This window comes from Juglans regia, chromosome 8 (assembly GCF_001411555.2).
Source record: "Juglans regia cultivar Chandler chromosome 8, Walnut 2.0, whole genome shotgun sequence".
NCBI lineage: Eukaryota > Viridiplantae > Streptophyta > Magnoliopsida > Fagales > Juglandaceae > Juglans > Juglans regia.
Genome location: NC_049908.1, coordinates 7866809 through 8142399, shown reverse-complemented (window position 1 = coordinate 8142399; position 275591 = coordinate 7866809). Strand labels below are relative to the sequence as shown.

Genomic DNA, 275591 nt, shown 5'->3' with positions numbered 1-275591 from the left:
ATCTTGAAAATGGTTTGGGAAGTCTCTTCCTGGTGATGGTGTTATTTCTTTCAGCTTGAGATCTCCAATGTGGCTAGCATTCTCGATAATTTTATTTTTATTTTTATTTTTATTTTTATTTATATAAAGAAAGTAGAGGATTTCGAATTCAGATTTTTCATTTTGGAGAACTGAATTATATGCCACCAAGTTATTGACAGCATCCTCGATATTTTGAGATGCTGGTAATAGTAACTACCTGGTCTGGTCCAGCAGCATGGGCTTTTGATCCTAAATTGCTTTTTCTTTTTCCTTTCCTTTTTTTCCCCATCAACCTGTCAAATCAACGAAATGATACTTGGCACCTAAGCACATCCCTTTATTTTTGGTAAGAAGACCATAATAATTTGAATTTAGAGTTAAAAGGAACCCTAATAAAATTTCAATCCCAACAAAATTACATAAGAGGAAGACGTTTGGGATTCCATCCATCTTAGGTGCAAAAGCTGATGGATTGAGCTTTTTTTGGTCAAAAAAGAGACATGATCTAACCCCCCATTTTTAGGGGCGCATCGGACTATCTATGTTTTACTTCAGTGCCGCATACATTCTCCTTTGAGTAAACTTTTTCCACCATCATCCATGATTTTCCAATAGCCTGAAACTTGGTAATAAATCTATTGGATTGGACACATTGTCCCCATTGAGAAAATGCAAGGGCATTGCTGGAAGAAACTAATGGGTGATCAATCTGTGGCTAAGATTCTGAAGTTGCAGACACAAACAGCATCTTATCTCGTTTATCTTCACGTACCCTTCTCACCACACGTTGCTTACAACTAACTTGCGACCATAATTTTTTTTAATGATTACAATGAACTCACGACTCTGCATGAAAGTTGATATATTAACTGAAAAAACGGATAGTACTGTATAAAATACGAGGAAGTTCTATCACTTAGCTTTAGTTGCAGACATGGCCAGCCACGCTGCTCTAGCTTCTTCAAGAATACCAACCAACACAAGGCTCCCTTCAAGGAATTCCCCCTCTTTCCCCACCCAATGCTTCTCCAAGGTCACTCTCTTGGTCGTTAGACTGTAGCTTTATATTTTTATGGGATGTTCAATTCATTTTGGTCTTGCAGAGGGTGGAAATGGCTGAGTACTCTGGCCTAAGATCCAGTAAATGCATGACCTACGCCAAGAGTGGTAGAGAGTCATCCTTCTTCGATGTCGTGGCTGCCCAACTTACTCCCAAGGTTATCTTATTACTCCTTCGGATATGTGCATGTTTAGCAGTAGGATTGACTTGATTGTTGTTTTTGTTTCAGTAATCCATTGATAAATCTGATGCTTTTTGACACCATAACTTCAAGCATATCTAACATGCAAGCCTCTAAACTTTTGATTAAAAAAAAGGCTTTGCCTTAACAAATGTGGAGCCGAAAGTATAGGCCAGACTTATCAAAGCAATCTTGCTCCAAGTTCAAGTAGCTTGGTTTGTTTTACAACCTTACTTAGCCCCCTCTTGTACTCTGCATAATTAACATGTTTCACAAGCTTAGACCTATTCACATACTATAACTAGCTCATGTAAGATTTTTCAGGAAAGATCTTCACTCTACGCAGAGTTTTAAATTTTGGAAAACAAGCAATTATCTATTAGAATAGCCATGCCAAACTGCCACATTCACTAAAAATTTCATGTAAAGCTTGTAAGTGGGATACATAAGATTTACAATTCACTGAAGAATTCCCCCAATTAAATTGCCACTAACAAGTATGCTGTTCTTGAAATCAGACAACTGGATCAGCTCCAGTAAGAGGAGAAACAGTGGCCAAACTGAAGGTGGCAATCAATGGATTTGGACGCATTGGCAGGAACTTCCTCCGATGTTGGCATGGCCGCAAAAACTCACCCCTTGATGTTATTGTTGTCAACGACAGTGGTGGTGTCAAGAATGTAAGAACTTTATTTATAAATTCTGATCGATGCTGTGCTTTTGGGGAATAAACTTGGTTAGTATTGGTAATTTTCATTTATGATTGCAAACACAGGCTTCACACCTGCTAAAATATGATTCTATGCTGGGAACTTTCAAAGCAGATGTGAAAATACTTGACAATGAAACCATCACCGTTGATGGTAAGCCTGTCAAGGTTGTCTCTAACCGGGACCCTCTCAAGCTCCCTTGGGCTGAGCTTGGCATTGACATTGTTATCGAGGTAAGCTTGCATTCAATACTCCACTACTAGCTTTAAGTTGTGTAGACAAGTGGCGATTTTTCACGATTTACATAACAAACTTCTGTAACCCAAGTGGAGAAATTTCCAAGATTGCTCAACTTTTGACAGACCTTAAACGATTGCCAACAATTTGTTCTATAGGGAACAGGAGTGTTTGTAGATGGCCCGGGTGCTGGGAAACACATCCAAGCTGGTGCCAAGAAAGTTATCATTACTGCTCCAGCTAAAGGTGCTGACATTCCAACCTATGTTGTTGGGGTAAATGAAAAGGATTACGACCATGAGGTTGCTAATATTGTAAGGTCAGTAGTCCCAAGTAGTCCATCAAACTATCGGAAAAGTTATCAGTTTGCTTGAGCCAATTGATATCTTAAGTTACCTCTTAGATGGTATGTTCTAAACGGTTATGGAATCTTTTAACCGTTCACAGCAATGCTTCTTGCACTACAAACTGTCTGGCTCCTTTTGTGAAGGTCATTGATGAAGAATTTGGTAAGGGCTCATAAAATTCCACTGCATTAGTATAAATGTACTTATATACAACCTTTTTTACAACTCTTTTCACATTTTTCTTTTAAATGGAAGACATTTATGTAAACTTTGAAATTCAAATAAAATTTGTTTAGTATTTTTTTTATGAGGTGGCATCATTACATTGGTTGGTTACAAAATGGGATATAAAATAGGTATATAAATATTACTATTCTTTTGTAAAAGTACATCTTCTTTAAGACAACACTATGTTGCAGGCATTGTCAAGGGAACCATGACCACCACTCATTCCTACACTGGAGACCAGGTAGACAATCAAACACAAAATTTCTTTCATCTCTATAGGGTCTAATATATAGCTGCTATTTTAATTTAACACAATATTCTAATAATTTAAAAGATCAAATGATGTTCATGAATAACAAAGTGATGACATACATTGTGTATCTTCAGAGGCTCTTGGATGCTTCACACAGGGACTTGAGGAGAGCCAGGGCTGCAGCCCTGAATATAGTCCCGACAAGCACAGGTGCTGCAAAGGCCGTGTCTTTAGTGCTACCCCAGCTCAAGGGCAAGCTCAATGGCATTGCACTCCGTGTGCCTACACCTAACGTGTCAGTTGTTGACCTTGTTGTGAATGTTGCGAAGAAGGGCATAACAGCAGAGGATGTTAATGCAGCTTTCAGAAAAGCAGCCGAGGGACCATTGAAGGGCATATTGGCTGTGTGTGATGTCCCTCTTGTTTCAGTAGACTTTCGGTGCACTGATGTTTCTTCCACCATTGACTCTTCATTATCCATGGTCATGGGTGATGATATGGTCAAGGTGGTTGCCTGGTACGACAATGAATGGGGATACAGGTAACGGTTCAAACTTATAACGTAGTTTGCTATTAATTTCGAGTTCATTAATATATATATGTAAGAGTAATGATATGTAAGAGTATTTGTTTTGTTTAATAACTTTGAATATTTCCTAACAAATTGTGTGATTTTGTTTGCAGCCAAAGGGTTGTTGATTTGGCTCATCTAGTAGCAAGCAAGTGGCCAGGTTCACCTGTAGCAGGAAGTGGTGACCCATTAGAGGACTACTGCAAGACAAACCCCGCTGATGAGGAATGCAAAGTTTATGAAGCTTAGATGGCTGGCTAAACCTCATCTATTTTGGCTAATTGCCTAGCAAGGGCCGAGATTTCAGTACAGTTTCATTTTATTTACCATTATGTTAATCAAGGACCAAGGTTGAGGGAGATCAAAGGAACAAAATCATCAGACTATAGTGTAACTTTTAAAATAATGATGGTCAATGAGGAGCTACGTCCGTGAAATATCACTGTTTCAATAGTTGTGCCTACAATCCAATTAAGGCTGCGTTTGGTTGCAAGATTTAACTAAGCTCAATCTAATTTTAAACCAAGTCTTACATCTAAACACTCAACTCTCAAATTACTAAACTCATTTCAAAACCTCCTTATACGTGAGACCCACAATTTTTTTCAACTTAACACATCTTTATACGTGAGACTCATAACCTTTTTCAACTTCTCATAAAAAGTACTAAATTCATCTTAACATTCAAACACATTTTAAACTCAGTTTAAATGAGCCCCACATAACTCACTCCACTACTCAACTCACTACTATTCATAAAAAACTGAACTCAGTTGAACTCAACTCAACATCCAAACGCAGCCTAACTGTTAGAATCGAATCAAATTGAATCGGTTTTTGACTTGTTTTGTTAAATTGTGGTATGTTTTAATGTTTTTCATTTAGCTCATGTATTGGTTTGCTCTCGAAATTAAAACAATAAACAATATTAAGGACTTGTTTGGATAATAAAAGTATTTCATCTCATATCATCCCATTATTATAACTTTTTTAAATTTTTACATAAAATATAATAAACAATTTAACTTTCTCAAATCTAAAAACAATAATAATATTAAAAAAATAATATTCTAACAATATTTTATTCAATTTTCATTTTAGTTTATCTCATTTCAACTTACAATCCAAATGGCACCTAAGGGTTCGGTCTTACAAAGGAGGGTCAACTCGCGAATTCACAATAGATTATTCTAAGTTCAACTTATCAAGCAATCAAGAGAAGTGTTACAAATACAAAAAAATTACATAAAAATAAATTTATAAATTAATATAACTTTGTATGATATATTAGTATTTTCCATTAATAAAATCTATCTCAATCCAAATCATAGAATATTTTATAATGGATTTAATAATTATTATATGTATTTTTTTATAAATTATATTTTTATTTGCTTAGTCAGTCATCTACAACATCAATACATTGACAATATGTATAAGATTAAGAATAGGGAAATTTCAATCCTACCGAGAATATTTACCGAAATAATGTACCGATTGTATTTTTTTTTAAAAGTAATTGGTTAAGGAAGTATTTTTTTTTAATAAGTTTGTATTTATTTAAATGTTTAAGGGATTTAAAAAAATGTTAAAATTTTTTTTTTTGCACATTCGGTAGATATTCTCAGTGGAGTTTGTCAGTGAGTAGTGTAGTAGCATTGTCATTAAGAATATATATTATAAATTTAAGATGTTTAAATTTCAATGAATTAATTAAATAAGCTAATTATTTTATATATTTGAAAAACTAACAAATTTTTACAAAATGTCAGAACATCGAAGATAAAAGTACTACAATTTTTTAGATGTTGAAACAATAACCCAAAACATGCTTGTTTTAGAGGATCAAACTATTCCTGATCTATGCTTTTTCTTTCTTCAATTCACTGCTAGAAATGGAAACTCTTTGTTATATATGTGCAGTACTACTATAACCAAGCAAATTTCTTTGGTAGATCCTGACACGGTTATGTACAGTACCATATATATATATATATATATATATATATTACAAAAAAAAAGCCTTCAACATGGTAATGAAATTGTTATACATAATCAATTTTATTTATTTTTTTATTGATGAAATGATCAATAGAATTCTATCCAATGTAAATTTTTCAATGTTTGCATGGGATTTATTCTCGAAGAATTTCAGTCTAATATTCCTTGCAATGAAAAAGTAAAAGCATTGTTCACGAGTTATGATTGGTTTGGATTCAGAGATGAGATAAAATGATTTTAGATGAAAAATAAAAGTTGAAAAAAATATTATTTTTTAACATTATTATTGTTTTGAGATTTGAAAAAATTGAATTGTTTATTATATTTTATATATAAATTTGAGAAAGTTATAATAATGAGATGAGATAAAACAATTTCTAAATCCAAACGAGTCTTAGAGTTTTCAAACAAATTTAATTATCATAACACATAAACGAGATTATTTGTCATTCTATTGATATTATTTGTCAAATATTCACTAAAATGGTAGTTCTACCTTATTTTAGTAGATGGTTTTTTGTGCACTTGTTATTGAGCAGGCCATTTTCCTGCCTTAATGGATCGGTATAAGACACCATGCCATTTTACATTTTCTTTGTTAGGCCACTTTTTTTAGAGACATCAGCCAAAATGTTGGAAGTGTTTGAACCCCAACAACCATGGACTCAATCAATGGTTTCTAAGGATTATTCATGGGTGGTGCCATTCAGTGTGAAGACCATTGGCACCATAACTTTTTACAATCACATTAATCATCTTTAACAACACTCAAACCCTAGCTGCATATTTTTTACAACTCCGACCACCAAAATTTGATGCAGAGATTCTTGGTTTGTTAAAAAAAGAAAAAGAAAATCTCAGTTTTTAATTCAATAGTGTTGGACTTCTATTTAGAGAGTGGCTAGGGCTGGAAGCGGTGACAAGAGGGGATTTACACCTTCTAATGACTTTGTGACACATCTGCATTCTAAGAAATGAAGAATAGAACCAACCTCAGATGATTAAACCCCATCCTCTCTCTCTCCCTCCCAAGCTGAACGTCTACTTGGTCTCTCTCTCTCTCTCTCTCTCTCAAGCCGAAAGCCATCTTCCCTACAAAGAAATATCACATAAAATAGCTCTAAAATGTCTATTATACCCAAACATCACAAACTGTTGAACCCAATGTTTCAAACTTCATATAATTATATATCTACATATAGATTTTGATGATAATAAATAAATTCGAGTATAAAGAATCTCAAACTCGAGTTGTCTATACAATTGAACCAAGCACATCGACGAATCAAGCATGAGCAAGAAATGAAACAAGCTTATAAATAAAGCCCTTAGAGTAGTTTTGTAAATCTTTTGATAAAATTCAAAATTGGATTAAGACTCAAAATTAATATTTTCTAATAAAACATCAACTTCGTGACAACGTCAAATGTCTCCTAAGAGCACAAATAAATTAAGGTTATTAATTATAACCTACAGGACTCACATGGTAAGGAAACAGAGAACCATTCACTCACCTCTACTGTTGGTCACAAAAGCACATGTAGTATGAAATACATGCTACGGTGGAGTTCTCTTTCTAAAGAAAGAGTGTATATCTAATCTTAATTCACAGTACAGATCTTAATCTAGTCATTATCTCAGTGCCTAACCCAAGTCCCTCCATTTGCTCGTGATAAATGGTCAATTATGCTTTATTGATACTCTTAATATCTTGGGTTAAATGAGTTTTAGTTATTAAAATAAGAGTATTAATAAGATAATATGAGTTAATTGGGTTTTGACATGTGAAATGATTATTTTAATATTTTAATAAGATAATACTTTTTTGCATGTTGCAATTGTTCAGGTGGCTTTTTAACTTATGATAAATGGTCTCAAGATTTTGCATGTTGCAATTGTTCAAGTGGCTTTTTAGCTTATGATAAATGGTCTCAAGAGGCCCATGTACAATCTTGGCCCATTGGAGAGTTTGGAGAGTGAAGTCCATGAGGGACTCTAGACTTGAAGAGTGAAGATTAAACTAAGGCCTAAGAGCATTGGCAATGGACTAGCCATTTGCCAATGCAAGTCTAAATTAAAAGTAAATAGAGAAAAAATCATCTATATTGGTCTAGCTAAACATCAAAAGTTTAACATTCTATCTACAGTAATTCTTCACCCCTCGCCAAGTTTGGCGAGCTACTGCACACGGATCAAATGTTTATTTTATTATTTATTGCTCCCGCGAAACTCTTTCCTTCAGTTTTTCTGTGTTTTCTTCTCGAAACCACCATTTCTTCTTTCTTTTTTTTTCTCTCCCGAAACTCATCTCTTCCTTTCTTCTTCGACCTTCTGTCTTCTTCCCGAAACCCATTTCCTCTTTATTTTTTTTTCTCCCGAACTCCTTCTCTCCTTTCTTCTTCAACTTTCTCTTTCTTCCCGAAACCCCCATTTTTCTTTCTTTTCTTTCTTTCTCCCAAAACCCCTTCGCTTCCTTTCTGCATCGCCCTTCTCTTTCTTTCTCCCAAACCTTCTCTCCCGAAACTCCCTTCCCTTCCGCCCTTTTCTTTCTCTCCTCTTCTTCACCCTTTTCTTTGTTTCTCCCGAAACTCCCTTGTTGATTTCTCTTCTTCGCCCTTTTCCGCCTTCTCCCAAAACTCCCGAAGTGGTTAGCAAGTCTTCTTCGTCTTCTCCTCATTGGAAGTGTCCGTTGGTGGTAAGTCACTCACTCTCTTTTTTACTCACAGGGACTCACACCCCCGATTGTTTAAAGCTGCACACACTCTCAGATTTCTTTACTTTCACATGATGAAATTTGTGGGTTTGACAATTCCAGATTTTGAGGCAATTTTGCATCACTAGACCGTGTGGCACGCTCATGAAAGCAATCGATCCCCACGTTCAGGTTTAGGTATGGATGATCTGTTTTGTGGAGTGTGTGCAATTTATACAAAATTGTTTTGCGGATGTATATTTTTTTTTATAAGAATTTGGGGGATGTATATATAGCCGTGATTTGTGGAGATTTATGAGGATTTTATTGATGTGTGCAATGTTGTTGGTTATTGAAAAATGTTGATTGGTATTCTGTGAGTGGTCTGTACATATGAACTCAAACGAGTATTTTGTAATTTTGAACATCATGCATGCTGAGAAATTGTAGTATTCAACTTTGGGAAATTCATCAAAGTAATGTTGCATTCATAAACAAGCATGGCATTTTTGCATTTAATAATCCAAAACAAGCTTAAACAAGCATGACATTTTTGCTAACTTGCTGAAATAGCATGTAAATTTATTTTAAATTTATTTTCAAAGCCTATAAAAATGACAGATACTTGCTGGAGTACTTTGTCCACTGCATGTACTTAACTATGAACCACCCTAAATTCCAGATTGATCTAGTTATCCACAACTTGCCAAACATCAGTACTTTGTCCACTACATGTACTTTATCATAGTTATCCACAACTTGCCAAACATCAGCAATATGATTGACTTGATTGTTGTTTTTGATTTAGTAATCAATTGATAAATCTAATGCTTTCTAACACCATAACTTCAAACATAGCTAACATGCAAGCCTCTAAACTTTCAATTAAAAAAAAAAGGTTTTGCCTTAACAAATGTCGAGACAAAAGTATAGGTCAAACTTAGGGCTGTAAAGATAAACTGGAGAACTGGCCTAGACCGGTTGGTTCTGAATCGGTTTGGTTCGGAACTCGTTCCTCCATTTTAAAAACCGGTCAAACCCGGTCCAGTTTCAGTTTTATGGTTTTTGGCACTGGACCGGACCCGTTCACATATATATATTTTAATTAATTTTTTAATATTACATATAATATTTTTATATTATATATAATTTTATATATAATATATATAATTATATATAAAATAATGTTATATTATAATTTATAACATAAAATTTTAATCTTAAACATGAATATTTATTTGATCATATGTTTTAAATATAAAATATATATATTAATTGCATAATAAAATCTCAACATATTCTTTTTGATAAATAAATTAGTAATACTAATGTACATTAGTATATTAATTACATTTTATGGTCTAATACTAATACTATTAGTAATCCACTTTAAGTCATAGTACTAATACTATCAGTGATATAGTTGTATTAATATTTATATTAATACTATTATACAGTTATATTAAATTAAAATCACTATAACAAATAGTAATATATAGTTATACTAATCACTATAACTAAATTACTATAACTAATGCTAATATATAGCTACACTAATACTAATACTATTATATAATTATACTAATCACTATAACTAAATCACTATAATTATACATAGTATTAATATCACTATTAATATAGTATATAGTATTAGTAATAATTTAGTATCAATGTAATGCCTGTCCTTGTAATGGGATTTTAGAAAATGATTTTAGAAAAACAAGACGGGAATTACTGAACCTTTTACAACTTTTTCCTTCCCTTTCCTGAATATAAAAGATTCTACAGTTAAAATTTAAAACTTGCATTTAAAAATCTAAGAAAGAGTTTTGCAACGGAAATCATTAAACTAAAATATAAGTTCTTTTATAAAAATAAGATTTCATATATTACACAAAAGGCCTAGGTTTCCGTCACTTTTCCTTGGGCCGTGTCTGTCCCAACGCTTCGTCCTCATTTCATTCCTAGGTGGGGCACACATAAAAATAAAATGAGTTGAATATTAGTAAGCGACTCAGACTTATCAAAACAATTTTGCTCCAAGTTCAAGTAGCTTTATTTGTTTTACAGCCTTACTTAGCCCCCTCTTGTACTCTGCATAATTAACATGTTTCACAAGCTTTGACCTAGTCACATACTATAACTAGCTCATGTAAGACTTTTCAGTAAAGATCTTCACTCTGCGCAGAGTTTTAAATTTTGGAAAACAAGCAATTATCTATTAGAATAGCCATGCCAAACTGCCACATCCGCTAAAAATTTCATGTAAAGCTTGTAAGTGGGATACATAAGATTTACAATTCACTGAAGAATTCCCCCAATTAAATTGCCACTAACAAGTATGTTGTTCTTAAAATCAGACAACCGGATCAGCTCCAGTAAGAGGAGAAACAGTGGCCAAACTGAAGGTGGCAATCAATGGATTTGGACGCATTGGCAGGAACTTCCTCCGATGTTGGCATGGCCGCGAAAACTCACCCCTCGATGTTATTGTTGTCAACGACAGCGGTGGTCATGTCAAGAATGTAAGAACTTTATCTATAAATCTGATCAATGCCATGCTTTTGGGGGAATAAACTTGGTTAGTATTGATAATTTTCATTTATGATTGCAAACATAGGCTTCATACCTGCTTAAATATGATTCTATGCTGGGAACTTTCAAAGCAAATGCGATAATACTTGACAATGAAACCATCAGTACCGTTGATGGTAAGCCTATCAAGGTTGTCTCTAACAGGGACCCTCTCAAGCTCCCTTGGGCTGAGCATGGCATTGACATTGTTATCGAGGTAAGCTCGCATTCAATACTCCACTACTAGCTTTAAGTTGTGTAGACAAGTGGCGATTTTTCACGATTTACATAACAAACTTATGTAACCCAAGTGGAGAAATTTCCAAGTTGGCTCAACTTTTGACAGACCTTAGACGATTGCCAACAATTTGTTCTATTGGGAACATGAGTGTTTGTAGATGGCCCGGGTGCTGGGAAACACATCCAAACTGTTGCCAAGAAAGTCATCATTACTGCTCCAGCTAAAGGTGCTGACATTCCAACCTATGTTGTTGGGGTAAATGAAAAGGATTACGACCATGAGGTTGCTAATATTGTAAGGTCAGCAGTCCCAAGTAGTCTATCAAACTATCGAAACAGTTATCAATTTGCTTGAGCCAATTGATTTCTTCTAAGTTACCTCTTAGATGGTATGTTCTAAACTGTTATGGAATCTTTTAACCGTTCATAGCAATGCTTCTTGCACTACAAACTGTTTGGCTCCTTTTGTGAAGGTCATTGATGAAGAATTTGGTAAGGGCTTATAAAATTCCACTGCACGAGTATTAATATACATATATACAACCTCTTTTACGACTCTTTTCACATTTTTCTTTTAAATGGAAGACATTTATGTAAACTTTGAAATTCAAATAAAATTTATTTAGTATTTTTTTATGAGGTGGCATCATTACATTGGTTGGTTACAAAATCGGTTATAAAATAGGTATATAAATATTACTATTCTTTTGTAAAGAAAAGATATTTGCAACCGTGAATTGTGCAACCGCCGCGTAATTATTTTGAAAAAATGAATAAAATATGGGATCCACATAAAAAAAAAATTTAATAGTGAACTCCACTTTTTTCAAAACAATTACGCGGTGTTTAAGCACTTCACGGTTGACTAGCAGGTTTGGAGGGTGATATGAGAATTTTTCGTTTTGTTTGAAAGTTTAAAATATTATGTTTTAATATTATTATTGTTTCGTGATTTGAAAGAGTTGAATTGTTTATTATTATATCCCAAATCTGCATTCTTTGTAGAAGTACATCTGCTTTAAGATAGCACTATGTTGCAGGCATTGTCAAGGGAACCATGAACACCACTCATTCCTTCCGGAGACCAAGTAGACAATCAAACACAAAATTTCTTTCATCTCTATAGGGTCTAATATATAGCTGCTATTTTAATTTAACACAATATTCTAATAATTTAAAAGATCAAATGATGTTCATGAATAACAAAGTGATGACCTACATTGTGTATCTTCAGAGGCTCTTGGATGCTTCACACAGGGACTTGAGGAGAGCCAGGGCTGCAGCCTTGAATATAGTCCCGACAAGCACAGGTGCTGCAAAGGCCGTGTCTTTAGTGCTACCCCAGCTCAAGGGAAAGCTCAATGGCATTGCACTCCGTGTGCCTACACCTAACGTGTCAGTTGTTGACCTTGTTGTGAATGTTGCGAAGAAGGGCATAACAGCAGAGGATGTTAATGCTGCTTTCAGAAAAGCAGCCGAGGGACCATTGAAGGGCATATTGGCTGTGTGATGTCCCTCTTGTTTCAGTAGACTTTCGGTGCACTGATGTTTCTTCCACCATTGACTCTTCATTATCCGTGGTCATGGGTGATGATATGGTCAAGGTGGTTGCCTGGTACGACAATGAATGGGGATACATATTGAATTATGGAGAATCATGCACACACAGTATTTGACAAAAGTTCAAAAAGGAAACCTCAAGGTCGAATGTCTTTCTTTCCCATTCATTCTGAGTGTCTTTACAATCACTATTTATAGACAAATATATTCACAACCTATCCTATGAATTTATGACACCTGTCCCTTTACAAGAATATTCTTTTGTTGCTCAGTAGTTTGTTCAACCGTAGCTACCTTGGTGGTCCTGCTGCAGTGCGCCTTGCTCTGTTCTGCTGTGGTCCATGCTGGTGTAGTGGAGTGTCGTGCTTGTGTAGTAGAGTATTGTTGTGAGTGACCAATTTTCTTAACAGCCCCCCGCGCTTCAAGGGGCACTGGATGAAGAGTGAGACTTGAACGCAGAAATTGAAAACGTGCAGTAGACAAAGGCTTGGTCAAGATATCTGCTAGCTGATCTTTGCTAGACAGAAATGAGACTGTAAGAGTCTTGGCTGCAACTCTATCCCTTACAAAGTGATAATCTAATTCTACATGTTTAGTACGAGCATGTAGAATTGGATTTACAGTTAAATAAGTGGCTCCCAAATTGTCACACCACAGTTTTGGTGGATCTTTCAAAAAAATTCCTAGTTCCTGTAAAAGAGATTGAATCCATAATACTTCACAAGTGGTATTAGCAACAGCTTTATATTCAGACTCAGTTGAAGAACGAGCAATAGTAGGCTGCTTTTTGGAGCCCCAAGACACCAAATTAGAACCAAGAAACACACAAAATCCTCCAGTGGATTTTCTATCATCCGGGTATCCTGCCTAATCAGCATCAGAGAAGGCAGAGATATTGCATGGAGAAGTTTTAGATAAAAACAAACCAAGATGAGAGGTGAGCCTAAGATACCTAAGTATCCTTTTGACAGCTTGCCAATGCGAATTTGTTGGATTATGCATGTATTGACACACTTTATTGACAGCAAAGGATATGTCCGGACGAGTAAAAGATAAATATTGAAGACTTCCTACGACACTTCTATAAGTGAGAGGATCTTCAAATGAGGAACTGTCAAAGACTGAAAGTTTAGTGGTGACAGACATTGGAGTGGAAACGGGCTTTGCATTCTGCATATTTTTTTTTTGTAATAGATCCAAAATGTATTTAGATTGACTCAAAAAAAGACCTTGACTGTTCTGACAGATTTCAATGCCAAGGAAATAGTGTAATTGACCAAGGTGTTTGACAGGAAAAGAAGTGCCTAGAGCAGAAATAAACTCTGAAATTAAGTTGGAATCTGAACCCGTTACAATGATGTCATCCACATAAATAAGCACAAACATGACATGAGAATTATTTTTATACACAAACAATGATGTATCAGATTTTGACTCTTGAAAACCTAAAGAAAACAGTTTGTTGCTCAGTTTCGAAAACCATGCTCTAGGAGCCTGTTTAAGACCATAAATGGCCTTTCTCAGCTTACACACATGTGAGGGATACTCAGGATGCACAAACCCAGTGGGTTGTTGCATATACACAGCTTCTTCGAGATCACCATGGAGAAAGGTGTTTTGTATGTCCAACTGCTGCAGAGACCAATTTGATGAAACGCTAATGAAAGAATGACACGAATGGTAGTGGGTTTAACCACAGGGGAAAAAGTCTCGGCATAGTCAACCCCGGGTTGTTGATGAAAACCCATGGCTACTAGACGAGCCTTTCTCCTTTCTAGAGTTCCATCTGCGTTCCTCTTTGTTTTGAGTATCCATTTAGGACCTAAGACATTGTAAGAGGCAGATGGAGGAACCAAGTCCCACGTATGGTTATGTAATAATGCATGAAATTCAGTTTGCATAGCCAAACGCCACTCAGGAAATTTTTTTGCTTCAGTGTAAGATGTGGGTTCCTTAGGAACAGATGTGTGTGTAGAGGTGGTGAGAGACATAGATTGATGTCTAGAAGGCCACGGAACCGTGCCATCCAAACGAAGAAGAGGCTTACGAATATTTACCTTGCTCCTAGTGATCATGGGATGCTGTGAATGAGACAAAGGCTGAGTTGAGGCGACGGGATTTGCAGAAGCTGCAGGTTGCGCCGAATCGCCCGACTCATGAAGAGAGGAAGAGGGTTTGTGTGCCCTAGACAACAGAGAAGAGTGAGAGGGGCTCGGGTTAAATGAAAGAAGTGGGCTGGAGGGAGTTGGGCCATTATCAGTAATGTGTAAATTAGAGTGGGTGGAGTCCGATTGTAAGGAATGGGTAGTTGAAGGTGGACTCGTGGGGCTCGTTGGGCTAACAGGAGAAATAAAAGGTAGAAGTGGGATAGGAAAAGTGGGGGAGCCCGTAGCCTCCATGGAGCCCGAAGTTGAATGTTTTGCAAAAGGAAACTTGCTTTCATTGAATAAAACATCTCTAGAAATATAGGTCCGGCCAGTTAAAGGATCAAGACAAAAATAACCTTTGTGATCAGGACTATAACCCATAAAAACACACAGTTTGGAGCGAAGTTCCATTTTATGTTTATTAAATGGTCGTAAGTTGGGCCAACATGCAGACCCAAAGACTCGAAGAAATTTATAATCAGGAATTTTATTTAATAAGGCTTGATACGGTGACTTATTTTGTAAAACTGGAGTGGGCATTCGATTAATTAAATAAACCGAGGTTTGGAACGCCTCAGACCAGTATTTAAAAGGCATTGAAGATTGCGCTAAAAGAGAAAGTCTCGTTTCAACTATGTGCCTATGACGTCGCTCAATTGTCCCATTCTGAGCATGAGAGTAGGGGCAAGTGAGGCGATATATAATTCCATGATTATAGAGAATTTTTTTAAGAGGTCTAAATTCACCTCCAAAATCGGATTGAACAGCTTTGATTTTAGTTGAAAAATAATTGTTAACAAATTGCATAAAAGAAAGAAAAATAGCTGACACATCTGATTTGGACTGAATGGGAAACAACCACATATATTTGGTATTATCATCTATGATAGCAAAATAAAACTTACAACCATTTGAGGATAACATTGGGGCCGGACCCCATACATCTAGAAACATTAAATCAAAAGGTTGTTTTGACTTAGAAGAAGATAAAGGGTGAGGGAGAGAGTGAGACTTTGACTGAAAGCATGCCGAGCATGGCTGCATTTTTTTTGTTGGAATTGACAGGAAGTTGAAAACGCCTAAGTGTGAGATTGGTGATGCGAGGGGATGGATGACCAAGACGAGTGTGCCAGTGATCAGTGGATGTGCGCTCACCAATATTTGCTTGAAAGGGAATGGAAGAAGATACGGAGTCTGCATCAAGGACATACAAGCCGTCTTTAACAATGCGCCGAAGAAGAACCACCTTGGTGTGAGAATCCTTCACAAAAAAAGAAGTTGAATGAAATTCAAAAAATACATTGTTATCTTCACAAAACTGACGAACAGAGAGTAGATTTTTAGTAAGAGAGGGAACATGTAAAAGTTGAGAGAGTAAGAAGTTGCCAGAATTAGTGTGAAGGTTGGCGGATCCAATGTGCTGAATGGGCATGGTAGAGCCATCTCCAGTGCTGACTTGATCGGACCCCTGATATGATATAGAATCCATATTCAGATTTGTGAGATCTGGTGTAAAATGTGATGTAGCAGCAGTGTCTGGGAACCATGAGTGTATATGAGCAGATGGTGGGGTAGTTGTGGTTATATTAGCTGAAAAAGAGGGAGGCGCTGCTTGATAACTATGATCAAACCGAAAATAACAGTTGAGAGCTGAGTGCCCTGGTTTGTGACAGACTTGGCACAAAGGACCACGTCCCTGAGAAAAAAATGAAGGACCATGACCATGACCACGTCTTTCCCAAAAATTTCGACCGCCCCTGCCACGATGTGAAGGAGAATAAGTGGATGAAGATGGGGCAGACGATTTAGTGGTAGTAACGTGAGCTGTAAGATGATTTGCACTGAGAATGGTAGTTGTTTGGTGAGCTAAACGTGACTCATGATTAAGGAGATAGCTGTATATCTAATGAGGAGAAAGAGGGTCAGCTCGTGTGGTCAAAGATGTCACTAGAGAATCAAAATCAGTGCCAAGTCCAGCTAGTAGATACACTGTGAACTCAGAATCTGAAAGGGGCTGACCTGCAGCGCCCATGGAAGCTGCTAATGTTCTTGCTTTGTGAAAATAGGAGGAGATAGACTCCGAACCCTTTTTTAACGTTGCAAGTTGATATTAAGTTTGCATAATATGAGCACTGGACTGTGCTGCAAACAGACTGTGGAGAAGCGACCAGACTTCACGTGAAGTGGAGCACTCCAATACCTGAGCTAATACTTGCTCGGTCAGTGAAGAGTTTAACGCAGAGAGTATCATTTGGTCAGTCAACATCCATTTAACATATTCTGGATTTTCACTTTCATCAACCAGAGGGAGAGGCACATCACACGGGCCTTCCACATGATGAAAGAGTTGATGACCTTTGAGGAAATGTACCATTTGAGCCTTCCACAAGAGGTAATTATCAATAGATAATTTTATGTTGATGAAGTGATTTGCTGAGTTCAGAATATTGGGATTGATGGTGGTGGGTTGCATGGTGTTGGAAGAGACATCAGAGGACTCAGAATCAGCCATAGAGAAAATAGATGAGTGATTAACTATTTTCATAAACCATAGAAAAGAAAAAAAAAAAAAAAAAGAGAAGAATGAAGTAGACGCGAGTCAGGTGGCTCTGATTACCATATTGAATTATGGAGAATCATGCACACACAGTGTTTGACAAAAGTTCAAAAAGGAAACCTCAAGGTCGAATGTCTTTCTTTCCCATTCATTCTGAGTGTCTTTACAATCACTATTTATAGACAAATATATTCACAACTTATCCTATGAATTTATGACACCTGTCCCTTTACAAGAATATTCTTTTGTTGCTCAGTAGTTTGTTCAGCCGTAGCTGCCTTGGTGGTCCTGCTGCAGTGCGCCTTGCTCTATTCTGCTGTGGTCCATGCTGGTGTAGTGGAGTGTCGTGCTTGTGTAGTAGAGTATTGTTGTGAGTGACCAATTTCCTTAACAATACAGGTAACATGTTTCAAACTTATAACGTAGTTTGCTATTAGTTTCGAGTTCATTAATATATATATATATATATATATATGTATGTATGTATATGTAAGAGTAATGATATGTACAAGCCATAAATGCGAAGAAATAGAGTATTTGTTTTGTTTAATAACTTTGAATATTTCCTAACAAATTGTGTGATTTTGTTTGCAGCCAAAGGGTTGTTGATTTGGCTCATCTAGTAGCAAGCAAGTGGCCAGGTTCACCTGTGGCAGGAAGTGGTGACCCATTAAAGGACTTCTGCAAGACAAACCCGGCTGATGAGGAATGCAAAATTTATGAAGCTTAGATGGCTGGCTAAACCTCATCTATTTTGGCTAATTGCCTAGCAAGGGCCGAGATTTCAGTATTGTTTCATTTTATTTACCATTATGTTATAATCAAGGTTGAGGGAGATCAGAGGTTACAAAATCATCAGATTATAACGTAACTTTTAAAATAATGATGGTCAATGAGGAGCTACGTTCGTGAAATATTACTGTTTCAATAGTTGTGCCTACAATCCAATTAACTGTTAGAATCGAACTGAACCGAACCGGTTTTTGACTTATTCAGTTAAATTGTGGTATGTTTCAATGTTTTTCGTTCAGCTCATGTTTTGGTTTGGTTCTCGATTGGGCCTCGAAATCCAACTAAGGGTTCAGTTTTACAAATGAGGATCAACTTGCGATAGGTTATTTAAGTTCAAATCATCAAACAATTAAGAGAAGTGCTACAGATACAAAAAAATTATACAAAAATAAACTCACAAACTGACGTGATTTCATATGATTCGTAAGTATTTTCCATCAATACTATTCCACATGATGTGTTCATGCCATAGACGTAAGAAATGGAGTGGAGACAATTCCACATGATGTGTCCATGGTTGTAATGTGTAGAAATCAATTTCACAAAAGAATACGTGAAACAGGTCTTGGCTTAATATCGCAATACTGTCTCACAAAACATGTTTACAAAATCAGCAAGCAGTATTTTTCCTCGATGGATGTTGTAGGAGCTTCCCAGGACTGGTTTGAGGTACCAAAATATGCTGAATTAAGTTGTGCTCAAGCTCTCAGACAAGAGGAACTCGTAAAGGACTTATACAAAAACATGGTACGATCAGGTGTCAAGCACATAAAGAGTGGCAAATGCTGTGAGCTTGGGAGCGGTTGTGTACAAAGTAAAATTGACGCCTAAAGCCACGGTTAGGACAAAGCGTAACAAATCCTGAAAGGACAACATAAATAAAAGGATTAGAGAGATGAAAAAAAGGAATGTGCAATGTCCATGGGTGTGTGTCTGAGATGTATGCGTCTACATATTTATGTATTTATCTGTATGTGTGCCTGTGGACACTCACACAACAAGCACAAAGTAAGAAGCACGTTGAAATCCCTTGACTTGAAATATGCATTGAAATCCTTGAAACAAGATCTTGGAAAGCAAAATGCTTCCAGAGTTATTCCTATAAAATAAAGGTGCTTTCTTACGGTGCTAAACAAATATAAATGATATAATCACACAAAAATATAAATCACTCACATGTAATGATACTATGATTAGGGATGCCCCAAATGAAAAACTAAGTTAATTGCTTGAGCTGATGTTGGTCCCAGTAGGCATTCCAGTCTGTCTCCTACTTACCAACTCACTGTCCTTGGAATTTTCAGATAATGATCTTTCCACTTTCCTTCTTTTACTTCCACTATTTGAGTGGTCTACTTTCTCATCCATCAATGACAACAATCTCCTGACACGCCCAGAAATTGAGTTATTTGGACCAGCTGAAATAGATTCAGAGGGGGCAGTTCGGCATGACTGCTGCATAATCTGCACGAAATATATGAAGAGAGCAAAGAAGCAAGCTATCCCACATATAAGAAAGAGACCCCAGAAGCTTTTAAGTTGAAGCTGATCTGATTCAATTTCAGTAGTCTCTAAACTGCAAGTACTTCGTATCAACCACTTATCATGGATCCGCTGAAGATCACCATTCTCCGACAGTTGTAGAATAGCAGTTGACATGTCAATTGCTAAAGGAGAGTCCCGAGGAAATGCCTATCATGTGAAGGGAAAGGAAAGGAAATGAAAAAACATCAAACTTATGTGTGTCTGTTATTTACTACAGGCTGGAATCTAGATACAGATTTACTAAAGTACATCTGTCTTTGATCAAGTAGATAGTAGTGTATCAATTACCATATAAAGGAGTCTTTTTCAGCCCTTTAGAATAATTTCAATAGATCTCTTCCTGTTATAATTTGAAATATATGTTATCTAAAATTCTCATTAAGAATGCCTCTGCAAAACAGATACTCACAAAACCCCAGCCGCTTTTGGTGAACTCTTGACCTACAACCCTGAATTTGCACTGGCTGGAGAGGAATAGTTCTACATAAGGAAGTTCATCAACAATTGCTGCAACACCGCCTTTTTCAGGACCACGCTGAAGGGCTAAAGCATATTCATCAGGTGATCCAAGGGCAACAAGCCTAGATCTGGATATGCCAAGTTCCTCCAAATAATGTTCGGCAAAGGAGCCCACTTGGTACCCTATTAGCTCCTCACTCATCTTCAAGCTTTCGAAGCCTTTAATAGGCGAAGACAGAAGCTGCACTGTGAGGATTGATGTCAGACTCGCAGTATAGCTTGAGTTGATTATCAAAACCACAAAGAGCCATATGATTAGCACCATTCGACCAAGGGTGCTCACAATGTTTTCTCCTGCAAAAGGAATAGAGATGGCAATTTTAATATTAAACATGCTGCACTATGCTTATGAAAGGAGTCAAGGACCTGACTTCTACTTACTATGGGCAAAAAACATAGTTGAGAGGCTAAACCTGCAAGTTTAGCAAACAGGAGATGGATCAGAAACAAATTATTTAGAATGCTAGGAAGATGTTCTATGGGTTTCCTTTTTCAATCAATCTATGGGTTTAGAAGGTGACCATCTAAACAATCAATAAATCATGAGACATGATTTAGAGGCCCCTCAATAGTTAATACACCTCGGTGGTATTAATAGAAAAAATAGTAGAAATTAGCCATATGGCAGGAGGCAGAGTAAAGAAAAGAAAACCATGAAACCCTACTTCCCAACCCCCCCAGACACCCACACGAAATTTCAACATAGTGGAGCCCATTTTACATATCAGACATGGAAAGTTCTTGATTTAGTGAACAATTTGGCTTCCTTGTGTCCCTACATTTTCTGTATACGGTGGGCCAATTTTTTTCACAAGAAGCTCTGTATGAATGGCAAAAAAAGCTCTTAACATACAGTAAGGAGAATGCCAAATGCGTCTACAAGAACATGTCAACCCAGACCAATCAACTTGATTGATGTCTCCACCAACCATCCCCCACTATTCCACTATCAAGAGCTGTATTATCCTAGTTAATTATAGGCTTTTTTGTGCATATATAATACATACCTATATATAGACATGAAGTAATTGCAGCAACCAATAACTCACCATAGAATGGTTATAAGTTGTTTTTTAGGAGGGCCCCTGAACTCATCATTTGTTCTATGCTCCAGAATCCACACAACAGTGCCAATCAAAAGGAAGAAACAAGCACTGACAATCCACATGTTTCGACTAAATGGCTGAAGGAAAGCCCAAGCACCAGAGTTTTTTTTTTTTAATGGGACCACAACAACAAGTCCAGATGAAGCATATGGCTGTGTAAAATCCACAATTTTTGTTCGATTTGTGACAATTGCAATGTCACCAACAGCAGCATCAAAATCCTATTACAAGGAAATGAGAGATTTAGCCAGTGAAAAAGAATGAATTTATATAATTATAATTTTGTAAAGTAATACTCACACCAGTTGTGATCATATTTACAAGCTCTGTGTAGCTTGGGTTTTCGAGACCATTTCCAAAAGGGACAAATCGGTATGGAACAGCATAAGGTAACAAGTTTACAGCAGCTGTAAATACATCTATGCAGAAACCCTTAAACATATCAGTTCCCCGCACTCGTGATACAAATGCTCGGTAACTAGCTCGATTAGGTACACCAATTTTCAGTTGCTTCCCATTGTTTGGGAAAACCCATCCACGGGGCTTCGATAATGTTTCTCCTGGCCAGATAACACTGTATAGTTGCTGGTTTGCACTTGAATGATTAGGTGGCATTGCATAGAGAGTCTCAGGAGCCACAACTGATAAGCCAGAATAGTTTGACCAGTAACCAATCCGTCGAAACCCAGTTCCTACAACATTAATGATATCATATGCAGGAAGAATAAGAGACCTATCTGAGTTAAACTTAATAGGACCTGTCAAACCAACAAGGTTACTCTGCAGGATGCTCTGCAACAGCAGATTTCCATCATCAAAAATATTCATTGCTTCAAGGTGGAGATTGTCGCCTAATGCAGACTGCAACCTAGAATCATTAGAAAAAGAAATCACCCCTCCCTGGTTAAAAAATGCATCAATAGCATGGGCAAGCAGCCAAACAGAATCATAAGCAGAGAGCCCATATGAATGCAATCCCAAAGAACCACCAGTTAACTTTTTCCACCTAGAGAAAAAAGCTTTTTTTCTATCTGAATATGGTGTATGTTGGCGCAAAACAAGAACTCCTTGTATTGAATCCATTGTCTCTGAAGGAAGAGGAGCAGCAGAATCTAAAACAGAGGAGAGCCAATCAGTAGCTATCCATACAAAGCCATTTCCCATCATTCCAAGATATTGTGCTACAGAGAAAACCATAAATCCTGAATCAGGATTTACATGCAGAACAATAATTCGAGACTCCATTAATGCAACCTTGATAAGCAGATCCATAATGTCACCCCGATTAACTTCAGACCCAGGGCTAATTCCCTGCTTGTAGGAAATTCTACAGCGCCTCTCTGCTAGTTTATCATCTAATGCTGACACACCATTCCGTCCGTAGTCATCATCAATGAAAATGGCAATTACATCTTTCCAACCATAATAATCAACAACCTCAGCCACTGCTGTCATTTGGTACAAATCGCTCTGTCTTGTTCTAACAAAAAAGGGAAACTGAAGGGAAGAGAGGGTGGGATCTGAGGCCCCAAACGATAATAGAGGAACTTGGAGTTCATTTGCTACATGGGATATAATTTGTGCAACTACGGAAGATTGCGGGCCTATGATGGCAACTATATCAGTCTCCATAAATTGCAAAGCTGTAATTTGACATAGCAGTCAGGCCATGTGATTAGGATTGTTAGATTCTTTTTGGAACAGAATACTTGCCTATAATAAAAATAAGTTAAATCGTTGAAGAAACTTAGTAAAATAAAGTACCTCCAACCATGCCAAAAAACCCACTGCAATTGGAATCTTGCATAGTTAAAGCAAGTTTTGTTCCATGGAGAATGCTGGAATTGGAGTTGACATCTTTCACAGCTTCCTCAATGGCAATCTTGGCGACTCTTCCTATGGTAGATTCAAACGTAAAAAGAGCTCCAATATTCACAACAGCAGGTCTTGAAGAAACATTCTTACTAAACCCATATGTCGACAGCCCAAAATAGAGAAACAGCGGCAAAATAAACCAAATAAGATTCATTTTGAGAAGCACAACAATTTCTTCACCTGACCCAATATTAATCTTACGCAGGATTTCCGCCAAAGCCTTTGTACAGAATTGATAACATAGAATTACCCATCAGAGCTCGTCTTAAATGATTTCCATCTGAAAAAGAAAATTAAGTGTCAGAATGCGTATAAAAGACACAGACCAAAGCCTCAGTCTCGACAGTAATAGTAAAACAAACGGAACTTAGTTAACTAATTCAAAACTGATGCTTAAATGGTTTGCGAGAGATAGTTGAGGAGAAAGAAGTCCAATTGTTTTTTAATCAAATATTTTTTTCCTCATTTGGGACCCAAAAACTACATCAACATGGAGTAGTTGGCATAGGCTTTTCATTTAGCTTCCATCTGAAAGCCAGAACCAATGACCCATACTCCATTGCATTTCATATGTTTCCTTCAGGCTTATCGTCGACCAATATAACAACGGAAAAACAACCAACAAAAAAAAACAATAAGGAAAGCTAGCGTATTAGCGTAAAAAATAAATAAATAAATCAGAATCTTACAGATTAATGAGAAAGCAATTCACTCAGCCAAGTAGTATAATCCCCACCGAGAGAGAGAGGCGGTCGCCGGGCGCCGGGGGGGGGAACGAAATAATAGAGGTGAAAATGAAGACCCAGATGACAAACTCGAAAAGAAATGTTGTATATGGGGTTTACCAGCAAAAAGGAATGAGCTATGCAAAGCAAACGCTCGACAGTGAGGCGAAAATGCTGAGTCACGGGGCAGGAACAATAACGACTACCACAAATTGCAATTCACGACGTTCACATGGGAAAAAAACACACAAAAATAAAAGAGTAAATATAAATAGAAATTATTATTAAGAGTATTTATTAATATGGTATCATTTAAATTATATATATTTTTAAATAAGTGTTAAAAATAATCAATTAAAAATAATCATATAATAAATACAAAATATATGCCTTCTCGAGCATTACTCAAAAACAAAAGGTGAGGAATTTACTCTGGGAAAGGGAGCACGCTACTGCTAGCTTGACCTGATATCTATCGACAATGAGAATGTTTAAATCTAAACATGCTCGAGAATATGAAGGGGTTGGGGAATCTGAACCACTTTTTTGGACAAACCAGAGATACAACTGTCAGCGACATAAAGGATGATACGAAAGAAAAAATATATCCATTATCTCAACTTTTATTATTTTCTTTATCTTCTCATGACATTAAATAATAAATTTATAAATAAAATATAATAAATAATTTTTAATCACTTAATACCATATTATAAGATAATAAAAATATAATAAAAATTAAAATGATAAATAGTATTACTCGATATGAAAATAGACTTCTAAATTATCTAAATTTTATAATAAAAATAATTTTATAATTTCAGATATTATATCAAATCACTAATTTTTTTCTATATAAATTTTTTTTTATTAAAATATTTTCTAATAACAAATATTCGTAGCTTTGTGTGCAAGTCAACATCTTTTTCTTAAAAAAATAGATAAATATAAATATAATACTCACATTAAAAAAATTTATTTTTTTAATAATAAGTTTTTTTTTTTTTTTAAAAAAAAAAGAGTATTCAAACTTATATATCCTTAAATTCTAGCATTGCTCAAATTATTTAAAGAACAAGGGACAAAAATTGATGAGGTAACGTTCAAAATCATAGCATAAATATTTGTGTGGAGAAACCACAATCAATCTCTTTGGAATTTAAAAAATGCTCTGATGTAACAGAGAATCGGTAGCTCGAACTTTTTAATCCTGATGAAGCGGACAAACACCATATAACTGTGACGAGAAATTTAAAAAAAAAAAAAAAAAAAAACTATCATATTATAAACTACTATATAATAAATAATTTAAAATACTGTTGATATTAGCATTTTGATATATTTAATTAAATAAATCATGTTTCATTTAAAATTTTCACTTTTAATTAAATTAATAAGTCAATTTAAATCTTTTATTTTTTTTATCAAGTTTTAAAAAGTATTATATCTATAAAAAAAATTTATAAAAATAAATTTATAAATTAACATAATACGTTAGATATTTTTATAAATTTAATTTTTATAAATTTATTTTTATAAAATATTGCGTTATAATTTAGCAATTTGGGGAAGGAAAGAATAAAGTGGACATATGATTACATCCCACAAGCAAGTATGGTCGTTTTCTTTACTTTTTTTTTAATGGAATTTATTCTTTACTCTCTTTTTTTTTTTTTAGGGGTGTTCATCCGGATTTTAATATGAGAATCTGGTTATATCTAGACCTGAACTCGAGTTTTAAACTTAGGCTAGAATCTAGATTGGGTTGGTCCAGGTCAGACTCAGGCCGAAACCCTGGTGGATCCGAGTTTTTAAAATCCGGAATTCCGAATTCCAGGTTGTACTCGGATTATTATTTTTTTTCCCTTCTTAAGTAAAAGTCTTTATTTTATTAAATTTTTTTTTCTAAGAAGTCAAGTTCAAGAAACGCATAATATTTGTGTTCTAAAAATACTAAATGCATGTAAAACAAAAAAACAAATCCGATATTTATCTATGCATGCATCACAATGTGATTCACTACATATTACATTATTGGTACTTATAAATTACATTACCAAATACAAAATTACAAGAAATGAGTTACAAAATCAGCAGCACAATTTTCCGACTTCCCATCAGTGATTTAATTTCACACCAAATAAGCTCCCCAAAGAAGCCTTTGCTAAGGAACTTTTCCAAGCTTGCCTAACACAAATTGCTTCATCCTAGCTGGGTTATCTTCTATCTCTTTCTTTGCAAAATAGATATATGTAAAAGAAAATTGTGACAATGCTAAGCATAGATTCCGGTAGAAAATTGTACTAAGATACATTATCTTTGAAGATGTGTTTAGTGATGGACTTAAAAAAAAAGATATTGATCACTGAGTTCCATTTTTAAATCAATAATGGGAAGTTGTAGCCCTTGTAAAGACTTTTCAGACAGGAAAAGTCTACATTTTTTTCTATCAGTACTGTTGCATAACAAGTCAAACTTCTCAAAAATACAGGTAGTAGACATTTTGTTTGGCTCTTAAGAAAACAACCCATACTAAGACACACACACACACACAAAAGAGAGAGAGTTCCATACCCAGACGTGCTAGAACGGGAAAAGGGTCTACGAGGTCATGTCCATCATATGCTCCTCTGCTTCTTCCTAGATCTTTGGATGAAGAAACTTAAGATCTGGGCAGATCAGTAGTGAAAAAGGACCCATGTTAAAGAAAAAAGAGGAGATCTAAGAAAACATTAATCCATCACTTTCACCCCAAAGTCTAAAACCCATCACAACCGAATAATCATGTTTATAATATATATGGAGTAGCTATTTCTTATATATTAAATTCAACTTCAAAATTTCCACCGATAATAGGAAATCTTCTAAAAACAAAAGAGAAAGTATTGAATCTCACAAGACCTTCGTCGAAATCAACAAAACAAATTCAAGATCAACAAACAGATAACAAAACATATAGAGAGAAGAAAACATACCTACGGATGAAGACGACGGCATGAGGATCTAACCTATAAAAATACTCATCAAACATTCTCATCAAAACAAATTCAAAATCAACAAAGAGAGAACAAAATAAACAAAGAGAATAAAACATACCCAAAGATGAAGACGATGCTTTGATCGGTAGAGAAGGCTAGGGTTTCAACGTGAGAGCAAGAGAGAGAAAGCGGGTTTCAGCGTCTCTGAAAAGAAAAAGAAAAGGATGAGTAATCACAAGACCACCATTTACGTATCAAACCCAGACAACGCACCTTGCAAATTGGGAAAATCTTTTCTGAAAGACTGACGACAAGACATATCGTGGTCATTGGTGGATTATCAACCCCAAAAACAACCCAAAATAAAAAAAAATAGCCCAAATATCGGAGCACATCAAGGATTCTAAAATCTACAAATAAATAGAAAATATAATGTAAATTATGAGATCAGATCTAATAGTAGATTTAGAACAAAAAAACAAAAAAACCTCAAAGCCGCGTCTTAGATCTAAGAGTATTAGGGTTTCAGCACTTGGCAGAGGAAGGCTAGGGTTTCAGCACTTAGGCAGGTTTGGTAACCAAAACAAAACACAAAATTCTCATCTCATCTCATCTCATCATTACACTTTTTTCAAATCTCTATACAAAATATAATAAACAATTCAACTTTTTCAAATCCTAATACACCTTTTTCAAATTTCAAAATAATAATAATATTAAAACATAATATTTTAAACTTCAAAACAAAATACAAAATTCTCATCTCACCCCCCAAACCTGCCCTTAACAGTCCAAAACTCAAACCCATGACAGAAAATATCGAAATTTCCCTCACCTGGTAGCAAAATGGGACCTTAACGACCCGAGAGAGAGAGAGAGAGAGAGAGAGAGAGAGAGAGAGAGAGAGAGAGAGAGAGAGAGAGAGAGAGAGATCTAAAGGAGTGATGATTCGTTTTGGTACGTAGGTTTTAAAAAAAAAACGGGCAACTGGGTTTAAATCCAAGTTTTGAATTTAAAATCCGGTACCCGGGGCAGATGAAACCGGTTTTAATCATGTGGGTATCGGCCCAGGTATGTCCCAGGCTGAAACCCATACCCGAAACCCGATTATTCAGGTTCAGGACCAGGCTAGAAAAAAATCCGGCCCGGATGAAAAATCTTATTTTTTTCCTTTAATTTTATAGACAGAAAAATGAATACAAGTCATCGAGCTCATATGTGCGTTGGTATGCAGCCAAGCTCTCCGGCATGTCATCTTTTCTATCGATTCCAGCTTCTACTCTCGACCATTCAACACCTTTCCCCACCAAACGGGCAGAGAAATGAGACATTGATTATTCAATATTCAAGCTGTGTACGTTGTTTAGTATTCATTCAGCTAAACATGATTGTTTTAGATTTTATGTTTACGAATGGTTTATTTAATTTTCAGTAAATTCAAACGTAATGATAAATTGATTGATTACTAGGTGAAAGCAACGTGCAATGCACGCTTGCTTAATTTATGTTTAATTTTTTTGTTAAGAATTATTTTTTTATTAATAAAGACATAATGTTTTAAGTTAATTAAATAACGATGTAATGTTTATGTAATTTATAAATAATTACACGCTGCGATATATTATAAAAAAGGAGCATTAATAGAAGTTTTAACATGATCCTATAAATAAACATCACAAGTAAAATAGATCATTGCATACCAAAATATCTATCTCTACAGCATTTCTGGAATATGCAGGAAAAAATAGAAAAAAAAGGTGGTGCAGCCGGTAAGACCAAATGTGCATTATTTTGAAATTAAACTTGGGAGGGAAAACATTTTTGTACTTTCTATAAACAAAATTGAAATATTGTTTCCAAGTAACAAATAATTAGAACATAAATTATTTGTGGAAACATCAAATGATTTATATTTTGAACTAATGTTTTTATTGGATTTGTATTAATCTTATCGCAGACAACTTTGTTAAAACATTACGCTCAAATATTTGCTAGAAGAAAATAAACCCAGCAATTCATTTAATAAACCAATAAATGTTTTTTATTGGCAGACAACTAATGTTTTTTATTTATTGACAGGCAATTCATTTATGCTCAAATATTCACAGACAACTAATGCATTTTATCAACGTTTCCATTAACGTTTTTTACGTTTAAACTTTTTTCTCTTAAATCATTTATGCAGGTCGGTTTATTTTTAAGTTTTAAGTTGGTAATGAATGTTTTTTGTGCCGTTTGTATTAATGTCTACCTTCTTTTTTAAATTGGAAAGAGATTGGCATCTGGTGGGATCTATCGTTTTACTATAAAAGTAGACACAAATAGAATGTAAAGGGAAATACAATTGTATCCCTATGTTCTGTAATTATTACAAACGGAGGGAAAGTTAATGAAAATCAGCATATTCCGTTAAAACAAGAAAATTCTGTTTCATAGGCTCTTTATATATATAGAGAGATTTTCTTAAATGAAACAAATTCAATTAATGACATCTTATAAATTCAAGTTAATAATAAATTAATTATATTAAGATTATATCATTCAAGTAATTAGGAAGACAAACCATTTATAAAAAGCCAAATTAAAAATTATGATTTTTGGAGTAAACCATACTTGTCTTTTTTTTATAATCTTGTCTACAAAATCCAACAAATTGAATTTGAGTTTAAGGATTAAAAAATTATCTATTGTTTTTTTTTAAAAACTTGTAGAGACGTGGTTTTTGGGAATTTTGTAGAAGTGGTGAGACCATTAAAATTTTTATGTTAATGGGTCGACTCAAGGAAGTCCATGCAACTTAGAAGATAAAACAGTTCCACTAACCCGCATTAAACACCGACGTGAGAATATAGTTATTATGAATAATATTATATACAATTATACAGTGTGTAAGTATTGTACATTTTATTTGAAAAAAAATGAAGTCTATCATTAAAAAAATAATTTTTTTATAAATTCCATATTTATCTATTTTTTTCAATAGAAATATCCGATACTAAAATATCGTTTGTTTTTGTAAATGAGATTAGTTGAGATTAAAATTAAAAGTTAAATAAAATATTGTTAAAATATTTTTTTAATATTATTTTTATTTTAAGATTTGAAAAAATTGAATTATTTATCTTATTTTATGTGATAATTTAAAAAAATTATAATGATTAGATAAAATAAATTATGAAAATAAACGAGGGTTATACACCCATGACTATATCTAATTTCTCAATTCTTATATATATAAAGAGATAAAAATATTTTTTTAAATTAAAACACAAACAATCTAGTATTTAAAAAAGAGTAATGCTACGTATAGTTCTTAAATGAAAATTATATTATAAGTTTAGTTAATTTTATTTTTAAATTTTTTTAAAATTATAATAACATTTTTATTAAAATAATAATTTTTTTTATTTAATAAAGTTAATTCTGAAATAGAGATTACAAATATTTTTTTTTTTTAAAAAGACACGGTGATTCCAGCAGCAGCCTAGGATTAGACACAATTGTTATAAAAAATTTTAAAAAATAATATTATTTTATTAAAAATTGTGAGTAATTATATCCAAGTAAATTCTCACTGCAAAATGATTCGTGGAACTTAGAACGAGGCACCCGGCCCTTTAACGGCCGTTAACGAACCTTGAAGGAGTTAAGGACGACGTGACATTGTTGGACCGTCCATTTCCTTGTTTGGGAGATCGAAAGGTTGGGAAGTACTGGCCGTACCGGTCCACCAACTAACACAAGTCTGTTACACAAGGCCCATCGGTGAGCCAGAGCATATCCAACCAAGTCTAACCACGTGTCAGTACCCCCATACCCACCAATACAGCTGGTAGACCGTAGATCCACCCGATTACCTGAATCCTCGGTGGCCAACCACATTCCAACAAGTAAGATCTCTCCCTCTCTCTCCCTCTCTCTCTCTCTGTGGCCCTCTTCTGGTGTTTCTTCGATTATTCGACCGCGAAAGAGAAAGGCATATGCATCAGGATCGTCATCGTCTTTTGTGAGAAATTATCCAACTTTATACTGGGGTTCCGTGCTCGATTTCTGTTGAAAGATTTGATTATTGCGATTCTTCTTCCTCGACACATTTTTGTAAATTACCGGGGGTTTAATGGTTTGATATGCTAATTGATTTAGGTTCTGTGGCGTGTTCGAGATTTGGGGATCAGTGGGAAGCTTGGAAATTTTAAATTTGAGGGTTGCTTTCTATACTTTCGTGTTTGTCTCCGACTCTTTTTCTTTTACCTTCAAGGAACTATAAACTTCAAAAATCAGATAGGGTAGACTTGGGAATTTCTTTAAGCGTTTACTTTGCTTGGTATATATTCTTCTTTCTGCTTTTGTTAGATAACTTAAAGGAATTCTGTACCTCGTGGAGTGAAGTTTGCAAATTTTGGCTGCTTGTGAAGCTTCCATTTGGATAGATTCAAATATTTTGAGCTGTTTACTCTTGGATTCTGTTGCCACAAAGCAATTTTGAAGTGTGTTTTGCTTTGACCCTCCTTAAACTTGAGTTATTTAGGGGAATCTTGCAAAGCGGTTGTTTGGTTGAGTTAAGCCTTAAGGCATAAGGTATTGAGTTGAGGTAATTAGATTTGTATGGGATCATGGCTGCGAGTATGGATTTTTCGCCTCTGTTTGTTATATTAGAAGGTGGTCAAAATAATAAGGATAATGTATCAACTGTGGAAGATCAGACCTCAGAGAATAATTTGAAACAAATAACAAATTGGAAACCTCCGCGGCATCTTTCGGTTACGTGTCATAGCATGAGCTCTAAGAGGCTGCTGGCCACAGCTGAGTTGGTAAGTTAATCCCCAGTTTTTTTACTTCTAATCATTAGAAGTTGATGATCTCATCTTGTAGGATGATATTAAATGTATATATTGTTGGGAAGTTTTATCCTAAACTATTTACATTCTGATTTAAAAATTTTGCTTAGTTGTGGAAATCATCAAGATTCTGAAGCCTGTAAATGTCTGCCAAAAATTTAAGATCCTTGATGTCATTTTGCAAATCAGTTGCCCCGCCAGGAGGGGAGGGGTAGTTTTTTTAATTTTGTTCTCTAACTTGAAATTCTGGCTTTAATATAATTTGTCAGAGATTGCAATCCTCATTTTGTGCTGTCACAACTATTGAGGCGAGAAAACTCAAATTCAGAACTTCTTTGCAACTGTGATATAAATTTTCCTTTGTTATTGCATTTCTGCTCATGCACTTGAACTAACTTTTCCTGCTTTCCATATATCCTTCTCCAGGATTTGGATGTCAGTATTGTTGCCGGTAAATCACTTTGTGATGAAAAGTCAGATTTCTTACCCGTGTTCCGCTCAGGAAGTTGTGCAGAAAGAGGTCCTAAACAGTACATGGAAGATGAACACATATGTATAGATAATCTTATTGAACATCTAGGGGCAACTGCAGACTTCCCTTCTCCTGGGGCTTTCTATGGGGTAAGCCTGTTGCTTTTTACCACACCATCTGTACACCTGGTCCTTGACTAGAGGAATAGCTTATCAATGGATCTCCTCTTTGTGAAAGGATAGATAATGGGAGACGTTTTATCACTTTTGGTATATGTCTATGAACTTCCTCTAGATCATATGGCATAATTGCTACTTGATGCTCAAAAGCATGTGATCCACTTGGTAGTCAATTCACTCAAACCGTCATAAAGATGGATTATGATGTAGTAAGATCAGTGCAGTCATGAAGAAGTACCTTAAACGTCTGAAGATACCAAGCTTCATGTTTATGCCATACACTGACCTAAAATGTCCTGAGGATCTACCTCTCTATTTCAATTAAAGTGCTTGTGTATTATGAATTTAGAATGAATTTGAGGAGGATTGTGGATTCTTGAAATAAAGTGGCTAATAGATGGAGTTAATATACATACAGTGAATTTGGAGCTTGCTTATTTCCATGTTAAGGTGGCCGTGTTCATTAACTGATTTTATTGCTATGGACAGGTGTTTGATGGCCATGGAGGTACAGATGCAGCATCATTTATCAGAGATAACATCCTTAGATTCATAGTTGAGGACTCCCAATTTTCAATTTGTGTGGAGAAGGCAATTAAAAGCGCTTTTGTGAAAGCTGATTATGCATTTTCTGACGCTGGTTCTCTTGATATCTCCTCTGGCACCACTGCTCTAACTGCCCTTATTTTTGGCAGGTAAGTGACATCCAGAGCTACTTTTAATTCTATTTCGTTTTGGGATTAGATCCAAATATTTTTTTAATAAGTAATTGGGGATTTAGATCCAACTAGTGATCATGATAAAACTTTCATTGTTCTTTTTGTTATCATGTTTAGGCAAAATGTGCAACTCTACCCCATGTCCGACAACCAGCATTAATTAGTCTGTGACCTCTAAAGATTGTGTCAGTACATTGCATAATAACATCATTAACTGTACTTGATTATATGTTGCTGGGAAATGATAATTTATGGCATTGCCATTGTGCTATGAACAATGTTGTGTGAAAAAAAAAATTAAAGAGTAACATAAAAATTTTAATTTGGCTTAAAGGGAATATACTCATATAGTCTTGTGTCATTGGGCTATGCCTTTTCGCTTGTTGTTTTAATAATAAAATTTTGTTAAGAGTAGTGATGTTACATCGGAAAATTACTACAATGCAAGTCTAGTATTACATCACTTGTTCTTGAATGGCTAGAAGCATTAGAGTCAGCTGATTATCTCTGACAACCTTTTACCCTTCACAGGACAATGATAATTGCAAATGCTGGGGATTGCCGTGCAGTGTTAGGGAGGAGAGGTAGAGCGATTGAGATGTCAAAAGACCATAAACCCAATTGCACATCTGAAAGAATTAGAATTGAGAAACTCGGTGGTGTCATTTATGATGGCTACCTCAATGGTCAATTATCTGTGGCACGTGCATTAGGAGATTGGCACATGAAAGGCCCCAAAGGTGCTACCTACCCTTTAAGTGCAGAGCCAGAGTTGCAGGAGACACACCTGACTGAGGATGATGAGTTCTTGATAATGGGCTGCGATGGCTTATGGGATGTAATGAGCAGCCAATGTGCTGTGACTATGGCAAGGAAAGAATTGATGCTCCACAATGACCCTGAAAGATGCTCAAGAGAGCTGGTCAGAGAGGCACTCAAACGCAACACATGTGATAATTTAACAGTTATTGTGGTTTGCTTTTCATCAGACCCTCCCCCTCGGATAGAGATACCTCAATCCCGAGTTATGAGGAGTATATCAGCAGAAGGCCTGAATTTACTCAAGGGTGTATTGGACTGTAATTCATGAGAACGAAGTGGAATGCTTATAAGATGGATGTACATATATTGAGGTGACAATCGGTTCAGGGCATTTTAGCCCCCAAGCTGCTGCCACCGCCATTTTACTTGTGCTGCTGCCACTATCTTTGTTGTAGCTGTTGCTATTGTTATTCCCTTTCCACGGCTGACATTCAGTCTCATTCATAGAAATAAAATTATGTAGGATTTGACTAACTTTTTGTTTGAGTTCTAAACCCTGTACATCCCAAGATAGTTGTGTTGTACCAATTGGAAGATTCATTCTATATGTTATTCTAATCAGAAAAATTCATTGTTTCTCTAGCATAACTCTAGTCTCTACCAAGGATTTGGAAGGGATCCATCTCAGGATAGCCAGGTTTAAGGCTTAACTGGCGCTATTTTTTATGTTTTATTTTTTTTCATTTATTTTGAGAGGTTAAGAAATAGTAAATGAATAATAATACAACAAGAAAAGCATGGCTAATGCATGACAAAGGCTATTTTGGGTCGAATCAGACAGCAACTGAGGCTATTTTTGTCTGCTTGTGATTGCGCCAAGCACGGCATCGTTGCTTGTCAACAACGGGTTTTGTTATTAATGGATTATAAACCATCTCAAAAGTTGAATTAACCATAAAAGCTTATACACTTACTATCATCGAGAAACTATTTTTCTTGTCTGCGTTTATGTATGAATGGACAAGGAAGTTCGAATTTCACCTAATGAGCAATAGTATATGCATTAGCAAATTCTCTATAACATATGCATTTGATTGGCTGGGAAGCATCGACTTATGTTTGATCAAATTCTCTATATCCCGTGTCACCCGAAAAATGAGAATGTTCTGTTGCAATTTCGACCATAGTTTCATGCTTGCACCTTGTATGTGATAAAACAGAAAAGATTTGAAATGTCAAATGTGGAAATGTCAATTTAATTCTGAAAACAATCATCCTTGAGAATGATAAGGAATTTAAGCTTGTACTAAATTTCCAGTTCAAGATCACAAATTGGCATGCAAACACTGGCTATTCTATCATTGAGTGTTCTTCAAATATGCGCTCGAGTCATTTTCATTTACGTGAAACTCAACACATTGGTACATCCAGCCAGTTGAACAACTGGAAGCAAAATTTTTTGGGTTACAAGTTAAGCATAACTTATTCACTTTGAGGGTGATGCCAACTAAAAGTTCTGAAACCACAGAAACTTTTTTCCTTGAGAGTTAATCAGAGTTCTCCATCTGATCCATGATCATTGCCATCCACCTGTTGGAAGCCACTGCAAGAAACATTAAATTAAATCATTTAAATCTCCCTGTTTGTCCCACTTCTAGGCATTCAATTCCCAAGTTTTTGTTGGTAAATAGGCACAAACTAGAGGTGGCTTAAGAATACAGCTCAAAGTTCCTGCAACTTAATTTTTTGGGCTCTTCACCTTTTCTTGGAGAAAGAAAAGGTGGGTTGAATTACAGGTTTTGAAGTTCAACACTACCTTGATTGACTGCAGTGCTTGCTTAAATCTTGACAAAGAACCTTGCTTACATCCCCTACTTCAACAGATCCTTTCTTTATCAAGTCTGCCAACTGCAAAGGGAATCAGTAAAACTGAAATAGCCAGACGCAATTCACCAACAAAAATGACCTTCAATGAGGCTAAAATCTATAAGCAAAACATAAAAACTTACATCATCTTCCGTTTCTTCAAGTAACCTGCCCCATTGTAGACACAGGTCAGACTCTGTTAATCAAAAGTACTTAAGACACTATGAGGTGCATATTGCTCTCATTTGTCACTAGAGCAAAGAGAAACAAGTATAGAAGTAGGAGATTGACTTCTGGCCACAAGTGGAGGTATACTGGTACTGTCTAATGTCTCACCTTCCACAATAAGATGATATAGCTTTTGAATATGCTCGAGCTTCTTGTTTATCTATCATAAAAAAAGAATAGAACAGTTGTTCAGAAAGCGTCACAATTCTTCAGTACACAGATTATTACTAGACAATAGGAGTAGATGGATCTTCAGGAAGTCAATGTAAGTAATAAAATATGCACCAAGGACAAGCTCCATGTTTGGAAAACCAGTTCTCCCCGTTTTCAAAATAATTAATTTCTAAAGTCACCATTGTCCAAAGGATTAACGATTACAGAAATATAATCACTCCAACACATCAAGATTCAAAATTTCATATGAATATATTCAAGTAAACTAAGCCTTTGTCCATCTTGTTTACCTGATGTCAAAAGGTTTGTCTTAGAACGAAAATGAATGAACATCACAAATGCCTATAGCAGTATGCCACAATTTTAAAGTCTGACTTCTAAACTAGACAAATCAGCCAGTAAATTACTTATTTAAAGCAAAAGTCTGAACTTATTAAAGAAGGGAAACACCAGCCTCTTAAGCACAAACCACATTGTATGTTAGCTTATTAGCAAAATTGAAAATTGAGGTTATAAACCCAAGCCATTATAAAATAGTACGTACTTGTTGTGAGGTTATCCCAGTCATCCACTTTGACCCACTCTTGCCTGTTTGAATCTATCTGCAAAATGAAGACACAAAATAAAACATACTCACGACCGCGTATCTAAGAATGTCAGGTAGTCACTATATATTAACTGGGCAGATAATTGCAGCCGCATAAGATGCCAATGAGTATTTAAACATATTTTCTATCGAAGCTGCTAAAGTGAATATCATAGGAAACGATGCAAGAAGATACATATATATATATATATATATATATATATTAATGAATTAGAAAAATGTGTGAGAATGGACACGATAAGAAGATATTTGGAGAAGAAACTACCTTCTGAAGAGTGTAATCCTGCATCTTTTCACAAAGGCCATCAAGGAGTTCAACGACTCTGAGCTCACTGACTCTAATGCAAAATAAATTGCAGAACTATGTAGTCAGACTGAGCCACTGGTAAAAAAACTACAGAAACAACTTTCACAAATGATCATAGATGGCAAAGTATTTTAACAACAAAAGCACCCATGATGTCAGACCTCCAATCGCCTTTCAGAACCCATAACATGAGTTCGATTAAACATGAAGATCTATAAATTCCAACTTCGATAAAGTTTTTTCTAAGAGACCCATCAAAGTGGATATCAGTATAAGAATTCCAAATGACTCAGAATGGAGATACGGAAGCTGTACCTGTAATCAATTACCTTTCCTTTACGTTCACCTTTAGAGTCCAGACGGTGTCTCATATCTAGATGATTCCTCGGTTTTTCCTATAAAATTTGTTAATACATGGACATTATTGGCCTCATAAAATTAAAAGAAAAAAGGGGCAGGGGAGGGGAAATAAGCGGAGAAGAGAAGATTGTTACATTAGAAAGGCCAATCTCTAGTTCCTCCTGCAAGATCACAACATAGTTAGGAGGAGAGGGAGGCAAATCCAAATCCAAATCCAATTGATGTTTAAAGAAAAGAAAAAAATAATAAAAAAAAGGATCGTGAAGGATACCGAGACGGCATTGCAAGCTGCGCATTTGTCGTCGACGCAAGAAGCGAGGGAGAAAGCGGCGAACAGGGTCAGAAGCAGCCACACCCACGCCTTCGAGTTTGCCATTTTCTTGGGTGTTTGGAACAGAATAGAGCTCCGTTGACGTTGGTATTGGCGACGATTTCTTACGGCGAGACTTTGAAGTGAAAGTGTCGCTACATAGTGCTATGTATTACACACGCGCCTCAACTCATTCTGTGGCCATGGGCCATGGGCCATGGACTTGAATTTTTTTTTTTTCCGACTTGAAAGTTGAAACCGGTCCATTTCCGGACCGTAAAATGCTATTTCAAATTTAAAATATAAAATTAATAGATGATCTTTGAATTTTCAATTCAGGCTCGAAGAGAAGGAAAATGATAGATAAATACATTTTTTTCGAACTTTTACATAATTATGTTTTAAATTAGGAGTATTTTTGTAAAATAATTTATAAAAAAAATCATTATATAAATATTCTCAATTTAAAATATAATTATATAAAAAATAGTAAAAAAAGGTTGCATATATCATTACTCGAAAGAGAAACGATTCTTAGTAAAAAGAAAAAAAAAATTGTAAGTTTAATTATCAAGAGTCGATTGATAAGAAAGCCATTTCACATTAGCTAGTAAAGAAAAAAGAAAAAACTAACATTTTGACATTTTTTTATAGCTACAATAAATTACATAACAAATAATATGTTTATCACGTATTCACATCGGCTATCTAAAATGAAGTAAAACTCCTCCCTTGGTATGTAAAATCTTGATAAACACTTCACCTAGGTCAAGAGTTAAGTGCCGTTTGGATAGTGAGTTGAGATAAAAGTTGAATAAAATATTATTTTTTAATATTATTATTATTTTAAGATTTGAAAAAATTAAATTGTTTATTATATTGTATAAAAACTTGAAAAAGTTATAATGATAAGATGAGATTAGATGAAATGAAATGAAACACTTTCACTATCCAAACGGGGCCAATAAACTATATTTGGACACTTGGATGATATCTCAAAGTTTTTCATAATTTTATTCTCAAACATCACTCAAATATAAAATATTTTTTCAATTTCAAATCTTTAATATTTTCATCTGATCATTATAATTTTCTCAAACTTCGAAACAAAACAGAAAAAACAATACAATTTTTCAAATTTCTAAACGAAAACAATATTAAAAAATTATATCAAAATAATATTTTAACTTTATAATATTTGTATTCCTTTTAATTTTCAAAATTCAATAAAACATCTTAATTCAAACTATTTCACTATTATTAACAAAATTCTCTAGTCTCATCTCATTAACGAGCATGTCATCTTATTAGGGCAAGTCAAGTCTCTTCAGGTTATCCCAGGGTCTATTGAAGTGCAGTGCAGTGCAGTGCAGTTCAAGTAAAGAAATGGAAGTTGATAGAAACAGAATCATTATTTAAGAACAAATCAGCAGCTTTCAAAACCCCCTACAAATGGGAAATAAGAAAATCTGTATACAACAATATATCTACCTATATATATATATATATGATTTCCAAGCCAGCCATGAAATAAAAATGCTCGAGAGAAAAGAAGAAGAATTACATACGGGTCCTTGTACTCATCAACTTAATGAGTACAAAGGGCCTATCCCATGTTTGGAAAGATTCCAGAGAAGTTGGGTATCTTATCAACATGCTTCAAGGCAAGCTCAGCAATCTGCCGGGTTCGATAGTCGGCACGCTGAAAAGCGTCAACAAGTGCGGTAGTCACATTTGGATCCCCAGCAACTTCATAAGCTATATAATCAGTTCGCAGAAGTCTTTCAACTGCCCAAACTGCTCTCCTCTTTAGATTTTCTGACTGTTTCTCAAGTAAAACATCAAGTATAGGTTTGATTCCCTCTGCCTCCGAGAGCACTGTTACTCCTTGTTCAACATCAACCCCATCATCCAGCAAAGTAGATAATGCCCCAAGTGCTGCCTCAACCACCTTCTCATTTGTGTGGTCTAAAAGAGCTACTAACTTCGGCACGGCCTGTCCTTCTAGAAGACAAAAGGATTCTTTTAGTGAACATGATCCTCGATGAAGCCTACACAATCCAGTTATGACATGTGGTTTGCTAAAACATGGTAATATTGCGCCACAAAAACCAGTTGCTGGCAACTCGGGCATTCTCGTCAAATTCTTGGATTCTAGAGATAACTTTTCCAATGCTGTGGCAGAGATCATCTGTACATTGTCTAGTCCATTGGCCTGAAGCATTTCAATAAATACTGCAGCAATATTGTGCTCGCAGCAGAGTGCAATGCAATCAGGTTCATCAGCCAAGACAAATGTAACTCTCGCAAGGACCCGTACAAGACCTTCTAGGAATGGAGTGACAAAGCGACTGCCCCTAGTCTCCCCTTGCCGGATCCTAACCACTCTAGAGAAGATCATCCGAAAGGCACCCTCATCTAGCATCTGCCTGGTAAGGCCCAAGTCCCTCTCAGGGAGATAAGCTAAAAGGCCAACAGCTGCAGCCTGCTCTTCACTGATTCCTATATTTTCTGATATGACTCTGATTAGGCTGCTGAGCTGGCCAACTGAGCCACGAAGGGCATCAGCCAGTTCCTGACCCATGAGTGGAGAAAGGTTATGCAGAAGTTTAACGGAAGCTAAACGCAAATCATTCTGTGGAGCCTCAATAAACTGAACCAAACTGATAGTAGCACCAGAACTTTTTATGGCAGCAACAACATTAAGAATGGAAGTTGGAGAATTAGTGAGTCCAACAAGAACCTGGAGAAGCTTGCACTCAATTGCTGGACCAGTGTTGCTAATGAGATGTAGTAGGTTATGCACTATGTCTTCTGAGACCAGAGTCTGGCGGTCAGATCCAACTGGGATAGAATCACAGTCGTAACCTGAGTTCACAACATTAGCAAGAATTGTGGCAGAAACCTCTTTTAGTCTCATTGGAAGCTGATTGGCACCGACAGTGAAAAGGTCCTTCACAAGAGGGGGAAGTATCCCTGCCTCTATCAACACTTTGGCACTTGCCTCATAAGAAGAGATCTGGTTTAGAGCTTTTAAAGCAGCTTCTCTTGACTGAATACTACCATTTCTCATGATATTAATCAAAGACAAACCAACCGTGTTAGCCACAAGGACTTTTACATCATTGTTCAAGACCAGCTCACCAAGGTATGCAGCCATGGACTGTTTGGTTTCTGGTGGCCCTACAACCATCACAAGGGAACAGTTTACCGTTAACCACATGACATTGACTGGAGCAATATGGATTTTCCTCATAATGATATCAACAATGCCTACTTGCTAAAAAAAATGAAAACAACAATACCTAAGATTACACATAAAAGACAACAAATTAGAGACAAGTATAATCCAAACTCAAACAACAAACCCAGTGAGAAGATCACCCCTTTTTTGTTTGGTTATGCACCTGGTGAAACTAGACCCATAACTTCACCCTCCAACCCGTTCTTTAAGTCCTTATGAGGTGGAGACATGCCAAAGAGCAAGAGCTCATTGGCCCCCTGAATTACTTGAACTTCTAAAAATTACATGATTAAAATCATGCTGTTTCTAAATTCTTCCATTGTAAGGTGGTCCCACCACTCTACAAACTGCTGCCTTCCCCAGCCGCCAACCATTAATGATTGGAAGACAGCATTATAGACCTCCTAAAAGAAATTCTCTAGTTCTTATTTCAGCAAATCATGTTCAGCATTTGGAATTAATATATTCAAACCAAACAGAAACAACTCTTCAAGTAAAAAGATTAAAAGAAAGAACATGATTCAGTATTTTTTAATTGGAAATAGAAAAATGAGAAATTACAAACTCAGCTACCTTATCTAGCTAAAATAACTTGGCAATGCATACAACCCCTAGGGGTTGGCTCAAGTGGTAAAGGCCTTGGTCTTGGTGGTATGCTCCCTCTAGGTCTAAGGTTCGAATCCTCTTGAGTGCAAACAATTTCTATGGACCATTGGACTAGGGGAACTTCTCCTTGAATTACCCGAAGTGCACTGTAGGAAATTCCTTACAGAGGGCCTGTGTACAAGTTTGGTTTATTTGAATCAACGTTTTTTTCCCCTGATGAGTGGAACCTCACCAAAGTCCCACCCCAGGGGAGTAAATCCTGGATACACAACCCCACCTGTCAGAACCGTGCATCAGGAAGGGGGAACCCAGGATGCCCAAGTCTAGAGCTTGTCTCAAGCCTGGCCTTTGACCATCATGCTGCACCTTGATGGGAGTTTATTTAATACAAGTTATAATTGACATGCATATTTGTACAGTCTTTAGAAAAAATTAAGTTCAGCAAACGGTATAAAATATTCCTCGCTCTACAACGGCAAGAAGCAGCACGTCTGATCTACAATATGACCTACATGTTTGTAAGATCAACAAGGATACTTGTCTATGAAGAAGTCCGGATGAAATTTGTAATTCAACAATTTCTCAAAACTATGAAATCTCAGGATTTAGATATAAATATAACAAATCAGTTTACCCTTTTTCTACTATGGGGAGCAATAACTATATGGGAGCACGTACTGTCAGGATGTGGTGTAAAACTTAATTTAACACTCTCCAATTGCATATCACCACCTAAAGATTATACTGCTTTTCAAAAAGATTGCACCACACTTTTATAATGTATTTAAAAAATTTTAAATAAAAAACTCTGGCAGTAGTGGCCGCCACCCCTCAAGGTGATTGGACATCCATCTCATGCAGAGTGGCGGCAAAACACCCTGTGCATGGTAGCGAGAACCACCTATGGGGTGGCCGAACCCGGGCAACTTTCCCTATTTTTCTTTACTTTAGATTATTTTTTTGTTGTGTTTTTTTATCAGATGTGATATAGTGTGAGTGTGTGTTTTTTGTTTTTCAATAAAAACTGATGTATCACCTTCTTATTAAAGGGTGTAAAGAACCTGGTCTTACAGTAAGTTCTGATTGAAGTTAAATTCTATCTATATATGTATTTAGTACTAACAGGTTTCAAACAAATCTAGGGAGCTTGGTAATAGAGAGAGATTTGAATATTGTTTTATACAAATTCTACTTCAAACAAACATGACAAGCAACATTTTTGTGGTCTTTTTTTTTTAAGGAAAAAGAACCTAGCTAAGGAGTATAGTTTTTGCAATAAATCAAGCAAGCATTAAAAAAAAAGGAGTGACAGTGCAAGCACCTTCAAGGATTTGTGTTAGAAGAGGCTGCAGTCTGCCACTTTCAGCCATCTGCCGCACATTGTTCTCAAACTTCTCCAGATTTTCAAGTAATTTATTAGCCTTTTCAACAGTTAAAACATTCTCTGATTTGCTGCTTGTCATTCCGACCAATATAAGAATTGCTCCATTAATTGAGCCAATTTTCTCACACAATGTTTCAGATTTGGAGAGTTCATAAAGCAAAGATACAGCTTCATCCCTCTCTTTGGAGAGTTCATGATACAATAACTTTACTATAGAGCGCACGGTGTCTCCCTCAGCCAACATTTCCTACGAAAAAGAAAAAAAAAATTAACAAGAGGTGCTAAGCTATCTAAGTCAATGATTTTGTAGAGAATCATAAAACCAGTGACAACCTTATTCTCAGCATCATCCTCCACCACAATTCGAAGAGTTTCCAGAGTTTTACACCGAACTTTACGGCTGCTGCTCTTTAACATGTCAACAATTAAAGGTATCAAGCCTGCATTACGTGCAATATGCTTATTTGATCGGCTCTTTTGGCAGACATACTGAACACACTTCAAAGCTTGCAGAACATCACTTTCTGAACTCCCCAGGTTCAATGACTTACGAGCCATATCAATCTGAACAGCTTCATTCCTAGCAGTCCACTCTTCAATAGTGTTCCTCAAAGCTATACTAGGTTTCAGATCTGTGCATTTTAATTCCTTTAGCGTTAATGGGCATGCCAGCTTTCTTCCACTCTCCCTGCATTCCATGAACCACTTTTCAATTGCTTCTCGTTCAAAAGTTTGTCCATTCTCTAAGGTAACAGGATCAAGCATAACTTGCTTCGTCAATGGGCAGACAAATGCATCATAAATAGGCTCAAGGTACAGTCTTTCAAAATGATTGCTCTCATCTGACTGGCTGCCAAGGTCATAACTCCCATGAGTCCCATCCAAGCTATCGGCCATCTCATCTAAATTACCCCCTGCAACAAAGCAGTATTGCAGAGAATGTAAAACCAGCGTAGGCATAGCTTGGCAATTAATAGTCATCATAGAAGTGATGCAAGAAGATTAAACCAAATCAATTTGTCGAAGGGGGAGATGGAAGGAAGCTTCTTGACAACAACAAATGGGGCATGCCTAATCCTGTACCAAAAAACAATGCACATGGAAAACTACCACGTTGTCTTTACACTTAATTTCGTAGCTTAAGAGGATGGAAGGAAGAGGGACATAAAAAGCTCAGCATTTATTGATGCTTCTTTTAAGGCAGCAACATGTCACAGAAACGAAAACTTTGTAGAGAAAGTTACTAAGTTTGTGTGCCGGACCCATACTTCGAAACTTGGGTTCAAATCCTCCAAATCGCCAAAGATTACTCAATTTCAAATAAAAGGCAGATCTTATTATTCACTCAATTATAAAGTGTCACTTCAATTTTCAACTACATAAACACAGGTAAAACTGAACCAAACCTTGCGAAAATTACAAATTACATTCAACCGCAAGAACAACAGCACGGTGCCAATCCTAAAACATCCATAAATAAAATTAAAAAAAAAAACTTTCTAAATTTAATCAACCACCCCTCACAGATTGATCATAAAAACAAATTGACTCGAAGTCAATCCTAATTTTTAATCTCAAAGAATCCAGGCCAAGGTGTGTTCCAGGCAATTCAGATTAAACCCATCCCTGATTAGTTGCCGTGCTCTCAAAGCTATCATGAGCAACCCGGAGAAACATAAGGAAGCAGAGAGAGAGAGAGAGAGGGAGGATCAGAAAACAAAACGAAAAGGGAAATGTAAATAAAAGAAAAAGGGTATATAAAAAAAGAACCATACCTGTGCCTTAAATTCTTGGAAGACTCTCTCCGAGGAAACCCTAATCCTAGTCTGACAGTTCGGAGGCAATCATCGTTTGGTGGAGACGTTGTTGAGCAGAGAAGATTCCGATGCGCAGCTCTAGCTTCATAGACTTTTTGACACACTGAGAGAGACTGGTATTAAAGACTGTGTTATTGTTGGAAGTGGGAAAGTTTTAAAGATATAGAAGAAGGAAAGAGGGGGGGCTTTGTAACGATCAGGAAAGCAACAAAACAATCCAAAGACGAGAGAGCAAGGAAAAAGCGATATGATAATAGAGGCTGTAAATATCGTGGAAGAGAGAAAAAGGTTGACTGGACGAGAATAGTCATGAGAGAGAGAGAGAGAGAGAGAGTGGAGCCAAGTTTACCTTCCGATGACCCCACCAGGCACCAGGCTCCAACAAACGGGCTGGCTGGACTGTGGCTGTGGCTGTGGCTGTTCGACGAAGCCACCATATGCCCATGTATGACTGAGGAAGAAAGTGCTAGTTCCACGTCAAAATATGGAACAACAAATTGATATTTATTTATTTTTTTTAAATAGAATGAGATGAGATTCAAATTTAAAAAGTTAAATAAAATATTATTTAAATATTTTTTTTAATATTTTTTTTGTTTTTGAATTTAAAAAAATTGAACTATTTATATTATTTTGTGTAAAAATTTAAAAAAATTGTAATAATGAAATGAGATTAGATAAGAAGTTTTAAAAGTTTTAGGTATTGTTCCTGAAAGCAAATGAAACTAATTTAGGTCGGTTAAGATATAAGAATCATCTCATCTCATTACATCATTATAAATTTTTTAAATTTGACAAAATATAATAAACAATTCAAAATTTTCAAATATCAAAATAATAATAATATTAAAAAATATTATTCTAATAATATTTTATTTAATTTTTATTTCAACTTATATCTCAATTTACTATTCAAATGATATTTTAGCCTTGACTGGACTCACAATTTCCACTTGTTAGTCATGATGCCTTGAGAGGTTAGAGAAAAGTCCTTCGGCACTCACAGAATTTAGTGCTTTTTCGTTATGAAACCTTGTATTGACCAAATTTGATTTCAAGAAGTAAAAAAGCATTCCATCTTGACCATTCCTGGTTGTTTGTAGATGAGTTAACATGTGATAATAAATACAGTAAATTATGGCAAGAGGCTTATTGACTTCTTCCATATCATAACCTGATGTATGAATATTTAAAGTTAAAACTTTAAAGATATTAAGATCATCTAAAGTAAGAATTAAATTAGAGAAATAATCAAAATGAACAAAATTACTATATATATATATAAGATGGCAAGTAACATGCCACAGTGTTGAAATTATTAAATAAAGTCTCTATTTCCTCCAGATAAGCACTCCACAAAAGATTTCAGAAGGCAATGAAAAGAAAATTTTCTATTTTGGTTGTTCCGATTCTTTTAGCAATGAGTTATAATTATATTCATTTATTCTTCATTTATTATTTTGCTCTGTATATAAGTGCAACATGTATTGTACGAATGTAATATGAAATGAAATCACCCTTTCTAGACTTCTCTACGTCATTTTCGTTATGGTACTAGAGCAATGAGTGAAGAAAACTCTGATTCGATTTCGTCAACCAACCCAAACACAAATCCAAACATGCAAAACCTTCCAAATCATGAGAGTAAACCTTATCATCCCACAAGTCCATATTTCATTCAACTCAGTGAAGGTGCTTCTTCTTTGCTGGTTCTAGAACTTTTGACAATAGAAAATTATGTGACCTAGGCGAGGACTATGTGACGCACACTCAACATAAAAAAGAAACTCGGCTTCATCGATGGTAAAATTCCTAAGCCTACTGATACATCAGATCCTTTATTTACTCCATGGGAGTGTTGTAACGATATGATTATAGCTTGGGTTCAACACTCTGTTAGTCTTGAGCACAGATCCACTATTGCACATGCTGACACTGCTACTAATGTATGGCATGATCTTTGTGAGCATTTCTCCATCCAAAATGCACCAAGAATTTTTCAGCTCAGGAAAGCAGTTTCCTCCTTAGTTCAAGATGTTGATTCCGTGAGTATTTACTACAACAAGCTGAATGATATTAGGATGAACTTGACATTTATGAACCAATGCCTATCTGCACCTGCGGCTCCGTGAAGATTTTAACAGATTACTATCATCGAAGTAAGGTTATGCAATTTTTAATGGGGCTCCAAGACTCTTATGATTCTATTCTAGCCCAGCTTCTATAAGATCCACTTCCCATGCTGAATTGCGTTGTCCTTAGTCCAACAAGAAGAAAGGCGTAGGCAGCTTCATTCCATCCTAGCGCCAATAGCAATGATTACCAAAGGCCCAGATCAACGAAACAATTCTACAACACGCAAGGATAAACTATATTGTTCCCACTGCAATACCTCTAGATATTCTCTGGAAAGGTGTTTCAAAGCTAATCACGGTCTTCCCATTTGCTTTGATTGCCGCATTCCTGAACACACCAAAGAGAAATGCTACAAGCTCCACGGTTTTCCTCCTGGACACAAAAACTCATTCAAAAATAGATCATTTGCTAATCAATTTTTCTTGAGCAGGAACAGTTCAATAATGGTTCGACCATTACTCAAGAGCAATATAGCAGACTCATTGCCTTACTCCAAACACAACCAAATTAAGCCATTCTTCTTGATGCTAATCAAGTCCAAGCAACTTCATCTAATCTAACCAATCCTCCCATGTTTGGTACATTCTTTTATTTATCAGCACATACACACAAAGCTACACAAATTATTGATACACCATGGATCATAGACACCAGAGCTACAGATCACATGATTTGTAGCCCCAAGTTTTTTACTCGTGTCACTGCCAAAGTTTCACATTTAGTCGAATTACCAAATGGTGCCTCTGTCGCAGCTACTCACATTGGGGATGCATGTTTATCTACCCATTTAACTCTCAAGAATGAGCTTTGTGTCCCAGCTTTTTCGTTTAATCTCATTTCTGCAAAATCCTTGGCTAAAGGTTCAAATTGTTGCCTAATATTTTTCTTTGATTCTTGTTACATTCAGGACCTGTCCTCTTGGATGACGACTGGACAGGATAAAGTAAAGGATGAGCTATATCATCTTCAACACCAGAAAACTTTACCTATTGCTTTAACCTCTCATCTTCAAACTTTATTTCGTTCAAAATCTGTCAGTACTGTTGTTACTACCAAATTTGATGAATTTACTTTATGGCATTATCGACTAGGACGTAACTATATGACTGACAATGTTTTGAGTGATTTTCACAAAGTTTGCGATAAACTTAAGGCCAATGAAAATTTTCCATGTGCTATTTGTCCCCTTGCAAAACAGCATAAACTATCTTTTCTACACACTACAAGCAAAGCCACAAAAGCGTTTGATCTCATTTATGTTGACATATAAAGTCCAAACTCCATGCGAGCTCATGATAGATCAAAATATTTTTTGACCATTGTAGACCAATTTACAAAGTGCACATGGATTTACATGTTGAAAGTAAAATCAGAAGCAAGAGCTGCTCTTCAAAATTTTTGCTCCCTTGTTCATAACCAGTTTGAAATCAAAATCAAAACTATCCGAACTGATAATGTGGTAGAATTTCAAATGCCAAATTTTTATCAAACCAAAGGAATCATTCATCAACTCATTTGTGTTGCCACTCCACAACAAAATGCCTTAGTCGAACGAAAACACCAGCACATTTTGAAAGTGGCAAGGGCTTTAAAATTCCAATCTGGTCTATCCATGAAGTATTGGAACGAATTTGTAATAACGACAGTATACTTGATTAATCGGACACCAACTCCAAACCTTGATTATAAATCTCCTGTTAAAATTCTATATCAAACCAAACCTTCATATTCACATCTTTGTGTTTTTGGAAGTTTGTGTTTTGTATCAACACTTGGTCATGCTAGAGCCAAGTTCGACCCATGGGCCCAAAAATGCTTATTTATAGGATATCCATACGGTGTTAAAGGGTACATGTTGCTTGACTTAAACAAATTTTTATTTCCCGTGATACAATGTTTTATAAAGACAATTTTCTTTTAAAACAATCAAACCTTATAACATCATATTTCATCGACATACCCTCTCAAATACAACCTGTGCACTCCCCAGATAGCCAAGAAACACAATCACCTACAGAGAATTTTAATCCTCCCACACCACCAACAAAAAATTCCATGCATTCTCTTGACTCAACCAATGCCGAAGAGACAAACCTAACTTTCACTAGTATGCATTCCTCTTCTGATGATCCTCCCTCTCAACCCATTCTATGCAGGTCCAACAGGACTCGAAGAGCACTTGCATACTTACATGACTTTCATTGTTAACAAGTTGCCGTACTTGAGTCCTCACAATCGGCATCCAAGATTCAAGGTTCATGTCCTTCCACTTCTAAAGGTTCAAAAGTATCTTTTCCCTTATCGAATTCTCTTTCTTATGATTCTCTTTCAAAACTTTTAATACCTTCATATATTTGCACACTAAGCCAACTTCCTACACCCAAGCTATTCAACAAGAGCTTAGTGCACTTGAACATAATGAGACTTGGACTATTGTCGACTTACCTCCTGAAAAGAAAGCAATTGATTGCAAATGGGTCTACAAGTACAAATTCAAGGTGGATGGGACAATAGAAGCGAGCTATGGTTGCCAAAAGATTTACACAGCGCGAAGGGATCGACTTTCATGATATTTTTTCTCCTGTTGCTAAATTAGTATCCATCTGTTGTCTTATTGCAATGGTAGCAATTAAAGGATGGGATCTCCAACAATTAGATGTGAATAACGCTTTCCTCTATGTTGATCTTGACGAAGAAATTTACATACACCTACCTCCTGGTCATCCCTCCTTAAACTCAAACAAAGTGTGCCGATTACAAAAGAGCATTTATGGCCTGAAACAAGTTTTGAGGCAATGAAATGCCAAACTTTCATCCTCCTTAACTGAGTTTGGGTTCATACAATTCAAAGCGGATTATAGCTTGTTCACTAAGTCCACAACAACGTCATTTACAACACTTCTCCTCTACGTGGATGACATAGTGTTGATGAGCTCCGGTTCTCAATCTATTGCTACTGTAAAAAGATTTTTGGAAACAAAGTTTAAAATTAAGGATCTCGAAAGTCTCAAATACTTCCTTGGCATCGAGGTGGGGCACATAAAAGCAGGTATACAACTTTGTCAGAGAAAATATGCATTGGACATTCTCTCTGAGACCGGGCTGCTAGCAGCAAAACCATCTAACTTGCCTATGGAACCAAATGTCAAGCTTAGTAAAGATGAAGGAAAAATATTCACTGATCCTGCTTTTGTATCGAAGACTGGTGGGCAAACTTCTCTATCTTACAAACACTAGACCAGATTTAAGTCAAAGTGTGCATCTATTAAGCCAATTCATGGAAGCTTCCCGTGCCCCTCATTTTAATGCAGTTCTTAAGATTATTAGATATGTGAAAGGAACCCCGGGATAAGGCCTTTTCTTCTCTGCCGATTCAATACTGGAACTTCTTGCTTACTCTGATGCAAACTGGGCTAACTATCTCGACACAAGGCGCTCTACTACTGGCTTTTGTGTTTTCATAGGCAATTCACTTATGTCTTGGAAATAAAAAAAAACAAACCACTATGTCCAGATCATCCACAGAATCTGAATATAGAGCAATGGTAGCTGTGCTTTGTGAGCTTACATGGATTCGATATTTTCTTACTGATATGCACTTGCCCAACCCAAATCCTGCAATCTTATATTGTGATAATTTAGCAGCTATTCACATCGTTGCAAATCCCATCTTCCACGAGTGGACAAAACATATTGAATTAAATTGTCATCTAATTCATGATAAGATTTCAAAAGGGCAAGTGGTAACGACTCACATTTTTTTCTCATCTTCAATTAGCTGATCTATTTACTAAGCCTCTCAATTCTCCTGCTTTCACCCGACATCTATCCAAGATGGGAGTCATTAACATATACTCTCTATCTTGCAGGAGGATGTTGAAATTCCAGATAAAGTCCCTCCAGATAAGCATTCCACAGAAGATTCCATAAGGCAGTAAAAAGAAGATTTTCTGTTTTGGTTGTTATGCTTCTTTTAGCAATCAACTGTAATTATATTCCTTTATTCTTCTTTTATTCTTTTGCTCTGCATATAAGTGCATCACATATTGTACGAATGTAATATGAAATGGAATCACCATTTCTAGACTTCTCTGCGTCATTTCCATTACACGGTGTGCTACAAGTTGGTCCAAGTTTTTACACATTGATTGTACAAAGGAAAGCATGCAGGAGAGAAGGCAGATTAGCAACCGAATTAAAAAAATGAAATGCAAACATAATAAAGACAGTAGAGGATAAACATGTCAATTTTGGTTGGCTCATCAACATTTTTTTATTCTGAAAGTCAATGTATGTTTTGACAGAAACAAATTAACCTATCTTTATTAGATTGAGGGGAGGGCTGCAGCGTGCCCCTATCTCATGCACAGCAATGATGCCCTGATGTAGTTGAACATCAATCTCCCAAAGATTCTCTCAGAAGGCAGCTTTTATGGAGTCTCATTACCAAGCGACAGGCATGCTAGATGATCACACTCATAAACATCAAAATGATTCCACTTTGTGCACTACTTTTGATATCCAAGATACACGGTTTTGTACTCAAACATCAAAATGAAATCAATAGATTTCTTTTGCAAATATGATATCAGAGATAGTTTGAACTGTAAGAAAAATGTTGATATCAGATGATAATTGTGTTATGATCAGTAAAGACATTGGACAACATACATAAACTACAAAACTTAGTGAAGTAAACTTTTTTCCCTGAATAGACGTAAATTTAAATTGGGTGAAAATTTTGTATGAGTGGATGTCAACAACCCATATAGCAACCCAATTGGTAGAACCCATCAACTCCCAAACCAGTATTTCTCTTTTTCTGATATTTATTAAATTGTCATGCTATGTTGCAATTGAACAGAAGAACTCTCTTCTCGATTCTCTGTCAGGTTTTATATTTTTCCTTTGTGTACCTTCCTCTTTGAGCATATTGGGCTGATCAACCAGGAGTTGCTGGAGAGCACATTAGTCACTGATACTGCAAGAGTGCAAAATATATAGTCCAAGATACATGTCTAAGCCGAAGAACAATATAATTCACACAAAGAATGGAACTAAAAACAAGTCAAGACACATACTGACATTAACACACTAACCAAACTTGCAATAGAGAATAGTTGAGAAGATACATGGAGATTGGATCAGTTAAACAAAATATATTTTGATTTTCTTTTTTGCACACTTGGGTTTCAAGGAAACTGATAATGGTGCTGAAACTATTGATGCCTTGAGAAGGTACCTGGCAAACAAAAAGTAGGCAAGTACTTAATAGTCAAAATCTATATTTGGCAGTAATACTGGACCATAAAATTTAAAGGACATGTTACAAATTTTCCAGATACAAAAAAGTTTCATACTCTGAATGATACATCTCATTAAGAATCATTAGCCCATCCAAGCAATCTGCAAAGTTGAGTTTTATGCCAACTCATAGCTACAGTTGTTTAGCACTCGGCTTATTGGAACCACCTTTAACTTGATATTTACTATCTCGATGAATCTTCTCAATTGACGGAAAAATAATGTGAAACTCTTCCCTGAAAGTATTACAAAACACAATGATACTGTGAAATTGTGAATAAATGAAAATTCAAGGATCCTCTATAGATGATAAATGCTGAGGGGCACGATCTGAATAATTTAATTAAAAATAATGGTTAGACGTTTAGTTGTTTAAGAAATGATATGCATATAGTGTTTTTGCTCAATGTATTGCCACCAAACTCCTATGATATCTATGTACAATTATCAAACCAATGATATGCATCCTTAATTCTAGCTAATCAGTCACCATGGAAAAGATTGATAAAAAGAAACTCACATGATTGTTTTCACACAAAGCAAAATAATCTCCAAAGACCCCATCTGCTTTCTCAGCACCTCCTCGTTTCTGATGTCGTCGAAACAATTTAGAGCCCCATTGTGGAGAGATAAAATGCACATAACCCATAATCGGGCCCAGCCCACCAAGCCATCATTAGAGACAAAAGTGAGACAAGAAAAAGACAAGAGGGAGACAAGAGAGACATGAGGGCCTATAAGTGTCAGAGGGTCAGAGGAAGAAGGAAAATAGTTCACATAAGGGAAACCTGCCACCCCATGGCAGACTGGCATGTGCAATAAAGGATCAGACAACATATAAAAAGGGATGTCCAGACAACATAAAAAGGAAATTTTACTTCTCACACCAACTGAACTCTCCCTAATCAAATATTTTTCTTCAAGCAGCCTTTCAAGGAAGATAGCACCTCCAATAGGAAGAGCTACAACCTTCTCTATACAGTGAGATATGAGGAACCATGAGTGACTGTCAATAGTTATATTATAATAGAGACTTCCCTCCCCAAACCCCCGTGGGACGTAGGCCTATTGTCGAACCACGTAAATCTCAGTGTCCATCTCTCTTTACTTTCCTTGTACTTATTTTTTATTCACTACTATAGACGTACAAACCGCCACCGTACAGTTGCACCGGAACACTGTTGAGTGTGCCAAATAACACATATCGTAGCATTGTCAGCGTAGAGTTGCCCAGATCGTGAAACACGGCGTCAACACCCATGATTCCTAGAATCTTGAAGTACCTGATCACAACCAATGACACCCAAAAACTCAACCCACCATGCTAAGCTATATTTGAGATGAAAAGATACAGTGCATAAAATGTGAAACCAGCATGCGTTAGCATGTCCTGCAACCTCTCGATAATGGAGGAGGCATTCCTAAACTGTGAAATTAAGCGAGATTGAAGCTTGTCCCAACGATACATTTCGTCCCTAACCTTTTTTGAATTTTTGCTTTTATTTCTTCATTATCGCCTCCATGGTCATCTCTTACCGACCCCAATAACACCAAATATGGAAGAGACAGAATCAGAGTGACCGAGCCAGCAACTTGCAGCGCCATTTTCAATCCTCTTGTTGCTCTTTCTTTGCTAAACAATAAGTCGTAAACTATTTTAGAACTCGCTCTACCCATATAAAGGTGCCTATTGGCTATCATATCATATAAATTAGAGTTTTGTTACTTATCATTTTCACATACCACATTTATTTTTATTTTTATTTTTTAAAATAATTTTTTTATTTTTTTAAAAAAATTTCTTATCTCTAACCTTTCAACGACTGATTTGGTGAAATCATATACCATTTTGACTAAGGAAAAAAGAAACTGGTGATAATCTATTTGGTTGCCTAGAAAGTAGTATTGCAATTATCTACTTCCTTGGATGACAATGTATGTCATTAAAAACAACAAGTTGTCGACAGAAGTGGAGACAGAAGTGGAAAAATAGCAAATAAAAAAATAAAAGAGAAAGAAGTAACATACCGGCCAATGGAAGGGGACGATGAAGTGGAAAGGATCGAAACAACATTAAAAAAAAAAGTCTCGTGAGTTTATTGATCTCTTTATGTCTGTAGCAGAATTCTAATAATTTACTCGAATTCGGATGAACTAAATCTTAATTATTGGGTAAAAATCATATATTTAAGTCTTAATTTGTCAACTTTTTGCTATTGTGTGTAGAATTTTGATCTTCTTGAGTTAAATCATAATCTAATTCATTTAAAGAAATAGATATTATCTTTAATCTTTTAAATCCGAATGTTTTGTTGTCAACCTTGCGTTGGCGATGGGGCTGATATATTATGCTGATAAAATTGACTGTTTTTTTCAGAGTTTTGCTTAAAAAAAAAAAAAAAAAAAAAGTCTTTGTTAACATATCATTTATAGTTGAACCGATTAGAACTTCAAAGAAATTAAAACACCAATCGTATTTTACCATAGTTGATGTGGAAAAATTTTCACATTAACGATGTGCTAAATGTGTAAAGTATAACGCTTATAAATAGATTTTCTATTTCCGATATTCTCAAGAGGAATAAATTTCCAACATTCAAAAATTTTTATAATGCATGCTAAAATCTTTTCTTTCATAAAAGAGAAATGATTTGTATAAATTTCAAATAGATAAGTTATGTGCAAGTCTTTATAAAAAAATAGATCTCATCTTAAAAAATTGTAAAAAAATTATTATTTATTAGTGAGACATATTTTTTCATAAAAAAATTACACGAAACTTATCTATTTAAAACTTGTACCTGACATCACTCTTTAAAAAAATATTGGTTATGAACTATTTTTGTCGAATAATGTAAAAAGAGCAGTTATATGTACAATTTGCATTTCATTACGGTGAAGTCATTGTTCATCAACTTTTTAAAATGCTATATTTTAACTAATTTTTTTTAAATAGTGCGTAAGATTTGTATATTATAAAATTGTATTAATATAAAATTATTTTAAAATAAAATAGAATAAGAGTAGTTAAATTATAGGAAAATGCTTTGTCCAACGAGAGTGACCACCGATGAAAGCTACCGAATTGTTATTTTTTTATTTATTTAATGATTAAAAAAGTATTGGAAATATTTTTTAATGAGTTTATATATATTTTAAAAAATGTTTAAAAAGATTTAAAAAATATTTGAAAAAAAAAAATTACACATTCGTGACGACTCTCGACAGATGTAGCATCATCCTAAATTATGAGTCAATAATTTGATAATAAATATTAAATATTATCAATATAATTTATTTTATATATTTCGTAATTTGTAAATGACAAGTAAGCCCCCCCAAACTTCTGAAATTATAAGTAACTTCCACGAAGTTACGATCTGTGGAGCGGACGGACCATCAGGGAAAGGGTGGGGAGGGAGAAGGTGGTGTTTTAGTCGTGTTGTAGAGCTGAATCTGTGTTTTCGATGGAAGAACAAGACCAAATGCAGAGCTCCATAGAAGTAGAAGAAGTAGAAGAACAACAACGAGAAGGAAAACGTTTGGAGGAAGAGAATGTAGTGCGATTTCTTGATTCGTTGGATAGTTACGTAACCCTGTTAGATTCATTGTCCTCGACACTCCGTCAGGTAAAGTGAATTTCCTTTCCTAACCTAACCCTAATCTGATGATATTGATCTTTTCCATATTCCTCTTACTACTACGACTAGTTCGTATTTGTTCCTGATCATACTTAAAGGAAATTGATTTCAAACAAAGAAAGAACGCAATCAAATTTGGAGATAAGAAAAGAAAAGTCAGGGTTATTTTTTGGGAATTGGATGATCGAGCTTTATGCACTTAATTTTGTTTCCTTTAGAATTTTAATGATACGTGAAGGAACCTTGGGCCTATGGTTTTCGTGAACATCCTTTCGAGTTTTTCGACAGGGATGGCTGGAATTGGCCAGTGCTCGACAATCCATGGGTGCGTCACGAATCAATGGTGCTTTGTTGGACCTGAAATCCCACTCTGCTGCTACATCGTTGCAAGTAACTCATCATGATGGTAATTTTGTTTCTGTGCTTCTCCCCTTAAAATCATTTCTATGTTGAGTGGGGAATTCCGGACATTAAGACATCGATAAATTGAACTGACATATATCAAGTATAGGTTAGACTCAGATATTGTAGGGTCATTACTTGTTATTCATTAGGCCCCGCAGTCCAAATTCTTAGCCAAGAATGACAAAGGACATGGAATCTGAAGAGTTTTGTGGGCAGTTCTCTCAGAATAGTTAAGGAGAAAATACTTATCCAAAGAAAAAAAAAAAAAAACTAAGGAGAATGTACTTGCATGCAACTGATGAGTGGTGGCATATATATGCCATTTGTTGTAACTATTGGTGATACAAAATGCGTTGGGTTTAAGATAAAGCATACCAATAGACAATCCTAGGTTTACAACCGCACATACTCACACATACTGTATTAGTGATCCAACTTTTTTCCTTTACTTTGAACTTGTGTCAAACTAACTTTTGTGATATATGATCTGTCGTAGATGAAATTTTGAACCAACCACATTTTACATTGTGCAAATGGGCATCCTCTAAAAATGGATATGGAGACGAAAAGCTCAGGGAGAACAAATTGCAGACGAACTCTGATGGTCCACAGCTTAGACACCGATCCCAGTTTGCTGGTATAGTTTTTTTGTCCCCTTACAATGAAATTATGATAATCGTTGACCATAAAATTGTGTAAGCTGAACCTTTGACCAACTGGTTTCTATGTAATACCGGATGCCTAAAAAGTTACTTGGCTACTTCTGCCATAACATCTTCTGAATGGAATGTGTGATATTTTAACTTCTACATTTTTCTTTGCGTGAAGGAACTCCAGAGAAAATTCCAGAAACAAAGGGAGCCCCTCTTATAGTCGATGATCAAGTAAGTGTCTCACAATCATTAATGTTTTGTTATTTGTTATGACAGGAAGATTTGAAATTTAGCATTTTTCATTTTTAGAACCTTTCTCATACACCAGTACCCTTGTGATGAAGTGTGACCTCATTGTATTAAGTTCACTTGGTGGCTCAATTGTAACAAATGAACTTGGTAGAATCCATGAGAAACTTTTCAAATCGCATTTTGTGAGATTTGAGTAAAAAGAAGTGTAAATGGAGTAATTGTCTACATCTTATCCCTTCCATCCTAGGTTCAAAAGGAGCGAACTAAATCACTATCAATGTTTGGGACTTTGGTTTCCCCAAAGCTTCGAGCTGCTCAACTTTCATTTGAGACAGGTGCATAACTCAACACGGTTGCTCATTAAGACGAACAAAACTCTCTCTCTCTCTTCAATCTATTTATCTGTGTGCGCACAACAACCTACTGTCCCACATTGTAGTTACTTGTATACAATTTGGGTTTCAATTCCATTTTTTTAAGTGCTATGAGATGACTCATGCCAAAAATAATTTTCATGCAGCTCTGGAGACACTTGTAGAAATAGCAAATGTGCGTTTGACAATGCTTTCCACTTCTGACCAAGTCCGTAAAGAACTGGAAGGCACCGAGGGATGACAAGAGAAGGTCTATAAAACCCTATTTGCTTAGATGCATCACTCCGGCATGGTCTCTCTCACAACTCAACCAGGCAATATACTTTTAACAAAATAGCAGCAGTGTCAGAGTGGGTCTAATGTAACAATGATACCATGATGATTATGCTTGCTTTTAATCTTTGCATCCAGCTTTTGAATTCAGAAATGGAAAATAAAAAATCTAGTACCAATAGGTTCTGTATTACCTAAAGGTTTTCATTTGATCATGCTTACGGGATCTTCCTCATAAGATAAGCAAGAAAAGACTCGCATTCAATGATGGGAATTGTCGAAAATTAAAAATTAAAAATCTAAGGTCTCAAACAATTGTGAGTTATGTCCCAAATTTGTTGAACTAAAGCCACTTCTGGAACAGCATGAAACTGCCAGTTATAACGATTTCAACGATCTAGAGTTTGTTACTTAAAGAACAAGCTTTCAAATTCCTGTGTTCTTTCATCACCGAGAAAAACAGAAGTGGAAATAATACAACAAGGCCATATACCAAACAGTAATACGGACAAAATAAAAAACAACAATACAACGGTCGAGATTTAGTTCCAAGCTATACATTACAATAAAAAATGGCTACCATCAACAACCCCGGAAACAAAATGGGAGAAAAAGGGAGGCAGTAGAAAACAAGGTAAATTGGCAGAGCTAGAAAGCACTCCAGTTATCCGAACTCCTCTTCTGGGTTTGACTCTCTGATGAGACCTTAAATGGGCCAGAGGAGCCGAAAGGGTCTGCGTCATCGAAAGCAAATGCACCACCACTGTGGCCGAAGTCCTTCGTGCTGCTCATAGAATCAAACCTTGTAAGCCTCTCACGATTGTAGCCGAAATCTGTGCTGCTGCTCATGGAATCAAACCTAGTAAACTTCTCCCGTGGGGAAAATCCACTGTCATGCATGCTAAAGGAATCGAACCTCGAGGGGTTGTCAAAGAAGTGATCCCCCGCCTCACTGTACCTTGGAGAGTTACCAAACTTGGACATCGGAGTGCCAGGAACAGAATCATCAAAAACAAATGTACTCTTAGTCTGAAAGATGCTTTCTGCATGTGAGGATCCTGTTCTTACTGGGTTAATACCAAAGTCACTAGATCCAAAGATATCTTTGTGCTTCTCAGTATCCGGGTACTGCAGGATGACATCATGGAAGGAAAATTAAACGTAGTGCATTAAAAAGATACCATGTGCAACAAAGTGGTTTGAAAGAGCAAGTATATGAATAAAGCAGTCAGTCCTCCATGATAGAAGCATCAAATGTGTTCCTAGTTTCTTATGGGCTAAGGATAAGAGAAGCGTTTTTCTCGCTCCAAATGGAATAGATAATACCCGTTATTAGCCTATTCTACAGATTCTATCAATAAATTTCCCAGTCAAAATTTATGTATCAAATGGTTAGTTTTCTTCAAGCTCAAACCCTTTCCCTCAGTGGAACCTTGATTTTAAACAGCCTATGAGTACAGATCAATATATGAGATCCATCTAAGATCCGAATATTAGGAGTTTTGGAAATCACATTGTGGCTGAGCCTCTGTCGTTGAAGTTGTCCAAGTTCCTTCCATATGATAAGGCGGAAACAATTTTCCATTGGGCATTGCATGTCTTACTGTGCAATTTTTATGTTATTACATAAATTCAATGTAAATTTTGATAAATTAACAAAATCCTAGGGAGCTTATAAACACACAAATCTTTTCCACTTTTGAGTTTATTATACACCTATTAGTAAAAAGTCCCAACATATATCCATGTGCTTAAGGAGGTTTTCGCTCACCTTGGTATTTGTACTGTTAAATCCCCACACTGAGTCCAAGTCATCATTATTTTCAAAGGCACCCAAGGTTGATTCATCAAAACTTCTGCAACCATGAATAGACGATTTCAGCATTACCAAGATATATAACACAGTTAGCACAACAGCAAGAAAGATGAAACAGCAAAGTAGGTGAAACAAAGACATGAATCAATGCCCATACCTATGTGTTTCTGTATCTGCTTCGAACTCTTTTCCATAATGAATATCTGAAAACTCTTTAGATGGACTCTCAAATGCAGACCTTCCAGCAAGGCTGTCATGAGGGCTTCTGGCCAATTCATCTTCACTGTGGAAATATGCAGATTCACTCTCAAAGGCAGGTTCACTGGTACTCAAAGAATTCCCTGGCTTTCCATTAGCATATGAATCGCGGGGTGAACTATCATCACCATAAGCTTTTTCATTGTGAACAGATGCAGATTTTGGTTTAGGAGAGACAGAGACATTTTTTGCATCAAGAGTGAGATCATTGACAAAACCTGAAAGTTAACACGCATAATAAATAAGCATAAATAAATGTCAAAAGACTCTTTTTGTCAAACTGTATAAGCAAAACTGAAAGCATTAGCTGGAGACAGGAAAACAAAGGGAAACAGTTAGATCTTTATTTTTTTAGAGCATACCTTCATCTTCAAACTTATCCCACTCTTCATCCCAAAGAGCTGCTCCCTCTTGAATTCCAGGTTCCCAACCTTCAAAATCCATCATGCAAAATGACCATATATGTTTTGCAGTTTAAGAAAAAATAAGCATGCTCTCTAAAGTACAAGTCAATGGTAGTAAATTGTGGCTACTCCTACAACATCACCCCCACCCCCCCCGGGGGGCGGAAAGGAAAAAAAAAAAAAAAAAACAATGCAGACTGTTTTGAAATGTGGACAGCAACATCTGCTTCCACATCATATTCAATAAACATTATCTGTACACACTATTCGCCACTGTTTCTTGTCGATTGGAGGCCATCATGCATATGGGCCGCATAATAGCAGGTGGTCGTGTCCAAACCCTCTAACACCAAGAGAATTTAGTTGTAGATCTCTAGAATATAACCAAGAGAGTTAACCAATTAAATCCGCATGGGAAAAACAATGAGAGGTTTCTGTTAATTCAGGTGTGCATTTGGGATCCAAGTACCGACATGAGAAATGGAATCCTCACACTTCATGGAGAAATCTACATAATCATTGTTATTCTCAATGATTAAGAAGGCCAATCAACAGCACATTCGATTCCTAAATCAGGTAATGAATAAGTCTTCCTCAACCGTCGGGAAAAAGACACATTTAATGGATTAATGGACAAGAGGAAGGAACATTGTCACCCCAAAACTCCACCCAGGATGCTTTTTCTTTTTTTTCTTGGCAACCAATTCAATTCTTTAATTTGGACAATAATCAACCTAAAATACAACACGAGTGCTATGACAGATTTCAAGAACTTGGATCACTATGGTTACATAAAGAGGAAATGCACATTTCAATACACAGGGAAGAGTCCAAAACTCAAATAGAGGAGATTGGAAAAGGCATGAAATTAATTGTAATTTATAGGAAGCCACAGGGATGAGTCTAAACAAAGAATTAAAATGAGATTAAAGATACCAGTTGGAAGCTCAATCAATGCAGTTGACTTAATATCTAATCCATGTTTCTTGCAACGTTCAGTTAGAGCCTTCAGTAGCTCCTCAAGATCTGACTGAATACGGTCAGCTCGCACCTATAGAAGCAGCAAACGCAATGTTGTTGGACAAGATCAAAGGGAATCTCCATTGACTCATAGTAGTAATGGAGTAGATGTACCTGAAGGATACCATCAGCACTGCCTCCATTTTCCATGTTAACTATTGCTTGATGCAACTCCATCTTCCTCTCCTAAAAGAAAATCAAGCAAAATCCAAAATCAAGCAACAAATGACCTTGAAACAAATTCTAATAATAAGGTAACAGACGGAAAGGTATAAATTCTCAATCAAGGAATGAATGTCACCAATGAGCTGCATCTCGAAAATTGGCATGTTTAATAATGTAATTGCATGGATTTTATTGACTACCTATAATATATATATATATACATATATATATAAAGAGAGAGAGAGAGTGAGAGAGAAGTCGTGCTATTTCAAGTCAAAAAATCTATGATTGCAAGTGGGGGATCAATTGTGGTGAAAAAAAACACCACACCAACCATTGATGTATGAGAAACTGCTGCTCTAATTGAGCAATGAGGCAAAAGAAATTTCTGTAGTATCCCATATGTTCATAACTACATTGTACTGGTTTGGTTGGATCAACCAAATCTCTAATTTGAGAAATTGGCAAAAAATATATGTTGGGCATGCTATAAGCTCACAGCCTCACACTCGCATAACCTAGTCCAGGCCATCACTACTAAAAGCAAAGAATATATGTTACCTGTATATCACGCAATCTAGCCTCTTCAATGGTTAACTTAGATGCTATTTCTGCCACTTGCTTGTACTTCTCTTCATATTTCTTACCCAGCAATTCTGCCTGCAATCAAATTCTTGTTATGTATAGAATAAAAAATCTACATCTTTTCAGATGAATGCAGCACAATTCTTTATATCATAGAGAATACCTCACGCTTATCGGCAGATGCCCTTTCTGTGATCTCATTTAGCTTATTTTCACATCTGCTTTTATATAGCACCTGACAACCAGAGAATAAAATGAACCAAGACAACTAAGAGAAAAGATAAAATAAAAAAAAAGAACAAAAAAACATGATATTCACAATGAGCTTCTGAGGTTGCACCTTTATGGATATAACAAGCAGTGGTATCTATACAAGATCAAACTACACGAAACATATTAAGGCTCCCAATAATTCTTCATGACAACTAACCATTTCATGATTCAACTCCAACAGGAATTTCAGGAAGTTTAGGTTTCATCATTCTTTTTGTAAGTACATTACTTTTTTACCATTCCAACTGAATTTGAAATAAAGATCCGAGTTGGTACAGTCCTTGGACTCCAATTAGGTTGACTTGATTTTTTGATGAACTTTTTTCATTAGTATACACAGCCATTCCAGCATCACTAACCACTCCACACATAAAGTAAGGCAGCAGGCCTTTCAAATACTGAACAAGTTACTGACCATTAAGAAAAGAGAAACAAGGATTGAGTACTAACGAAAAAACTTAAAGTAAATGAATAGTAGACAGAAACTACTCACTAGTTCTTGCATTTTGGTGCGGTACAACTCGAGCTTTTCTTTAGAATCCAATATCACATTTTGTGTTTCTTCAACCTACCATGAATAAAGAAAATATTTCGAAAGCCCTCAAACGCTCAAATGGTTTACTTAGATAATAACATAGCTCACAAAAATAAGATGAAAACAAATAACTAGTGAGTTCAAAAAGTTACAGAAGTCACAGACTTAAGTAATATCTTGATATAAACAATCTTGCAAGAAAGAATAGAAGACAGATAATTAGAGACCAAAATTATTACAGTGAAATGAACTGAACAACTGTTTTTCAGACTCCTCCGCCCAAAGAAATGCCACTCTTGAAATGGTTAAATGAAAACGAATGAATATAGGAAGACTAAGTTAAAAGCATTAAATATTAAAAGAAAATAAGATAGACACAAGATCTGGGAGAGGGAAAAAGGAATAAGAAGAAGAAGCCCGCACACATATATGACCAAAAAGAGGAATAAGTAGGAGCATACACACATATGGTGATAAAGATAACCCAATTTGTATTAAGATACAAAGATAAGAAAGTCAATTGAGATGTAGAGTACAAATTAGCTCTTTATGAGCCAGAAGAGTAGGGGATTGAAAGTTATAAAGACTTTACAGACAATTTTAAAACAATCTTTTTGAATAATTTCATTTCCAAAATGGGGAACATGGAAGATTTGAGTACACCTGTTGAGATAATTTGATGAAACAAATGGTTATACCAAAATCCAAAATTTCATGTTTTACAACATTTAAAACGTACCATAACCATTTTTTTGATCCATTAAGTCAACAAAAGGTATCCATTTCATTGCTTTTTTTTTTTCAAGAAAATAATCTTATAAGGTATGTATATTTTTTCACCAAACATTTATTCACAATTCAGACACTTATGGTAAGAGAACCAAAAAGACAGAAGAGATGCCTTTTTCCCAGCAGTAGTTGCCACTTGAGACTTCGAGTTCACTGAATTCAATCCTCCCGTATTAATTTGGTTTAAGAAGGAATCCTCTAATACAGGCGGTCCGGATTTCTGTTGATTTGATTGTATTTCACCATCAGCCAGGGGGCCACTTGACTGGACGGGGGGCCTTAAATTAGTTGAAGGTGCAATCAGCCGGGCACCTTGCATCCCTTGCTGCTGTCCAAAACCTAATTATAGAAATAAATGCTTCATTGAGAAAATCTAGTGGAAAAGAGGGAAGGAAATTAAAGCATATTAAAAGCAGTTCTTGCCTATACCAGGACTGGAGCCCCAAGCTGCATTTCCATAAGGGACTTTGGGTTGACCTGTCATAGACAGCAGTGTCTCATCAAACATGACATTAGGTGGTAGCGCAGCTGGAAGAGGGCAACCTTCCCTGAATCTTTCCATCAAATAGAGAGCAAAGCAAAATTCCCTCAAAGACAGCATACTATCATTATCCTGGTCTGACAAGTCCCACACCTGCTTTAAGACCTCTGAGAAAGGACAACAAATAAGTTAGCATAACACGACAAACTCCCCAGGAAAAAAAAAAAGTTCCTAAGAAACACAGGAGTACAGATCAATTCCACAACAAGAACACAGGGTGCAGTAAACAACTAATCAAATAAAACCATTCATAATACATTCTAGGGATACCATCATCCTATTGGAAAAAAAAAAAAAAAAAAGAGTCCCCAAGAAACAAAGGAGTATAGGTCAATTCCACAACAAGAACACACAGTGCAGTAAAGAGCATATCAAATAAAATCATTCGTAATACATTCTAGGGATACCATCATCCTAGGTTGTGACAGATATCTTGGCAAAAAGATGAAATTTGGTCATTCCTTCACACATGCGCGCGCACAATTCCACAAAAAGAATACAGGGTGCAGTAAAGAACTAAACAGATAAAATCATCCATAATACATTCTAGGGATACCATCATCCTAAAAGCGCAACAGATGGCTTAGCAAAAATATGAAATTTGGACATTGCTTCACACACATGCACAAACTCCACATGTTAAAAGGTTTAGCGTCGACATAGTTGGACCAAGAAGCAATAGATGTTTATTTTTTGGTTACCCCAAAATGTCAACTGGATTCTATTTTTATAATCCTAGCAAACAAAAGGTTTTTGTGAGTAAGAATTCTATTTTTCTTGAAGAAAATTATAGTAGAAATGAAAATTAGAAATAAAATTTCTCTTGAACAAGAAGATGACAATCCAATGATTGGGTGTAATGAGAAGAATGATGAGCTAGTACCAATACCTGCTGTAAAATATGAACCAAATACAACATAGTAGGCAATAAGTGATAAAAACGATTATTAGTGATAAAATACGGCCCTCAGCATAGTAGAAAGATTATTAGACCTCCAATGAGACTCAAATTTGTAAAATAAGATCTATCAAATTAAGTCAAATCAATTAAAAAATGATCCTTTGACCTCTAAGGAGGCAATAAGTGATAAAAACGTTTATCATTGGAGAAGAGCATGTAATCAAATATGGACTCAATGTATTCCAATGAGATATGGACCTTAGTAGACAAACCAAAAGGTATTAAGCCTATAGGTTGCAAACAGATCTACAAAAGGAAATTGGGACCTACTGAAAAGGTATAGCCTACAAGGCTAGGCTAGTGGCAAAAGGTTATACTCAAAACACTGGATTATGAAGGAATCTTTTCGCCAGTAGCCATACTAAAGTCAATAAGGATTCTTATATCCATTATTGCATGCTATGGTTATGAGAGATGACAAATGAATGTTAAAAATGCATTTTTTAATGAGTACATCCAAGAAGACTTTCACGTGGATTAGCCAGAAGGTTTCATATCTCATTGAAATGAAACAAAAGTATGCAAGTTGATGATATCAATTTAAGGCCTTAAACAAGTATTAGACACATTAAGGGGAGAGATTGAATGATCTAAAGAGGACTTTAGAGATTCGAGAAGAGAGATTGTAATACCCGGAAGGCAGAAGCTCTTGCTCTTTATAATGATTTCTAGGGCTTCAATTGTAATTTTGACTAGTCCATTTAGAGTATAAGTCAAGGTGTGGCTTGAGTTTCTCTTGGGCTATTACATATCATATCAGAACCACCTAATAATAGTAGAGCATTGAATTTCATGGCCATGGGTGAATTAGCCATGTGACTTAGCACTCATGACTACTAAGGTACTCGCTCTGTGTGAATTTTTTTTTTTACCAATATAGGACTGGGTGTTACAAAGACCTTGGTGAAGCATCATAGACACCTGGAATTGAGTGTATAAAGACCGAGGAAAAATATTTTTGGGACTTTTAACACTGCATGATATCGGCTAGACTTTGCTTGCAAGATTCCAAGAAAGGGTTTTTACCCTTAAGGCATGGAATACATCTTTTTAAACAGATGTGACAAAACACAGAAAGAGAGAAAATGAGATTGTCCTCATGCTTTGGCTGTATGAAGTCTCATCGCTTTGTATGAGACCAAATGTTAGCCAAGCAGTCAATGTTGTGAGTAGATACTATCCAACCTAGGTCCAGACTACTAATCAAGCAGTCAATGTGTGGTGGTAGGGCTCTTTGTGCTGTTTTTCCAGATCTTTTCATATTTCTCAGTATCCGGATGCTTCCGTGGCTGAGTTTTTGGATTGTTCTATTGGCTCTACTCATTGGAATGTTCTATTTTCTAGAGCTGTGAACGATTGGGAAATGGGGGCTGTTTCTGAATTGTCTGGTTTATTGTATGCTACTCGGCGCGGTAAGGATATGAGGGATAATATGGTCTGGATGCATACTGGTAACAAGAGGTTTTCAGTTCGTTCTTGGTATGAATGGGGTTCATTCTTTTCCTTGGAAGGGTAAGGTGCCTTCAAAGGTTACGTTCTTTGGCTGGTCTGCTTCTTTGGGGAAGATTTTGACGTTGGATAATCTTAGGAAGCGTGGATTAATTGTTTTGGATTGGTGTTTCTTATGCAAGAAATTTGGAGAATCAGTGGATCATATATTATTACAATGTGAAGTGACCAGGTTGTTATGGATTGAAGTGTTCAATAGGTGTGGTATGGCTTGGGTGCCTAAGAGGGTGGTGGACCTTTTTGCTGGAGAGGTTTAAGGGGTAATGTGCACATAGCCGCTGTTTGGAATATGATCCCTTTATCCTTTTGTGGCGTATTTGGGTTGAGAGGAATGGTTGATGCTTTGAAGATAAGGAACGCTCGCTGGATGAACTTAGATGTTTTTTCTTTAATTCCTTATTTCAGTGGGCTTTGCTATTGTATTTAATGGAACTAGAGTCCATGATTTTCTTGTTTTCTTTTTCTAGCTCATGACATGTAATAGGTTCAGTTTTTGTTTACTTCAAGTTTGCCTTGTTACTTGTCTCAATAAAAACTTTATTCATAAAAAAAAAAAAAAAAAAAGAATATTGGATACCGGCGAAGCACATCCTCAAGTATTAGAATAGAATGAAACACTATTTCTTAGTGTTTGAAAACCCTAAAAAAACACAGAGAACGGCGAGTATTCCTTGGGAGGCAACACACTTGGGTTGAATCATGAGATAAGTTTTCTTGAATCAAAATCATGGTCTTGTGATGTATGCTGATCCAAGATTGAATTTTTCAGAAAATAGTTTGGTCAAAATGTGTTTTCCGCAAACTTTCACCCTTACCTCTTGGTAATCTCCAGCTCAAAAATAGATTTCGTGCCTCCTCACCAGTGATTTTCCCATCTTTGTCGACATCTACTTTCATAAACACTTTTGTATATTTCTGAACATCAGCGGGTTTCATCTTAGGCCAAGGAAGCTGCACATTGTCAGGAGTAGGACTTCCATGTCCAACTGAAATTCCAGGTGATGCAAGTGAGGAAGAACCTAGAGCTGAAACCTGTTGACTTGGGTTCAATGATAACTGGCCTGGCTGAATCTGACCACCAGCAGGTTGCATTGAAAATGCACTTTGCAATGAATCAAGAGAGCTCTGCTTGCTTAAAGGTCGAGGCGCACCAGAAACAAGATTGATGGCCGAAGAGGCAGGTGTGCTACTGACAGAATGACTTGGCCCAGAAGCAAACCCATTTCCTGAAACAACTAAGTCTTTAGAGGCATTAGCTGCTGGCTGGAACGCCATAGAGACAGGAGCTTGCGGCTGTGAAGCAGGCAAGGGAATTGATGGACCAACACCTCTGGGTCCATTAGGAACTGCACCAGTCCTTCCACTTAGCCAATCGTTTGATATATTTGAGTTTGGGACATTGGGACCTGACATATTACCTCCCGTTGTGAGGTGTGGCCTAGCAATACCCTGTAATGGATGGGAAGCAGTAACAGCAGGCATAGCTTGAGATGGTCTCATGGCCTGATTTTGCTGAGAAGGAAAATAATGCTGGTTCATACTAGGATTTGGCACTCCTTGTTCTCTAAAGCCAAGATTTTGAGAGGATGCTAGCGCATCTGCACCCATCCGCGGAGCTGATGCAGCACCCATTGAATTCAGTTGAGGCGCAGGTGTGGCAGCAAGATTAATTTGTGGTGGAGGAATTTTAGCCGCGGCCGGACCATATAGCGCAGCATTGACAATATCTGGAGTTAATTCTCGCTTACTTTGTGCCACAGTTACAAGTTTGAGAGCGTTATAAAATTCATTGCGACCAAGGAAACCAGTTTTGTTACGATCAGCATGCATCCATATCTGCAATCACATGGAATATTATGATCAGCACACATCCCTAATGTTTGATTAAAAAAGAAAGCATCCTCAATCAGGTATTAAAATCCATTGCACAAAAGGACTAAAAGATGAAAGGCATAATCATGAAGAAGCATGGACTAAGTATATTGACAGGAAAAAAAGGACTAGGATATAAAAGATGAGAAAATATAACAATTTGCACGTTGTGAACCAGCACAGTAACAATGCAGTATAAATTTAGCATACTTAGGTGAGCAAATCCAAAGACCATATGAAGAGAACCTTTTGAAGATCTCAAACTTGAAAGCCTGAGATCTGAGTCTCCCATCTCCTCGCATCGGCTTATATGCCCCATAGTAAGTGTCAAATGCTCAACACCATTATAATCACCCCAAAACATGAAAGTAACCACTTGATGAGAATCAATCTCAGAAGTCACTAATAAAATTTTAAAAAAATACGCTTAGAAGTTTTACCTCATTTCAATCATTCCAATATTCACCAATAAAGGGATATATTAATTTACTAGTTTCTTTGTTTTCATTTTAAAAATAACGGTATCCTTATCCCCCAATCGCACATATATTGGCATAAGTAAACCAGGCCATTATAGACAGAGAACTTAGCAGTAACTTATTGCAGTCTCCAAGATTGATCCCAATGCTTTCACGTCTAGTTAGCAAGAAGAGACAGATAACGTTAAGGTCATTTCCGATGCGTAAGAGAACATCCATCAAGTAATAAACAAATCACACTATCAGATACCAGAAATATTCAACACAGTATCAGAAAGCGGAGTTTTGACCCAATTCGGAAGCAAAAATAATTTAATCGAACATGAGGTAGCTCGTACATAATCTGAATCCGCCATTCATTCAAACTAAATGCAAAATAGCTTAATTTATCCATAAAATGCATTATAAAATCGAAATTGGATGTAGAAAAATGGCGAAACCTGAGCAAGGACTTGTTTGGGCAGATTGGATCCTTGAAAGAAAGCAACAGCTTCAGCTCCACTGATCCTTCCATCGCCGTCGAAATCCGCTCTCCTAAAGTAAACCTCGAACTGATCCATATTCGGCCCTTGATTTTGCCCCGCCATTTCCCCTTATATTCTACAACAATTATTTCGATTCAAGTTCCCGCAGACCACAACTTCAAAACTCGATCAAGAAACCATAATATTCAAGGGAATGACGAATCGGATGGCGAAACATAAGATCGAAACAGTGGGAGTGGGCAAAAGAGTATACGCACGAATCGAAACAGTTTCGTCGGATCGATGAATTGGTTGGATTAGATGGATAGGTCGAGGAGAGAGACGGAGACAAACAGAGCTAGTTATACGAATTTCGAGTTTGGAGCGTGGAAAAGGAAAGAGAAGAGAGGGAGACCAGCCTTCTCTCTCTCTCGCAAACACGCATGGGCATGTTATATGGCGTATTGTACTGTTGACTATTGTCTCCCTCGTCGATCCCGATCGACGGAAACGGAGGCTATGACAGGAAAAATAATCAGGATTAACGATATTCTTGTCCGTATTTTATCAAGTGATTTTATAAAATTTATATAATTAAATAATAAAAAATTTTAGTAATAAAAATTAAAATACAGTTCAACCTCGTATAACGGGTAGAGGTTGTTTTCTTAAATTAGGTAGTGTTATAATAAGCGATTTTATAAAAATATTTCTTATTTAAAATAAAATTGTATAAAATAAACGAAAGAACACTAAACTTTCAACCATGTCCGAACGGAATTTCGTTTGCGTTCAAAATTCACCTTAATTTATTTTAATTTAATTTATTTTATTATTATTATTTTTTTAAATTTTTATATAAAATATAATAAAAAATTTAACTTTTTCAAATTTTTTAAATAAAATATAATAAATAATTTAATTTTTATTTTATTATTCACAAACCATCTTAACTCATCTCAATTTATATCTGAATCCAAATCACTCATAAATCTATAGTATATGATGGTAGATATAAGAGTAAAAATATTATGTTAGTTTTTAGTTTTATCATTATCTCACGTGGTATTAAATAATTGATAGATAAATATAAAATAACATGATAAATAAATAAAAACAATAATAATCGTTAAAAAATGGTGAAAAACATTTCTTCTGACTCTAGGGCTCTCTTACGCTCCGTTTGGATTCGAATAATGTTTCATCTCATTTATCTTATCATTACAATTTTTTTAAATTCTTACATAAAATATAATAAATAATTCAATTTTTTTAAATCTCAATTCAATTTTTTTAAATTTTAAAATAATAATAATATTAAAAAATAATATTCTAATAATTTTTTTTTAACTTTTATTTTTTATCTAAAACTATTTCATCTCATTTCATCCAAATCGATGCTTATTTTTGCCAGACAAACAACCCTATGGGCCCAACACCCGCGCTCTAGCATGCTGACACAGGACAATGGCAATTGTCATTGGAAACTCCTCGTTAATAAAATATAACTCTAACGTGTCTAGGTTTGGGGGTGGGATGAGATACAAAATTTTCATTTCATCTCATCTCATCATTACATCTTTTTTAAATTCTCATACAAAATATAATAAACAATTCAACTTTTTCAAATCTCAATTTATCTTTTTCAAATTTCAAAACAATAATAATATTAAAATACAATATTTTAAACTCTCAAATAAAATATAAAATTCTCATCTAATCCCCCAAACCTGCCACAAGCTCCCAACACGACCGCCTCCATTACCATAAACTACAGTCTAGAGGGCAAGCGTTCTCGTAGTTGAGCCGCCACACATCAGCTTTGTTTTTCATCATCTTCGGCTCAGAAGTGGGAGCAACGGTCTCACTGGCGGTTGAAATGCCTGCAGAACAAGTTTTTGTAATCCAGTAAAGACTCTTTCAAGGTAACATGACTTTTTCCAAATTTCTTAAACTTAACAAACAAGAAAGAAAAATTTCAAGACTTCAACACTGTCCCATTTGGATTTAGAGATGAGATGAGATGAGATGAATTGAGATGGATTGGAAACTCAATCTCATCTCATCTCAAGGCCTAGTTTGGAGGGGCATGTAAGCTCATATTCACCAATTTATTTGTGCCCAACTGATTCAAGATAAACAACTAAACCCCCTAATTGGATTGAAAACTCATCCCAACTAATCTCAAGGTCCCAATTGGAGGGGCATGTAAGCTCATATTCACCAATTTATTTGTGCCCAACTGATTCAAGATAGACAACTAAACCCCCACCCTACTATTTTTTCCAATTCCGTATCTTCTGCTTCACAGTTCTTGCCAGATTTCTCATTACCACTGGCTCCTAGTTTATAACTTGATTCAAGTATCCATGTGGCATCACAAGTTTTCAATGCCCTAAACAGGATATATACCGTCGTCCTTTTAGTAATGTTTAACGATAATGATATCCAGGTGTAAAATATAATGGGCCCGCACCAACATATCTTACCAGTCTCCGTTAACAAGTGAATGGTGCCATATTTCTCAACGAGGAGAGGCTTCAGTATCTTGTCACCAGGAATAAAGCTACGAAAAACTCTCCCCCTGTAGATTAAGAAAAAAGGGCAGAAAGAAAACTTTTAGAATTGTTAAAGAATAAGCCTTGCAGCTATCTATTCATGTCTCTTTGATGCTACTCACAACTGAAACGGATTTCATACACTGATTCATAAAGGGAACCGCAAGTATAATTTGAGATGAAAGCACTACCTCCAATGGTGAGCTTCAAGTTGCACTCAGCTTCAGGTATAATTGCAACAGACTCTGCATTTAAACAAACAATAAAATGCGAGTACAAAATACACTAACAGGAAAAAAAAATCTTACAATCTGAGCACAGGCAATATTGTTTCATCTTTTTTATATTTCTGGAAATTAATATGGTACGAATCAAACATACCAGAACCAGGATGACAGAAGGTTGGAAATTAAGAACAATGATGCCGATAAGAAAAGGGAAGTTAAATGTCATGTTCAAACACATGAGATAAAAGTTTGTGTAGATCCTGACTTGCATGTATGGCAAAAGGAACATACTATATGATGAACAACTGATATTCTGAACGCTAAACTAAGCCAAAATCATGAACAAATAGTTTTACAGAGAAAAATCGAGGGTTGAAATATAAATAATTAAAATGAAACAGTGTGAAACCAACTACATTTAATTCTAAGGAATTTATGGACAATATGAGAAAAAAGAGGTAGGAAAGGAAAACGTGTGCATAATTCCTTTGGATGACAGTTTGGTGAAGGTCCAACTGATGATGCCCTTCACAGTCATCATGCATAAATATGTATAACGTGAATTAGCAAGTTGAATTTCAGACAATTTGAAGCTAAAGCCGACGACTTATTCAGACGATTTGCATATGCCTAATATCTAGAGGATTCACATGAGCACAGTGAAACCTTACAAGCCAACCTTAGAAGCTGAAAATAAATATACCACTGTGACAGCTATCCTACCAAGATACGCATAAAAGATTACATAAAGAAATAATGATATCAGAAAACAGAGCTTCTCAAAACATAGTTTTTCAAAAAGCAGAGAAAGTGATTGCACGGAAAGAGTGTACAAACCAGGTTCTAAAATAAATTATTTAAAGAACGTCAATCATGTACCTACTAGAGGGATTATTTCATGCTGCATGCAAGTAATGAACCCGCTGTGGGAAATACAAAGCAAGGGACAAACAAATTGCACTTGCTGCCGACAAACATGCCAGTTTAAAAGTGCCAGCCATTAGCACGCCAATATATCCTAGCATTTTCATCTCGACGGGCACGTTTGATTTTCAAATACAGCTTGTAAGCCCTCTCAACTTTATCCGAAGCCAATAGCTTGTTATTTAGTTTGCTATATATAAGCCTGCCTGGGCAAAAACCTTTCCGCAAACACTCCTCCATGACCAGTACAGCATTTTCAAGTTGCCCTGTGTTGCAAAGGCCATTGATGACATACTCATAAACTTCCATATCCGAAGAATGACCGCATTCATGCATATCGTCCCATACATTTAACAACATTCCACATTTACCAAACCTAGAAAGCCGCATAAGCAATAGCTTATAACCACTCAGAGATATTCTACGTCCAAATTTTCTTGCTTTATTGTAAATGACCATAGCAGCATGGGGCGGACCATAGCTGCATAAAGGTTCAATCCAAGAGGTTATAGTCCCCGTACTGGGAAGAATCCCACGACCTAACATCTCATCAAACATTTCAAGTGCGTCAGCAACCTTGCGAGCCTTAAGAAAAGCAGCAATTAATTTTGTAAAAGTAGAAATATCAGGCTCACAGCCATTACTCAACATACTCTTATAATATTTCACACATTCATCATAATCTCCAACAGATATGAAGTTAGATATTATTGCATTGTAAACTCCAGTGTCTGGCAAGCAACCTTTCTTCTCCATGTTCTTAAAAATCTGAACAGCATCATCAATCCGACCAGCCCTTCCTAAACCCTCAATAAGATAACTGAAAGTAAAGCTATCAGGACTAAACCCATCTGCCAACATTGCCTCCAAAACACACTCCATTTCGCTAACTCGACCAAATTTCGACCACCCACCAACAATGATATTGTATGTCATACTATCAAACGGTGTCTTCCCTCTAATCGAATTCAAAAATGAATTTGCAGCACCAACATGGGACCGCTGACAGAGAGATCGTAAAAGCACATTCAAAGACTCGGTATCACATTTCAATCCAAACTCCTCTGAGTTCCCGAAAATCTGTATTGCTTTCGACACTTGATGGGCCCTAACGAAACTGTCCAACACAATCGATAGCGTCTCCAAATCAATGCTAACGCCTTCGATCCTCATGTCACGCAGCATTGTCATCACAAATCTAAAGAATTTTCTTCTCCCTAGCGCTTTTATTATAACGCGATAACTATTAATGTCCTTAGGTATCTCCGGCTGCTTTGTTGCCCAATTAAAAAAGATAACCATTGCTTCGCCACCTAAGTTTCCTCTGTTCACTACTTTAGCAACAACATCAAGACTCAATTCCACACCAACATTTGTCAAAGCCTCCTCAATTGCAGCTTTGCCTCTCAGCTTCTGAAGGAAGATCCCTCGTAATTTCTCTTCGGGTAACAAAAACCCGTCAACTGCCCTAACTTGTGCTATTTGTTTTCTTGGATTACAATCTTTAAATAGGTTCGGGGCGGAAGCATTACCAGGGGAGATTGGTAAGAGGTCAGAGAGTTGCTCAAGAACGAAGCGTTCTTCGAGATTCGTTTTGCAGGAGATGTGATCCGGTGGTGGCCGGTCATTCAAGGAATTTGATGGAAAATCTAGGCCGGTTGAATAAGGAAATGAAAATAACGAACTTGGTAAAGAGAGGTAGGGCGAATGGTACCTGGCTCTGTTGAACTTCACGAGAAACCATAGATATCGGTGGGGTAGAAACGCCATGAAAGGGGACTGCGAGAGGGAAATCGAGGCACAGAGAGTGAAGGGATCTTCTAAAGTGGTGTCGACGTCTCCAACCTGCGACGCCGTTTTAGACTAGAGACATGGGACGACATGTATTGCAATTTGCAAATATTTCCAAGTTTCTAACTACAGCCGTAAAAAAAAATTGAAAAATCGATGAACCGGATCGAACCTGGATTTTCATTTGATCTAGTTTTGAATCGGTCCTTCCATATCGGTTTTTATTTAGTAAAATTGATTGAAAATTCGTCCGAGTTTGGATTTTAAAATACCAGTTCGAATCGAATTGAACGCAGTATAATTTTTTATATTATATATAAAATACTTTTATGTGATTTTGCAAGTTCTTTGTAGTTATTCATTAAGCAATATTATTAGTAAATAGGAAGAGAAATGCCTACACACGTATTCGTTTAATTTTATGATTTAATTGGCGTTAATATGCTATTAATTTTAAACTGAGCATGAAAACCCAAAACCTGTCACAAGACCATGTTGCCTAAAACCAATACCTCGTATAATTTGCACCCCTTAAAGCAAATTAAGTGACACGATTGGCATGAATACAGGGGTCTATATAGTATATAATATATATTATATGTATTATATGATGAAATGCTAATCGATATAACATGAAATTTTAAAATCTTATTACTCATGTCTATTAATCTTATAACATAAAATTAATATAACATTTTATATAACATAAAATTAATCTCATAAATCTTAATATAATATTTTATTATGATATAACATAAATTAGTCTTACAATTTTTAATGTAATATTTGAATATTGATATAACATATCAATTTTAATTTTATAACATAAAATTAATATAACATTAAGATAACATAAAATAGGGATATGGATCAATCACTTGTTAAAATTTTGTTTGAGTGTCATTTTGTTTATTTGTAAAATTGGAAAATCGAGTCGGACTGAAATTGAAAAAATTGAAAGTTTCAATTTTAATAGTCAATCAATTATTAAATTTTCAAAATTGGTGTATACTAGTTTAATTTAAAAAAAAATGTTCAAAACAGTTCTTAGATGCTAATTTATATTTGTATAGGTTCTACGTTTGTATTGATGATTCTCCTACTTTTTTAAATTGAAATTAAATTACATATTTTTAGACAAAAAAATTATTTATAAGTCAATATGAATAACACATTTAGTAAAATATTTACATGACATAATTTAATTTATATAAAAAATTTTAAAATTTAAATCTTATAAATCAAATCTTACAATTTAAGTGATATAGATGGTGTGCTCTACATATCAATTTAATAATAATGGATCACACGTCTTTTCAAAAAAAAGTTCGCATGCACATCTCCAAACTCCTCTTACGTGTAATTTTTTTTTTTTTAAATCAAGCGTACTTTTCAACTTTGATAAATCAAAATGGAAAACTCTACCCTTAGTCACATTGCCGCACCCCCCACTGACTTGGAATGGGTTTAATGAAACGGTGCAGATTGCTTTTTGGTGGGAGACCAAATTGAAACGGTGCGTTTCATCCTTCTCTTTCTTCCGCATTCCCCCAGAAGCTCATTCCTTCGTCCCATTCCCCCCGTAGCTTCTGTAAGCCAAAAATTGCAGTTCATCCAGTGAGATCGCGAACAAAAGTGAACCCATTCCATCTACTCTCCTCCTTACCACGAATGAAAGACCATTTGAATCTGGTACAGACGAACAAGAAAGACGATTTGAATATGGTATCTCTCTCTCTCTCGCATTTATTCCTTGTGATAAGAACTTTAAGTTTGTATAAAGCAGGAACTTGGCATCATGACTCTGCATATCAAGCTCCGTGCTACTGGTGGGAGCAAGACAAAAACACCTGGTCCTGGGGCACAATTTGCTCTCCATGCTCTTGCTTGTTCTGGAATGAAAATTGGACATATAGGTGGGGTTTTTGTTTCCATAAAGGCAATTTTCACCATTTTGTGTTCTAATTGAATGGACAGAATGTTATAGAATGATAACCAAAGCTATTATTTTAGGGACAGTTTAAATTATCCAAAAAAAAAAAAAGTACTTTAAGAATTAATTGAAAGATATGGCAATAGGAGTGCATGTTATTGCATTTTAAGGTTTACTTCTTTGGTTTGAAACTTTGTTTTGTAGTTCATTTTCTAGTGTTTGTGATTATTTAATTTTAATTTTTCTGTGTTTTAGAGGATGTTACTCTAGTTCCTAGTGACAGCACCCGCAGAAAGTGGCATGTATAAACAATCACAGACGATGTAGAAAAATCCAAAAGGCTTTTCCGATTAGAAGACTAATCCAGCAGTACCTTTCTGTTAGTTTATCTTTGGTTTGAACTACTATTAGTCCCAAAACGTGTCTTTTGGTTTACTAGATGATGGTGCAATGTTTTTTGCATTACATTTTGTTGAGTATATGGAATCTGGTTCACACCACTCGAGCGAATACAAGTCAAAGAGCTTCGCTCAAAGACAGTTCGACAGACCGCTCGAGCAAAGGCAAGTCAAAGAGTTTCGCTCGACACCGCCCAACACACAGCTCAAGTGGAGGGAAGTCAGAGAGTTTCGCTTGAGGAGCCGCTCAACACATGGCTCGAGCGATTGCGGGAAACAGATTCGCTCAATGCGGGCTCGACACGCCGCTCGAGCGAACATCACTAATTCTGCTTTGTTTAGGGTTTCCGCCACATAACAAATTTAAGGGTTTTTGTTCTTGACTTGTGATTGTATCTGTGTGAACAGTAACCGCCCCATACATTATAGTGTGATTCCTCAAGAAATAAAAATCATCTGCAGCTCCAGTGGACCTAGGCAATTTGCCGTACCACGTAAAAATTGTGTCGTGTGTGATTGCTTATTTTTCGTGTTTGCTTTTACTTTATTTTCATCATTTTTCACAACACATTTTGTCTTAAATGTTTCTTCTACTGATGCTACAATGTGTTTTGCATTGGAGTTTAAACACTTTAGCAACCAATCATAGCTTGTCTTAATTTTTATTTTATGAATCTTTCAGGAGTTTATCAATTTTTATTTTACATGATCCAGTATTAATGTTTCTTTTGCTCAATTTGAAGATTTACTTATAGGAGTTTTATTACAAATGCTTGTTTGCATTACTTGTCATGCCAATTTGCATTACATTTCTGGATTGTTTGGAAAATGATAATTTTGGAAGTTGTAGGTGTAAGGTATTTTTGAAAAACGTATTTTATGAAAAAGTAATATGAAAATCTAATTATTACTTTTTTTTTGCTTTTGGAATGGGTTGCTTACTTTTTCACGGAAGTACCCGTCCAATAATTTAGCATTAGTGTGGTTCTCAATTTGAAATCACGTGGGAAATTAGACAAGAAGTGGGTGAAATTTTGTATGCCTCACCCCTCATTATTTTGGAAAAAAAAAACCCTTGATATAAGTCTGTGAGACTCCAAATATTCTAAACAACATTAGTCATGAATATATGGACTGGGATGTTAATAATCCCAGTCTTATCTCTATAGGCTTAGACCTTATGTGAAAATGTACTTTCCAAATGGTTTTAAGTTTTACATGTTAAACTGGTGTCTAACATGGTTCTCCCACTCACAAATGTTGTTTTAAATAAGCTCCTTTTTTTCGAATTTAATGACTAGTATCATATATAAAGCTATCACACAAATATAATCACCTATTATATTCATATATATATATATTTATATATCTCCTGTATTCAAATCTTCCAAACCCAAATAATTTCCCAAAATTTTTGTCACTCTTGCCATTCAATGTAGATGATACTTGATATTGAGACAGCTGTAAAATCATCCAAGACTAAGTCCACATGCAACAACTCAACAAATGAAGATCTAAGAATTCAAAACTCAAAGGACTTTGCAGCAAATTCAAACCAAAAGGATAAAGATAACAATAGATAGCGTTTTGATAGCGTTTGTTTTACTGTAACTAACTCTCTGTAATTATCCATATAAACAAGATCAAAGCTCCCAAAAATAGTTATGGGAAGCATATTCAAATATTTCAACATGGTATCAAGAGCTAGAAGCTCCTACTCTCGTTAATCATGTCCCCCACAAGCTCTGCTACCTCATCCTCTTCTTCTTCCATGAAGTCTCACTCTACCTCATCTCCAATTAATCCCACCCACCACATCACCCTCAAATTAATCAAAGATAATTACCTTTCCTAGAAAGCACAATTGCTTCCATACCTTCGTGGTCAAAAACTTTTTGGTTATGTGGATGGCAACATTACTCCACCCCTGTTCATCTTCCTCCCATCTCTTCCTCTAATCTGCCCCAACCCAATCCTAAATATGATTTATGGTTTGAACAGGACCAGCTTATATTGAGCACCTTGATTTCCTCTCTATCTGAATCCATTCTCAACCACGTTATTGGACTTGAGACCTCTCGAGATGTTTGGATTACCCTGGAGCACATGCTTTCTACCACTTCCCGTGCTCATGTCATGCACACTTTGTCTCAGCTCAACACACTCAAGAAAAGTGCCCTTTCAATTCAAGACTATTTTCAAAAAGCCAAACCTTACTTAGATGTTCTATCCGCTATTAGTTAGCCCGTTGGTAGTGCAGAACTGATTTCCTACATACTTGCTGGACTTCTTACCGAATATGACCCTATCATCACCTCTGTCAACACTCGTCTGGATCGCATGTCACTTGATGAACTTTTTGGTCATCTGCTTCACCATGAAATGCGCCTTGAGCAACTTGCCACCACCACTGAATTTAACCTTCCTACTGCCAATCTTGCTGCTCGTTTCAACAATACTTCTGGCAGAGGTCGATCTCCCAATCAGTCTCAAAATCGAGGTTCTTTGTATCACAACGTGGACGTGGACGTGGTCGCAGTCGTGGGCATGGATCTCCTTCTTCGGGGACTCCCGTTTCCTCTTCTCAACGCCTCTCTTGCCAAATATGTCTAAAAGCAGCGCACACTGCTACAAAATGTTGGTACCGATTCAATCAAGAGTTCCAGACCCCAACTTCACCTCAGGCATATAACACAATAACTCAAATACCTTCGGACCGTGCATGGTATCCTGATACTGGTGCCACTCACCACATGATCTCTTATCTCAATAATCTTAATCTTCACACTAAGGACTACTTTAGCTAGGATCAGGTGTTGGTGGGTAATGATAAAGGTCTGCAGATACATCACATTAGCAACTCTCTTATTTTTTCTTCTTCAAAATCATTCTTTCTAAACACTATTCTTCATGTTCCTCATATCAAAAATAATTTATTATATGTATCTTAGTTTGTTAAAGACAACAATGTCTATTTTGAATTTCACCCTTCATTTTTTTGTGTCAATGATCAATTCTCGGGAGCTACCCTCCTCCACGGTAAGAGTAGAAATGGCTTGTACCTGCTTCATCACCTGTCCAAACTTCCTTCTCGCCCAACTGCATTCTTCACAACTCGAGCCTCCCTAGATCAATGGCACTCTCGCCTTGGTCATCCATCGATTCGCCTTGTTCGTCAGATTCTATCTCGCCACCACATTGATATCCTCTCCAATAAAGCCTCTACAATGTGATCCTCTTGTCAACTCGGCAAGAGCCATAGGCTAACATTTTATTTATCTCCCTCTGTTTCAAATGCTCCTTTAGATCTTCTATTTACTGATGTATGGGGACCTTCCCCTCATATTTCAACTAACGGAAATCTTTATTATTTGAGCATTGTTGATGATTTCTCTAAATACGTTTGGTTGTTTCCAATGTCGTCTAAGTCATGTGTTGCTGATATTTTTCTTCGGTTTAAAACGCATATTGAAAAACAACTTGGCATATCCATAAAATCTCTCCAATATGATTGGGGTGGGGAGTTCCGTAAGCTACACTCTTTACTTGCTTCATTTGGAATTTCTCATCGCATCAGTTGCCCTCACACTCATCAACAGAACGGCACCATCCAGCGCAAACACAGGCACATCGTAGAAACAAGTCTCGCTCTCTTAGCCTCTTCTTTTGTCCCAAAATAATATTGGGATGCTTCCTTCTGCACTACAATATATCATATTAATAGATTGCCATCCCCTATGACAATTCATAGATCTCCTATTAAACTTCTCTATCATAAAACTCCGGATTACTCCTTCCTCCGCACCTTTTGGTGCGCTTGTTGGCCTCATCTTCGACCATATAATTATCATAAGCTTGACTATCACTCCACTCCTTGTGTGTTTCTTGGTTATAGTGACTCTCATAAAGGGTAAAAATGCTTAGATCTTAATTCTGGTTGCCTATACATCTTAGGGAATGTTGTTTTCAATGAATCCTTTTTTTTTCCATTTTCTAACTCTTCTACATCTAATACACATTATAACCCTTCTGCAGGTTCAAGTTTGACTCCCTCCATACGTATTCTCACTTCCTCTCCAGCAGCTCCAACTTCACTTGCCAATAATGTATCTACAAATCATTCATTGCCTCCACCAGCTTCGGATTCTCCTCTACCAGCATCAACAGAACCCATTTCCTCTCATGCAACACTAGCTCCAACTCACCACATGCAGACACGATCACAGCGTCATATTTTTAAGTCCAAACAACTTGTTGATGGAACTCTTGCTTATGTACCACGGTGCCCATTTGACCGAAACAACTAGCCCAGATCTCGTAGAAGCTACATCATATACTATGGCTTCAAAACATTTGGAATGGCGAAAAATCATGAACGAGGAGTTCACTTCTGTACTCCAGAATGACACTTGGGTTTTAGTTCCTCCATGGCCCAAGATGAATCTCGTGGGCTGCAAATGGGTCTTCGTTCACCCGCCTTATTGCCAAAGGCTATCATCAACTTGAAGGGGTTGATTTTGGTGAGACCTTCAGTTCAATTATTAAGCCCATTACAATTTGAATTATATTATCATTGGTTGCTCTTCCAATTGGCATATTTGCCAACTTGACGTCAAAAATGCATTTTTACATAGTCTCATTGAAGACGATATTTTTATGACTCAATGACGAGTTTTATACATCCTTCTTTCCCAAATCATGTCTGTCACTTAAAGAAATCGCTCTATAGACTTAAACAAGCACTATGGGCCTGGTTTTCCCGTCTCAACTCTAAGTTTTTAGAATTGGGCTTCAAAAGATCCAAGTCAGACACTTCTTTATTCATTTATAATCAAGGCCCATCACCAATTTACATTCTTATTTATGTGGATGACATTTTAATCACAGGCTCAGATTCAAAGCTTATAGCCCACCTGATCAGTGCCTTACAAAAAGCCTTCGCACTTAAGGATCTAGGCCCGCTGCAATTCCTTTTGGGCATTGAGGCCCACTTTACTGCATCTGGTCTTTTTCTCTCTCAGCAGAGATACATTATTGATCTCCTTCTTAAGACCAACATGCTTCATGCTAAAGGAATATCCTCTCCCATGTCTTCGTCTTTAAGACTCTCTCAGTAAGGTGCCCCATTTGCAAATCATACACTCTATAGGAGTGTTGTTGGTTCTTTACTGTACCTCATCTTTACAAGACCAGACATCGCCTTCTCCGTCAACAAAGTCTACCAATTCATGCACCAACCCACCACTAACCACTAGACAGGTCAAACGTATTCTCAAGTATCTTTGGCAAACAATACATCATGGTTTATTGCTTCACAAATCTTCAACAAATACACTTCAAGCTTTCTCAAACTTCGGCTAAGCGGGTTGCCCAGATGACCACCAATCAACGACAGGTTATTGTCTTTTCTTTGGTTCCAATATTATTTCATGGAGCTCTAGGAAATCAAAGACAGTTTCTCAATCTAGTACCAAAGCGAAGTATCGTGCCATAGCCAACACTACCGCTGAAATTGTATGGCTCCAATCCTTGCTCATTGAACTTGGCATTTCCCTCTCACAACCACCAACCCTCTGGTGCGATAATATTGGCGTCACCTAACATACACCCAATCTTCTATTCCATTCCCGCACTAAACACATCTCAATAGACTATCATTTTGTTCAGGACTTAGTTGCCAATAAGATTCTTCTTGTTCGTTTTCTCTCTTCCAAAGATCAGATTGCGGATGTGCTCACAAAAGCACTACCTACTACCAGGATTGCTTCATTACGGGACAACCTCAATGTCAAGGAACTCCCATTGAGTTTGAGGGGGGATATTGAGACAGCTGTAAAATATCCAAGACTATGTCCACATGCAACAACTCAACAGATGAAGATCCAAGAATTCAAAACTCAAAGGACTCAGTAGCAAATTCAAACCAAAAGGATAAAGATAACAATAGATAGCATTTTGATAGCGTTTGTTTTATTGTAACTAACTCTATATAATTATCCATATAAATAAAGATCAAAGCTCCCGAAAATAGTTATGGGAAGCATATTCAAACATTTTAACACTTGTGTTGGTCAAAAATTTCCTTCTAGTTGTTCTTGTAAAAGTCCAGACTAACATTACTATTTTTCTAGGTGTCCAAAGTACAATACTCAGGTACAACATTTTTTCATTATTATGAATTTTCATGGGTTTGCACAATTTTTTTTATATCTAACGTACCTATCGTTTGTGACTATTCAGGGATTACCATATTGCAACTATTTCAAATGAGCAGATAGTAGTGAAAATAAAGAGAAATAACTTATAAAGATAGAAGCTGAATTATTTAAAGATGTAAGAGATTGAAAAAAGAAAGGAAGACATTGTGAAGAGGGAGTTAGGAGTCCACAACGACCAAGTCGATGTCCAAAGGTAACAAGTCGACCAAGTATTGAACGCACACTTCTTCATATCTATTGGATGTTGTATGTATTAATTTTGTTATATTTGATACGATCACAGTAATAGGAGCTTTGTACAATCTCGAGCAAACTATGGCTTACTTTGTTGTAATGGACATGGTCTCTATGTGTAGCATATTAATATGCACGATTTGTTTATCATAGAATTTGTTTGTAATGGAAGTGGTCTCTATGTTGTAATGGAATATGTTTGTTGTGCAAAACATACTAGCTTCTTTTTATTCATTTAACAAACAACAAAAATCTCATGCACTAACAAAGATTGTTTCAAAAAAACGTTTTTGCCTAGCGACGAGTGTGGAACTCAAATTACATTGAACACAATACAATAAGCCAGGAAGTATATCCATTGAACACTTAACATATAATATATACATGTATAAAAAAAAACATATACTATATACATTGAACACAATACAATAGGTCTGGAGCTCAAAATACACAAGTTATATACATTGAACATAATATAACAACCACTTTACAAAAATGTCAACTTCGTTACTTCTACTCATCAAGTCTATACATTGAACTCAAGTCTAAGCAGCTTTAACATTGAACACAATACAACAAGTCTGGAACTCAAAATACACAAGTTATGTACATTGAACATAATATAACAACCACTTTACAAAGATTTGAGCTTCGCTATTTCTACTCATCAACCAGATTTTTTTCAACTACATTCAATCTCAATCACTGCAACGCCAAACTGGGGGCCAGGCAAACTATCCGGTCGGGTTCCATCTATCCCAAGTTGCATCTGTGAACGTAATTTAAACAGTTAAAAATAAACATAATATAACTAAATCAATTACTTTTAGAGAGAGTGACGGAATAAATGAAGATTAACTACATTTTCTTCAATCTCAATCACTGCAACGCCAAACTGGAGGCCAGACAAGCTATTCGGCTGGGTTCCATCTATCCCAAATTGCATCTGTAAACGTAATATAAATACTTAAAAATTAACATAATATAAAAAAATAGAGAGAGTGACGGAATAAATCAATATTGTGCAAGTAATTTTGGTTTATAAGAAAATATATGCATTAAAATCAACTAGTAGACGATAAAAAAAATCTCACACAGTGCAATTGGAAGAAGCAACTTCCAAAGCAAAGGTTTATAAGATTTGGACAATAAAAATAAGGTTTATAAGAGGGAGAGTACGGCAGAAGATGAATAGGGTGTGGCATTTGCAATAACAATATTGCACTTAGCAGAATAGGGTGGGGACGCATGGGCCTGGGGCAATGGGTTTACTCCTTGAGACAATTGGGGTAAATCTCAATTCTAAATCAGACACTTAATTGATTTGTAAATAGTATAAGCATTATTTTTTTCAATTCTGGATATTTATTTGCTCTAGGAAAGTGATAATTTTTATTATTGCTATTCAATTCTGCCCTTCCTCCCCTTATTGCTCTAGGAAAGTGATAATTTATTTATAGCTTGTGGCATGCTTGGAAATGGATTTTCTGCTTGTAATGGGTTTCTGTACTCTTATTTAGAGAGATTGATTTCTATTTTGTTGTTTGAAATGGTTTGTAATTGAACATTTGTGAGAAATCCATGGTTGAAATGTGCTTTCGTACTCTTATTTAGAGAAATGGATTTCTATGTCGTTATTTGGGATGATTTGAAATTGAACTTTTGTATGAAATCCATGGTTGAAATGGGGTTCCGTAGTATTATTTAGATAAATAGATTTCTGTTTTGTTGTTTGAGATGGCTTGAAATTTAACTTTTGTTTAAAATCCATGGTTTGAAATGGAAAATATTTTTCATTATGTCCCAATCATATTGAAAAGTTAGAGCAGAAATCCATGAATTTATATGGCCTCAAAGAGTCATTAATGGAGTTGAAAATTGATGAAAACAGTAGAGTACAGGTGTTTTAAAAGTATATGACTCTAATTATATGGACACTCCCAATTAGAAGTTACCATTGATTAATTATAAAATGCACCGAAATTCGCTCACATTTTAATAACAGAATCCCATGTCGTGCTCTTGTTAGGTTCTTTGCATTGTTTGTTTGTAGCATGTAAGGAGGGAAAAACTGCCAAAATATATGCACATATGGGACATTCTTCAAGAATTTCTATTTGGCTATTTTAAACGTTTTGGGTTTGAAAGTTTGGCGTATTTTGTATTGTTTCCAATCAATTAACATTTGACGTGTCGTTTTTGCAAGCTGGATGTTCTTGCGAATGTTTTTGTTAGTATGACCTGGAAATACCAAAATATGACGAAAAAACAATCAAACGACTACAATAGTCACTTGATATATTAAAAATTGAAATTAAAAAGATACAATCAGTAATGGATATTCAAACCACTCGACATCAACTAGAAATAGAAGTTGAGAGGCGCAAGAGAAAACTGGAGAAGACTACTTACGTTCTTACAATTTCAATGTCATGGTTAATTTTTTTGGGATTACTTATATCCACTTGTTGGTTCAAAGAAAAATGTTAGTCATTTGATGTTGTAATAGAATTATGGATGTAGCTGGAAACTCTGTGTATGTAGTAGTTCACATCTTAGCAATGTATTGTGAACAATTAAATTTGTATGTGGAAGTTGTAATTTAATGCAGTTGTTGAAAGAAGGCATTGAGGTCTCTAGTAATTGTGCATACAAATTGCATCAAATATTCTTACATTTGAGGTGCACCATTTTTAAGTTACACATTTAATATCTTAAGGATTCTAGCCATTATTGCATAATTTTGTCATCGATGCTTCACCTGAGATTGCATGAAGCATAATCCTGAGACATAGCAATGATATCGTGCACTATAACACATTGCAATGATAGCATGCATTAGGAGGTACAATCCTAAGACACATATCAGCCCAATACGACCTGTAGCGTCATTTCATTTTTTTTTTTAAGAAGAGTCGGTAGCCACCCACAGAGCAGCTTCATCCCAAGTTTATTAATAAACTCTCACTTATAACGGAGGAATACCGTGATAACAGACTTGGGATTTACAAAAATACTCCATACATCAAACAAGATTAAAATAAAAAACTCATCCTGTACAAAGCTCTACAAGAAACCATCTAACTATAACAAGCCACACACAAAAGAAAAAACCTTTCTATTTTATATATGGAAAACCAATCACATTCACAAAAGAAACAAAAATACAATGATGCCAAAAGTATCCAAAATCAAGTCATCATTTCATTTAGCATCCAGTATCCAAAAGCACCAAACATACATTATAAGAAATTAAAACCAGTGACATATTAAAAAGGAAAAAGCTACTATTCCCTCTAGTAGTGGGTTTTTTTATTTTTTTTATTTAATGATTAAGTAAGTATATATTTTTTTTTATAATATTGTATTTTTTAAAAAAATATATATATATTTCAAAATGTTAAAAAATACATGTAAAAAAAATAAAAACAAAAACAAAATGAGCTAACTGGAGCTCCCAGCTGTGGCCGTAGAGCCACCCTATTAAAAACTAAAAAACTTGGAATCATAAACCCGATCCAACTGTACTCTGTGTATTACAAAGTTGGACATTTCTTCAAGAAGCCTCTCATAAACCCGATCCAAGTACCAAATATGATACAAACAAACTTAGTTCAACTCATCGATTCTATTCGTCATTTCATTGTTGACACTCATTGCTCCAATACACAACCCCTATGCACTGCAACATGATAGTGAAGATCATTTCCAGCCCAGCTTCTGTTGTCCAATGGAGAAACATCAAATACTTCACAAATAATGTTTTCCTCATTTTACATGTATTGCTTTTAGTAAAGGCAGAAAGGACGGCATTCCAAGATGCCTTAGGCATCTATCTCCACTTAAAATCTTCACTTCACCAAGCATCATTCATAAGTTAATAAAATTAACGAAATGAACACAAACTGCCTATTCTATAGTTAATAAAATTAATTGCTTTTGTCATGTGCTCTTGCTAGCTATTTAGTGGACATAGATATTCCATGCTATTTAATTGGTGACTAAATTAAATTGATATCCGAGTTAGAGATTGACATTATAATTTCTTCAATGGTTTCAGACTTTCATATCAAAAGTAATTAATGAGAAGATATATGGTTTGAAGGCAAAAACAAGGGGCTTCCTTCCTTCCTTCCTTCCAGGCTATCTTACATATATATATATCAAACAAATGGAAAAGAACCACCCTTTGACGAGATGTCGACCAGAAGGTAAGAACAAGGTAAACACAAAGGTTGAAAATTTATCCTTCTGCTTATAACTGGACACTCGAGCCTATTAATATATCAGCACCGAAAAAATTGGCATTTCCTGCATCAATCAACAAGGAACCCGAAAACATCCACGACAAAACACCTCCCCCCTTCTTCACAGACCAAACTTACTAATAGGAATGCAATGAAAAGAATATAAATAAAAAATGTAAAATTTTAAAGCCGATAATGTTTTAAAATATTATTAGATGGTTACCAAATATCTCTCAACTCATCTTAACTCATCATTACAATTTTTTCAAATCCCAATACAAAATATAATAAACAATTCAACTTTTTCAAATCTCAAAATAATAATAATATTAAAAAATAATATTCTAATAATATTTTATCATCTCAACTCAACTCAACTCACTTCAACATCCAAACACAACCTAAATTGCGAGCATCCGTTCTAAATCTTTTTCAAAAAACCAGTTTGCTGTGAATCAAAGCATGGGTTGTGCCAAGCTGTTAGAGAACTGAAGCTCACACTGAGGTCAAGATAGCATGCCAAAATTTAGAGAAACGAATCTCAAAGAATGAAACAGCCACTCAATGTATCGCATGGGATAAAACTGCAATCTCTTAACAATTACTTTAACAAAACAGCACAAGGAACAAAGCAACATGCCAACGTCAATTATAACACCAAGAAGCTACCAAATTGGTGGCTTCAGAACTACAATGTTTTGGTGGTGATTAGTTTCTTCTTTTGCTTGTCGGCTTGAACATTGTCTACAAATTCCTTTGGCATGTTCGTTAGAATTATTTCCTCAATGGTGCTGAGATCTAGCAACTTCTCTGGGAGCTTCTTTAGCTTGTTACAGCATCGGATCTCTAATTCTCGGAGATTCTGCATTGCTCTCTCCTCCACAGTCCATTTATCCAATTCCTTTAGCATCCACAGCTTCAGAGTTCGAAGCATACTGAAGCCTCCTTGAGGACAAAGCATTTCCTTCCCAGTGTAGGAATCGGCCAACAACCTAAGGACAACAAGGTTTGGTAACTGCGCTAGAATTGGCATGGGATCTTTTTCCAGCTTTGAGACTGACAAAGTAAGAACTCTAAGTCTTAGAGGGAATTCAAACCCATCTTGTAGCTCTGGTAAGTTTCCAAGCAAATACAGGTGAGTGAGATTCTCAAGGCTTGACAGAGGATTCAATCCAAGCTTTGAAGGTCGACCATTTTTGTCTTTGGATCTTAACCTCAAAGATTGAAGACTTGCCAATCTTGCAATCCACTCATTTAATTCTTGAACCGAGTCTAAATGATAGGTCAAACCCAGTTTCCTGAGATTTACTAACTTGTCCAAACCATTCTTCACTGGACTCTTATTGTCCACAAGTAATCCCCATAATGTTTGAAGTTGGGTAAGCGAACTGTTATGTTTTTGCACAGACATGTCAAAGCATATTTCATTCAAACACAGATGTCGTATGTGTTTCATCTTCCAAATAGAAATGGGTAGAGAACTGATGTAGGTGTGCTTCACATCCAAGGTCTCCAAGTATGGCAACTCACTAGCAGAGTCGGGAAGGGTATCCAAGAAGGTCCATCTTAATCCCAGGTACCTTAAGTGAAACAGTTTTTCCAGATTCTCGGATAGTTTAGGTTTGTAAACTCGCTCTAAATCAAGCACCCTGAGTAATCCAAAGCCTCGGTAGCCAACGACTTTGTTGAGGAAGTTCCTTATTTCCTTCGCAGGCACATCTTTGTTTTGAGTGTTGAACGACAAGTAAGAGCGCAAATGTTGAATGTACAGTTCTTTGCATGGATACTCTTTGATATCACCATGCCCGGCAACTCGACGAACACTAAGCTTACGAGATTCATTTTCTTCACGATCTGACATAATTCCCTGGATATGCAAAAAGCCAATATCTTCTGCTTTTGAGGAGATGATCTCGTGAAGCTCACCGCGCAAGAGGCATCTTTTGGGACTCCCATCTTTTCTCCATTTTTTTATCTGAATCATTTGCCGTTTAATAAGTTCATCCAGATATCCTTCCACCACATCCTCTGGAGTCTTCTCGAGTGACTGCTTTGCAAACCCTTCTGCAAGCCATAACAGCAATAACCTTCTCACAGGAATTTCATATCCTTTTGGGAAAAGCCCAAAATAAAACAAGCAAGGCCTTAAGTGGAAAGGTAGATCATTGTAACTCAAGGCCAAGATTTTCGAGAACTCTACACCATTTATATCAAGCTGCAAGCTTTGATGGTCAAGAACTTGTGACCATTCTTCATAGCTCATACCTTTTGTCGACAGAAAACCTCCCAACACTACGATTGCCAAAGGTAAGCCCTTGCATCTTCTTCGAATTCTTCTTTTGAGCTCAGATATCTCAAAAGCAGAGAACTGAATGTTCTCTGACAAGTGAACCTTTTTCAAGAACAAATTCCATGCATCATCATCTTCTAGTGGCTGGAGATGGTAAGGCTTTCGGATTCGATCAGCAGACCAAGCGACGTCTTCATTGCTAGTAGTCAACAGCACCCTGCTGCCATTAGTTTCATTTGGCAAGGCATTACGCAGAGTGTTCAAAACATCCCGTGAACACACATCATCCAACACCACTAGGTACCTCTTATTATGCAACTTCTCTCGGAGCTTCTCTACCAATTCTTCTGTAGCAGCTTCCTCATAATCCATAGAATTTTCAGCCTGCTCCAAAAGCATCAGGTAGACATCTCTAAGATTCTCAGAGGCAGAAACCCATGCACGGAAATCAAAATGATATCTGATCGCATTGCTGCCATATATTTCCATTGCAAGGGTCGTCTTGCCCGAGCCAACCGGGCCTAAGATTGAGATGACATAACGACTTCGGAGGTAAGTGTCAGTTAGCCTGGTCACCAGCCTTCTTTTGTGCTTTTGGAAGCCAATGACATCTGAATGTTCTTCATCCATAGAATAGCTTGAACTGTTCTGTTGATTTTGCCTTAACCCTTCATCTTGATTGCTTGATTTGCGCACGTTTAAATATTCTTGAATCCTGAGGGGCTCCCCATGCTCTTCCTCTTCCTTGATCTCATTGATCTTATTCTTGATCTCCTCTACCTCATTGTGAAGATCTTCATTTCTACCAAGTTGCCAAACTGGATGGTCAAGAACTTTCAACCATTCGCCATAGCTCGCAGCTCTTGTGGACAGAAAATCTCCCAGCTCTAAGATTGCTAAAGGTAAACCCTTGCATCTTCTTATAATTCTTGTTTTGAGCTCAGATATCTCCAATTCAGAGAACTGAACGTTCTTTGGCAAACGTATCGTTTTCAAAAACAAATTCCAGGCATCATCATCTTTTAGTGGCTTGAGTTGGTAAGGCAATCGGCTTGGATCTGCAAACCTAGCGACATCTTCGTTGTTAGTAGTCAACAACACTCTGCTACCATTAGTTTGTTTTGGCAAGGCACGCAGGGCCTCCAAAGCATTACGTGACCGCACATCATCCAACACTACCAGGTACCTTTTATTACGCAACCTTTCTTGAATCTCTTCTTCCAACTCTGTAATAGAAGTTTTTTCACCAACCATTGAATTTTCAGTCTGCCGCAAAATGCTCATGAGGATAATATCTCTAGGGTTCTCAGAGGCAGAAACCCACACACAGCAATCAAAATGACGATTAATCTTACTACTACCATATAGAGCTGTAGCAAGGGTAGTCTTGCCAGAGCCAACCTGACCTACAATAGAGATGATGTGAAGGCTTCGGAGGAAAGTGTCAGTTAGCCTGGTCACTAACCTTTTTTTGTCCTCTTTGAACCCAATCGGGTCTGATTCTTTATTCACAAAATAGCTAGTACGTTTTGGCTCCCTGATCTCCTCGATTTTATTCTTAATATCCTTGATCTTGTTCTTGATCTTCTCTACCTCACTACGAAAGTCTGCACCATGCCTCAACTTCTTGCGGATGAAAGTCAATCTCCTAGAGAAGCCCATACTTCTTATATACATTCTATATAGGACAAATGTTTCAATTGCATCCTCTGCATTGTAAACAAGAACAAGAAATTCTTCTAACCACTTCTTAACTTTGTAATTGCGTTCTTTCCTATCTTCTGCTTCAATTAAAAAGTTCTGGGTCTGTCTAAGACTTACTCTGACCAGCTCTACCTCATCTATCACCTCTTTGAAGATGATTGATTCTTGAATGAGCATGTCTGTGAGTTTCTTTATGACTAAAGAGACAACTGCCCCAACATCCATTGATTCTCTCCAGCCTCGCTCCTCCTCCCTCCTCTTATCCTCTTTCTCCTTAAACCAGGAAGGGTGCTTCCTTGTTTGAGCACCAGTTGTGGCGGAGTACAAATGGCTCTTGAATTGGACCAAGACCACTCAATGCCTTGACCTGCCTGCTAGAGAGAGTCACATCAAAATAATGTTTTCTTTAATGCTAATACTCGCTATGAAGTGGCCAGTGTACTACTTCAAATATTAATTTCTTTTTTTTTCTCTTTGGTTTTTCTTTATTACCTGATGCACGAGTTCACCGACACACAACCTTTCTAATTTCTATACACTATTTTTTTTTTTTTAATCTTTATATTTTTTAATATTTTTTTTGAGTTTATTTTTTTTAAAATAATTTTATTTTTCTATTTATTATTTATATATTAAAAATTTGATAAAAAAAATAATAAAATTTAAAAAATATATGATGTGTAAAAGATAAAAAATTGCGTAGATTTTTTCTAAATAATAATCCAATTCCAACCACTTGCAGTGATCAAATCACTACCGAGTTGTTGATTATAAATCTTTATACAGCTTGAAATTGTCCTGTTTGGTTGCCAAGTTTCTTACGTCTTTATTTCTTGAATAGATGGGATTATTCGACAGTCTGTCTTGCATAATTGCATTAGTCATCCAAGTAGTTGCAGTTGCAATGTAGCGTCAAAGATAAAATATTAAAGAATAAATCAACAATTAAGTAGTGAGAGCCCTAACTCATGCACATGCTAATGACACTTTTTCAAAGTGATTAACCAAAAAATTTACTTTTAATGCTAGATTGAGGCCTTGTTTGTTTTCTAAAAACATCTCATCTCATCTCATCTCATCTCACCTCATCATTACAACTTTTTCAAATCTCCACACAAAATAAAATAAACAATTCAACTTTTTCAAATCTCAAAACAACAATAATATTAAAAAATATATTCTAACAATATTTTATTCAACTTTTTAATTTTAATCTCAACTCATCTCATATCATCTCATCTCATCTCTGAAAACAAACGAACCCTGAGTTTCTGTCACTAAACGACCTTTTTCCAATTAAATCCAGGTCAGAAATATAGCTGACTTTTCAATAAAATTCCTTAAATCCCCCTTTTTCCCACTGTACTCCTTTCCACTAAGACAGCTTAAGATGACGCTCGTTGCTGGGTTTCCTAAGCAAACTAAGACAGCTTAAGATGACGCTCGTTGCTGGGTTTCCTAAGCAAACTAAGCAAGCAAGTAAATTTCGAAAAGATGATACAAGATGAAGGGGTGGAATTTCCTAATAAACACCTAATAAACATCTAACAATAACAACAGTATAAAATGGTGAATAAAAAAAAAAACGGATTTCTTTTTGACGTGACTCTCCTCCATCCAAGTAGATCGACGGCTGTAAGATGGGATGGTGGGGTGCGTGTAGGCGGATGGTGATCGGAGAGAAGCAGATCTAACCAAAACCAAACCGGTGGAGGGAGAATGGACAAAACACTACCTTGAAAGTGTATACACAATGCGAAAATAGAAAGGATGATGAGAGGAAGGTTGGGCTGTCACTGAAATGGAGTTTTCTAGATAGAAGGAAGAGGTTCTCTCTCTAAAAACCGAAAGGAACAAAATTTTGTTGCTGGGTTTCTTGGTAGTCTTTCTTTAGTGCCAATTACATGGCATGTAGATGGATTTATTATTATAGCTTTCAAAACAATCTCCACCCCTTGCACTTGCAGTAATCAAGTCCAAGATCGAAGCAGACATTAGAATGACATGTTTTGAGATATGTGATTAGCTAATTATAAAAGCACATATTGAACGAATAAAAAGTAGACTCTGTTCATAGGATATCTTGAATGTTCTCTACTTATGTCATTCTGCTTTGTTCCTCTCTTCACTCGAATAAAATCTGTGATAGAAATAAAGAAGAGTAAAGGCTTAGAAGATACAAGTTGCACAATAAAAACTTTTTAGACCAAAATGCTAACATTGGCAGTCTTTAAAAGGTTCTATTTTTGTAAAATGTTTCAACTTATTGAGCATTTTTCATTTAATAAACTTAATTTACCAGTGCATGGCATGGATTTAGGATTAGTTAATTTTAATTCAAAGGCTTTTCTTTCTTTCACCCAAAAAGAATGAACAATAACAATAAATGAACAGGATCAAATCAACCGATAAGGAAAAATAATATGGTTGTAACAACTACTAGAACAAGCTTCATGAGAGAAGATTGGGCCAAAACCGCAACTCCATTAAACGCCTGAAGAAGTTTGCCCAATGCTGAAGAGAAAGGAGGGATAGAGAGTGCCATGGAAACTTTAACGACATTAGATGTGTAGCCGATTACTACAAAATCTTTGGACAATTGTGAAAAGTTGCTGAAACAATAGGTCGAGCATAACCACATAAACCAAAGAAAATAAAAACAGCACGTTCTCAAATTGATGCATCTACATGGCCTGAGGAGTTATCCTCATCTGCAGCCCATCCTTATTCTCAAACTGTTGAAGGCTCTCTCTCAGATCTGCAGAAGGCAAAATAACCTCCAGCACTTGCAGGGTAGCCAAGCTCAAAAGGCTACTTGGCATCGTCTTCAACTGATCACATTTATTGATGACTAGATGTCCAAGATTTCTCATTGCATTTATCCCTAGTACCCATTCAGTTATTTTCAGTTCCACCATTTTGAGGACTAAAAGTTGAGGAAATCCACCTGCACTGATATCAATCTTCTCTCCACTAACAGAATCTTGCAATAGTTTGAGCACACGAAGATTTGGCAACTTTTCCAGTGTTTTCATGCAACTTTCCTCGAGAGAGGCGCCCTGAAAAGTTAACTTCGTGAGTTTCAATGGGAATGCATCTGGGTCTGGAAGTTTGGAAGCTGAAACAATTTTGAGTGATTGTAGGTGGTACAGATGGTCGAGGCTTTCAAGGAATTCAGTCGTTTCCTCCTTCTTCTGGCTTGTTATTTTTAGTTTCCTAACATTAGGGAACTTGGACTTCACCATGAGGCGCTTCATGCCTTTATGGGGACGTATGCAAAAGAGGGTTTGGAGGTTGAAAAAAGACTTCTCATCAGCTCCCCGATGATCAGGTAAACTACTCAGCAGAAACAAGTATAGATGCCGCAGTTGCTGGAGCTTCCATATCCCATCCGGCAAGTAGCTCAAGCTAGACTCTCTCATATCAAATGTCTGCAGATTAAGAAGATTGCATATGGTGGAAGGAACATGTCTGACGCCCGGAGCTCTTATCCTCAAGTACCTCAAATGAATCAGCCTTCCAACCTCCTTGGGAACTCCGAAGACATCCACCGTCCCCAGGTTCAGCACCCTCAGCAATTTGAAACCTTTGTAAAGTGCATTCCACCCGAAAGTGGGAAGCACAATTTGGGCACCTTGGACAGAAAAATGGAAAGAACGGACTCCTGAACGGTGGCGGAGTTTTGAGAGAATACCCTTCAGAGAAGAAACTTGAATGGATAGCCTTCTTGTATTTTCATGGGCATCACTCAAACTCTCAGGTGCTTCAAGATAATTCATTTCGCTACCCTTGAAAATGCAAAACTTCCGGAAAAGATCATGGATGCTGCATGTCTTCACTCCACCATCTGTCCGCCTTGAAATAGGGATAATCAAGTTTAGACTGATGAGCTCATCTAAGTATTGTTCCCCAACATCCTCCTCCTTTTTACTGCCCTTTTTCCGAATAAATCCTTCGGCTATCCAAAATTGAATCAATTGCTTTACTGGGATTTCAGCCCCTTCTGGGAACATACCAAAATAGAGAAAGCAAAGGATCAAGTGAGTGGGTAAATTTTCATGGACAAAGCTTAGAAGCAGGTCTATGCTGTGCAGGCTACCCTGAATACAGGATGTGTTCAAATAATTTGCTAATTTGTACCATGCTTCAACATGTTGCAGCTGCATTGCTAACAAACGACCTAAAAATGAAAGGGAGAGTGGTGACCCCTTACATTTTTCTGCCATCTGTTTTCCGGGTGCTTCCAACTTTGGAGCACAGATTCCTGAAGGGAAGAGACCGTAAAGGAGGAAGTCCCAACTCCCTGCATCATCGAGCGGACTAAGAAAATGGGAGATGGTTGGACTTCCATTTGAATCCCTATACTCAGGGCGACAAGTGAGCAAGATTCTACTTCCATTCGAATCATCCGGAAAGGCTTGCTCTACCATGTCCCACCTTTCTATTTTCCGCAGGTCGTCCACGACTATTAGATATTGGTTTTTTTCCAAGCACTCCGAAAGCTTCTTTTGCAGGTGTTCCTCTGTCATGCCCTGCCTTTCTCCGGTAGACATCGGCCGAAAATGCTCTAAAATTTCTTGCAACAATTCCCTAGCTTTGCAGTGCCGAGATGCGTGAACCCATGCACGGTATTTGAATTGACCCTGAACAGAAACATCAGAGTAGGTTTCTCTGACAAGAGCAGTCTTTCCGACTCCAGCCTCGCCGACAATTGAAATAAATTCACGCTGCCGGCTTCCCTTCACCAGCTCGTCTAGCAGAATCTGAACCATATTGGGAAAGATTGGCCGATAAACTTCCTTTTTTGTGCTCCTTTCACCGGCTAAAAATGAATCGCTGCAAGCATCGCCGATTTGGTTGCCCTCTGAGACCCTCTCACCATAAATTTCTTTGACCTGCCTCGTGAAGTTGTTGATCCTTTTCGCAGCATCTTGAAGCATGTTTCTGTGGCCAAACACATGAATAAACTTCCCAAACCCGCCTCTGGTCCTTTGCTTTGCGACATTGACAGCCAACGTGTCGATAACATCCTCAGCCTTGTAAGCAACGCCGCTGATTTTCTTCGCCAACGCTTTGACGGCTTCGGCATTCCCTTGGCCCTCAGAGTTCCGAATAAAGCCACTTGCCGACTTGAGCTCAGCATGAAACGATCTAATCGCATCCCCAACTTCGTAAAGCAGATAAGAATCTTGGTCTAGCAGCTGGTTGAGAGTCTCTAGGAGTAATGAAACGACACTGTCAGCCATTTCCTAGTATCTATCTTCCCTCCCCAACTTTCAACAATCACCGATGCAAAAACTTTCAACAAATGTAACTAGGAATTTAGAGTGATAATCTTGACCGTTAGTTATGAAAATATATACACACCTAATCAAAGATTATGAAGAAGAATAAGGGTGGCCTGTCTACTGTTTAATGCATGGAACCCATCCTGTTAATTTGTGTCATTTAGAAGCTTGATTGTGAAGTTCAACAACCGATATAGCTATATTAATTAAAAAAATAAAAATAAAACTAAATTTTAGTATGTAAATCAGTATTGTTAATACCGTACTTTACTGGTCGGTATTTTCTGTACTAGCCATTGGGCTGATACAGGTACTATATGTATTTTGTATCGACCGATACCTGTCGTACCAGCCTATATTTCGACTTGTATTTTTTTTTTTTTCATTTTTTCAAACTACAAGCTCATTTATTTTTTAACTCACAATTCAAACTAGACTATTTATAATTTATATATATGTACTTATATATAATTTATTCATATATAGACTATTATTTTAAAATATATTTTATATATATAATTTATTCATATATCGACTATCTCAAAACGGTATAAAAAACAATATCGATACTGAAATATTTCGTTTCAGTGTCTTGACTAGTACGACTTCCGGTACGATATTCAAAACATTTATTTGAATGACTTTGTTCTCACGTGTGGATGTACGTACGTATGTAATCAAACTAGAATTACTTAAAAAAGCATACAGTGGTTGAGATAAGTTGAAATAATTTATGAATAGTAAAATAAAAATTAAATTATTTATTATATTTTATGTGAAAATTTGAAAAAATTATAATAATGAAATAAGATGAGTTGAGCTGAGTTTTGAATACAAACAAAGTCAAAAATTTGTCATCTTCAAAAAATAAAAATTAATCAAATTTATTTTTAAACTAAAAATTAATCAAATGTTCGATGAATAATACCACATCCAGCACGCACAAAACGACAACAGTATAATACATAGCATAACAATTAAAATGAATTCATTCATTCGTGCCACATAAAGCATTGGTAGTAGGCTTCTCTATCTTTATCTTTATCTTTAAATTTAAAAAATGTCTTTAAATTTATCTACATTAACTTATGCATCTCTAAATTTTTGCATAGTTATAAATAGTGCTTATTCAAATTTGAAGAAGTACTATTCATTCTTCAAACATTAGTTTACTATTTTTTTCTCTCTCCTACCCTTAAAATCAACTTTGTAGAATTTATATTAAGATGATTTTGATACATAAAATTTGTATTAAGTTAATAATACAAAGTGGATGTTAATTGTAAAATATATATAAAAAAAAAAAATTTAGGAAACAAATAAAAAATAAAAAAATAATAATATTTTATTATTATTTAGTTCAAAGCATAAACCAATGTGGGAGTTTTTTTTCATATGCAAAATCATTCTTCAAAAATGATGATTTTACATATGAAGATACATAAATCACTGCCAATGCTCTAAATAGCATCAAGCATGCATTGTGCAATTGCTCAAATAACACCACCTATGTAAATTTCTCATTTTAGTATTTAAATAAAGAAAAGATTTCAATTGAGGTGGAGTTTTATCTATTTATGGCCCACCTTCACAAATTAGTCAAAGAGAGAGAATCAGGTTAAGCACGCTAACACCAAATATTAGCAAGAAAATTTAATACAGCCAAACAAATTATAGTAATATTTTTGTTATCCACAAGATCGAGTTTTAAGTATTAGCATTAGTTTTATCAAATTAATTTTTAAAATTTGATAAAAGATACATATTTTTTAAAAATTAAAAATTTCTCTAGTCATAACTTCACGATTAGTCAAAATAATAATATAATATTATTTTTTTTATTTCAAAATTACATTAACTATATATTAATTAATAATAATATTTCTTCCTCAACATATTTCAAAACTAACTATATATTAACAATAATGTATTATTAATTAATGAAAGAGAAAGGACATTTGAGAGAAGTGAAAATCGTAAAAAATAAAAACTTAAAAATAAAATAATTAAGATAATTTTATAATAAAATATTACTCCTGAAAATAAACAGTATATCTTCAAATTTTAAAAATAAATGTAGCTCATTATTCAATCTTTTTCAAGAAGTCAATGTAGATTATTTTATCTATATTTTTTAAAATTTTGAAGATGTATTGACTTTTAAATGCCATTGCCCTAACTAGCATTATATTTACCAAAAGAGAAATCCAATCCCAATATTATAACCTATTATTATTCTTGCCCACTACCTTTCTATCACAAAAATCTTGGTAGAATTAGAAGTAGAACTCAATTTGGAATGACTTCATCCCTCATGCTCACTCGGTTTTCCTAATGGCAAATTATGTAATTTGGGATAGCCATGATAGCAGACTTGCTATCAAACTTTACTACCAAGGGTAACCATCAGTCCCAAAATCATCATAGCTTGCCAATTCCGATCAACACCACTCAAAAAAATTAAAGAAAACCACCTCATTGAATAGTACCCAAAAAACGTACTCATAAAATTGTCTACAAACATCACTTGATTCAAATGCAAATCATACCAATAATATGGTCATAAACCTTAGAGCTCATACTTCGCATGTCCCAAAAGATAACTCATCAATGTCAAATTAAAAAACAAGCTATTGGAGCGCATTCTAAAACCACACACTCAGCACCACAACGCTTTACAAACTACTTTAACCAACACATCTCTTCCGACCTAATGATTTAAAAAACCAACACAGCACAGATTTCATATAAAATAAGCTTCAACGAAATTTTAAGATTTGAAACCAAGCACACAACCCAAGCCAGTTGGAACTCAAGCAACTACGTAGGATTCACAGTGAAGGATTTTGTCCAAGATAGCAACCTACATAACAAACATCCAGCTAATATATAACCTAAAACAAAGAGAGCGCCATGTTATAGTGCACCTATATTCCATCAAAGGTACTCATGCATAATGGCATCTAACCAGTAAGACCGTAAAAATAACATACAATTGAAAATAAGTCTTACCCAGCTCAAGTATAGGGACCATAAAAGAGGGAAAAACGGAGTCCCAAAAAACCATATTGTAAGGTCATCATGAGAGTGGAGATTGTGCCTGTACTGCAATGTGGAACAACAATTTCCAAACAGACCTCACAAACATGGTCCAAAAATCAGCTGAAGTGAGTTTTTTTTCCAGACTTTCATCAACATAGTTGATTCTCCAATGGCCAAGCCAACAATTATAATGTCTCAAGACCCAGAGACAAAATCGAGCACCACCATCTAAGTGGCCAAGGATTTTACTCTTTCCTTGAGTGGCTTTGCAGTCAAAGCACTGATATTGCTCAACAAAGCACTTTTGGGTAAGTTGAATGACAGTATGCCACCAACAGAAAATTTGGTTGTTTACAGAAAACAGAAAATCAAACCAGGCCCAGGTCACCGTTCATATTCTAGCTTCATATACCGTGTAGGGACCATCCAATAGATGGCATTCCAACACTCTACAATCTCTCCTTGCAAGGAGACAATCAATAACAAAACTTGTACAAATTCCCGAGAATAAATCTGAATAAATGTTTACTTATATTAGAGCAGTACAACATTTGGATGCAGGAAGAATCTCTTCAAATCTCTTCATCAGCTGATTATTCGTACACTTTCCAGCAGGGGAGTGGAAAAGTTGATAACATCTGCTGGATTATTTCCAAGAGACAAACCTTTGATGTTAAGTCTATATAATTCTATCACATGCTCTTCCATCGAGATAACCTCCCTTTTGGAAGATTTGGAGAAATAAGACACCATCAAAGAGATCATTCTCTATTTGACTGGCTGCACCAGGGAAGTTCTTAATAGTGAACAAGTTGAGAAAGTGTAATGTCAAGATAATAGACCCAGGTTGTATGTGTACGAAAGAAAGAGAAAAGATCAGTCATGTTTTGCTTCACCGAATTGTGGCCAAGGATTTATGGGCACCAATATTAGTATATTTAACGTTGAATGAGTCAACCTCAAACTGGAGGGAGATGTGATACACTTCTTGGTGCAGTATTACCACCATCGGAACTCTTAAGTTTGAAGGATGATTCAATAATGCCTAATGTGGTGCCTTGGCAGGAAAACAATGCTCCAGCAACTTACGTTGCATCCTTTTGCACTTAAATAAGATTTACCAAACTTATAAAAAATATACAGCAACATAGAAGGTATCATTATCAATACCAGTGAAATTATAGCACCTAAAGACCTAATTGGCACAAAACTCCTATATAATCAAAAAGTGAGAAAATCTAAAGAAAATTAGAAACTCACCTATAAGAGGAACATCAAAAATTCTGTAGACATACCATAATAACACAAAAAGTACCCTAAATACCTTAAGAAATCCAAAACAATTCAAAACCAGACAACCATAAAATCTAAACCAAATCAATATTCATTAAATGAATCAAAATACATAACAACGGACTGGCAAGATAAAAATACATGTAGAATGTGGATACTCAACTGAACCTTAAACCCAATTAGGATCAGCTTTAGTGATGCCATCAGAACATCAAAGTCAGCCACATGTATTCTCTTCATGTGTAAATATAGAAACCTAAAAAGAGATCGTTTTATCAAATTGGAACAAAGAAACATTTAAAGCAACACCTAAAATCTTAAGACATGACATACATGCAATTTTTCCAATCATACCATTCCATATCTTACACAAAACTAGCATAGAAGTGCTACACAAAAAATTACTGATAAATAAGATTCAAGTCATTTAAATCAATATCATTTGTCAACCTATAATGAGGAGAAAAAGAGTCTAAACTCCAAATAAACATAAGTAACATATACCAAAAACAAAACAACCTTACATCAAGGAAAGGGGAGGAGAACAAAAACCATTGTAGAAAACAGAAATAAATAACAGTGAATTATCATCAAAAGCTAAATCATGGAGACAGGCATCCAATAACCTACGATAGATAAAAACACCTTTGCTAAATCATTAGAATTCAAATAAAAGTACAAATAGAGGCCAGCTTCCAATCTATAACTACCCATTTTTCTGAAAGGGCAAAACAAATTGACATGGGAGGAGGGATATATTTCCTCATAAAAGGGAGCAAAAGTTTAGACATAAGATCCACCGCCAAACCATTGGCATGGGATGATCAAACATTTTGACAGCCTAAATGACAATCCTATACTTCATGCCATTTGCTACTCGTCATCATCTTCCTGCAAGCAAATTAAATGAAAATAATTAAGTAAAATAAAACTCAAACCTAATTATACATAATCAGTATCAACTAATTTCAACAAACCTCCTCACTGCCATCTTCATCTCCATCCTCATCATCATTCACCTCAGACACTGACTTCTCAGACTCAACCTCGTCTTCTGCAGCAGTGGCACCTTCAGCCTGAGCCAACCAGCAAACCAAGCATAGGAATCATTCTTACACAGGTTACAAAGATTCACAACACACTGGCGAAAATCTATCAACTGTAAAGGACCTACCTGTCTCTTGTTATAAGCTTTCATGTTCTTCTCATAGTCAACCTTCCTTTTGTCAGCCTTTGCTACATAAGGTGCTTTTTCCTAAAATCATAAATACTATTTTAGTGAAATAACGCTTATACAGGCGTAAAGTACTAGACGACTTTTATGCTGCGAACAACTTACAGCATCGGACATGGACTTCCATTTAGCTCCAGCAGCTTTACCAACCTGATGGTTTTAACATTAAAAAGAACGGATTTCAAACTCGTGAGCATGACCCATTTATTTATCTACTCTACCCAATGAGGCATAGATCAACAAGGCTTACAGCGGAAACTGATTTGTTGTCAGGGTGATCTTTATTGAACTGCTTCCTGAATTCTTCCCTGTTATTGTCGAATTGGGAAATTTAGAAAGAAGAGAGACAGAAATATTGATAGTAATTATCTTAGGAAACAATCCTCCGTTTTTTATGAGTAACTTTACTTCCCAAAAAGCTTTAGAGGCCTTTTATAACATTTTATATATAAAGATTTTAAAAATGAATTTTGTCACTAACACATGTTATGCATATGGCAGACCTATTTTACCTTATTCCTTCGACAAGCATTTATTCTGAGTCCTAAAAATCGGAGTGACCAAGTAAAAGAGAATTGAGGGTAACGAAGAACCTTACATGAATACGAAGAAAGCACTGGCTGGCCTCTTAGGCTTGTTAGGGTCCTTCGCTGCCTTTCCCTTCTTAGTCGTCGCCTTTCCCGCTTTCGTCGAAGCACTGCCTTTCTTATTCACGGAAAGCCTACCACCATACAGAAGATCACGTGAAAAACAATCGTATAAATATATATTACGTGAGAGGCAGAGATTTGTTTGATGCAATTTTCAGATCTGAGATCTGAGCGACCTTCATCAACGGGTTTTTAAGTCGAAATGGATTAAACAAAGAACAGATTCTCTGCGAAAGCTGATGAAAAAACAAAACTTACTTGGGGTCAGCTCTCTTCGACTCGGACTTTGATTTCCCTCCTTTCATGGTGAGTCCTGCGAACACACGATCTGATCAGCAAAAATCAACCTAAACACGAGAAAATTTGATGAAAATTGACCGGAAACGACGGTGCTTACAAGTTTGCGATCTGAAACTAGGGTTAGGGTTAGTTTGGAGCTAGGGTTTGAACGCGGGGAGAGAGAGAGAGAGAGACAGGGATAAGTGGGATTGATTGATTGATAGTAAGAGAGGAGGGGGGGGTCCTTGAGTCTTGAAATGCCGAAAGGCGGAGATATTAAGTTCGGGGGGCTTAAATTGAAATTCAATTGCGCACGAAATGAAATTTGGGGGTTTAGGCGGGATTTTAAAATTTATGACACGTCATCGATCCTTGTGCTTTAACTCCGTTCGCTGCGTACATCTTAAGCTTGCTGTTCTTTGATCTTCTCCGTGTTGTGTTTTCCTTTGTGTTTCTTTTCGCTCGGACGGTCAGCGACCCACCCTCTTGGCGGAGTCGGGTTTCGAGTCAGAGCAAGCCCAATTCGAACCAAATTACGCTCGGCCCACCGTTTAGGTGCATCATTTATTAGAAAGACTACGGCCCATAAACCAATTCAAATGGCATTTGCATCTTCTCCCAAATCCTATCAAATATATTTAGGCCTGGTTTGGTTTAGGGGTGAGAACAGGATGGTCCAGACCGAAAAAATTGACCGGACCGGCCACTTCGATCTGGATCAAACAGACTCGAGACTAGGTCTGGTCAATCTCAGTCCAAATTGTATAGGATCGAATTAATTCGATCCGGTCCACTGTCTATAACTTTTTCACCTTGAACCGGGCCAAATGAAAATAAAATATATATATTTTATAATTTATATATATTAATTATATAATTTTCATCTAACTTAGTCATATCACTAACTCACCGTTAAGTAATTACTAACTAATACTAATATTTATCCTAATACTAATAGTCTAAACTCTAATATGGTATAAAAAAAAAATACTAATAGTCTAATATAGAGTATAGTCATAATTATACTAATATAGTTATAACTTATACTAAATCACTATAACTAATATATAGCTATACTATATTACTAATAGTTTAATACTAATATTATTATATAGTTATACTAATCATAATAAGTTAATAACTAATCACTATAACTCTATAAAGTATAACTATATATATTTAGTATCAATGTATTATTATATTCTTTAATGTATTACTAATACTATTAAGAGTTATAGTATAAATTATAATATATGTATAATTTATAAATTTATAATAATATGGATAATTAAATATTTTATGCTTATTTATAATAGTATGTTAATTAAGTATGTATCTTTTTCAATTATGGATGTAATATGTATGGATAATTAAATTATTTATGCTTATTACTTAATATACAAAATGTTAAAAGTTGTATATGGCTCGTTATGCATTAACATACTTTAAGTTTTGTGACTATTTTCTTTTTTCATATAATCTTATTTGAGATATTCTTTGTTAATTTTAAATTGTTATTTATTCAATATATATTTTGACATCATCTCCAACTACTTGTGAATATGTTGGAGAATAATGTTCATTTTCAAGATTATGAGAGGTTGATGCCTTATTTGTATGGTTAACAATATATAATGGTGCATCAATAATATTTCTGGGAATAATTACCCGAATCTGTGTGTCAAGACTCTGAGATCTGGTGTCAAAATTTTGAGATAAATTTCAAGAGATTGATGTAAGAATAGATCTGGGTGTATGTTAACTATAAAGTGCTGGAGAAGAATAATGTAATAAATATATTCTAAAATGTTAAAAAGCTATTTGGACTGTTACGTCTATTTTTTTATCTATATATTCAAGATCATTTTTATAATTATTTTCTACCTTAAGTAATAGAATAATGTTCTCTAATTGTCATTCATTAGGGAGAGTAATTTGATTTCAATTGATTTGTTTACGAATTTACTAATTAGAGTTTTGTGTACTTTATTGTAATAATAACGTATATCCTTTTGAACTGGTAATAAGAGCTTGAGGTTTTAATGTTGTTTTCATTAGTTTATAATGGATTCTATATATTATTGTTAAAGTAAAAGAATAATTGAGATAACAATTAAAATAAACTGGATCTTGGAACAACTTGATTCTACTATTCCAAGTAACGAATCATGAAAATTATAATGTTTTCCATCTCTTAAACAAAATAATATTAAGGTGTTTAATCCACTTATAATGAGTGGTTTTATAGCTACTTGTACTAGTCCGATATGTATGAAATAATATTTATGTTTTTTGTGATGTTTAATAGCTTCATTTGTTAACGTAATGATTCGTAATTATTATTTAAACTAATGATTTTCTCTACTGTTTTTATGGTATAATTTGTAAGAAATTATAATTTAGAAGAAAAAGTATAATGTTTGTATATTTGATTTTTTGAAACATTAGGAATTGTCAAATATTGTAAATTTATATATATATATATATTATACTATAATCTTCTAGGTTGATGTTATAAGAATCTATGGGGATACTAGTAGTGGATTCATTAGGTTTGAATAAATAATTCATTGAGAAAACAAAGATATCATATGTCTAAAGAGAAATAAATAGATTAAGAACTTGAGAGAACACCATTGGGATCGCCCTTAAAGCCTTCCAGCATGAATGGGCTGACCAACGGATTTTTCATGCCTTACCAACACAAGCTTTTCAATATACTTCATTCTCTTTTGCTTTAGGTTATTTTTGTAAAAATACGTATTAGTTATTTCTTATTTTATTTTTTATTTTTTAAAGTAAGGATACTCAAAATGATTTCTTATACTTTTAATTTCGTTTCTTAGGAAGTTATAATGAGCTTCCTATTTCTCTATTGCCGCTTATCTACTTTGATATATATATATATATATATATATATGATATTTAGACACTATTAATGTATAATCTTATCTCATTAATTGTTATTTTCTCTTAAGATCTTTTATATTATCCATCAAATTTTCTAATTCAAGCCTCAAATTATAATATAGACATTTTAAATCATATAGATTAGGAGAACCAACACTCTGAGTATAGTAATAATCTATCATAAAATATATCATTCAAAGCTAAACAGTAAAATAAAATGACAATAAAATATAATAATATAACAATATAATTACTAATGACTCTGATATCAAATATGTAAATCCTAGGTAATAAATAAAAACTAATAATAGCTTAACGATATCTAAATATGTAACTAACTACTAATGTATAAACATTTAATACTATTATACTAATATATAATACTAATTATACTTTAGCTATTAATAGGAATAAGTTAGATTACAGTAAGAGTATAATGAGTTAATAATATATAATTAAACATTATTTATAAAATCCATAGTACAAGTCTATAGACTATAAAATATAATAGTATAGTATAATAATATGTAATTGTCAATAATGTACAGGTGTAAATACTAATAATAAAAACATTATAGACTTATAGTTTACATTTAATACTAATATATAATAATACTAGTATAATAATTATATTTAAATTTTAGTTAATATAGTACAAGTCAATTTAAATAATAATTTTCATTAATTAATATTAAGAATTAAATTGAGTAATAAAAAAAATATAAAAACGATAGATAGAATGATAAGTCCATAATATATAATTAGACACTATAATATAATAAAATGTTAAAAATATTATATGAATCTATAATAAGTGATAACATATAATTAATAATAATAATTAAACACTAACAATTATAAAAATTATAATATAAAAACTTATGGTTAAAAGCTTAAACAAAGATTAAAATTAAATTTAGTGTGTACATAAAAATTAAAGAAAACGAAGCCGTTTCCCCACCCACCGGCCGCGCGCGGCCTCAGGAGTCAGGTCCTCTCCCATCGTCTCTCCGTCGCTCATAATTTCCATTTTCCTTCGGCTTCAGGCTTCAAAGTTCAAAAAACCCTGGCCTCCACAAGACCACTCTCCTCTCTCTCTCTCTCTCTCTCTCTCTCTCCCTGCTACAGTCCCCCCGATCTCACCCTGACCCTGATCCAGTCTCCCCCGACTCTCGTCTCTCTCTCGCCGAGTCGCCGCGCGACCTCACCCTGACCCAGTAACCACCCCCATAGGCAGCGGTCGACACGGTAAGCCTCACTCTCTTCTCCCTTCGTCTTCTCTATCTTTATGTAAAATGTGAATCTGTGTAATCTTGCGATGAATTGTTGTGTAAAATCTGTGTAATGTTGTGATGATATGGTTGCATTGATGAGTTTGTGTAAAATCTGTGTAATTTTGTGATGATGAGTTTGTATAAAATATGTGTAACTAAAATAGGATGGATGTTGCAGCCTTGCAGTTGACGAGTTTGAGTTAATATTGGGGCTGTTTTGTTGGGATGTTTTAAAGGAATAAACTGTGATTATACTTGTTTGGATGGATGTTGAAGTTGATGAGTTTGTGTAAAATCTGTTTAGCTAAAATAGAATGAGTTTGGGGCTGTTTTTTGTTCTTGCAAGGAATGATCGGATAAAACTGTGATTATACTGGGGCTGTTTTAAGTTGAGTTAATATTGGGGCTATTTTTGTTGGGATGTTTTGAATGAATAAGCTGTGATTATACTTGTTTTTGGAGCTGTTTTTGTTTGTGTTGTGGTTTGGGGCTGTTTATATATTAATATGATGCTAAAGTTGAGACTGTTTTAGTGAACATGTGGGCTGTTTTATTTTCTTTCTGCAATTGATGGTGTGGGTGGGCAGTTAATCTGTGTTCCCCAAAGTTGAACATTTTTATAAGTACAAAGTTGAAGTTTTATCACCTTTAGGAATTCAGACTTGATGAAATCACCTCTTTTTGATAAACTAATTTAGTGCACATACAACATAAGTTGTCATGTTATTCCCTGAAAGTCCTGCTGATGTCTGTTTTGTGGCTGACAATCTTGAAAATCATGAAAAGAAAGATTGGATAACTTATATCACGTTCCTTGGTTGAATTGAGAGGACCATCAACACTGCTTGCATTGGATTTTTGGAGTTTGTAAGATCATTGAACTGTTAGTGGTTGGAGTTTGTTAGTCTCTTTGAACTGTTATATAGTTCTTGGAGTTTGGGAACTCCTAAATTTCATGATATTAATGTTATCCTCTGTGAAATTCATGGAGGATAATGGATATTTACTGCATAGCAAAATTCATAGTTAGCTCTCTTGTTATTATCATTTTCTGGTTGGCATAGCAAAATATTTTCTAACTAAAATCTTTTCATTTTTTTTTTAAGCGCAACTTAGAAGTTGAAATGGCAGTGTGGCACTTGGAACATTTAATTTGTTGTAATATGTTAATGTTTGTTGAACATTTAATTTGGTTGGCACTTAGAAAATGTTGGGTTTCTCTTTTTTTCAAAATTAGAACTTAAAAAATGTTTGTTGTAATCGTTGTAAGAACATATTATTATGATTGATGTAGATGATGGTTGTGGATGATTTTGGATGTGGTTGATGGATGATGGGTGTGGATGTATATTGTAGACTTGAAGTGATTAGTTAGATGTGGATGATGGATGATGCATTAATGGGAGTGGATGTTTATTGCAGTGATTAGTCATTTTTAATTTTTTGAAGCGTGTTAGTAACTTAGTATGTTACTTGTTTTTATTTAGTTTTATTTTTTTGTTATGTTTTTAGTAAAAAGTAAATTCTTTACTTTAGATTGTGATTTTTGAAAAAAAATAAATTTAAAAGCTCACTCAAAAAATTCTTTTTTAAAAATTGTGCCAAATATGAAGTTGAAAACAATAAAAAAGAAACCAAAATCCGACTCCGCTCCGACAAGTCAGAGTCGGAGTCGGAGCAGAGGATGAACATGTCAGAGTCGGAATCGGAGGTCGGATTCGACCTCTGACAAAGTTAGAGTCAGAGGATGGCCATACCAACTCTGACTCGGTCGGTGCTTAGCCCTAGTTAGCTTCCTTACCCTCTTCCCCCAGCCCCCAATCCCCACTTCCCTCTGATATGCGCATCTCCATCGCCCCTTTCTCCCACTCACAAAGGCCGCCGCAACCAATCGCACCAAGCAACTACCATCGTACTTGATTGTACCGGTAAGTCCTCTCCATCCGCCTCCCTATCTTATCCTCTCCACTTGTCTCCCTCTCTCTTAAAGTCTATTTCTCTCGGCCTCTCTCTCTCTCTCTCTTGCTGCGTCGCTGCCTTGCTTTGGCCACCTTCGCCACACACAACTGCCACTGCATGAGCCCTCATTTCCCCTGCTGCACCGCTCACCATGCAACCATACCTTAGCCCCTTCCACACCGCCTACCCTCAATTTCGTCGATCTGCTGCACGCCGCTGCCTCTCGTCTCTCTTGCAGCGCCCCGTGACGGCTAAATCTCTCTCTCCGTTTAATCTATCATCTCTCTGTTGTTCACAGCCGCCGCAACCAGTGGAGGACAATGAGGCCAGCCGTGCCGCCTTACGCCACCAAACCGCCTGCTGCATGCAGCACCACCACCTAGCCCAATCGTCACCGCCGTGCTGGTAAGATGCTCTTTTTACCAATGTTCTTGTTGTCTAAACGGCTAATCTGAATTGTTGATAAAATAGACTGTTCTGAGATTTCGCGGAGTTTATTGTGCTGTTGTTGGGTTAGTGGTAGTGTTTGAGTGAGGGTGAATTGACGTACTGGAGATCGGTTTTGGTTTGAGTGGGAGTGAGCGTATTTGGAGACAGAGGGAGAATAATTTATGTGGGGTTATGCACTTTGTAATGACTCTGATATAATTAGTGAATAACAGAAAATTGGTACTTCGAGGGACCAAACCTCCACACTGCCATTACTTGAAAAACAGAACAAATAAATACAATCGGTTCCTAACAGATTTCAGAACACACTCTACACGACTCCACCCTTAAGCAACATGCTTAAGATAACTGTACTACCTAAGGACTTGGGCAACAAGCCCATTACTCAACTGGACTACACACGACCAGCATGGCCCACTACCAACAACTCCTGAAATACAAATAACACATAACTATGGACGACAAATAACATATGGAAATGCAAATAAACACGTGTAATAATGTAAACCATCCGATTCCTTTGAGGGTAGAGATTTGCTGGAGCCTTTTAGAGACATGGCACACTTTGGGTGTACTGGTATTGAAAAGGGAATTTGGATGTGTATCGTGTATGTCTCTAGTAGTAGGAAATTTATGATTGATATTTGTAGTGCTGGGATTATTTGTAATTGGTTAAAGGAGTATTTTGGCTCTCTTTGAGCTACTGGTCGGGTTATAGAATTTTGTTAGATATGTTGGTTTTGTACTGATATGAGTTATTAATATGGAGTGATATTTTTCTGGATTAGGTTATGATACTACTATTGTTCGAGTTCAAGGTGTAATTGGATTGGTTTTGTACACTGCAAAAGTTAGGTAAGCGGTGCTCCTATTATAGACTTTGCAATATTTTTTGAAAAACATGCATATTTTGTTATGAAAACTGTCTCAGTTATTTTCTATACTAGTCTCGATATCTTAACTTTGAAATATGACATTTTATCATGACAAGTGTAGACATGAGCAATTTTAATACGCTGTTTCTCTACTGCATAAAATGTGAATATTAAATCTGAAATTTTTATCTGATTTATATGATAATATCTGTTTAGTATACTATTCTGTTATTGCATTGTATCTGATTGTAGGTCTGAAATATTGAAGATTTACTGACATTGAAGGGTTGGGACTGACTCTGTGTGTATATTGATTTGGTCTACTAGGTTGTGTTGGTAATTTCCACCCAAGAGTTTGATAAAATTCCCAAGAAAGAACAGAAAGCAAAACAAACAAAACCATGGGCAAGCGAGAAGGGACTAAGAAAGCACCAAGTCTTCCACCGGGGTTTCACAATTCGATCTCACTTAGAGAAGAAGTCAATGGGAGAAAGCAAGTCAAAGGTGGTTCCAACAATTCCAGGTCCATGCTAAAACTTGATCAATTGCAGAAGCTAGCAGCATGGACCAGTGGACAGGCTGCTATTCCTTCTCTAGGTGCTTTTTTCGGGCATCGCTTGGCTACTGTGAGAGAGGCCATGGGTGTACTGCCTGATCCTTCACTGTTTTCTTGTGAGAGGTTTGTCTGTGACTTGAATTCTTCCATGGTTGTTTTGTTTCTTGGCTCAGCTTTGAAGTTTTGATGGTTAGGTTTTATACAGATGTATATGTACATCTTTCTTGAATATTGGATTCACATGAAGATAGAAATATTTCTTGTTGTTGAATGATTACCTTTTTTGGTGTTTGCGCTTATGATAAGCAAGGAGTAAGAGTATAAAGGAGATGTTTTATTGACAGTCTTGTTTCCTTTACGAATTCATTGTTTGTTCGAATTTTTAAGTTGCCACTAAACATAGAACTCAGATTGGTTATCCTGTGTTTAGAGAGCCAGACTAGGCTGAATGGTAGAATTGGTTTTATGTAGGGGAAGGGTCATGTTACATGTCTAGTTGGTTTGTGCTGATGTCTATGTAGAATCTTTGGGTGGTTAGATGGAGGAGTTCTTAAAGTTAAAAAAAAAAGCGTAAAAGGAGACTATCCCATATCTTGGTGGTGGAAATCAAATTCGGAAGCAGATGTGGATTGTTGTCAGCTTGCGTTATACCCCTTGTACCTGATGATTATGGAAGGATTATCTGAATACCAGGCCCGTATTCACACTTCTTGTTTTTGTTATCACGTCTGATTTGACTAGAGAATCTTTATCGAGCTTTCTTTCTCTAGTCTTCCATGTGGCATTGGCCAGCTTAGCTTATTTTTATGCGTTATGGAATTGAGTCATCATAATAATATGTAATTATCATAATGATATGTAATCCACATTATAATGAGATTCAACCAAAAATTTTGTTCTCAAATGCTTGATCGAATATGATGTATCGAAGTGAGTTATTCAACCGGTTATTTGTATGTGTCAGTTGTCTTGTTATCTATCATTATCAATGTTAAGATTTTATGGTTTTAACTTCCCACCTTATGTGGAGAATATTGGACGGTATAATGTTTTTATGTTGATTTCCTGTTTACATAAGCATAGACCATGCAGTATACTTCCTAAAAGGATGTATACCACCGCTTTCAGATTGCACGAACAACAGGAGTTTATTCAAAGTAGCTCGAGTGGTTTGGGTTCGATGGTTTCATTTGAATTGCTTTTTGGACTTATAATTTTATATGTTTCCTTTTCTAGTAATAAACCCTGATTACCATGTAATTGTATTACAGATGTGAAACAATTCTTCAGCCCGGCTTTAACTGCACTGTTCGAATTGAAAAGAATAAGGCAAAGGCAAAGCGCAGACGCAAGAAAACTAATAATTTCATGCAGAACAATGTAGTGTACAAATGTCTCTTCTGTTCACATTGTAATATGAGGAGAGGGACCCCAAAAGGATATATGAAAGAGATATGTCCCTCAAAGGCCAAAGCATCGTCAAAGTCAGAACCTGCAAAATCCAGGCCTCAGAAACGTGCTAGCTTGGAGAAGGGCACCAGAAGCAAAGATGGTATCAATAAAACCAATGAGGTAGCTTCACCAGCATATCCCAGGGAGGTTCCAACAACAGATAGTCCCATAACTCCGTTGGCGAGAACTGCTACAGCTTCACCAGCATATCTCAGGGAGGTTCCTACTACAGATAGTCCCATAACTCCATTGGCGAGAACTGCTACTACTTTGTTGGAAGCAAAGAGGAGAAAGAGAAACCTATCGATGTCCAAGAAACTGGCTGGACCCGAAAACAATTTTACCCCCACAGATGCAGAAAAAACTGTGAGCACATCAAATAAAAGAAGGCGAAAATCTTGGACTAGTCTGAAGGAAATTGCTGAGGCATCGGAGCATGATAGCAGCCGAAAATTTACTAATTTGACAATCCCTTTCGGTATTTAGACTTTAGAAGGGATATCAAGGGTTATCAAAAGTTATGATTTTGTTATATTTCAGTAGATGAATGCTCCCATTAGAAAACTGTGCAAGGGAGATAAGGGATGCGCATATTGTAAATTTGTAATTTAGGGATGTTCTATCATTCTGTATTTTTGACTCGTCCCATGTTCGATCCCGAATCACTCCTAGTTCATTTCCTCGGCTTGGATCCTTGTTTCCGTGTTAAACTGTGCCTACTGTTATATATAAAAAGAGTTTTGTTATGTACAAACAAGTTTGTGGAGCAATCTGTGTATTAATATTGTTGTATTCATATTCTAAATTCAAATTAGTATTATTTTTAATAAAATCTATTTTCTTACTAATCATATTAAATGGATGCGCGTATTAATGTGCAAAATCGCTAACAATTAGATTTTTCCATATAAAAATGGCCACCTTTGTTTGTGATTTGAGGAAAATGAAGATTTTAACTCTACAAAACCAAACGACAGTTGCTCAGCCTAGGAGTATGGAAAGTTTACATTTTAGTAGACCACATGTTTGTTGAAATTTCTGTTTGACATCGAAGTGCATCTCGGTAACGCTAGCACATGTTCGAATTTACTAAGTCTAAGTTCAAACAACTGATTGCAGATCCTTGGCCATTACCCTGTTTCCTATCCAATCAGAGAGAATTTTAGACGAAATAGAAGGGTCTATAATCTATAGAATTATTTGATATGCCTAGATAGGCCTTTCACCATTAAACAAACACATCGACCGAGTGGCTTACATTCATAACTCTTTCATGTCAATGAATAATACATGAGCCAGCTCTTATTTTTTGGCACTGGCTTTCAGTTCCTTTTTTATCTCTCTATCTATGACTTCGGCCTCCGAATGTAGTAACTAACAGTTTTTTCTTTCCAAGTGTTCTTGTCAAGAAACATCTCAAAGAAGCTCACTTCCCCACATGCTTTTACAGTTAATGCTGCAGTGCTCCTAGTGCCATAAGGTCCCTGTACGTGCACCAAAAGATAGATGGATGAGCACAACTCAGAAAATTCTATGGTTGCGGGTAGTGTATATATAATAATAGCTTATAACTTATATTTACCAGTGGGGTGTCAACTTCAACGAATATGGAGCTCAAGTTGAACTCCCAGTCGAGGGAACAAATATGAGGTAATTTGCTTTCATCTGCTTTAACTGTGTCTCTCATTAGCATCTTAAGCATATCTTTCACAGGTACCTCTCCCTTACCATATTTACACAGCTGTTCCTTAAAACTCGGCCCTAAGCGTTGAGCCTGCAGAAATGAATAAGTGGTAATATAAGATGATATATATATATATATATCATAACAGAATTCTTTGAGTTTTAACTCTAAACACAATGCAAATCTCATATTCAAATTATATATAAGAAGGCAAGAATCAGTGGTACTTAGGGAAGAACCCTGACTATGTTGATCTAATTTGTGGTCGTGATACTCTAGATATAACTTGTGTTTGAGTTGGATATTACATAGCTATCCAATTTGAATTGAATGCTACCATTCAACTCTTTTTCTTCTACTCTTGTCCATCTTATAAAAATACCTTTCAATTCTCACCTTGTGCCATGGGGAGTCGAGCTTTGCATTCGAAAGAACGTGAATGCCTGGAGAAACCTCTTGAATGGCAATGGGTTCTCCTTTCGGCCTGTTGGAGACATAAACCATGGATTTGGAAGAGATATCAGCCACAATAAGGTTAAAGCCGTTATACTGATGGGCCTCTGTTTTCAATTCCTCTGCAAACTCCTTTGGAGTCTTTGTGCTCTGCATTCATTCCATGCAAAAGAAAATAGTAACAATGGTAATAGAAAGTGAATCAATTACACCATTATATTTAAATTAGACCTATTGGGTTATATATCTTATTGATGAGGATGAAAATGGGCAGTAATTAGACTTATTGGGATATAAATCTTTGATTCTGTTATTCAAAATAACATTATGTACCTCTAAGAAAAGCACAGGCAGGTCTCCACGACTCTTTGCCTCAGGGAGAATATGAAGCTCCAAGACGTTTGTTAGAAAAGCCACCCTCCCTCCTCTTGAACAAGCCAACCATGTCCCTCCTGCAACCTCATCTCTCCCTCCTAGTATATCACCACCTTCCCACCATGCCACTTGCTTTGTAGGCCTTCATGCACACACAAAGACACCAATCCAATTATGTTCCCCACAATTCAAACCAAATACAAAGAAAAGCAAGAAGACTGATCAGTATTAGCTTGCCTGTTGTGGTATTCATCTCTGTTCTGAAAGACAAGAAAAGGGAAGAGCGGGTGGACTTGCCAAGCAAACGCAGCTATACACATTGTTCTGAACTCGAAAACTCAACTATTCTGCAATTTGACAGATTGAAAAGCTTGGCTAGCCTTTAGTCACTACTGAAAACGAAAGAAACCCTATAGTAATCACTAAGAAAAAGTACTTGTGGAAGAGTGGAATGAGCATATTCACTTGCTTTTGCATGTGTTTTTTGCTGATCCCTTGTTTCTTACTTTATAGGCTGCTTGAACTGGCGGCTGCGGCTGCTGCTGCTGCTGCATGCCTGCATCTATTACAATGTGCTGTAGCTCCGTACAAAACAGGTGGCCATGCATGCCGAAACTAGAATTCTAGATCGGTGACATCCGCGAAAAATATGTCAACTAAAAAACTCTATCACCCTTTTAGATAAGAGTTTTATTACGTGCAAGTGAGGAATGCTAGATAAAAGTTGTAAATAGATAAATTTTATATAAATTTTTTGTAAAATAATGGATTTTATTAATAAAAAATATTTTTTTTTTATAAAGATTTAAATGGAACTTATCTATTTAGAACTTATATAAATTATTATTTTTTTAATAAAATTTAATTTTTAATTAATTATATTGAAAATGTGCGTATATTAATATGCAGAATCGTTTACAATTAAATTTTTTTTCGATAATAGTAGTTCAAGCATAAATTTATTTTTTATTTTTATATATTTTTAACATATATAAATATTTTAAAAAATAAAAAAATATATCAATATATTAAAAATACTTTTTTAATAATTAAGAAAAAAATTAAATATATAAACAATCGAGAGATAAACTCACGTAATATACTAACATTTCCCTATAGATAAGTACCGAAAAAGTATGCTGAATCATCAATTTGGCAATTCCAACAACCGCAGTACTCTGGATGCTGATGTGAATGTCTTTTTCAGGCGAGAAGTTTTTCATGATTACGTAAAAATAGTTATATAAATAGATGGCTTCATTTGGTTACTAAACTCATCTCAACTTATCATTATAATTTTTTTAAATTTTAACATAAAATATAATAAATTATTCAATTTTTTCAAATCTTAAAATAATAATAATATTAAAAAATAATATTCTAATAATATTTTATCATCTTAACTCAACTCAACTTAATTCACTTTTATATCTAAACACAATTATAATCGGATCTTTTATAATAAATTAATTTTATAATCTGATAAATTATATTAAATTACATTATTTTATAAATTATTTTTATGTGATCTGAACGTATTTCTCTTTTCAGGACCCTACCCACCGTAGGGCTTGCCCCAGCCGCCGGCAGGGTCTAAATACCAGCGAGTTAATTTTAAGGAGATCGGTGACCGGCTGGGTAGGTACGGTGGATGTTTGACTCACTGTTTTAGAAACTTAGGCGCCGCCAGGCATTTACTTCGTGCGAATTTTCTTGTTCGTATTTAAGTCCTTCGTACATGAGCCTTATTATCATATAACTAATATTGAATTCTCAATAATTATTATATAATTCATTTTATCTCGTATTTAAAATTCAATGTAGGAGATTCTTGATCCACCCAAGTTCCCAACTATGATTTATTTTTGCTTTAAATTTTTTATGATTAGTGCTTACGTAAAGTTTTATGTACAATATTATAAAAAATGATAGAGTTATTATTCTTCTATTATTTATTTATTACTTTTTTTATATTTATTTTTTTATTTTACTTAATAATTAAGAAAGTGATTATTAATAAAATTATATATTTTTTTAATTTTTTTTAATGATTAAGAATGTTAAAAAAATACTTAAAAGAAAATAATAAAAATATAAAAATTTTCAAATACATATAAGTAGTAAATATGTAATATCCCAATATTATATATATTGAGTGACAGTTCCATTTTATCAGTATTTTTTTAATTTAAATGTAAAATTTAAAATTTTCACATTTTTCAATAGTTGATACATGTAAGGTTATGTAAATAGAATTGTAAGTATAAATAATATTTTCCTCTTATGATTGATTTTATTTGCATGGTGGCCCTCAAAGACAAAATAGTATAATTTTTTTTCTCACGTATTAAACATAGTAACCTTGATAAAGTAAAATAATTTTAAGATAATGTATATTGTTACTAGTAATTTCCATGATAGAAACATTGAGATTTATAGTTTTCAGACTTTTGTGTAAAATATAATAAATGTTGGTATGATAAAATCACTATCATGGATGGAAAATCTAATAAATGTTGCTCGCAGCGTTAATGTTTGGAAAAGCACTTTTCTTTATTTTAGGCCCTAGGTATACTATTTTTTAATGTTTAGAGTTAACTTGGGATGCTGATTAGAAAATTTGGGAGATAAATGCTTGGAGTTTGTCATGGTTGAGCTTCTTCTTCCTTTTTTTATATTATTAAATTATTAGCATTGAGTGTTTGAGAACAGTGTCCTGACTAATCTTAGGAGTGCATAGTTCCTTGGCAATAAGTTTTCCACAAGTGCACCTCAAGTAATTTAAAAAAAAAAATCCTCTTATCCAATAGCCTCTAAAGATTATTTACACCTAAGAGGATTTGAACATTAGACCTGAGGGGAACATTCCCTAAAACTCAAGGCCTTTAACATTTGATCTAACCCTTAGGAGTTATGATTGAGCTTGTTTTTGCCCCCAATCGAATTCTCAGTGTACAATAAACAACTTTACAAAACTTACCTCTTACATACGTTTGAACTATAAACTAAACAAAGTTCTAAGCTTTCACTAATTTTATGTTTGTTATATATTAATCCAATCCAATTTTATAAAATATATCTCGACAATAATAATTATTAAATAGTCATGAATAATGGACATACGGCATTTCCAACTTATCATGATTATGTCATAAAAAATGAATATTTATATAAGCAATTTGAATGACAGAATATTTTGTGATAGGTTGTGTGATAACCTGAAACTTAGCTAGATTTCATCCGTAATTATTTTCGTTGCCTTAGTATTATTTTAGGGCCATGAGATTAGGTTTCATTGGATAGAGGCATCGAACTTATAGTAGCATCCAAAGCTCAAGAGAAAGGACCACTCAAACCCCTAGAAATTCGACCAACTAAGTGGGCTTGAGCCCAAAAACCCTAGAAGAAACATAGAGATATGCCTAAGCCATAAAGCTTGTGCCAATTGTCACACATAAGAGGCCTCTGAATCTGGATGTGTAAGTGGGCTAGGAGGGAGAGAGAAGAGTGTTTGAGAAGCCAATGGAGGCATGCACGCCAACCCAAGTGGCAAACTGAAGAAATGAATGATGAGATGACCTAGAGGAGGCCAAAATCCACTCGACCAACCCACCTACACGCACACCCCATGCCATGTGGCAATTGCTTGTAGTTCCGAGAAAATATTTATGGGAAGTGGCGCTTAGGGAAGACAAAAGGGGATCATTTTCAATAAATTGCATAGGGAAGCTCAAGGGACAAAGGGGATTTTTAGATTCCTCTCACCCACACGCCCATTCAAGTGTTTTTTCTGACAATTCACCACATGTCAATCATGCACTGATAGATGAGAGTTTCTAGAAGGAAGATGAAGGGACTTGTAAGCACAATGACCATCCACCCTAGATTTTCGACCACTACACTCAAGGGTACACACTCATGCGCCACTTGTCACTTTAGGATTTCATAAGAAAGCCTTGTGTATTTGAAAATGCCACCTAGAGAAGAAGCATTCGAAGATAAACAATCGTCATGGGGAAATGAGAGGAAGTGGACGGCAATGGCACACACACACGCCTATGCCATGTCACCCACACTCGTGTTACTCTTTTGCCCTAAGGTACATTGCACCTAGACAAGAAAATAGGGGTTTAGAAGACCAAGAGGTTCGGCTAAGGGGGAGGTTACACGCCACACCATGTGCCTTTTAGCCTTTTCAAAGCAATCCGATGATGAAGAAGGTGAAGAGACATTAGGCTAGGGGAAAGACTACACGCCACTTGTCCTTCATACAATGGATATCTAGCAACCAATAGGATTTGTGGAAGAGTTTTATAAAAAGGGGGAGGAGCCACACACCCAAGGGCTTTTCTTTTTGTCATTTTTAGATTTTTGCATGTTATCACCTTCTCCACACTCTCTCACACGACCCACACTCTCTCACACGATACTTGGTGTTGTCCTCACTTTCTTGAGTTTTCTTTCCAACCAAACAAGAAAAACAACTCTTCTCTACATCCAAGGAATGACCACGACACCAAGCACAAAGGAATCCAAGGTAAGGACCTCGTTTTCTCATCTTTATTCACACTACTTACACCTCACTCGAGGAGATGATATAATCTTCAAAGAGTTTGATATTCTCGAAGGATCACGTATGATTTCAAGGTTTTTCGAGGGAAAGAGAAGCCGAAACTTTGAGGACTTGCATCCTCTATACAATCGGCCAAACACACACACACATCTCACATGTTCATAACCAAGCCATGGTTATGTGAACTTGAAGGGTTTTCATATTCAAAAACCCTAGAGCCAAAAGGTTGAAGTATTTCTCACAACACGTGACAAAACCTAGAAACCTTACACACACTCACACACACGGATTAGGGTTTAAAACCCTTGTTCTAACAAGTTGTACTTCCATTTTGCAGCTTGCTAGTGCTTTCTTGAAGAATTTTTGTAAGTAAACATTCAACTTAATTTGGCTAACATGCGTATATATTTGTGTAAATCCTTCTTTGTTATTGATTACCTTTGATTGTCAATCTATGTTTTACTTGGTTGAACATGTTGTTTCGAGTTTGTATAAGATCATGAAAGAGATTATATGATTCGGATCTATGTTGAAAATGTCATGATTCATATGCACATGTTTCAGTCTTGCTTGAGGACATGTTAACATTTTATGTGTCATAAAGATTTGGTTATTGTAAGGTTATGTGTTTCAGATTTATGTGATGTTGCCATGATTTAATATTCATTTCACCCTTGCCATGACTTTTATCTAGGAAAATTCTGGAGGCAAGCAATTATGTGCACCGAAGCGTTGACATGTCACCTAGTTTTAATGAACAGCTTGAAATGAACCGTTTGGGAAGGGAGACAAGTTTCACGGCTGACTTCATTTGAGCAGGACTACGAATTAAATCAAAATAATTGTTCAAAACGCACAGTTTTGAACCAAGTGAAGGAGACGAGTCTGTCTTCTTCTCTGGTTTTGCCCCAGCAAAGTGAAGGAGACGAGCCCCTCTTTTGCCCCGAAGCACACTTCTCTTCAAGCCGTCGAAAGGTCCCATTTCTCTTGCCTAATCTCTTCTCTAGTTTAACCCACAAATTTTGGTCCCATTTCTCTCTTCTCTTCAAGCCGTCGAGCACCTCTTCCCTGCGAACACAGCTGCGGCCACCGGTTCTCTGTGTGTGTGTGTGTGTGTGTGTGTGTTGATTAATTTTGTGTTGTGTATATATGTTGATTTTGTGGTTTTTTGAAGTTAGGTTTCGAATTTAGGTTTTGAATTTAGGTTTGAAACATGGCCATTCGCATCATGTCTGTCAATGTGGTTTAGATGAGATTAAATTAAGAGAAATTTGTCATGATAAGAAGCTTGTGGGCATATGAAGAACTGTAGAATCATCATCTTTTTTTGCTCTATTACCCACTTTACATGTGAGCCTTCAGTATTTGCATCGGACATGAACTGCTAACTTTTGAATGGGCTGTGAAATAAACATTTAATGAGCTTGGCCTTAATCTTCCAAATTGTGTTGAACTGATCTTCCAATTTAGTGCGGAATTTTGAATGGGATGCAAAATACACAATAGAAGTCATTTTTTTTAGGTAATCAAGAATTTTATTTAAAAGAAAATGAAGCATAACCCAAGTATACAGGAAGTATACATGAGAAGTACCCAACTAGGGTTTAGAACTTTAGAACTAAAAGTAGAAAATCATGGATATTTAGTCCATTAAACCAATGACCCCTGCACATAAGAACACAATAGAAGTCATAAGATTTATTTATGCTTGTTTTTATCTTAGAGTGTCTAATACAGTGTTTTGCTGATAGTCAATGAATTTGAACTGATTATATGTTGAATTGGTGGTGAAATTAGAGAAATCATGACATATTTATTATAAAAAATGTGACTTGGAGACAAGCGGATGAGTTTAAAACCTATATATTGGAGACAATCATGACATTTTTAGAAATTGTTTCTTATGAGAAGTGATACTATTATTGGAATTGTTTTGTTCCCCATAATTTTCTTCTGATGAGGCTGAATATATTGAAAATCAGCATTCTGGGTTGCTTTGGCAAGTAATTCAAGTCAAGAAGAGAGGCCACATGATCTGCATACTATCACACATATATTTCTTGCAGTAGTAGAACTTCCAGGAAGCTGGTGGCCTATAGAAGTTGAAGTTTTGTTGGAGTAATTTATAACATGCTGAGTGTTGCTGAGCCTTTGACATATCTCCATATGCATGCCATTTCCATTAACTATTGTGTGTAGAAATCAAAAATTCTAAAGTACTACTTACAGGGTCATACACCCACGTGAGAAGATAACATATATATTTTGACCATGCATGAATTCCGAGGAAGAACATCATATCATGCATGTGGAATAATTTCATGAAATTTGTTGAATGTTTCTATATACCCAAGAAGAATAGATCATGACTAAACTTTCAAAGTGAATTTAATATTAATTCAAATATCTTTAAGATTGAGCTAATTTAAGTTTTCTCAGTTCACACTACCAACTAAGTTTTGGTAACTTAGTATAAAACAAACACTGAACTAACTTAAGTTTTGCTAGAACTCCTCAGAGAATCCAAAGGTACTTGATAAAGTTTTCTCAGTTCAATTTCTACAAACAACTTCAAACATCTTGTTCAATTAGAACCAAAGAAACAATAAACACTCAAAAGCTAAAATAAACAAATAAAAATAAACTAATAGATGAAAGGGTTAGCTATTGCAGTGTTTGGAGACCTAAACAATTTCATTGTTTTAGTTGAAAGGGTCAGCTGGTTCACAACCATCCACATCACACATTAAGAGGCTATTTGGAGACCTCATCATTGGATGTATATAGAACTAAGCTATTTTTGCTTTGTTGCAAAGTTTTGATAATTTGCAAAGTGATTGTAATATAGAACTGAGCCAATATTTAAAGTTTTGTAAAGTTTTTGTAATTTGCAAAGTTTTTGTAATATGCGAAGTAATATTCAAAGTTTGTTGGGAACATGTTTGTGGAAGCCCGCTTCTTCATTAGGATGTCATCGTCAGCTTCTTCATGGACTTCGGCAAACAACCCAATGTGCACCTGTGGGAAGCCCACAAAACTTAGAATATCGAATACGCTAAGAAATTCGGGCCGATCATTTTTTGGGTGTCCAAATTACAATACAGAGGTAATTTTTTTTTAAAACTTTGACGTGCATGTTGGTTTCTACGAAAATTTAATATTTTACGTTTGTTTCTTTATAATCAGGGATTGCCACACTGCAACTATTTCAAATGGGCAAATCGCAGCGAGGAAAGAGAAAAAGATCTTATGAAGATAGAAATTGAATTGTTAAGGAATGAAGAAGAGCTTCGAAGAAGAGATGAAGAGATTGTGAAGCATAAGTTGAGAATCCACAACGACCAACTTGATATTCAAAGGCAACAAGCAGAGATCCGGCGTGAACGCACACTACTTAAAATCTCATGGATTATTTTTATATTAATTTCATTGTATTGCATCTGTAAACAATGAAACCATATTACTCGAGAGAAATTTGTATATACTTTTGTGGCTTTTGTTGTGTATAACCTTAAGCAACTAGTTGAGAAATTGAGTTGTAAATGATGCATGTGCATCAATAGTCTTGTATATAATTTCAATGTATGAAGCTTGAAATGTGATTTTTATGAGACAATTTATTATTTATACCTTAGTCATGAGTGCCATAAATTGATTATTTTGACATGAAAAATAATGAAACAGGCATTATTTGTCCTCATGAAAGTACTTTAAACAGTTAAATAGATCATGACAAATTGTTGGCAAAAAGAAACCATCCACAAATTAGATAGAAAATTCTACAACTCAGTAACATAACTTCAAGTCTCTGATTTCACTTTAACAAAATATAACTTCATTGGTGTCCCTGATTTCACTCAACAAAATATAATTTCATTATATACAAGATTCTATTGCATATACCTATAGCATACTCCCTACTTCACAAGTATGACTTAACACTTACAACTCAAAATCTCAACCTCCCATCATTACACCAACCGAGTCATAACATAAACAAGTCCCAACACAAAATTAGAAACAGATGAAAGTATTTCAACATCTTCATCTTTGCACATGTCCATGATCTTCAGTCCCATCTAGAGCTTCATATGTGTCATCCCCAAGTTGGATTTCACCAAAGTCCAACACTTCGGTAGTGTTTTGAAGAGGCTAAAAATAGATACAAAAGTGTATGGGTTAGAATCATATTGTGAACTTCAAAACAATAAAAAAAAGTTAGAATAAAAAAGTAAGACAATAGAATCATGAACTACCTCAAAGACAACACTCTCTTGTGTCCCAACAATTGTTTGCCCAAATAAATTCATGCACGTGTCAACCCTGTCGATATCACTTCCATGTGGCTACAGATCAATAAAAAACCAAATGAAGTCTAACAAACAAATATTGAAGAGATAAAAATATCAAATATTCATAATGGAACACTGAATTGACATGTTTACGTTTTCCCTTTTGAGTAGCCTTCTTGAGCGTGGGTTTGACTCTCTCAATCATTGATTTTTTCCTGAGGCATGGTGGTCTCCCTTTGCCTCTAACTACAAAGGGACTCAGGACTTTCTTTGAATTCCCAGCTGTAGGTGCATCGATAGTTGTATCTGCAACATGTTCCAAGGGTCGTTGGGGGCGACTTCTTCGTGCGATAGACGATGTTCATTGCATGTAACTTATCTATCATTTCATTAGCATGCTCATCGCATGACGCTGCATTTGTGGCAACGTCATAACATACCTTTAATATTTTTTTTTTATAAGTTCAGAAGAAAAAAAGAATGTCAAAATCCCACCACGTAACAAACCACGACCAACAAAATATACGTGAATGTCACAAAGTGAAAAGAAGAAAATAACGTACCTTCAATATACGTGAATACCTGCTCACTTCTGGCCTTACATCAACTGAGTCATAAGTACTTCGTATAAAAGTGTATGTCCTTTTAATGTCCATCCTCCATCGATCTAATATATACTTTTGTGGCACATTTTTCACTTTGTTAACTCTTATAATGGCTAATGCATGTCTACATAATATCCCTATCATTTCGAACAGTGCACATGAACATTTCACATCAACTTCAGCCTCATTAAAATACACCATTTGGGTCACCTCCTTGATGAAATCATCAACACAAACTTCATCTTCTACATGGTACGTTGCGATTACACCAGCCTTCTGGTGTAGAGTTGGAAGAACACCAACCATTCCTATTACTTCTTTTTCAATTTCTCTAAACTTAGAGTTGGTGTATGTGGCTTGAAATATCTTCTCAAGTGGAGAAATAGAGACTGCCGGAATTGTGAGGTTGAATGAGTGAAAGTCCGCCGCATTTTCATTTTCAATCTTCTTCCTCAACGCATTATCGAATTGATCAACAAACTCTTTTAAGTTTGTCCTTGCATGAACATACCCGTCAAAGAATGCATTCATACTCTCACTTCGTTGGGTTGTACTCATTCCAGCCCAAAAAACTTCTTTCAAAAATACCGGTGCCCAATAGGTATGCTCAGCATATAAACTCTACAACCAAGCATTTTCCTGCAAGTTGTATGTTGTAATCACCACTTCCCAACATTTCTCAAACTGCTCTTTGTTTGAGAGTCATACACACACTTAAGCAACTGACTTTTCAACCCATCTTTGTATGCACCATTTGAACCGAGTTTTTCAGGTACTTTCTTCAATATGTGCCATAAGCAAAATCGGTGTCGGGTATTCGGAAAGACAAGTGCAATTGCATTTTTCATGGCTCTATCTTGATCTGTGATAATAGTCTTTGGAGCTTCACCATCCATACAATTCAACCAACTCTGAAACAACCATGTGAACATTTTTGTATCCTCATTAGAAATCAATCCTGTTCCCAAAAGGATTGACTGTCCATGGTGGTTTACACCAACAAATGGTGCAAACGGCATCCCATACATATTTGTCAAATAGGTGGTGTCAAACGTGACAACTTTACCAAAATATTTGTATGATGTCCTACTCCGTGCATCTGCCTAGAAGACATTTTTCAACCTCTCATTATCATCCATATCCAATAGTGAAAAGAATCCATTATTCTTGTATTGCATCGTAGCAAAATATTCATAGAGGGCTCCAGCACCACCTTTCCCAATGTAATTACGACAGTCTTTTTCATTGAATGACAAGTTCTCAAACCCACCTGCTTCTTGCACAAGAGCGGCGAAGCTCTTGTTCATTCTGATACCAGTTTGATCATCTGTATCTAGCATTCTCTTAATAGACAAACTCACTTCTCTATTGCAGCGGAAGAACCTCGATTTTTGTGGACTTAGTCCGTGATTGTGGGTATTGTGAACAGTCAACAACTTCAACACCCCTTCAAAAAACGTAGCATTTATCCTTGCATTACAGCCTGTCTTTGATGTCGGACGTGGTCGAGTGACATTTGTGGTCTGATTCCGTGCCTTCCCACCACGAGCACAACCCAATGTGATATATCTGAGCCTCCCATCCTCAAACCTATGACTCATTTGTGTCATTATCCCAAAACCGCATTGTTTCCCATAGCTTTTATAGTAAGCAATTAACTCTTCTTCAGAGTTAAACACCATCTCCAATTTCGGCTCCTCAATGATATCGGCCCCCCCTCAGTATGCACTGCAATTTCTATCTGGGTCTCATTGTCATCTTTGGATTCAGATGGCGTAGACAAAGTTTCAACCTCCCTCGAGTCAGGTGGTGACTCTTGAATTTATTTCACATGGCTTGAGCTTGCAGTGTTTAAACCAATCAGAGAGGAGGTTGATGACTGAAATCTCAAAAAAAGATTTACATTCAGTTGACAACAATATTTTGGATTAATTTAAGCATTTTGAAAAATACACACGCTACTTAAAAATTTAACTCATCACCTGACAAGTCCATGGAGTTGGGTTGGCACTAGGACGAGGTAAGAATGGTGGGAACCAAGCATCAGGCATTGGTGTATGGCCCTCATGCATATAGCTTGAGAAATCCGGATAAAAAGACATTGGTATCACCTAATATGTAGATCAATAATGACAATTAACTAAAGATGTAGTAATAAATATGGACATTAATATAAAACAAGATACATATACATTAATTCAATCAACTAATGCGCGCGATCGATCGATCGATCCTTACAAAACATGATATATAGGTAATAATTAATTGTAATCAAATGAAATTAAAAATCTATTTCATTAGCTAAGATTCTCTTAAAGATTGTTCATATATATTATAAGCAGTACAAGCAGTACCTACCACTACTACTTTCATATATATATATATATATACACGTACTAGTTCAACCAATTATATAAATATATATATATATATATATATAATATAATATAAGGCATATAATATAAGGCATCTAATTATATACACGTACTAGTTCAACCAATTACAAATAGTACCTACCACTACTACTTTCATATATATACACACGTACTAGTTCAACCAATTATATAAATATATATATATATATATATATAATATAAGGCATCTAATTATATACATGTACTAGTTCAACCAATTATAAGCAGTACCTACCACTACTACTTTCTTGTCTCACAAAGAAAGCATCTAATGTTATTTTTCCAATTAATTTATATATATATATATATATATATAACAATTCAAACTAAAATGGTCTAAAGATAGATCAAAATCAAAATTAAATCTATTGGCTGGCCTGTTCAAAATTTTTTATATTCATAATACCTGAGTTGCAGGATTGTTAGATGTATCTATGCAAGGAGGTGTTGAAAAATATGTATAAAATGGTCTTGGTATCATCTGATTTGATGGATTTGTTGATGGATTTGTGGTACGAGGTGTGATAGGAGATGCGTGCTCTTTCCCTTTCTCCATCAGAATACTTTGTTGGAAGAGGAGCCACTATAGACTTATTAATTTTGTTGATCAGTGCTTGAATGTCCTGCACAAGAATAAGAGTGTAAACTGGAAATTAATCCAATACAATCACTAAATAGACAGGACAAAGCTTTTAACATACTTGAGATTCCAAATCCAAGCAATGCAAAAAAGAACTTCAAATATTTGAAACTTCAAATATTTGAAACTTCAAAAATCTCAAACTAAGTTCATAACAAGTTGATATTCTAAATTCTAGAAATGCTAAACATAGATAGAACTTTAAACAACTAATTTTTCATTGGCAGCTCTATTTCCCCTTTCCCACCAGTCATGTGATGTTTTTATGTTCTTCAATCGTTTTAACCCTTCAATCAAGATATATTGTAGAAAACGTTGCCATAATATGATTTCCAACTCAATTATGAGATCCATAATGAAATGAAAGTTCATTAGTAAGGAGGTATTGAGGAATCAGGACTTTTATAGAAATGATTTTCCCAATAGCCTATAGCACAATTAAAAGGCATATCAAAGTGAGATTTTGAGGAATCATGACTCTTCTAGAAGTGATTTTCCCAATAGCCTATAGCACAATTAAAAGGCATATCAAAGTGAGATTATGGGCAATAATAAGCATTATTCTCTCATTCAAGGAAATCCTTTACCTAATTTAAGCTTGATGTAATCTTCTCTCTAAAAGAAACATTGGCAGTGAGTAGCCCATGGCTAGGAAACAAAACAGCATATTCAAAGAAGCATGAGGCATTGCAGAGAAAATATGAAACGTTATTCAAAGAAGCAAAAGGCATGACATCCATAAACATGTGGGCATAACAAGTGCGCATCACATAGAAAAATATGAATTCACCAACCCATCTAACACATACTAGTTCATTCCATGGTGGGCGACTCTTTTAGAGGAAAAGCTCCTCTCTTTTTCACTCATCATGACTGATATTTAACCCATTTTTACGACGGTTTTAACACTGAATCATGCAATTTTTTTTGTACATTCAGATAGTTCACATTTTTCCCTCTAAGAAATTTTAGTTGCAAAAATATAATAAATAAATGTGTTTTTGTACACTTACTTCAAATCAATCTCACCATCGTGTGTAGATGAAGAGATTTGGGGAAGGCTTCGTTGAGAAAGAGATTTGGAGAGACAGAGGGGAGCGACTATACGAAGTGGGAAGGGAGGGAAGTGAGCTGGGAAGGGAGACGCGGATTGGGAGGAAACAGAGGGAGACGAGACTGGGTTTTCCTTTTCTTTTTATTTTTTGAATTTACTTAAATGCCCCTGCTTCTGCCATGTCATCTATCGGTGCACAAGTGGTACACAAAATGGCTTGTACCTAGCAGAATTGTTTTATCTATTATACTTCAAGTTTGAAATATGTTAAAGTGAAATTTCTCTATGTTACATGCCTTTGATGTTTCGGCCAAGTCACGTTCTTCTATGTTCATGAAGTTGTTTTGATATTTCACATGTCTTATGTTGTCATGCCATGATATGAATATGTTACGCTTGATGATTTCATGCACGATATTTCATGTGTCACATGTCAAGTATAAGAAAGAACACGTCGTAACTAGCAGGAACACGCAGTGCTTAGGGGAGCCATGATGTGTCCGCAGTGTGTTATAAAAACAAGGCAATGAGTTCACATGATATGGATCACGTGATATGAATAACGTGATATGACATTATATGATACGATACGATACGACATGGATCATGTGATATAATAAGATATGAAATGATGTCAAATAATATTTTTTTTGAAAAGTCTAAAGAATTTGTTACATGTTTTTTGAAAAAGGTAAAGTGCATAAATCAAGTTTTGGGTCACGTCATGTGTTAAGTACATGTTCATGCATGCATTTAACGGTTTGTCGCTTGTATGCTTATATTAATCATTGTATGTTGTATATTTACTTGATGAGATTTTTCAAAATCTCATTGTGGTAGTTTCCACTACCATTCTCCATCCGGAATGGTAGAAACTGTGACAGGTATCCATGACCATGAACTTGAGTAATAAGCTAAAAGAAGATGAATTCACTGTAGAGGCCTGCTATGACTTTATGACCGATCTTCTGAAAGTCACGGTCTAATGCCTTAAGAGACTTTTGGAAGCACTCAATATGGATGATTACAAAACCGAGACCGATAAAGCCTCTACGATCAAGGACCACTTAGATTTTGTAACCGGATATCTGAGTCAGGCAAATGATTCCTCAATAGAGGTCAAGGAAGTTGCTGCTAGTTTGAGACTACTAGAACCTGAGCCCATAAGGACTAGGGGTATTTTCTTAAGTCTCATATGTGAAGGGACCTTAGTACTAGTGAAGTTCCTCGTCTCATGAATTAAGCCCTTTTGTGATCGGTCCCTTTATTTTGGGGAAAAAGGTTTTGTTAGCTATCATTGTTTTGGGAGACAATGAACATATCATTCATTGGGTACTTTTGATATGAATTTTATGTTAAAGATAATGTTTGGGTTATGCATAGTCTTACGATACCATGTGCTAAGGCAATTGTTTTAGGCGTTAATTATGCATAGTCTTATATTTTCCGCTACATTAATTATTGCATACTGCTAGTATACCTAAGAGCATTGCATTTTATCTGTCATGTACGGGTATGTAGTTATGTGTTGCATGTCCCCGCGTTTCAGTTACCGTTCAATTCCAAGCGGGGGCTGGGGGCGTCACGTGTTATGAGTACCACGTTATCCATAATGTAGGACTCTTGAATAATTCTTCATCTCAAATAAATGTATTTGGGTTGAATCTTAAGTATCAAATGCATATGGTGAAAAGTATACTTTGTACTTCCAAACTATCAAGGGTTCTATACTTTGCACATCAAATTATTAAAACTAACACATTATAACTACAAAAAAGGACACTTTGCACCCACGTTAAATTATGACAATTGAGATGAATAAAAAATAAGTAACGGAACACAATAATAACGATTATATCTTAATATATTGTTCAAAATGCCAATTTTTGGTATTATAATACAATATTAACGTTTAGATTTTAATGAAGTGTACAAATTTTAAGCTGTAATTTGTGATAGTTTGAAAATAAAATGCGTCAATTTTAGGTTCCGTTAAAATAGTTAAAATGTTTCATCTCATCTTATCATTACAATTTTTTCAAACTTACATACAAAATATAATAAATAATTCAATTTTTTCAATTATCAAAACAATAATAATATTAAAAGTAATATTCTAATAATATTTTATTAACATTTTAACTTTTATATCAACTCATCTCATTTCAATTCATTATCCAAACCACACCTTAATGGTTGAGGGTGGCAACGATGGTACCCCTTGGATAGCTCAATCTAGGTCATCCTGTGATAGCCGCCCATAAGGGCCGCAATGGTAATTTTTGAGTACTGCTAGATATAATTATGAGATTTATAAGTCATGCGCATTCTATTTGAAAAAAAAATTGGATCCACTACTTAAAAAGTTATTTTTTCATGTAGGTTCCAGATGTATCGACTTTCTTCAAAATGAGTGCGCGAAACTTACACATCTTATGATTGTAAATATAATTTCTCGTGTTTTTTTTTTCAAATTTAATTATATATATATATATATATATATATTGAGAAATTTTACATAGAAGCTTTATATCACACACCTCTACCTAATCAACACGTGATTTATCATTTTTGTCATCATAACTTAATGCTTAAATATATATATATATGTATGTTTAAATAAAATGACAAAAATAACAAATCACATATTAGTAAGACTTTCTTATAACATTTATAATTTTAAAAGTTATATGTTATCCACTTGAGTATAGGGCAGACATTGAAGCCGGTTATCAATCCTAGACTTGGCAGGCCAGTTATTTGGCTTCGGATACCGCTTGCCTAGTATAATAGCCACTGGGTGGTGCTAGGGCCACCGAGAGCCCTACTGAATTTTTGTATCGAGTGCATTTTTTTCAATTATTTTTTAAATCTCTTTAAATAATTAATTAAATAAAAAATAGAGAAAAAATTCATAAACTTATTTAAAAATACTTCATTAACAATTAAGTTAAGAAAAAAAAAAGAATAAATCTGGGTATCAGACAGTTTTCAAAAGCACACCCCACACCCTATGTGGCAGACCAGGTTCACTAACAAGTGAACCGATTTTGCACCTAAGCCCCAAAGCCCTCAGTCTCTCCCCCCGAAGCCCTCAGTGAGATTTTTGCTGTATGATTTCTTCTTCTGCAGATTTCTTATTCTTTTGCACTACGATTTCCACTTTTTCTTTTACTGCACTGATATTTCTTCTTACTCTTCTCTGCAATTTCGACGCCGGATTCTCACCATTCACACACTCAAATTCTCACCACTTAGATTTGTGGGAGGGTAATGTATCGTTTCTTGTAAATAATCTTCTAAACTAACAATCTCCTGAACAATAAAAGAAGGCACATTCCCTTGCCCACCATTCTCGGAGACATTGACATCCACCTTCTCAAGAGAAGGAATCCCATCAATACTCATGATTTTTGTTCTGCTACTCTAGGGGTTTGCCAACCTCTATATCTTCTAGAAGTGGAGTAATCATTGTCAATCGAACTGCAGATCAAAGACGATGTATAATAGAAAAATAGAAGCATGTATGAATCGTAGGTGTAACGAGGGTAAACTGTTTTTTCTGTGGTTTGGTTTCCAGCTCCATCTCCACTGCTCGCATTTATGTAACACGTGGTTCAGAGGTTTCCATGTCTGAACTACCAGGGTCTTGGTCCAGTTTCCTTTTTGCTTTCTTCTTCAAAGGAGTGGAATCATCAACTTGCCATGAACCATCAAGCTGTAGATCACCATCTTCATCTCTATCATCCATATCTGTTATATCATTCTTTCTTGTAAATGGGGTTGTTTTTTCAAAACTCATGTGTAGGTGTGTGATGAACAGTTGTTGATTTATAGAAATATTAAAAAAAAACAATCGGTATTTCTCAATGAGAAATGTTAGTATGTCACCTGAATTTATCTTATCATTTTGATCGTTCATGTATTTTATTTATTAATTTTTTTACTTAATAATTAAGAAAGTGATTTTTAATATATTGATATATATTTTTATTTTTTAAAAATATTTAAATATATTAAAAAAATATAAAAAAACAATTAAAAAAAAATTTGTGTTAGCCCGCACGGCCTGATCGCTACTCGCTAGACAGCGTAGCCCTACTCTTTCCCAATAGCCACCTACCATGTCACGTGACAAAGCCTTCCTTTCACGTAACTTGAGTGACTCGGTCCCTAGTCAGCACACCACACGTGCGGACCAAACTTGTCCCAATATTTCGTACGAAGTATTTTTCTCGGGAGAAAAGAGAACGAAAAGAATGGGCGAAGCTTCGGAGACGACGATGCAGCAGCAGAAGAAGAAGAAGAAGGGACGCCCATCTCTCTTGGATCTCCAAAAACGCTCTCTCAAACAACAACAGCAGCAAGAAGACCCTAACTCTTTCAATTTAATCTCTATTCCTACCCGTCGCTCCATTCGACGGAACCCTTTCCCTGACCTGCCGGAGTGCTTTTCCGGCGAAGACGACGAACGCAAAGAGAAGAAGCACAAGCTCCTAAATGGTCTCGATCCCCATCCGTATTACCCGACATTGTCGCCCAATTCCTCGACATTTGACTTAAATCCGGACGGATCTTATTCGAATGCGAATATCGAGGATACTGAGGCGGCCCTCAAGAGGCGCAAGATCAGTGTCTTCAATCACGGGTCTGACGCAGTGGTAATGATCATCAATTCACTTAACAGAAAATCCTAATTTTTTAAAGGTGATTTTCTGAAATCGTTTTGAGGAACCGAGATATTTATGCAGTATGCGATTGTGTTGCCGTTTGCGTTTCGAAAAGTAGTTTGAATCGTTTGGGATTCCGCGCGCAATTTCATGGTGTTTTGGTGGTGGGCTCGTTAGATCAACGAGTGGATGGACAAGTTTGACTCGGTCTAAATTAATAATATTCTTTAAATTTTATTGAAATCTGAGTGGGCTTCAGTTTTCTCTTTATTATCATTTCTTAACTTAAATCTTCCATTTATTTTAATGTTTGTTTGTTTGTTTTCTGTATTCCTACTGTGTGTGTTAATACGCAGAGACTCGCGCCCTTCATATACGAGAAACTTTAACTTGTCTGTTCGTTAATTAGTTTCAGAATTTTCTTTCCCCCCCACCTGTACTTCCTCCGCTTCTTGTCGCCTTTAATATAACTTTTCATGTGATTATTTTTCCCTTTTCTAATAATGACAGTGTTTCTGCAATTCCTTTTTTTTTTTTTTTTTGTAAATGTTTATGCAATTTTTTTTTTCATTTTTTTCTATTATCTTTTTGGTAATTTCGACATGGATATTGGACTAATTTTGCAGGATGAAAAGGTTTCGAAAGAGACAGACTCCCTACACGGTATCTAAAAGTGAATCAATCTCAATTCTTTGCTGAAAGTCGTTGTGGGGGATTTTTGTAGTGATTGTTTTTTGTTTTTCTATATGAAGGGCCAAGGTATTGAATAATTTAATTTAATTTTGACAGGGTCGCAGGTGGACTCCGGTCCCACGACACCTTTGCCAGACAAAAAGTTGTTGGTGTTCATCCTTGACAGGCTTCAAAAGTGTGTTTTGTTGTTAGCTTTGTATATTTTATTTTAATTTTAAACATTGTTTTAAGCTTGGGTTTTCATCGGTGAACTCCAATTCGCTTGCAGAAAGGACACTCATGGGGTATTCTCGGAGCCCGTGGACCCGGAACAGGTGCATTTTTATGGTAATTTAAATTTGTATATTATTTTTGAATACCCATTCATGATTTGCTATAAATTGATTTCCTTCTAGCTTCCCGATTACCATGACATCATTGAGAATCCAATGGATTTTGAAACCGTGAGGAAGAAAGTAGATGGGGGAGCTTATGCCAACTTGGAACAGTTTGAGGTTGGTTTAAGATTGCACTTCCTGCAAATTCCCATTCATACGCATTCAATATGAACATATATTTGTAACCCGAGTTTCAAAAATGTCGATCTGTCTATGCATTCTAATTCCGTTGCGGCTGTTATACAGGTCATAAATTTTCTAGTAGTTGCTTTATGTTCTTGTTGGTGTTTGTTCATGCTCACATGTACTTGCGTGCTAATTCCGTTCTCACTTGGATTTTGCTTTTTTGGGATTCCTTATATTAAAAATGTAGCAAAATGATTTTTAATTTTACCTTGTACACGGGAAGTTTGATTATGGTGAAGCCTTCTCTTATTTCATGCCTTCCTGGTCAAGGAATTTAACTCTCTTTGCTATCTAACTTACAGAAAGATGTGTTTCTTATATGTAAAAATGCAATGCAGTACAATGCACCAGATACCATTTTTTTTAGACAGGTTTGGTCTTCTCTGGAACTTCTATTCTTATCTTTTTTTGGGTTTCTCTTTATTGCATCACTGGAACTTTACCCTTTTGGCAGGCACGGTCTATGCAAGAGTTGGCAAAAAAGGACTTCGAAAACTTGAGGCAGGATAGTGATAATGATGAGCCACAGCCCAAAGTTGTGCAGAGAGGCAGGCCTCCAGGCAAGAACCTGAGGAAGTCCCCTGGTAGCTCTCCTTCTGAGCATGTTTGTCCTGGGCCAGCCTTGGATGCAACTCTTGTTTCTGGAGGAGGTAATGCAAGGGGTTCCGGTGCTTACAATCTAGGAAAAGGACTTACTCCACCTGCTCAATTGGTCAGGACTTCCCATTGGCCTAAAAACAGTGAAACTTGTACTAGTTGGTGGTCTGAGTGGGAGAATGAATTTCCAGGTAAGGCTTGAATCGAGTGTGTTGTAGTACTTTATATGTTCTGTCTGTACTTTGTCATTTCGAATTTCTAGCCTTTTCAACGACGTTTGAGCTGTTTTTCTCTTGGATTGCAGCTTCTGTTTTGAAGTATGTTTTGAAGTATGGGAAGAAGCAATTTGCTCTGGATGAGAATAGGCGTGACACCTATAAGCATGCCTTGGACTCTTGCCGTGGGCCATCTGTCTGGGCCGCACTGGATGGGGAATTGAAGCAACTAGTGGAGGTATGTAAGACGGTTTTTCCTCTCTCTTTGTGTATCCTTCTTCTCTCTCAAGGCTGGGGTTTAAAAAAGTGGGGATGGTGCTTTTATTACAAAGTAAAAGGATTTAGAAATGGAGATAATGGATTGATTTTGGCCGAACATCTTCTCTAATGCTATGTAAACCAGATATTAAGAAAGATGATTGTTGAAAACGTGCAAATGATGCCTCCCATGAAGTGAGTGATATTCTTGGTCACTAGGGGAGGTTTGGATACAAAAGGCTCCTCATCTCATCTCATCTCATTTAATCATTACAACTTTTTAAACTTTCATACAAAATACAATAAACACTTTAACTTTTTAAAATTTTAAAATAAAAATAATATTAAAAAATAATATTTTAACAATATTTTTTTCAACTTTCAAATTCCATCTCATCTTAACTCACCATCCAAACCTCCCCTAAGATGGTTTCCCCCAATTTATTCTGTGTGATTGCTGTTTTTAGTACTGTTTTATAGTATGTACACGATTTCTTCTAAATGTAAATGTAAAAATCAGGTAAGTCTGCACTTGGAGCATGGTTATGCGAGAAGCCTAGCTCAATTTGCTGCTGACCTTGGGCCCGTAGTTTGGAAGGTTGCTTCAAAGAAAATTGATAGATTTTTGCCAAGGGGACTCGAATTTGGTCCTGGATGGACCGGAGAAAATGAGGTGTTAATGCAGGAGCAATCTTTATTTACTGAGGTGAGATCTTTTGAGAGCTCAATACCGGATGATTGTAAAAGCAAGCTTCTATATCACAGGATATCCGAATCAAACACTGCTTATACAAATGGATTCTTGTTGCAAGGTCAAGAAGACCTCGAAAGAACAGGATTGGATTCTTAATGTGAGTTGACTTCCCTAAACATATTGGTGGAATAAAACCCATGCCTCCTCGGAATAAGCAGAAATGCATAGTCTGCTCTCATATGAATGGTTTAAATGGTGGTTTTGGGTCGGATTGATTTTTTAAAGTCACATATCAGGACGGTAAGACTTGCCCGATTAACTGAAATGTCAGGTTCCGATAATACGTTATGTCTTCTAAGATGTTTGACTAAATACAAGTAGTAACACTACTTCCTGCCAAATGCCTATAAATTATTCTGAATCAAGTGAAGCCTGGTTTTCTGAAATTGCAACACACTGTGGACTTAAGTGACATGGAATATCAGCAGTGATCCTTGGTGGGGGAGGCATATTTGCAGACATTGTTATTCATTTCCTCCTGATGTAAATGTGAGATTTCAGCAAACGAGTTCACCTAGTTCTAATGTTCAGATTGGTTCATCTCAGCAGCAGGATTCAACATTGCAGCTCTGACAGCAATGGGAGTGGATCATCTTGTGTTGTGGACCAAGGTGGGTTTTGAGTGGCAAAGAGCAGAGACGAATTTGTAATGGTACGATCAATTATATTCTGAGAGATTTCCATTTATCTAAGAGTAAGTTGCTTTGTTGTAAGTATCTGCAATTCTGGAGATGGAGTTGGCTCTCAAGTTTATTAGAGCCGAATATCTTTGGAACCTGTATAACTACTGAAATTGCTGGTGCAATAGAAGAGCCGATCCATTCGAGGTAACAGAGGATAGATACGTTTGGAAAACATGCATTCCAGCTTCCCTTTGCTATTCTTTAAAATCTGACATATACTTGACATATTATTTTATTTTAAGAGGATATTTAAGATAAAAAATTATTGGGTAAGCCCGGCATAATAAAGGGTTAATCTATCCAATCATATGATGTCATGTTATTAAAATTATTTACATAAACATTAATTATTAATGAATAGGATAAAGTATTATGCATTCTTATTTCAAAATTATCTCGTTAAGAAAATTATTTATACCATCTTAAGGTGCAAATTCTCTACGCTCCCTTTGAATATAAAGTAAATGTGGGATTTATATAAGAAAAAAAATATTTTTTAATAATGAATTTTTTTTTTTTTTTTTTTATATATGAGACTTGCATACTTTAAGAGTGATCTAACCTTAGCTTTTCTCATAATTACTCATTTAAGATTGTTTCCCCACTAATCCCCACCTTTCAGTGCATAATCAATGTGGTTTTCTGGACTGAAGTACATTAAAGGCCACGAGAAGGGCCAGGCCCAAAGAGCAAAGAGGGAAGTGGAACTGTGTTAAAAAGGACTGAAGTACATTAAAGGCCACTGGGAGTCGGGGACCAACTACAATGGGTCAGGCCCAAAGAGCAATTGTTGAACTGTGTGTCGAAAAGGCCTGTCTCTTTAACAAGTAAAGACAGAACTACTAGTCACACATTGTAGTTGGGCGACAACGAGTCCCACATGGTTTAGTTACTTCTGCGTAGTCGTCTTTTTAATACAGAAGGAAGCAATAGATGAATGTCCCTTCGGGGACATCCGATAAAATTGGAACGATACAGAGAAGATTAGCATGGCCCCTGCGCAAGGATGACACGCACAAATCGAGAAATGGTCCAAATTTTTTTTTTCCCCTCGACCTGAAACTGCCTTGTGCTCGGAGTCGATTCAAACCGGGAAGCCCTGTTTTAATCACCACATGACCTGGTTTACAGTTGTTTGAAGTTTCGGATGATTTTTCTTTCCGAAACTCGATTGATATTGTCGAATGTTAAAAGCTGTGATGAAATCATATTTGGGTGCCGACTCAAAAGCGAAAAAGTCTCTTCTCTGCCTTCGACCTAGACGACAGGGGTTGAGTATTGTCTAATTTAAGTTCTTGTTCGCTGAAGTGGCTGGAGGTGTGTGTTTTGTTCTGTTTCTTGTTTCTTGTGGGGTTCGTAGTGGTCTGATTTGGCTGAAAAAGCTCTGCCTTCGCCCTTGACAACAGGGGTTTGAGGGTTTTTGTTCAGAAAATTCATTGTTGTAGTGGTCTGATTTGGCTGGGAAAGTACTGTGAAGATGGAGGAAATTGAGAATCGGTGGTGTAAGTTGAGTTTAACGGTAGAGGAAGATGCTATAATTAATATGCCTGATGAAAGTATTAGAGAATCAGAGAGGAAGGGTGAGCGTAGTTTAGTAGGAAAGCTGTATATGGAACGGATAATTGGGAAAGAGGTGCTGGCAGCGACTTTGGGAAAAATCTGGAGGGTGAGTAAAGCAGCAATTTTCCAAGTTTGTGGTCCAAACTTGTTCATGAACATTTGCTACGCATGCTGATAAACAAAAGGTGATGGATGGAAGAACTTGGCTTTTTGACAACAGTTTATTAGCATTGAATGTGTTCGATGGACTATCTCCTCTGCATAAAATACGTTTTGATAGTGAACCATTTTGGATTCGGTTGCACAATATGCCGGTAGCTTGTATGAATAAAGAGTGTGGGGAGCAAATTGGTGGTTCACTTGGGAAGATAGTTGAAATGGATTTGCCAGAAGATGGTATTGGTTGGGATCCTTATCTTAGGGCTAAGATTGATATCTCTCGTACAAATCCTTTGGCTAGAGGTCGTACTATTTGTGTTCATGGGGAGAGGGTATGGATTCCCATAAAATATGAAAAATTGCCTCGTATATGCTTTGACTATGGATTTATTGCTCACGGGTCTGAGGGGTGTCCTTTTTGATCAGAAGACAAGTCTGGGCAAAGTGCACGTTCAGATCAGTTTGGTTCTTGGTTGAGAGTGGATACAAATGCAATGAGAAGACCTCCTCTTCGCTATGGGTACACTGTGTCTTCTGAAGGTAGTGGGAGTAGTAGCATGGCAGTGAAGGAAGTTCTAGTGAAGGTGGGAATTTGCAGAGATGGTCGGAGTTTGGAATTAAACGATAATAGTGGACAAAAACAAGGAGTTGTTACTGAAAAAACTGGACTGACATTGACAACAGTTGAAAAATGTAGAGAGGGTGAGTTGGAGAAGAACGTGGAAGGGAAGTTTGAAAGTCACTGGAAGATGGATAAGGTTGGTGATTTTCCAAACTGTGTAGCATGGAAGGAGGGGCTGGACTCGGAGGTTTTAACTAGGAAGGCCGTCTCTGTAAATGTCGGTCCTATTATTCAACAAGAGGCAGAGACAATTGTGAGGAAGCAAACACTGGTCCCTGAGAAAGATCAGAATGAAGATATAGAAGTACCAACCTGTGCTCTTGTAGATGATCATAATCAAACTCAGACCAGAGGGAAGTGGAAGAAATTGGCAACAGAAAATTGCTCTTCCTCCCCACCCCTCAATCTCTTGACAAAATCACCCACCCTCTCATCATCTCCATCATCAGCTAAAATTCTTTTCTTTTGGGATTGGCCTAATAGCAAGTAACTGTAAGGGAGAAGTTCTCTTTTCTCTATGTGCTGGTAAATATTTTACTGGTGTACCTTTTTTGGCAGAATGTAATTCATTATGGAGGGCTGTTGAACTTTGTCAAGAGATAAATGTAAAAGATGTTATTTTTGAAAGGAGATGCGAAGAATGTGATACAAGATGTTAAAGTTTGCAGGAATGATTGTTCATAGGCGGGAGAAATTGTGGAAGATATCAGGTATGTTTTCTCAAGGAGATCTGACTGGTTGCTGGAGTTCACATATAGGGAAGGAAATGCTGCAGCACATTCCCTATCTAGGATGATGGCCTTACAGATGGCAGGGGAAGTTATATGGATTGAAGAGGCACCACCTGATATTGAATCTGTTGGTAGTGCAGGAGATGGCTTGTAATTGACTTTTTATGAGTTATAAATGAGAATCAGTATGGATTTTTTTTTTTAAAAAAAAAAACATCTGGCTATGACATCAAATTCTAGTTTGGTGTTTTCATTCACTTAATTGTGTTCCTCACGATTCAAAATTTTCTGTAGTCAATGAATTATGATGTCGGGGCGTTCCAAGTATTTCAAGAATCTGTAGTCAATAAATAATATTGACAAGACTGAAGCTATCAATTTCATAAATTTTGACAACAAGAGGGTGAGAAAAACAGAAAACAGAACAGACTACAGAGAAAATGAGTAACAAGTTCGAGAAGATGGAAAGAACCAAAACTTGAAAATTGAAAGTAGATCAACTCTCCATGTTCATACTGTTAACCATGCTGATGAAGTTGTGGTGTCTAAAAAAAGAAGAAAAATTGATTGGTGTTCATATATTGGAGTGCAACGGATATGTATTTCTTGGTTTCCTATCCTCTAGATTGGGCAACTTGTGCATTGTTGGGATTTCTCTGAAAGTATCTTTTGCAGTTATGTTTTGTTTAGGTGGTTGTGTTCTGCTTTTGTTTCTGTTTCTTTCTGTAAATGTGTTTTCATGTGATTTTTGCTTTGTGAAACAGCCAAGTTCTTCCATGTGATCAGGGACGAATGGTAGGATTTTTAATCCATATGATGTAATTCCTGCTGGCTCTGAAGTGCTGGTGCAAAAATGCACTCACTGCATAGCCATTTCCTGGAAATGAGATGTTGGGACCTGAAGTTACATGTTAAACGATCAACCGGGAATGGTGTTGGGCAGAGCCGGACTGGCGGTGTTTGAAGTCATATTGGTGGGAGGAGAGTCAAGAGTATGGATGCTGCAATACTAGATATGTGAGCTCTGAAGAAACTGTGTTTTGTAGTAAATTATATATATATATTCCTCACCCCCAAGTTTTGAATTGATCTGTGGAGTTTTGAAGATAATGTCTGGAAGTTTAATAAATTCAGGAGTAATTTTATCTTTTTAATAACAAAATGGGATACATTGCAGTTACTTGGTGTTTTAACAAATTGCCCCAAGTTCAAAGAAATATTTTAAAAATTAAACGATAGTTTGGAGGGGTTGTACCAATTTTTTGCCTTGGGAGAGTTTAGGAGATAACCTTCAATTCAGGATTATCCATGCAGGGGATATACTACAAGAATAATGTAACTATGCCTCTTTAATTTGTCCTCTCATTTTTACCGCTCATATATTTAAATTATTTTTTAATAATTAAAGAAGTAACTATTATTATATTTATTTATTTTTTAAATATTTAAAAAATATTTAAAATAAAAAGTAACAAAAATACAATTTACAAGCGCCAGAGTAGCACCACTCGTACTACAATACCTACATTCTTTCACTTGAATGTGCCCCTGAAGTCCAGTCTTTTTTTTCATTTTCTAAATTTTAAAAAGCTCTTATTTTTTTGGAAGTTTTTGCTTTATTTTATAATTAACCAAGGATAACTAGGGACCTGAAAACACTGAGGCCTGATTTTATTATATAAAATTAAATTATTTTATCTCATTTTATATAATTATTATAATTTTTTTAAACTCTCATATAAAATATAATTAACAATTTAATTTTTTCAAATTTTAAAATAAAATTAATATTATAACAATATTTTATTTAATTTTTAACAAAATATCTCATTTTATCTAAACTGTATAACTAAATCAAGCTTAGGATAAGATAGCAAGACATGTTGGAGGTAATGAGATAGATAAAATTTTGTGAATAATATTTAAATGTTTTGAATTAATAAATTTTATTAGATTTTAAAAAATAAAAGAAAAAAAATAGATTAAAAATATTATAAAATTAAAATTTTGTTTAAATATTATTTTTTAATATTATTTTGAATCCTGCTACAATCATCGAAAAAGTGGCTCGAATGAATTTATCGAATAGTGCATTTCACTTTTTTATTTTATTTTTATTTTTTTGTATGTATTTTTTAATCATCATAAATATTTTAAAAAAATAAAAAAATTCACAACGACATTAAAAAATATTTTTTTAATTATTAAATAAAAAAAAAATCATTCGGGACATTACTTGAGTTCCGATTTTGGGATCCAAAATATTTTTGCATTATTTTTATTTTAAGATTTTAAGATTTTATATTATATTTTATATTTTGTTGAAAAATTTGATAAAATTATAATAATTAAGTATTGATTTAATAAAAAAAAATTAAAGATTTAAATTTATAAAATATAAAACGCATACAGATATGTAGGTGTCTAAACGAGCCAAGAAGGTAAAAGCGAGTGGTCGTCGAACGTTACGTGGCTCTTGGGTTTAAATTCTCAATTCTGTCATTTTACGAGGTCAGCCGCCAAAGTATTATAGGCGGGAAGGAACCAGGACATCACGCAAATCGAAGCCGTTGACAACAAAACAATAATCGGATCCAAGTCCGTCGCATAAAGCTGAGTCAGTTCGGTTTAGATCCGAAATGTCAATGTCAAACCTAGTAAGAAACAGCTCACGACCGAGGTCAAAACTGTAATCTCCCCTGCCAGCAGGGGACCGTAACGTTTAAATGCAGCAGAAAGATAATCAAAGGGATAGGAAAGGGAACGGCCAGAAAGATATCAGAGTGAGCGGAACGGCAAGAGCGACCGGTCAATAATTACGCATAAACATCGATGCTGGCTGGTAATTATAATCACACGAGCAGAGAAGGCAACCAAAGGAATTCAGCACTTAAAAAAAAAAAAAAAAATTATAAAAATATACAAATATTCAGGTCCACATTTTCCGAAAGCAAAAGAGGAGAGAGAGAGAGAGAGGCATAAACCAAAGGATAAAATCCAGCTATTATTACAGTCGCCGCTAACTGTGCCGCTCTATTTCTCTGTCTATCTGTGTTTCTCTTTCTGTAAATTTTGCCGCAAGAAACTAAACACATTTTCTTTTTGCCTTGTCCGCGTAATTTTAGTTTCGTTTTTTCTCCGTGTTTTCTTTTCCCGTTTTCCTATAACGTCATTTGCCAAGCGGACGGTTCTAGGACTTTCTTTTTGGGTAGTTTTATTTTCGTAAAATTTATTTGCTCTTTTTGTCTGTCTGTCCGTGCTTTGTTTTTGTTCTATTTTTGAATGATATTTTACTTTGGTCTTGGATTTATTGGCTAATTTTTTAAATACTATTATTTTTATTTGGTAGAGGGGCTTCTTGATCTCCCCACCCCCTCTCAAAGCTCGTTTTGTTCTGGGAATTTGAGATGGGTGATTGGGGTGACAAATTTGTTTCAGGTGGTGGTTCACCGTTGATTTCAGCATTTTCTTTTACTGGTTTCTGTGTGCATTAGAGAGAGAAGGGGAAGGGGAAGGGGAAGGGGGAGAGAGAGAATGGTTTGTTTTTCTTGCTTCAGTCCTGGAGGAAATGGTGAGCGCAGGATTGAAATTGAGAATGGCACACGATCCGGTTCTCGGCAATCAGCTGATTCCGCAGGTCTGCGTGTGTATCTGTGTAGCTAAAGATTGGAATTTCCATGCTTCATTCAGACTAGTTTTATTAATAAATTTGATTTTATTGTATTCTATTGAATTATATTTAACAGAAACAATTTGCTAAATGTATTTTTTTCTGGGATATGGATATGCAGGTAGTGGGAGGGGAAAGGACTCAGACGATAACGGTAAGGGAATCCGATCCACAGCGCTTGTTTGGAATTTGGGTTTTTCTTTTCAAGTTAAATCGTGAGAATGTTGGGAGTTGATTCGGGTGTTTAACATTTCAGTGAATGGGAAAGGGAAGGCGACTTTGAAGGATACTGAGGGCAACAGCACGAGATGCAGTGGGGCGCGCAGTTTTACGTTTCTTGAGCTAGCAGCAGCCACAAGAGGTTTTAGGGAGGTGAATCTGATAGGGGAAGGGGGTTTTGGAAGGGTTTACAAGGGCCGCCTTGAGACGGGCGAGGCAAGCTCTGTTTCTGTTTACAACATGTGTGTTATTATCGGGATATTATGGAATTTGCATTTGCTTGCACGGAAATATAAGAATTTAGGGGAAATGGGTTTTAATATTTAGTTTAAATTGCTTGGGTAGGATACGAAGAGCACCTATTTTTAATGTTAAGAACCTTATTTGCTCAAAGTAAGGAATATGACACAGTTGGGTGAAATACACTCTCTTTCAAATTATATAGCTCTTTTCTCGCATTCAAATGTAGCCTTTGTTAAATTGATAGGTAGACTATTATTAATTGCTGGGTTGTGAATCTCAGAACATATGGAAAGTATGTTATTTAAGTGAAAATTTCCTTTGATGGAAATAAATTTGTTATCAGCCATCCGGCTGCATTTTTTAATATGGGTGTGAGTTGAGTTGCTTTCTTGTATTTGTCATTAACCACTTGGTTTACATGTGCAGGTTGTTGCGATTAAACAACTTGATCATGATGGCGTCCAGGGATTTAAGGAATTCCTTGTGGAGGTTCTCATGTTAAGCTTGTTACACCATTCTAAGCTTGTCACTTTGATTGGGTATTGCACTGATGGGGATCAGAGGCTGTTGGTCTATGAGTATATGCCAATGGGTAGCTTGGAAGATCATCTCTTTGGTATGTTAGATATGCATCTATTACACTTTCTAATTGATTCTTTTACTTTATGTTTGTGCACCCTATATTTAGTACCTTTAACTTCTAAAACATAGGTTGGATGAAAAGCTCCACCTTAGCACTTAACTTTAAGCAATAAGATGCGCAGGTCAAGATAAATAGATGAATGAATTCCACGTTGAATGGCGTCTCCCTAAATAACCTAGGGGTGTTAAGCTAGAGTCTCACTGTTCAACAATGAAACTTTTTTTTGATAAGTAAACAAATTATATTACTCCAAGAATAGGCCTAGCCCAGTATATACAAGAGACAACCCTGACTAGGAGGGTGCCTTTTCGACAATGAAACTTGATTGAATATCACCACCAAAAGAAAAGAAAGAGAAGCCTCGTCTCAAAGAAGTTTAAATAGAAATCAAATTCATTCATTTCTTTTCCAATGGAGTGCATCAACATTATAAATAGATACCTATTTATTAGATAATCTAGGAGATAGAGAAAATCAAGTAAGAAATAATACTAGAATAACGAAGTTAATCAACCAACATTAGTAGTTGCAACTAGATGGAACTCCAGATAAGTGAGAAGTGAAATCACAGTTTTTCTGGAGTTGAACATCCTCCGCATCAAAAAGTGTGAGGGCTTTGTTTTCCTGTACTTTTTTCAAGTATATAGAGCCAGAGAATGAGATTTTTTGTATATATAATTAAGCATGCTTTTATTGCTTTGTTGTTCAGCACTTGACATTATTTCTTTTACTGGAAATTTTGATTCTGGACAATCTTGGAAACTTTCATTCCTTAATTGCCATGAGCTCTTCTTTAAAAAAGGCTCTACAGAAGGATCAATGTTAGCAATCGAACAGGATTTGTTTTTCGACAACCTTGAGGATTGCAGCTTACTGTCATGTAGCTTATTTGTTTTTTTTTCTTTCTTGTTAAATCTACTTATAGACTGCAAAGTTTTTAAAACTGGAAAATCTATCTGGGTGGGCGTGTGGTTTTTGAAATGCTAACTTCACAACTGGCAACCTGGTTCATGTGTGGTGGCACCTTATATTAATTACTCTGATTGAAGGAACTGATTATTCCTTTTCTGTATTCAGATCTGGAACCTAAGAAAGAGCCACTGAGTTGGAATACTAGAATAAAAGTTGCTGTTGGTGCAGCTCTGGGGCTTGAGCATCTCCACTGCAAAGCCAATCCCCCTGTTATTTACCGTGACTTAAAATCTGCAAATATCTTGCTGGACAACGATTTCAATCCGAAGCTCTCGGATTTTGGGCTTGCTAAACTGGGACCTGTTGGTGACAATACTCATGTTTCAACCAGAGTGATGGGAACGTATGGTTACTGTGCCCCAGAGTATGCAATGAGTGGCAAGTTGACCCTTAAATCTGATATATATAGCTTTGGTGTGGTTCTCTTGGAGTTGATCACTGGCCGGAGGGCAATAGACTGCAGTAAGAAGCAGGGAGAGCAGAACCTAATTGCCTGGGTGTGTTAACTTTCTCTCTTTTCCCCTGTAGCATGTCAGTCTTATAATCCCCCCCCCATTTCCCATTATCTTTATAAGTTCATGTGCAAGAATTATTAAGCGTGTATAATTTGATCTTTGCTCTAGGTAGATCGATATTTACTGCTAGACTCTATGAATGAGTTGGGTGGTTGGGGTCCAATTGTGTTATTCTGTGATGATAAATATGCACTTGCTGCCTTAGGAGTTGTGTATCCCATAAAGTACAAAGCTATTGTTTTTGGTGACTCTTTTCTATAACCTTGTATTTTTGTTTCTGTAATATTTACACTTTTTGCATTGCAGTCTCGTCCATTTTTGAGGGACCGAAGGAAATTCACCCAATTAGTTGATCCTTTATTGCAAGGGCGCTTCCCTGTTCGATGTTTGCATCATGCAATTGCCATTACTGCAATGTGTCTTCAAGAGCAGCCAACTTTCCGCCCTCTTATTGGTGATGTTGTTGTAGCGCTTGAGTACTTGTCCTCTCAGAGTAACAGTTATGAAGTCCATAATAGCCGAATCCATAGTTCCCTGCCTCGATCATCCTCAAAACAAGACAGTGATATCTTTTCCCGTGAATCGGATTATCGAAGAAGTGCGACTTCTGTTTAAACATCGGAGGGCAGAAGCTGCTGAAATTATTTGATACTGTAAGGCACCAACTCACTCACTATTGGATTTGAAAATTTCAAGATGTTGTAAGAAATAGGGGTGAATAGAAACCGACCGCCACTGATGGGAACCGACCGGCCGCGTCAGGAACCGGCCGGCTGGCATGCGGTGGAAATTTGAAGGAACTGACGTTCAGTGGTGGTCTCAGTTTGAAGCTGGGTTGGACCGCTGAACCGGCTGATAAAATAAAACTGTTTTTTTTTTTAATATACCTTAATCAAAATGACGCCGTTCCACTTAAACTGTGTCGTTTTACACCTATAAGTATACAAAACTGTCAAAACATAATGGAAACGACAAGTGTCGTTTTATTCAAAATTTATGAAAAAAAATATGTATGAAACGACGCCGTTCCACTTAAACTTAAGTGGAACGGCGTCGTTTCAAGATGGAGTCATCTTCTTCCCCGATTGAATTTCACTCCTCCACAACTCTCTCTCTATTCTCTCAGAAGAAGCTCGTTGTAGGGGAACTGAACACCAACCAAGAACCGCCAGTGAACCGCCGGCCGGTTTTCCTCCTCCCCATCGACCGGTTACGGTCGGTTGGTCCTCCATTTTTTCAGACGTCGGTCGGCATCTGTTTTGCCCAAAAACCTTGCTGAAGGCGTCGGTCATCACCCCTAGTAAGAAAAGAGGAACTAAAAATGCTTATGTGTGCTGTTTACCAGAGCATGTAGTAGGAAGCTCCTCCCATTGATTGCAGAGATACTGCAACTACTCTGCTGCTCCCACCCCCATAAATTCCAGAAGAAGCTATTGATTTCCATTGTTTTATTTTAAAGTCCAATAATCATATTCATGCTAGGAGTCATCTTTTTGTTACATTTTTTTAGGCAACTGGGAAATGAAACCTCCTAGGGGGTTCGAGCTTTGGATGTCCTGCAATTTCCATACTTGGGCAAGTGAAGCGGCCAACTGGCCCAAGGGTCATTGGCCTTTTTGTTACATGTTCATTCATTCATTCATATGATCATCATCAACATAAAATATACCTTATGTAAATCTTTGGCAAGTATTTTAGCTTTTCTTTATCTTCATTTAGCATCTTTGTTTCCCTGGTAATTATAAACCAAACAAGTGAATCTAGCATTCCATTAAATCTTCTGTGTATGCTTTTTAACCGCCATGAAGCATGCTTATGCAGCATTTCATTTATGGTTTAGATCTGTGCGGTTCAATGTCTCTATAGTCTTATATTAGCTACCTTTTGACTCACTATGTTAGGTCTTCTTTGGTAATAGGACACCAATCACTAGGTTGTGTGCTGTTTCTGGAAGAAAGAAGAGGGGGGGTGGGCACTCGAGTGATTCCAGTTATACAGTGCCTCTGTTATGAATGTGGGCAGTAATCATTGGAGTCACTGCACAAAGTAGCCTTACCCTTGTGTGGGGCATGTATGTTTAGCATCAAAATGACACTCTAATGACTAGGTTTCCTTAATCATTTTTGAGAAAACTGAGATCTAGGCAGGGGCCCAAGTGCCCTTAATTTAGTATCTAAATGGCATTCTATTCTGAGATTTACTTTTGGGGTGGCAAAGAGTTGCCACACGTATCTATCTTTGCAAATCATATTCACATGAATTTGGTATTATCATGCAAATAAAACTCATTTATGAACTCGTTTTAAGTACATGTGTCAATTTATTTCCTTCTCTGATACTAAGTAGATAAGATTATGGAATCTGCATCCTGATATGTGTGCTTCACCATGTGTTCTTGCAGGTTTTGTCTTCTTCTTTTTGTTTTTTCTTTTGAAATCATTAAAAATGGTTAGGTGCTTATGAGTGGCTGACTTACAAGAGAAAGAGAAGAGTTCAACAGGAGGAGGAAAATAAGGTCATCTCATAAAGGGGGTTCTCCTTTTCGTCAAGAGCAATTACACTGTAGATTCTTTGATATTATATGAAAGTAAGTAAAGAGGAAGGCCGGGGGCTGCCAAATGCTTGTTTTCGACCTCGAATTGGCGCTGTCGTGCTTAGCTATGGATGATCAGAGGAAAAGATTGGATGAACCTATAATCTTATATTGTTTGCTGGAACCAATATAGGTTCATCCTTAAGCTTTGAGCTCATCAGCTATTGTCCAGATTCTTTGAGTATACCATGTATAGGAAAAAAGAAGCATCATATCATATGTCGTAAAAAAGAGAGAATTTTATCTTGAGGCATTTCGTTGTTGCAAATGTAATGAAGGGAACTCAAAGGAAAGAACTATGTTTCCAAGAACTAAATGAAAGCAATGTTATTTGTTATCTTCCGTTCACATTTTAAATGATTTTTTATGTGAATTATTTAAATAATAATTACTTTAAAGAGAAATGATACAAATAAGCCTTACATAATGCATCTCTTCCTAATATGTGATTTGCCATTTTATTTAAATACACAAACATTTAAGCATTCTGATAAAATGTCAAAAATGACAAATCACGTATTGATTAGGTGAAAGTATGTAGTCAGACTTTATTTGAATAGTGAAAGTGTCTCGTCTCATTTAATCATTACAATTTTATCATATTCTCACACAAAATATAATAAACAATTCAATTTTTTTAAATATTAGAAGTAATAATATTAAAAAATAATATATTAATAATATTTTATTTAACTTTCATATCAAATTATTTCATCTCATCTCACTATCCAAACCGCATCTAATACTTCCATATAAATTATTTTCAAATAATACTTTTTTATTTAGACAGGAAGATATTTAGAGAATTCAACCCATTTTGTCTCGAGTAATGTTACATATAGTCGTAGAGTGCGCAAAAGTCGTACAATTATTTTGAAAAAGAGTGTGATCTACCATTAAAAAATTAATTTTCTTTTAATATGGGTCTTATATTTATTTATTTTTTTAAAATGATTATATAATATTTATACACTCACGATTATAACTATCATTTCTCTTTTCTTTTGATATTCTTTTTTTTGTTTTTTTCCCCTAGAGGCTAGAGGTTTGGTTGTTCCAAGAGTACTTCCTGCCCATAGTTTCCATCTTTAAAGTTTGTCCTCACTTCCCTATGAGACAATAGATTTTGTTCCGTGTGTTGGCTGAACACAGGTTGCTTGTGGCATTTTAAGGACGAGGGAAATCTTAGGGCGGCAACACTTATTCTGGGTAGTTTACCACATAAAAAGGACAAATGCCACTATTTTATTTTTGCTCATAGAATCCGTAAATATCGAGCACTCTTTTTTTAGAAAAAAATAAAAATAAATATAGAATTCACATAAAAATAATAATTTTTTAATAATAAATCTCATTTTTTTTCAAAAAAAAAAACGTAATACTTACACAATCTATGATTGTACATAACATTATTCACATGACTTTATTCTTTAAAGTAAAAATCTAATTGTAATCAATTTTACGCACTAGTACGTATACATATTCAATATGATTGATCAAAAAGTATATTTTATTGAAAACAATACTAATTTGAATTTAAAATATAAAGACAATAATATTAATATGCAGATTGATATGCAAACTTATTTGTACGTAACAAAACTCTTCTTTAAAAGAATCTTAAAAATGTGTCTTTAGATTGTTTTTTATCCTCTTTTGTTTTCTTAGCCAAGGTATTTTAGATTGACGATATTAGAATTTTTTTAGCGATAAATGATGTCAAATGATTTAAAAATAAAATGTTATATTAGTCGGCCACGGCCCTTCGGAATGTTGTATTGTTATGGTCTTATTTATTTGTTAATTTTGTTTAGATAATGGGAAAATACTGTTTGGCCTGCAAAGAGATTAGACGAGATCTTCGATCAGAAAAAAATGATTTACACATAATATTTTTTATAATTATATTTTAAATAAGATGTATTTTTATAAAATATTTTAAAAAAATATTTTTATTTTATAATATTATTATGCAATATATTATACAATATAGAAGATGATATCGTCAGCTATCTGGAAAATTATGCATTCCAGCAAATGTACAGCTTCAAGGAATGACAACAGCTGGCCTGGGTCTACTAATTTAATCACATTTCTAATGTGGCTGCTTTTTTGGCAACGACTTTTTGTGTATAAATCATTTTCTATTTATTTATTCTCAAATACCAATCCTACTCAATATCTCAGAAGTTTCTTCCACTTAAACGTGGATCTATCTTTTCACATATAAAAGAGATTTTATAAAATTAAATTTATAAATAGATATATTTTTATATGATACGATTAAATCTATTTTATAATATAAAAATTTTTATAATATAAAATTTCATATCAATTGACGTAAATTTATAAATTTATTTTAATGAAATATTTTTATGATTAAAACATTTCTCTTACATTTTTAGACAATCTCACGTTCAAACATCCAACAACAGAAGTTATAGATATCCCTCGCCCAAGATAATAATAGGCTTTCTACTTTTTATCACTCATTTACTATTTATTTTATTTTTTTAATTTATTATTATTGTTTTCTTTTACTTAATAATTAAGAAATTGACTATTAATATAGTTATATATTTTTAAATTTTTTTTTATTAATGATTAAGGATGTTAAAAAAAATATTTTAAAAAAAATAATAAAAAATTAAAAAATTAAAATACTCTATAAAATAATAAAAGAATAATAAGAGGATTGTAACTATCTTTATCCATCCTCCCTCGTACCCTTATTTTCTAAATAAAAGTTGTATACTACTTACTAGTAATATCAAATGTCTCAAAGTTTGGACTAAAATTAATCAATGAGTTCCATTAACTCGATGTGTCTAGATCAAATGGCTCCAAGCCCGCCATGTGTTCGGCATTCATGGGTCATAATTAAAAGAGGCGCTTTAAAAAAAAGGTTATCTTCCACATTTTGACTATCTATTAATGAAATAAATCGACTTAATTATTGAAGTGTCAATCCTCACGTGATGAGAAATTCTAAAAGTTTTCATAATTTTATTTTTAAATATTATTTTAATTTAAAATATTTTTTAATTTTTAATTTTTTTATCTTTTAAAATAAAGTACAAAAACCAACACAACTTTTTCAAACTTTTAAAATAAAAATTATATTAAAAAGTTATATTCAAATAATTTTTTAATTTTATAATATTTTTATTCAATATTTTATTTCTTGTTTTTTAAAATCTAATAAAATATATTAATTTAAATTATTTTATTACTATTTATTATAAAATTCTAAAATACGAAGTACCCAAACAAATCCTTACTTGTTGACAGGACGTGCATGGAAAATGGAAACCAACCATTAATGGGAAATTGACAGAGACCTTGGCTCTCCATGTTCACACTTTATATTATATATATATATATATATACACACATGTATGTATTATAAGAAGTCCTCCTTCCCTTTTTCATATTTTGCCTTAATTGCGCGTTGAATATTAGAATCTCTTTTATTTGAGAAATATATTATGCCTATAAAAAATAAAAAATTAATTTATAACTTGATGACCTAATATGACGCATGCATTATGTATAAATTACGTTAATTTATAAGTTTTTTTTTCTTTTTAATCTCGTTAAGGCTTAATATATCTATTTATTTAAACAATATTGGCAATCCATCACTAAATACAAATCAATGAAAAATATTCAGGTAATTAGGTCACAGACCAATAAATGCAAGCATGCATGCATGACCTACCAAACTTTACTGAAATATTCACAAAACATTCTCATTGGATTAATTAAAGTTAAAAGATAATTTTGATAAATATAAAAAAAAATTTAACTTTTGACTATTCCATTTACATAAATCTCTACATTGGAATAGCTATTTTTTTATTATATAATAATAAAATAATATAAGATAAATTTTATTTTGATTATTCACATTAAATTTCTACATTATATTATACATTTATTCATTATATGTTAATGAATATTTAATAATTTTAAAAATATTTAATTTTTTTAATTATTAATTTATTTAATTTTATCATATTTTATTATTCTACTTATTATATGTTAATTAATAATCATATTCTTATTAAATTAATATATCACTAAGTCAAATTAATATATTAATTGTGATAAAATATGTGATAAAAAGAAAGAGAGAGAGAAATAATTAATAAAATATGTATTTGATGTATGTACAGTAATCTTCAAATTTAAAAAAACTTTTGAAAGTCACTGTAGTTAAATTCTAAATATTTAGAATTTAACTAATCCAATGTAAGCCATATTTTACTCTTTAATAACTAAATATTCATTAGATTTAACTTTTAGCTAATCCAATAAGAGTGCTCTAAGTTTTATAGGTTTATAAAAACAAAAATATTAAAAAAAGTAAAATAATTTAAAATCATAGAATATTTTTCAAATATAATAATTGAAGCGTAGTTCTAAGATTCATTTAAAGAGTCAAGACTTATTTAAAAAATAAAAAGAGTAAAAACTTTAGTATTTAAATTAGTTGTAACAGAAAATTAATTAACGGAGAGATTTGATTGATAAAATTGTCAAATCTAAAAAATAAAATGATAAATTAATTTATCAGACTTTTTTATTATTTAATAATTTTAAGATGCGTAAATTTTACGTATTCTTTTTATTAAAAAAACAGTCTGCCTTTAAAATAATTTTTTTATGAAATTTCAAATTAATTCATTTAAAAAAATAAGTGTGCGGAAAATTGGTTTTAGATAAAAGAATATAAAAAATAAATTAAAAAAGAGAGAGAGATAGAGAATTTTTTTTCTTTTATATAGGTTTGCTCTCTTGATAATGGTTTAAATTATGGAGGTTTGCTGATAAAATATTATTAAAATATTAATATTATTTTAAAATTTAAAAAGATTAAATTATTTATTATATTTTGTATTAAAATTTTAAAAAATTGTTAAGATAAGTTGGGATAGCAGCACGCGGTGGGAATAATAGTAAACGACGAGAGAGAGAGAGAGAGAGAGAGGGAGAGGTGATCCAATAATGAGAAGGTCCAAGTCTCTACACTAGTTTTCTGTCGGCTTGGTTCCTTCTTCGCTCCTTCTTTGGGGGAACCCGAACCAACTTGGAAACCACGGTACATAAAAACATATATATCTCTGCATTGAGATAGACTTGGAGCCCCAAAAAAGACAGAGTAATCGTCATGGGAAACTGCTGTGGAACTCCGGTAAACAACCACAGTAGTACTCCAAGCACCACCAAATTCTCAACCCCAGCTGGTACGTATCCTTATCCCTGTGAACCAACCTATTATCCCTAGCTAGCTTTCTCCTTCATCCTTCCTTCTATCTTCTCTTGGATTCCTGGCTTTCTCTAGGGTTGCCAAGAAAACCCAAGTCAAAGATTATCAAAGCAAACTGATCAAGGTCGGGCTTAGCTCGTGTTTTTCTTTCTCTGATCTCTAGGCCGTCTGCCGTGTCTATTTTGTTGTTTCAGAAGTTATTATATATATTCCAGGTAGCTTTTTAAAGTAACTTTGTTATTAATTTAAGGCATGGTTTTTTCCATGATGCAGAAACATCAAAAAATATTGGCAAACAAAGTGGTACGACACCAAGCAACAGCAATGCGACGCAAAGCAGCAACGTCGTCGTGGAAAGAACCTTGGGTGAAACCGCTCATGCCGCCGGAAGGGTCATAACGCCCAATCTGAAAGTGTACACTCTGGACGAGCTGAAGAGTGCAACACGAAATTTCAGACCGGATACGGTGCTAGGCGAGGGAGGGTTTGGAAGGGTTTTCAAGGGTTGGGTCGACGAAAACACGTACGCGCCGTCCAAGGTCGGCGTCGGACTAGCCGTTGCCGTAAAGAAATCGAAGCCCGACAGTGGCCCCCAGGGCCAAGGGTTGCAAGAATGGCTGGTAAGTTTAATCGTCTGCGTTTCCTGTTTCAATACCATTGACTCGGAAATTGAATAAAAAGTACCACACTGTCTAATTTCTATTTATTCCTAGAGTTGTGGCCATTCAAAAGAAGTGGCTTCGAGCGTTCATATAAATTCATTATTTCTTTTTCTAATTTCTTTCCATCCCAACTAATAATTATTGGGAAGCCCACCAGGACAGATTCTTCTGTATTTGTGAAATTCCCATTTGGAACTTTTTGATGTTTTCTTGGGTAGTTAAAGCTTGACTGATTCTTTGAAACATTTGACCTGGCTTGGTTTTATAATTGAGTAAAGTTACGTATAGTTAACGACCATGGATGGTAAGCATCGTATAATTTAAAAAAAAAAATTATTTTTTATTAAAAAATTAATTTTTTTATATAAATTTTATATCTATTTATTTATTTTTATATTTTCAATGGCATTTGCTTGTGCGGACAATGAAGGGACGATAGAAATTTGTGGGTTATGAATTAGAAATAGTCCCCTGATTTTCACAAACAATATGCCGCCATTTGTTTTTCCATAAAAAAGATTTTTATTTCTTTCTTTTGGGAACTTTCCATGTGTTTGTGTTGAATCAGCTTAGGAATTTTGATGCTCTACATTAGACCTTGAAATCCCAAAAGTGCATTTTCCCAATTGCCTAAAGCTTTTTCTTTTGGGGTTAATTTGCTTGCTGGGTGGGGGGTTCAAATTTCAATGCAAAGCAAAAGCAAAAGCAAGAGTGACAATTTGGGGATTTGAATCAAAACATAATCTGTTGATGGTGCTGATGATCGAATTTGATTCCCTGTACTTGTGGGTATGCAGGCTGAGGTGAAATTCTTGGGGAAGTTCTCTCATCCCAATCTAGTTAAGCTCCTGGGTTATTGTTGGGAAGATAAACAATACCTTCTTGTCTATGAATACATGCAGAAGGGAAGCTTGGAAAACCATCTTTTCAAAAGTAAGTAAGAATTGCTGACATGGCATGCTACATCAGCAATGACATGTCAACAGTGAAAAAGATGTGTCATATATGTCGGATTGCAAACATGATCTTAAGATCCATCTGTTTGCATTTGTGTTACAGGAGCTCCAGAACCACTTACATGGGAGACGAGGCTAAAAATAGCAATAGGAGCAGCTCAAGGGCTTTTTTTCCTGCACACAACAGAGAAGTCAGTAATCTACCGAGATTTCAAGACTTCGAATATATTGCTGGATGGGGTGAGTGAGCTTTCCAGCTTGTGACTTGAACAGAGAGAGAGAGAGAGAGAGAAGGGGGCTTTAATTTTCTAAGATCATCATTACTTTTACTAATTTGCTTCGAATTTCTTATTTTCAGGACTATAATGCAAAGCTTTCAGATTTTGGGCTGGCGAAGTTGGGCCCAGCTAGTGGCTACTCGCACGTGACAACGCGTGTCATGGGCACTTACGGCTATGCAGCTCCCGAATACATTGCAACCGGTAATAGTAATTCTGATTTTTCAGTAGAATAATACTTTCAAAAAAAAAAAAAAAAGATTTTTCTTCTTGATCTATAGCTAATAATGATTAGATTATCTATAATTTTTATCTGACACAAATTATTTCTTTTATTTTTCAGATTATAGGCTCTAGATTTTGAATCTAAATATAATATATATATATAATTTTCTAGAGTCTATTTTAAATAGAAAAATTTTACTTATCATCTTCTGCACAACACACCAACATATGATTTATTATTTTTATCATTCTATTTAAACACATACATATTGATGTGTAAATATGTGTATTTAAATATAAGGATAAAAATGATAAATCACATGTTGATGTGTGGTGTGTGGATGATAAATATAATTTTTCTTTTAAATAATATCTTCTTACATAGTAATCAATTAATAAATTGTTTTTTTTATCCTAAAATTATAACTATATGATAAGAATTGTAATTTTAATAAATTCTCCTCTAAGTGTAGACCCAAAACTCCCTCGAGGGGTGAGGACTAACACGTTGCACATTCAACTTAAATCAGAGTTGTAATAAGAATTAATCACTGACCTGATGTGCTCGTGATGAAAAAATTATATAGATTTTAATATATCTTTAATGAGTGAACGTATCAATTTTTAGCATTTGGCTTATATCTTTAATGGAAAATACTATTCGCACAATTTTTTTACCGAAAATTTCTACCGAATTGTATTTTATTTTTAAAATTTTTTTATTTAATGATTAAGAAAGTTTTTTTAATTGAATTTATGATTTTTTATATTTTTAAAAATATTTTAAGTGTTTAAAAAAATGATTGAAAAAAAAAAATTACCTTTCGGTAGAAATCTTCTGGGGGTGTAGCAGTTTCCATTTTTAATATATCCTGTTTTAAAAATGAACGAACAATATTACTTTAAGTGAAAAAATAAGTTGACTTTCTATTAGGGCAGGTTTGGGAATAAGATGAAAATTTTATATTTTGTTTTAATATTTAAAATATTATATTTTAGTATTATTATTGTATTGAGATTTGAAAAAGTTAAATTGCTTATTATATTTTATATGAAAATTTAAAAAATGTGTAATGATGAGATGAGATGATATGAGAATTTTGTACCTCATTTCATCCCAAACCTGCCCTTAGTCTTCCAATCTTGTCGTACAAAAAAGCTCAATTTTTAACGTACAAAAAAACTACAATTTTGAGATGGAATTTCAAGTTGATATCAGCTACCTACATAATCTAATAAATAAAATAAAAATAATAGTTACAGTTATGAGTATACAAGTAACATATAATTATTTTAAAAAAATAAATAAATACGGAATTTACATGTAAAAAATTAATTTTTTAATAGTAAACTCTACTATTTTTTAAAATGACTGTATGACATTTGTACACTCTATGATTGTATGTAGAATTATTCTAAATAAAAACAAATTCAAATCATTTAGGTTATTTAAATAGTGAGATGAGATGAGATGATTTTAAATGAAAATTAAAAATTGAATAAAATATTGTTAGAATATTATTTTTTAATATTATTATTATTTTAAAATTTTAAAAAAATTAAATTATTTATTATATTTTATATGAAATAAATCGTTTTTCTATCCAGACGAACCACTTAATTTCTAACACGTCACACTACTCAACAGGTCATTTGTACGTGAAGAGTGATGTGTACGGATTTGGAGTGGTGTTGCTGGAAATGCTTACAGGCGAGCGGGCTCTCGACCCACATAGAGCCAATGGTTTGTCGAGCTTGGTGGAATGGACTAGACCGTCTCTCTCCGAGAAGAGGAAACTCAAGAAAATAATGGACACAAAGCTATGCGAATATTACCCACTTGAAGCTGCATTCCAAGCAGCGCAACTAATACTAAAATGTCTGGCATCAGACCCCAAACATCGTCCATCCATGGAAGAAGTATTGGAGGAATTGATAAAGATCAGCGCCATTGAGATGACAGCAAAAGAGAAGAAAACTTCCATCGCAAAGCATGGTGCCAACAGACACCAAGATCAGGAACAGACCAACAACCATCGGGTCTCTCCTAATCACCAAAAGCATGCAGGCGTTTACGGTGGCGGAGGTACTAGATCAGCTTATCATCTCTAGTTAGTGCATGCATCGCTTACAAATTAGAAATGATATTTGCAATCATAGAATGCACAAACGTCGCACATTCTTTTTGAAAAAAACGAGTAAATATGATATTGTTTTTAATAATGGACCCATTCCTTTTCAAAAGGCGTGTGTGACATTTACACAATTCATAAGTGTATTTAGCATTTGTACTTCCCTCCTCTTTTTTTTTTCAAGGGGAGACTTAGTAATATAGCATGCAGCTTTGAGTTTTTATTTTTGTGTAAAGATAATAAAAATTACAAGAGATTACCGAAAATGCAGTTAAATACACTACTTCATCCTCACAAAGAACTACATGCAAGGGTATTTCAAACTTTAAAACATCTCCCGTTTGAATCTAATCGAGCCCATATCTTCTTTAGATGCCAAACTTAGGCCCCATTTAGATTGTGAGATAAGATAAGATGATTTTAGATGAAAATTAAATAAAATATTGTTAAAATATTATTTTTTAATATTATTATTATTTTAAAATTTGAAAAAGTTGAATTATTTATTATATTTTGTGTGAAAATTTGAAAAATATGTAATGATAAGATGAGATGAGATAAAACTGTTTCTGTATCCAAACGAGACTTATTTTCGCTAGCAATTAGCATGTGCTTATAAAAAAGCACTCTCGACTTTGGGTTGTGTTAATTTCTTTGCCGCAAAAGGTCGAGGGCCAGGGCATACTATAATGTGTTACATCAATGAAATTTATCTTTTGAATTAAATTATATTACGTAGATATTTTGTGGTGTAAAGATTTTTAAATAGAATTATTTTTCATGGTATTCGTGATAAGCAATTAGAACAATTGGTGTTTGAACGTTCATGGTGGGTTTGCCCTCAAACACTATATTTTGTTCGTAATAATAAAAAAAACTACAGAAATATTTAAAACCATACTCCATATACATATAAAATGGAAGAGATCCTAACCATTATTCACCACGTTTTATGAATAAAATTCTTTTCATCAGTTTTATTCACTTTACATCTTATATTTTATAAAAAAATATCCTCATATTTTATAAAAAATATATTCACACCCTATAAAAAAATTATTAAATATAAAATATAAAATAATGACTGATACATATCATTTCTCTTTGGTAAACTCAATATTTAAAACCATACTCCAGAAATATCTACGTAATATAAATTAAATTATATTACGTAAATATTTTGTGGTGTAAAGATTTTTAAATAGAATTATTCTTCATGGTATTCGTGATAAGCAATTAGAACAATTAGTGTTTGAACGTTCATGGTGGGTTTGCCCTCAAACACTATATTTTGTTCGTAATAATCAAAAGAACTACAGAAATATTTAAAACCATACTCCATATACATATAAAATGGAAGAGATCCTAACCATTATTCACCACGTTTTATGAATAAAAATTTTTTTCATCAGTTATTATTCACTTTACATCTTATATTTTATAAAAAATATCCTCATATTTTATAAAAAATATATTCACACCTTATAAAAAAATTATTAAATATAAAATATAAATAAATAACGACTGATATATATCATTTCTCTTTGATAAACTCAATCCAATGGTTGGCCCAACGTGACCCCTGAAATGTGCATACTTTTTCCTAAAGATTTCTTCACCTTCATCTTCGGCTTTTTGCCTTTTTAATTATTTTCTTTAACATTATTTTAAGTTTCTCTAATATCTTATACACGTGATGCACACATGGTTTGTCAAAGGATACATACAAATCTTGTTAAATGACACGTGTTGAACTGCCATTGGTGTTGGTGTGACATTTCTAACAATTTACTAACCATTTTTTTTAATAATAAGAGAGATTAGATAGACAATTTTATATTTAGTCATAACAATTAGCAATAATTAAAAGCTCCTATCAAAAGAAAAGAAAATGCCTTTCGTATTTGTTTTATGTGCTCCCTTCCCATGATTTTGTGCCACACTTGTGTCACAATGACAGTAAAAGGCCGGAGCCACAGGGGCTTTGGTGGGGTAATAAGATTTCAAGAGTTAGACTCAACGACGGTTAAGGGTCCATTTGGATATAAAAATCTCATCTCATTTCACTTAATTTTAATTAATAATTTTATTACTATTTACGAATCATCTCATATCATCTCATTATTCAAACAGGTCCTAAGTGTGGTCTATGACCTTCTCTTTTACTTATATGTTAGTGTTGATTTGGATCATGACCCATTTATAATTGTTAGGATTATATGAGCGGTTTTTTTATATTACTATTTGGTTAAGTTGGCCTCGGCGCCACTAGTTAGTAGGAGCAAATTAGTATTTGTAGGGGTGTTGGACGCACTTGTAAATTATCGAGAATCTTAATACAAACTATTTTTTAGTTTATCTCTTCTTCTTTTGGAGGTAAGGTCATCCTCGAATTTGACCACATTTTCTTGTACTTTTTCTCACATTTTCTATTCACCCAAATATCAACTATCATTGTGTTACATTTTGTCATTTCTTATTTTAAAAATAAAGAAAGATAAAAGCCACATGTTTTAAATATGGCCATCGTAGCTCTGAACCCACATTAAATTATGAGAAATAATATTTGAAGTCGTAGAATGCACAAACGTCTTATAATCTTTTTAAAAAAAAGTAAGTAAATACATGATTCATAAGAAAAAAATTTAATTTTTTAATAATAAACCATACTCTTTCAAAAGAATTGTGAGACGTTTATGCACTGCACGACTATATCTAGCATTATTATTAAATTATTAATGTTTCATTCTCCCATATAGATTTTTCTTTTCATTTTTCCTTTTCTTTGTTTTAGTTATGTATGCATTAATTTATGTTAATGAAATCGGTTAGCTTTGCCGCAAGAAAAATGTTTTGCCTATTAAGCTCAATCTATCTCCTAATCCTAGTAAGAGACTACTCAGTACTCACTACAGGACCCTGATAATGGTGGGAAAAACTTCAAACAACTCATACCAATCATGGTGTTTATTTGAGTATTGTGAAATTCTCATTTATCTTAAAAGCTTAATACTCTCATTTATGCATGAGTCACACTCTTATAATCTTATTTAATAAGTACGCCCAACATAGAACGTCTATTCTGATACTATATAAAATTATTATTTATTTTAAAAATTGATGTGAAGAGGTAAATTTAATCATTTATAATTATCTTAACAAGTTATATACTACTTGAAAATGAGTAATGTTATATACAGTCGTGAAGTATACAAACGCCGCATAATATTTTTAAAAAATAGTGAGGTTTACAATTAAAAAATTAATTTTTTTTGTATGGTTCATGTACTTACTAATTTTTTTTTTAAAAAAAATTATGCAACGCTTGCTTACTTCACAACTGTAAATATCATTCTCTTTTGTCTTAGTGTGAAAGACAAAATGAAGGATCAAACTGGTGGTAAGAGATGACCAATTAATTCGAAGCTTAATAATTAAAATTAATGCGGTAAACGTAATTAAGAATCATGATTCCAGGAGCTGCACGCTGATCATCTGGGAAAGCTATCTATCTATATATGTTTGTAGTACGTCTGGTGCATGCTCCACGCATGATTTAATTCTACCTAGCTATATGTATAATAATAGAATAATTCCAAGTATGTGACATATTCCACAATTAATAATGGGACCCGCGCGCGGCTGCTCAAACAATCAATGGGCGGGCGTGATGAATGTGTGAGAATTAAAGAAAGCTCCACCCGGCAGGTCAGCTTGGCTTTAATCAATTTCACATGATGATGAGTTGATCATGTCTTGGTGATCTTGGTTAAGATTCAAGCATGTTTTCTGCTCTGTATATCATATGCACTGCATCTATATTATATGCATGTGAATCCCAACATCTCATAGATCCACGTTCTCAAATCCTGATCGATTGGGTTCACACTTCTAGGTGCATGATCATCTTGTAAGACCTTGTTCTTTGCATGTTATGGATATTCTTCTATGCATTTAAATCTCTCAAAAATAATACATGGAATTTTACTAGGTTTAAAATTGAATATTGACGACAAGACTGATCGTTTATTCGTCTTATAATTTATGTTTAATATGCAAAAATTGCTCAGATATTCATTTAAAAAGTTAGTAGAATCTCTTCAATGATCGATCTTTACGCTTCATATTCAAGAACATACAACGAAAAGTTTTAGAAATGGCTGAAGAGATAGAAGATGTTCATTGTTTTTCTTCTTTACACATGCACTAAAAGCTTAATTACAAAGGAGATGAGTAAAAAACTTCAATTAGTGGAGAGTTGTGATCAGTAATTGCTCAACCCGCCACTTGATTATTCAACAAATGTAATTATTCCATTTTGAATTATGGTTAAATTAATCCGCGTGGACACTCCTTAAATCATATTCGGCTAAAACCCCTATCCAATTTTCAACCAAGTCCAAATATGGCGTGTAATAAGAGTGGTCATGTGCATTAATGATGTAATAAATTACTTAGGCCATGTAATAAATGACATCTCATCTCTAAATTTTTTATAATTTCATTTTTAAATATTACTTAAATATAAAATATTTTTCAATTTCTAATATTTAACTTTTTTATCTAATTATTATCTAATTATTATAATTTTATAATATTTTTATTAAACTTTTTTCTCCATCATTTTTCAAAATCCAATAAAGCCTCTTAATGTAAACTATTTTATTACTATTCATAAATTATTTAACTACTATTTACATAATTCTTATTTTATCTCATTATCTAAACATATTGCTAATCACTCACAAGGCTCTAGATGTGCAAGTGTATCCAATTGTAGCATATATATATATATATATATATATGAGAAATACTTTAGCTACAAATAGATTACACAAAAGTAATCTCACAAACTGAAGCGGTTTTACGTGATTTGTCAGATTGTAAATTTATTTTTATTGTAAAATATATATAACGGATTACATGAAATCATGTCAGCTTGCGGGATTGATTTTGTGTAATTTTTGTGTGGCTATAGTAGTCCTCTCTCTCTATATATATATGTCTATATATACATATATACATACACACATTAATGCGATTCATTCATAGATATAAATCGAAAAAGTTTAAATACTTAATAATTGAAGTTATAAAATTTAAAGCGTATTTGCAGCTATATAAAATTAATCATTCCCCCCTGAGTAATCTAACAAGAACTAAACGGCTATATTTTATGCTTTTTTGTCCCTCCCCCCATACTTGATTTGGCATCCATCTGTAAATCAATATGTGCCTGAGAGTAATATAGCCTGATTGGTGATATTATAGATAATTTATTTGCTATTGATATTAGGCAAAAAAAAAAAAAAAAAAAAAAAGGGGTAGATCAAGACGACCTCGACCAATGGGTTTTCTTCAACTTTGTTGATTGTATTATTCTTTTATCTTTAAAGCAAATACTTTAAATTAGGTTATAGACAAATGCAAATAAATTGTTGAACAATTGAATCATTTTCATTGAAGAATATTAGGAAATTTATGAAGCAAGCTAACCAGAAATACATCTTTGAGACAAGAGTTCAGTTCTCTCTATTGATTCATGCGCACTTGAATTTGTACTATTTAAAATCATTCAAAATGTTTCTTTAAAAAATAATGCTAGATATAATTTTAGAGTGTACAAATCTCGCATATTTCTTTTAAAAAAAGGCAAGGTCTATCATTAAAAAATAATTTTTTTATATAGGTCATAAATTTATCCATTTTAAAAAAAAAAGAATGCGAAAAATTTAAGCACCCTAAAATTGTAAAAATGATTTATCTTCCTTAGAATGCCTATAATTATACTTAGGGCTTGTTTGAAAGATGGGATGAGATGAAATCATTCCATCTTATCTCATCTTATTTCTTTTCTAAATATTATTTAAATACAAACACTTTTCAATTTCAAATTTTTAACTTTTTTTCATTTAATTATTAGCTAATCATCATTATAGCTTTCCAAACTTTCAAACACAATACAAAAAACAATTCACCTTTTTTAAATTCTAAAACAAAAATTATATTTTAATAATATTTTAACGTTATAATATTTTTATTTAATTTTTTCTCTCTATTTTTTAAAATCTCATAAAATATCATAACTCAATTATTTTTATTATTATTTAAAAATTATTTCACTACTATTTATAAATTTCTAATTTAATCTCGTTCGCAAACATTGTTACGCTTGAAATTGAGAGTTTTGTAGACAATTTCATAATCCTCTTCAACAGTAATCTTTCTCGAGTATAGAGTTTTTAAAAAGAACAAAAAAGCAGGTAAGGCAAGAGCACTGGCATTGAAGAAATTTGGAATTTAAAAAAAATATGATTTGAATGATCTGTATTAGAATAGTTAAATAATATAGACTTAAAATATAAACTATAGTGTTTGAGAGTGTTTTTTCATATTTTAAAATGTACTATTCATTTTTAATAATAATATTTTATTATATAAAATCAAACCCAACTATTTTAATATTTTATTCTAAAAACTAGACCTCAAAATGATAAAGTTGGTAAATTATGTGGACTACAAAAAAGAAATGATACCATCTGCGGAGTTATTATCATAAGACATCTATATCAAATAATTAAAGCAGCGCAGTTGTGCTTGCTCTACCTTCTTAATTATTCCGCCTGCTATTCTATAGTGATCTTAGTGGGCCCTCAACTCCACCCACCAATGGTGGACCCAACCCCCCCCCCTTCCGCCGGAACTTCAAACTTCAAAGTTGCTGAAGTCTCATCGTACGTACGTAGTCGTTGCATGTTCGGTCTTCCTCACCCTCAACTCGTGAACTTTCAATTAATAAATCGAGACCCTTTCTTTGCACCCCTTTATAATACAACTGTCGGAAGAGTTGTGGCATATTTTGAGTCGTTCGTTCTATTCTCGTGGTCTTGTATTGACTTCGTAGTACCATTTTGAAAACTTCTACGCGTTTACGCTCTTATTTCATTTCGAGATTTCAAGTTATGTTTGGATGTAAAGATAATGTTAATTTATTTTTATTATTATTTTAATATTTAAAAAAAAAAACTTATTTCATACATTCAAATACATATATCAACTTATTTATGTTCAAATACATTTCAATGAGATTCCTAAAATACTATTTACATATCAACTTAAATCACTTGAACGCATCTCAGCATCCAAACGCATCTCTACATATATTGTTTAAATGAAAAACATAATATTGTGTTTACAACAATATTGGAGGATGAAAACTTAGGTTTTTATAAAAAAAAGTAATGATATTGTAAGGGGATTTTCCCTCCTTATTGGTTCGTATAGCGAGTTCATGAGGGATTTTTGGGGGAGGAGGAGAGAGAGCTTGATCAAGCCCAACAACCTTATAAAGTTCTCAGCCCATGAGCAAAACCAACCTATGAAGCTACATTCACATATGCAAAACGGAGGGTAAAGACAGATGAGACTTGTCGCCCTGACACCCCCAATGACATCCAGCCATCGGAAACTTGATTAGGTAGGTAGGCGAGAGATGCGGGGAACCCTCGATCTCGTAACAATAGGTATGAATGGGCTCAACAATGAAAACCCATAGGATAAAGTGAGTCAGGGAGCATCGCCGTATTAATTACGCTACTCCCCAGACTCTACACCTCATTAATAGCGCCTTCCTAGGAGTCATGCCGCATTAAAAGATTTTGACTAAGTGAAAAATTGAAGTAACATGAACTTATTAAGGCAAGGTATGAGTTATCCCCACCCATAAACCTAGTATAAAAGCCGACCTCAAGTACGAAGAACTCTTTATGATTTTTCTAAACTCTCGCACAAACTATTAAGGAGATATACTAACTTAAGCATTGGAGACTCTTCGGCCTCCACCAAGACCCCCCACTCTTTGTGTTTTCTTAAGTGTGTAGGTGCAAGGACCAAGACTCAAGTTGCTGGAATCCGACCCAAATGTGTACGAAACACGATGTTAAGAGTAAAATATCTACCTTTTACCACAAATATTGATATTTTAAGGTCTCTATTCCACACATTGCTTATATGATATAATTTAATTTGAAAGATAAATTTTAAAATTTAAATATTATAAATAAAATATTATTATTTAAGTAAGAAAAACACTACAGGCACAAAGGGATCCCACACACTGATGTGGCACATTGTGAGTGTGCCACGTTTCCTCATTTTTTTTTCCTTACTTTTTTTTTTCCCACCCGTGCGATTCCCTTCCCCTTCCCCTCCTCCCCCTTTCCCTCTCTGTCTTTGCCCGTCTCCACATGGTGGTCGGGGACCACCTCAGGGTCGGCAGAATCTGCCGGCAGTTCAAGCGGCATCGTCCGGCGGGGGGATGAGAGCTCCCGTGCAAGGCAAGCTGCGTGGGCTACCGTGCACTGGAGCTCCCATCCCCTAGCTGGATGGTGTCGCTTGGACCGTTGGCCTTGAGTTGGTCCCCGACCACCATGGCGTCGACGATAATGGTGGAGATGGGCGGAGACAGAGAGGGAAAGGGGGAGGAGGGGAGGGGACTCGCATGGGAGAGGCGCTGCCGTGAATGAGACGGTGCTGCTTGGACTGTCGGCGGCTTCTGCGTGGTCCCCAACTACCATGGCGGCGACATGAAGGGGTGGAGACGGGCTGAGACATAGGGAGACGTGGCACACTCATGCGTTTGTGTCTGTAGCAGCTATTTTTAGGTAATGTGGATGATGTACTTTACATACTAACTTTATAATAGAATAATTATTTTTTATAAAATTACTATTTATTTAATATGATGTTATAAAAGAGTTATAAATTAATCATTTACCTTATAATCCACCGGGCATTGACACTATTGACAACCCTAGGAAACCTTTCGTGACTTGTGAAACAAGAGAAAAACAAATACAAAAACATTTCAAAATATCTATTTAGATTTCTATAAATACTGTAGATTTTAATATTCGTATAGAAACTTTAAAGATTTAAATCGGACCATGCGGGCAAATAAATGCCTACGTCCATTTGGAGTGTGTGCCGGTTTTGTATGATCGAGGCGTGGCGCCGAGCGTGATGATGAGCGCAGAAGAGTGACAATTATGACGATAAATGGGTCTTTAAGCTCTCAAGTCCAAGGGGCACCCCCTGAAATGCCAACTCTACCCCTCGTCTAGAATCTCCCTTCCCCAATGACTTGTCCGTCCCCACCATCATTACTCCCACTTACATTACCCCAAATTGCTTAATTACCCTTCTTAATATCCCTCAAATTCATCCAACTTTATTTATTTGAATAATAAATGCTTTTTTTTTTTTTTTATCTCTATACAATACGTTAATATGTAATTTATTATTTTTATAATTTTATTTAAAATTTATGTCTAAATATCTGTGTTTAAATAAAAATATAAAAATAATAAATCGTGAAAAAAATGAATGATAAGTGAAAATTTTCATTTATTTATATATATTAATTGAACCCGCATCCCCAAATCATAGTATAAGCTAAAAATGATTGAGAAATTGTATATATTTCGATTTTCGACCCAATTTTCCACTGTTTATGGTCAAAACATAGAGCCTGGTTCTTGTCGTTTGCTGTTCTCGAGTTAAATTATACATCAATTACTGAATGAGCAAATCCAGTGCCTTTGCCTTCGTTGCCCTACTAATTAGTGAGTGTTTCTTTTTCATCATTTCCTTAACATCCTAACCATAATGATGTTTTATTGGTTGACTCTTTCTGTACACACATTGCTTGCGTTATTTTATATGGAATAAAAGTTTTGACAGATGCATAATGATCGTCTGCCGGATATAAAGATTATTATCAATCATGAATTTTAATTAGTGCGAGATATAACTCTTATGAATTTAGTGTCTGTATTTGACTTTGAGTCATATTATTAGAAGCCTTGAAGATTTATTTTCAATGAATATTAAGAACCTACTTCAATGCATCCTTATAAAAGTAAAATAATCTATTACTACCTCTTCTTGGAGAGTGATTATTTAAGTATTCTCGTATCACGGATATTCGGTATTCACATCGTAATACAATTGGAAGGGATATATCCCTCTCGACCCATTGGGTTGGACCTGGGCAAGACGTTAAAGCCCATTTCGGCCTAGATCACGCCCTCCTATAACTTAGGAATCACCAAAAGAGTTCGGCCCACAAACTGTGTTAACAGAAAGAGGATGCATCACCCATGATACCATGGGACAAACGTGACGCGCCGACCTTGATGTCCACCTGTGACACCTAAACATTAAAAGATTTACGCCGACAAGTGAATGGAGAACCAAAAGTGACTGCATCGATTACCTAACCTACCGTTAAGATGCCATCTAGGGAGCTTCACCGCATTAATGGTGCCACCTCATACGCCACGCCGTATTAAAGGCCATGACTGGAGCTACTGTGAGCGTGACGCTGACCCCTGACACAGGATATGAAATGTTATTCCAAAACCTCGTATAAAAGCCATGCTTTAGGTTTGAAGAACTCTCTAAAACTATTATTCTCTTATAATTCTCATAGATGAAGTTCTGACTTTAGCATTGGAGGCTTTCCAAACCGCCCACCTTTATCTTTGTGATTGTAGGTAGAAAGATCCCAACTCGGATTGCTGGAACTTAGTCCAGGTGTATGCAAGACAACATTAACAACACTATTATGCCAACTAAAATGATTCTTACATGACTAATAATTTTAATTACATAATACTGAGCTGATATGTTTTCTCTTCCAATTATATTTTATATAAGTAGAAATTGTTATGTCCGCATAAAGAAAATGATAAAATATTAGATATAAGACTATTAAATTAAATTTTCAAAATCAGCAAATGGGTGACTCATTTCTTAACGGGTAATATTATTTCCTCTTAAATCTTATAATTCTTAGTCATATTAATATATGTATATATAACATGTTTTATAAGTCATATTCTTAGTCAACTTATGAACTCATTGTCCATATTTAAATTCAATTTGTGCTATTTGGAGGGAAAGGAACACAAGGACTTGGGGCAAAGCTATACATGTCAATAGTATAGCTTATGATAGTTTGTTTTGGATTAGGGTAATGGTAATATCCTACATGGTGAAAATAGGTGACTGCAAAAATTGTAGAGCTATTTTATAACCCCTGAGTTAGATTGGATGGTTCACTCTGTTATTCCCTGACCATCTTGAGCGAGGTTAGGCTAGTGCACAATGGCTTTCTTTGAAAAGGGCTTGCTTCTCAAGTGGAGCTTGCTGCTCGTCAAATTCAGGGGTGTAAATCGGTCCAGTTTAGTTTGGGGATGATAGATTGAAAGTTTTAGTCCATTATTTCCAAGAATTGGAACAGACTGATCACCCCTAATGGACCAGGTTGGACCGATAGCTATCGGTCTGGTCGGTTCGGCCCAGTTATTTAGTTTATTTTGTTTCATCTTTTGTTTTGCAAATAAATTAATAAAAAAATTATTTAAATTATTGAAATAAGAATTAAGTAAATTATTAATGTGGATCATGTAACTAACTCATTAAAAAAAATATTTTACTATAATTATATTTATGATGTCGATAGTTATTACTTATTAATTTAGACTTTACTCGTTAGTATTCATAATTATTAATAATGTTTTACATTTTATATATGGTTAATGAATATCAAATTATTTCATTGTATATAGATTATTCATGCTTGCTTGCAACTTAGGTTAAAAAAATTACCTAAGTAGTTTTACTTTAATTAAGTGTAAATAGTAGCGTATGTATGAATGTATCTACATATAATGACATAAATCATCATATGATTTATGATATATTATTAATTGATAGCATATATTATTTAACATTTTATATAGTTAATGATAATAAATTAGATAAAAATAACATAATTAACTAATATAATTATTATATAAAATAATATATTATATATAAAAAAATATTATTTTAAAAAATAAATATAGTTCGGTCGGTTTCGGTTTGACCCGATGAAAAAATCAAAGACCCTGAGACCGGACTGAAACCCCTTCAGTCCACATATGTGGGATCAAAACTGACCACTTACAATTTCAATCCGGTCTGATTCGGCTCAAACCAATCGGTCCTGTCAATTTTTTCGGTTTGGACCTAAACTTCTTTACCCCTAGTCAAATCTATCACTTTTGTCTACAAGGCGAGCCTATATTTCTAATTCGGTTTTTAGGTTTCGTATAGGAACATAATCATTTATATTTTTAGATTAATTATGTCATTACTCTTATCAAACTATTTTAATATTATTTATAAACTACTTTATAAATATTTTAAAATATTCTTAATGTCTAAAAAACCCTAATATCGTAAAATGTTACGTGTATCCTCCATGTTGATTCACAGGTAGAAAGGTTGTCTGTATTTGCTTCGAGCAATCTCTCGTAAATTCAGCTATCGCTATCCTAAAAATACGGGAACGCCCTCAGTCCCAACGGAGCGGACACACTCGAGTTCAACCAAGAATCGATAGAAAAGTCGGACCATCCGATAAAACCACCGAAAGCGAGGGCAGTATCGTAAACAAGCGCGCGTACCGAAAAGATTGTCCCGAATAAATACCAACGTCAGAAAGGCGTCTTGCCTCCTCTCTCTCGGAGTCTCGTGTAAAAGAGATTTTGACTCTCTTACTCGCACTCTGTATTCGACCGCAACGGCTCTTTACTTTCTCACTCTCTTAAAGATTGAGAGAAATACGCATAGGTCTTGGTTATCTTCCTCAAATGGAACTCTGGAACTGGACAATGGGGCTTCTTCTTGGTTTTTTCGTTTCGGTTTCTTTGTTCCAGGCAAGTTCAACTCTGTTTATTTTGTTCATGCTCTGTTCTTCATATTCTTTCACTTTCTGTTCGTTTCCTTCCTCTTTTTGTCCGAAATTTTTTTCTTGATTTTTCTCCGATCTCTTTTTATTTTCGCCTTTTGCTTCCTTTAATCGGTCTCCAACTAAACGAATGAGAATACATTTACTTTTATGAAAAATCTTGTTTCTCATTGTCGAAGTATTTTTACGAACGAAACGGAAATAATGAAGAAATGAAAAATCTTATTTCTCATCTTCGAAGTTATTCTGAAAGAGGCGGAAACTTTGTCTGCTAAGCCTTCTACTCGGATCTTTAAGCGAGAACAGAGGATAGAAGTCAATCCTCTCTCTCTCTCAATCAAATGAAGTTAATTTGTGTAACTCCACAATCATGTTTAAACAACTTCGATCAGATATGCAAGGGAATTGAACACCTTCTTTGATGAATATGGCGGACTTTGAATGTTATGTGCAGGTCATACTGAACGTGTCTATAGTGAGCGCAGAGAATGCACTGACGTCCGATGTCGTCTCAGGGTGAGGCGGTTATTTTTGTCCCTTCGCATCATATTGTATACTATACATTACAGTCGTCATAATTAGTGCATAAAAATTTGCGATGCCAGCACGCCCTGCTTCTGTACGGTATATTCTCTGATGTGGTTACGTTGCGTATTCTGTGGTGGCAACACTCACAATTTTGCGGGAAAAGTTTATAAGAATTGCTTTTGACAGAAAATGAAAAGCTCTGGTAACATGACATAAAATGAAAGAAACTTCTTCTTATTGAATGAATGAATACGGATGAAAGCTCTGTTTTTATAAGAGCCTCGGGTCCCAGTCAGGAAAGAAAGACAACTGCTATTTAACGGAAACTAACTAATCTGTAAAATATTGACACGTAATCTTGATAGTTTGCTTTGTGATTTTCAAGATTTGAATTGTTCTTCCTAACCATATCTGCTTTCTGAAGATGATGAAATGAACACAATTTTGGTTATTTTATTTCATCTTATCTACAAAGTAGAGTATTTATAATCCTCCATGTTGTTTAGGGAAAGGCATTCTGAAGACTATTGTGCGATGTATGGCATATGTGGAAAACGTACGGATGGAAAAATCTTGAACTGTCCTTTCGGTTCCCCTTCCGTGAAGGTACTTGATAGAGTTTCCTATTGCTGTCTCAGTGTTAGCTCTGCACTAGTGGAGGCAGCAGCAAGACACCTTGTATTACTATTATTACTCCGAGTGTTGCTCCTGTTATATTTTTATGTATCCGTGTACATATGTATGTATATGTTTCGGTTTATAATCCAACATATATAGCATTGTTTGATTTCAGGATTAGTCCCTGTTTCTAAAACAGGGTAGACGGTCTTTCTGGTTCTGTTAGTTTCAAGTTTTTGTTTCTAGTTTTTGAACCTGTGAAGGCTACAGTTAGCTGATAATTACATATTGTCATGATTATCAGCCAGAAGAGTTGCTTTCGTCAAAGATTCAGAGTTTATGTCCAACGATTACTGGCAATGTTTGTTGTACAGAAGCTCAGTTTGACACATTACTGAGCCAAGTCCAACAAGTAAGATTTTTATTGAAATCTATTCTTTGTATCCAGTCTCGTTGTTTGAAATCTATTTATGTTACTTTCCCTACCATTGGCCACTCCTGCTGTGTAGTCCAGGCAATATATGGTATTGCATTAATTTGTATTTCTTACTCACTGGAGAAGCATTTTGTGTAAATGCTAATATTAACTCATCTTCATGGCAATGTCTACACTGAGGGTAGTGTTGGTTTACTGTTTGTGGTCTGCTACTGTGCTCTGCCTTATGTTTGTTATATTTTGAATTATAAATATCAACTTCTCTAGGCTTTTTTCCCCAAGAGACATGTGAACCTTGATTTTTGGTATTAATGGTCCATAATTTTACCGATTCTAGTTATTTTTTTGGGGCTGAGTTTCAGATCTTTTTAGATTTACTTGTTCATCTTGCTCTTTCTTTTCAAGCTTTCCTGCTCCCCCAAAGTAGTCATTATCTAACCTTAATACTAATTTTTCTTGCAGGCAATTCCTTTCCTTGTAGGTTGCCCAGCATGCTTGAGAAACTTTTTAAATCTGTTCTGTGAGCTCACCTGCTCTCCGAATCAGAGTTTGTTTATCAATGTGACTTCTGTTTCCAAGGTCAGGAATTCCCACTTAGCCTCACTGGTAATAATAACAGAGAGGTCTTGTTGTTGTCATTCTGTTGAGCCCTTCATTGGGCAATCTAGTTGCACACCAACGTCAGAAAAAAACAATAAATTTGCGACAAGTACCATTTTATAATATTGGAAATATGCTATAATCTTACGTGGAATTTTTTTGTTTTAAAAAAATAAATCTTGCACACTGTTTTCAATCTTGGGAAAGCTAAAAGGTTGTTAAAATTTATCCAAGCAAAAGAGAAAACTTGACTTGAATGTCTCGAAAGGTCCTTAAAGAAGCTGCACAAATATTCCTACAAAAATGTGACTCTTCTTAGCGCAAATCTAGGCAAATATGGAATCTGAAACAGAATGACACATTAACAGTGGTAAATCTTATGTGGAATCTTGTTATATATAAACAGCTTTTTGTTTCCTAAGTTGAGTTGCTTGAAGTACCTATTTCAACAGTGTCATCTATGGTCTTTGATATTTTCCCTTTGGCATAGATAATAACGTGGACAAGATAGATAGTAATCCATGTTGCTTCCCGTTCTATTCTGTCATTGAAGTGAATGCATATCTTCTGTTGGATAATAGTTTGAAATTGCTAAAGTTTTTGTTTGTGTTTGATGAGGCTATTTCCAGAGAGATATATGTTATTGGAGAAAGACACATCATTATGTATGTAAAACTGTAACTCTATTTATGTAAACTTATTCCTTTTTCAGGTTAACAGCAATTTGACCGTGGATGGAATTGATTTTTATATAACTGATGCTTTTGGTGAAGGGTTATATGACTCCTGCAAGGATGTAAAGTTTGGCACCATGAATGCTCAAGCTCTAGAAATTATTGGTGCTGGTGCTCAAAATTTTAAAGGTAACATGATATTTTTGAATTTCAACCCAAGGTCTCTCTCTGTGTGCGCCATATACGCAATGGTTTTAGGCTGTAATGGGAAATAACAAATATAGAATCATGTTTGTGAATTTGAACTTGTGAAGGATATCCATGTTCTTGACTATTTAAGAATGGTTTGGCTTAGGTTTTAGGCGTTCCGCTTTGTACACCCCCTAGTGTATTTTGGTTGCCCCTAGCGCTTTTAATAAAATGTGGCACCTTTACTTATATGCAAAAATTCTTTTAGATTGGAATTTTGCAAAACACCTATAATATTTTAACCTTGGGGTGAAATTTTGAAGTGGATGCTCAATTAGTCATGATCAACTTTATCCTTATGCCATCATATGTTCAAGTATGGGCTAGTATAGATGAAGTAAATGAAATTCCTCAAGTGGATATAACATTATGGATCGTTGTGAATGAGTATTAAGTGATTGTCAGGAGTAAATGATGTTTAAAAGAGTGTAGTTCGATACTTATTTGATCAATGGGTTTTCTATGGTTTATGTGATTGCTTGAATATAAAGTGGGAAATTTGATTTCCCCTGGACTGATGGGTTGAAAAAAGAAAGATGTATTTGATCTCATTTCCTAGGTTCATGTGGACACCATGACTAAGACAAATTGTTACTGATAGATTTTTTTTTTAACTTTCTTTTCCCTGGCGTAAATTTGATAGTCAAACTAATTTGATGGTCCACAATTTTGTAATAAAAAGGTGAGATTTTAGAGAGAGAGAGAGAGAGTACACTATATTTTATAGTTATTACTGCATGTACAGGTGCAATATTGAAATATGTATCCTTCTTCCTTTGACTTTTTTTTTTTTGGTTTTATAAATTTATGAAGTTGTTCATATTTTTATCACTTAGCAGTGAGGGAGAATATTTTTGGTTGTCAAGGTAATGCATGCTTTTAATTTTCTTTGTAATTATTCATGCTGTTCTATGGGTTGTAGTCCTCATACTTTAATTTATTTGGCAGAGTGGTTTGCTTTTATTGGTAGACAAGCAGGGCCAAATGTGCCAGGTTCACCATATGCCATTAAGTTCCATTCAAATGCTATTGATTCATCTCAAATGAAACCTATGAATATTTCTACTTATTCATGTGGTGATATTTCACTGGGCTGTTCTTGTGGTGATTGCCCTTCATCTCCAGTATGCTCTAAGACATCTCCTCCTGCTCCCCACGAAGGGGGTTCTTGTTTGGTGAGAATTGGGTCTCTTAAGGTGAGAGCCTATGGTACTCTGGTTCCAAACTTTAGCGGTTGCTTTGGTTGATATGTTCAATCCAATGAAAATTCTCGTTGGTACTTTTATGTAGCGTGACTGTATAATGCAGCGTTGCTAACTTGCTAATATGGTTTCTCTGTTTGCCAACTGCAGGCCAAATGTATTGACTTTGCTTTAGCAATCCTGTATATCATATTGGTTTGTATATTTTTAGGATGGGGTTTATTTCATCGGACAAGAGAAAGGAAGCCACATTATCGAACAAAACCAGTGTTGCATGCCGCCATGCACTCTGTTAACAGGAAAAACGATGAGAACTTCCCCATGCAGGTGCATGCTGATTTACCTTTCATTCCCAGTGATTACACCATCATCCTCTTTAAGTTGATCACCTCTAATAATTCAACTTGAGTGCAAGGCTCACCTGTCACTAGCTCTGGCTGATATAACAAAAAGAGGAAAAGTACACATCCCTCAAACTGCTACCCAAATTGTAATCACCTCCCAAACTATTAATTTTAACAATTACCTCCTCAAACTATCCTAATTCAGCAATTCTATAAAATTTGATATAAATACTCTTGATAAAAATTAAGAATTAAAAAATGAAAAATAATATTAAAAAATCCAAAAGATAAAAAAATAGAACAATAAATGGTTTTCAAAAGAACTAATAAAATAAAATTTGGAAATTAATTTAAACAAATAAAAAAGGATGAATAATTTTTTTAACAAAGAATAAAAAAACAAAAAATAGTTTTCTAATTTTAAAAATTAATTTTTATTTTTCTATAGAAGTATTTCTCATTTTTTTGGAAGAATTTATTTTATAAAAGTAATTTATATTTTTTTAATTTAATAGGATATTTTTTATTTTTTGAAAGTTTTTAGGGGCAATTTTCTATTTGTAAGATGAAGTGACATTGCTATTTCTTAGTTTACTTAGATGAAGTGACAATTTTCTATTTTTAATACTTTATGGGTGCTTGCAAATTGGGTGGTAGTTTGATTGGGGTTTGCATATTGCTCCCCCGGGCCCCAGAAAAAGTAATGGCCATTCTTCAAATTTTGTTGCTTGTTTCTCCCAGGGAGTGTGTCTAGTAGACTCAGTAATTTAGGATTATTGTAGCTCAACTGCATCCTCTGACCGAGTAAATTTGTCAGGAGAAGCCGGGTCTGATGAGTTGCTGTATCTTTGTAAAATTAATTCTTCCTTCTCTCTATTTTGCTTTTCCTTACTATTCCAGCTGTACCTATTGACTCTAATTGTCCGTATGGTATGACCTGTTTGCTGGATAAGTAATTAATATTCTTATCAGTGTTTCTATGTCAATGCTTCAAGCATCCTTGATGTTGCTGACTCTGAAACTTATAGATTACTTGCACTGTAATTGAACTGGGTATCCATTTTTCTAGGCCAGGAACAAAAAAAAGGAACCTGAACTCACCAGCCATGCTCATCACATGCTTTTGCCTCTGAACTTTTTTTTTCCTTATATGTTTTGCGTGACTGAAGAATTGCCGTGTCAGCAACCAATATATATTCTTAAAATAGGGTTAGCTATTCTCATTATCTGGCTCTGAAAGGGTCCAAAGGGACTTAGACATAGCTCAGCTTCAGTTATTCCAAAATTTTATACAAAAGATTTTATAAACTTAAAAATGGTACATTCTGCCTTTCGTTTGTTGGTAATCATATGCATGTTTTTTTTTATTAATCAGATGCTTGAAGATGCTCCTCAAATTGGAATTGGGATCCGACTTTCAGTCGTGCAAGGATACATGTCCAAATTTTACAGGTCATTAACATGCCACTAATGCTTATGCTTGTACAGGCGGAATAGTTTTTGACGTTGTGTATATTTTTTCATGTGCAGGAGATATGGAACATGGGTTGCTAGAAATCCAACCTTAGTTTTATGTTCATCATTGGCTATAGTTCTTCTGCTTTGTTTAGGTCTAGTCCATTTCACAGTGGAGACACAGCCCGAGAAGGTATTTGTTTGGCACTTAAAAAGTCTCTGTTTTTTTTTTTGGTGAAAGAACCTGTTTCACTTTGCTTCCTAGTGTATTATTTCTGGACCTATTGATTGTCAAATTTGCTTGAATTTGCCACTTTAATTATATCACATTGACTTTTTGCTTGGGGAGGAATCCATTCTTAATTCTCTGCTATGAAATCACTGGTCATGTTTATTCTTAGCATTGCCAAGATGGGGGGAATCATCTTGTAATGTGCACTGGGGGGAATCATCTTGTTTATACTGTATACAGGGATTCTCAAGTGTGTATACAGTTTCTTGGAATCTTGTAATCCTGAAATGGGGTTTCTCCCAAGTGATATACAGTCAATTTACTGCCACATTTATAGCTTGATCCTATTTCTAGTTTCGAGCTGGAACCGGCTGATTCAACTGTCAAAAGCAACATTTTTATTTGTGTAGTACTGTTAGTACCATGTTTGCATTGGCTACACTTGTTTCAACTTTGATAAATGCAACTGTTTCAGCTATGGGTAGGACCTGGGAGTAAAGCCGCAGAAGAGAAACAATTTTTTGACAGTCACCTAGCCCCTTTTTACAGAATTGAACAGGTTCTACTTTATCATAATTTTTTTTTGTTAATATGTCTTGTCACACTTCCATTTGATTTAAAAGCTAATACGTGTACAAGGAAAATACTGTCATTATGGCTCTAAGGAGACCCAAATCGAGTCTTTTGCTGGTACTATTCATGGAGGTTACCCATCACTATTTCTTATTGTATAGGTTAGAGCCCTGTTTGAGTCAAAGACTCAAATACACCACAACTAGTCTATTGGTCATATCTGCCACTGAGCATGGAGTTGATAACAGTTCTTTCCACTTTCCACTTCTGAATCACCACCGCAGCAAGGGGATTATAGTATTTATTTTACTTCACATAGGTAACAATGATGGTCTGCATTTTTCTTTGCAGCTCATATTAGCAACGATCCCAGATGCGTTAGATGGTAAATTACCAAGTATAGTGACAGAGAAGAACATCAAGCTACTGTTTGAGATACAAAAAAAGGTATCCTTTACGGTATTTCTTTTTAGATATAACTAGGTTATATGACTTGCAATGGACTATGAGTAGGGGTTTTTTTTTTCTTCATATTATTTATAAATAATTTGTGAGTTTGGCTATGTATTTTTTTCCAACATTAGTCTCTGTTTTTTCAGGTTGATGGACTTCATGCAAATTATTCAGGATCAATGATTAGTCTCAATGATATTTGCATGAAACCATTGGACCGGGATTGTGCCACTCAAAGTGTTCTACAGGTAAACTTGGTAGTTGGTAGCCTGTACTTGGGTAGTTCACACTATTGAATGTAACGAGAGAACTCGTAGAATCTCTCTCTTTTCTTGTTATTCAATTAATATGTCCGATTTAATGAAAATTTTGGGCTGCTTGCATTTTCGGATGCTTGAAAAAGTCTAAAATGAGTAGCAATTTTCTTTTTTTAATATAATTGACATGAGCAGAAAAACTTGTTACAGTTGCACTAGCCTAGTGCTTCTTATATACTTGTGTCTATGTCAAGAAATACTAGCCTAAAAGCCTTTTATTTCTTTTATTAATTTGCTTCTTTCCTTCAGGTCTTGTTGATACGTATTAACTTATCTCTAATTTACACCATTGCATTGATCTTGCTATTCCAACTGTTGCAATATATTTTTGTTGAAGTGCCATGGGGTATCAATTCTTAATTATGGCTGAAGCAACTTAATGTTTAATTTCTTTTGATAGGTCTATTTGGTAAATGAGATTAACAACATCTGTTTTTTTCCTCTTCTTGGTGACAGTATTTTGAAATGGATCCCGAAAATTATGATAATTATGGGGGAGTTGCTCACCTCGAGTATTGTTTTGAGGTAATTTTTGGTAATTTTCATCTTTATGTTGTTTAAAGCTCAAGCTTGTATATGTCCCGAGTACTTGGACTATGCCTATTTCTATCAATAAACTTGCTTACTGATAAAAAAAAAAAGCTCAATAGCTTGGATTTACTGTTTTGTCTTTTAAATGGCTTGCATTTTTGTGAACTCTTGCGACATATTGGGTTGGGTCTTTCATTTCCAAATCAGCTGCTAAAGACAATACAATCTCTAAGAATTTTCATTTTTTGGGGGATATATGATTGTATATTTGCTTGTATGTATTGACATGAGCAGCGAAGTACTGGATACTTGGAATAAGAGGTGGTTTATTTGACTTGGATTGGGCATATACATTGATAGTATTCTGGTACATCTATTTCCAATCCAATTGATTGTATCTGAAATCTGACACACACCACACATAAACACCAAACACCCAGTGCAAGGAGCTGATGGTAAAGAGAAGGCATAAATGAATATGAAATCTGAATCTTATTGTTGTTTTGTCCTTCTAGCAAAAGAAAACGTATTGGTGCTTGTGTTTTATGTAACAAGTAATTGATGTATATTACCTTCATCTCTTGTTTCGAAAAACCATCAAACACATTTCAATAATAAGGCATGACATTCGTGAGGTTAGATATCACTATAAATTGAGATTGAACAGTCTCAAACATTATTATGCAAACTTTATATTCATAAGGTTAGTGTTCTTAAAGTTTTGGTCCGTAGCTATGATGAAAGAGTTACTTGGTATCATGCCTAGAGTTTATAACATTTTTTTAATCTTCACTTATGTACTTCTATTCTTTCAGCACTATTCCTCTGCAGACAAATGTATGAGTGCGTTTAAAGCTCCGTTAGATCCAAGCACTGCATTAGGAGGTTTCCCCCCGAATAATTATTCTGATGTAATTATATTTTCAATTCTCTTAACTTTCCAACTTAAATTTGATTGTGGGAGCATTTAATAACCCTACGGTGATAATTCTGTGACAGGCTTCTGCATTTGTAATTACTTACCCTGTCAACAACGCGTTTGACAAAGAAGGAAATGAAACTCAAAGAGCAGTGGCTTGGGAGAAGGCTTTTATTCAGTTAGTGAAGGTTTGTTCTCGGTAAAATTTTCCTTTCATTGGTACTTATAAATTTTTTATTTTTTCCTTTCATTGGATGTTTGTTACGTGTGCAATTGTTCTTTTCTTATGCACTACTATCAAGTATTGGGCTTCTCTGCTATGTTTTCTCCACAAGCAATTTTATATCATGCTATATCCGTAAGTCCTATTTTAACATTTTTATTTGTCTGAGAATTTTGTTAGTGAAGGTGTTTTTGTCTATATGCTTCTTATGAGCCTTCTACGTCATTCTTATCGTAGATGATTTTTGACATAGCTAACTTATATATTAGTACAAAAATGTCCTTTGTCTTTCTTGTTCTCTAGTTAAAAAGGATAGCAAATTTTTATATAATTTTTTTATACCATCTTACTCATGCCAGATCCCTCTTCACTCCGAGCTGCCGATGTTCAATGATATATGGAGAACAATGAAGTGCTAAAGTCATCTTTGTAATGAAGTTAGAATATCCAGTTTCTTATATAAAAAAATAAGGAATATCCAGTTATATATAATTTGTATTAGGTTTAGATTATTCCAACTTTTTTCAAGACAATATAAATATGGCTTCTAGTGGTTGTAGGAACAAAGTTTGGATAACATAAATCTTGTTAAGCTGCTGCGACTGGACATGAGATATGAAGGTTTGGGCATAGCCAAGTTCTGCGCTCTCAATGTAAACACCTGAACTTCTGCATTGCAACAAGGAAATGAATCAAGATTATTTACAAACTCATGGCAGCCTATGAAAAAATACAATCTGGCCCTAAATGGTGAAAAAGGTGGAAAGGGATTTATTTAGAAAACCAAATCATTGAGATAGTCTTACCATTTTGCTACCCTGCTTTAGGAGGCTGCTGATTCTGAACTGTTGATATGATATGATTATACACGCATTCATGCATAAGCATTACTAATTTATTGGTGGTTAAAACTCCTTTTGGCTCCATTTTTTTTTCTGAATCTCCTTTACTTGTTTACTTCTTTGTGATAGGATGAGTTATTGCCGATGGTGCAGTCTAAAAATTTAACACTTTCTTTTTCCTCGGAAAGCTCCATTGAGGAGGAACTCAAAAGAGAAAGTACTGCAGATGCCATTACTATATTGGTGGGTTTCCCCCCTTTTTTCCTTCATGAAAATATTTTTTTGTGGAAACAACGTTCAAATACTGCCACTCATTTATAATGGAAGTCTTAATTTTATATTCCTGTGGATGAGCTATTTTCTTCTATAATCTTTGAAAGCGCTTTTTCTTAATGAAGTTAATTATTTATTGTCTATATTTGATACTTTATTTTGTTGCAGATAAGCTATCTTGTGATGTTTGCTTACATTTCTTTTACTTTGGGGGATACACCTTGTCTATCCTCCTTTTACATTTCATCCAAGGTATGGTCTCATCCATGGTTTAAATGTTCTTCCATATCGTGGGGACATGCTCTTTAGTGTATGGATTACAGACTTTCTGCATAGGTTACTTACCTTATATTGAATATAATTGTATCATTTGATGGCTGGATTCCAGGTGTTGCTTGGTCTCTGTGGAGTTATTCTTGTCATGTTGTCTGTTCTCGGATCAGTTGGATTTTTTAGTGCCATTGGAGTAAAATCTACACTGATCATTATGGAAGTTATTCCTTTTCTTGTTCTAGCTGTAAGTTCCTTCCCTCTCCTGTGTCTTTTAGATTTCATGCATTTCTCCCACTAGTTTTGTTATTACCTTGTTCCTAAAGTGAAGGATACACATTCAATCCTGTTTCATTTTACTTACGCTCTATATTCGGAACGCCATATGTTAGTTCCAAAATGTTATCTTGATAAAATTTGTCCCTCTTCATTCAGTTAACTGTTTTAGTATCTATGAAAGGTTTGGTTCATCCTTGTTATGATTTTTTGAAGATTAATCAATAATTGGTCTATTGGTGGTGATGAACTTCACCTTCTCTCCCCGCATTGTTGTGCTGACATCATCTTTATAAGGCTAATATTTTTTCATATCAGGTGGGGGTGGATAATATGTGTATACTGGTGCATGCTGTGAAGCGGCAACCAACAGAGTTGCCTTTAGAAGGACGGATGAGCAATGCACTTGTGGAAGTAGGGCCATCCATAACACTAGCCAGTCTCTCGGAGGTTTTAGCTTTTGCAGTTGGAAGTTTCATACCTATGCCAGCTTGCCGTGTGTTTTCCATGTTTGCAGGTTAAACATGTTCATGCATTTCAATATGTAGCAATGAATATGATTTTTTTTGTTTTATATATTTATTCTGTCATGATGCTTTATCTCTGGCTAATTATGTTTGCACGTTCTTTTGCAGCATTGGCTGTTCTTCTGGACTTCCTTCTGCAAGTTACTGCTTTTGTAGCTTTAATTGTTTTTGACTTTCTCCGAGCTGAGGATAGGGGGGTTGACTGCTTTCCGTGCATAAGAGTTTCTTCATCAGATGAGGACTCTGGTAAAGGTACTTATATGTTTATAATTTATGCCTAACTGATGCATTATCCTGATTCCCGCAGATTATTTTAGACTGTGACGTATGATATTTTTTTTTTTCATTTTTTTTTCTATACATGTCTTTTTTTACACTTATCTAATTGAAGGCTATCTTATGGTAGCATAGGCATTGGGAAGAGAAAACCTGGATTACTGGTTTGTTATATGAAGGTAATTAACATCTTTTTAATCACGAATATTATAATGATTTAATATTTTCACTTACTGATACTCTGCATGTATGATTGGGAGATAATGGTAGCACACAATATGGACAAATGTACGACTTAAATGTCTTATCGATTCAGTGGTGCTTAAAACAATGTGTAGTGAAATGTCAGGAATCTTCTGCTAACATGGGCTTCCCTTGTAATCATATCATGACTTTGTGTGGTTATATTGATTTCCTATAAATTATTTTGCAACTAGTTAGTAAACATTGTTTCTATTAACTTCCAGGAGTCATTGTGCTAATTTTTTTCCTTTTAAAAAAAACGGATCATTATTGCTTGGTGATTCAAATTTCCTTTTTCTGGCTACAATCTTGGTGTTTATTGCTTGCCCTACTTTTTAATTAGTTGGGTTTTAATTTACATTTCAGGAAGTCCACGCACCCTTCCTCAGTCTTCGGGGAGTGAAAGTAGTTGTCATTTCTGTCTTTCTTGGATGTGCATTCGCTAGTATTGTAAGAACTTTTTTTGTTTAATGATCCTCTGACATTCTGTGAGATTATACATTTATCTGTTTTTTTCTCCTACACATGAAACTAATCTTGCTTATTTGTTTACTTTTTCAAAAAAAAAAAAATCTCAGGCCTTGTGCACTAGGATTGAACCTGGTTTGGAACAAAAGATTGTTCTTCCTCGAGACTCCTATCTTCAGGTTGAACTACTTGAAACCTTCTCATTATGCATATATTATGAGAATTATTTATTTGGTATGCTAAGACTTCATTTTCATTTCTACAGGGATATTTTAATAATGTTTCAGAATATCTTAGAATTGGACCACCGCTATATTTTGTTGTGAAGAACTATAACTATAGGTATCATATTATCATTATATTCCCTTTTACCTCCAATTTGATTTCCTTTGTACCTCTGCTATTCTTGTCATGATATCGGCAGTTCTCCACCTTGATGAAGAGAGGAAAAAGTATTAACTGCCAGCTGCCTGTTTCGTTTTATGGAGTTTAATTTTTGAACCCTATTTGCTGGTGTGCGATGATGAAGCTTTGATTGTGATACTGTTTATGTGTATTTCACCACTACGTGTCTTTGTGGGAGAAAATGAGGGGTTGGGGATGAACCTTAATTTGATTCAGTTTGTCACTGTGTTGAGACTACGTTACTGATGTTCCACTACTCCTCAGCTCAGAATCAAGACATACAAACCAGTTATGCTCCATCAACCAATGTGACTCAAACTCCCTTTTAAATGAGGTAAAACCTTCTTCGTTTGATGTAAAATGTCTCAAGCACTATTTATTATTATATTCCTGCCTTGCGTCCCAGCTCCTTCGCTCTTCATTTCTTTTGATACCTCACACTTTTGTGCAAGGTGACACATAGGTTGCATTTTATTTTACTTGCTTGAGCCTTTCTGTATATTTTTACATGCCTCAATTTTCTTTTCCCTTTTCTACTCCAAGTCCCTCTATACATCCATGGTAAAGTCTCTTTGGCTTTCTTGTAGAATTTTCTATGGGTTAATTAATATAGAAACTTTCGTTTCTTTAAAAGATTAGATATTCTCTAGAAGCAATAGCAAATATTTTTCCATATATTTGTAAATGAATGGGTACGTGCAGGGATGTTCATTGGTAAAATTATTCCTTCTCTCTAGTTTTGGAAACAATTGTTTGAATAGAAGTTATAGTTATTCTTAAATTCTCCATTCCTTATTGTTTGTTCACCCTTAAAAACTCGTCCTTCAAGGGGATAGAATTTATAATGCATTTCTTTGAAATAAATTGCAATGCCTTGGATTTCGTGTTGGAGGGTAGGAGAGTGGTGAATGGAAACCATAGTCTCAGATAGTAGTTCTTGCGGTTTATAATGATTCCAAGGAACTCAATTTTGACCTTAACTAGTCTTTTTGGAGTATAATCCAAGATGTAGAATATAACTAATTATTCTTTTTGGACTATTAGCGCGGATGTGGCTTGGGTTTTTCTTGGGTCATTACACAAAAAGTCAATTTCCTGAAATTACCCCCATTAATTTAAACTCAATTAAAGAAAATAAAAAGGTTCATTGACTTTTTAAATAAAGGTTAAGGAGAGTTACATTGTGGCAATTGACTCTTCAACAGGGATAATATTTTGGGATGTCCCATAGCAGAACAATATACAAGCAATGTGAGACGAAGAGTCTTATTTTTATAGGCATGATAATTTTATTAATTATCAAGAAAACTAAGCTTAGGCAATATGAAATGAAGTTAGTAACACATTTATGTTTTTTTTTTTTTTTTTAAATCTAGCTAATTCTGTTATATTACACTTGTGAATATGTATATTATATTTATCGACTATGCCAGAACCTTAGGGGTGGAAGAGTGCAAGTTTCATAACCATTTTTTGAATAAAGATTTTTTTTTTATAAGTAATAAGAGATTTTATTGACAAGTAAATAGGCATAGCCCAAGTACACAGGAAGTATAAAAAGGTTCATTGACTTTTTAAATAAAGGTTAAGGAGAGTTACATTGTGGCAATTGACTCTTCAACAGGGATAATATTTTTGGATGTCCCAAAGCAGAACAATATACAAGCAATGTGAGATGAAGAGTCTTATTTTTATAGGCATGATAATTTTATTATTTATCAAGAAAACTAAGCTTAGGCAATATGAAATGAAGTTAGTAACACATTTATGTTTTTTTTTTTTTTTTAATCTAGCTAGTTCTGTTATATTACACTTGTGAATATGTATATTATATTTATCGACTATGTCAGAACCTTAGGGGTGGAAGAGTGCAAGTTTCATAACCATTTTTTGAATAAAGATTTTTTTTTATAAGTAATAAGAGATTTTATTGACAAGTAAATAGGCATAGCCCAAGTATACAGGAAGTATACAAGAGAAAACACCTAAATACAAGCTAAGGGCTAGAAAAAATTAAGAGCAAATCATGAAGGTTATACTTTGAATAAAGATGAGATATAAAGGGCTTTGGGTATATTTATATGTTTGTATGGTATTTTACTCATATTTGAATATGTTCAGTATTTGTTAGTAGCATGAAATTGTGGGATTAATTTATTGTTGTTCAATGTGTTTTCCTCACGACTCCCACCATTAATTTCGTAGAGCACATTCATTTATCTTGTAGTCTGTAGTTGAATCTGGATAGTTTGTTAGGTTTTTGCTACTCATTTATCTTTGGTCGTCCCTGCAGTATATTCTCTTGATATGAATTATTTGTTTTTTTTGCTTCTGTAGATTGCAAGAGCCTCCTCAATGCCATACTCAACTTACATTGCCAAGCCAGCTGCTTCATGGCTTGATGATTTTCTTGTCTGGATGTCTCCAGAAGCATTTGGGTGCTGTCGGAAGTTCACAAATGGGAGTTATTGCCCGCCTGATGATCAGGTCAAGACCCAATCATTCTTAAGAATATTTAGAATTTTTAGTTTTTCTTTTTCTAACATTACTATGAAATTTTGGGTAATTTTTGTGCCTAAATAGATCCTATTACCTAATAAATGACTGCTTTAGATTGGGCTTACTCATTTAAATGACATTAGACTTTGATGCACAGAGGTATTGGAATTTGTACTAAAACGGTTTTAAGTTATACAAAGGCTTAGGCAAAAAATGAGTTCCCTGAGAGCAATGGAAACTTCTTTCAACTTTGAAAATGCAAACTTGCATTTTTCTGACATGGATGGTAATAAGACCTCCGTTGTTTAATTATAAAGCAACAGGATGTCTTCTCTTTTTTCATTCCACTTTCTTGCTTAACTATGCATGACCCTCGTCCTAGTAAGAATGAAACAATGATCTTGCTATAAAATCAACTTAGCTACTGTTATTAATATTGTTCTGCGTTGGTAATGTGCATCCCATTGTAATCACTGAAGTAAGTTCTCTTCCAGCCTCCTTGCTGTTCTCCTAATGAAGTTCCTTGTGGTGTGGATGGAGTATGCAAAGATTGTACCACGGTAACTATATGCTAAAGAAATATCTTTTGAATTGACTTTTTCTCATTGCTTTGTCACATAACTCAATTTTTGTTTGTGAAACACATTTTTAGATTGAGGGTTCTTAACAACTAACGAATTTGGAGTTGTTCAGTGCTTTCATCACTCCGATTTGGATAATGATCGTCCATCTACAGTACAATTTAAGGAGAAACTTCCCTGGTTCCTGAATTCTCTACCCTCTGCTGATTGTGCCAAAGGTGGCCATGGGGCTTACACTAGTAGTGTGGAACTGAAAGGTAGGTAGGTTTGAGTATTTTCTACCATTATTTGTTTTTTAAAGAATTATGCCAGTGTTTAGACATGCAATGATTTACGTATCGAGCTCAAAATATGTGGTGAGAAATCTAAATTTGGTATTAATTAATTAATAATTAATAATCTCCTATTAACAGGATATGAGAATGGTATTATTCTAGCATCGTCATTCCGTACGTATCATACACCCCTCAACAAGCAGGTATGGCAATGACTGTCATGATGAGAGTCAGACTGCTTTTTGTTGTAATTGCGTTGCATAGATCTCCAATTTGTTGTATTTTAGGTTGACTATGTTAATTCAATGAGGGCTGCTCGAGAGTTCACGTCAAGGGTTTCTGATTCTTTGAAGGTAATATTTCAGTGCTACCCGTCTCAATTCTTTCATTTATCTACGTCCCTCTCTCTAAAGCAAGAAAATGATATTTTTCAGAATGCTCTTTGTGCTGATCATCTTACATCTGTTACATGACATTTGTTATTTTGCTGCAGATAGAGATCTTTCCATATTCAGTCTTTTATATGTTTTTTGAGCAATACCTTGATATTTGGAGGACGGCTCTGTTCAACCTTGCTATAGCTATTGGTTAGTGAATGAGGACTCTGTTATGGAAACAGATTTTTTATTTTTATTTTCATGGGATAACTTGATCTACTTTTTTTTTTTGATAAGTAAGAGATCAATATTATATATATGAATGAAATAACTTGATCTACTAAGTTCATCACTTCAATTATTTCCTTTTTCGTGGGTGCAAAATACTTGGTTTCCCTGCTAATAGCTAGGAATTTCTTATTCCCAGTGCCTTGTCTAAAAAATGTTCAACTAGATAGAGGGAACAGGCATTTCCGTAACCATAATCTTTTGTTTTGTAGTTGTTTCTAGATTGAAATATTTGATTGGAGTATTTTAAGACCCTGGTTATGCCCTTCTCAGGATCTTTGAACTAAACAGTTTAGTTGAGAAGTGATATATTGCTTTCTTTGTTCCGTAAGGGTTCATTCATTCATTAATGATGAGAGACAAATGGGACGGGAAAGCCATGAAAATATTTACTTACCATAGCGAAGTTTCTCTGTTTAGTTCTCGCTCTTATCCAAAATCCTTTTCATGAAATGGGTTTGCTCAGCCTGATTTCCATCGAGACCAAGTCGTTTGAGTTTTAGTAGAGCAGAGGATTTTTCTGTTAATGTCACTTAAAGGAGTAGGTAGGGGTGTTTGTTGCTCGATATTTCTGGGTAAGGTCATCTGTGGACACTGCTTTTTCAGGTGGGGGCTGAGGGAATTTGTAAGAACTTTTAAGGGTTGATAATAGTTGCTTGACAATGTTCAAACCATTATGGTTGTAATTTGGCCCTTGTGGAATACAGAGGAAGTGAAAGGAAAAGTTTTCTGGTCATCCCAGAAGGAAAATATGGAAAATTGCAGAATCCTGCAACTTTCCTCCAAACATTTGTTGATAATGGTTCCGAAGTTGTACCACCTTGGAAGGGTTTTTTTTGGCTTCTTTCTGTCGGGAAAGATGGATACTCTAATGGTTTCAAAGCAATCATATGCAACAGTCTTCGTAGGGATGATGCGGTGACTTGAATTACTTAACACTTGGGCAACTTGGGCAACTTACAGTCATCTGAAATTCTAGCCAATATAGGAATAGATACGATGAGCATAAAGAATTTAAGGTTGTCAGATGTACATGTCATTGAAGAAGAGCCCTAGTTCTCCACTATGGTGGGTTCGTCAGATGAATTTGAAGAATGGAATGTTGTCCGCACGTTGTGGTTTGTTAGACAACAGCTGGAAATGTGAAGGGGGAAGGTGTATTGGGTTGTAAAAGAATTTGAACTGGGCCTGATAGGCGGCCATGAGCAGGCTAAGAAGCAACCAACAAAGGTTATTTCTCAATCCATGCTGCTAAAGGTGAAGGACCGATGAAAGTCAATGGGCCACAACACACATGGGCAAAGAGAGAGACATTGATGTGATTGAGGAAGATAGAGCCATGTGTGACGAAGAGAAATAAGGAAGACTTTGCTCAATAGTGATCTCGAAGGGGGCAACTGGAGGCTTGGAATCAATAAAATTTGTTTGATCTATAATCCCGTTGACTTCAAACAATATTAGACTACCAAAGGTCAGCTTGGGGCTGGGATGTTAAAGAGAATGCTATTCGGCGATTATTTGTGTTAAATTGTCAACAAAATGGTATTTGTCTTAATAATTTGATTTTCATAACATAAAATTTGGATTTTACAGCAAATATTAAATAATCTAACATAAATATGCATGTTTCAAATCGGTAATTTTTATTTCTTACAAGAACTAAATAGATCCATTTGATGATGTAAACAGGTGCAGTGTTTATCGTTTGCTTAATCATCACGTGTAGGTTGGTATTAATGTTTTAGCTATTGCTTTAGATTATAGTTTTTTTTTTCCTTCTGCTTTTTGATACTTGACTATAATGTTCTATTCTTTCTGAAATAACTCAGACATTCCATTTCTGGTTCTTGGCTTACCAATTGTAGTTTTTGGAGTTCAGCAATTATTTTTCTGGTGTTAACAATGATTCTCGTAGATCTCATGGTAATTTTCTTCCTTGATAATTATAGAGTTTCTTTATTTGAAATATTGGTGACAATTATTGTGTAATTAATTTACAATTGACCCAATTGTTGTTTTTCTTTTAAGTTGCTTACAAGATGACACTGTACAGGGTATGATGGCAATTCTGGATATCCAATTGAATGCAGTCTCCGTCGTTAACCTTGTTATGTCAGTGGGCGTTGCTGTTGAGTTTTGTGTGCATATGACACATGCTTTCTCGGTCAGTATCACTCTCAAGTCCTAGTTGTTGCTTGGAAAAGATGTTTCCCATTGCTGCTTGATGGACTTGTGCAAACTTAATTTTTCCATACTACATTATCTATATGTTTCAATAATATAAAATGGATTTGGTTGAAATTCATTCCCTTCCCATATATGATTTGATTGAATCTCAATATCAAGGGGAGAGAGGCCCAGCATGAAATGTGCCCATGTGATGATGCAAAAGGATCCATGTAACCAACCCCAATTAGTTGCTGTTATGGTTTAGTTGAATTTAATTTTAATATGGTTACAGTTATATTCTTTGAACAGTGAAAACTAAGTGTTCTGAAATGGCGTATACTAACATAACTAGTCAAGGTAGGTGAGTCACTGATGGCTCCCCTTCTGAATATGGGGAAATCTTCTTCCTTTTGACTTTACAATTTTTGTTAGAGCATGATAACAGAATTCCTTTTGTTAGTCTATTCTTATATATTTCTTGCACAGGTAAGCAGTGGAGATAAGGAACAACGCATGAAGGAGGCTCTGGGTACAATGGGAGCATCTGTCTTCAGGTGTTTTTTCCTTCTTTGGCAAGATAGCTAATCCAGATCCCTAAGAACATTGCATCACTTTTTATAACCACTCAAGAAAAGCCCAAGCCACATCAAAGCCCATACTCCAAAAGAACTAGTTAATGTTGCAATTGGAGCCTATTGGAATTATTATAAAGGGCTTGGACTTCTCCCTCTCAATGTGGGATCTCATTCACCACATTCTCATGCACAATCTGAAGTATTACAATCTTCTTCCTTATACTCTGATGTCCTCGTCGGGCCAAGTCTATCATAGGTGGCACATCTCAAATCTCACAATTTTGGTTTGGAATGAATAATACTATTTGTAACAACTTAAAGAAAGTCCAAGTCACATTTAGGCCCTGTGCTTTAAAAGAACTAGTTAAGGTTACAATTAGAGCTTTTTAGAATCGTTATAAAGGGTTTGAACTTGTTAGTGTAAAAATAATATGTTGGCATGTTCTTATGACAAAATTTAGTCCAATTGAGTTGTAAATATGTTGGGTAGAATCTAGGTTTCAATTGGAACAAAAAGTGCAAAAATCGCAAATTCGCAAAACCTGTTGAGATCGACCTGGTCAGATTAAATCAAGCATAAGTTTGGATTTCCATATCGGATTGAGGTGATCTTGGTGGCGTTGGAAAGCTAACTCAATTATCTACAAATTCATGTTTTGCAAGGATCTTCAAATTCTAACGTTTACTTGGTCAAAACAGCTCAACAATGTTATGACCAAAAAACTGGATAGAAAGTTCGCTTGACAATTGGCTTGAGTGAAAATTCCGGAAATCACTTTTTCACTAGGGTTTAGACTCTCTAAGTGGCCTACACAAGCCCTAAGTACATATAGAATAATATGCACGACTTCTAGGGTGTGGAGAGAGACTAGAGTTGTCGTATTCATTATATTCTTGAGAGAAAACCTTAAGGAGATCCATTGCGCATTGAAGATCGATTTTCTCTTGATAAACAAACCTCCATCATATTGTGCTTGTGTTCTAGTATTGCTGAGTCCATTGGTGTGACGTATTTGTTGGCTGGGAGGATTTCCGGAGCTACTTGGGTGTAGAGATCGAGTTGGTGCTCTTGGTAAAACTATAGAAAGACTGGTGGTTTGGAGCTGCCAGGGTCTTGCAAGTGTTTCTAAATTGGTTGTAACGAACTAAATTTCTATAGTGGATTTTAGGTGGTGACTTACACCCAAAAATGGCTTTAGATTTTGAAGTTCTTCAAATGAGTTTCTACTTCATGACCAAAATCTCTCTGTTGATTATTTCTTGTGATTTGATTCATTGAGTGGTTGATTGATTATTAATTTAAGTAGTCTAATAAATTTGGAAAACACCTATTCACCCCCTCTAGGTGTATTTGAGATTTTAATCCCTGATTTTTCAGAACTTCTCCCTCCTAAGCAATGTGATGCCCCAAAAAAAAAAAAAAAAAAAAAAATTCACCCCCTTACTTCTTCTATACATAATCCTGACCTGCTGAACTGGACTGTTGAACTTTCTCAAATAGCTCCAGTTCTATACATGAATCAGCTTCTTCTAATTGCAGTACAAAACTCCTATTTTGTGGTTAAACTTCAAACCATGGTTTATCAAATAAATGGCATTTTAGAGGTTGAATATAGTTGGTGTCCTCCTGACCTGCTGCAAAATGAGTTTTGTCCTCGCTTACCTGTCAAAAGTTCAGTGTGAAGTTTTCTGTCAATCTAAAATGATTTCAACAACTTACCTGTCTTTGACATAATTTTGCAGTGGAATCACACTGACAAAGCTAGTTGGCGTGATCGTTCTTTGTTTCTCGAGGACTGAAGTTTTTGTGGTATTAATCCCTCTCTAAATTTTGTAATTACACTGACCAATATTTTGCAGCGTTTTTAATTATCTTCTCTGCCTATGTCTTGCAGGTTTATTACTTCCAAATGTACCTCACATTGGTCCTTCTTGGTTTCTTGCATGGACTTGTATTCTTACCAGTAAGTCCACAATAATCTCATCATTACAATACTAAGTTGTGATTTCCATTTGTCTATATATGGAAAGTACTGAGACCGTGAGCAATTTTAGGCACGAATCAGCACTGCTTTGCTCTATAGATCAAAACGTACCTTAAATTAAAGATGGCAACGAGAAAGTATGCTGCATCATTTTAGCCAGTTCAAAAAATATACTAAGATTATAATGTGATCTTTTAACTGGCTGTTAGCTACTACGTCATGGTAATCCCTCTAGTTTTGCTTTTATGAAATGTGCATGAGTTGATTTGTTTCTCATATTATCCATAAAAAGGAGAAAAAAGGTCAAGTTTTCTTGAGATGGCCTAATTTGTATTATCCTATTTCTACTGTTATGTTGTTGCTTTTGAGGAGTCTAATTTGCCTCAAAAGTTGTACAGAGCTTACACTAACCCCCCCCCCCCCCCGGGAAAAAAAAAAAAAAAAAAGAGCGGAAATATTCCAAACCGTTGAAGTGAATGTTGGTTTCCAATTGATACACCTACCTAGAGAGATGAACAATGGAAGGAAGAAGTCATGTCTCTTCTTGGTTTTTTATGTTCACAGGTATTTTTGAGCATATTTGGTCCGCCGTCTAGATGCGTTCTTGTGGAGCAGCTAGAAGATCATCCATCTGCTTCATCACAGCTGTAGGAAGAAAACTTTTTGTAGGTTAATATCCTTCTCTTCTATACTTAAATTGCATGTATCGATAGTTCAAGAAAATGTCAAGTAGGTTCCGACAGACATGTATTATATTGGCAACCCAAAAAAAAAAAAAAAAGAACGAAAGGTAGTGTGAACCATAGAAGGAGAAGTCATTAACTTCTGTTAGCTAGGCTTCTGGTCCGTCAAGATTGATAGGTCTTTTCCTATACGGCTAATATTGTGGCGACATACTCAAGACTGCCATTAGAGTACTTCTTGATGTACAACTAAGATGAAAAGGACATGTTTTGTGTAACATTGATGAAAGAATTAAAGAAAATGAATATGTTAAGTTAAATTGGCTTGAATTGGTCGCCACTTGTGTGCTTACTGGTTTTTTTGATTCAGACAACTGAATCTAATATTTTTGAGTATCCACTTGGGTGGATCATCATCACATCATCATCATATTCGGATTGAAATTAGTTTCCAATGATGGTTTTAATATTAATCTTTGTTGATTCCTTCAACTTTTAAAATGGGGGTCTAAATCAATGACGCCCCCTTTCCCCTTTCGGTAGATTTAAATAAGCAGACGCAGATTGCACTTCCTGGACCATTTGGTTTTCCACCATTGTAAATAATAAAATGGTGTATAATTTGGACGACGTATGAGCATTACTTTATGTTGTTTGGAAGATCAAAGACAAGTGTAATTAGAGTTTCAGGATCACCCACGGAACACTTGTTCCTTGTCTAAAATATGCCGACCAACCTGAATGGCCTTGCTTGCACGGGAGGCCAAAATGCTATCAGCATCAGCAATTGTTTAGCAGAAAGGCAAAACCCCACCTCCATTATTCTTCATGATTATTGAAGGGCTTGACGCAAGAATCATTATATAGTATACATATATGATAAAAATTACACACTCCAGGTGTCCTAATTGCCAGGTCACGTTAAACAATGCATGCCCATACAAATCTGCACACGACAAAGGAGAAGATAGAAGAAACAAGTGAAAGAAAGGAGGGGTAGACTTTCCACTTGCTATATCCATCCATATACGTCTCTCAATAAGACCTTTCATTTTCAATCTTAGATTGAAAAACAATATTGCCTTAAAATATACAAAAAGTTATAGAGAATTTACAAGCTACACTTATTGAGGAGAAACTCTAATTTTTTGACATATTATATAAAGATTCCGTAGCTATTGTGGCCCACAGAGAAAGATCAAGATTCTCTGGCTTTCAACCACCCCTTGTAGATTACAACTAACTCCAGACAAAAAATTACTGGAATGATTTGAATCCTTTGTGAACTTGAAGAATCTCTGGAGATATATTCATTCGAAGACAAGGAGTAAATCTCAAAGCATGCAAGGCTTGATGATCATTTTCCAACGAAGAATGATTACTCAAGCCTAATAAAGACTTTCCTGAATGATGAATGTGAAACTTCCATTTTGAACTTGAACCACTGCTGTCTAAAGACTTCCTAATTGATGACGAGAAACTTGGAGGGAGAGCTTGATAGTGTGGCTCTGTGATGATTGCCAGACATCGATACACTCCTCCCAATCCGCATCGCATGTTAATAAGATCCACTCGGCATCATCATCCAAGTACTTGAGATTAAATCTACTCATGTCATCTATATAGAATCGCCTGGCAATCTCTAGCAGTAAGTCTGTGTACTTCCAATTGTTTTGCACCCGAAATCGGACTTTCTCGTCTCCATATGTGACTTTTACTTTCTGAGCATACCATTCTTGAGATACATGACCACTATCTTTCAGTGAGGGTACGAGGTTCTCAGCATTAAGAGATTGATGGCTCTGGGATTTTGGCAGGAGCTTTGGTCCTTGACTTGGGTCCTGGATCTCTGCTCCACTGCCGATCCTACTTAGCACACCCTGATGACGATTTTCTCCAATTATTGCATCTTCAACACGAGCAATGTTCCGCGTGGGAGGATGTTGATGTGTCCCACTAGAACAACTATGACTTGAGGTCGAAGCCTGACTGCATGAAGAGGAGGTTGATTTCGGCACAGCTTGAGGGCTGAAAAGCTCACCCTCAGGCTGCATGCTTGATGATGGCTGCGTATACTCACTGAGTTTTCTAGCCGAAAGTGGGCTGGTTCCCGATAATTTTGGAGAGGTTAGCTCTGGGAAGTTTGTGTAGAAGGAATTTATTTGAATAGCACCAGATGCACCATGGACTGAGTCGATTACAAGTTGGAGTTTCTGTAAGGAGTGACCAACCTTCTTAATTTGTCGAGAAGGCCATCGTTTAATCCCTTTTTGTCTGCAGATTCTTTTCAAAGTCGTCGAACAAACTGAAAGGAAATAATGGTTAAAGAAGTTAAAATGAAGAGCCAGATATTGGAAATTATTAACACATTCTATCTTAAAGGGAAAAAAAGATTCACAAAAATCGAAACAATTTTTGAGTACAGATCAATGCATCAGCCAACAAAACTGATACTAGTGATCATCTTTCTGGGAGAATTTACATTGGAGTAGTTGTATACGAATACACAACTTATACAATGTATAGATATCTTACCTCCAATACTCTTTGCCGCATCTTTTAGACTGCCAGAAAAATATTGCCTAAGAACTTCCAAGGTGATAGTCTTCTCGACCCTGGAACGTCTTTTCTCTCCTGCTTTACTCATGCCTACACTTGGGAAGATACCCTCATCATATGTAGAACACTCTTCACCAAACTCAATATTTCTTTCCAGCTTCGAATCTTGTCGACGTTGCCAAAGCTCTGCGGATTTCTCATCATGTAGCATCTCCTGATCCCTACTAGGTTTGTCATCATTAACTGGCAAATTAGTATCCTCCTCTAGCTCCTTGTCTGTTACAATCCGTAAACTTCGGCAAACATGTTGTACAATAATGGACAGTGAACTAAGCATCTTCTTCTGCTCCACAGAATCTGTGCAATTCACGGGTAAGAAGAACTCCAGGACAAAGTCAGCTGTACCAGTGTGGATGCTGCGCAGGTGTATTGCAACAGCAGCACACAATCCAAACACCCTTGCATGGTGAGACAGAGGGTACTCGGTCTTGCCAAAGGATGTTATATCAGCTGAGAAGCATGGTTGATTCGTCCTAAATGCTCCCCCAACAATGCCTTGACCCTTTAACAAATGATGCTCAGAGCAAGCCTCATGAAAACCCAGCATATTGGGATCGGCGACAACGCAAGCATGATCCACAGTGGAGACACAATTAACATAGTTATCATCAGAGTGTCGGCACCCCGCTTTACCTTGTTGAATGCATGGAACCCAAGTTTGAGCCAAGGGCAATCCATGTGTCTCACAAGCAGATCTCAAAACCTCTTTAATCTCAGGTAATGCAGCTAGGTAGGCCATGTTGCATGCCTGATAAAAGAAACCCCAACAATAACATGAATAAGAAAGATTGGATTGTTTTGATGAACAATTTTTATATTCCACCAGTTATCCACTTACCTTTACATTATTAGTGCTCAAAGCATCAGAACTCCTAAGATCAACAGCCTGCAAATTAACGAGTTTGCTCCAATCAGAAAAACAGAATTAATGCAAATTCTGCATTGAATTTCCACAACAGGCATGTAAATCAGCTAGCTATACAAGAGAAGCTACAATCTATCCATGGTTCCAGACTGATACTTATACTCAATTTAGAGAATGTCTGAAAATGAAATTTAAGAAGAAAGTTTTTTAATATGTTTAGAGAGGAAAAAAGTGGCCAAGGAAAGTTGAACTAATGAATCATACACAATACAAATAAAAACAATAGGTAGTAGTGCAGCTGTGTGCTGAAGATGACCATCTAATCAAAGACATGGAGTAACTGAAGATCACTACTTAAGCTGTATCTTTTTTTTTTCGCGGTCTTCTTTAGATTTTCCTCCTTGAAGAATCAATCATCACAACTGCAAATGTAAGGTCTTTTGCATAAAGTCAGTATTTTTCCAAGGTCTTTCAATCTACTTTCATTAGACGGCGGATCAGACATAATAAAATATTCAACGACGCTCTTGAACCTTTTGTTTTTGTTTTTTATACTTTGGCTTTTACTCGAGCAGAAAAACTAAGCTTATCAGCATAAAACACTAGTGTGAAAATAAGATTGACATAACTTTGAATGCCATGCCTAACATTTAGCTACAAAGAGAAGACGAACATACACAAGAAGACAAAATTCTGAAAAAAGAACAAAGAAAACAGACCTCAAGTGCCTTGCGAACACTTTCAACCTCAGGGAAATACTTGATCTGCTGGGTAGTCATCACAACCTCAATAACACCGAAGCAAGTCCTACTACCTTGTTCAAAGATTGGAAGAGCAAGGGTTCCACAAATATTATATTGTTGAGCATGACCAACTCTTGGGTACTCATCACTTCTAAAGAATCGGACATCAGGAGTCCACTCAGGAACCTTATCCAAGAAAACCCTTCCAGGCAACCCCACCAACTCCCTAGAGTCCTCCTCAGCAGAGAATTGAAACTTCCTAGAGATGTCTCGGTATCTTGCAAGCCTTGGACAGCTGGAATCAAGCGAGAAAGGTTGATTACTAGTAGTTAGAACACGCCCATTCCCACTATTGACAGGCACCCATATCTGTATAAGAACACCTTTATCTCTCGTGAATTCTCTGAGGTACCCAATAGCGTTAATTAATCTCTGTGTTACAGAAGTAGTACAACCAGGATTTCCGCTGGGTGCAATCCACCACCTTGTGCGTAGTTCAGAACCTTCAATTACATTATTTTTTGATTCACTAGAACACCTTGCAACATTAATCATGTCCTGTCCAAGAGATGCGGCACTGACTAAACTTCTTTCCTGTGATTCATCAGGTAATGGTCTCTGTATCTCCTCTTCATTGCCTATTTGAGATGGATTCGATTTCAAGTTGTCATTAGCCTTCAAATCAGGCCATTCCAATGAAGGGTCTAGTTGGGCACCAGACGTAGAGGGATTCTGATGAACGAATTCGGATCCATCCATCGCTTCCAACCAGCATCCATCGAAAAGGAGATCATCCATGAAATCAAGATCCATTGCTAAATCAGCACGAGCACCTAGCATGGTACCGGGTGATGAAACACCATCTTCCATTATGATTGATCCTTCTTCAGACCCCACCTCTTTGTAGACCCTATTTCTCTGAATTTTAGAAGTTTGTTGTTCCAAAACTGATATAAAGCTAGCTACAATACAGAATGAAACGAGTTATGGGATAACTTCCGGTCTCCATTCTTCCTGTTTCAAGCACCATGCTGTTCATATTGGAGAAACATCGTCAACAAGAATCTCGGAGACAGAGGAGAAATAACCAACAAATGTTCTCTGACAGAAAAGGCAAAGAAACTTGATTAATCAAAAGTTTAACATAACAAGAAAGTAGTGTAAAATTTTAATAAAGCGTGGGTATCTCTTTTCCACTTGCATGTCAAGAATAAGGCCAACTTGCAGAAATCAGTCAAATCCTATATGGGAAACCACCATATCCTGGAATTTGATTTACTTTCATGATGAAAACTTAAAAAGGAAGAAAAGAAAAGAACACAAAATGAAAACCCACTTTTCATAGATCTTAAAAAGATGGTCAGTCAATATCTTCTGCAACAAAAACTCAAGATTCAAGTTTCCAGCAAAAGAGTGAAAAAAAAGGTACCCAAATTCATTTCCCCCGATGGACTATATGAACAAAATCACATTTCATGATGGAACTAACTAGTTTTATGACCCAAAAGTGCCAAAACACCAAAACAAATAAAAACCAGTAAAATATAACAAGAAAATTGAAAAAAAAAAAAGAAAAAAAAGAAAGAAAAGATTCTAGGAGAAACTAGGGGGAATTTTATTTTTTTATTTACTTCATTTTTCCTGAAAAACCGTCCGAGAGGCAGAATCATGAGAGCATCAAGTGAAGTAGACAAAAAGCTTTGCTTTCAAGAGCTTTGTCCCCTGTACCTTGTCTTTGTAATATCCCCCTCCGGCCACCAAACTCCAAGTAGCCTGACTCTGGTATTACCTCCACAACCTTTTTTATCTCAGTTGTAGACTGTCTTTTTCTCTCCAAAGTCAGTAGTTGTAGACAGTCTGATTCACAGTGTTTTATGATTCCAGGCCATTGATAAAGAAGAAGATTCTCATTCCAAGAGGATGACCCCACACAGGCACATACATACGCACTGGCTGGCTCTTTTTGGCATGGGAACTCCCAATGTAAAGTCAGCTAACATGAAAGCGTCTCTGCTGACGCTACGCCTGATGTTGGTTGGATCAATTTTGGCGTTGTCGTGTTGATGGTATTTTAACTTTGTTTATTAATTATTATTAGGGATGGATTCGGTGAGAATGAGAGCATTAAGAGAGTTTAAAATAATGGCCATTTTAAACTGGTCCAGCTCAAACTCAAATACAGCCAAAACCCAGTAGTCACAATGCATGCAAGCAGAAAGGGTCTCGAGATTATACAAGGAAGGGCGTTAATCTTAAAGAAACGTTTTAAGTTCATCTTTTCCAACACCTGTTAACTTATCTATCATCGCCTCAATTTTCATAAAGAAACTGATCTCAAGGGGAAGCAATTAAGACAGGACAAACACGTGCAATAGAACATGACAAATATAAACCTATGACTTCCTTGGATCGTAACTATCTTGTTCGAAAACATATATAGCATTATTTATGCTCTCTCATGTGCTCCATCTCTCGTGTGGCTGATTAATTTGGACGTCGGAAGATCCCAGTTACATTAATATTAACCAATAAAGATTGAAGATGATCAATGGCATCCATTATAAAAATTTATAGTCTTTGTGCTTCACTTTTCTTTTTTTCTTTTTCTTTTGATGATCCTACGTACAGCTTTGAGATTGAGATCAGCTTCCCATAACTCCGATTCAGATAGATAGATTCACAACCAAAAGGATTGAGTCCAGGATTCCGTGAGATAGATACCTGGAAATCATCCGGCTTTAGTTGAACTGTCGGTTGTCAAATCGTCCGGAAACACCACCGTTGAACTTATCAACACAATCCTACTTCCCATGCAGTAGTACTCCTCGAGGCCGATGTACGATTGAGGATCGAAGAAAGTCCTTTTTTTTTTTTTAAAATTTTATAGAATGTTAATAAATCTATACCAATTGTATTACGTCCCTTAATTTTCTCATCTTAATGTATAAATGCATATTGTTAAAGAGGCTGCAAGTTGCAACTCAATGGATCTCATGACATGAATTCATGAATCGAAGTTTGGTATAAAGTTTAAGGAATCACTCATGTACATGACACGTTCATTTTCAATTCAACCACCAAAAATCGACCAAGTTCCAGATGGGTTCCTTAATTTAGTGGTAATCCATACTAAATATATATATATATATATATATATATATATATATATAGGATCAACAATCCTAGGACGGACCAACTATTACAAGTGTTATAACCTTATCAATATCAATTAAAAAAAAAAACAAACAAACCAACCAAGTGGAAGTCGTTGTAAGGTTGATTGAGATTCTAGTACTTTGCTTGCGAGACTGATCATGTACTATATATCTGCGTAGAAGTGGCTATTAATATTAGAAAGAAAGTAAAAATTATTTTCTTTAATACTACGTACTTAATCCTACCTAAGGCAGTTCCTTAACTATTATTTGATTAATGTGTGACATCAACCACTAGACATTAAAAAAAAAAAAAAAAGGAACAAGTTGTTCTAATATGAACGCACGATCGAGTACTGATGAATAAATTATAAATGTGTTGTAAAATAGTTGTAAGCACATCATCATCCTTAATATTCATGAATTATGGATGACAGTCGGGTGAATCAAATTCATGAATTTACAAATAGAATTCCGGCCGGCATTTATTTAGATTAATGAAACATTGATCAGTTTAAGAAATTCAATGTACTGCAGCATAAGATATATAGTATACGTATGTCATTGTATTAGCACTGATTTTATCCTTCCGAATGATCGGCTTCCTCTTAAATTTAGCCCTTGATCTTAATCTACTTTCTTCCAACTCAAGCCTGCCTGCATGATCAGTACCCGGCCTCACAGGGTTGGCTTCACGTTAAGCAGAGAGGCTAGCTTTTGACCCAGAGACTTGTTAGCCTGCATGTAGACAATTAATTCCAGCAGCAACATCAAAATACCACAAATTCATGATTCTGAAATCATGGCCTTAAAATCATTATCAAAGGTATAATTTTGAGAGGGAGTCACCTGAGACCAGTATGAGATCCTGATGCTGCGAATCTCATGGTTAACACGTGGGTCAGATAAAGCGTCTACGCATCGACAGATAAATGGCTCTTGCCTGGAAAAGGATCACGAGAGAAATGCAAAAGAAATCATATTAAACTAAAAGACACATCCATAATATATATATATATATATATATATAAATATATGTCTTTATATTTGTAGTTAATTAGAACATTAATGGAGGAAAACAAGTACTGGCCTGTCTTGTACCCAGGATCTGTATCTCTCTCCTGGTTGTTTAAAGTTGTTCTCCTTCTCAATGATGCACTGCATCAACCAACAAACACAGGGTGAATTGCTATACGAATGTTTCCATGTTTATTTATAACACGGCCTACTTAGCTTAAGCCTGAAATCCGGGAAATGAAAAACAATGTTCTTGCTCAATTAGAGAGAAACGTAGATATAGAGAAAAAGGAGAAGGAAAAGGCAATTTCTTTTTTCAATGTTTGTAATTATGGTATCAAGAAGGTCAAAACCTACACTGCTACGATTAGATGACCTAATCGAGGGAACAGCTTTGCTGAAAGAAGGAAGAAGATGAATAAGGTCATATATACATGCAATTGTGATCATTATGGTTGAACTCTCTCAACAACCCACATGTCAAAGTTACATTTTGATGAAAGACTGATACAATTGATGGAAACTGACCTTCTCACGCCTTCCAATGCAAACAGCAGCAGGAATGGGGAACCTCTCAGCATGGCGAACAGGATCATATCTCGATGGAAAATAATTGACCTACAAATTAGCATCATAGCGCCCGAGAAGCCTTCTACGTAAATTGGAAAGCATAAAATTGCATTACCACCTTAGTGGTATATGTATAGCACTAAGCTGGTTCCATGCATACAGGTCAAGCTAATTAATTACCTCCTCATCCCTGTGTATGAAGTTCATAGAACCCTCATGGTGATTGTTGTGATGCGCACACTTCGGAGCATTAGCTGGGAGCTGCAGATAGTTTGGTCCAAGACGGTGTCTCTGAGAATCAGAATAGGCAAAGATCCGAGTCTGGAGCAACTTTTCATTTGAGTAGTAGATACCGGGAACCCAATTGCTGGGCAAAATGCAAGTTGTTCATTCTCAGCAAAAAAGTTATCAATGTTCTTGTTTAAGACCAAGCGGCCAACTGGCTGCAGGGGCAATACATCCTCAGGCCAGGTTTTGGTTACATCAAGTGGATCAAAGTCAAATTTGTCCTCATGATCAGGATCAATTGTCTGAATGTATAGTTTCCACTCAGGATAGTTTCCAGCTGCAATTGAGTCATAAAGGTCCTGTGTGGCATGACTGTGATTAGCTCCTCCAATTCTAATGGCCTCGTCCTCCAACAAACACTTCACCCCACAAGTGGGTTTCCAGTGAAATTTTACATAATGCGCTTTCCCAGCCTTGTTGATCAGGGTATAGGTGTTAACACCTGCACCTTCCATGTGCCTGTAGTCTTGTGGAACATCCAGATCATCAAGAAGGAAGGTAAATATGTGCAGGCTTTCTGGATGGTGGGAGAAGAAGTCAAGAATCCTCCAATTCTCCTGGATATGAGACTTAGGGTTGGGTTTAAGAGCATGGAGCAGGTCTGGAAACTTCATACCATCACGAATGAAAAATACAGGGAAATTGTTTCCCACCAGATCAAAATTACCCTGTGCACACAAGAAAAGGTCAAGATACGAAAAACAAAAACGGAACTTGGAAGCTTACAGCCATTAATTAACTAATATAGCGTTCAGTGAAATCAATTGATCAGTCACATCATGAACATGAAATTTTTTTTTTTTTTTTTACAAGCATTGACTAGTTCTGGGCAATGTTTTGGCCAATTAGATGGACCTCACCTCTCTGGTGTAGAACTTCACTGCAAAACCTCGAGGATCCCTCAGGGTTTCAGGGCTACCAAGCTCATGGACAACAGTGGAGAAACGGACAATCACAGGTGTCTGAACTCCGGGGGCGCGCAGGAAATCAGAGCACATGTTAGGTGAGTTATATCATGGGTGACCTCGAAGAACCCCTTCGCGCTGGCTCCCCTAGCATGAATCGACTACACGTTCAGGGATCCGCTCCCTATCAAACTGCGCAAGTTTCTCCACTAGATGATAGTCCTCAAGAAGAAAAGGACCTGTCAAACAAACAACTAAATTAATTAAGGACTTAAAATCGTAAATACATGAGCTTCTCAACTCTATTTGTTTACGAGGAATAAAATAGATCAAAAGAATAAAACAAGCTTTGATCGACATTGATCAATAGGCAAAATAATGTTAAATAATTTTTTCTTATATATAAAAACATTTATGTTAATAATATAATATCCCATAAAATCGACCCTTAATCCTTTGTGTAAAAAAAATGCAGAAATAAATTCCCATGAAGAAATTAAGTTAGCTAGCTATGCAAATTCTAATAGGATTTTGAAATTATAAATTAAGTGTAGATCAGTCTGAATAGAATTCAGGACCTTTACTTTAAAAATAACGATTACAACAATCTATTAATTCTCGATCGAGCACCTATTTATATCTTAAAACCCATTTAAAAAGGATACATACATTTCAATCTAACAAAAATTCAACACAAAAAATAAAAAATATATAATCAATCACAAGCGGGTTAATTAGATTAATATGACACTCACAGAATGCAGCAACACTAGCCATGCACGTCGATCATGGCTATAAACGACAAAAAGCACACCATGAATAATAACAAAATTCGAACTCGAAGCTATAAACGACAAAATTAAAGGAACATGAAAAGCTGAATCGAATGGGGATACCTTGTAGGGATCCATGGCCATTAATTGGGTCAGAGAGAGAGAGAGAGATCTCTGTGTGTACATGTGTGTGTGTGGGAAGAGAGGGGAGTTGATCAGAGTTGGCAAGGTCAGTTCGTGGGGCATGCCGGCACGGTGCCTGGTTTGGGAGTGTATTTATAATAGGTAACCTGAGGCTTGTTCGCAGTCTAAATGATCCTCTCATTAATTCAACCGACGATTTCATTGCATCATGATTGGTTTTTTCAGAATATAAATATCTAAACGTGATTTTGTAATTTTTATATTTTAAGGAAAACTGTCATCATTAATTTACTAGAAAAACTTACATCAATGATCGGATACATTCTGAGATGTCTCTATATCAAACATGACATCATAAATCAAAATAATGCATTTGGAGTTTCACCAGTACACCATTTTCTTTTGTGATCGGTCTGATCTTTACTATTGCTAATACTCTCTACAGAGAAATATCAAAGAGATGACACTCTCTGCCTAAGCAGAAACTCAACCTCATTCTTCATAGAAAGATATGACTCAACCTCTATAGAAAAACATTTGAAAGACAAACTTTTTTTATTTTATTTTAATTAACAATAAGGAAATCAGTAAGATATATGCGAAAAAGGATAGATTACAGTTTGGACCAACTCCGGTAGATTTCAAAATCTGTGACAGCTCGTGAAAGCAATACACTTGTCTCTTTTCAGGCACAAATGTCAGATCTGAAAAGTCTAGTAGTAGTGATTCAGGTGATCGGGCTGGCAAATTCCTTTTTAGGTTTGAATTTAGACATATTTAGAAACATGCAAGGGATTTAATTGTCGATTATCTAGGACGGATAAATCTATAACATATAAAAATTTATAAAAAGAAGTACTAAAGTCATAAATAAATATTATAAAAGTAAATTTATAAATTAATATGATTTCATACGACACATTATATTCATTTTACAATAAAATTAATTTTATAATTTAACGTATCACATTAATTAAGCTGTAAATTTATTTGTATAGAATATGTTTCTGTTAAGCCATGCCATCTAGCTAGCTAGCTTCTTAAGAGATGAAACATTTCATATTCTTTTGATCTATTTTTTTGTCTTCTTTCTTCTATATTTAATTTTTTAAATGGCACATAGAGTACTTTCACTATCAAGTTGTAAACATAATTGATAAATTTTCAGTGCATCACACATGAACTAATTCTAATAATTTATGATGACGCCAATTGTTAATTACTTGATCAGTTCTTTTAACAATATATACTAAGAATGATTTTGAAGTTAATCTTAACTAAAAGTATATATGCAAAATCATCTCACAGTGGCGCTTAATTGGAAAATTTATTAGTTTATAATGATTTAAAAAAATTTCACTTGATGACATGATCGGATTATTTATAACTGAATAAAACATGTGGGAAAAAAAACGTAGTCATGACATATATATTTATAACTATATATGAAGGCAGCCAATTTAATATATATGATCGATCGATCACTATTATAATTTATTATTTGATCATGATATGATCATTTATTAGTTAATAATCTACGTTCTAGAAATCGGTAATTAATTAGTGAAATTAATAAAATAAATGAAAATAATTAACACGAATATTTTCCCAATCGGGCTAAGATCAAGAACATATATATATGGTTGAATATTAGCACTAATTATCACCGACTACGAAAAGCCTAAATGGATATTACGTACGAACTTTTAATTTACTTGTTAATTAAGAGAGACCTAATTCTTATATATATATATATGTATATATATATATTCAATAAGCAAAGAGAAATTATTAAGAAATACTTCTTTAATCACGAAATAAAATAAAAAATATTTCGTGATTAAAAAAGTATTTTTTAATAATTTTTTAATTTTTTAATTTTTTAAAAATATTTAAAATTATTAAAAGAATCTATATAAAAAATAATTTAAAAACAAACACATAAAAAATAGATGTTAGAGTTCGGAGCGAGTTCGGAGCTCCCAGCGGAAGCTCTAACATTATTCCTACGTAAAATATGACTTTTTTCTCAAATCGGAGATACGTATAATTAATGCGTGAAATAAATTTGTAGGAAATAATTGAGGAGGACGTACGTACGCACTCACGCAAGGGATTCATTTATTCATTCATGGGGCGTTCCTTATTTATCCACGATTTCGCAACGGCCACTTACGTACGGTTGGGGTGCGTACGTCCATGCATGGTATATTATATATTGCTTCCAAAAGCCAAAAACCTGTGTGTGTGAATTTAGTAATTTGAACTCATGTACTGAAAGCTGGTAATATTACTAATACATATGCATACGTATACATATATGATATATAGGATATGATAAGATATATATGGTATTTTAAAAGGTGTGATCACTAAACGGTGTATCTCTTGAAATGATATTCTCTAACATTATAATGGTTCCCAAAATGGGTAATGTTTAAAGAAGTGTCAATGAACACAACCTTTTGATTTAGAAGTGGTTTGGATTCAAAGATGAGTTGAGATGAGTTGAGATGGATTGTGAATAATAGTAAAATTGTTGAGATGAGTTGAGGTGAGATGGTTTTTGAATTGAAAGTGAATTGAGATGGTTTTAACTTTTTGGAAATGAGATAGATGTGGGTCCCACAAATTATTGTATATTGTTTTTAATAAATTTGTTTTATTTATAAATATATTTATTCCTTAAATAATAATAATTTATAAATTATCTACCCAATTTTTTATTTTTTATAATATATTTTATAATAATATTTTTTGAATTACAATATTTTTTTCTAACGGAATTTGTTTGTAAAATATCAAATACAAATTGACTACTAAAAATTGTTTTAAAAATTATTTTTAAATTGTTTCCAAAATCGTTAAATAATAATGTTGACTATTATATATAAAATAATTTTTTATTTTACACCTGTGTGAATGAGGGCTGGGTGAAGGCGTGGGTCTTCGTTTGCATTTATTACACTAGTTGCATAGAAAAGTAAAAAACAACGTAAGCTATTTTGTCCTATATGAAAACAAATAAAAAGTTTGGAGAGAGTTTACTGGGAAGAGTTGAGACGTTCTGAAGTGATCTTTGGGTTACGATTGGTTTATCAATAATTGTGCCATTTCATAATAGGATGTATCATTCCTTAAGGTTGTGACCTTTGAGTTACTATTGGTTAATCAATGGATGTGCCATTTTCCAATCGGTGCATGATGGCCTATAAATAGGTGGCATTAGTATACAAATTAGAGCACTCAATTATCTTTGTTCATCAGCAACTTGTCGGACAAAAATCCTCACGGAAGTGTCACCATATTCTCATAATTCCGCTTCCATTTGTTATTTATTTCTCTACAGTGGTATCAAGAGTCTGGTCATGTCAGAGGGAATTTTATCGCGCATAGCGAAGACGATAAATAGGCAAGTGCTTGGTTTGGCAACCACACTTGCTTATTTTAATCATTTTCGTTTGCTTGAAAATTCGAGAGAGAAACTTTTTCAGATCACGGTAGGGGGTCTAGAGTACACTGGTAATCTTCAAAATCTTGTGAATTGTTATTATTTTGAAGAAAATTATTGTCATTATTTTACATAAAGAAATAGTGAATTAAATAGTCCATTTGCACACATTGTTACTGTTTCGGCCGGTCACCGGAGCCCCTCACCACCGTCGGACTTTGTGGACATCGGGAGCACGTTAGAGTCTTTGTCGCCGGCCACCAACTGGTCGGACAGAAGTGAAGACACAAGCTTCACTGTCTCTGGAATGCCCCAGCGCAAGGTTAAAGACAACCCATGATGAAATGGTACAACGGTCACAAAATTCCAAAATTTGGGGGACTAAACGATAATGTTGTTCAGCTAAGGGAAGATAAAATGGGCAAAAAAGACATTGTCGTTTTGCCCAATTCTGAAGAAAAATTTCTGGAGCCGAGCCACTAAGCCATTCTCTGAGCCAAGATTCAAGCCGATTCTTGAGCCGAGCAGCGAACGGAACTGTTGACCAAGCCTTTGACCGAGTCGTTGACCAAGTCGTCGACTTCCGATTTTCTCCAGAACTCGGTTTGAACCAGTTGAACTGGTTTACTCGATTTCCTGACTCGGTTCGTGACAGATTTGTTCAATCGGGCCGTTCGAGATCATTTCAAGCCCAATTTCACCCGTTCAAAAGCTGTTGTGCTCCAAATTTCAAACTAAAATATTACAAAACACCTGTTGGTCGAAATTATCGTCAGAAATTCTTTGAAAAATGTGAAACATCAAGGAAAGGTCGTAGATATCCTCGATCTGGGCGTCACTTTCATTATTTTCCTTATATAAAATATAATAGGAGAATTTCTAGGCTGCCACATTGGATTAAATCTAAGGGTTATTATTACTATTAAGTCTATAATAGTTTTAATTTTTTCACAGTTAAACTATTGTATTTAAATAGTACACATTTATTATTTCTACATTTTTCTTGTTGATTAATTTTTAAGGTTTATTATTCATAGCACCAAAGAAAAGTATTGATTCATCAGAGATAAAAAAATTGAATGGAAGAAATTTTCGGGCCTGGAAAAGGCATATAACTTTTCTTCTAACCAATGAAAAGACCTTATATACATTAACAACACTAAAGCCATGTGAAGAAATTTTAGAAAATGATGAAAGTGAAAGTGAGAGCAGCATTTCAAATAAAGATAAATGGATAGAACACAATGCATGGACAAAAATTTTAATTTTGCATTGCATGAGTGATCATATTATTCTTTTATTTGAAGACTATGAAACTGCTAAAGAAATTATGGATGCAGTTGAAGCAAAATATGGTTTAAGGTCGGATACTTATATACAGTTATTATTGGATAAGTATAACCAGACTTGTATGAAAGAGAATGATGATATTGGCGATCATGTAGTTCAAATAGAGTTAATGGCAAAAGAATTACATGATGCCGATCATCCTCTCACTGACAAAATGCAAGTCACAATCATACTAAATAGTCTTCCTTCATCTTGTGATCACATTATTATTTCTTTAACATAATAGAAATGAAGTAACAATGATATCGCTTCCAGTATTTTTAGTACTTGAAGGAGAAAAGATGAAAAGAAGGAATAAAGATGGTGAATCATCCAATTTATTGATGGCTCAGGACAAGCGTTCTACACAGAAGAAGATGAAGTTAAAATAGTTTAAGAAAAAGAAGTGGTTAAAAAGGAAACAGAATAAACCATTTTCTGGAAACTATTTTAAGTGTGGAAAGAAGGGCCATTACAAATTATAATGACCTAACAAAGGAAAAGCACAAGAAAGTAAGAAAATTGTGATGACAATCTCAGAAGTAATGCTAGTGGAACCAGCGACAGATTCATGGTGGATTGACTCTGCAGCAACAAAACATATATATAGGAACAAAAATATGTTTGTCAAACTTGAAGATAAACAAACAGGAGAGCACATAGTGTATATGGGCAACAATACATATTGCGATGTGTTGGGGCAAGGTACATGTAAGTTCAAAGTGAATGGTTCCATTATTTTACTTAGTGATATTTTATATGTACCTAGTATCTGTAGTATCAGTGTCTGTACTAGGTCAAAAGGGCTACACAATTGAGTTTAAGTCTGAAACCGTTGTAATAAGTAAGGACAATATATCAGTGAAATGCGTGAAAGATCACAATATGTATGTACTGAATGTTGATATTAATAAAGTACCTATTTTTGAGTATTTGAATATGTCTACGGATTGTGCATATTTATGGCATTTAAGATTAGGTCGTATAAATAAAAATAAAATGATCAGAATGTATAAAAATGGATTAATATAAAAAATAAACTCAGATAATTTTGATATATGTGAATCACGTATCAAAGGAAAAATGATTAGTAAATCTTTTTCAAAAAGTTAGAAATCCACCGATTTACTAGAAATTATACATTCTGATATTTGTGGACTTTTTAAAACAAAAAATCATAGAGAAATGGAGTACTTTATTACTTTCACTGATGATTATTCAAGATATGGGCATATCTACTTACTCAAGCATAAATCTGAATCAATTGAGAAATTTAAAAAATTTAAATTAGAAGTAGAAACCCAGTTGAGTAGACCCATTAAAAGTTTGAATAGTGATAGAGGAGGAGAATTTGAAACTTTAGATAATTTCTGCAAATTGAATGGTATAATACACATTTATACTATGCCATATAAACTTCAACAAAATGGCATTGCAGAAAGGGAAAATAGATCTCTATTGGATATGGTGCGATCGATGATAGTATATGCTGATCTACCAATATATTTTTGGGGTGAAGCATTATCGACTGCTATATATATATTGAATAGAGTTGAAACTAAAGCGAAATCTCTTACACCTTACGAGTTATGGACGAGACACAAACTGGACTTAAGTAAGCTCAAAGTGTGGGGTTGTAAGGCACAAGTGCTTATCCCAAGGCCACTAAGGGATAAATTAAAAAGTAAAATCTAGGAATGCAGGTTTATTGAGTATGTAGAAAACGGAAGTGACTACAGATTTTATCATTCTGAAAAAAGATTGATAGAAAGTAAGGATGTCGTTTTCTTGAAAAATACGAACCTTATTACTCCTATTGATCAGATAGATTTATTAAATGATTTAGAGAATCAACCGATTTCCACAGAGTCTGACAATAAAAATTCTAATATTATTCAAATCCAGAATAATAAAAATAAAAGAAAGTCAGATGAAAATCAATCTTCAGGTATTGATGTTGAAGACAGTGGGAGTAAAAGATCCAGAAGACCATGAATATTATTTCAAGATCATTATGCATTAAATACCAGTTTGAAAAATTTAGATAATGATCCTGAAAATTTTTGAGGCAGTCAATAATATTTATTCAGATAAATGACTTGAGGCCATAAAAGATGAAACAAAATCAATAAACAAAAATACTGTTTAGGAGTTAACAGATTTTCCAAAAGATTGAAAAGTTATTGGCAATAAATGGGTTCTCAGAAGAAAATTTAAAGTTGATGGTAGTTTGGAAAGGTACAAAGCAAGATTAGTGGCCAAGGGATATACTCAACAACTAGGTGTAGACTTTGTGCATACATATTCGCCTGTGGCAAAGTTCACATCCGTAAGAATCATCATGTCCATTATTGCCAGGATGAATTTGGAATTATATCAGTTAGATGTAAAAATAAATTTTCTCAATGGTGAATTAAAAGAGGATATCTTTATGATTCAACCAAAATGATTTCAAATTAAAGGATATGAAGATAAAGTTTACAGGTTGAGGAAGTCACTATATGGACTTAAACAATCTTCAAGACAGTGGTACTTGAAATTTCACCAAACCATTTTGGAAATGAAATATGAAATGAGTCCACTATATCATTGTGTATACATATGAAAAAATGATGATTAATTAACGTTATTATCATTATATGTTGATGATATATTACTGGCAGTAATTGTCTTGATATGATGCATGAAACAAAAGAATTCTTGAAATCTAAACTTGAAATGAAAGACATGGGTGAATCTGCCTATGTTCTTGGTATAAGAATTTCTAGAGATAGAAATTCAAATCTATTGTATTTAGATAAAAAAAAATATCTAGAAAAAATGCTTAAAAGATTTGGTATGAAAAATTGTAAATCTTTAAGTATGCCTGTTTACAAAACTCATACTTTAAATAAAAATATGTATCCAAAAGATGAGGAGGAAATAAGTGAAATGCTTAAAATTCCCTATGCTCAAGCTGTGGGAAGCCTCGTGTATGTAATGACAAGTACCAGATCAGATATTTGTCATGCAGTAGGATTGGTAAGCAGATTTCAATTTAATCCAAGTAAAGAACATTGGCAAGCAGTGAAACGTATATTAAGATATTTACAATGTACCAAAAATTTAAAATTGTGCTTTGGAAATAGTGATCTAAAATTAATTGACTATAGTGATGCTGATTTTAGAAGTGATGTAGATGATAGAAAATTTATGATTGGATATATATTTCTATTTAGTGGAACAACAGTTTCTTGGTTAAGTAAGAAACAGGGCTGTGTTGCTAAGTCTACTATGGAAGCAGAGTATATTGCTTGTAGTACTGCAGTGAGTAATGCGGTGTGGATAAAACGCTTTGTTGAAAGCTTAAATTTGGGTACATCCATAGAACCAATCAATGTGTTTTGTGATAATCAGTCTGACATTTCTTTGATAAAAAATAGAACACAGAGTTTCAAGGGAAAACACATTGATGTGCATTATCACTATATTTTAGATATAGTGGAAAGAGGTGAGGTCAAGTTTAATTTTGTTTCCTCGACCGAGATGGTAGTAGATCCAATGACCAAAGGTTTATCTCTAGAGAAATTCAGAGAACATGTGACTAGAATGTGATTGAGAGAAACCTAGGTGAAGCAATCTCATGGTCAACATGCATAACTCAGCAAATTTTGGGGACGCCTAGAAAATTGCAGTTATGGTGATACCCAAATGAAAATTTTGGTCATTTATAAAGTCACTGATAAGGTGATCAAGAAAAATCTCAGGAATGGCCTTAGGGTGAGTACTTGACGAAATTTCAGTGCAGGATGATTAACCAAGTAAAAGATTGATCATGGTAAAGTCGCTGATAAGGTGATTAAGGAAAGACTCCGGTAAGTAAATACTTAACGAAAATTTAGTACCATTTACTAAAGTTTTAGTGAAATGTGATTTGATTATCTAAGTAAACGGTTAATCATTTGCAAATTCGTTGATAAGGTGATTAAGGAAAACCTTATGAATAGCCTCTAGAGGAAGTACTTAACGAAAATTCAGCGCAGGTCAATACATGTGTTATGTATTCGGCTGAAGTCGTCAATTGTGACAGGGGAATGAATAATTGATCCAATCACGATATATGGATTATTAATCTAGTCACAGAAAATTGATGTCGTTCACTAAATTTTTTTTTTTTTTTAGTGAAATAAAATTACCCCTAATATGTGATCAGTGGGAGCACATATGGTAAAGGGTGCGGTCAGATAAGCTAATGAAAAAAAATGTGCCCACGTAGAGGCTTGTCATGCTCTGACGCCAATCTGCAAGAGTAGCAGATGAGAGTTGAGTAGTGGAAAGCTTATATTGGTACCAAGGTAAAATACTCAACTGGATCATCACCGTTTTGTGTGATCAAGTAGGAGATGTTATTGTAAGGGATGTGATCACCAAACGATGTATCCTTTGGAATGATATTCTCTTACATGGTGATTGTTCTCATAAGGGGTGATGTTTAAGAAAGTGTCAATGGACACAATCTTTTGATTTATGATTGTTCTCAAAAGGTTGTGACCTTTGGGTTACGATTGATTTACCAATAGTTGTGCCCTTTCACAATAGGATGTGTCACTCCTTAAAGTTGTGACCTTTGGATTACCATTGGTTAACCAATGGATGTGCTCTTTGCCAACTGGTGCATGATGACCTATAAATAGGGATCATTGGTGCACAAATTAGAACACTCAATTCTCTTTGTTCATTACCAACTTGTAGGACAAATATCCTCACGGGAGTGTCACCATATTCGCATAATTTCGCTTCTATTTATTATTTATTTCTCTACAATATATATATATATATATATATATATATATATAATATCATGTATATATATGTGGCTTCCGAGTTTAGCATTTTTTTTTTTGTAATATTAGATAAAGTCTTTATAAGATCATGTGTTCCTTCCAACAAAAACATGATCCATAGTAAAAAAGATAATTTTTTCATGTGATTTTCAAATTTTTTTTAAAAATATATATATATATATATATATTTATAAGATTTATACAGTTTAAAACTGCAAATACCTAGCTACCTTTATTTTCTTTTGCTTATCTTTCTTTATATTTATTACGTTTGTACTTTCATTAATAGCACATGATGAAAAAGTTATTAGAATATTATTGTGTTCAAATTTTGTAAAACATGAAAAATGGTAAATAGTCCTCCACAAAAAATAAAATAAACAAATTTCTTATTTTATTTTAGTTTTCTAATCGGACTATATATTTTCTTTATTTTTAATAGTGGAGAGACATTTCAATCACATTAATATATAAGAGAATGTGAAAAATATTAAAATATCGAGAATATAATAAATTAATGAAAGTTAGAAAAAAATTATTTAAATTGAATAAATAAAATAATATTTAAATAAAATGATATAAAAAAGTTATCTAATAGAAAAAATAGACAAAACGATTATTAGCTAAAATAGATAAAACGAGTTACTAGTTTAGATATTTATAAGATAAGTTTGGAATGCTTTTAATAGAAGTGACGGTGAGCGTTATTAATGTTAACCTTAGCCACAAGACACTTGTATTTTGTTCCAACCAAACTTAAAAAGGAATATTATAAAAGAACATATAATTTAGGAAACTATTGCACATTCCTTTTGAAAAATAGTGAGATCCGTCGTTGAATAATAATTTTTTTATGTGAATTTTAAATTTATTCACTTTTTTTCAAAATTTTTCAAAAAGAATAAATAGGCCGGTTTATAACTTTATACACCCTAAAACTGGAAATATAATTTTTTATTGTAAAAATACCATTCGCCAAAGAGCAGTACTACCCATAAGCCTCACACCCTGCACACCCACTTAAAAATATGTCATTTTATTTTTTTTATCCTATTTTACTTACAAACATGTTTAGAATCATTTTCATTATGTGGGTAAAAAAGTAAAATGACATATTTTTAAATGAGTGTGCATGGTGTGAGGCTTATGTTTAGAATTTTTCTTCGCCAAATGTCGTAAAGAACCCTCTCGTGAAGGAAACATTAATATAGGAAATAAAGAAGATCAATAACAAGGGAGAGATAATAGATGAAGGTAACAATCATGCAAGAGATAATAATGAAGAAGATGAAAATAGCTACGTCTTGAAATATTCGAGGTCCCAATTCCTCCAATGAAAATAACAACAATTCAGCAATATACTTTCCAGGCTCCCAAACAAGGATCCTCTTTTCTCTTCGTATACTGGAAGATGATGACTTAATTCGGCAATAATCAACTAAGGTCATGGGCCAATTTTAACTCACATTAACTGGGCCCATGGGCCACTAAACTATTTTAACAACTCAAATAAAAATAAAAGATAACAACTCAGTAGGAGCCCATCAAGCCCAGCCCAATTTAATTGAATTCATAACAAATGCTTATTTGGGTGCCAGATGGGAAACTTTCCTTCGTCAAACTCTCCGTAGAAATAGTCATGATCAGTTCGGACTTGGATTGTGTATTAAATATGCCAAATGCACCATTTCAATATTACATAGTATAACTCAATGTTATGTACGTGAAAAATTCTATTTATAAGTCAGCATGCACGGATAACACATTTATTAAAATAGTATTTACATGGTATATTTTATAAATTTGGAAGAAAAATTTAAAATTTAAATCTTATAAATCAAATATTACAATTTAAGGCTGCTGGTTATATAACTTATATTACATTGATTTGATATTATATTGATTTGATTTTCATAATTATCAATTCATTTTGATTTGATTTTTATAATGTTTATTTTATCTTATCTTAATGTAATTTTCTGTATGTCTTGTATTCAATAACATTTGAGAAAGTAAAGATGTAACCATCAACGTCTCTTTCTCTCCTTTTCTCTTCTCCATCTTCTATTATATTATATTTTATTTTCTATAAAACCGACCCAAAATAAATATAAATAGAACTTAATTGCAGATATACAACCGGCATATATAATTTATTGGATTGAAGCAAACACAAGATGCATACGGCCAAGGTTTCAGTATCTGATATTACACGTACGTACGGTAAATATGCATGGGATCAACAACACTCTAATTTGTCCCTTCCCCTCACATTTTTGTTTATCTTATTCTCGATTCTCTTCAGCTTATAAAAACATGCAACTTGCTTCACCTTAATTCACAGGGTTGGCCTCACATTAATGCGAGATGCAACCTTCTGACCCAGAGACCTGTCAGCCTGTACATATATATATATATATATATATATATATATATATATATAGCCAATGCATGCCAACGGTTAACATCAAAATTATCATGACAGCTCTAACCAGCTTTGAAGAACTTAAATAGAAAGAGATCATCGAGAGGATCACCTGAGTGAGGTATGAGACCCAGATGCTGCGAATCTCATGGGTGACACGTGGGTCAGACAAAACCTCAACCCATCTGTGGACACATCGATCTTGCCTGGGAAAAAGATCATGATCAGATCATAAGTGAAAAAGAAGCAAATTAATGCTAAATTGACATGCCCATCTATTTGTTTATATATATATATATTTATGTATAGTTAAAACAGTTGAGGAACTCAGGTTACCTGTCTGGTGCCCAGGATCTGTATCTATCTCCTGGTTGTTTAAAGTTGTTCTCCTTCTCAATAACACGCTGCATTAACCAGTAGTCTTTCATGATCAGAGGTGAACATTCAACAACATGTCGAAGGTACATTTTGAAAAAAGAAGGATATGCAATTGGATCGAGGAACTAACCTGCTCACGTAGTCCAGAGAGTATATCACGTGGAATGGGGAATCTCTCAGCAGGACAAACAGGATCAAACCTCGAGGGGTAGTAATTTACCTAAAATTTAGCATTGAAGCATTTGATCAGAATAAATAGACAATACCACCTTAATTAGCATGTTCCACCATTAATCCTGGGTGACACCAAGGTTGCTTGCATACAAGTCTGAATCTGATTTGACTAAAAATGTAATACCTCCTCATCCCTGTGAATGATATTCATGGAACCCTCATGGTGATTGTTGTGATGAGCACACTTGGGTGCATTAACTGGGAGTTGGAGATAGTTTGGTCCGAGGCGGTGCCTGTGAGTGTCAGAATAGGCAAAGATCCGACCCTGGAGCATCTTGTCATTGGAGTAGTAGATACCAGGAACAACATGGGCAGGGTTGAATGCAAGTTGCTCATTCTCTGCAAAGAAGTTGTCGATGTTCTTGTTCAAGACCAAGCGGCCAACTGGCTGCAGAGGCAAGATGTCCTCAGGCCAGATTTTGCTTGTATCAAGAGGGTCAAAGTCAAATTTGTGCTCATCTTCGGGATCCATTGTCTGGATGTAGAATTTCCACTCAGGATAGTTTCCAGCCGCAATTGAGTCGTACAGATCCTTAGTGGCATGGCTGTGATTAGTTCCTCCAATCCTAATAGCCTCTTCCTCCAACAAACACTTGACCCCAAGAGTGGGTTTCCAGTGAAATTTAACATAAGTAACTTTCCCAGCCTTGTTGATCAGGGTATATGTATGAACACCTGCGCCTTCAATGTGTCTGTAATCTTGTGGAATACCAATATCATCAAACAGGAGCATGAACGTGTTCAGACTCTCTGGATGGTAGGAGAGGAAGTCCATAACCCTCCAATACTCCTGGATGTTCGTCTTAGGGTTGGGTTTGAAAGCATGGATCACATCGGGAAATTTCATTGCATCACGGATGAAAAAGATGGGGAAGTTGTTTCCCACAAGATCATAATTACCCTGAGCACCAAGAAAAACGTCAAGCCAAACACATATATAAATACTACAATATTCCAATACAGTCTCTGAGTGTTCATATCCTGATCATGAAATATCAGAAGAAAACCTCACCTCTCTGGTGTAAAACTTGACAGCAAAACCTCGAGGATCCCTAATGGTTTCAGGGCTGCCACGCTCATGGATGACAGTGGAGAAACGGACAATCACAGGTGTCTGAACTCCAGGGGCTCGTAGAAAATCAGCACACGTGAGGTGAGTAATATCATGGGTGACCTCAAAGAACCCCTTCGCACTGGCTCCTCTAGCATGGACAACACGTTCGGGGATCCTCTCCCTCTCAAAGTTGGCAAGTTTTTCAACCAGATGATAGTCTTCAAGGAGAATTGGACCTGTGAATTAAACAGAAACAGAGTGTTGCAAATCCTGCATCATTTCAACTCTGTTTGTTTCAACTAAAGAAAAACTATATGAAACATGGGATTATCTACGTGTGCTGATCTGTGGCAGGCAATACGAAACAAAAATTCTTATTCTAAGCATAAATTAACAAGGGTTACTTTCCTTAATGAGTTATAACTGAGTCTCCTAAGCATGAACATGATTCAAGTATATTACCAATTATATTAAGTGACTATAAATAACAATCGTACATAGTGAAAATACCTCTGGATCCAACGGTTAAGGCCGAGTCATTGTTAAAAACGGGAGCCCCAGCGTTCGTGGTCCAGAAGGGTGTATTGTAAGCACTTGAGGGGCGGTACTGCATGCCATCGTGTAAAAAATCATTATATATATATATACCCATATTCAGCAAGCTTTCCATCAAGAGTACCGATCGATCGATCGATCCAAATGCTCACAACGACCATATATATTGTGTACAAACAGATCAAGATCTTCACGAAATTCCACAAGAGTCTTGTTAGGTTCAAACGATTTGATACACAAAACCACGTATTAATCTTGACATGATTTTTTTTAATGAAAAGAAAAATAAAAGAAAAAAAATTTCAAAGAAGAAAAATCATCTCTCTCGTAAAAATCATTTTCGTCTTCAATTCATATCATTTCATTAAATGAATATTTTATATGTCAGTATTAGTACGCGAACTGACTTGCAAGAAGAAGAATTTTCCATTCCACAATAATATAGATCGATCATACGTGGCCATATATATATACATAATACTCCAAGTAGTGAACCCGTTTAAAAATCTAAACGTACGGAACTATATATGACCAGGCATCATACTAATAAATAGAAGAAGTAGTACTCCTCCCAAACCATCATTAATTCTTATTGAGCTAAACATCTCAATTAATAATTTAAGCTAGCTAGCTAGCCAAACAAAAAGAATTCAACATATATATATATATATACACTTCTCTGTCTGAGATCGATCGTCGATCATTGTATAGATGCATGGAACTTCTTGCAAACCAAATCCAAGAAACATGGGTGAATGAAAAGAAAATAAACAGCAGAAATGAAAACTAAGAAGCGTATGATTCCCCTCCCCCGGGAAGAATTAAGAAATTGGTAGGCATAAGGATCATGACAAAATGAAATCTGAGTTTGTAATATATATATATATATATCTACCTTGTAGGGATCCATGGCGCAAGCTAGCTAGAAGGAAGATCAGAAAGAAAGAAAGAAAGAAAGAAAGAAAGAGATTAGGAAAAGGAGTAGAATGAGTGTAGAAGTTCTTGTTATTGATTTGGCGATATTTATAACCAAACCGAGTATCGGTTCAATAATTAATGGATATTTCCAGTAGTACCGTAGTGTTGTGGGGGTTAAAAGGCTATTTTCTCTGATCGATCTGTAATTTTCAAGCAATAGTACTAGTATGCATGACTGCTACTGCTACTGCCACTAGCTATATGTATGGGCATTGTCTTCGTATTTCTGCATAATATTATTTAAAAATAAAAAAAAACAACTGATTTATTAGTATTTATTATTTTATTATTATTCATCATTTATTTTTTATCATTATACTTTTACTTGTAAAAATGCTATATATATTAAAAAAAATATACACAAATAAACCTATAAATTTATGTAACTTCATGTGATCTATCAGATCTATTTTATAATAAAAATAATTTTATAATTTAACGTATTGCATCAAATTATATTAATTTATAAATTTATTTTTATTATCTTTTCATTAATTTTTTATTACTATTTACAATTTTTTTCAACCCTTCTACCGGTACCATTGAGAATTTTCATCTCAGATGAGTATTTGGTATTCATTTTCCACCCATCCCTGCGGAAAAGACAAATCAGTCGGTCGCTAAACCAAATTTTATGATTTATTAATTCCGGATCAACAGTAAGAGTGGGCTCCACGTGGAAATAATTGAGAACGTTGGAGTTGGCATGGAGTCAGCACTCATATCAGAATCACCGCATATTTTTATTTGTTTATAAATATGCGAGTCTTTTTTTAAATTAGATGGGTTGAAATAAAAAATAAAAAATATTAAAATATTTTTTTTTAAATATTTTTTTTATTTTAAAATTTTAAAAAAATTAAATTATTTATTTTATTTTATGTATAAATTTAAAAATATTATAATGATGAGATGTAATAAAAATATTATAAAAATAGTATATTAAATAATAAGAAAAATGATATTTACAATTTTAAACAGTATAAATCGTGTATATTCTTAATAAAAAATAGATAAATTTGTAATTTGCATAAAAAAAATTAATAATAAAATCGATTATTTTTTTTAAGCAAAACTTATCGTCACTAGTATTACTCAAATAATAAATTCCATTTTCAAGGATTTATCAGTAATTTTAGTGCTCGATGTGGGATTGGGTCGCTGAATTCCCTCGCATCTTATCCTGCTTACGGTACTGTTGAAATTATTGATTAAAGCAGGCCCCACTTTGATGGAAAAGTACCGTTGGGAGTTTCAAGTAATTGATTTGAATAAATACTATTTATGTAGTTAAAAAAAATTACTTTAATTATTATTTTTTAAAAAATAAATATTAAAAAAATATCTTATTTTATTTTAACTTCTTTTATTTATACAAATAAGATGAAATCGGATAAAATTTTAAAATTAAATAAAATATTATTAAAATATAATTTTTTAATAATATTTTATTTTTAAAATTTTAAAAATTAAATTATTTATTATATTTTACATTAAAATTTAAAAAAATTAAATAATTAAATAAAATGAAATAAAATAATTTATAAAAATAAACAAAACCTTAATATGCTAAAAAGACACGTAGCAGGCTTCTAGATAACCTTATCCACGATTTTGGGTTTTTTTTTTTTTTTTTGAAGAAATGGATTTTGGTGTTAAAATAATTAAAAGGACCCCACAATTAGACTGGTGCAGTTTTCCGAGATAGGATTATTAAAGCATATCCATTAACGTGCCGGTCTAAAGATGGAAAATCCCACTGCCAAGATGATTGAGAGAGACGATATGGAAAATCTTCGTTTTTTGGTATTTTGCTATAATTTCTAAGCATGTGAGATGGGTCACGCTGACTGTATTTTAAAACTGACAAATCAATTAATAAAGCTTAAGAATTTCTTATGATAAAATACACTGAAACTTATAAAATAAAATAATAAAAAAACCCATATTTGCACTATATATATATATATATAATTATATTTATAAATGATTTATGAACCTATTTAAGTGGTGATTATTCTTTTCTTTGCATGATTCAGATCAGATGTCATGGTTCCAGAAGTTGGAGAGTAGACATCCCGTGATCGTGTCAATTTTATGACTCGCTTCTTATCCCTTTGAAGTAAAAGAGGTTTCGAAACATAATATAAATAAATAAATAAAAGGTGATGTTGATAAGACGACCTACCTGATGTTGATAAGACGCCATTAATCATCCAACATAAATTAATCGAATGATGTATAATGAATAAGAGGAATGATTTTACGGATGTCAATTAGAAAACTTTTGCCAAGTTTTTTTTAATAAAAATATTATTCTACCTCAAATATAAAAAAATATATATTTAAAAAGCATTACTCTCACGAACTCATTTAAAAAAAATTAAATTTATTATTAAAAAATTTAAATTTTTATATAAATCTTAAATTTATTCATTTTTTTTTAAATGAGTGTGTGAAGCTTGATATTTTAAAGAAATTTTTTTCTTATCAACCACTCAACACCGCCACATCTTATAAAAAATGTATCTATATCTTATGAAAAATACATTTATGTCCTATAAAAAATATCATCACACTTTATAAAAAAACTACAGATGTGAGGTTTGAGATTGAATAGTACTGATGCATAATAAATCTATATCTTAAAACAACAAATATCATTTCTCTTTAACTTATATTTGTGAAATTTCTTGACAATTTGATTGGTAAATAAATATTATAAAACTTACTTTTAAGCTTTGTTATTTTTAATTAAATATTACATATTTTTAAAAATAGTTTATATAGTTTTAAAATATTAAATTTTGCACCCACCCTTTTAAAGTAGTGAATAAATTTAAAATTCACATAAAAAATTCTATTTTTAATAATGGGGCTTTATTTTTTTTAACAAAATGTAGATCTTAAAATTATATGTGGAACGTTATCCAAACTTAACGACATCTTAGAATCTTGAGCGAAAGGCGTTTAGTGGTAGGGGGTACAGCTAGATTCATTTTAGAAAGGAGAGATTGGAGCTAGATTCGTCTGCCTGGTATCAGTAACATCATCAAAACAAATTCACAATTGCATTGCTTTTCACTTTCACCTTTTGTTCTGAACTCATCGAGTCAAGGTTGTTGTTGGCAAGGCACAGTGGAGGAGTTAATATTGGTCTGAACTAAATTAGGAGCTCAAGGCCCATCATTCATAAAGAATAATTATTTAAATGAGTCGTATAGCTTAATGCAAATCCTAGTTGTCCTGGTTATTAGAGGGATAAATCTCACATTATGAATATGAATAACGTGGTGATTAGGTAACTCCAATATATTAGGGATAAGCCTTCTAATAATTGAGTATTGTGCAAAGTTAATCAATTTATAGTATTTATATAATATTCTCCATGCCTATATATAAGGGCAACATGTAACTTTTGAATGATCTGATTGAGCATTCTTGAATTATATCAGGAATTATTATCCTTCGAGGCCGCCAACACCTCCTTGAGTTCAGTGCAGCGCCACTAGACGTCGGGAATTCGAAGGTGGAGCTAGACGTCAAATCAAGCTATTGAGAAGGAACATCAAAGTCAAAAGCGATTGCCAAGTCAGAAAGGGCTTGACCCATCAAGCCCTCGACGTCGTCAAGGCCTAGAGAAGGCGCGCGTGTTGTTGGTGAGCAGTTGGGGCTAGAAGGCGGGGTACCCTGAGGTCTGTTAGCCACAAAGGAGGCACCCCAACATCTGCATTTGTGCCTACAGCCACCCTCTTCACCATAGGAGAAGGTGTATCCGTAGTAGGCTGGCGAGAACGCTTCTGTGAAACCCTTGGAGAAAACCCAGAGAAAGGCTTAATTGGAGGAGATGGCTCCAAGACTTTGTTTAGGAAGAGGCGACTCTTGACTTTCGAGCGGTTAGGCATTACCAAGAAACGATCAATATTGGCTGGTGTCAAGAGATCCTCAGTCCAAAGGTTATCCTCATGCTCACTTGCCTAGGCGGCAACCATGTCAACACGGGATTGCTCCCACTTGGATAGAGGTTCCAAAGCTGCCATCAAGCCCTTGTTGTCGGGAATTTTACTCCAAGTAGCTTTAATTGGGACTTAACGGCGCATAGCCTCTAAATTGAGAAATTCCCAACCTACGCCAGAGACCATGAAAAACTTCCTTGTCCATTGTTTGTCATTTGAATGGTGGCTTTCAAAACGGGCCAATTGCTGCTTGCTAATTCGAAAGCTGCAAATGTTGCCTGGAGAGCTCCTCAAAGAATAAAACGCTAGGAACTCTCGGGAGGTTAAATCTGGATATTCTTCTCTAGTGGGTTCCAAAACCAAGTGAAACACAATGCAAGAACAAAAAAGAACCCACCACGCATGAGAATGAAGCTGTGCAGGGCTAGCCTAAGAAGATCAAGAACATCGCGTACTGGGCGACATAAAGGAAATCACAAATCGTGGGTTAGGGCATAGAGGGAAGAGCAACCTTTTCAACGAACCCTTCTTCATTAACGCAACCATGGCGAGGGAGTTTCAGGAGTATTGAGTCTGGGAGACCGTATGTGTTGCATTGATTCGTCAAGTCTCTGGTAGTGAGGGTGGAGTGCCACCCAAAACCTTCGAAGTATGGGATGTCTTTAGCAGAGGAAGACTCCGAGACAACGGGGGTTTTGGATGTGTTTCATTGGGCCATGAGGATGACAAAGAAGCAGAGGGAAATGAAGAAATGGGAAAGATTAGGGTTGCGGATAAAGAAGTCGAAATAGTAGGGGCTTAAGAACATAAAAGAAGAAAGGAATAAATCGAGAAAAAGATGAAAAAATGGAAGGAATAGGGAAATGAAGAGCATGTGATAAATGCAAATCATCATTACCTGACTAAACGACGCGATTGAAGGAGAACGTTGTGTCGGTTACTGGGTAATGTACGCACGTTTCCCAAGTTTAAAATTCATGCCTCTTGATAAGTGGAAACGACGAGTAAAGTAATAAATGAGCCAACGGTGTAGTCCATAGGTCATCTAAAATTCCTAGCAGAGTAGTCTAAGGTCTCAAACGTCCTCGATCGAGTAAAGTAAGATATTTACAATTCCTTCGTTGGTGAATTTCTCATGCTTACATGCGAGAGGAATTAGAGGGCTATTAGGAGTTAATATTGGTCCGGTCCAAATTAGGGGCCTAAGGCCCATCATTCATAAATGATAACTACTCAAATGAGTTGTATAGCTTAACGTAGACCCTAGCTGCCCTAATTATTAGAGAGTGATAAACCTCACATTATGAATATAGATAATGTGGTGATTAGATAACTTTGATATGTCAGGGATAAGCCTTCTAATGATTGAACATTGTGCAAATTTAATCAGTTTATGGTACTCATCAAATGTTCTCCATGCCTATATATAGGGGCAACATGTAACTTTTGAATAATCTGATTGAGCTTTCTTGAATTATTGTCTCTCACTTATTGTTGACTTAAGTATTGGAGGGGTCACAAGCACATCTTGCCACCCACTTAATGATTTGCAAGTTAACAATCACGATTGGTGGTAGGACACGTCTTTTACAAATATATTAGTAATATTATATATCATTGTTCCAATAATTGTCATTAATTACTATCTCAATCAAACTTTTTTCGTAAGCAATCGAGGTTCAGTAGGATGGAACAAAATATGTTTGGGGGTAAAGAGAAATAGAAAGGTAAGAGTAAAGAAAGGTCTTTGTTAAAAATTGCTCGGTTGTATTTGGATGTTGAAATGAGTTGAGTTATGAATTATTTTATTTTTGGGTCCCATTAAGACGTGTTTAATTTTTTTAAGTTGAGATGAGTTTAATTTTTTAGATTGAAATGTATGAAATATGTTGAGATAAGTTTAATTTTTTTATGAAAAATTGAAAAAATAGTAAATTTCATCAATAATTAGATTGAAATGAAATGAGATGAGTTGGATTTGATTTAACAACAGATCACCACCCAAGTTAACATACAATTTGATCCCTTGCTTTGTTGTGATCATATCTTAAGTATCACTATAAAAAATATATATATTTATTATATATGAATTATTTAGAGAATAATTATTTACTATAAGAATAAATTCATTTTAATAGTTTATTCTGTAAATAGCTTAGTTGACTACGTATAAACATTTTTCTTACAGTGTACTTGTGATTTTTGCTGATCCTCCTCATCCACCGACGTTATAAGTGTCACACTTCGATTAAATGTGTTTTATGCGTTCCATGCTAGGTCAGATTTCGATTAACTGTACTTTTGGTGCATTTGCTTGAGCTATATATGTCAGTTGTTTATTGGATGATTCTATAAAAGATGATTTAATGTTAATAATTGTGTTGATAAAAATAAAATGGCAATGTGGTGTATAGAATTTTGGGCGTGACAAAAGAGACATCCTGTCCTGTCTACGAACGATTCTTTACAAAACAGTAAAACCTTGTTCGCTTGTATTTTCTCAACCCCATATCGTACTACTTGTTCAGGTCCCACCTTAGACAATATGTGTAGCACATTGATTATATTATGATTTTTTTTTCTATAATTTCTCAATGAATAACATGTACAATAAGAGAGTCTATTTATAGGGAAAGAGGCCAAGTGAAATGTTGAAGTCTTTTAATCAATATAATATGCATCAATATAATCTAAGTAGTATTCTAATCAAAGTAATATACATTAACGTCTCTCTCAAACTCTAGTTGGTGGAAACAAAATCATGAAATCGCATGGATGAGAGTTTGTGAAAATGACAACAAGCTGGTATTCATAAGAAATGAAAAAAAGAAACAAAGTGTCTTATTGAAGATGATGCCTAACGAAGTGACTATCAATCTCGATATATTTAATACGTTCATGGAAAACATCATTATGAGTAATCAATCTGGCACCACGATTGTCACAATAAATAGAAGAACAAGTCGTTTGAGGGGCACCCATATCTGTCAAAAGCCAACATAACCATAAAACCTTAGATGTAGTGTCTGAAATGGCATGATACCATGGCCCAACCCTAATTAACGGGTCAGGTCGGTTTAAGCATGTGCTCTATGGCTCAAGTCTCATTGAAAATTCACCAAAAAATCGTAATGAATCTTTGTCAAGTCAAACTATCAAACCGGATAGCACACAAACAAAATCAGACTCCATACAAAGAAATCCAAAGCATTCCCTTAACATAGCCCTCTTCTAATAGCTTTTCTATATATATATATATATATATATATATATAAAGGTCTTATTTTGTTCAAAATATGCAAGCAATGTTTCAACCAAGTAGCAACGGGGCACTTCTTGTTACACTTCAATTTGTAAAGAATGAGAAATTGAAAACAAGAAATATGCAGAGCATCCAATTGTATTTCTTGTATATTGTTCTAATTACATCAAAATGATAGTATATCTTTATATACTATTTACAGCACATGAATAATGGGCGGGAAAATTAATATTTGAAATAATCTAAACAAACTAACATAAAGTCCTATAACAGAATAACAGAAAAAATAGAATACTATCTATACTATCTATACTATCTATCTCTAATACCCCCCCTTCAAGCTGGAAGATGGATGTTAATAAGACCCAGCTTGGAAATTAACGTGGAAAACAATGGATAACCTAGTGGTTTAGTAAAACAATCAGCTAGTTGATTGTGAGAAGAGACATGAAAGAGCTTAATGATATCTGCTTGAACCTTGTCACGAATAAAGTGACAATCTATTTCTATATGTTTTGTTCTTTCATGAAACATAGGATTAGTGGCAATGTGAATGGCAGCTTTGTTGTCACAATAAAGAGCAGCAGCTTTTGAGTGAGGAACTTGAAGATCTTGAAGCAAGGAAAATAACCACACGACTTCACAAACTGTGTTGGCCATGGCTCTATACTCAGATTCAGCTGAGGATCTTGAAACAACACTCTGCTTTTTGGATTTCCAGGAAATGATAGACTTGCCAAGGAAAATACAAAATCCTGTAACAGATTTTCGAGTATCTTGACAGCCAGCCCAATCTGAGTCAGCAAATGCTGTCAAATGAAGAGGAGATTGTGCAGAAAAGAATAATCCTTGGCCAGGAGAATTCTTGAGGTATTGCAAAATTCTTTGAGCAGCATGAAGATGAGGCAGTCGAGGAGAATCCATGTATTGACTCAAGGTATGAACTGCAAATGTTATATCTGGCCGTGTGATTGTAAGATAGAGCAATCTGCCCACTAGTCTTCTATATGAAGTTGGATCTTCTACAAGAGAACCATCATCCCGAGAAAGCTTGAGGCTTTGTTCCATTGGTGTTTTGACAGGTTTAGAACCAAGAAAGCCAGTGTCTGACAAGATTTCTAAAGTGTATTTCCTTTGAGAAATAGAGATTCCAGAAGTATTTCTTGCAACTTCTAAACCCAAGAAATATTTCAAAGACCCAAGGTCCTTAAGTTTGAATTGTTTATTGAGAAATGTTTGGAGAGTAGTGACAGCAGCCATGTCATTGCTAGCAATGAGGATGTCATCCACATAAACTAACAAAGCAATAAAAGTGGTTCCTTGAAGTTGTGTAAACAGAGAATAATCTGCCTTTGATTGTTTAAAACCAAGATCAAGAATGGTAGATGAAAACTTAGCAAACCATTGCCTTGAAGCTTGTTTTAAACCATACAAGGATTTGTTTAATCTACAAACCCGTGCATCATTTTTATTTCCAAAACCAGGAGGCAAGGACATATACACTTCTTCCATTAAATCTCCATGAAGAAAAGCATTGTTGACATCTAATTGAATTAGATGCCAACCTTTAATAGCTGCTACAGCAAGAAGGCATTTAACAGTAACCATTTTGGCAACTGGACAAAAAGTGTCAAAGTAGTCCACCCCTTCTTGTTGTGTATATCTTTTGGCAACCAACCGTGCCTTATATCTCTCAAGTGTCCCATCTGATTTGAGTTTAACTTTATAAACCCATTTGCATCCAATTGAACTCTTTCCAGGAGGAAGAGTAGTTAGTGTCCATGTATTGTTTGTTTCTAAGGCTTGAATTTCTTCAGCCATAACAACTCTCCAATGGGGAATTTTCACAGCTTGATGATAAAATTGAGGTTCAAAAATTGTGGAAAGAGCTAAGGTAAAAGCTTTGTGTTTGGAAGACAAATGAGAATAATCAAGTGAATGGGATAAAGGATGCTGTTTACCTGAGAGAGGACCAGAAATCCCATTTGAAGTAGATGGAGAAGAGCAAACCTGTGAGGATGCCAAATGGCAATGGAAATTCTGCAAGTAACTAGGTGGTTTATGCACTCGAGAAGACCTTCTAAGAATAGAAGGATCTGGTATGGAGGGTAATTCAATATGGACAAAAGAGATAGAATCTGGATGAGGAGTGACAGATTCTGTGTGAGGTGGTGTAGGTTTTGTATGAATAGACTCTGTAGGAGGAACAGATTCTGTATGAGGAACAGATTCTGTATGAGGGACAGATTCTGTATGAAGGACAGATTCAGTAGGCAGAATAGGAAATGAATCAGTTTGGTCATAAATGGGAGCAGGAAAAATATGAGAATAGGAATGAGATGGTGAAACAGAAAGAGATGTGTTGAGAGATTGAAATGGAAAAATGTGTTCATGAAAAACAACATCCCGAGAGACAAAAGTATTATGATTATCAAGATCATAAAGTTTGTAGCCTTTAATGGCAAGAGGATAACCAATGAAGATGCATCTTTTAGCTCGAGGAGCAAATTTGGATCGATTATGAGCTAATGTTGATGCATAACAAAGGGATCCAAACACTTTAAGATGAGAGTAAGAAGGTGGTTTGTGAAAAAGTAACTCATATGGTGTTTTATTTTCCAACAAAGGTGAAGGGATTCTGTTTATTAGATAGACTGCTGTAACAATACAGTCAGACCAAAAAGTTAAAGGAACACTAGATTGAAAGAAAAGGGCACGAGCAACATTGAGAATGTGTTGGTGCTTTCTTTCAACAACTGAGTTTTGTTGGGGAGTAGTTACACAAGAAAGCTGATGAATGATGCCTTTTGAAGAAAAGAATTGAGGCATAGAAAACTCAATACCATTATCTGTTCTGATGGTCTTAATGGAAGAATTAAACTGAGTAGTGACCATTTGAATGAAATGTTGCAATAACACTCGAGTTTCAGATTTAGATTTCATCATATACACCCAAGTGCTACGGGAGAAGTCATCTACAATGGTTAAAAAATATTTAAAACCATCTAATGACTGATGTTGGAAGGGACCCCATATATCACAATGTATAAGTTGAAAAGGAAAAGAAGAATGGTGTTCACTGTGAGATGGGAATGGTAGTCTTTTGTGCTTGGCAAGAGGACATATTGAACATATATTGTCACTTTTATTGATGGAATCAATAGGTACAACAGATGACAACAATTTAATTCGAGAAAAGGAGGGATGACCCAACCTTTTATGCCAAACATCAAATTCAGAATTATTGGAATGAGAAACAAAAGCAGAATTTAAAATTGGAGTACAAGGAAGAGTGACACTAGCATCTGGTTTATGCAGTATGTATAATCCTCCTGTGGCTCTACCCTTCCCAATCGTTTTCCAATGGGTGAGGTCCTGTACATAGCAAACAGTACCAGAAAAAATGATACAACAAGAAGTAGATCGAGTTAATTGGCTGACAGAAAGAAGATTATAGTGAAAAGAAGGAACACACAGTACATTATGCAAGACAAGATGTGAAGATAAATGAATGGAACCAATATGTGTTATTGGTGCAGAAATGCCATTGGGCATTTTAACAACTTTATTTTGAACAGAATGAAAGGAAGTGAAAAAAGAGGTGGAATGGACCATATGATCCGTGGCACCAGTATCTATAATCCAATCATCAAGAGTGATATTCAATGGAAGAACAGTATTTAAGGAAAAAACAGAAGATATACCCGAAAGTTGGTCAATAGGAGAAATCACATTTGCTGTTTGAGGAACATGTGAATCAGAGTTGAGAAGTGCCAAAAGCTGTTGATATTGTTGTGGTGTGAGTGGAAATTGAGATGAGGAATCAGCAACAACTTGATGAGCTGAAGATGATGGAGTAGAAAATTTCCCTTTGGATCGATATCCAGGAGGATATCCATGTAATTTGAAACACTTTTCAATTGTATGTCCTGGAACAGAGCAATGGGAACAAATAGGCCTATCTTTGCGAGTAGAGGGTTTAGTTTGATGAACAGACTTTGTTGCAGAAGAAAGTGCAGCAGATGGAATGTGAGGAACCAAAATGGATCCAATATCTCTTTGGCGCTCTTCTTGAAGAACAAAGGAAAAGACCTTGTTGATGGGAGGAAGAGGATCAATGAGAAGTATCTGTCCACGGATTTGTGAAAAAGAATCATTAAGTCCCATCAAGAAACGCATAACATAGTCTTGTTGATGCAGGTCCATCAATGTATGTAAACCTCCACATGAACAGACAGGTAAGGGCCTATAGTTCATCAATTCATCCCATAAACCCTTCATTTGAGTGAAATATGCACTGACAGACAAATCATTTTGCATGAGAGAAGCAATTGACTTCTGCAATTGATAGATCCGAGGACCATTACTTTGAGAAAACCTTTCTTGAAGATCAGACCACATATCACTGGCAGAATCAACATATATTACACTGGCAGCAATCTCTTTAGAAAGAGAATTAAGAATCCAAGAGAGGATCATATTATTGCATCGGGTCCAGATAGGAAAAAGAGGAGAAGTATCAGATGGTTTAACAATGGAACCATTGACAAAACCTACTTTGTTTTTGGCAGTAAGAGCCATGATCATAGACCTACGCCAAGTATTATAGTTGTCACCAACAAGAACTTGAGTAACAAGAATGGATCCAGGACTATCTCCATTATGAAGATAGTAAGGACTGGATGAATCTGATGAATTGTGAGTAGGAGGCGAGATAGATGAATTGGATTCTGTAGTCATGATGATTTGCGCGGGAAGATGTTTTCAAACTGATACCATGTAAAGAATGAGAAATTGAAAACAAGAAATATGCAGAGCATCCAATTGTATTTCTTGTATATTGTTCTAATTACATCAAAATGATAGTATATCTTTATATACTATTTACAGCACATGAATAATGGGCGGGAAAATTAATATTTGAAATAATCTAAACAAACTAACATAAAGTCCTATAACAGAATAACAGAAAAAATAGAATACTATCTATACTATCTATCTCTAATACAATTTACTAGCTGTTTTCGTTTCTATTTTTGCTGTCTTTATTGACTTCATTTCATGCGAACACATAGGGACTATGTTTGATCATTTGGGGCCATGAAATCCAAATATGTCAAAATCCAAACATGGATGTTAATGTGAAATAAAAATCATATAGCAAATAAATAAATAAAAGAAATCCAAATACCATTCGTTCTCTTCTCTCCTCTTTCTTTTTAATTAGGTACCCCCACATTAAAACAAAAATCTAATTCCATGTATATATTCTCACAGAAAACAAATTATATTCATTAGATTTTAAATATCATAATTGTAGAATAATGATTATTGATTTATACAAGTCTCAAGTATACAAATCTTCCGCATGTCTTATATAAAAAAAATTGACCCGACTCCACTATAAAATAAGTGTAGAAAAATCAATTTTATAGTGTATCCCAATTTTTTAAAGAATTTGCATGAAATTTATACGCTTAAAAGTTATACCTAATATTACTCTTTAAATATTATGGGTAGTAGGATTGATTCCACGAAGTGGACGCCAAAAGAGTTGTGTTCGTTGAAAGGGGCAGCACGCAACAAGCCGGCAAGCCTTAAGCAAAGTTCCTTATCACAAAAACTACTTGTATATCGAAAATGTTGGGGAGAACCGGCCTCGCGTCCAACGTGGCAAAATGATACTATACCAGTTTGCCCTCTAAACTGACCGTTGGTCTATTTTATTTATTTTTATTTAATAGTTAAGAAAATAATTATTAATAAATATATTTTTTTTATAAATATTAAAAAAAATTATAATAAATACAAATTTACTATAAGACACGCCCAACTGCACATGCATGGTAATAGTGTAGGACTCTTTATAAATATTTAAATATTTCTTCAGTGGAAAATGATACTATACCAGTTTGCCCTCTAAACTGACCGTTGGTCTATTTTATTTATTTTTATTTAATAGTTAAGAAAATAATTATTAATAACCAAACGTGTCAGATCTTAGATAAACTTAGATTAAACCATAGCAAGCCACGCGTTGAAAGAAGATCTTTCAGCTCAGTCGCAACCTTCATGGTTCATAGTGCTGTAGAGCGTATTCTGGAGTCGTGACAGTGGACTCCACCTATCAAAGAAGTAATAATAATGACTAATGATATATTGTAACTCTTTTATTGTAACTTATTTTATAATTAATCAGTGCAAGCATGTAACTTTATTAAAATTTAATTACATTTTTATAAATCTGTCAATTATTTATTATAGAATTACAAAAGAATTGTAATAAAAAGCTAATCATTTATTTAATATAGTTTAATCATTTTTCTTAATAATAATAATAATAATAATAATAATAGAATTATGGATCGATCACTCATTAATCCACAAATAATGATATACTTACCATTTTAATTTTAATTTTTTACATTTCTTAGAGCAATTATGTAGGATTAATGAAAGGATTCAATTCAAATATTTTCTCTATTTTTATTTAAAATTGATAGTATCCCATTTGATGTCAGAATATAAAATATTAAAGTCATCTCACATTATCTTAACGAGCGAAATAATCAAAATACTTTAATCTTAACGTTAAATGTATGCCATTGATACATTTACAATTCTTTTAAAATTAGGATAGGTGATGATAAGTAGAATTTTTATTCGAAATGTTGCTAGCGCATACCCCTAGTTATAAATTTATTGTTATTTTTCTTTTGATTTTTTTAACATTCTTAATTATTAAGAAAAAATAAAAACATATATATAATTTTACTAATAATTACTTCCTTAATTATTAAGTAAAAAATAAAAAAAAAAATTAAAATGTATGAGCAGTAAGATTTAGTGGTAAGTTTGAGGGGCTCAACTAACATTTTCCTTTTTTTAAAATTAATACTATATACAATCATGAGTTGTGCAAGCCATTTAAAAAATAGTGGAGTCTATTATTAAAAAATTAAATTTTTTTTATGTGAGTATTATATTTACTCATTTTTTTCAAAAAGAGTGCACAACACTTGTGTATTATATGATTGTTAATTTAATTTATCTTATAATTATTCTACGATTTATTTTAAATCAACCAATATAATCACGATACTTTATTAAAAATTAATTTTGATTTTACATAATTATTATTCGTTTTAAGTTGCTAGATTGGTAAAATAATTATAGACTAATTGTAGTTGTATAATTTTTCTTTAATTAATAAGTTATTTTACTCATTATTTTTACAACACACATCTATTTTTATTTTTTATATTTTTTTCAATAAACATATAATATAGGACTGTTAAATAGAATAACTCATTAATTAATACAACCCTACCCTTAAAAAGGGCATATTGATGACGTGTGAGTGTGATTACGAAATTTTGAAAGCACATGCGATGCGAAAGTAGCCGTTGCGTTGAGGCGGAGACGGAAGAACGCGACTTTTCATCTTCGAGATCTGACGGCTACGATTCACTAGCCGTTAGATTTAAAAATTTGTAGAGACAAGAGAGAGGACCTATGTGCGGACATATATCCGCTGTTTGCCTCCCTGTATCGCTTATACAGTTCGTCCTTTTTACCTCCTTTCCTTTTTTCTTCTTTTTATTGTTTTGTCCCTTTGTATAAACATATGAAAACCTGAGGAAGATTCAGAGAATAGTCTGTTCACGAAAGAGCCAGAGAGAGAGAGAGAGAAAGAGATCCACTTTGGGTTTCAATGGAGTTTTCTGAGTAGTCTCTCTCTTCTTTCGTGTTTCAAGAAAAGATCGCATCACCGACTGAAAGACTCCGCTTGTTTGGTTGGAATCAGTAAAGGGAGTCCGAGAAATTCTTTGTTTTTGTTTCTGGAGTTTGCAATTCAAGACCTGGGTATTGCTTGTTAATCTGTGTTCTTGATTGGGTTCTTTCCCATTTCTTTTACTTCGGATTTTGACCGATGGGATCGCTGTTCTTTCATAATTTTTTAATTGGATTCTGAGTCTTTTTCGTTTTTCTTCTTCTTTTCTGTCAGATAAATGGCTGGATCAGACGAGAACAATCCGGGCATTATCGGACAGGCGAATTTTCAAGGTACTTGAACCACTGATATTGTTGTGAAACTTATATAAGTCTACGCTCGAAACCCCAGCCTAGATTTTTTTTCTCATTTTGCTTTGCGACTTACAAGGTGGATTTCGTGCTGGAGGTGGAAAATTTGGTTTGGGCGGTGGACACAATCGGCGAGCTTTGAGCAGCATTGACCGGAATATAATAGAAGCTCCTCCTTACCCTTATGCAATCAACAAAAATGTCTTTTCAGAGTAAGCTCTTAAACCCTATTGTCTTTTTGGTCGCTGCGAAAAAACAAGAGGAAAGTATAGAAATGGAAAATCCTGTGTTGTGTTCTTCTTTTGTTGCTTTTGTTCTTGCAAAATTGATCAACTTAATTAAAGTGGGAAAAATCGATGCATTCCTTTCTGATTGTATATAAAAGATCGTAAAAGATTAAAAAATAATTCTCAAGGACAAAGAAAATAAAACGATCCGTTTGGTCGCCAGAAAACATGCAGATCGCAATAAGAAACCCCCAATTCCGGCACACCGACCAATTACGAGGTCAGTTGTCTTCTGCAAGATGGTTTTTTATGTTAAACGGTTTTTCCTTTATTTTTCTTTGGATTTTGATTGTGGCTTTTTTATTTTCAGAAAATTTGCTGCCCAGATGTCCAATAAGCAGCAACTTATACCCGAGGTCCTATATCTGTAATTAAAGATAGTTTATTTGAGTGCATAGTATGGATGTTGTAATTGATTGATGGGTTATTGCTTTAACAGGAAGCTAAGAAACCACTGCAGTTGGTTCCAAATCCTAGTGAGTCTGAAGATTATAGCATCATAGATGTGGAAGACTACAAGGAGACTGATGATGTGCCAATGTTTGTGCAACACACAGAAGCAATGCTAGAGGAGATTGATCGAATGGTATTGTCCGACCTCTCCCTCATTTAACTGCAATTTATATATGGAAGTTTCAGTTGGGATGCCATTGGTGTTTTAATTCCTTGCAGGAGGAGGTAGAAATGGAAGACATAGCCGAAGAGCCGGTCGTTGACATAGACAGCTGTGATAAGAAGAACACGCTTGCAGTTGTTGAGTATATTGATGATTTATATGCACACTACAAGAAAGCAGAGGTCCTAGTGTCGTAAAACCCTGTTTTTTTGGCATTTTCAAGATTGTTTGAACTCATTTAGTGGATTTAGTTTTTTTTTTTTTGTTTAATTCCGAATTCTTATCATAAGCAATTCTTTTATTGTTTTTAATTAACGAGAATGAATGTTACACAATTATCAGCCAAGAACAGTATATCTAAACTTTGAGATTTTATGTTGATGTGGTGAATTTTTTCGCCTTGTTGATTTGTGCTTGATGAGATGTTTAGCATCACAAGAAGAGTAGGTTTGTCGAATTTCTTCTCCTCTTTGACAATTTACTAATATTGTGGTTCAATATGTTGTTGCAGAGTTCTTGCTGTGTCCCACCAGCCTATATAGCACAACAATCTGATATTAATGAGAGAATGAGAGCCATTCTCATTGATTGGCTGATTGAGGTACCCAAAATTCTGTTTGTGGCTTACATCTGCTGAACCTGATTGATTGAGGAACTTGCTATCTAGTTTAACTGAAATCACTAACAAGTTAGTGAATACAATAACAGGTGCACTACAAGTTTGAACTGATGGATGAGACCTTATATCTCACTATAAACCTGATTGATAGATTCCTAGCCGCTCAGCCCGTGGTGAGGAGGAGACTCCAGCTGGTTGGAGTAACAGCAATGCTTCTCGCCTGCAAATATGAGGAAGTTTCAGTTCCTGTAGTGGAGGATTTCATTGTGATTTCTGACAAGGCTTACAGCAGAAAAGAAGTACTTGAGATGGTAGATTTAACTAAAATCCTTATGTTTTAGGTTCTCTATAAAAAAATTCAGAATTCGGCTGTATGATTTGCTCATGTGCCTGCAGGAGAAGCTAATGGTCAACACCCTACAATTCAATCTGTCAGTTCCCACGCCATATGTGTTTATGAGGAGGTTTCTCAAAGCTGCTCAAGCTGACACGAAGGTATGTTATTTTATATTGAATCAACTAAACTGCACACAGCCTTTTGTATATTATGCAGTGATTTTGATTGTGACCTTGAAATAATCAGATTGAGTTGCTGTCATTCTACATGATCGAAATGTGCCTAGTTGAGTACGAGATGCTCAAGTTTCCACCTTCGTTGTTGGCTGCTGCTGCAATATTTACAGCTCAATGTACTCTTTGTGGGTTCCAGCAGTGGAGCAAGACCTGTGAGTGGCACAGCAACTACTCGGAGGAGCAACTGTTGTAAGTGGATATTTTCCCTAGAAACTTTGGGGATTGACTAACTAACAAGGTGGTTGCATTCTTACTGAATTGAAAATTGTTTCTTTATTATGCACAGGGAATGCTCAAGGTTGATGGTTAATTTCCATCAGAAATCTGGCACGGGAAAGCTCACAGGTGTTCACCGGAAGTACAGTACATCCAAGTATGGTTATGCTGCAAAAACTGATCCTGCTAACTTTCTCCTGGGGACCAGATTCTAGCAGCAGTGGCTGGCTCAAGAAACTAACTTTTTTACAAGGCAATTGGGGCCTGGGGGGAATGGGGTGTAATTGAGCAACATAAGTTGCCCCTGGGGCTTTTGAACATTCTCTGATATGGTATTCCAAAATTTAGGGGTCTTTTGTTCTATGTTTTATTTGAACATAGAGGTATTTCCAGCTCTCTTTTTTTTTTTTTTTTGTCTGCGGAGGAAAATAAGTTTAAGTTCTGTTGAACTTTTTTCCTGAGCAAGTTGTGTATCAGAACTTGTTACGGATATTGTTCGTTTGTATATGCAGATTGAAGGGAATTTGTTTGTTTTAAAAGTTGTGTTTGCTTCTCTTTTCCATATCGAATAAATGTCTAAAAACTAGGGTTATTATTATGATGTGTTTGATCTTGAAGGTTAAAACGGCCCCCCTTAGAGCACTTTCATTGGATTAGCTAAAATTAAAGGACAGTTTTGATGAATGTAAGAAAAATTTAACTTTTAACTATTCATTCATATAAATCTTCACACTGGAATAGCTATTTTTTCATTATATAATAATAAAATAATATAAGATGAATTTGATTTTAGTTATTCACATTTAATCTCCACATTAGATTTATATATTTATTCATTATATGGTAATGAATAATTAATAATTTCAAAAATATTTAATTTTTTTAATTATTAATTTATTTAATTTTATCATATGTTAATTAATAAATCATGTTCTTATTAAATTAATATATCACTAAGTCAAATTAATATATTAATTGTGATAAAATATGTAATAGAAAGAAAGGGAGAGAGAAATAATTAATAAAATATGTATTTGATATATGTACAAAATAACTTTCAAATTTGGAAAAACTTTTGAAAGTCATTGTAGCTAAATTCTATTAGAATTTGACTAATCCAATGTGAATATATTTTACTCTTTAATAACTAAATATTCATTGAATTTAGCTTTTAGCTAATTCAATAAGAGTGCTCTTATCATATAGTGGATGTCTAAAAACTGTTTACCAGAACCGATCTGTGCATAGTATTGCGGTTTGAAATTAAAGTCAGGTGATCAAAACAACCACTGGATCAATTTTTTTTTTTTTTTTTGAGAAATAATTTATACAAGTCTCGTCGTGTAAAGTATATTTATAAAAAAATAAATCTCACCTTAAAGAAGTGTGTAAAAAAGATATATTCTTATTAGGAATTCAATTTTTTACAAAGAGTTTTTTTTTACACTGGATTTTTAGAGTATAATTTGAAAATAACTAACATTTCATAATTTGATCTCTTCGTCATTCATACAAACTTGCTATATACTTTCCGACAAGTCAAATGAACCAACCACATGATCACTTTATGACAGCCAAATTTATTAAAAGTAACACGATCGAAAAGGATGCTCTACCACAGCAAGCAACCCACATATAAAAATTCCGTTGCCGGGACTTGAACCCGGGTCTCTCGGGTGAGAGCCGAGTATCCTAACCAACTAGACTACAACGGATTGTTGGTAATCTGGCCTACATTATTCAATAAATACAACAACAACAAAAATTAGATCGTATAGGATTCAAGAAGACAATTAGATTAGCATCTTTTACTACGCCTTGTGCATGTTTTAGAATGGATGGGAAACTCAAGCTTGAATCTTTCTGTTTCCTTTGGTAAGACCCCTTGCGATTTAACTCGCTCACTTGTATCATACTTTTTCACAATTGAAAGTTGCACTATTAAATTATTGTTACTTTTGTATTCTGTACTATATATAGTCTATTAAAATTGACTCACACATTACAGTTCCTACTATCAAGAATTTACATCTTGTACCCTTATTTCAATTCGGAAAACCGTTAATATAGATGACGGTGAAGGGCGAAATGGGTCAATTTTTTTTTAGTTGAAGAATACAATGAGTTGATTTTGGTAATTCTGAATTTAAAATGCAAAACTCAAAATGTATTTACTTCTGCCTACAAAGACGGGAGTAGAGATCTTCGTCCACTCATGTCCAATTAATAAGTTATAACTAACGCACCACTGCTGCGGTATCGAGGTTTGGTTAGCACAAAATTCACAGTTCACCTTGTCAAATATGTATAGAGTGCGGCCGTTGCATTAGTTAAAGTTGTGCTTCACATTTAAACGAATGTAACATGTCTCTGAATGAGGGGGTACGTCTTCCAGCGAATCCGTACCTATTTCTTTACCCGTTTAGATTTAAAAACACTCTCAACTTATCTCATCTTATCATTACAACTTTCATAAATTTCCATTCAATTTTTTCAAATTTCAAAATAATAATAATATTATTATTAAAAAATAATATTCTAACAATATTTTATTCAACTTATCTAAAACCATCTCATCTTACTATCCAAACCAACTAAATTTTTCCTCTTATTTTTAAATATTCAGATTATAAAGATGAATTAAGAATCGCAAACACTAAAGACAAAGTTGCTTATATAAGTAGTAAATAAATAAATGGTCAAAAGAACTAATTTAGAATACCATACACACGCATACAAAGTAAGAGCTGTCCATCGAAGTTCAGAAATAGGGTCTCCATTCTTTTTCCCTTCCCAACCAAAAACTCAATCTTTTACACATATTTGGGAGATATCAAGAGCGGGGACAATCCATGCTCAAGAATGGAGACAAAAAGAAGCCATTCAGAGGTTGATTTTACCTCCGAACAGGTGGTACAACGCCCCTACCAGGTGGTGCTCCACGTCCAGCAGCCTGAGCCTGCAGTAAAATGTATTATTTATGGGGTCGGGACACTTCCCATCCATTGAGATAAGAAACAGGTTATGCAGAACAACAAAAACGAGGTGTTTAAGCAGACACTTCCCCAGGCAGGCACCCAGCACTCAAAGACCAAAAAGAAGAACAATGATCATGCAGTAACCTAAATTTATGAGTTTCTCCTCATTTTATTAGTAGCATTTACAAATCATTTATCTTGTTTCAATCAAGTTCAAACATAAAACTGCCAGTTCAGTATCAAGATCTAACCCTCATTTTAAGGAAACTCCCTAAAAGGAGGCATTTTACCTTAGCTCGCATTGCAACTGCTCTACCCCGACCAACTCCAAGTGCTGCACCCTTACCCTTTAAGAAGTTCGCAAAGCATAGATTAGAAAAAGTAAAGCAAAGTAGAATTTAGGAGTATCTAATTACTTCAAAACGGAAAGGTACCTTTATTCTGGCATCCAGACGTTTGAACATTGGAGCATTTTTCAGCATGTCCGGTATGACCATAAACCTGTTAAAGTTTCACATCATTTTCAATTAATTGCAGTCAATTTGCAAGTAGCATGCAATAAGTGACTTGAGAAACAAATGATACAGATATTCTCAGCAAGCAACAAATCATTTAGATACCTGACTTTGCTGCCTCGAATAAAGACGTGCTCAAGTTGTGAGACCTTCCCATCCTGCGGATTTGTCAACATGAATGAGCAACCATTGGAAATAGAACAAGAACAGAAACATAAGGAAAAATAATAATTTAAATATGCTATAAGGAATGAATGACTCAATTAGAACCAAAAAGCAAGTAGAAATAAGCCAAAAAGCTTGCAGATACAGAAAAAGAAAAAGAAACCCTCTTTTTTTTTTATTAGCACCGGGTGTCCGGAACAACGTTCAGACTAATCCTGGGGGTGCACAGGCCCTAGGCAAGGAGTTTTCCGCAAGTGCACCTCGGGTAATTCAAGAGAAAAATCCCCCAATCTGATGGCCCCTAGAAATTGTTTGCACCCAAGGGGATTTGAACCTTACACCTAAAGGGAGCATACCCCCAAACCCAAGGCCTTTACCACTTGAGCCAACCCCTAGGGGTTGAAAAAGAAACCCTCTTTGAGCGAGGAATAATGTCTCAAAACAGAATATTGGTGGTACTGAGGAGGATCGCTTGAAACTTATACCAACAAGTGTTAGCATAGGTGGCCCTAGTTATTCCATCTTTATTAGAAATTATATTTTTATTGACCACACTTGTTACCCAGATATACATTATACCCAAATTATAAGGTGTATATAATATACTAAATGAAGTGGCAAAATAACTAATGATCTCAAATTCTTTTTGATAAGTAACTCATGATCCCAAATTCAACAATGAACAATAGATGCACATATATCCAAGGACAGCATTCATAGATATAGAGGAAGGTTATGATTATTCAAATTCATGATCTGTGTAGCGTGATGACACATGAGGTTAACATGAGCTTCTGTAAAGCGAGATGATAGACCAGCAATTCACCCCTAAGCTATCAAGTCATTTTGTTATTCTATAGCCACCATACTTTGCAGGTATTTCCACATGAGAAATGATATTTTCAGTCATAGAGTGCCCAATCGCCGTGCAACTCCTTTTGAAAAAGTGAGTAAACATTTCCCCAATTCAACCTCTGAAATCATCAAATACTTATGAATCAAGTATATTCAGACCGATCATTCAAAGCACAAGCGGCCTAGAATTTTCTCAGGTATATCCATCATGACCGACGCTTTTAGAATAAACCACAGAGAACACGACATTTTCATGAAGCATAACTACCTGAACAACCAATAACGGGTTTAAAAATGTCTCCTGTGGGAGTAATGCAACCTGATTTTGTATTAGGATTTAAGAAATGCAACTAAGAAAACAACTAAAGCAACCAGATCCACATCGGGCTTCAATAGCAGCAGGAAATCAATCCAGACCACCAAAAGAAAAAAAAAAGAACTATTTGAAGAAACAAACAGTAGGGCTTAAATACCTTAGCAGTGTAGGTAATGTTCTCGAGCTGGCAGTTCCAGTTGTCCTCGCACTCGATCATGCTACCTCTGTAGAGTTCTCCGCTCTTGAGCTCCACCGTCACCACGTGCCCTGAAGCCTCGTGCAGTAGCTTCACTGGTATCCCCAAGCTCCTGCTCATTCTCTCTCTCTCTCTCTCTCTCTCGGTCGCTCTCTGCAAAACCCTAATCAACCCCCAAAACTATTCGGTGTGTTTCTCCGTGGACTCGAGTCATAAATTGAATTTATAAGCTATTATGCTTCGCAACAGCAATCGGGAGTATTTTTGTCATTTCGAAAGTATATGGTGGTATTATTGGAATAAAAGAATTTAGCTTTATCCACGTGGCGTTATATTGCGTGAGAGTCTATCGATTGCAACGATTGTACTTGTACTGAGTGCCTTGAGATTAAGGAGCTACACAGCCGCAATAGGTTGTTAACGCGAAAATGAAAGAAAGGGTTAAAATTATTAATTACTAAGACGATGATCTTGTTTAACCGGCGAGAACAGTCGTCTTAATAAGTCTTAGAATACGTCCACCCCCCCAAAAGAAAAAGCTTTTACCAAGTAGACATTTCTATTAATTTTAAGAACAAGAAAGTCGACTCATAAGTCTACAAACCCCTATGAATGTGTATAAGGCCAATTGGGATGCATCGGTAGATCGTGCTAACAGCAAAGTGGGGATAGGAGTGATAGTCAGGAATTGGGAGGGCAGAGTAATAGCAACTCTAAGAGCTCCAAGAAAACTAATTCCCGATCCCAAACTTGCTGAATCTGTGGCAGCTCTTAGAGCAGTACAGCTTTGTAAACACATTGGAATTTCAAAGCTAATTTTGGAAGGGGATGCATTGAGTGTGGTTAAGGATCTCACCAGCGAAACTTTAGACTGGAGCTCTACAGGACTGATCTTACAAGAAGCCAAAGTTGAACTAAAAAGTTTGTCTCTCGGGTCTGTGTTTTACATACCAAGACAGTCCAATTGTCTTGCCCATTGCCTAGCCAAGGATGCACTAAAACTCTCTGAGGAGAGCATTTCAATGGAGGGAATACCTCCTTGTATCCAACACATGTTTTAACTGAATGAAGAAAGGTTGTTTACTCAAAAAAAAAAAGTCTACAAACCCTTTCTATCAGTTGCTAATCTTGTGATTAAGATTGTTCTTTAACATTGATTTGGATCGAAGCTTGTTGGAACTAGACTCAAGCCAAATCTTTTTTTTTTTTTTTTTTAAATGGAGGTCAAGCCTCCTTATTAAAAAAATGTCCTCATAAAAGGCTGAGGAGAAACCGTGGTACACCTTACAGACCCAAGACAGAGCACCAACAAATAACCTTTACAGACCTAACACCTTATAAACGAATAAAAGAACAACCCCCCTTATCCAAACGAAAATGACCTCTAAGACTGCTAGGAAGCTTAGAACTATGCTTCCACCACACCTTACAGACCCTTGAAGCACCCAGACGAGCAAAGCCATCTGCCAATGAATTACATTCCCTATAAATATGCCGACAGCGAAAACAGAGTCCATCCAATGGATTAAGAAGTTCCTCCCAGTAATCCTCCAAGTACCAGATGCCACATCTCTTCTTTCTTAACCACTCTATCACCAAAATAGAATCCATCTCTATCTCAATCTCAACATTTTGAAGGCCCAGAAATCGCACTATTCGAAGACTTTGAAGCAAATCTATAAACTCTACAGCATTATTTGACCGAGTACTTGTAAATATTGAAAACCCAACAAGCAAATCTCCTCTATGATCACGGATTGCTCATCCACACCTGAAGGCCCTGGGTTCCCGAAAGAGCTTCCATCAACATTGAGTTTAAACCAATCCAAAGGAGGTGGAGACCAGTTGACTATCGGAGCATGTTTTTGTTTTTGAACCTTAATAGGCAGATTCAATAACTTTAGAATATCCTCATCCCAACGGCTTAAGCCAGAAGATTGATTTATTTTTTCACCTACAAGCGCCAACCAGTATTTGATAGAACTCCAAACCGCTTGTACCAACTCTTGCTCCCCCTCCATCCTTGCCTTACACCGACGCCACCAAAGTCTCCAAATGATTATGGCAAGAAGAATTCCAATCAATTGTCCACTCTGAGAATTATTTTTTGCTCGCCTATACCAAGATTCAATCTTTTGTTTCCAAGTTTGTCCTTCCAGCAAAGGCATTCCCAACTAATTTGAACAAATATGCCATACCTGCTCAGCAAAATTTCCCAATGCAAGGATATGATTTTGATCCTCATAACCCCCTGAGGTACATCAATCACATTTAGATACCAGGTTGATACCCGCTCTTCTTATGCGAGCATCAACTGGTAAGCCAAACCTAATATAAAATACATTCTCATACACAATTGAAAACATTCTTATATGATGAAAATTAAATCTAACAAATCACATGAAATTATGTTAGTTTGTGAGATTATTTTTATATGATCTATTTGTTAAGGGTGTTCAACCGGTCCTGTTTTTTTCCGGATCCGGTCCGAAACCCGGAAATCCGGGTGCATCCGGGCGGTTATCCGCCCGGATTACACCCGGGCGGGTGAGAAGAATCCGGATCCGGTTACGGATCCGGTTCTATGACCCGGTTATCCGTAACCGGGTCATTTAAAAATAAAAAAAAACCGCCCGGGTGTAATGGAGAAGTAGTGCAGCGTGGAGTTCACTACGGTGGCTTGTTGGTCTTCATGAGGTTGCAGAAATGGAGATGTGGCTTGTTGGTTGTTTCCTGGACGTGGAGAAGTAGTGCAGCGTGGAGTTCAATAACTCTGGATGTGGAGGAGCTTCATGGCGAGAAGGGTGGTTGGTTTGAGGCCCACGATATCCTCAAATGATGCTCTGTTTTTTAGAAGTAAAACAGAGTCTTTTATGCGGGTGTTGCCGTGGCTGTCAGCGGATGCATGGCAGTGACTGGGTGGTCCGTTGTGGTCAGGTGAGGTGCCATGGTAGTGAAACCGAGGTGGCTGAGACGTGAAGTGGTGGTTCGCGGAGGAGGCTGGGCACGGGCAAGGTGCAGTGCGCTGTGCAGGTTGACTGCGTGCATGGTAGTGGCATGGAGTTTACTCTGAGGACTGCAGCAGGTGGAGCTTCAGATGGTGGTGCTGCCGTGTGTAGGTGGCTGGGTACGGCTGCGGTAGCGCAGTGGTGGATGGCTGCCAGCAAGGTGGCCGTGCATGTGGGTTGTGCAGAGCTGGTTTCGTGGTGGCTAGGCAGAGCACGGTGCAACTGGGTTGGTGGCTGTTCATGCATGCTGGAGGTTAATTTCTCCAGCATTGTTCGTAAATGGCAACAAGACATTAAACAAGTGCTATAATTTTTTTTTTTTTCAAGTTTTAAAGTCTTTTTTTTTTTTTAAATAAAACATTAAAACCGGATTAAATCCGGTTATAACCCGGATCCGGATTAAATCCGGATATCCGGTTACAATCCGGATAACCGGATTCAATCCGGTTATCCGCCCGGATTAAATCCGGATTAATCCGGGCGGATAACCGCCCGGATTTTAGCATCCGGATCCAGATCCGGTTATGGCCAGATATCCAGATCCGGATCCGGTTGAACACCCCTACTATTTGTGGCTGTAGTACTCCTATCAAAATAGTGATAAAAGAATCAAAATGGATTCTAATGGGACAAGATTCATGCCAATTATGATCTCTATATTGATGGAGTTAGGCGTTAGAATATGGCTTGAGGAAGAAACGCCTATGGTCCCCCATATTTGACCCGGACGTATAAGGGGCTTCTCATGGACTCATTTAGGCCCCCGTGATTAAGGATAATAGCACCTCTAGGCAAACAGTTTCAACCTCTAATCACCATGCCTTGTCCCCTTAGTTTATATAAAGTATTTTTTTAGCCCAATTATTTTGTGCTTTTATCTCCATAAGAATTCACCATTTATTCTTTGATACACTTACAATTTTCTTATAACTTTCTTACAATTCATTTTACAATCAACCAATCTAAGCATGTCATTTCATTAAAAATAAATTTTAATTTTACAAAATTATAATTCATTTGAAATAAAGTTGCAAAAGAGTTGTAGGTTAATCATTTTAATGCCTTGATGCTATAAGGCTTTACCAATTATGTTAATCATATAATACAAATAATTATATCTACATTTTTCTATCAGCTTAAACTTTTGGGACAAATGATGATTTCACATAGTATCAGAGCAGAATATCTGAGTTCAAATCTTGACTCTACACTTTATCTTATTTAATTAAATGTTTCACGTCTTAGGCTCACTCATTAAGGAAAAGTCTAACTCATACGTGAGTGAGAGTGTTAATATATAAAATAAATATCTTTCAATCAACTTAAACTTTTGGAACAAATAATAATTTCACAAATTCAAGGAGCAATTTCATCTAAGATCAATATTTTCTTAAAATCTTTTTCTTTTCATTGAAACTTAGGCAAATGAATTAAGAAAAAAAATGTTCTTAAAAAAAATGTAAAAATAAGATATATAACCAACGAGCCTTGCTAAGTACAAGCAGTTTGGCGCATCAAACTGCATATCGGCGTACATTGACATGACTTTTTTTATTGAAAAGAAAAATAAAAAAAAAAAAGAAAATTTTGAGAGAATAAGAAGATTCAGTGTCTCACGAAAATTAGTTACGTCTCAATTCATAGCATTTCATTAAATGAATGTCTTACATGTCAGTATCGATATCATGTGATTTGATGCGTAAACTTGCTTGCAAGAAGACTTTTCCATAAAAAAACTACATGGACTTGATTTTGAAAGGATAAGTTTAACCCTATTATGGTAAGCATTCCAGACCTTACGCACGTATATATGGAGCGCGGTCTAAACCAAATAAGGCATGCAAGACTTTGACCTACCAGTGAGAAATCTTATGCCTTATTTTGTATTTGCAGGCTCCCCAGCCAATCTTTTTGAATGGACCGACCTTGTTGAAGGCCAGGGTCCATCTTATCAGCTGAGCTGACATTTAATTTCTTTTTTTGTCAAACATATATATTGTAGTTTTATTACAAGCTGCGTTCAATTTTAATTTGTGGCCTGACAAGATTTGACTACAGCATTATAAAAATATCTTACATAATTTAAGTATGAAAATTATTATAGCTATAAATGAATTATATAAAGATAATCTCATAAATTAAAATAATTTTATATGATTTGTCATATCTATTTTATAATAAAAATAATTTTATAAATTGATAAATTACATCAAATTACATTAATTTATAAAATTATTTTTATGTAATAATTTTAGAGCTATAATATTTCTCTTCAAACATTAATTAATGCAGAGATATATATAATAGCTGCGTCAAAGTCAAACCATTCTTTTGTTGATTTTCACCTTCAAACCGTGTTTCATTTGAAGTACAACAGAAACACTTGGCAAAACAGGGTGACCTTCTACCACTTGAACATGATAATTCCATAAGATGGAGGAGACAACGATCTTCATCTGAATGAAAGCCATGGCCTTACCCAAACAACTCCTGGGACCCCCACCAAACGAAGAGAATTTGTAAGATGGCACAGATATGATTCCTCCTTGCTCTGATATCCATCTCTCTGGCTTGTACTCCAAGCAATCTTCCCCCCATAGTTCCTCCATTCTTCCCATTGCATACAGAAATATTACAATCGTTCCATTTGGACCGACCCGGTGGCCGCTTGGAAGAGTATCTGCTTTAACTGCAGTTTTCGGATGGAAAGGAATCACTGGGTATAGCCGGAATGCCTCGCACAAGGCTGCATGGAGATAAACCAGATTATCTAGCTCTTTTATACCAAAACATGCACCCTTTTTGTCATCTTTAACCATGACATTCTTCCTCATCTCGTCTAAAATCTTTGTTTCCACTGATGGGTGCGTTGCAACGAGCCAAAGAAACCAAGTGAGAGCTGAACCAACTGTGTCGCTCCCTGCTGCCATGAGATTAAATGCTGTGTCCCTTAGAAATTTGTCCGTACCTCCCATGCGTCCTTCTTTATCCTCATGCATCATGTATTCTGTCAGCAAGTTGAAGTCCGCGGCTTCTTCCAACTGGGTTCTGCATCGGCTTAGTTCTTCTCGCTTTGATGAGATGCATTTGTATAAGAATCCATCAAACAATTCCCAAGCTTTTTTCAACTTCTTCTCTTGTCCGAGTTGAAGCCGTCTCTGAAACTTCCAGCACCATTTTGGCAGGATGTGTCGGTATATGACTGCCGCTTCCATATCATCGAAAGCCTTGACATATGTAAATTTTGGGAAGTCAACTGAGAGGGAAATTGGATCAAAGCCTAAAACCATTAGGCAACTGTTATCGAATGTGAACCGCTTGAAAACTTCTTGTAAATCCACCTCACTCTCTTGCTTGGAGAGGTGTTCGAGAACCGGAATTAGGCAATTCGATACCTTTTGCCTGACAATTTTCTCCAAAAACAGCTCGAACTTGCTGTTTTTAATGACAGAATGCATCATCTTTCTCTGGTACGTCCACCAATCTGAATCAGAATTGAGAATCCCATCTCCCAGAGGCTCCAAAATCTCCTGGATCTCAGGCCCTTTTCCATAGTTGGGAAAGTTTTTACTCAAAATGTAGTGGATATTCATAGGATCACTGGTGACAATAAAGTCCATACCAGCAAACCAAGGGCCCTTAACCTCGACAGTGCCTCCATAGTGCTTTAGAACCCGGTTCGTGCATTCGTACACTTGCGATGCATTTCGAATAAGCCCCGGAACCATCCCGACAACAGGCCAGTTTGTGATGGGCGAGTTTTGTTTTCGTTTCCAATGGCCAAGGAAAAGGAAAAAGACAACTCCTAAAAGCAAAACTGCATAGCCAAGGATAGTCATGATGGAGCTGTGTATGGCCAAATGAATCTCTGTTGGGTTGTATGTTCCAGATGGGTGCATAGATTCATGGGTTTTATAGGCAACGGAAGGATATGTCAACGTATGCAACTTGCAAGCTAGGCGCCCTACACTTCGGGCTATTTTGTACTAGTTTAGTAGAGTATTTTAAAAATATTTTATTTATTTATTATTATTTTATTATTTTAAAAATAGTTTAATTGAGTTTTTTAAAAATATATCAATCACGTACACCGCCATTTTTGAAGAGAAAACTTCAACGCATGGGAGCATGCAAACTTCATTAACTCGTTTGCATATAATGGAGTTCTACGCTGAATTAAGCATACGTATAATTGTTTTACAACTATAACATTGCCATGCAACTCTATTTCAAATTGACGGTATTTGCATAAAATTGAAATTGGTTTTACCAAGTAACAAAATCATATTTTTATTATAAAATAAGTTATAAAATATATAGTTGTAAAAGAGATATAAAAAGAGATATAAAAAAAATTTGATCTATATATAAGATAAAAGATAGATGCATAAAATAGATTCTATATTATTTTTTGATTATATAATATTGTTCTAAATATTTTTACCGGCAGTTTTAAAGCTTTCCATATATTTATATAAAAATATATATTTATTTATGCTTAATTATTTTTTATAAAAAAATTATTAAAATAAATATATTTTTATCGTAAATAATTCGTTATAAATATTTAGGGCTTAACAAGTAATTGAACAGTGATCTTGATTGTTAATTCGCTAGCTGTCTTCATCACTGTTTTTAATTCCGTATTGTATTAACAGGTACGATCGATATTTGCCGTACTGGCCGCTGGACCAATACAAGTACCATATACGTTTCGTACCGACTTAAATACTAGTTGTACCGGCTGATATTTTGACTTTTAATTTTTATTTTTTTCAAATTACGAGCTTAAATTTTTACCCTCAATTCATATTAAGTTATTTATAATTTATATATATATTTATATATAATTTATTCATATATAAACTATTATTTTATAATATAATTTATATATAATTTATTTATATATCACTACCTCAAAACGATATATAAAACGATATCGATATTAAAATATTTATGACCGGTATAACTTTCACTACGATATTAAAACATTAGTATTCATACCTTGATCTTCCCGATTCGGTCAAGCTCGTCTGCAGCCTGCAGACCTCGATGATCTTTTCGTATCCTGGTCTTGCTCCTCGCTCTGTATATATTGTGCATCGGAGTTTTCTTTTCCCACCTCTTTTCTTAATAAATATTAAAAAAACTCATAAGCCAATTACTTGGTCAACCATCTATTTGGAGGAGGAGTACTACTGCAGTGTTCGATTTTTTTTTTTTTTTTTTAATTTGTTGGTCTATTCGGATGAGCAACCAGCTTAATTCTCCCCGCCAGTAAAGGCCGCCATTTTTGAGTCATCGATATCAACTTGCATAGCTAGCCAGCTAATTGTTATTTATTTATTTATAGAAAATGATATTTAGCCTTCTTAAAATTACCATTTAAAATTATTCTTCGAATATTTTAATTATTTTAATTATAATTATTTTTATTTAATAATTAAAAATGTAATTATTAGTACAGTTATATATATATATATATTTTTTTAATGATTAAAAATAATTTTAAAAAATATCTACAAATTGGGCTATCAGTACGGCGGCCCGCCAGCACCGGTCTTTATTTATTTTTAGTCATATAACGGCTAGCTAGCTCGCTCTTCTTATTCAATTCAGGATGCCATACTGCATGAAAGATAACGCTTAAGGTGTCGTTTGTTTTCAAAAAATATCTCATCTCATTTTATTTTATCATTATAATTTTTTTAAATTTCTATACAAAATAAAATAAATAATTTAATTTTTTCAAATCTTAAAATAAAAATATATTTTAAAAATATTTTATTTAACTTTTTAACTTTAATTTCAACTCATCTCATCTCATCTCTAAAAACAAACAAGTCCTAAGTTATTCAAACTGTATGTGATTCTACACATGATTCCATTTTCCCCTGTTTTTTTCACATCATCAAAGATCTTGTTTCATTTGTGTTACCTTTTTGTACGCGGAGGGAAACGCATATCAACAGTTGATGCATAAAAAATTGTAAGATGGGTCGAAAGTAGAGAAAGAGTCACTCTTGACCCACTATGACGTTTCGGAGCTCGATTGATGTGGTCTGGAGCTCCAGGCAGTGGTCCGGTATGACTATACGTTGTCGGTGTTCACATACATAGTTCGGCATATTACCTACGTCCATGGAACGTTTAGAGAGAAAAAATCTACTATAATATACTTGTTTACAGTCTATCATATATTCTCATTTTTCACTGTACAATGAAGATCTTGAATATATTTACTGAAAAAGACCTCCTCACTGGAGCTCCCCTTCAAGAGATTGAAGAAGCCGAATTCCCCCAATCATCTAGCCGCTTGCTTTTTATCTAACCTCTCTCTCTGCGTGCCTGTCTGTAGTGATGAGGCGTGGTCATCTTTTTTCTTTATGTCTCCGACACTCTTTTCTCTTTTTTCACTTTCTCTTGACACTGTCCATCTTTTCCTCCTGACACACTCATCTTTCTTGTCTCCTTTGGCCTTCTTGTTTCTCCTTCCTCTCTTTTCATTTATTTTCTAGTGATTGTCACTTGGTAGATTAGGCTTAATTTGCCAGAGCTTGAGATATTTTGTCCCTTACATTAATAATAATATTAAATACAGTATTAGCGCATGTAAGATTGACATAATTTTTTTAAAAAAGTGAGACATGCGAAGAAAAAGTGAATTTTTTCACTCGTATCCCATATATATGCTCCACTTTTTTCACTAGTAGATAGCGTGGAGTAGCACCCCTTAATATTACTACAACTCTTTTTAGGGGGATAAGACTGGATGTCTTTCTTTCTTAGGATTCAAAACAATTGTATTATAACTTTAGGGTCATTGCCAAATTGGAATAAAATGAAATGGGGATTAATATAATGTTAAGAATGTTAAGACATTCTATTTTAGACCGTTTGAAGTTAAAGATGAATTGAGATGGTTTTAGATGAGTTGAATAAAATATTATTAGAATATTATTTTTTAATATTATTATTTTTTTAAAATTTGAAAAAATTGAATTGTTTATTATATTTTGTGTGAGAATTTAGAAAAATTGTAAAGATGAGATGAAATGAATTGGAATGAATTTTCAATCCAAACTGCGGTAACCATCTAAAATTATTGGGTAATAGAGTATGTCTCATGTTATTTATTAAACATTTATTAGTGTCCGATTAAATAAGATTCAATAAATATTATAAAGCTCAGTTTATGCATCATCTATCTCTCATTTTAAATCCTAGGTTTTTTGGATAAGATCTCTAAGAAATATAACTCGTTCTAACTTCTATCACTTCTGTGTATGCTACCCTAGAGTTCGGGAAGTTACAGAGAATTCTAACCCTGAAAATGCATCGCGATGGATGATGGCTCCGCAATTCAGCTGTTATACATACAGAGCTTGCAGAGCAGATAGACAAGGTGAGGGCATCCTAGCTAGCACATTGATGTCCCCCCCCCGGGGGGTTCCCCGGGCCAACCGTTCGATGAAATGCCAAGGAAATAAAGACGTGAGAATATAAGATCAAAACGTTTCAACATGATAAACGTATCAATATTTATAACTGGGTTTCTTTGTCAGACACAGGGTCCATTATTTTCGCTAAGACGCACACAGTTCATTGACTCAGCAATAGAGGAAGCAGCAACTAGCAAACTAGCTAGCAAGAATAATTATTGAAAAAGCCCAACCATCTGCATCAACCGAACAGTCATTCTACAACATTTTCATAGAAATCATCTCAAGTCTTTTAAGATCCTTCCAAAGCTGGACACCACTCAAAAAGATTTTAATTTTAAATCTTTTTAACAAAGACTACAAAGTATTGTCATGTCAATAAAATGAAGGATGTGTTTTGCCTACCGACTTCCTGATAGAATTTTTTATATTTTATCAAATACAATGCTTACTTAGAATTGGTTTCTTTGTCAAGTTGAAACCTCAGTCATTCGGGGGATAACCACTAAAAAATCCATGAACAAGGCAACCATGTTCAAATTCCTATTAAAATAACCAACTTCCTTGAGTACCAAAAGTCCAAAAAAAAAAAAAAAAAGTAAATAGAAATAATAATATTTTAGAATTCTCTGAAAATTCTCAAGTGTTTTGAAACTCAGCCTCTCCGTACGCTTCGAGTCCCCATTTTTGGCTCTGCACCAAGCACCGAAGATTTCCTAGAATTGACAGGCAGAGGTGGCTTCTTGTTCTCCTTCGTCATACTTCTCAGCATATACCTCGAAGTCGGGGCCTCGCTCTGCTCCACAGAGTAAGCCGCCGAGACCGATTTCCTCAAGTTCACAAGCTTCTTCGTACTGCTGCTCCTTTTCGCAAACTCCCCCGTGACACCGAGACTGTACGCGGTCTTCCTCTCTTGCCCAGTCTCTTTCTTCTTGCTCCTCAGCCTCTCGTTCCTTCTAGCGGAGTACTCCTCGTAAAACCGACCCCTCTCAAACAGAGGACTCGAATTGGCACCGAAAGAATTAGCAATCCCATCACTGTCTGAATCTCCGTTGCCAAACTCGTTGCCTACCATCTTCGCTAAAGCCCGCAACTCGCACGAGATTGAGCGATACTCGGGTCGAAGATCCGTTTCCTGGTTGTCACAACAACGATTTGGTCTCTCAGATTTTGCCAAAGAGCCTGCCAAAGCGGGAAAAAAAAGGGTCGGGCACAAATATAAGTTAATAACGGGAATCGAGAGAGAGAGAGAGCTTGAGACATGTTTGTTCAGGCCTAGCTACCTGATGGGGTTTGCAGAGATGTTGAGTTTGAGCGAAGATCTGGACGGGGTCGAAGCCTGATCGGCGATTTAGGGAGTGGCGGCTTGCGGTCCGACTTCATTCTTGCTACGGAATACATAGACGACTGGAGAGAGCGAGCGAATGTGTGTATTTTTCCTGTTGTATTGGGTTTGTGAATGCCCTTTTTTTCTCTCCGAGTTTACTGGCTTTTATTGGGAGACAGAGAGGTACGTAACTTTGAATTCGACACCATAACAGGGCAGAAGCCTCCAACGGTCATATTCTTGATCGGACGGTCTAGAATTGTTTGACATTCCTCTATAAATCTCAAGATAATTGTCCATATATTGCTTAGATTTTCCCCTTTTCCGAGGGTTATTATTACAATTGTAAGCGTTTCAACTTGATTCCGTTGTATTTTTTGTATGTAATTATTGTTTATTTGCATGTATAGAAACAGGAAAATGCTATTTCTTGAAGTTCAAGTAAAGAATTAGAAAAAATAAATAAATATCATTTCCAAAAACTTCTCAAATTCTCTAATAGGTTATGTGGTATTTCTATTTTATTAAATGTGATATTGTTAAAATTATTCACAAATACATTAATTTTTAGTAATTTAAGACAGATAGATGCTTTTAGAATAATTAAAAACTAGTCGCACACCTGAGCAATGTGCAGGATATTGTTAAGTTTTTAATTTTATTTATAACTTGCTTGTGTGAAGTTGTTTAAACATGATCATCTTCAATTACTAATTTTAATGAGATATGTATAAATGAAATAAAAAAAATGTTACGAACAAAAGAAGACAAAATGATGTTAATAAACAAAACTACACCTGAAGTGGAAGAAATAAGTAATAAATTGATAATATAAGGATAGAAGTAATAATGAACAGAGTGGTAACCCAAGAGAGTGGCAAATAGGTTGAAACTGGTCCTCGATGTTATCATCTCCATCACTTAGAGCGCTTTCATACCTGGTAGACTCATTTCTGACAACATCTTGGTAGCCTATGATGCCTTTCATTCTATGAAGAAGATGAGGTATGGGAAAGTGAGGAGTATGGTTATTAAGTTAAACACGTTAAAAGCATATGACAAGGTGGAATAGAGCTACTTGGAGGAAGTAATGAGGAGGTTGGGTTTTGATAATAGCTGGGTTACTCTGGTAATTAATTGTGTTACTACAGTCTCGTATCAAGTGTTGATAAATGGACAACCAGGAGGGAAGTTTAAACCTTCCAGGGGCTAAGACAGGGGGACCCCTTATCTGTTTTTACTATGTGCAGAAGGGTTGAGTAGCTTGTTTAAATCTTCTGAGCAGAATGGAGCCGTAAGGGGGGTGGCTGTGGTGAGGGGAGGAACCAGACTAACACATCTTTTATTTGTTGACTATTGTGTTTTGTTTGGCAGGACTAAACTGGATGAATGAAAGAAAATAAATGGTTTGCTTGAACTGCATGAACATGCCTCAGGACAATGCCTCGACAAACAGAAAACCTATATTTTCTTCAACTCTAACACTAAGGCACAAGAACAGAGGTTAATTCAAAGAGAGTTGGGAGCAAGAGTCAATGGCTATTATGAGAAGTACCTGAGACTCCCAGCTATGGTAGGCAGTTTCAGATATAATACCTTTTGAGGTATTAATGATAAGGTGTGGCAGTGGATTAATAATTGGAAGAACCAGTTCTTTCCCCCTCGGGTAAGTAAATCCTCCCCAAAGCAGTGATTCAAGCGATCCCAAATTACCATTTGAGTGTCTTTAAATTGCTTGTTAAGTTGTGCAAAGGAATTTCGGCCATGATGGCGAGATTCTTGTGGGGTTTTAAGCAAGATAACATGAAAATACAATGGTGTAGTTGGTGTAGAATGGGGGAACCAAAAGACTCTGGAGGGCTCGGCTTCAAGAACCTGGAAAGCTTCAATCAAGCTTTACTTTCAAAGCAGTGCTGGATGATTTTGACAAATCCCACTTCTTTGGCCACAAGGATTTTAAATAAGAAGTATTTTAAGAATAATGATTTATTACAAGCAAAGCTAGGCTCAGGGCCTTCTATGATATGGAGGAGCTTATGGGGAGACCTTAATCTACTCAAACAGAGACTTACATGCAGGATAGGCAACGGTAGAGACATCAAAATATGAGGTGATAAATGGATCCCAAAGCTATCTACTTTCTGCTTGCAATCACCTATGAAGAATTTTGAGAGCAACTCTAGAGTTGAGGAGCTTATAGATGCTGAAAGGGGACGTTGGAAAGCTGAGGTTATCAAAGACAAGTTGAGGGAAATGGAAGCTGAGTTAGTATGTAGTATACCCTTCAGTTTGTCTTGGCAAAGGGACAAGCTAATATGGGGGTACACAAAGAATGGGCAGTTCAATGTAAAAATTGCATACCACTTGGAAATGGGTAGAAGGAGAAAATAAAAGGGAAGAAAAGGGTGAAACTTCTAGTTGCCTAGTAAGGGACACTTGCTGGAGAGCGGTATGGAGTATGAATTCCCCAGCTATGGTGAAAACTTTCATGTGGAAAGCTATCAATGACCGTTTGCCCACGAAAGTGAACCTGACTAAGAGGAGAGTTATTAAGAATCACGTACCCTATTTGTGAAAGAGAGGAGGAATCAATATGCTATATATTGTGGAGTTTGGCTACTGCATCCGATGTTTAGGCTAACTCTATGAGTCCTGTTAACAAAATGGGCCAGTTCAAAAGGTGAGTTTTTGAAGGTGTGGGAAAAATTGTCCCAGAACCTACAGCAGGACGGATTGAAAGTTATGGCTTCCATCATAAGGGGGTTATGGACCAGAAGAAACAAGTTTATCTTTCAGAAGACTTTTTCTAGCCCCAAAGTGGTGGTGAAGGAAGCAAGGGATAGTCTTGAAGAATTTCGGTAGGCACAAAGTAGCTCAATGGGGCTAAAAACTGATGGATGTACAAAAAGAAGGTGGGTGAGATGGAAATGAAGTTAAGGTGAATTGGGATATTGCATACGATTCAAAAGCCAAGAGAATGGGTGCATGGATTGTAATAAGGGATGACCAAGGAGAGATTATGGTGTCTAGGTGCATGAATAGACAGGGTGTAGCACACCCAGTGATAACAGAAATTTGACGTTATGGAGAGCTCTGAAGTTATGCGCATAACTCAAATTTTCTTCTGTTACTTTTGAAAGAGACACTCTAGAGGTCATTACGGCAGTAAACATGGTTGAGGATTGCTGGACTTGTTAAGGACAATTGGTTGAAGATGTCGAAAAAGCTATGTAGTGTAGAAGTGGGTGGAAAATTCATTATATAAATAGAGTGGAGAATAATGTAGCTCATCAACTCGCAAAGATAGGTCTGTCTAGAAAGGAAGAACAAGTGTGGATTGAAAAGTGTCCAAAGGAAGTGTATATTGCAGTTTCACATGATATAGCTTGTATAGTCAAACATTGAATTGAATGAAATTACAATGCTTTCAATAAAAAAGAAGAAGAGAGAAGTGTAAAAAACGAGAAGTATAAGAGCCAAGTAACGAGGTGATAATAAAGAGTATGTAATGTAAAAGGCTATATGATAACCTTTCAAACTTAATTATAATAATTTGTTTTAATTTACTTTAAATGATAAAATATGAAATGGTTTAAGAATAAAAGAGATTTATACATAAGAAATTATATAGTACATAGATATATAAATTATTGATCATTTCCCAAAGTCCGAGCGAAGGTGGTGGACCCTTTATGTTTTTTAGCTGGTCTTCACTGCTGTTCGGCCCATAATAATGGGCCTTATGGCTATTATATCTTTTACAACTATTTTCGATATGATTTTCTAAGCTTGCTACGCACATTTTGTCGTTTCAATGGAAATTGCCTTTATATCACTCTTTTTACCTATCTACAATAGGGGTGGTAATATGTGACATGATCTATTAACTTAATACGAACACGACACAATAAAAACGGATTATGATTTAGTCTTAGCGGATTCGGGTCAAAACAGATTGACCCATTAAGACACGATAGTTTAACGGGTTGACCTATTATCAACCCGTTTTGACCCATTATGATCCGTTAAGAAAATTACAATTACAATTATATGCTTATATCTAAAAAATAAAATTGTTGAGATTTTAATTTTAATATTTTTATTATTTAGATTGTAATTTTAGATTTGTAGTTAGTTTTATATTTTTTTTATAGATATTGTGATTTTAACATTTATATAAAATTATGTTAAATTTAACTAGATCAAATAGGTTAATTTTGGATCTGTTCAATCCATTGATATAAACGGATCAAAACAGATTGACATGACACGACCCGTTATGTTAATAAATTATGTTAGAATTTGAGATTTTGATATGATAAGTTTAACAGGTCGGATTAAGATTGATCTATATAGTATAATATATATTTTAACACGATATGAATACGACCCGTTAACACAATTTGACACTCTAACCTACGTACTCCTTAGGTCTCGTTTACTTTTAAAGATATAATACAACATTTTGAAAATTTTTCTACGTTTTTGCAGTTAAATAATCTATGAAAACGAATACTCTTTAATGTTTTCATCTCACTCCTTCTCTCCTTACTTCAATACTGTTCACTGATTTTGAAACAGACAAAATCTTCCAGTCTCTCTCGTGCTGTCCTTTCGGCGAAAGCCCTATCTTCCAATAAAATATTTGAGAGATTCGCAGAGATTTGCGCCAGATTTGCAGAGAAAAAATAATTACACGTAATTGGAAAATTAATAAGCAAAGGAAGTAGAAAAAAAAAAAAAAAGAAAAAGGAAAAACGTGTTCATACGAACGCCCGGGAAAACTTCTCAACCGTTGATGAAATGTCTCAACCGTTGATGAAATGGTTGTTATACACTTATACTCCCATGCGCGGACTTTGAACGGTTTTCTCCAATAAAACACTATAAAAAAATCCCATCACATTAAATTCTATAAAAAGAGTCAAAGTAATCTTACCTCTATAAATTAACAAACAAACACTTTATGTAATATTATCTCATTTATATTCAAAAATTCTCATCTCATCTTTTCTTCAAAAACAATTCATAAAATTTATATAAAACTTAAGGTAGATTTAGAGAGTGAGATAAAAATTTTATATTTTATTTTAAAGTTTAAAATATTATATTTTAATATTATTATTATTTTAAAATTTTAAAAAAATGTATTGAGATTTGAAAAAGTTGAATTGTTTATTATATTTTATATAGAAATTTAAAAAAAATGTAATAATGAGATGAGAATTTTATATTTTATTTTAGTTACCAAACTTGTCCTTAATTTACGAGATCTTCAAAATCCAATAAAAATTTTATATTTTATTTTAAAGTTTAAAATATTATATTTTAATATTATTATTATTTTAAAATTTTAAAAAAATGTATTGAGATTTGAAAAAGTTGAATTGTTTATTATATTTTATATAAAAATTTAAAAAAAGTGTAATAATGAGATGAGAATTTTATATTTTATTTTAGTTACCAAACCTGCCCTTAATTTACGAAATCTTCAAAATCCAATAAAATAAAAAAATCAGCTTGGAGAAATTCCGCATTAGACCTTTGATTGGCCGGCACTGATCAATACGTGTCAATATTTACTGATGAGAATAGCAACAAACAATAAAAATTAAGAGGTTTACATAATGAGTTGAGATAAGATAAAAATTGAAAGTAAAATAAAATATTATTTTTTAATATTATTATTATTTTAAAATTTTAAAAATAAATTATTTATTATATTTTATATAAAAACTTAAAAAATCATAATAATTAGATAATATCAATTAAAATGAATCGGAGGATATTTTATATCAAAGCCGCCTGATTGTAATTTGCAAAGAGTAATGTTAGTTAAAAGAAAGACTGGGTCGTCATCATAGGTTTTATTCTACTATTTATTTCTGGACTTTGTCGCCTCACTTTAATTTCCTTTTTGTGGTTTTACTGTTGTCTTTTGTTATCATTTTTCTTCGGTCCAAAACACACGAAAATAAATATCTAGAGTAGATTATTTTTTAAAGGGACTGTTACGGTCATAAAATGATTATAAAAAAATATTATAAATTGGTGTAGTTTTATATGATTTGTCGAATTTATTTTATAATAAAAATAATTTTATAATTTAAAAAATTACATCACTTTATAAAATTATTTTTGTATAATTATTTTATAAATAGAGTATTTCTCATAATTAAATCTATTTCTTTTTGATCAGTTGAAACTTTTTGGATCAGATCTAGTAGAGATCTTGATTTTAAATCGTAACTCTACAATATTACTCTACCCAACTGTTCAATTTTTCAAAATGTTGATCATCAGATCGATGCTGTTGGCCTCAAATAAATTAATTAAGTTGTTTTCGATCATGATATCAGATGATGATGATCTAGGGATCCAATGTGTAATCAATTGAGTTGGGAAAAGACTGAGGTAGTTATGTACATATTTGATGGCGGTTAAACTCTGTACGTCTTGATCTGTTTAACATGACTTATGTTGTATGAAAAATAAATTAAATTCGATTCCATTCATTAAAAAGTACTTAGTTCAACGGCCTCTAGCTAGCAGTCTTGCTTGTCCATTATTTATAACTGATAGGCCAGTCAGTCAAGAGAAAATATATTTGTAAATTGTGAATTATGTATGAACTGTCGTGCAATCGTTTTGAAAAAAATAAATAAAATATGAGACTTATATAAAAAAAAATTAATTTTTTAATAATAGACCCCACTCTTTTTCAAAACGATTACGCAATATTTACGCACTTCACGATTGTATATAGAATTACTTGACAATCAAACCCCTAGCCTAGCTACTGATCATCATACATCATTATTAATATCACACTATCAACAGGTCCTAATTTAGTATGTCATATAACTTTTGGTGTTAAAGATAATCTTTAGAATAAAAGCTTACTAAATTGCTTTAGAATAAAACCAAGCTCATTAGCAAAATACCAAATTCGAAACATAGGAAATCCTATAGTAAAACAGCTCCATCATCATTCGGTTAGGACCAAAACAGAGCATTTATAATATTTTGCAATATAGAGAAATAAACACAACCCAAGACACAAGCTTTCCATCACAAAAGAATTCAGTTGGCTTCAAAATAATACCCAAATCAAATAGAATCAAGTTAGGGTTTTTACCTTGTTCTTAGCTCATTCTCAAGATGTAAAATGAAGGACCAAATAATGCTATAGGCGTGTAGATGAAAGAACACAAGTGATTGCATTAAAAAACCCCAAACCGAAATATCAATGGGTAACCTTCCTTGAAGAAATCGAAACTCATTCGAAACCATAATAGAAAGTAAATCAAAATGGACTTACCTTCAAGGTTTTCCCTTTGGAAAGATGAGAATAAGACCTTAAATCAAACTTGGAAAGAAACTAAAATGGGTAGAGGGATGAGGGCATCGCACGGCTTGGGAGGAAGAAAACCATTTGCTTAGTTGCTATGGTCGCACGGCTTGGAGGAAGAGATATACGGGAGCTGGGGTGGAGTGACTGTTGGTGACTGGAAGAGCCGTAGGCGGTTGAGGGTGGTGATGGCCATGGCTGGAGACGGAGGAGGTGCATGGATCTGTGAGAGAGAGAGAGAGAGAGAGAGAGAGAGAGAGAGAGAGTCTGTGAGAGGGGGAGGGGGAGGGGGAGGGGGAAGGCCTTCGGTGGCTTGACAGCAAGGGGAGCCTTTCGCGGTGGCGCAATGGGGAGGAGAGCCTCGACAGTCACAGGGAGAGAGACAGAAAGAGAGGTGAGAGTATCGCAAGGGTTGGGGGGAAATTAAGAAAGAAGGATTTTAAATTCTTATTACTATTTGCAGTGAGTTGTTATCGCCGCAAATGGTATTTAGTTGCAACAATTACCAATACCCAGAATTTAAAAAAAAAAAAAAAATTAGTAGGCAAGTTTATTTGCTGGGATAAATAATTGCCGCAAAAAATTATTAATCTAGTCACAAAAACTATTAACCCACGAGAGGAAAATATTTCTGAGAAGATTATATTCGGCGATACAAAGTTGTCGCAAAAAACTAATAACCTTGTCGTAAAAACTATTTACCCGCGAAAGTAAAAATAATTTTGGTAAATTTATTTTCGACGACTTGAAATCGTTGCAAAAAAATATTTATTTCGTGTCAAAAAAAATTTTCCCACAGTTTTACTTGCTGACATGATTTCGTGACAAAATACTTCTTTTTTTTCCCACCAACTATTTTCATGTCATCAGCACATTATTTACCACGATCATATATCGTGGGAAAGGAATTTGTGGCAAAAGCCCACATTTTTTGTAGTTCCTGGCCTAGCTACTAATCATCATACATCATTAGGGCCCGATTAATTAGATATAGATAAAATATTTCATCTCATCTAATTTTAAGTAATAATTTTTTTATCATTCACAAATTATCTCAACTCATATATTCATGTCAACCTCATTAATATGAAAGGCCATGCAAAGTTTTCAAAACCACGTTGCCATTTTCTTCTTTGACACGTCACTTATAAATAGTTCATTCAAATCCAGAGTAAGGAGTACTTGACCATCTAGATAGACGACGACATTCGGCATGCAGCTTTAAACAATATTAATTTTCTAATCTTAAGCTAGACGAAAAAAGAAAACCCTCGTACGTACGTACATGTGTCGATCATGTGACATGATGAGCTCATCCTTTGCCTATATAAAGAGCCATAGTACTCTTTTCTTATAAACCAACCCACACTAGTACGCACGGATTATACATCTTATTTTCCTCCCTGTAGTAGTACTACTTAAAGATCGATGTGGTCTGTTTGGCTTTCTGTCATTAGTGGCCTGCTTATAGTGTTTTCCACCCATTGGCTTTATAGGTGGAGGAACCCTAAATGTAATGGAAAATTACCACCTGGCTCTATGGGCTTCCCACTTATTGGGGAGACCCTCAGTTTTATGGTCTCAAACAAGTCCTTAGACATACCACTTTTCGTGAAGAAAAGGATGGAGAAGTAAGCAGCTGTGCACAATATAAATTCACACTTTAGTATTGCTTAATTTCCCTCATAATTATAACGAGCCCTCATGCATTTTTTTTAGTGATTAACTTGTTTTTTTTTTAAGTGATAATATATAACATCTTTAATTCCCATGCATTTTTTAAGCATATATATATGTTATGTACGTTAGATATGGGCCAGTATTTCGGACAAGCTTGGTCGGACGGCCGGTTGTGGTATCATCTGATCCTGAATTCAACTATGAAGTTTTCCAACAAGAAGGAAAACTGGTTGAGCGATGGTACATGGATTCCTTCTCAAAGCTTCTGCAGGGCCTAGACGCATCAGGATATAATGCCCACAAGAACATTCACAAGTACCTGCGAAATACGATCTTGGGTACCTTCGGTACCGAAGCTCTCAAGGAAAAGTTGCTGCCCAAGTTGGAAGATGCCATAAACGAAAAGTTGCAGTGTTGGTCTAAGCTTTCCAGTTTGGAAGTGAAAAAAGGCATTTCAGCTGTAAGCAGTTCTTTTCTCAATGCTGCTGGCTCTCATATAATTAATACCCACTCCGTACTGTTCTGATAAAAACAATATTCCAATGATCAAGCTCCTCACAAGAGCTGGGAAATATATTTTACCTATACAAAGCAATTATATATACGAATAGATCAAAATTAAATTTGAGTATATATTCGAAATATGAAAACACTTATTTTTTATATATGCATGCCACACACACACACATATATAAACTTCCAAGAAACGGATGACGGTAATTCTTTTTCTTTTCAAGTACTTGCAAAGCTATTGCAGAACATATATAACTTATATATATATATATATATATGTTTCTTTTAACGTGTTTTTTTCCCTGCAAATCCAATATTAACTTATTTTTTGGTCATTTGCAGATGATCTTTGATTTTACAGCAGCGCAGCTGTTCAGTTATGAACCAAACAAATCAGGGGAAAATATTGGTGAATCTTTCGGCAACTTTATGGAAGGACTCATGGCATTCCCCATCAACATCCCTGGTACTGCTTATCATAGATGTCTACAGGTACATAAATATCCCATCTCCCAACTTAATTCTTATATTTTTCATAATCTAAAGCACTCTGATCATTAAGATCGCCTTTTAATTCTTTCAAAGACGTATATATTAATTCCATTTTCATACAGAACCAGAAGGCGGCGGTAAAAATAATAACCAACACGCTAGAAGAAAGAAAACGAAATCCTGAAATTCGCAGAGGAGATTTTCTTGATCAGGTTTTGGCCGACATGAAAACGGAGTCGTTCTTGACAGAAAAATTCATCATCTACATGATGTTTGGGCTCATCCTTGCAAGCTTTGAGACTATATCAGGAACTCTTACATTAGCCATTAAGTTAATTACAGATAATCCTAAAGTTCTGCAAGAATTAACGGTTAGTGGCAGCTCATGCATGCAGATACAGTACTCAGAAATACCTCAAGGCAGTTTGTTTTTGACATCATGTTATTTCTGTTAATTAGGAGGAACATGAAGCAATTCTTAACAACAGAGAAGATGCCGATTCTGGACTCACATGGAAGGAATACAAGTACTCCATGACTTTTACCCATAACGTAAGTTTGATTCTCCCACTTCTTTTATGAGGTCCCTGAAGGCCGGCTTCTAGTTATTATAAGCAACACTTCTTAATTGATGTACAATGAATCGGCATGCAAGATAGGTTATCAATGAATCACTTAGGCTGGCCAGTGTTGCTCCTGGGATACTGAGAAGAACACTTCAAGACATTCAAGTAAATGGTAATTATTAGTTCAAATCATGTACATTAATAATATATATTAGCTATAGAATTAATTTCATGGTGTACATGATGTTAATCGACGTGACGTATTAAAAATTCCTTGTTTAATTAATGAAGGGTATACGATTCCAAAAGGGTGGACACTTATGGTGGTTCCTTCTGCACTTCAACTGAACCCAAGAACTTATGAGGATCCTCTAGCCTTCAATCCTTGGCGATGGCAGGTACGTACTGCACGCGCGCAATATGCAGGGACGTCTACCTGTCTAGATCGATCAAAAACCTTTAATTTATTCTCGCTCATGCATCATTCATCATGCATCAGTCGTGCACCAAAATCATTCCTCAGGTAGAATGGTAAAATACATGATGGTTGACTGATCAGTTTTGTTTCATTAATATATATATATAGGACATCTCTGCGAACGTCACAGCCAAGAATTTCATACCATTCGGGGTAGGCATGACGTCATGTGCAGGAGCAGATTTCAGCAAGGTTCTCATGGCTGTTTTCATTCATGCCTGGGTCACGAAATACAGGTACGTACTTTAATTTCTATTTTACATGCATGCATGCGTGCGTACGTACGTACATCATGCACATGATGCGCAGCAGCAGTACTACTTGATCACATTATCTATTGAGCAATTAAAACTAATTACGAATACGATTCGGTATTTTCGTACATATATATATATATATATATATATATATTTATAGGTTGACTGCTATCAAGGGAGGCGAGGTGATTCGGTCCCCTGCTTTAGGATTCGTAAATGGTTTTCACATTCAGGTTGAAGCAAAGCTTGATGGGTGATCATCTATATATATATATCTGATGGATCGCCATGGACGCAGAGCAAGACGGCCATCATGCATGTATACACATATATATTCGATCGATCGAGTCAAATAATCAGTACTGCCTAGCTTGTTCCATAATAATATACCATGTGTAATATATGTTAAGAAAGCATGTGTACTGCTCATGTATCGCTCGCACTTTGTTGTTTTACATATATCTTATATATAATAAGTGCCAATAAGCAACTATATATCGTCCATCTGTTTTTTCATTTTTATCCCTGCTTTATATTTCTTTTTCATCTATATGCTTGTATTGTCATTCTTGGTCTATTTACCCTTTCGTTTTTGTTTTTGGTAGTGTCGAATTCCTGTGTTTTCTGGACGATCTTTGTTCAGCTGTCGTCAATCTCTTTTTTCATTTTTATCCCTGCGTTATATTTCTTTTCCATCTATGCACGTGTTGTGATTCTTGGTCTATTTACCCTTTTGTCCTTGATTTTGGTAGTCTCGAATTCCTGTGTTTTCTGGACGATTCTTTGTTCATATTTTTTTTTACCATTTCTGTACTTCAATTGCATTCTTTTGTCTGCCATCTTTATCATATTTTGGCAGGATGACCCCAGCGGGGCCCCGCCCCGCCCCCGCCCCCGCTCCAAATATAAAATTTTTTATTATTTATATATATAAATAAATATATTATATATAGATATATACAATTTATTAAAGACTTAAAATTATATTCAAGTCATTGGATTGCTTTGGCCTCCTAGGCCAACCTTTATATAGGAGGCCAAGACAATACAATAGTCATCCTTAAGCAATGTGGGACTTACTGAAGGTTGGCCTAAGAGGCCAAAACAATCCAAAATCTAACTTTAATGAGTTTAAGTTTTTTTTATATTTCTAAATTTTAATTTATTATTTAAATTATATTATAATTTGGGTCTAAAAAATATTTTTAAACCAATTTTTTTTTTTTTTAAACACAATGTGGTCAAAAGGCAGGGGCGGGGCGGATTGAATTTTTTCCCCCGCCCCCCGGCACCGGGGCGGGGGACCTCGCCCCCGCCTCCCGGGGGCGGGGGGAAAACCTCTTAACCCCGCATGGTGCGGGGCGGGGTGCAGGGGAGGGTACCCCCCGCCCCGCACCATGCGAGTATCACCCCTAGGATGCGGTACTACGTACGTACGCCATTCGAAATATTCCCAATGTTGTTTAATTATTATTATTATTTTTTTTTTGAAAAGAAATCCATTCATTAATCAAAGAATACAAAGTTTGTCAAAAATAACAAAAGGAGCAACCACATGAGGTTCCTTTTCTAACCAGATCTGATCAGAATATAACAATAATCCTAATTTAGCAGCAGCATCAGCTGCTTTATTTCCAATCCTTGCCACATGCTTTATAGACCAATTTGGATGAGACCTCAAGAAGCCTTTAATATCCTCAACAAGCTGACTGTTCTAGGAGCAGTCTGCATAATCTTTAGTAACCGCATCTACAACTAGTTTTGCATCTCCCTCAACTTGGACATATCTCAGTCCGAGTTCCTCACAGAAAATAAGTCCTCGACTGAAAGCCCAGCATTCTGCCACTGAAGCTGTTTTAATGCCACTCCTAGAGCCAGCCAAAATAGCTTGAACTTCACCCCAATGATCCCTTACTACTATCCCCAACCCCATCCTACCTGCTTCTGTAACAAAAGCTGCATCCACATTAACTTTGACGAAACCTTCAATTGGTGGAATCCATCCATGCTCAATAGCTGTTACGGCTGCTCTCTCCTGCACAGAAGCATTCAGTCCCAGGGGAGTATTAGGATTAGCCACACTATCATCCTGAATTGCCAGTTGAACCAGAGAGGAAGGACTTTTGAATTTGTTTTTAAACACAAAATTGTTCATTCTTCTCCATATACCATGCAAAACATCAGCCACTTTAGACAACATTGGGTCATCCAATCTAAACACCTAATCCCGCCACAAAGATTGAAAATCACAATAATCCAAATTCCATTTCCGTAAAGCACTGTTCAACTCCCCCCAAACATCCATGGAGGCAGGACATTGCCATAAAACATGTAGTAAGGACTCCTTAGCTGAGAGGCAAATCGGACACATAGCATTCTCTACTATTTTCCTTCTAAACAGTTTTTCTTTTGTTGGGAGGATATTGTTGAGAGCTTTCCAAATCAGTTGTTTTACTTTCCCCGTACATTCAAGCTTCCATACCTTCCTCCACCACCTAACATCTGTTAAAGAATTTGAAGACTGACTTGCGCTTTGTTTCTTACTATTCAAATCAGCAAAATATGCAAACTTAACTAAGAACAATCCTTTTTCAACTAGGACCCAAATTACTTTGTCCTCCATACCCCTTGCACTGACTGGTATACTGCTTATGCAATATGCTTCTTCCCTTCCAAAAACTGAATACAACAAATCAGATTTCCAGGATTTTGTCTCCTCGTTAATAAGAACATCCACTGTAGCCTCAACATCCAATGTATTCATAGGGGTTTGAATTTGAAAAGTAGATGGGATAGGAATCCACTTGTCTTTCCATACTTTGATGCTCTTTCCATTGCCAACTCTCCATACATACCCCAGCTTGACCAGGTCCAAAACTGAGTGTAAACTTCTCCAGATGTGGGATGGGCAGTAGCCAACTTTAGCCTCCAATAGTTGGCCTGTTGGGAAATATATTTTCTTGAAAATCGCCACCAATGAGGTAGGATCTTGGATAAATCTTCATACTTGTTTGGCTAACAAAGCTCTATTGAAACAGTTGAGGTCACGAAAACCCAAGCCTCCCATACTTTTAATAGCTCCAAGACTAGACCAACTTTTCCAATGAATCCCTTTGCCATCCTTATTGTGGTTCCACCAAAATCTTGCAAGCAGCCTTTCTATCTCCTTGAGTAAACCTTTTGGAAGCCTGAAAACACTTATCGTATATGCAGGGATTGCTTGAACTACACTCTTGATCAGAACTTCTTTACCCGCAGTAGAGAGGAACTTTAATTTCCAGCTTGATACTCTCTTCCACACTTTGTCCTTGAGGCCCTTAAAAGTATCATATTTAGATTTACCTACAACAGTAGGTAGACCCAAATATTTATTGTAATTATCAAAAGTGACACCCTCAGCATGTCGGAGGATACATTCCTTCGCAGCAGCCCATGTATTGGAGCTGAAAAGAATGGAGGTCTTTTGTTTATTTAACATCTGGCCAGAGGCAGCTTCGTACAAATTTAAGATATGGATGAGATTAAACCATTCCTCCTCCTTAGACCTGCAAAAAATCATACAGTCGTCAACAAAAAGGAGATGGTTGATTCGTATGCCTCTCTTAGATGCAGCCACCCTTTTGATCAGCCCCCTTGTTTCAGCTTGTTGTAACAAACAGCTAAGACCCTCAGCGCACAATAAGAACAAATAAGGGGACAAAGGGTCTCCTTGCCTTAGACCCCTCGAAGGCCTAAAAACCTTTCCTGGCTCACCATTTAGCACCACAGAATAAGTGACCAACTTGACACAGGTCATTAGCAACTTTGTCCAGTGATTCCCAAATCCCAACCGAGTTAGCATAGCTTCCAAAAAGCCCCACTCCACCCTGTCATACGCTTTTGACATATCCAATTTAATAGCCATATACCCTTCTCTACTCTTCATTCTAGAGTGCATTGAGTGAAGAAGCTCGTAAGCAATCATAATATTGTCAGTAATCAAACGTCCAGGAATGAAAGCACTCTGATTCCAAGAAATAATCTTTGTCAAAACAGTTTTCAGCCTATTAGCTAGTACTTTGGAAATGAGTTTATACCACACATTGCACAAGCTAATAAGTCAAAAATCATTAACATTTTTTGGGGAATTAACCTTTGGAACGAGGGTGATGAGAGTGTGATTCAAACCTATTGGCATACAGCCTTTGTTCAGAAAATCTAACACCTCGTTTGTAACATTGGCACCAACCACATCCCAATGATCTTGGAAAAAACCCGCAGTGTAGCCATCTGGTCCTGAAAACTTGAAAAGGTACATTTGCCTAAAAGCAAAAACAACCTCTTCTTTATCAAAACCTCGGTCCAAGTGTTCCCTCATAGTAGAAGAGACTCGGCGTTCTACCCCATCTATACAAGCATGAATAGAGTCTGAGGATGGGTGTGAAGATTGAAAAATCTGAGAGAAATAATTCCAATACCCACAAGCTATATCTTCCTTGGTCTCCAGCACCTGCCCTGCTCCATCCTCCACCTTTTTTTATCATATTTTTCTTCCTTCGTTGATTGAGACAAGCATGATAGAATTTAGTATTTCTATCACCTTTAGCCAACCAATGAGCTTTGGCGCATTGTTTCTATTTCAAATCTAACTCACCTAACTCCTTTTGAATCCTTTTCATAGCCTGCATATTCTCCAAGCATTCCTCCTATTCCATCAGTTTGAGCTCTTCCATTTTCTATTTTAATCGCAGCTCCTCTAATATTATTGAAGTTCCTGCTCCAACGTTTTAATTCTTTGCTACAGGATTCTAATTTCTATTGTACACAACCCGAGTAAGGAGGCAAACGTCCCCCCTTCTGCCAAGCAGCTTTAATAACCTCTTTACAGCCCTCCTCCTCTTGAGTCCAATTGGCTTCATATTTAAAAGGGAATTGAAATCTGATAACTGGGTCTCTATCTTGTGAGCAGACTAGAGCAATAGGACAGTGATCTGAGCACATAGCACTTAATGTGTCAACTTTAACATCATAGAATCCATTCCTCCATATCGTGTTTGCCAAGGCCCGATCTAACCTCTCTTTTGTAAACGTGTAGTCCTCATGCCTGTTACTTCAGGTAAACTTACAACCCAGCCATCCCAAATCATGAAGATCCCCTTCCTATAAAAACCTCTCGGAAAAGACCAATTTGTGATTCAGTCCAAGCTCTACCCCCTACTTTTCATCATGAGAAAGTACCTCTTTAAATCGCCTATAACACACCACCCCATGATCCTTGGATTAAAAGATTTCAAAAGATTCCAAGTCTCGCTTCTCTTACTCGAATCTGGGTGCCCATAGAAACAAGTCAACAGCCAACTTGGTTTGTTTTCATCTAGACGCACAATGAGATTGATATGTCATTGGGAATAATTAACCAACTCCATTAGTTTCTCTTGCTTCCACATGATCAAAAGACCCCCACTCCTACCTACTACATCCATGCCAACACAACACTCTTAATTCATTTTCCTAGCAATACTTGAAGCCTTAACATAGTTCTTCTTGGTTTCCATGAGGAAAACCACCGTGGGAGCTTGTGCCTTGAGTTGTAAACTAAGGCTTTGAACTATTCGAGAGTTCCCAAGCCCCCGATAGTTCCAGTTAAAGATTTTCATGAAGCTGGGCGAGGCTGTGTCCCAACCTGTGCCGCATCAACAGTACAGTCATCGCTGGAAGCCAAAGGAGAAAGCTTACCCCTCTTGTGTCCAGATGCACCTGTAAGAACAGCTTCGGTAGACCCCTCATGCCTTTTCACCCCAGAAAGAGCCTCTCGCTCAACTAGCTTTGCACCGCATCCCCTAGCCCTCCGTTTCTACCGAGGGTTAGTTTTAGAGCTTTTCGCAGATTGAGATGGAGGAAATATCCCAACGTCCAAGTCTTGTTGTGACTCATGTACAGAATTGAGTATTCGGGAACTCTCTATTATTGCATTGTTGTATTGAGCTCAACACAGACTAATGACCCAGGGTCGTTTGGCTTTAATGGGCCCAAACCACTTAAGCCCATGTTCTGGGGGGGAAAATCCCGTGCTGTCGTATGATCCTCAACACCTGCATGCTGTTCAAAATTGACTCTCTCCGTTGTTAACGTCCCCCTTATCCCCTTATCCTCCAATCTCGAAGCCATTGCGAGTTCAATTACAACCTTTCACGCATGCATGCAGATTTCTTCGGCAACCATTTTGCCATTGGACTTATCAAAAAATCCAAAATTACCCTGCCTGAAATCCTTCCATCGCTGCCCTATACCAATATTACCCACTGAAACTTCACCATCATTTACTGGGGCTACGGGATCATTGTTTGTCAGTCCTCCCATTCTTCCTTCAGAGCTTGCATTAGAATAGGAGTTGGGGGTTCGACGTTTGAAGATATCATCTGCCCGAAGCCAAGGGCCGAATTGTGGATTTATTGAATTATCAGGAGCAGTAGTAGACGAACACCCAGAATTTCCATGTAAAATCCAACCACAGTTAAAACAAAACCGTGGAAGCTTCTCATATTTGAACGCCAGCCGTATCTTTTTGCCATGCACCATAATAATTCGACCACGAGTAATTGGCTTATGCAAATCCAACTTTATCCGCACTCTCAGGTACTTCCCCCATCCGATATCATCCTCATCGACATCGACGTCAAGAACTTGTCCCACAGACTGTCCAATACACTCTCCCCACTTCTTTGTCATGAGGCCCAAAGGCAGATTATAAATCTGCAACCAGAAATATTCAACATTAAAGATCAGCTTGTCAGGTTGAAGGCCGCCCTCATAAGCCTTCAATATAAAGAGATAATTTTCAAACAACCATGGTTTCCCCTCAAGGACTCGCTGCCTATCCGCATGATTTGCAAAAGTAATAATAAAGACGTTCTTTTCCACTTCAAGAAAACTAGCCCTTTTGCTAATTCTCCAGATTTTCCCCATTGTGTTTACTACAATTTCCTTTCCAACTGCTCGATCAACACAAATCTTCCCCACTAAACTCCTATCACCCTTCCGTAGAATCTCCTCGTCATTTCCCATTGGACATGCAACTAATTTTTCCTCTTCCTCAATTAAATGTAAATTACCACACAAATCCTCGATTTCCTCCATTGAGAACCCTTCAATCTGTCACCGCAGGTCTTCTTCAAACGAAAAGAAGACTCCCTCCGCCACCTCTGGAAGCGTTACCAGAGAGGAGACTTTTTTAGGTGAAAATTTTTTGTTAATAATGTGGTTTAATTTTTATTCAAAGGCCAATCGACCAATATAATTAAGCAATTAACACAAATATCATTAAAATACTAAAATAAGTCATGACTAAAGCCAAGCAGATTACATCATGACTCTATATTAATTAATTCACCGCCGATCGAAAGTACAAAAATATTATGACTTTATAAATATATATATATATATATCTTCTATGTAATAAGCGGCTATAAGCAGGCAGGTGTCGTCCACTATATTCTTCCCATTTTGTCCCTATTTTTCAGTTCATTTTGCCATGACGTCCTGAGTTCGGTTTTTTTTTTCTTTCTTTTTTATCCTTCCATTTCTATTTGTTTTCCTCTTATATCATTGGCTTCTGCAGTCATCTACCCATATTTTTCATTTTTGCCCTTCTTATTTATTTCTTTTCCGTTCATATCCTTAGCTTGTTGCCTTCGTCCATTTTTTTTACCGATTTTACCCCTACTTTTTAATTCAATTTCCCTATCGTTTTGTGTTAGGTTTTTTTCCCTATTTTTATTAAATTACGGTTTACTTAGGTTCGCTTGCAAAACTGTTTGCATCGAATAGTTTTTTTTTTTTTTAATGTAAAACCACTTTTTTTTTTTTAACGAAAATACACCAGCGAGGTTCTAGAATATATTTTAACCTTCGGATAAGTTTATTCTCCCCCCGTCTCGCACCACTTCCACCGTTTGTTTTTTGTTATTTTCGGATTAGCAGGAATTAGATAATAAATTTTCCCATCCTCGTCAACAGTCGCCTCTTGGAACGTTTGGCATTTGTCATTCTCGGATTTGTAGACATTGGATAAATTATTTTTTTTTTTCACTCTCGTCTACCACCGCTTGGACCGATTGCAATTTGGATCAGAAAAATCGGGTAATTTTAATTTTTTCTTTACTCTTCTATCACTTGCACCGCTTTGCGTTTCCTATAAGAGTAATTCTCCTCATCTTTACTTCCATTTGCTCTTACGTTCTTCTTCCTACTAATTCTCTCACGTTTAAAATCAACATCCTCTCATTCACATCGCACAAACATTCGGTGGCTCAGGGCTGTTAGATTTGTTCCTGGGATTGAAATTTCGAAGATAACTAGGTATGTAGTTCTCTTTCTTCTCTTCAGTTAATTTTTCCTTTGTTTTTATGTATAATGAAACTGATGTGGTCTGTATGTTTTTGCTTTCAATTATGTCATATACCATATTTGCTCTTATGGCATGTTTTATATATACGTAAATTAGAAAAAATTGCAAACTGCAGACCATTTATCACATGGTTGGTAGACATGAAAGTTAAAAAACTAGACTAAACTGAAAGAACAAAATTACCATATGAACATATATGATGGATGTTTTTTTAGTTACGAAAATTAACAGCATATGTAATTCTTTGGCTTTTCTTGTCAGTTAATTTTTCATTGGCTTTAAATTATATTGAAACTAATACGTCTCTATTCATTTTGTTTTCAATTACATCATATATTCTATCTATTTTTATCATGTGGTTCTTACACATCCAAATTAAAAAATTACAAACTACAAACTAGCTAAGCCGTGTAAAAGTTGTAAAATAAACTACATATGATCAATCCTTAAAAGCTGTAAAATAAGCTTCTTACCTAAACACATATGCTAATGTTTATCAGATAGTTTCTACACATGCACATTAAAAAACTACAGACTAAGAAGTAGAAGAATTAAAATTCATATGGTCATCCCTAAAAGTTGTAAAATAAAATTCTCATCTAAACACATGCTAAAATGAAAACTGCGAAGTGTTTATGAGATAGTTGCTACATATGCATGTTAAAAAATTAGACTAAAAACTAGAACAACAAACTACATATTGTCATCCCTAAAAGCTG

General features: G+C 35.1%; 27 protein-coding genes, 2 non-coding genes and 2 pseudogenes across 42 annotated transcripts; 13 read left to right on the top strand and 18 right to left on the bottom strand.

Annotated features, from left to right (window-relative positions):
- The first annotated feature begins 876 nt into the window (after positions 1 to 876).
- LOC109022238 (glyceraldehyde-3-phosphate dehydrogenase B, chloroplastic) lies at positions 877 to 4061 on the top strand. The gene is made up of 9 exons (XM_019005084.2): positions 877 to 1054; positions 1125 to 1238; positions 1781 to 1942; positions 2038 to 2205; positions 2368 to 2528; positions 2657 to 2718; positions 2976 to 3025; positions 3172 to 3578; positions 3722 to 4061. Exons 1-9 carry the CDS (start codon positions 956 to 958, stop codon positions 3855 to 3857), a joined length of 1359 nt encoding a protein of 452 aa, XP_018860629.1. The 5' UTR covers positions 877 to 955; the 3' UTR covers positions 3858 to 4061.
- Positions 4062 to 8466: 4405 nt separating this feature from the next.
- LOC109022231 lies at positions 8467 to 18178 on the top strand (annotated as a pseudogene).
- Positions 18179 to 18560: 382 nt separating this feature from the next.
- LOC109022237 (glutamate receptor 3.3-like) lies at positions 18561 to 24137 on the bottom strand. Of its 3 annotated transcripts, XM_019005082.2 has the most exons (9): positions 23906 to 24137; positions 23418 to 23496; positions 23106 to 23305; positions 21642 to 22984; positions 21285 to 21562; positions 20617 to 20648; positions 20126 to 20529; positions 19450 to 19863; positions 18561 to 19032 (listed from the first exon to the last, which is right to left on the bottom strand). In XM_019005082.2, the coding sequence occupies exons 2-9, from the start codon at positions 23468 to 23470 to the stop codon at positions 18925 to 18927; spliced, it is 2832 nt and encodes a 943-aa protein (XP_018860627.1). In that variant the 5' UTR covers positions 23471 to 23496; positions 23906 to 24137; the 3' UTR covers positions 18561 to 18924. The 3 variants fall into 3 exon arrangements, with proteins under 3 accessions (XP_018860627.1, XP_018860626.1, XP_018860628.1); XM_019005081.2 differs by having other exon boundaries at positions 23106 to 23496; XM_019005083.2 differs by having other exon boundaries at positions 18924 to 19032; positions 19348 to 19863; positions 23106 to 23496; positions 23906 to 24132.
- A 6652-nt stretch (positions 24138 to 30789) lies between these two features.
- Positions 30790 to 34530, top strand: LOC109022244 (probable protein phosphatase 2C 27). 2 transcript variants are annotated; one of them, XM_035693158.1, is made up of 5 exons: positions 30844 to 30925; positions 31063 to 31730; positions 32184 to 32378; positions 32898 to 33103; positions 33659 to 34530. In XM_035693158.1, exons 2-5 carry the CDS (start codon positions 31533 to 31535, stop codon positions 34215 to 34217), a joined length of 1158 nt encoding a protein of 385 aa, XP_035549051.1. In that variant the 5' UTR covers positions 30844 to 30925; positions 31063 to 31532; the 3' UTR covers positions 34218 to 34530. The 2 variants fall into 2 exon arrangements, with proteins under 2 accessions (XP_018860641.1, XP_035549051.1); XM_019005096.2 differs by lacking the exon at positions 31063 to 31730 and having other exon boundaries at positions 30790 to 30925.
- Positions 34531 to 35180: 650 nt separating this feature from the next.
- LOC109022227 (protein canopy-1) lies at positions 35181 to 37899 on the bottom strand. Its single transcript, XM_019005071.2, has 9 exons — positions 37703 to 37899; positions 37566 to 37592; positions 37387 to 37466; positions 37030 to 37102; positions 36702 to 36759; positions 36092 to 36143; positions 35899 to 35923; positions 35706 to 35797; positions 35181 to 35492 (listed from the first exon to the last, which is right to left on the bottom strand). Exons 1-9 carry the CDS (start codon positions 37805 to 37807, stop codon positions 35441 to 35443), a joined length of 564 nt encoding a protein of 187 aa, XP_018860616.1. The 5' UTR covers positions 37808 to 37899; the 3' UTR covers positions 35181 to 35440.
- A 1240-nt stretch (positions 37900 to 39139) lies between these two features.
- LOC109022241 (U-box domain-containing protein 44-like) lies at positions 39140 to 45194 on the bottom strand. Its single transcript, XM_019005087.2, has 4 exons — positions 44751 to 45194; positions 43309 to 43889; positions 42913 to 43222; positions 39140 to 40924 (listed from the first exon to the last, which is right to left on the bottom strand). The coding sequence occupies exons 2-4, from the start codon at positions 43870 to 43872 to the stop codon at positions 39348 to 39350; spliced, it is 2451 nt and encodes an 816-aa protein (XP_018860632.1). The 5' UTR covers positions 43873 to 43889; positions 44751 to 45194; the 3' UTR covers positions 39140 to 39347.
- Positions 45195 to 55616: 10422 nt separating this feature from the next.
- Positions 55617 to 58051, top strand: LOC109022236. Of its 2 annotated transcripts, none has more exons than XM_019005079.2 (6): positions 55617 to 55861; positions 56162 to 56279; positions 56775 to 56915; positions 57116 to 57162; positions 57431 to 57518; positions 57704 to 58051. In XM_019005079.2, exons 1-6 carry the CDS (start codon positions 55700 to 55702, stop codon positions 57796 to 57798), a joined length of 651 nt encoding a protein of 216 aa, XP_018860624.2. In that variant the 5' UTR covers positions 55617 to 55699; the 3' UTR covers positions 57799 to 58051. The 2 variants fall into 2 exon arrangements, with proteins under 2 accessions (XP_018860624.2, XP_018860623.2); XM_019005078.2 differs by having other exon boundaries at positions 57107 to 57162.
- Positions 58052 to 58164: 113 nt separating this feature from the next.
- On the bottom strand, positions 58165 to 70040 carry LOC109022234 (epidermal growth factor receptor substrate 15-like 1). Of its 2 annotated transcripts, none has more exons than XM_019005076.2 (13): positions 69478 to 70040; positions 67502 to 68522; positions 64099 to 64323; positions 63788 to 64014; positions 62845 to 62919; positions 62242 to 62313; positions 62055 to 62153; positions 61443 to 61514; positions 61245 to 61359; positions 60267 to 60335; positions 59804 to 60122; positions 59602 to 59686; positions 58165 to 58958 (listed from the first exon to the last, which is right to left on the bottom strand). In XM_019005076.2, exons 1-13 carry the CDS (start codon positions 69622 to 69624, stop codon positions 58479 to 58481), a joined length of 3006 nt encoding a protein of 1001 aa, XP_018860621.1. In that variant the 5' UTR covers positions 69625 to 70040; the 3' UTR covers positions 58165 to 58478. The 2 variants fall into 2 exon arrangements, with proteins under 2 accessions (XP_018860621.1, XP_018860622.1); XM_019005077.2 differs by having other exon boundaries at positions 64105 to 64323.
- A 1132-nt stretch (positions 70041 to 71172) lies between these two features.
- Positions 71173 to 75073, bottom strand: LOC109018011 (putative pentatricopeptide repeat-containing protein At5g43820). Its single transcript, XM_018999462.2, has 4 exons — positions 73166 to 75073; positions 72251 to 72304; positions 71991 to 72085; positions 71173 to 71384 (listed from the first exon to the last, which is right to left on the bottom strand). The coding sequence occupies exon 1, from the start codon at positions 74978 to 74980 to the stop codon at positions 73271 to 73273; it is 1710 nt and encodes a 569-aa protein (XP_018855007.1). The 5' UTR covers positions 74981 to 75073; the 3' UTR covers positions 71173 to 71384; positions 71991 to 72085; positions 72251 to 72304; positions 73166 to 73270.
- A 13499-nt stretch (positions 75074 to 88572) lies between these two features.
- On the bottom strand, positions 88573 to 92397 carry LOC109018014 (putative disease resistance RPP13-like protein 2). Its single transcript, XM_019000202.2, has one exon. It carries the CDS (start codon positions 92248 to 92250, stop codon positions 88720 to 88722), a length of 3531 nt encoding a protein of 1176 aa, XP_018855747.1. The 5' UTR covers positions 92251 to 92397; the 3' UTR covers positions 88573 to 88719.
- Positions 92398 to 94457: 2060 nt separating this feature from the next.
- Positions 94458 to 97351, bottom strand: LOC109018012 (disease resistance protein RPP8-like). The gene has a single exon (XM_019000200.2). It carries the CDS (start codon positions 97269 to 97271, stop codon positions 94710 to 94712), a length of 2562 nt encoding a protein of 853 aa, XP_018855745.1. The 5' UTR covers positions 97272 to 97351; the 3' UTR covers positions 94458 to 94709.
- Positions 97352 to 102260: 4909 nt separating this feature from the next.
- LOC109018013 (HMG1/2-like protein) lies at positions 102261 to 104111 on the bottom strand. Its single transcript, XM_019000201.2, has 8 exons — positions 103930 to 104111; positions 103791 to 103845; positions 103481 to 103603; positions 103133 to 103190; positions 102988 to 103032; positions 102823 to 102903; positions 102626 to 102724; positions 102261 to 102539 (listed from the first exon to the last, which is right to left on the bottom strand). Exons 2-8 carry the CDS (start codon positions 103835 to 103837, stop codon positions 102522 to 102524), a joined length of 471 nt encoding a protein of 156 aa, XP_018855746.1. The 5' UTR covers positions 103838 to 103845; positions 103930 to 104111; the 3' UTR covers positions 102261 to 102521.
- A 3574-nt stretch (positions 104112 to 107685) lies between these two features.
- LOC108982207 lies at positions 107686 to 114119 on the top strand. 3 transcript variants are annotated; one of them, XM_018953515.2, is made up of 5 exons: positions 107686 to 107969; positions 110253 to 110359; positions 111193 to 111259; positions 111607 to 111958; positions 113107 to 114119. In XM_018953515.2, the coding sequence occupies exons 4-5, from the start codon at positions 111681 to 111683 to the stop codon at positions 113771 to 113773; spliced, it is 945 nt and encodes a 314-aa protein (XP_018809060.1). In that variant the 5' UTR covers positions 107686 to 107969; positions 110253 to 110359; positions 111193 to 111259; positions 111607 to 111680; the 3' UTR covers positions 113774 to 114119. The 3 variants fall into 3 exon arrangements, with proteins under 3 accessions (XP_018809060.1, XP_018809061.1, XP_018809062.1); XM_018953516.2 differs by lacking the exon at positions 110253 to 110359 and having other exon boundaries at positions 113107 to 114046; XM_018953517.2 differs by lacking the exons at positions 110253 to 110359; positions 111193 to 111259 and having other exon boundaries at positions 113107 to 114057.
- Positions 114120 to 114461: 342 nt separating this feature from the next.
- LOC108982189 (transport and Golgi organization 2 homolog) lies at positions 114462 to 116259 on the bottom strand. The gene is made up of 5 exons (XM_018953491.2): positions 116037 to 116259; positions 115758 to 115941; positions 115368 to 115574; positions 114870 to 115061; positions 114462 to 114771 (listed from the first exon to the last, which is right to left on the bottom strand). Exons 1-5 carry the CDS (start codon positions 116117 to 116119, stop codon positions 114634 to 114636), a joined length of 804 nt encoding a protein of 267 aa, XP_018809036.1. The 5' UTR covers positions 116120 to 116259; the 3' UTR covers positions 114462 to 114633.
- An 8157-nt stretch (positions 116260 to 124416) lies between these two features.
- Positions 124417 to 125800, bottom strand: LOC108982195 (protein FAR-RED ELONGATED HYPOCOTYL 3-like). The gene is made up of 3 exons (XM_018953497.1): positions 125228 to 125800; positions 124629 to 124718; positions 124417 to 124524 (listed from the first exon to the last, which is right to left on the bottom strand). The coding sequence occupies exons 1-3, from the start codon at positions 125798 to 125800 to the stop codon at positions 124417 to 124419; spliced, it is 771 nt and encodes a 256-aa protein (XP_018809042.1).
- Positions 125801 to 133586: 7786 nt separating this feature from the next.
- LOC108982200 lies at positions 133587 to 141942 on the top strand. Of its 5 annotated transcripts, none has more exons than XR_004802236.1 (10): positions 133587 to 134038; positions 134674 to 134710; positions 134837 to 134915; positions 135009 to 135054; positions 135136 to 135234; positions 135606 to 135674; positions 135758 to 136091; positions 136205 to 136353; positions 136894 to 137954; positions 141647 to 141942. XR_004802236.1 is itself a non-coding variant. In XM_018953503.2 (9 exons), exons 1-9 carry the CDS (start codon positions 133637 to 133639, stop codon positions 137221 to 137223), a joined length of 1545 nt encoding a protein of 514 aa, XP_018809048.2. In that variant the 5' UTR covers positions 133587 to 133636; the 3' UTR covers positions 137224 to 137958. The 5 variants fall into 5 exon arrangements, 1 of the variants encoding a protein (XP_018809048.2); XR_004802237.1 differs by lacking the exon at positions 141647 to 141942 and adding an exon at positions 138433 to 138852 and having other exon boundaries at positions 135642 to 135674; XR_004802235.1 differs by lacking the exon at positions 141647 to 141942 and adding an exon at positions 138433 to 138852.
- On the top strand, positions 138750 to 138852 carry LOC118349340. Its single transcript, XR_004802310.1, has one exon. It is a non-coding gene; the product is annotated as a U6 spliceosomal RNA (small nuclear RNA).
- Positions 141943 to 143825: 1883 nt separating the features above from the next.
- LOC108982201 (probable serine/threonine-protein kinase PBL21) lies at positions 143826 to 150085 on the top strand. Its single transcript, XM_018953507.2, has 7 exons — positions 143826 to 144519; positions 144674 to 144706; positions 144809 to 144987; positions 145441 to 145630; positions 146735 to 147126; positions 147451 to 147797; positions 149546 to 150085. The coding sequence occupies exons 1-6, from the start codon at positions 144417 to 144419 to the stop codon at positions 147757 to 147759; spliced, it is 1206 nt and encodes a 401-aa protein (XP_018809052.1). The 5' UTR covers positions 143826 to 144416; the 3' UTR covers positions 147760 to 147797; positions 149546 to 150085.
- A 4740-nt stretch (positions 150086 to 154825) lies between these two features.
- Positions 154826 to 159534, top strand: LOC108982208 (probable serine/threonine-protein kinase PIX13). Its single transcript, XM_018953518.2, has 6 exons — positions 154826 to 154986; positions 155283 to 155629; positions 156469 to 156604; positions 156731 to 156867; positions 156986 to 157109; positions 158779 to 159534. The coding sequence occupies exons 1-6, from the start codon at positions 154911 to 154913 to the stop codon at positions 159240 to 159242; spliced, it is 1284 nt and encodes a 427-aa protein (XP_018809063.1). The 5' UTR covers positions 154826 to 154910; the 3' UTR covers positions 159243 to 159534.
- Positions 159535 to 171854: 12320 nt separating this feature from the next.
- LOC108982205 (NPC intracellular cholesterol transporter 1-like) lies at positions 171855 to 194468 on the top strand. Its single transcript, XM_018953512.2, has 39 exons — positions 171855 to 172029; positions 172516 to 172577; positions 173096 to 173195; positions 173512 to 173619; positions 174106 to 174222; positions 174956 to 175106; positions 176115 to 176362; positions 176519 to 176695; positions 178088 to 178164; positions 178243 to 178360; positions 178875 to 178958; positions 179324 to 179419; positions 179572 to 179673; positions 180199 to 180267; positions 181089 to 181184; positions 181273 to 181380; positions 182387 to 182500; positions 182699 to 182782; positions 182919 to 183047; positions 183395 to 183593; positions 183712 to 183855; positions 184015 to 184058; positions 184489 to 184572; positions 184701 to 184769; positions 184856 to 184932; positions 185260 to 185329; positions 187333 to 187482; positions 187989 to 188054; positions 188188 to 188332; positions 188489 to 188553; positions 188638 to 188703; positions 188844 to 188937; positions 190705 to 190741; positions 190881 to 190938; positions 191069 to 191179; positions 191671 to 191738; positions 193503 to 193569; positions 193655 to 193723; positions 194309 to 194468. Exons 1-39 carry the CDS (start codon positions 171964 to 171966, stop codon positions 194393 to 194395), a joined length of 3876 nt encoding a protein of 1291 aa, XP_018809057.1. The 5' UTR covers positions 171855 to 171963; the 3' UTR covers positions 194396 to 194468.
- An 873-nt stretch (positions 194469 to 195341) lies between these two features.
- On the bottom strand, positions 195342 to 200609 carry LOC108982206 (protein NLP5-like). Of its 2 annotated transcripts, none has more exons than XM_018953514.2 (5): positions 200286 to 200609; positions 198631 to 199755; positions 197885 to 197932; positions 196963 to 197794; positions 195342 to 196732 (listed from the first exon to the last, which is right to left on the bottom strand). In XM_018953514.2, exons 2-5 carry the CDS (start codon positions 199522 to 199524, stop codon positions 195879 to 195881), a joined length of 2628 nt encoding a protein of 875 aa, XP_018809059.1. In that variant the 5' UTR covers positions 199525 to 199755; positions 200286 to 200609; the 3' UTR covers positions 195342 to 195878. The 2 variants fall into 2 exon arrangements, with proteins under 2 accessions (XP_018809059.1, XP_018809058.1); XM_018953513.2 differs by having other exon boundaries at positions 200383 to 200500.
- Positions 200610 to 202487: 1878 nt separating this feature from the next.
- LOC108982194 lies at positions 202488 to 204822 on the bottom strand (annotated as a pseudogene).
- A 12394-nt stretch (positions 204823 to 217216) lies between these two features.
- On the bottom strand, positions 217217 to 220906 carry LOC108982204 (catalase isozyme 3-like). The gene is made up of 8 exons (XM_018953510.2): positions 220651 to 220906; positions 219711 to 219807; positions 219159 to 219436; positions 218271 to 219047; positions 218043 to 218132; positions 217871 to 217938; positions 217647 to 217740; positions 217217 to 217507 (listed from the first exon to the last, which is right to left on the bottom strand). The coding sequence occupies exons 1-8, from the start codon at positions 220663 to 220665 to the stop codon at positions 217448 to 217450; spliced, it is 1479 nt and encodes a 492-aa protein (XP_018809055.1). The 5' UTR covers positions 220666 to 220906; the 3' UTR covers positions 217217 to 217447.
- A 14607-nt stretch (positions 220907 to 235513) lies between these two features.
- Positions 235514 to 238858, top strand: LOC108982186 (G2/mitotic-specific cyclin-2). 2 transcript variants are annotated; one of them, XM_018953485.2, is made up of 12 exons: positions 235531 to 235817; positions 235960 to 236018; positions 236116 to 236248; positions 236487 to 236543; positions 236634 to 236679; positions 236763 to 236909; positions 236996 to 237121; positions 237451 to 237540; positions 237648 to 237869; positions 237955 to 238053; positions 238142 to 238320; positions 238418 to 238858. In XM_018953485.2, exons 2-12 carry the CDS (start codon positions 235964 to 235966, stop codon positions 238560 to 238562), a joined length of 1299 nt encoding a protein of 432 aa, XP_018809030.1. In that variant the 5' UTR covers positions 235531 to 235817; positions 235960 to 235963; the 3' UTR covers positions 238563 to 238858. The 2 variants fall into 2 exon arrangements, with proteins under 2 accessions (XP_018809031.1, XP_018809030.1); XM_018953486.2 differs by lacking the exon at positions 236487 to 236543 and having other exon boundaries at positions 235514 to 235817.
- Positions 238859 to 239989: 1131 nt separating this feature from the next.
- Positions 239990 to 240062, bottom strand: TRNAE-CUC. The gene has a single exon. It is a non-coding gene; the product is annotated as a tRNA-Glu (tRNA).
- A 942-nt stretch (positions 240063 to 241004) lies between these two features.
- On the bottom strand, positions 241005 to 243573 carry LOC108982185 (small nuclear ribonucleoprotein SmD3b-like). The gene is made up of 5 exons (XM_018953484.2): positions 243334 to 243573; positions 241946 to 241998; positions 241760 to 241826; positions 241616 to 241672; positions 241005 to 241306 (listed from the first exon to the last, which is right to left on the bottom strand). The coding sequence occupies exons 1-5, from the start codon at positions 243490 to 243492 to the stop codon at positions 241244 to 241246; spliced, it is 399 nt and encodes a 132-aa protein (XP_018809029.1). The 5' UTR covers positions 243493 to 243573; the 3' UTR covers positions 241005 to 241243.
- A 407-nt stretch (positions 243574 to 243980) lies between these two features.
- Positions 243981 to 244433, top strand: LOC108982193. The gene has a single exon (XM_018953496.1). It carries the CDS (start codon positions 243981 to 243983, stop codon positions 244431 to 244433), a length of 453 nt encoding a protein of 150 aa, XP_018809041.1.
- Positions 244434 to 248698: 4265 nt separating this feature from the next.
- On the bottom strand, positions 248699 to 250279 carry LOC108982198 (alkane hydroxylase MAH1-like). The gene has a single exon (XM_018953501.2). It carries the CDS (start codon positions 250277 to 250279, stop codon positions 248699 to 248701), a length of 1581 nt encoding a protein of 526 aa, XP_018809046.2.
- Positions 250280 to 254088: 3809 nt separating this feature from the next.
- On the bottom strand, positions 254089 to 255311 carry LOC108982197. The gene is made up of 2 exons (XM_018953500.2): positions 255106 to 255311; positions 254089 to 255004 (listed from the first exon to the last, which is right to left on the bottom strand). Exons 1-2 carry the CDS (start codon positions 255221 to 255223, stop codon positions 254478 to 254480), a joined length of 645 nt encoding a protein of 214 aa, XP_018809045.1. The 5' UTR covers positions 255224 to 255311; the 3' UTR covers positions 254089 to 254477.
- Positions 255312 to 263894: 8583 nt separating this feature from the next.
- On the top strand, positions 263895 to 266743 carry LOC108982192 (cytochrome P450 87A3-like). Its single transcript, XM_018953495.2, has 9 exons — positions 263895 to 264131; positions 264310 to 264640; positions 265036 to 265185; positions 265308 to 265556; positions 265645 to 265737; positions 265845 to 265923; positions 266043 to 266149; positions 266338 to 266465; positions 266647 to 266743. Exons 1-9 carry the CDS (start codon positions 263929 to 263931, stop codon positions 266741 to 266743), a joined length of 1437 nt encoding a protein of 478 aa, XP_018809040.1. The 5' UTR covers positions 263895 to 263928.
- A 5911-nt stretch (positions 266744 to 272654) lies between these two features.
- Positions 272655 to 273602, bottom strand: LOC108982191. Its single transcript, XM_018953494.1, has one exon. The coding sequence runs from the start codon at positions 273600 to 273602 to the stop codon at positions 272655 to 272657; it is 948 nt and encodes a 315-aa protein (XP_018809039.1).
- Between the last annotated feature and the right edge of the window lie 1989 nt (positions 273603 to 275591).

Excerpts from the sequence above, each read along its gene's own strand:
- LOC108982185 (XM_018953484.2), bottom strand. The coding sequence starts at position 243,492 with ATGAGCAGGAGCTTGGGGATACCAGTGAAGCTACTGCACGAGGCTTCA. Across the intron at positions 241,673-241,759 it reads GTCTGGATGCCAGAATAAAG|GGTAAGGGTGCAGCACTTGG; the intron begins GTACCTTTCCGT and ends AACTTCTTAAAG. Across the intron at positions 241,307-241,615 it reads CAGTTGCAATGCGAGCTAAG|GCTCAGGCTGCTGGACGTGG; the intron begins GTAAAATGCCTC and ends ATTTTACTGCAG.
- LOC108982192 (XM_018953495.2), top strand. The coding sequence starts at position 263,929 with ATGTGGTCTGTTTGGCTTTCTGTCATTAGTGGCCTGCTTATAGTGTTT. Across the intron at positions 264,641-265,035 it reads TGAAAAAAGGCATTTCAGCT|ATGATCTTTGATTTTACAGC; the intron begins GTAAGCAGTTCT and ends GGTCATTTGCAG. Across the intron at positions 266,466-266,646 it reads GCCTGGGTCACGAAATACAG|GTTGACTGCTATCAAGGGAG; the intron begins GTACGTACTTTA and ends ATATATTTATAG.
- LOC108982204 (XM_018953510.2), bottom strand. Across the intron at positions 218,133-218,270 it reads TCATTCACAGGGATGAGGAG|GTAAATTACTACCCCTCGAG; the intron begins GTATTACATTTT and ends GCTAAATTTTAG. Across the intron at positions 217,939-218,042 it reads TCTCTGGACTACGTGAGCAG|CGTGTTATTGAGAAGGAGAA; the intron begins GTTAGTTCCTCG and ends TGGTTAATGCAG.
- LOC109018012 (XM_019000200.2), bottom strand. The coding sequence starts at position 97,271 with ATGGCTGACAGTGTCGTTTCATTACTCCTAGAGACTCTCAACCAGCTG.
- LOC109022234 (XM_019005076.2), bottom strand. The coding sequence starts at position 69,624 with ATGGCGGGGCAAAATCAAGGGCCGAATATGGATCAGTTCGAGGTTTAC. Across the intron at positions 64,015-64,098 it reads GGGCTCCAGTCCTGGTATAG|GTTTTGGACAGCAGCAAGGG; the intron begins GCAAGAACTGCT and ends TTCTATAATTAG. Across the intron at positions 61,515-62,054 it reads CTAGATTGCGTGATATACAG|GAGAGGAAGATGGAGTTGCA; the intron begins GTAACATATATT and ends ATTTTCTTTTAG.
- LOC108982197 (XM_018953500.2), bottom strand. The coding sequence starts at position 255,223 with ATGTATTCCGTAGCAAGAATGAAGTCGGACCGCAAGCCGCCACTCCCT. Across the intron at positions 255,005-255,105 it reads ATCTCTGCAAACCCCATCAG|GCTCTTTGGCAAAATCTGAG; the intron begins GTAGCTAGGCCT and ends CCGCTTTGGCAG.
- LOC108982198 (XM_018953501.2), bottom strand. The coding sequence starts at position 250,279 with ATGCACCCATCTGGAACATACAACCCAACAGAGATTCATTTGGCCATA.
- LOC109018014 (XM_019000202.2), bottom strand. The coding sequence starts at position 92,250 with ATGGATGTTGGGGCAGTTGTCTCTTTAGTCATAAAGAAACTCACAGAC.
- LOC109022237 (XM_019005081.2), bottom strand. The coding sequence starts at position 23,370 with ATGAATCTTATTTGGTTTATTTTGCCGCTGTTTCTCTATTTTGGGCTG. Across the intron at positions 20,530-20,616 it reads AACTATGTTTTTTGCCCATA|GAGAAAACATTGTGAGCACC; the intron begins GTAAGTAGAAGT and ends TTCCTTTTGCAG. Across the intron at positions 19,864-20,125 it reads CCAAAAGCGGCTGGGGTTTT|GCATTTCCTCGGGACTCTCC; the intron begins GTGAGTATCTGT and ends TTCACATGATAG.
- LOC108982195 (XM_018953497.1), bottom strand. The coding sequence starts at position 125,800 with ATGAATGCATTCTTTGACGGGTATGTTCATGCAAGGACAAACTTAAAA. Across the intron at positions 124,719-125,227 it reads GGTATTCACGTATATTGAAG|CCACATGGAAGTGATATCGA; the intron begins GTACGTTATTTT and ends ATTGATCTGTAG. Across the intron at positions 124,525-124,628 it reads AAGAGAGTGTTGTCTTTGAG|CCTCTTCAAAACACTACCGA; the intron begins GTAGTTCATGAT and ends ATCTATTTTTAG.
- LOC108982189 (XM_018953491.2), bottom strand. The coding sequence starts at position 116,119 with ATGTGTATAGCTGCGTTTGCTTGGCAAGTCCACCCGCTCTTCCCTTTT. Across the intron at positions 115,942-116,036 it reads AGAGATGAATACCACAACAG|GCCTACAAAGCAAGTGGCAT; the intron begins GCAAGCTAATAC and ends GTGTGCATGAAG. Across the intron at positions 115,575-115,757 it reads TGCCTGTGCTTTTCTTAGAG|AGCACAAAGACTCCAAAGGA; the intron begins GTACATAATGTT and ends GAATGAATGCAG.
- LOC109022244 (XM_035693158.1), top strand. The coding sequence starts at position 31,533 with ATGGCTGCGAGTATGGATTTTTCGCCTCTGTTTGTTATATTAGAAGGT. Across the intron at positions 31,731-32,183 it reads TGCTGGCCACAGCTGAGTTG|GATTTGGATGTCAGTATTGT; the intron begins GTAAGTTAATCC and ends ATCCTTCTCCAG. Across the intron at positions 32,379-32,897 it reads CTCCTGGGGCTTTCTATGGG|GTGTTTGATGGCCATGGAGG; the intron begins GTAAGCCTGTTG and ends TGCTATGGACAG.
- LOC109018013 (XM_019000201.2), bottom strand. The coding sequence starts at position 103,837 with ATGAAAGGAGGGAAATCAAAGTCCGAGTCGAAGAGAGCTGACCCCAA. Across the intron at positions 103,604-103,790 it reads TCGAAGAGAGCTGACCCCAA|GCTTTCCGTGAATAAGAAAG; the intron begins GTAAGTTTTGTT and ends GTATGGTGGTAG. Across the intron at positions 102,904-102,987 it reads GGAAGTCCATGTCCGATGCT|GAAAAAGCACCTTATGTAGC; the intron begins GTAAGTTGTTCG and ends TTATGATTTTAG.
- LOC108982206 (XM_018953514.2), bottom strand. The coding sequence starts at position 199,524 with ATGGAAGATGGTGTTTCATCACCCGGTACCATGCTAGGTGCTCGTGCT. Across the intron at positions 197,933-198,630 it reads GTGTTCGCAAGGCACTTGAG|GCTGTTGATCTTAGGAGTTC; the intron begins GTCTGTTTTCTT and ends GTTAATTTGCAG. Across the intron at positions 197,795-197,884 it reads TGAGCACTAATAATGTAAAG|GCATGCAACATGGCCTACCT; the intron begins GTAAGTGGATAA and ends TTCTTTTATCAG.
- LOC109022238 (XM_019005084.2), top strand. The coding sequence starts at position 956 with ATGGCCAGCCACGCTGCTCTAGCTTCTTCAAGAATACCAACCAACACA. Across the intron at positions 1,239-1,780 it reads CTGCCCAACTTACTCCCAAG|ACAACTGGATCAGCTCCAGT; the intron begins GTTATCTTATTA and ends TCTTGAAATCAG. Across the intron at positions 2,206-2,367 it reads GCATTGACATTGTTATCGAG|GGAACAGGAGTGTTTGTAGA; the intron begins GTAAGCTTGCAT and ends TTTGTTCTATAG.
- LOC108982205 (XM_018953512.2), top strand. The coding sequence starts at position 171,964 with ATGGAACTCTGGAACTGGACAATGGGGCTTCTTCTTGGTTTTTTCGTT. Across the intron at positions 185,330-187,332 it reads CAAACTCCCTTTTAAATGAG|ATTGCAAGAGCCTCCTCAAT; the intron begins GTAAAACCTTCT and ends TTGCTTCTGTAG. Across the intron at positions 193,570-193,654 it reads CGAGGACTGAAGTTTTTGTG|GTTTATTACTTCCAAATGTA; the intron begins GTATTAATCCCT and ends TATGTCTTGCAG.
- LOC108982186 (XM_018953485.2), top strand. The coding sequence starts at position 235,964 with ATGGCTGGATCAGACGAGAACAATCCGGGCATTATCGGACAGGCGAAT. Across the intron at positions 236,249-236,486 it reads AACAAAAATGTCTTTTCAGA|AAAACATGCAGATCGCAATA; the intron begins GTAAGCTCTTAA and ends TTTGGTCGCCAG. Across the intron at positions 238,054-238,141 it reads CTGCTCAAGCTGACACGAAG|ATTGAGTTGCTGTCATTCTA; the intron begins GTATGTTATTTT and ends TGAAATAATCAG.
- LOC108982191 (XM_018953494.1), bottom strand. The coding sequence starts at position 273,602 with ATGGAGGAAATCGAGGATTTGTGTGGTAATTTACATTTAATTGAGGAA.
- LOC108982193 (XM_018953496.1), top strand. The coding sequence starts at position 243,981 with ATGAATGTGTATAAGGCCAATTGGGATGCATCGGTAGATCGTGCTAAC.
- LOC109022241 (XM_019005087.2), bottom strand. The coding sequence starts at position 43,872 with ATGGCCGATAGCTTGGATGGGACTCATGGGAGTTATGACCTTGGCAGC. Across the intron at positions 43,223-43,308 it reads AGGATGATGCTGAGAATAAG|GAAATGTTGGCTGAGGGAGA; the intron begins GTTGTCACTGGT and ends TCTTTTTCGTAG. Across the intron at positions 40,925-42,912 it reads TCTAACACAAATCCTTGAAG|GGCCACCAGAAACCAAACAG; the intron begins GTGCTTGCACTG and ends TGATGGTTGTAG.
- LOC109022227 (XM_019005071.2), bottom strand. The coding sequence starts at position 37,807 with ATGGCAAACTCGAAGGCGTGGGTGTGGCTGCTTCTGACCCTGTTCGCC. Across the intron at positions 37,593-37,702 it reads CAGCTTGCAATGCCGTCTCG|GAGGAACTAGAGATTGGCCT; the intron begins GTATCCTTCACG and ends GTGATCTTGCAG. Across the intron at positions 35,493-35,705 it reads AAGCACTGCAGTCAATCAAG|TGGCTTCCAACAGGTGGATG; the intron begins GTAGTGTTGAAC and ends TGTTTCTTGCAG.
- LOC109018011 (XM_018999462.2), bottom strand. The coding sequence starts at position 74,980 with ATGGCGTTTCTACCCCACCGATATCTATGGTTTCTCGTGAAGTTCAAC.
- LOC109022236 (XM_019005078.2), top strand. The coding sequence starts at position 55,700 with ATGGAAGAACAAGACCAAATGCAGAGCTCCATAGAAGTAGAAGAAGTA. Across the intron at positions 56,280-56,774 it reads GCAAGTAACTCATCATGATG|ATGAAATTTTGAACCAACCA; the intron begins GTAATTTTGTTT and ends GATCTGTCGTAG. Across the intron at positions 57,519-57,703 it reads TCAACTTTCATTTGAGACAG|CTCTGGAGACACTTGTAGAA; the intron begins GTGCATAACTCA and ends ATTTTCATGCAG.
- LOC108982207 (XM_018953515.2), top strand. The coding sequence starts at position 111,681 with ATGGGCAAGCGAGAAGGGACTAAGAAAGCACCAAGTCTTCCACCGGGG. Across the intron at positions 111,959-113,106 it reads TCACTGTTTTCTTGTGAGAG|ATGTGAAACAATTCTTCAGC; the intron begins GTTTGTCTGTGA and ends ATTGTATTACAG.
- LOC108982200 (XM_018953503.2), top strand. The coding sequence starts at position 133,637 with ATGGGCGAAGCTTCGGAGACGACGATGCAGCAGCAGAAGAAGAAGAAG. Across the intron at positions 134,039-134,673 it reads ATCACGGGTCTGACGCAGTG|GATGAAAAGGTTTCGAAAGA; the intron begins GTAATGATCATC and ends CTAATTTTGCAG. Across the intron at positions 135,675-135,757 it reads ATACCATTTTTTTTAGACAG|GCACGGTCTATGCAAGAGTT; the intron begins GTTTGGTCTTCT and ends CCCTTTTGGCAG.
- LOC108982201 (XM_018953507.2), top strand. The coding sequence starts at position 144,417 with ATGGTTTGTTTTTCTTGCTTCAGTCCTGGAGGAAATGGTGAGCGCAGG. Across the intron at positions 144,707-144,808 it reads AAAGGACTCAGACGATAACG|TGAATGGGAAAGGGAAGGCG; the intron begins GTAAGGGAATCC and ends TTAACATTTCAG. Across the intron at positions 144,988-145,440 it reads GCCGCCTTGAGACGGGCGAG|GTTGTTGCGATTAAACAACT; the intron begins GCAAGCTCTGTT and ends TTACATGTGCAG.
- LOC108982208 (XM_018953518.2), top strand. The coding sequence starts at position 154,911 with ATGGGAAACTGCTGTGGAACTCCGGTAAACAACCACAGTAGTACTCCA. Across the intron at positions 154,987-155,282 it reads CAAATTCTCAACCCCAGCTG|AAACATCAAAAAATATTGGC; the intron begins GTACGTATCCTT and ends TCCATGATGCAG. Across the intron at positions 156,605-156,730 it reads GGAAAACCATCTTTTCAAAA|GAGCTCCAGAACCACTTACA; the intron begins GTAAGTAAGAAT and ends TTTGTGTTACAG.